This window comes from Diceros bicornis, chromosome 6, assembly GCF_020826845.1.
Source record: "Diceros bicornis minor isolate mBicDic1 chromosome 6, mDicBic1.mat.cur, whole genome shotgun sequence".
Classification (NCBI taxonomy): Eukaryota; Metazoa; Chordata; class Mammalia; order Perissodactyla; family Rhinocerotidae; genus Diceros; species Diceros bicornis.
In genome coordinates, this window is record NC_080745.1 from 10,669,922 (window position 1) to 10,888,546 (window position 218,625).

The 218,625-nt window shown below is 41.7% G+C and overlaps 4 protein-coding genes and 1 pseudogene across 8 annotated transcripts; 3 read left to right on the top strand and 2 right to left on the bottom strand.

The window, feature by feature from the left end:
* The first annotated feature begins 449 nt into the window (after nt 1-449).
* On the top strand, nt 450-153,794 carry BMPR1A (bone morphogenetic protein receptor type 1A). 5 transcript variants are annotated; one of them, XM_058542822.1, is made up of 14 exons: nt 450-608; nt 71,920-71,966; nt 85,188-85,302; nt 113,346-113,557; nt 119,640-119,802; nt 121,814-121,916; nt 128,814-128,910; nt 129,074-129,173; nt 139,837-139,981; nt 143,989-144,181; nt 145,695-145,992; nt 148,358-148,533; nt 149,493-149,623; nt 149,711-153,794. In XM_058542822.1, exons 4-14 carry the CDS (start codon nt 113,491-113,493, stop codon nt 149,834-149,836), a joined length of 1,599 nt encoding a protein of 532 aa, XP_058398805.1. In that variant the 5' UTR covers nt 450-608; nt 71,920-71,966; nt 85,188-85,302; nt 113,346-113,490; the 3' UTR covers nt 149,837-153,794. The 5 variants fall into 5 exon arrangements, with proteins under 5 accessions (XP_058398805.1, XP_058398807.1, XP_058398806.1 ...); XM_058542824.1 differs by lacking the exon at nt 71,920-71,966 and adding an exon at nt 99,682-99,736; XM_058542823.1 differs by lacking the exon at nt 71,920-71,966 and adding an exon at nt 106,098-106,169.
* Nucleotides 93,574-93,840, bottom strand: LOC131406931 (ATP synthase subunit f, mitochondrial-like; annotated as a pseudogene).
* A 6,781-nt stretch (nt 153,795-160,575) lies between the features above and the next one.
* On the bottom strand, nt 160,576-177,309 carry MMRN2 (multimerin 2). The gene is made up of 7 exons (XM_058542827.1): nt 177,065-177,309; nt 168,248-168,376; nt 168,043-168,149; nt 167,861-167,941; nt 166,949-167,113; nt 165,031-166,782; nt 160,576-162,120 (listed from the first exon to the last, which is right to left on the bottom strand). The coding sequence occupies exons 1-7, from the start codon at nt 177,226-177,228 to the stop codon at nt 161,738-161,740; spliced, it is 2,781 nt and encodes a 926-aa protein (XP_058398810.1). The 5' UTR covers nt 177,229-177,309; the 3' UTR covers nt 160,576-161,737.
* Nucleotides 177,310-178,276: 967 nt separating this feature from the next.
* On the top strand, nt 178,277-182,901 carry SNCG (synuclein gamma). The gene is made up of 5 exons (XM_058542640.1): nt 178,277-178,495; nt 179,321-179,362; nt 179,701-179,828; nt 182,309-182,380; nt 182,613-182,901. Exons 1-5 carry the CDS (start codon nt 178,375-178,377, stop codon nt 182,631-182,633), a joined length of 384 nt encoding a protein of 127 aa, XP_058398623.1. The 5' UTR covers nt 178,277-178,374; the 3' UTR covers nt 182,634-182,901.
* A 4,513-nt stretch (nt 182,902-187,414) lies between these two features.
* On the top strand, nt 187,415-190,459 carry LOC131406933 (adipogenesis regulatory factor). The gene is made up of 3 exons (XM_058542828.1): nt 187,415-187,743; nt 189,464-189,526; nt 189,742-190,459. Exons 1-3 carry the CDS (start codon nt 187,683-187,685, stop codon nt 189,846-189,848), a joined length of 231 nt encoding a protein of 76 aa, XP_058398811.1. The 5' UTR covers nt 187,415-187,682; the 3' UTR covers nt 189,849-190,459.
* The last annotated feature ends 28,166 nt before the right edge of the window (nt 190,460-218,625 follow it).

The window sequence follows — 218,625 nt, forward strand, 5'->3', positions numbered from 1 at the left end:
GAGAAGCCCCCGCCCCCCGGCAGCCCGGCGCCCCCTTGCCGGCGACTGGCCCTCCTCCCCGGCAGCGGGGCGCCGGGCCCCGCAGACCCTTCGGGCGCTTCCGCCGCGCACTCGGCTCCTTTCGCGTCCGGGGCGGGGCGGGGTGGGGCGGGCCGGCGCTCTGCTAGTGCGCGCGCGCGGCGCCGAGTCTCGCGGAGGCACGCCCCTCCTCCAGACCCCGGCCCGCGCCGCCCCCCCGTGCGAGAGGCGGCGGCGGCGGCTGCCGAGATTGGAATCCGCCTGCTGGCGCTTCGCGAGGGAGGAGGGAGGGAGGAGGAGGGCGGAGGGAGGAGGAGGAGGGCGGAGGGAGGAGGAGGAGGGCGGAGGGAGGAGGGAGGAGGGAGGAGGGCGGAGGGAGGAGGAGGAGGAGAAGGGCGGGCAGGAAGGCTTGGGCTCCGGCGCGTCCGTCCGCGCGAGACGAGGATCGCACGGCCGCGCGAGGGGCGACCGGGCCGGGGCCGCTGCACGCCGAGGGCGGAGGCCGAGCCGGGCCCCTGCGCGCCCCGGCGGCTCGCCGCGCCCACCCCGCTCCGTGTCGAGGGCTGGAGCATGAGTTCCCCGGGGTCCGGGTGAGTTGGCTCGTCAGAGAGTGCGTGTGAGCGCGCGGCGAGGCCGCCACGGCGGGGAGGCCGGCGCGGGTCGGGGCGAAGTTTCGGAGGGAGCCGGGCGTGCGCGGGAGGCCCGAGCGGGGGCGGCCGACCCGTTCTCCCGCGGGGTCCCCGCCGCCCCTCGGTGTCAGGCCGCGGCCGACTGGGCCCCGCGGAGACCCCGGCCCCGGGCCGCCCGACGTCGGGCCCTGGCTGCCCCCCGCAGCGTCCCCGCCGCCCGGCCCCTCTTTTGTTCCCATCCCGGCTTTCAGGCCGAGTTCGGGGAGGCGGTGTGGGCGAAAGCCGCCTTCAAGGACGCTTCTCGAAGCCTTAAATGGGAAAGGCGCTCACCTCCCTGGCCCAGGAGCGGCGATGTTGATATTTGTGATTTGTCTGTGTACGCTTCTGCAAAAAAAAGAGAAAGTCTTTCGTGGGGCGGTAGAGCCGGGAGGAGTTGCAAGCCCCCCCTCAAAACTGGCCCGCGGGAGGGTGCCAGGTTCTCGGAGGTTCACCTGTTGTCCTGCGCTGCCTCCGCTGCCATGTCTGTTGTGATTCTGCACTTCAGTGTCTGAAAACTTTCTGCTGGATTGAGTGTAACCCATTTTTTCTCCTTCCAGACTCCTAGTGGAAAGGTTTGGCAAGGAAAAAATGTAGCTTGCGTCAGGGGAGAAAAAATGTGCTCTGTTTTAGGGTCTGGCGTTTTGTGACTTGTGCTCTTTCATGCTCGCGGATGTTTTAATTTGGTCAAAGTGCTGCAGGTTTTCTCTTTTGAACGGTGAGCAAACTGCTCTGAGTGCCTAGTACGAACTTGGCACGTTCACCTGTGTTACGTCATGTAATCCTTATGAGAACCCTGGTTGTTGGATTCCTCGTCTTTTAGACGAGGAAGCCGAGACGCAAAGAGGTTAAATAACTTGTCTAAGTGACCTGGGATTTGAACCGAGGATTTTCCCTACTATTCAGAAGCTGTTAAAGTGAGGCATACGATGAATTTTTTTTTAAAAAAAACCTCTTTCTGCAAACACTTCTATGCTGAGGAGCACTTTTCAGTCACTCTTACTTGAAATGATCGCTATTTCGTTGCTTGAGTTGCAAACAACTCCTTGATTGTATTAACTTGTGAGAGGAGTTCAAGTCCGAATTAAAGTAGAATGTAACTTAATGCTTATCACTGTTTTCAGTGGTTGGAATAAAGTTTGTCAACCAGAATTATTTATTTAAACTTACAGCCAAAATACAGGCCGTTCTGAGCTAGATATGGGTTTACACAAGGCTGATTGAAATTTAGAATGCATTTTTAAAAGAACCAGTATTCTACTCCTGTTTTGGTTTTTTCCTCTTGACATTCTCCGTGGAGCTCATTGCAAACTTCTACTTTCTTTACTTCTCCACCCTTTAATGAAAAGACAGGGGCTTCCAGGGGGAGCTCCTTCCGGAACTTAGTGGATTCCTTCTATCATTTGCTTCTTTCCTTCCATCTCAGTGGAGGAATATTTTTTGTCCTTTTTGCTGGTTAACACCTCATTTTATTTTTCTCTTCTTGCCTACTTAATGGAGTATAAGTTATCCTCTCTTTTGTCTTAGGGTTCTTAAAGAACAAATGTGCTTAAGATTTCCTGCAGTCTACAAAAACCTTCCCTTGAGTCCGCTACTCCCTCAAGCTGTTTTGTTGCTGCTTTTCCTTTTCAAATCATATCAACATTAAAAAGAACCAGTTTTGTCTTTATAAAAAGAACACATGTTCGTTAAAAAAAAATTGTAAAATAGACCAAATTGAAGTAAAATTAAAGTTCCGGCCTTCATAATCTCTTGATATTGCCACCAGTAATCTACTTACCTGCCTTTACTTCCTGGCCATCCATTCACTTCTTAACCCCTTGTTATCTGGATTTCACCTTCATGAAGGTCACCTATGACCTAATCAACACATTTAAGCCCCCTTTCTAAGTCTACCTGAGCTTTCTGTAGCATGTAACATCGACCTCTCTTTGAAATGCCTTTCCTTTTTTTTTTTTCTTGAGGAAGATTGTTCCTGAGCTAACATCTGTGCCAAGCTTCCTCTGTTTTGTACGTGCATTGCTGCCACAGTGTGGCTGACGAGTGGTGTAGGTCCGTGCCTGGGATCCGAACCCACAACCCTGGGCCACCAAAGTGGAGCGTGTGGGACTTAACCACTACGCCGTGGGGCCGGCCCCAGAAATGCCTTTCCTTGGTTTTCGTTCATCTATCCATTTCTGTCAATGAATGCTTACTACATTTTAACACACCGTGCAAGGCAGTAGGATGTGACCACAGATACGGCCCTTGCCCTCATGGAGCTTAAAGTCTAGTGGGAGAGACATTTTGAAGAATGAATTCTGTAATTAAATATAATTGTGATTATAATTAAAGTACAGAGTATTCTGAGAGCTTAAAATGTGAACCTGACCTGGTGCTAGTGGTGCCGGGAGAATCTGAGGCCTTCTTAAAAATGTGACGTTGGAACCTGGGACAATTCTGAAGGATGAGTAAGAATTAACTAGGTAAAAGAGGACTTCTGTGACATTATACTGACTTTGTACCTCTTTGTCCCTTTTCTGCTTTCTGTTCTTCTTTCTTCCCACTTAATTTAAGTGTTCTCCAAGTTTCACTCTTCAGATCACTTTTCTGTATGTCTCTAGTCCATTGATATTATTATTCAGACCCTTCTGTCTGAGTATTCTCAAATCTCTATTCTTTATTTCTCTCCTGCACCCGAATGCTTGTTTTTTCAACTACTTTGTGTATATCTCTACCTGGTGGTTCTGGTTCAAAGTGAACTCCTCTTCCTTACGGGACATGTTTCCCTGGTGTTCCTTATTTCTGTTGATGTCATACCAAACCCAGACCTTTCTCCATTCAGTCACATTTTGCCTGTAGCTGACATCCGTTGATTCTACTTTGATGGTATTGTCACTCTTCTCTCTATCCCTGCTAACTCTGGTACAATTCTTAATACGTTAGTATCAAGGTTATAATAGACTCATAAAATGAGTTGGACAGCTTTCCTTGTTTTTCTCTTTTCAGGAGCTGTTTAGACTGGGCTTATCTTTTACTTGAGAGTTTGGCGGACCTCACCTATAAGACCGTTCAGGCTTAGATTTTTTTTCTGGAGAGAACTTCGAATGACATTTCAGTTTATTTAATAGCTCTTGGTCTGTGTAGGTTTTCTATTTCTTGTGTGAATTTTAGTGTTTAATATTTTTTCCGGGAATTTATTTATTGATTTCAAATCTAGTGTTATTTGGATTTCACATAGTTCTTTTTCTTTTTTAACTTCTTTTATTTGATATACATTTTTATATATAATACACTATTGTATATTGTATGTATATTTGATAAATTTTCCTTGTCAATCTTTTCTTTTTTTTTTTGCTAGCTGTTTCAGATTCTCATCCTACCTGGACTAATGTTATGTTCTTGCCTTTACCGTTATCCAGGTTACCTTATGCATTTCTGCCCAAATTAATCTTTCTTTTTGTTATAGCCACTTACTCCATCTCAAGCCCTTTTTATTTTTTTCTTTCTAAAACAAATTTTTTTTTTGACTAAGTTAATTTGCAGCCCAGTTCTTGTCACTTCTCTACTCAGAAGTTTCCAGTGTCTTCTATTAATTGAAGTCCTTTCTATGAGATTTGCCTCAGATTTACCTTATTCTTCTCTCCCACTATTTTTGCTTCCTGCAGATGTTCTTTTCCCCCCGCTCCTGCTGTTGCTTATACAGTTCCCTCTACCTGGACTGCAAATATGGCCAGCTGTCATATGGCCAAGTCCTACCTGGTCTTCAAGCCCCATTTCAAATTCCGTGTCTTTCTGATCTTCCCCGTTTTCTTCTTCTGGATGGAATTCCTTCTGAAGGGATTTTTTTAAGGCTCACTGAAGTTTTTTTATCTAATATTTCTTATTGCACTTACTTGTTTGTCTTTTTTTTTTTTTTTTTTTTGTGAGGAAGATCAGCCCTAAACTAACATCTGTTGCCAATCCTCCCCTTTTTTGCTGAGGAAGACTGGCCCTGGGCTAACATCCGTGACCATCTTCTACTTTATATGGGACGCCGCCACAGCATGGCTTAACAAGCGATGCGTTGGTGCGCGCCCGGGGTCCGAACCTGCGAACCCTGGCCCACCACAGTGGAGTGTGCGCACTTAACTGCTTGCTCCACCGAGCCGGCCCCACGTTTGTCTTTTTTAAAAATCAACTTTGTTGAAGTATAATTTATATGTAAGTATATGTAATTTATATACTTCAACATATTTATATGCACACATGTTAAGTGTGCAGTTCTATGAGTCATTTGGTCTTCTATAGCGGTTTTTATACAAATATTAGGTCTGAGACTAGACAGCAGCCTGGGTCTGTAATTGACTTTGTTGCATAAAATGAATAAGTGGTGAAAGGCCCCTGTCTAACGTAGCAGTGGCTGGACATCAGTTCCAGTAGTACTGATCTGACTTTTGTATCTTGGGAGCAGGGAGCCATGGAGAGAAGGGAAAGTGGCTTCCCTCTCAGGCTAAATTTTGGACTAGAGAGACTTTATTTCTTCCCTCTTCCACCTTCTATTAGGGTTTATGCTTTTAGAATGCCTTTTTAATACCTCAAAGTCCCTATCGACCAGGTCAGTCCGACTTTTAATGCTTATGAGATTAAATGTTGAGTTGCATTGAATTACGTCAGTTATAAGATGTAGCATAATTTTCTTTTCTTTTTTTTTTTTTTAATTTTTTTTTGTTATTGATGTTTTAATGGTTTCTAACATTGTGAAATTTTGGGTTGTACATTTTTGTTTGTCCATCACCCCATATATGACTCCCTTCACCCCTTGTGCCCACCCCCCACCCCCACTGCCCGGGTAACCACAGTCCAGTTTTCTCTGTCCATGTGTTGGTTTATATTCCACATATGAGTGAGATCATACAGTGTTTGTCTTTCTCTTTCTGGCTTATTTCACTTAACATAATACGCTCCAGGCCCATCCATGTTGTTGCAAATGGGACGATTTTGTCTTTTTTTATGGCTGAGTAGTATTCCATTGTATATATATACCACATTTTCTTAATCCAATCGTCAGTCGAGGGACACTTAGGTTGCTTCCACTTCTTGGCTATGGTGAATAATGCTGCAATGAACATAGGGGTGCATAAGCCTCTTTGGATTGTTGATTTCAGGTGCGTTGGATAGATTCCCAGTAGTGGGATGGCTGGATCATAGGGCATCTCTATTTTTAATTCTTTGAGGAATCTCCATACCGTTTTCCATAGAGGCTGCACCAATTTGCATTCCCACCAGCTGTGTATGAGGGTTCCTGTTTCTCCACATCCTCTCCAACACTTGTTGTTTTTTGTCTTGGTGATTATAGCCATTCTAACGGGCGTGAGGTGGTATCTTAGTGTTGTTTTGATTTGCATTTCCCTGATGATTAGTGATGTTGAGCATCTTTTCATGTGCCTATTGGCCATCTGTATATCTTCCTTGGAGAAGTGTCTGTTCATTTCCTCTGCCCATTTTTTGATCGGGTTGTTTGTTTTTTTGTTGTTCAATTGTGTGAGTTCTTTATATATTATGGAGATCAACCCTTTGTCAGATGTATGTTTTGCAAATATTCTCTCCCAGCTGGTTGGTTGTTTGTTCATCTTGATTCTGGTTTCATTTGTCTTATAAAAGCTCTTTAATCTGATAAAGTCCCACTTGTTTATTTTTTCTTTAGTTTCCCTAGTCTGGGTAGGCGTGTCATCCGAAAAGATTCCTTTAAAACCAATGTCAAATAGTGTGTTGCCTATATTTTCTTCTATGAGTTTTATAGTTTCAGGTCTCACCTTCAGGTCTTTGATCCATTTTGAGTTAATTTTTGTGAATGGCGATAGCACATGGTCCACTTTCATTCTTTTGCATGTGGCTGTCCAGTTTTCCCAACACCATTTATTGAAGAGACTTTCCTTTCTCCATTGCATGTTCTTAGCACCTTTGTCGAAAATTAGCTGTCCGTATATGTGTGGTTTTATTTCTGGGCTTTCAATTCTGTTCCATTGATCTGTGTGTCTGTTTTTGTACCAGTACCATGCTGTTTTGATTACTATAAGATGTAGCATAATTTTATAGACCACTTATAAAGAAATATGCTTCTAGTTAATTTTGAGATGCCATTGATTGTAAGATGCACCCTAATTTTAGAGATGCTAAAATATGAAAAGTATGTGCCTTAGAACTGATAAATAGGGTTTCTGTCACTAATCAAAACTCCTATTCCTTTAGTGTAGATGTTGGGAAGAAGAATTTAAACCCACTTAAGTGAGAGTGACTTATAGCTCTACTGTTACTATGAAAAGTTATTTTTTAAGAGAGGATGCTTGTTAAACCTGTTTAACTAGTAAAATGTTTCAGGCAGTATAGAGAAATATTTATTGTTGGATTGGGTCTCCCACAACTAAATATGCCAGTCTGTTTGTGAGGCACTTTGACTCCCAACTTTCATATTTTTTCCCCTTCATTTCTTTTGCTCATTTTCTGAACTCACAGGTTCTCGAAGAGCCAGTAATTTTCACAAAATGGCATGGACTGTGTAAGGTGGGGATTGTGGGAGAGATGTGTTAGCCAATTGTATGGGTTATTTTAAAGACAATATTTAGTATTTAAACATCATCAACAATCATCATATATTTAGTTTTTAAAAAAGTAAATACAAAAATAATTGTAAATGTTTGGATATTTTACTAAATCATAATGTGTATCAATTTTTATAACCAGTATTTTAAAGGCTATTCTTAGAAAATAAAAACAAAGTGATGTGCTCAGAGATCCCCAGTAGTGTTTTTTTTTTTTTAATTTTTATGTAATTTATTTTTTTCCCCCAAAGCCCCAGTAGATAGTTGTATGTCATAGCTGCACATCCTTCTAGTTGCTGTATGTGGGACGCGGCCTCAGCATGGCCAGAGAAGCGGTGCGTTGGTGCGCGCCCGGGATCCGAACCCAGGCCGCCAGTAGCGGAGCGCGCTCCCTTAACCGCTCAGCCACGGGGCCGGCCCAGCCCAGTAGTGTTTTTGAAGAGAGCCTAGTTAGAGTAGAGGCTTAAGGAGGTGAGATAATCAGTGGAATCCATCTCATGGAGGCCTCAGTGGGTCCCTAAACCAAGTTCATCCAGGCAGTTCAGTATGGAACTAATGAATAGACATTGAACAGGTAAGGAAATTATTCTTGAGTATCTTTTATTAAAAACAGGTAGATCTGAGCTACTCTTATATTGTGGACATTGTTACTCTTTTATACCTTTATGTTTCTGTTGAAGCTTGTTTTCATATGGTGTACAGTTGTTACACCACTAGTGACATCTGAAACAGAGGAGCTTCGCTATTGCTCTAGCTGTAGTAATTGCCTGTTGATTTAAGAAGGAGGATGGGGGTATGCCAAATGTCGGGGTAAAATAATCAGATATGTAGTTTAGGGAGATTAGTTACATAGTGGAGAATCAGTTTGAAGAAAGGAAGACTGAAGAGACTTGTAGGGAGGCTGTTTCATCTTGTTCCATCCATTTCTAGCTTGGAAACCTGGTAGGGTAGATGTGTGTTGTTGATTGAGATGAAAAATGTAGAGGGAGAGCTGATTTGTGGAGGAAAATATTTTAGTTTTGATCATATGGAGTTTGAGATGTCTCTGAAACAACCAAGTAGGGATTTCCACTTGGGATTTGCATGTGTGTGTCTGGAGTTTGACAGAGGTTTGGGCTAGATATAGACATGTGGGAGTGATTACTATATAGGTTGTGTATTCCAACAATGGGAGTTGGGTGGCTCTCTCAAGTGACTTCTGCTTGCAAGTGACAAACCCAACTCAAATTAGCTTAAAGAGGAAGAAGGCTCCCCCCCTCAAGTTTTTGAAAAGACTGGAAATAGGCATTGCTGGATCTGAGTGTTCAGATGATGTAATGGGGGGGGTCCTGTCTTCTCTGCCCTCCACTTTTTCGACCTCATTTTCAGGCGAGTACTTTCATCTGGCGGAGGAGGACCATTGGCAACTCCAGGCTTATATGGGCCTTACTGCTGTGGATTTAAGAGGGGAAAAGGGCACCTCTTTCCTGGGTGCATAGTTTCTGTCTCATGGAGAGATTCTTACTGGGTCTACATGGAGTCTTGGGTACTTACCATTGTTGGCCGGTGCTGGCTTACGTGCCCACTGGAGCAGTCAGGGAGCCAGTTAAACAGTGGGACTGATAGTCTTCCTGGAATCATGTGAGATAGGGAAGTGTTTGTTTCCCCAAAGAGGATGGATCTGGACAGGTGAACAACATAAATCCACTAACTTTTGGTTTTTAATCTTTTTAAGGTCATTTTTGAGTATCTGAAGAAAAATACACAAATATAACAATTTTGTGTATAATTTCATGGTTATGTTTTGGACCTCATATCAGGAACTCCTGGTATATATAGCAGAGAGCCCAGACCAGCCCTGGGAAACACCAGTTTAAGACTTAGATAAAGAAGATAGACGTTAAATAATTGCATGAATAATTATCTAATGATAGTTATATTAAGATCTACAAGAGGAAAATACAGGGAGCTTATAAGAGTGTAAGAAGGGAACCTGCTCTCTTTAAGGTGTAGGTGCTTTGGAAGGCTCTACTGAGAAAGCGGTCTACAGAACGAGATCTTAGACCAGGAAGGAGAGGGAGAATATTTCTGGAAGTATTCAGTACTTTTTAAAGCAAACGTTTTTTGCTTCTTTTTTGAAATTACAAAAGCAGTGCATCTATTGTGGATAATTTTGGAAATATGAAAAATTGTAAAGAAGCAGCAGAACACTTAAGTTTCGGCTTTGAACTTTTTATAATTTCCTTTTTTTTATTGAGGTAACATTGGTTTATAACATTATATAGATTTCAGGTGTGCATCATAGTTAGTCATAATTAGACTTCTGTGTAAATTACATTGTGTTCACCACCAAATGTCTAGTTTCCTTCCATCACTGTACAAATGCCCGTTACCTATTTTGCCCTCCCTCCACCTCCTCTCCTCTGGTAACCACCAATCTCTTCTCCATATCTGTGTGTGTGTTTGTTGGATCTCCGTTTCCTTATCTTAAAAAGTGAAACGGGGGGGGCTCTCCTGATGGCGTAGTGGTCAAGTTCGTGCGCTCTGCTTCGGTGGCCCAGGGTTTGCAGGTTTGGATCCCAGGCGCAGACATATGCATCGCTTACCAAGCCATGCTGTGGCAGCGTCCCACATATAAAGTAGAGGAAGATGGGCATGGATGTCAACCCAGGGCCAATCTTCTTCAGCAAAAAGAGGAGGATTGGCAAGAGATGTTAGTTCAGGGCTAATCTTCCTCACCAAAAAAAAAAAAAAAAGTGAAACGGACTTGGTGAATTTTAAGATCATTTTCTGCTGGAAAAAACCCACAAAATTCCATGACTTTAATGCAGAGCAGTGATTTGCTGAAATTGCAGGTCATGTAATGCTTTTGATCCTGATAGCATCACTGGATTTCTGACTTTTGGCTGAAAACTCACTCTTCCTGCCTTGGCAGTCATTGTAAGTAAAAAGGGAGTGGCTTATGACCAGTGATGTTCTTCCATGCCCTGCTTTCTTATCTCCTTTTTTGAGCATTAATTTTTTTTCTTTAGCCTTTCAGTAAATTATCTGAAATGTTGTGTGTGTAGGCTCTCAATTTTGAAGTTAACAAATCTGGAGGAGCTTTACATGGTTGTGATACTGTTTTATGTATGTGGAAGTCTGTAGGTGGTTTTCTTATAAACAATTAAAGTGTTTTTGTAATATATTTCAGGAGCATAAGATCTTGAGTGTCTTTTCTTAAAAAATTAAATTTTTTTGTGAGGAAGATTGGCCCTGAGCTAACATGTGTTACCAATCTTCCTCTTTTTGCTTGAGGAAGATTGGCCCTGGGCTAACATCTGTGCCCACCTTCCTCTATTTTGTATGTGGGATGCTGCCACAGCATGGCTTGATGAGTGGTGTGTAGGTCCACACCGGGATCCGAACCCACGAATTCCAGGCCACTGAAAGGGAGCATGCGAACTTAACCACTATGCCACTGGGCCGGCCCCTTGGGTGTCTTAAATTTGTATTTGATTAAGAATATTTTAGATTCCTGGCTAAAAGGAGCACCTGATAGGAAGTATTAAAGTAAAGGCTGTTAAATTTTGATGAAGTTCTTAAAACATATATTTTTCAAAAAATCATTTTAACATGTCGTGAAATAAAAATATTTCAATGGTAACTATCCAGAAGGATCTTAAATATATGCCAAATCAACAAAGTACAGTTGCTTGATGGCGAGTTATTTTTTATATCTCCGGTAATCTTCCATGAAATATAGATGTTGGGAAAAAACATATTGAATTTATATGTGTATCTGAGTAAAGAAAAACAAGTTAGTCTTCCTAAAATAGTCCTTTAGTCATCATCCTTACTTGTTAAATATTTTTCTCTGGTTTCTTATTTGCTTACAAAATAAAATTCAAATTACTCATACTGGCCTTCTGCTCCAGCCTTGTCTGCTTTTTCTACCTCGTTCACTTCCTACTAGTCTTTTATTAGCCTAAGTCACCTAAATATCCAATTCTCGGTTTGGGTTCAGAATCCTTAAACCTATACTGTCCACTGCAGAAGCCAATACTACATGTGGCTGTTGAACATTTGAAATGTGGCTAGTCTGAATTATGCACCAAATATTGAAGATAGTACCAAAAAAATAATGTAAAATATCTCATTGTGCTTTAAAAATATTGATTACATGTTGAAATGATACTGTTTTGAATATTTTTGGTTAAGTATATTATTAAAATTAATTTCACCTGATTCTTTTTACTTTTTTAATGTGGCGGCTAAAAAATTTTATTTATTTATTTTTCTTTTTTGTGAGGAAGATCAGCCCTGTGCTAATATCTGCCAATCCTCCTCTTTTTTTACTGAGGAAGACTGGCCCTGGGCTAACATCAGTGTCCATCTTCCTCCACTTTACATGGGACGCTCCACAGTATGGCTTGCCAAGGGGTGCGTCAGTACGTGCCTGGGATCCGAACCGGCGAACCCCGGGCCGCAGCAGCTGAGTGCGCTCACTTAACCGCTTGCGCCACTGGGCCGGCCCCTAAAACATTTTAAATTATGCATTATATTGGACAGTGCTGCCTTTGAGTTTTCTTTCCCCTATTATTTGCTTATCAAAATGCTTCAAAATCGAGCGCAAATCTTATCTGTTCTATGAAGCCTTCTTCAGTGGTCCAAGCCTGAAGGTTAGCTTTTCTGCATCATTATTTGAAAGCAGTATTTTGGTGTTTCTTGTACCATCTACTAATATGTTAGATTTCTTCACTGCAAGGCTTTTCAGCTTTTAATATGGTCAAATTCCAATATAGTTTCCCTAACCGTATATTACCATAGAACCCTCATGTCTTCTGTTTACAGAAGTTACACGTATTTGCAGTTGAAACTTTAGACAATACAGATGTGAAGTAGAAAGTGAATCTTCTGTAATCCTACCCCCCAGCACAGATTACTACTGTTAAAGTGTAGAGAGAAGTTTAATCTTTCTTCTTCATTGTCTTTCTCTTTCCTTCTCCCTCTTTCCAAAAATGAGGTGATAATGTGCATCCTTTTTTTTTTTAACTTTGTTTTCACTGAATACATAGGAGGATTCTTTTTATGTCAGTAAATGTGAGTTCCTCATTCTTTTTAGTAGCCAAGTAGTACTCTGTTTTATAAATATACCTTAATTTTACCAGTCCCCAATTGATGAATGTTAGATTGTTTCCCAGTTGGTTTTTTTGCATTACAAACAATGCTGTGGTGCTTGTACATATCCTGTGAGTCTATTTTTATTTTATAGGACGAATTCTTTTTTTTTTTTTTAATAATTTTTATTTATTTATTTATTTTATCCCCCCAAAGCCACAGTAGATAGTTGTATGTCATAGTTGCACATCCTTCTAGTTGCTGTATGCGGGCCGCGGCCTCAGCATGGCCGGAGAAGCGGTGTGTCGGTGCGCGCCCGGGATCTGAACCCGGGCCGCCAGTAGCGGAGCTTGCGCACTTAACCTGCTAAGCCAAGGGGCCGGCCCTATAGGATGAATTCTTAAAAGTGCCTTTACTGTAAGAGAAGCCATGCAGATCTGATATAGTGCCAAACTGCTCTGCAAAATCTTCGTAACAATTCACATTCCAAGCAACAGTGTTTGAGTATGTTTCCCCCAAACACATAAAAGATCAGTTTATTTTAATCTTTGCCAGTTCGCCAGCTGAAGAAACAGCACTATAGTTTTAATCTGTTGTTCTTTGATTATGAGTAGGGTTGAGCAGGGTTTTATATGTATGTTGGCTCTTTGCATTTCTCTGTCCTTTTTTCTAATCTGTTTATTTTTTTCTTACTCATTTGTAAGAACTCTTTTTTGGGGTATAGATATTAACTCTTTGGCATGTTACATTTGTTTTTTTATTTGTCATTTATTTTTTTTGTCATTTATTTTTAATTTTTGTTCATGATACGTAAAAATTCCTTTGCTGTTGTAAGAGTATTAAAAAACAAAAAAATTTGGGGCCGGCCCAGGTGGCGCAAGCAGTTAAGTGCACGCACTCTGCTGCGGCGGCCCTGGGTTCACCAGTTCGGATCCCGGGTGCGCACTGACGCACCACTTGTTAAGCCATGCTGTGGTGGCATCCCATATAAAGTGGAGGAAGGTGGGCACGGATGTTAGCCCAGGGCCAGTCTTCCTCAGCAAAAAAGGGGAGGATTGGTATCGGATGTTAGCTCAGGGCTGGTCTTCCTCACAAAAAAAAAAAAATTTAAAAATGTAAGTTGTCTTATACTCTCAACTTATTCTTATACTCTCAACTTATTTTATAAGCTCCTTGGTAGCTGACTTTTGTCCTAAAATATTTTGTTTTGTCAACAGTACTAATTCAGTACTTTGTACAAAGTAAATGTTCAGATATTTGAATGTGTTGATGGTGAAGGGGTCTAGAATATGCCACTGTGGCATAAAAATTATTTTGAGCTGAAAGCATTTGAGAATAGGTCTTTTTTCTGACCTCTTTTATCTGCCTAGAAGCAAAGCCTATCAGAACTCAATTGTCAGAAATCCCCTCCCCAGAGTTTTGAAACCAGGGAAGATTTCCTCTTATCACTAGAGAGGAGAAGAAAGGAAAAGTGGGCGCCACACCTAAACTGACATTGACAATAATAATGCTGTCTGTTAATCAAGTGGCTGGCATCTCATTGTGTTGATTAAGCCTTTGTTCTTCCTAAAGTTATTCATTGTTTCCTGTTCTTTCTTAACATCTTATCAGTTTGCATAGAGGATAGTTTGTGACTGGTTCCACTGGTCACATCATTGAGAAGAAACAATAAAAAAGGTCATTCAGTTAAGGCTAAGTAAGTAAACTCTTCATACAAAGAAGGTGCTAGTTTCTTAAAAGAATAAAGAAATATTAATCTGATTACAGTGACTTTCCCTTTATCTGGATTACAAATAACTAAAAAAGTTCATTAAAACTTGACATATTTATATGTTTAGTTGTCTACCTGTAGATTTATTGTATTCTGTACCTTCCTACTCTCTGTTTACCAGATTTGTGACCTTGCCCCACAGTAGTTAATCTTTCTAAGTTATTTCCTCATATGTGAAATGAGGGTGAGAACAGTCCTCTCACAGGGTTAACTGTGAAGACTAAATGAAGGACTTGCAGTTAAGCACCGAACACTGTTCTTTCCTCATAGTAATGCTTAGTAGATGATAGTGAAGATGAATATTTGTGTGAGAGAAGTAAGTTGAGGTCAGTTTTACCTTTTTTTTTTTTTGTGAGGAAGGTTGGCCCTGTGCTAACATCTGCCAATCCGCCTCTTTTTTTTTTTTTTTTTTTTCGCCGAGGAAGACTGGCCCTGGGCTTACATCAGTGCCCACCTTCCTCCACTTTATATGGGACGCCGCCACAACGTGGCTTGAGAAACAGTGCATCGGTGCGTGACCGGGATCCGAACCGGTGAACCCCAGGCTGCTGCAGTGGAGCGCGCGCACTTAACCGCTTGCACCACCGGGCCGGCCCCAAGGTCAGTTTTATCTTAAAAAGCAAATTTGAATGGCTGAAATAGAGTCCTTGAAATCTGCTCTCAGGGACCCTTTTTGAATACATAAGTATGTTATTTTTGTTCATATTATTAATATTAGCATTTGAATTTGCCAAGTACTTTATGCCAACAGTACCGGCAAATTGACATCGATTTGCTTGCCTTTTCTGTTCTGTATGTCAAGGATCTGGGGCTAATGAGGGTTAGTTGTCTCACCAAGGTCAAAAAAGTAAGACTAAAAAGTAAGTAGATCAGACTTTTCCTAGTTATCTCAGAGTGGGAACTAGGACCTCAGAGTTAAGTGTAAAGTGAAATCAAGGACTCCACATTCTAAAGAAAGCTCCAAGCACTTAGTGGCCTGAATCCTTTCCAAGGTTTATGAAGATGTGACAGACACCCATCAGAAGATGGAGAGGAGGGTAATTGTGCACAGTAGTCACTGCAGTGGCTAGTTTGCCAACAGGGTAGTGCTATAGTTTTGCCCCCTTCTTCCTCCCTTGGGATGGCCTTCCCTTAGAAGCTTAGTGTGGGGAGGTCTAAGAGAACCAGTCCTGAAGGTTAACTCACTTTTTAGTGAGGTGGAACATCTCATGACCTAGGTGATAGTCATTATGTGGCTGATTGGTTTGTCTGTGCCTATTTGAGCAAGTGATAAAGAAAATTGGAGAGAAATCGCAGTATGGAGAGAGGGGTTGGCAGTGGAGTGGCCTGTATTTGTTTTGAATTTATGTTAGTTCAAGTGAATAAGGCAGAAGGTAACCAGGCTGCAGCCATCTTGCCAGGGCTGGCTCTTCTGGAGGGCGAAGCAAAAGTAGTTAGAAGAGGTTGAGCTGAAGCGGATCTTTAGATAAGGAAACGTGCCGTGAGTAAGAGCCCCTCACCCTTCAGTCACCAAAGGGCTCCGGCTTGTCCCCAGAAGAAGAGCCATCATTTGGCTGTCTGTGATACAGACAGTATAGTCAGTGTTAGCTAGGGAAGTGGCGACAACCACAGAAGACTACAAAAGTGCTCAGATGTTGACTGTTTATTCTGTTCTCCACCATCCCCCTCCCCCTATAGATCAGGCCACACCCCTTCTCTGGTTGAACTTTCTTGGACCTTGGCCAAGCCTGAGTTTGGGGAGAAAGGAGATGCTTGTAAGATTAAAGATTAAAATTTTAAACAGCAGTAAATTGGACTGGACTTGTTAATAACTGAAAGCTACTGGAAAGCTCTAGGAACTGTTCCAGATGTCATTAAGGGGTAGGAAAGGGAAATCGGACCAACAATAGGTGGGGGTAGAAATTGGAGAAAAATAAAGCCTTTTCTCATGGTTGTACCAATTTCAGACCCTTTATTAAAGTTATATAAGTATCAACTTAAGTTCCTATTAAAGCCCCTCTGACACCAGAGCCCATTCTTTTCTCCATATAAAGCTTTTAAAGTATATACATGACCTTTTGATCTTCTTAATGGTTCTGTTTCAAGGGCATTCCAGTTCTGCTCAATAATAATTTTAGCATTAAGCATATTCTATTTAATTCTAGCGATGTGAAATTTATAAACTGTATGGTATGATAACCTTTTTTATTGTAACATTAAGTAAAATATTTTATTCTTTAGTTTTAATGGAGTTGTTGGAGTTGATCAAACCTTTGGAACATTAAATAAAAAGCTCTCACTAAAAAGCACTAGTTTAATATATTTTACTTAGTATACGAGATTTTGAGTTTATGAAGTTTTAAATTAATTTTCAGCTATTATTCACATAGAAAAGGTGTGTGTTTTAATTTAAGTAATATAGAGCAATAAACTGTAAGATTGAGCTGGATTAGATAATACTTAACTTGTGTGTGGCCCTATTTTAAGTATTTTATACTTATTAATCCATAGAAATATTCTGTGGTATAGGTGCTGGTATCAGTTCCCTTTTACACGTGAAGAAGATGAGGCTGCACAGGTTCAATCACTTGTCAAGGGTGGCACAGCTAGAAAGTGGCAGAGCCGGGAGTCAGACCTAGCTAGTCTGACTCGAGAGTCCATGCTCTTAACCACAGACTTATGTTTGTTCTCAAATGGAGTAGGATAAATTTTTTTTTTTTTTTGTGAGGAAGATCAGCCCTGAGCTAACATCCATGCCGATCCTCCTCTTTTTGCTGAGGAAGACTGGCCCTGGGCTAACATCTGTGCCCATCTTCCTCTACTTTATATGGGACGCAACCACAGCATGGCTTGAGAAGCGGCACATAGGTCTGTTCGTGGGATGTAACCTGTGAACCCCAGGCTGCCAAAGCGGAGCGCGCAACTTAACCACTATGCCACCGGGCTGGCCCCCGGTTTTGCTTTATTTTTGCCTACTTTTATTCCCTGTTCTCCACATAGAGTAGAGGGGTTTGCCTGTGTTTGTTGTAGTGTTACCTGAGGTACCTGGTAAGACATATCTCCACTCAAGGTCTGAATATAGATAATTTGATGGGTTAAGTTTGATTGGCTTTTAACAATTAACTCCTACTTCTCTTTTTAATATTTAAAATTTGTTAGCAACTTTTCATGGGTAACTTTTTGATTGATATTCTTTGACTTGCCTGATGTTTCCTTTGCATCATAGAGAAAAGAATATAAGATCAGAGGAATACACTGCTTTTTAAACATGTGTCCAGAACGCTTTCTGTCAATATTTTTAAAATTAGTGCTCTATGATATATCTCATTTCTGAGATACGTATAAGTTTAATTGTTGATGATGATCACACAACCTTTTTTTCACAGCTTTACCATGGCTGTTACTCTTAAAGTAGTTGAAATTGAGTAGATATTTTCATAATATAATTATGTTATTTGTATTGTTTCTTAGAATACATTTAAAATCTACCCTGTGAGAGAACAGGAAGAAAAAAAGATAAAAACTACTGCCACATCAATTGAAAATGAAAGGGATTAAAGTCATCTAGGGGGCAGTTTTTAGAGTCAAATAGGTTGAGAAATGAAACCTGATTTTTACCCATTAATGATGCTGAGACTGTCCTCTGCAATATTATTAAATTGCTTATGTTGTTCCATAAAAATTATCTAAAGATAATTGGTTATGGCATGTAGACATTTAAAAATAATCCCTTTCCTTGCAGGTTTCTCTTCAAAACAAAATAAAAACCTTCTTTGCCTCCTGATTACAAAAGTAATACTCATTGAACAAATTTAAAACACAGAAAAGCCCCGAGAAAAAAGTAAAAAATCCCTCATGTTCATACTACTCAAAGATAGCATCTGTAAGCATTTAGACATACACACGTAAGTTAAAAAAAAAAGCTTACTAAATGTTTTTACCATAACTTAAGAATTTGAGCACATTAGGTGAGTAAAGCTGAAATTTTGTTCATTCATTAAACCTGAATCTCTGTGAACCTGAAATATAAGAAACTTAGAATTTAGGGGGCAGGGAGGGGAGTTACCTAAAGAAAAACAGAAAGTTTTGGGGCTTTGGCTGTCTTTTTCTAGTTATCGGATCATCTTTTTTTTCTGTATATTCTCCCTTTTTCAGCTTTGCAACTTTTAAGCTTTAAAAAAAATTTAAGATGTTTCAAATATGATGTGTTTTTCTGTAATAATGGACTAAAATAGAATAAGATGTGAAGAGGTAGAACCTAAACTGAGGGAGGTCAAAAACCATATGGAAATAGAAAATCCAAAACCTCTAGCAGAATGAAGCTAGAGAGAATGGAATCTAAACACTGAAATGATACATCTGCTACGCAGCTGTGCATCCTTTATTCAGTTTCTGCCACAGAAACAGCAAAAGAAACTCTGAAAGGAAAACCTATCCTAAATAGACTGAGCATATATTCTTATCACTAATCATGACATGTACATTTTTAGTTATACAGTGTGTATTTAATTCATCTTTAAATGAATTGTTCCTCTTTTCTAGAAGTTATAAAAATTCTTTTCTAAAAATAATAGATCACTTTTTTTGGGTTAAATTTAGTTTCAATTTTAAGATATAGATTTATTTATAAGATATAATTAATTATGCACTGACTCGATATTTTATTAAATTACAGATCGGGGCTTTTCAGTGATACTAAAAGAGTGTGATGCTGTTGTAGATTTGTCATTTCCTTTTTGTCAGTATTCAAGGATATGTGACGCCTTAATGTTCTGCCCTTCAAAAATCACCTCTTCTGAATTTGTTTAAACAAATTTAAGAAGGGAAAGGCAAAAAAAAGCTTTTACTCTATTTTATTTAGTCCTAGGATGCTTTGTAATTACTAACATTTGTATAGCTTTTATAGCTTACAAAGCACTTTCATATCCATTATCTCCTGTGATTTTCATTGTCTTGCTAACATTTTTTTTCTCTTAACTTGAAAATTAAGACAGAGCACTGTCAATTCAGTCAGTGATTATAGAATGCTCTTTAGTTTTTCCTTACCATAAAGTTGATACATACTCAGGATTCAGAAAACATGAAAAGTAGAACAAAAAGGGAAAACATCCCCAGCATCTCATAATAACCATAGTTAACATTTAGTATAATTCTTTGTTTTTTTTGTGTGTGTGTTTTTTTTCTGTGAGGAAGATCAACCCTGAGCTAACATCCATGCCAATCCTCCTCTTTTTGCTGAGGAAGACTGGCCCTGGGCTAACATCTGTGCCCATCTTCCTCCACTTTATATGGGACGCCGCGACAGCACAGCCTGACAAGGGGTGCCTCGGTGCGCGCCCGGGATCCTAACCCTGGGATCCTAACCCTGGGCCGCCAGCAGTGGAGCGTGCGCACTTAACTGCTACACCACAGGGCCGGCCCCTAGTATAATTCTCTTTAATCTTCTTTTTCCATTAATATTTTTTGCATAATTTGCCCTGATGCTGATGGCAATATTTGTGTCCTTTAAAATTCAGTTCGTAAACATTTCTGATAAAAAAAAAATTCTTAACCATTTTTGGGGCACCGTTTCAGTAAAATTTTTTTCCATCTGAGAAGGGAAAACACTTTAACCTGGGATCATTTTACATATATGTGTGTGTACATACATATACACACACACATATATACGTACATATATATACACACACGTATGTGGTGGTTATATGTATATTGTATATATAATATATCCAGAAAGAAATATATCAAGAAATAATATCCTTTTTAATTTCCCCTCCCCAAAGCCCCAGTGCGTGGTTGTATATCTAGTTGTAAGTCCTTCTAGTTCTTCTATATGAGCCGCCGCCACAGCATGGCATCTGACAGATGGGTCGTGTGGTACCGCGACTGGGAAATGAACCTGGGCTGCTGAAGCAGAGTGCGCTGAACTTGAACCACTAGGCCATCAGGGTTGGCTCAGAAATAACGTCTTGAGAGATGAGTTTCATTGGTGAACCTAAGATATGTGCCTTAGTCACGTGCCCTAGGTATGTAGATAGAGATAATAGTGGTTAAGAGCATGGAATCTGCTTGGGTTTAAATCCCAGCTCTGCTTCTTCCTAGGTATGCAATGAACAGTTTTGGCAAATTGATTAACATCTCTTGTGTCTTTTTCCTCATCTGTAAAGTGGGAATAGTGGTTCCTACTTCATGGAGTGGTTGTAAGTTTATATTTACCAAAATATAAATATATGTTTTTTATATCTTAAAACCATAACTGACCCATAGTAAGCGCTTTCTAAGCTATCTAAAATTTTAGATCAGGGACTGTAATCACTGACTGCTTGCTGATTGAATTAGCAGACAAAAAATTAGTAAGGATATAGAAAATCAAACAATACAATGAAAAACTTAATTAATACATATGGAATTCCACATCCAATAAGGGTAAAATATGACCCATTTTGCTGGGTCATAAAGCAAGCCTCAGCAAATATGAAAGGATTGAAATCATTCACAGTATCCTCTGACCATAGTGGAATTAAGTTAGAAATCAATAACAAAAGATAATGAGGAAATCTTTAAAATTAAGCAGTACACTTCTAAATAATCCATGGATCAAATAAGAAGTTACAAAGGAATTAGAAATTATTTTGGATTCAATAATAACGGAAATACATGTCATATCAAAATTTGGGATATAGTTAATTCTATATTTAGAGGAAATGTAGCTTTAAAAATATCTACTAGAAAAGTAGAAAGGCTAAAACTCAGTAATTTAAGTGTCTACCTCAAGAAATTGAAATGATTGGGGTTTCCTGTTTCTCAGTTTTGATTGGATGGAATGTGGGGGAATTTCAGTTTTATGTTTTACACAAATTCCTTTTTTAATAAGACAGGAGGAAAGGTATGATTGATCAAAATAGGTTACTTTGTTTTCTTACTAGCCTGTTTGAACTCCGTCTCTCCCCAAAGCTTGATTCCTAGTTTACTTGGTTCTAGGAGGCTTTCTCTCAGTACCCTTTATGAAAACCTCCCAGTTTCTTGGCCCTTGCATGGAACCCCTAACTTTTCTAAGGAGAAAGAGACAAACTTTGTGAGGAAGCAGAGACAAGAACTCTGAGATGATCAGTTTTAGTCTCGGTAATTATTTCTAAGTCTTTAAGACTTGGAAAGTATAATTTAACTTGGTAAGTATGTAATGAGCACCTGCTACAGACCAGAGACTGTCCCGATGTGGTTATATCATCGTGAATAAGATAGCCCTGCTTCTGCTCTCACGGAGCTCGTGCTTTAGATGGGGAGATCAGCCCCCAGAAAACACAAACCCACCCAGTTATGTGATTACAATGTGGTATTGGTGCTGGGAAGGAAAATGTAGAGGACAGGGAGAGAGTGGATAATAGAGGACCTAAGCTTATTTAGGTTGAGAATATGGTGTGAGATATGTAAAAAACTGATTACAATAAAGTCGGGAAATAGACCCATGGAGAATCATGGAGGTATATATATATTTTTTTTGTGTGTGAGGAAGCTTAGCCCTGAGCTAACGTCTGTTGCCCATCCTCCTCTTTTTTTGCTGAGGAAGGTTGGCCCTGAGCTAATATCCGTGCCCATCTTCCTCCACTTTAGATGGGACACCACCACAGCATGGCTTGACAAGTGGTGCATCGGTGCGCACCCGGGATCCAAACCTGTGAACCCCGGGCCACTGAAGCGGAGCGTGCGCACTTAACTGCTTGCACCACCGGGCCAGCCCCATGGAGGTATATTTTTAAAAGATGAGGGAATACGTTTTGTTTTTTGTGAGGAAGATCAGCCCTGAGCTAATATCCATGCCAATCCTCCTCTTTTTGCTGAGGAAGACTGGCCCTGAGCTAGCATCCATGCCCATCTTCCTCCACTTTATATGGGACACCGCCACAGCATGGCCTGACAAGCGGTATGTGCCCCCGATCCGAACCCAGGCTGTCAGCAGTGGAGTGTGCGCCCTTAACCACCATGCCACGGGGTCGGCCCCGGGGAATAAATTTGTAAATGTGTTACCTTGATTGATTTAAATAGTCCAGAGGCCTGAGTAATTATGCTTAATCCAGTACTAACGAGCTGGATAGTCATATTCAGGACATGCTGTAGGTCTTAGTTCTCTGTTCTGTGGAATGAAAGTGGTTAGGACTAGCTTAGATAACAGCTGAATTTCTAGTGCTCAAGTGCTAATTCCGTTGAAACTTTTATTAGCACTTTAAAGAGTATTTTTCTTCTGGTTGTGAAAATAATATATATTATTTTTAGAAAAATTTGGAGACCATAGAAAAGAAAGACCCTCTCCTCCAAATTTCATTTGTAGTAGAGATGTCAGTTTTGTTATATATTCTGTCTTAGAGAATTTGACCTCCACACAGCTCTGGGAGGTGTTAACAGGGGAATATTAATTAGGATACGCTAAATTATACCTCATTCATGAAGAAAGTCCTCAAATTTGAGTCGCTTGACAGAGCAAAAAGTTTATTTCTCGCTCGATGTCCAACTTGGATCAAGTAGGCAGTTGAGATAAAGACTGTCAGAGGCTCTACCATCTTGTAGCTGTACCTCTGGAACACGTGGCTTTCCTGGCCGCTGTGTAAGGGAATAAACATTGGAGGGTCTTGTAACCAACAATTACGTAGCTTCAACAATCAGAACTAGTCATTCGGCCTTACTTAACTGCAAGGGTATAGAGGAGTGTAGTTCTTCCATGTTCTGGAAGTAGAGGAGACCTGGCTAGGGGTGAGCTTTAAAAAGTCTTTGCAACAACGACCTTGCTTTTCCTGGCTGTAGTTGCATAGAGGGACGATGGACCCTAGATCCAAGTGGGGCTGGCTGGATTATTTTGCCTAGGAATTTGCTTTTGGGTCACTGGAGACTGGAGTTAGCATTGGAGTGCTCAGGCCATTAGACTCAGAGGCTTTGCTCCCAGTCAGGGATGGTGGGATTCAAGTAGCTAAGTAATCAGAAGTTGATCTATAGAGAGAAGAATGAATCAGATGCATTGTAGAAATAAGAGATTGTGTAGCTTTGGGGAGAAAAAATAACTCTATTGGAGTTCAGTGGCTTTCCATTTCTCAGTTCTAGATCCTTGATGAAGATTGGCTATAGTTCCTACACATAGATTTCTTGAGAATATATATGCTTTCCCAACACATGGAATATTCACAAAAAGTGAGCATATTTTATGCCACAAAGAAAATTAGATTTACAGAAAGCAGAAATCAAATAGAATTATATTTATATTTTCTGATCACAGTGCAACAGAAATTAACAGCAATAGGATGCTCCCCCCTCCCCCAAAAAAACATACAGAAAAAATAAAAACGTAAATCCAAAACAAAAACACCTACCTACTTTGGGGGAGGAGAAGAGACATTGTGGCTTAAGGTGACAATCGTAACTGAAGTCACACGATTCAGAAGTTAGTTACAGTGAAAGCACTATATATCAATTTAGCCAAGGTAAAACTTTATGGGAAATTCATAGCAATTAAATATTAATTAATAAACAAGATGAAAGCTGAATGAACAAGGTATTCAATTCAAGCTGATTTAAAAAACCCCAAAATCCAAATGAAATAGAATGAAGGAATTAATAAATATAAAATTGTAAGTTAATGAAAAACAAAACTCTTGATCAGTAATATCGAAAGCTGGCAGAGTCTGGGCAAGTCTGATTAAGAAGAAAACAAGCTAGGAGCAAACATTAAAAGCAAGCTACGGACATCTCTATAAATACTGAGATGAAAGCCTTGTAAGAGAATATTATGTATAACTGTATGCCACACATTCTAGAAATAGGATGAAATAGATGATTTCCTAGGAAAATATAAATTACTGAAATTGTCTGAAGAGATGGAAAAGCTTCATAATCCAGTAGCTAATGAAGAAATAGAAAAAGTTGTAAAAGATATGCCCTTTAAAAGGGCCACATGTTTTTACAAGACTTTAAAGTAATCGATGAGGGCAGGCCCCGTGGCTTGGCGGTTAAGTGCGCGTGCCCTGCTGCTGGTGGCCTGGGTTCGGATCCCAGGTGCGCACCGACACGCTGCTTCTCTGGCCATGCTGAGGCCGCGTCCCACATACAGCAACTAGAAGGATGTGATATGTCTCCTCCCCCAAAGCTATGACATACAACTATCTACTGGGGCTTTGGGGGGAAAAATAAATAAATAAAATTAAAAAAATAAAGTAATCGATGATTCGTATGTTAACATTTCCAGAGGAAAGAAAAAAATGCAAATGAGAAGACACTCTTTGAAGCTTGCATAACTCTGCTAGTAAATAAGGTAGTACAGAAAAAGAAAACAATAGGCTATTCTCATTTATCACCCAATTGTAAAATCCAAAATAATAAAGTACTAGCAAACCGAATCCAACAATATATTAAAACTATAAGGTGACCCTAGCCCAGGGATTCAAGGATGATTTGACTGTAGGAAGTCTGTTAGTGTCATTTACACTATATTAATAAATCAAAGAAGGAAAACAGTATCATCTTCAATGAAAACAATATCATCATCATAAGTATAGCATCTGACAAAAGATGTTAGATAAATTTCAGTAACCATTTCTGATAGACTAGGTTTATGAAAAGAGATAAACTTCAGTAACCATTTCTGATAGACTAGGTTTAGGAAAAGAAGGAAACTTCCTCAACCTGATAAGGGATAAAACTACCTAAAGCGTATAGTAAATCCAACTAGTAAAATATTTTGCATGAAGAAAAGAACAATACTAAGAGCTCATTTTTAATGCTACTGTTAAACATGTAACAGGAGGCCCCTGCCAATGGAATAAGAGAGGCTAAAGAAAAAAAGGTATAAATACTTGAAAGGGAAAGTCAAAACTTGTGCTCTTTGCATATGTTCTTTGTAGAGCATATAATCTACCTAGAGAAACCAAGAGAATCAATTGACAAACTTGGAAAACTAATAAACAAGTTCAGTAAGATGGCTGTGTACGTGGTGAACGAAACAATCAGTAGGTTCCCTATACACCAGCAGTAGCCGTTCAGCTGGAGAACTATCAGTGTTTGTTTCATTTGATAAGAAGTGCCTATTAATCCCAGCCTGCTTGGCAGTGTCCTGTCCCAGACATGCTTTGAATCATGAAGAGAGAGCGCCAGGAGATGAAGCTTCCAGTTTCCTGCTGGCCTCAACACAAAAGTCAAATGTTCGAAGGGATAACATGAAGCTGAGTGCTTCATGACAGCCCCAGATAGCTAAAACTATTGTTTCCCATGATGCCTGCCTCACCCTACTATAAAAAAAATTTGTTTTTGGACATCATTCCCTGAAAAAGCATGTCACTGAGTTCCCTGGAGAGCCTGGAGGCCCAGCCCTTAGTGTCCTGCAAGAATACCAAAGAATATACAAAGGAAAATAGAAAAGAGATTCCCTGAAAAATAACTAGTTTTTTTTTTAGTACATGCTTGCAGTAAACGATTCAAACGATACAGAAAAGTGAATTTCCCTTTTCCTTCTCTCTTGTTGCTCTGCCCCATTCTCAGTTTATTTCTCGTTGGTAACAACTGTGGCTACTTTATGTATTCTTCTGAAATTTTCTCTCCATTTACAAAAATGTATTTCCATTTTTTGTGTTTTATACAAATGGTATTATGCATTCTGTGTCGCAGCTTGCCTTTTTCGCTTAGCATTTTCCCTGTCTCCCTCATTCTTTTTAACCTCACGTTGAACTTTATGCCGCATATGGCTCTGTGTAATCTCTTTGGCAGACCCTTTTCTCCCACTGCTGTCCAACCCCTGAAACGTTTCAGTGTGCCTCTTTTTCAGACCATTCTATTCATCTTCTTGCTCTCAGGCATTCTTAAGTTTTTTGGGCAGTCTGTGTTCCCCTTCTCAGACTACTGCTTTTAAGTGTGTAAAATAAAATATATTGGATTACAGACGAAGCCACTTATACTGAAATACGGCTGTTTTTTCTTTTTTTTTTTTTTGCATTTTTTTATTGAGGTAACTGGTTTATAACATTATATAAATTTCAGGTGTACATCATTATATTTCGATTTCTGTGTAGACTACATCACGTTCACCACCCAAAAACTAGTTATCGTGCATCACCATACACATGTACCTTATCATCCCTTTCTCCCTCCTCCCTCCCCTCTTTCCTTCTGGTAACCACCAGTGTAATCTCTGTGTCTATGCGTTTGTTGTTGTTTTTATCTTCTACTTATGAGTGAGATCATACATAGTTATTTGACTTTGTCTGACTTACTTCACTTAGCGTAATGCCCTCAAGGTCCATCCATGTTGTCGCAAATGGCAAGATTTCATCTTTTTTTTTTTATAGCCGAGTAGTATTCCGTTGTATATATACCACATCTCTATCTGTTCATCCGCTGATGGGCACTTAGGTTGTTTCTAAGTCTTGGCTATTGTGAATAATGCTACAGTGAACATAGGGGTGCATGTATCTTGACACATTCCTATTTTCGTGTTCTTTGGATAAATACCCAGCAGTGGAATAACTGGATTGTATGGTAGTTCTATTCTTAATTTTTTGAGGAATCTCCATATTGTTTTCCCTAGTGGCTGCACCAGTTTGCACTCACACCAGCAGTGTACGAGGGTTCCCTTCTCTCCACATCTTCCCCAACACTTATTATTTCTTGTCTTGTTAATTATAGCCATTCTGACGGGCGTAAGATGATATCTCATTGTAGTTTTGATTTGTATTTCCCTGATAATTAGTGATGTTGAACATCTTTTCATGTGCCTTTTTTTTGTATGAGGAAGATTAGCCCTGAGCTAACATCTCTTGCCAATCCTCTTTTTGCTGAGGAAGATTGGCCCTGAGCTAACATCCATGCCCATCTTCCGCTACTTTATATGTGGGACACCTGCCATAGCATGGCTTCATAAGTGGTGTGTAGGTCCGTGCCTGGGGATCCAAACCTGCGAACCCTGGGCCGGCCCCTCATGTGCCTTTTGCCATCTGTATATCTTTGGAAAAATGTCTGTTCAGATCCTTTGCCCATTTTTTAATTGGGTTATTTGTTTCTTTGTTGTTGAGATGTATGAGTTCTTTATATATTTTGTATGTTAACCCCTTATCAGATATATGGTTTGTACATATCTTCTCCCAATTTGTTAGGTTGTCTTTTTGTTTTATTAATGGTTTTTTTTTGCTGTGCAGAAGCTTTTTAGTTTGATGTAGTCCCATTTGTTCATTTTTTCTTTTGTTTCCCTTGCCTGGTGAGACATGGTGTTCAAAAAGATGCTGCTAAGACCAATATCGAGGAGCATACTGCCTGTGTTTTCTTCTAGAAGTTTTATGGTTTCAGGTCTTACATTCAAGTCTTTCATCCATTTTGAGTTAACTTTTGTGTATGGTGGAAGATAGTGATCTACTTTCATTCTTTTGCGTGTGGCTGTCCAGTTTTCCCAACACTGTTTATTGAAGAGACTATCCTTTCTACATTTTATGTTCTTAGCTCCCTTGTCGAAAATTAGCTGTCCATAGATATGTGGGTGTATTTCTGGGCTCTCAATTCTGTTTCATTGATCTGTGTGTCTGTTTTTGTGCCAGTACCATGCTGTTTTGATTACTGTAGCTTTGTAGTATATTTTGAAATCAGGGAGTGTGTTACCTCCAGTTTTGATTTTTTTCTTAGGATTCCTTTGTCTATTCAGGGTCTTTCATTGTTCCATATAAATTTTAGCATTCTTTCTTCTGTTTCTGTGAAAAATGTTGGGATTTGGATAGAGATTGCATTGAATCTGTAGATTGCTTTAGGAAGTATGAATATTTTAACTATGTTAATTCTTCCAGTCCACGAGCAAGGAATATCTTTCCATTTCTTTGTGTTGTCTTTGATTTCTTTCAATAATGTTTTATAGTTTTCAGTGTACAGGTCTTTCACCTCTTTGGTTACATTTATTCCTAGGTATTTTGTTCTTTTTGTTGTCATTATAAATGCAATTGTATTCTTAATTTCCGTTTCTGCTATTCATTGTTAGTGTATAGAAACGCAACTGATTTTCATATGTTGATTTTGTATTCTGCAACTTTACCGTATTCGTTTATTTCTAATAGGTTTTTGGTGGATTCTTTAGGGTTTTCTATATATAAAATCATGTCATTTGCAAATAGTGACAGTTTTACTTCTTCCTTTGCAATTTGGATCCCTTTTGTTTCTTTTTCTTGCCTGATTACTCTCGCTAGGACTTCCAATACTGTGCTGAATAAGAGTGGTGAAGGTGGGCATCCTTGTCTGGTTTCTTTTCTTAAAGGGATAGCTTTCAGTTTTTCACCGTTGAGTATGATATTAGCTGTGGGTTTGTCATATATGGGCTTTATTATGTTGAGGTACTTTCCTCCTGTACCCGTTTTCTTCAGAATTTTTGTCATAAATTGATGCCATATCCTGTCGAATGCTTTCTCTGCATCTATTGAGATGATCATGTGATTTTTATTCTTCATTTTGTTAATGTGGTGTATCATGTTGATTGATTTGTGGATGTTGAGCGATCCCTGCATCCCTGGAATAAATCCCACTTGATCATGGGGTAGGATCTTTTTAATGTATTGTTATATTAGATTTGCTAGTATTTTGTTGAAGATTTTTGCATCTGTGTTCACAGTGATATTGGCCTGTAATTTTTCTTTTTCATGTTGTCCTTTTCTGGTTTGGTATCAGGGTAATGTTGGCTTCATAGAATGAGTTAGGAAGCTTCACCTCCTCTTTGTTTTTTTGGAAGTGCGTGAGAAGGATATGTATTAAATCTTCTTTGAATGTTTGGTAGAATTCACTGGGGAAAGCCATCTGGTCCTAGACTTGTTTTTTTTGGGAGGTTTTTGATTACTGTTTCAATCTCCTTACTGGTGATTGGCCTATTCACATTCTGTATTTCTTATTGATTCAGTTTTGGAAGATTGTATGATTCTAAGAATTTATCCATTTCTTCCAGATTATCCAATTTGTTGGTGTGTAGCTTTTTGTAGTATTCTCTTATAATCCTTTGTATTTCTGAGGTTGAAATACAGCTATTAAAGTAATTAAAATTTTTTTAGATTTTGTAATATGTATGTTCTTTTATTAACCCATTGAGTAATCCAGTAGTAGGTTTTAACAGCTGCCCTAATGTTTCAATAACGATGAGCGTAAATAATACTCTGAGCTGTGTGCAACAATGTAATTTGATGAGAATATCCAATATCTTTTGGTTGCAAAGTTACAGGTATTGCTAATACTACTGTGGGTTTTAGCCTACTCTCATAATTAAATACTTAAATTTAAATTTCAGTTAGAGGTTAGTGAAACTAAAGATGTAATTTTTTCCCATCCAAGTTCATGAACCTCCTGGATTCTGTGAGGTCATCAACCTCTGACTAAGAAGCCCTGCTGCTGAAACTTGATTCACACTGGAGAACACTGATTCTTTTGCAGCCCATTCAAGTGGTAAATTTTTCTCTTCCAGACTACCTCTCCTTTGGGCCTAGAAATGGGTTATCCTCCTTGCCCCACTTTGCCACTTCAACACTACTCTCCCTCCCACCCTACTTAACATCAAACAAAAAAAATGATTTTGAATCTCCTTATCAGACAGTACCACCTACTACTACTGCTTCTTGCAGTTTTCCATGGAACTGTGCCTTACTGCCCCTTTATTGCATGAAGATTTTATCTTGTGTGGCTCACTATCTGCAGGACTACTTTGTGCTAATTCGTGATGATCTCAACATCCAGGTGGGTGATTGTTCCCCTACCGTCCTGGCTTCTTGGTTGCTTGACCTCCTCTAGTGTCCTCCACTCTACTTCCGCCACCCATGGTCATGCCTCAGATCTGTTAAACAATAATAATATGCTTATAATTATGGTAATTGTAACTCCTCCATAATTTCTGTTTCAAGTACCCTACTCTTTGATCATCACTTCTCGTCTTTCCAGCTTACGCCTTCTGGTACGAGCAATCCTTTTACCTCACTGGGACCTACAACCCCTTGACCCTGTTACTTTTTCACTGTTCCTCACCACTCTCCACCTTATGTCCTCACTCTTCGTATTCAGTTTAAATTCTGTGATCAGTCATAATTGTTCAGCTGCAAATATTCTCAACACCCTTGCCCTCATTTGCTTCATTGCTTAGTTGAGAAACTCCAATGCTGGATAAATCCAACTGTGCCTATTCTGCACTTTTATTTTTTTGTGTGATAAAAAACATAACAAATTTACCCTCTTACTGATTTTTAAGTGTACAGTATAGTATTGTTAATTATATGCACGTTGTTCTACAAGAGATCACTAGACCTTTTTCATGCTGCCTGACTGAAGCTCTATACCTACTGAACAACTTTATGTTTCTCCCTCTCCCTAGTCTCCAGCAACCACCGTTCTACTTTCTGTTTCTATGAGTTAGATTACTTTAGATATCACATGTAAGTGCAATCAGGCAGTATTTGTCTTTTTGTGATAGGCTTATTTCACTTAGCATAATGTCTGCAAGAATCATCCATGTTGGTAGCATATGACAGAATTTCTTTATTTTTTAAGTTGAATAATATTCCATTGAATGTATATACCATATTTTCTTTATCCATTCATCCATTGATGGACATTTAGGTTGCTTCCACTTCTTGGCTATTGTTAATAATACTGCAGTGAACATGGGGTATGCAGATATCTCTTTGAGATCCTGTTTTCAGTTCTTTTGAATATATACCCAAAAGTGGGATTGCTGGATCGTATGGTAGTTCTATTTAAAAAATTTTTTTTTTTTTTTTTGTGAGAAAGATCAGCCCTGAGCTAACATCCATGCCAATCCTCCTCTTTTTTGCTGAAGAAGACTGGCCCTGACCTAACATCCGTGGCCATCTTCCTCCACTTTATGTGGGACGCCGCCACAGCATGGCCTGACAAGCAGTGCGTCGGTGCGCGCCCGGGATCTGAACCCGGCCTGCCAGCAGCGGAGTGCGAGCACTTAACCGCTATGCCATGGGGCCGGCCCCTATTTTTCATTTTTTGAGGAGCTTCCATACTGTTTTCCATAGTGCCTGCACCATTGTACAGTCCCACCAGCAGTGCACAAGGGTTCTAATTTCTTCACATCCTTGCAACACTTCTTTTCTTTGTTTTTTTTTTTTTTTGTTTTTTTTGATAGTGGCCATTCTAACAGGTTAGGTGATATTTCGTTGTGGTTTTGATTTGAGTTTCACTGATGATTAGTGATGTTGAGCATTTTCATATGCTTGTTGGCCATTTGTATATCTTCTTTGGAGAAATGTCTATTGCCCCATTTTTTTACAGCTTTTTTTTGTTGTTATTGAGTTGTAAGAATTCTTTGTATATCCTGGATATTAACACTTTGTCCAATATATGGTTTGCAAATATTTTCTCCCATTCCTAGGTTGCCTTTTCAATCTGTCGATTGCTTCCTTTGCTGCGCAAAAGTTTTATTTGTCTGTTTTTGTTGCCTGTGCTTTTGGTGTCATGTCCAAGAAATTGTTGTCCGTTCCAGTGTCATGAAGCTTTTCCCCTATATTTCCTTCTGGGAGTTTTATAGTTTCAGGTCTTATGTTTAAGTCTTTAATCCATTTTGAATTAATTTTTGTATATGGTGTAAGATAAGGATCCGTCTTCGTTCTCTTGCATGTGGATATCCAGTTTCCTAGCACCATTTTTTTAAAGAGACTATTCTTTCCCCATTGTGTAGTTTTGGCACCCTTGTTGAAGGTCATTTGACTGGATAGGCGAGGGTTTATTTCTGGGGTCTCTATTCTGTTCCATGGGTGTATGTCTGTCTTTATGCCGGTACCATACTTTTTGATTACTGTAGCTTTGTAATATGTTTTGAAATCAGAAAGTGTGAGGCCTCCAGCTTTGTTCTTCTTTCTCAAGATTGTTTTGGCTCTTTGAGGTCTTTTGAGATTCTGTATGAATTTTAAGATTTTTTTTTTTTTTGTATTTACACAAAAAATGCCGTAGGATTTTCATAAGGATTGCATTGAATCTGTAGAAAGCTTTGGGTGGTATGGAAATTTTAACAATATTAAGTCTTCCGTGTACATAGGATGTCTTTCTGTTTATTTGTGTCGTCTTTATTTTTTTTCAGCAATATTTGGTAGTTTTCAGTGTACAAAGTCACTGAAAGTCTTTCACCTCCTTGGTTAATGTTATTCCTAAGTATTTTATTCTTTTTGATGCTATTATAAATGAGATTGTTTTCTTAATTTCCTTTTCAGATTGTTCATTGTCAGTGTACAGAAATGAAACTGATTTTTGAGCGTAGATTTTATAGTCTGTAACTTTGTTGAATTTGTTTTTTAGTTCTAACAATGTGTTTTTGTGTGTGGAATCTTTAGAGTTTTCTATGTATAATATCATGTCACCTGTGAACAGTGATAATTTTACTTCTTCCTTTCTGATTTAATGCCTTTTGTTTCTTTTTCTTGCCTAATTGCTCTTGCTAGGGCTTCCAGTACTATGTTGAATGGAAGTTGTAAGAGCAGACATCCTTTTCTTGTTCCTGATCTTAGAGGAAAAGCTTTCAGTTTTCACCATCGGGTGTGATGTTAGCTCTGCGCTTTTCATATATGACCTTTATTATATTGAAGTAATATTCTTCTACTCCTAGTTTGTTAGTGGTTTTATCATGAAAGGTTGCTGAATTCTGTCAAATGCTTTTTCTGCACCAATTGAGGTAATCATGTGATTTTTGTTCTTTGTTGTATTAATGTGGTGTATTACATTTATTGATTTTCTTATGTTGAGCCATCCTTAAGCCCCAGGCATAAATTCTACTTGCTCATGGTGTCTAATACTTAATGTGCTGTTGAATTTGGTTTGCTAGTATTTTGTTGAGGATTTTTGTGTTTATATTCATTTATATATTCATTATATATTCATTCTATATATATATATTCATTCTATATTCATAACAGTTCATCAGGGATATTGGTCTGTAATTTTCTAATAGTATCTTTGTCTCACTTTGGTATCAGAATAATGCTGGGTTCATAAATTGAGTTTGGAAATGTTCCCTCCTCGTTGGTATTTTGGAAGACTTTGAGAAGGATTGGCGTTAATTCTTTAAATGTTTGGTAAAATTTTCCATTGAAACCATCTGGTCCTGGGCTTTACTTTGTTGGGAGATTTTTGATTACTCATTCAATCTCCTTACTGGTTACAGGTCTGTTCAGGTTTTCTTTTCCTTCATGATTCAGTCTTGGTAGGTTGTATGTTTCTAGGAATTTATCTCTTTCTTCTAGGCTATCCAAATTGTTGGTATATAATTTTTCATAGTAGTCTCTTAAATCCTTTTTATTTCTGTGACATCTGTTGTAATGTTTCCTCTTTCGTTTCTGATTTTAATTATTTGGGTCTTCTCCATTTTGTTGATCTTTTCAAAAAACAAGCTCTTAATTTTGTTCCTCTTTTTCTATTGTTATTCTGTTCTCTATTTCATTTATTTCTGCTGTAATCTTTCTTTCTTATAACTTTGAGTTTAGTTTTTTCTTCTTTGTCTAGTTCTTTGAGATGTAAAGTTAGATTGTTGATTTGAAATCTCTTTTTTAATTGTAGGCACTTACTGCTATAAACTTCCCTGTTAGAACTGCTTTTGCTGCATCCCATAAGTTTTGGTATGTCATGTTTTTGTTTTCATTTGTCTCAAGATATTTTCTAATTTCCCATGCGATTTCTTCTTTGACCCATTAGTTCAAGAGTGTGTTGTTTAATTTTCACATATTCGTGAATTTTCCAATTTTCCTACTATTGATTTCTAGTTTCATTCCATTGTTGTTGGAAAAGATACTTGGTATGATTTCAATATTCTTAACTTTGTCAAGACTTGTTTTGTGGTCTAACGTCCTGGTGAACGTTCCATGGGCACTTGAGAATACGTATTCTGCTTTTGTTGAGTGGAATGTTCTGTATATGTCTGTTAGGTGTAATTGGTCTATAGTGTTGTTGAAATCCTCTGTTTTCTTACTGATCTCCTGTCTGGTTCTCTCCATTATTGAAAGTGGGATATTGAAATCTCCTACTGTTATTGTATTAACTGTCTATTTCTGCCTTTGTTTCTGTCAATGTTGGCTTCTTATTTGGGTGCTCTGATCATACACTTTTACTTTTGTTGCTGAAGGGGCTGGAGAATTAACTTTGTTGATTGGTCTTACTTCCAGTTAGTGACCACTAAAGTCAGATGAGCCCTTAATGTTGCTCAGCAATAGCTTCTAGTCCATTTACTCTCCCAGTCTGACCTAGGTGATCCTTTAAACTTCCTCCTCAAACCTCCAACAACACCTTCCGCATATTTTACCCTCAGTACGCAAGTTGGCTTTTCATCTCTCTGCGAAAATAGATGCTATAAGAAGAAAACATCCAGAAGGCTCTTGCTACCACACATACCCATCTATCTCTTTCTGTGTTCTGTGTATTCTGATTTCCCTCTATATTATGGAATGCACTGACCACGCTTCTGGCAAGGGCCACAACCCCTACTGTGTTGTGATCCCATCCCTTCTCTCTTACATGATGCAGGATGATTCTCATCAGCACACCAGCATACTCTTCTCTCATCTTAAACAACAAAATCTCTCTTGACTCCACTTCCCCTCTAACTGCTGCTCCATTTTTCTCCCTTTTTTTTCCTGAAAGAAGTGTCTATACTTTGTTTCCAGTTTTTCTCCTTCCAATAAGTTATAAGTCTGCTTGCTCTAATTAGGCTTTCCCTTCCAGCACCCTGCCTGAACTGGTCTTGCAGAGGTTACCCATGACTCTTCCTTTCTCATCCTTGAAATATTTGACCTACTAACAGTATTTTACACAGGTGATCACTTGCTCTCTTCTTCTGGAAACACTTTCTTCACTTGGCTTCCAGGACTGCATGTTCTTGTTAGTTTCCATCTCAGTCTTTTTTGTCTTGGGTGCCTCCAGGGCACAGTCCTTACACCTCTTTTTTAGCCATACTTATTCTCTTGTTGATCTTAACTGACCTCAAGGCTTTGAAACCATCTGTGTATTGATGATGCCCAATTTTTAATCTCCAATCTGAACCCCTCCTCAGAAATGTGGATTTATACTCCACTTGGATGTCTAATAGGCAACTGAAATGTAACTTTTCCTAAAAGGACCTTACCATTCTTTCCCTCAGTAACTTAATGTGTCATGCTTAGAATGACTTCCCCTTGTCTGAGAATATTAAAAAATAAAAACAAAACTATATTCTTGTACTTGAAATATTTTATCAATCTGCAGGGTTTTTTTTGGCCTAAGGAGTGAGATAGGGCTCAATTTTTTTTTAAAGTCCAAATGATTAGCCAGTTTCTCAACACTCTTTATTGAATAATCAGTTTTTATTTGGTTAACATGTCATCTTTATCATTCCATGAATGATATCAGGGTTAAAAATATTCATACTATCTAATGTTTGCATTATAGATTTCATGCTCTTTTTTTTTTTTTTTTTTGTGAGGAAGATCAGCCCTGAGCTAACATCCATGCCAATCCTCCTCTTTTTGCTGAGGAAGACTGACCCTGAGCTAACATCCATGCCAATCTTCCTCCACTTTATGTGGGATGCTGCCACAGCATGGCCTGACAAGCGGTGCATCGGTACACGCCCGGGATCCGAACCTGGGCCGCCAGCAGCGGAGCACGTGCACTTAACTGCTATGCCACGGGGCTGGCCCCCTCATACACTTTTAAAATATGTGTTATCTCAATTTAGAGCACTGCCATGTGAGATAGAATAACTGATACTGGGTTAAAAAAGTAGAATAGTTAAGCAAATTGAATAAGAGTACAGAAACAGAGTCACATTTTAAATTTAGCATATAGTAGACCAGGAACAACACACCAGTGGACAAAGGAGTCATTAATTAATGTTCGGGTACTTGGATTTTAGTTTGAAAAAAGAGTTAACTTTTATATGGTAAAAACCAATAAAATAAATTTAAAATGGAAGGCCACAGTGGGGTAGGAAATATATAACTAAACAAATGGAAGCTATTAATCCAAAATAAAATATACAGATTTGTTGGGTAGGAGTAGAAAGCAGTGAACAGTTAGTTTATATGGGCAGAAATATTTAATAGATCGTCACATACAAGAATGCTGTCTTTGCTAAATCCTAATTGAAGGCATGAGAAATGAAAAAAGCCCAAGATTACACTACACACGTATTAAACTGGCAGAGTTATGTGATAAGAGGATATAGATAGCACATCTGTTTTGCCAGTATCATAAATTAGATCAATCTCAGGGGAAAAGAATTTCACGAAACATACATTTTAGGGGAAAGGGAGGTTGTGTACCATGGGGCTAAGGGTTTGACCTTAAAATTTCTATTCAGTGATGGCATACAATATCCCTATTCTAGCTAGAGTTTCTCTCAGGGAAGCCTAGGCATGAGATGAGTAAACTAGTGGACTCAAGGTAGAATTTCTTAGCGTTTTTTGTTATTGTTATTCTTGCGTTAATAAAATAAAATTTAAAAAGGAATTCCATTCCATTAATGCATACATTGAGCCAAATATATTTCATGTAAAATGGGAAATGGAAATGAACCTTTCTGTTTGGCTGAGTGGTGTAAGGTGACAATCCTGTAGGCTTCTTCTTATCACTAACTTCATCCTAAGCCCTATCTCATTTTATTATTCACACAATGTAAATATAACAAATGGTTCACAAATGATAATGAAGGGGAGAAAGAGTATCCTCTACCCACTCTGGGTCCTTTCTGGCTGGGCTACAAATTAAATTGACATGAGACAGAATAGCAGGAGAAAACCAAACAAAGCTTTATGACATGTATACGTGGGAGAGACCCACTGGGTAACTGAATATCTTGACAAAATGGTGGAGGTTCTCTTCTTAAATAGATTTAGGTAAAGACAAAGGAGGATGTTGGGGATGGGGGAGTCAGTTATGGGAGATTACCAGAAAAGCACAGTAAGGTTATAATGCATCCTCGCCTTCTGCAGTGATGTTTCCAGAGATGAGGTCACCCCCCCCTTCTCAGTACAGAGAGGCAGATACCTTTACAAATGGAGAGTTCCCTTACAAATGTAAATGTTTTGTAAACAGAACTTTGATAAGAATGGGCTTAGCAAGGACCCTCCCAGTCTGTGGATCAGTTAGTGGGAGGAGAGGTCAAAGTGTCTTTCAGAAAATAATCAAGGTAAAGAGACATATTTTGAGGTGGCCAATTCTGATCTCCCACAGTACTTCCCCCTTGAGAGTTTAGGAGGCAATAGTATAGAGCAGTATTCAAACATTGGTCTTAGGCCTAGAGTGGAGACAAAAACTTCTGGAGGTACACAAGCACATGGATAATTTTAAGTGCATCAGTTTGACCCTAAACTTCCACACATGCTCATTCCTAAAACTGATCTTTCTGTGAATCAGTCTTTCAAGCAGTTTCTTCTTTCCCACATTCCTTTTTGCTATTGCCTTTTTCCATTTTACAAAAGAATGGCATAATTCTTCCTCTGTCCCTACTCTTACCATGATGTGTTTGCCCTGTGGAGGAAATACCTCAGGGGACAAAAGGATATCAAGACAATTCAAGACACAAAGACCATGGTGCTGGAACAACTGGATATCCAATTGCAGAAGAATGAGGTTGGACCCCTACCTCATACCATATGCAAAAATTAACGCAAGATAAATCAAAAACCTAAATGTAAGGGCTAAAGCTATGAAACTTTTAGAAGAAAACATAGGTATAAATATTAGTGGCCTTGGATTAGGCAGTGGTTTCTTGGATATGACATCAGAAGCACAAGCAATCATAGGAAAAACGTAGTTAAATTGGACCTCATCAAAATTAAAAACCCAGGGGCTGGCCACGTGGCACAGCAGTTAAGTGTGCGTGCTCCACTTTGACAGCCTGGGGTTCACAGGTTCGGAACCCCGGGCACGCACCAACACACTGCTTGTCAAGCCATGCTGTGGTGGCGTCCCATATAAAGTAGAGGAAGATGGGCATGGGTGTTAGCTCAGGGCCGGTCTTCCTCAGCAAAAAGAGGAGGATTGGCATCGGATGTTAGCTCAGGGCTGATCTTCCTCACCGAAAAAAAAAAAAATTAAAAACCCATATACATCAGAGGACACTATCAAGAGAGTGAAAAGACAATCCACAGAATGGGAGAAAATATTTGCAAATCATATATCTGATAAGTGACTTGTGTCCAGAATATGTGAAGAACAGGTATAACTAACCAACAAAATAACTGAATTTAAAAATGGGCAAAGTATTTGAATAGACATTTCTCCAAAGAGTATGTACAAGTGGCCAATAAGATAGATGAAAAGATAGGTAGATGCTCAATATCATTATTCATCAGAGAAATGCAAATCAAAACCACAGTGAGATACCACTTCTCACACACCAGGATGGCTGTAATCAAAAAGACAGATAATAGTGTTGGTGAGGATGTGGAGAAATGGGGACCTTATACACTGCTTGTGGGAATATAAAATGATGCAGCTGCTTTGGAAAATAGATTAGCAGTGCCTCAAAAAGTTAGACATAGGGTTACCCCGTGATCCAGCAGTTCTACTCCTAGGTATATACCCAAGATAATTAAAAACATATGTTAACACAAAAACTTATTCACGAAAGTTCATAGCATTATTCATAACAGCCAAGAAATGGAAACAACCCAAATGTCTATCAACTGATAAATAGGTAAAATGTGGTTTATCTATGCAATGGAATATTCTCCCGTGAAAAGAAATGAAATACTGACTCATGCTACAACATGGATTAACTTTGAAAATGTTATGCTAAGTGAAAGGAGCTGGTCACAAAGGACCACATATTGTATGATTCAGTTTGTATGAAATGTCCAGAATAGGCCCAAATTTATAGAGAAAGAAAGTAGCTTAGTGGATTGGGTGGAGGGGAGGAGTTGAGTGTGAGTGCTAACGGTTACAAGGTTCTTTTTTAGGGTAATGAAAATGTCTGGAATTAGATAGTGGTGATGCTCGTACAACTTTGTGAATATGTTGATAACCACTGAATTGTACACTTTAAAAGAGTGAATTTTATGTTATGTGAATTATGTCTCCAAAAACTAAGCAAAACCTCAGGGATCCCTGAAGTGGCAATTCAAATGTTGGTGTTAGTATTGAGAAAGTAAGTAGCTTTAATCTTTGGGGAACAAATCCTTTAATGGTTTCCAGTCCCTCCCCCCCCCAAAGCCCTAGTAGATAGTTGTATGTCATAGCTGCACATCCTTCTAGTTGCTGTATGTGGGACGCTGCCTCAGCATGGCCGGAGATGCGGTGCGTCGGTGTGCACCCGGGACCCGAACCCGGGCCGCCAGCAGCGGAGTGCGCGCACTTAACTGCTAAGCCACGGGGCCGGGCCCTCCAGTTTTTTGCTTCAAACAAAATTGAAGGATTTTTCAATTCCAATATTCAAAAATAATCAGTTTGTTAGCTGCTATGTCATTAAAAATATTTTTGATGGTAAATCACTATGGGATTTTTCAACAAATAATTCAGAAGGAATTTTTAAAATTGTGCGACTCTACTGACAAAATTCCTTCCATTACTATCCATGTATTTATATGAACAAAATTTCTGCGTGTTTTCTTTAAAAAAGCCAAAAAACAAGAACAGAAAAGTAGGAATACACCAAATTATCTCATTTTAACAATAATTATTTAAACAGATGAATGAACTAATTTAAAGAAAAAACCATCCATCTTATTAACATACATTTCTGGTAAAATTTTTATCTTTAATGTTAATTACTATCAAATCTGTAATGTCATTTATATCAGTTGTATATGGTGATAGTAATGATAATTGAATCCCACATCATTTTTTAAATGCTTAAAGGCTTATTTATGCTTAATTTTTTTTTATAATTTTATTTATTTATTTTTCCCTGCAAAGCCCCAGTAGATAGTTGTATGTCATAGCTGCACATCCTTCTAGTTGCTGTATGTGGGATGCGACCTCAGCATGGCCGGAGAAGTGGTGTGTCGGCGCGCGCCCAGGATCCGAACCCGGGCCGCCAGCAGCGGAGCACGCACGCTTAACCGCTAAGCCACGGGGCCTGCCCTGCTTAATTTTTTTTTAATTTCCATTTAAACTGCAGACATATATGACTGGATGATTAATAATAGACTTTGAAGCATAAAAATTATTATATGCAGGGCAAATGGAATGATAAGATGAGTTCAAGGAGACAAAAACGATGTGGGGGTCCGGCTCGGTGGTGTAGTGGTTAAGTTTGCGTGCTTTGCTTTGGCAGCCTGGGGTTGTCGGGTTTGGATCCCGGGCGTGGACCTACGTACCGTTTATCAAGCCATGCTATGGCAGCATCCCATATAAAGTAGAGGAAGATGGGCATGGATGTTAGCCCAAGGCCAGTCTTCCTCTGCAAAAAGAGGAGGATTGGCAACAGATGTTAGCTCAGGGCTAATCTTCCTCACCAAAAAAAAAGTGAAATTTTTATTTTGAAATGGAACATGGTGGATGTCAGATCACATGGTGTTTGGATTTGTTGAACAGATTTAAGAGTGATGTTACAGATTTATTTAAAATGTTAGTATGCCAGAAATCATGTTCTTTGCAGTTATATGACTTGTGGTGAAAGATTTTTGATGTCAACTTAAAAATGTGTGGGAGATTATGTAGGTTTTCACAATTATATTGACCGGTAGTTGAAGGCCACTGGTCGAATGACTAGACTTTGTATGTTAAGTAAGTCTGAAGTTTTAAGTGGCTCTGTCGCTTATTGGTTGTGTAACCTTAACCCCTTTAAGCAGTTTTTCCATAACCAAAAACAAAGATACCACTCCCTGGGCTGTTGTAGGGATTAAATAAGATCAGGTAAGGCAAATGTTTAGCGTAGCACCTGGCACTTTGTATCCTACCTGGCACTTTGTATCCTAGTCACTAGCATTTATTGAACGATTGCTGCATACTGGGTACTAAATACCAGGTACTTACTGGTACTGCATACCAGGCACTTTTCAAAGTTCTTTACACTTGTCTCTTTAATCTTACCCAAATCTTTGAGTTAGAAGTTATTATTCCTGTTTTGCATAAAGGGGTTAAATGAGAGGCTTATGCTCTGGAAAGCAACGTAGTTTATTGGTTAAGGGCACCAGCTTCAAAGTCCAGCTATCTGCATTTGAATCCTGCCTTTGCCACTTATTAGCTGTGTGACTTTGCTGAGTGATAGAATGTTCTGTGCTCAACTTCCCCATCTGTAAAATGGGATAATAATAGCACCTAAGTCAAGGACTAACATTTATTACTATATCCAGCACAATTCCTTGGCAAATACTCTTTGAACCGTATTCAGTGCTCCATACCCTATTCAATAACCCACTACCTTGATACTTTCTGAAAACTCTTCTGCCACCTCTACTTAATTGATCCCATTCTTTTCTGGTCATCACTGCAGTCTTTTCCCCAATTACTCTACGCCCTTTGATCATCCTCCTGACTTTCATGTATGTGCACACAGGCCGGTGTGGACAAGGCAAAAGAAAGTGAGTTGGATCTGTGTTTTGGGATTTCAGAGTTTTGTGTTTACATTTGACTTGCTAGGAAAGGAGGAAGAAGAGTTAAAAGGTATAGCATTGGGACAGAATGTTATTAGCAACAAAATCACATCCAGTTGTATACTGACAGATACCTGTATTTTTATTTCATCTATACAGTAGGATATCTGATTACTCATTTGCTCACTGACAGATTGTTTTTTAGTATTGTAAGATAATATTCAGTTAATTTAAAATACAAAGTAGTCAATCATCTTAGTCTGTGCGGGCTACTATTACAAAATACCAAAAACTGAGTGGCTTATAAACAACAAAATTTTATATCTCACAATCTGGAGGCTAAGACGTCCAAGATCAAGGCTTCTTAGTGTCTGGTGAAAGCCTACTTCCTGGTTCCTTTTCCTGGAAAAGGCGGCCATCTTTTTCTCTGTATCCTCACATGACAGAAGGAGCTAGAGGCACTCTGGAGTCTCTCTTTCTAAGGACTCCAGTCTCATTCGTCAGGGCTCCCTGGTTATGGCCTAATTACCTCTCAAAGGCTTCACCTCCAAATACCATCACATTGGGTGTTAGGATTTAACATGTGAATTTTGGAGGGACATGAACATTCGATCTATAGCAGTCAGTTGTATAGTACAGTTGGCATACTGGTTTTCTATTGCTGCTGTAATAAATTATCACAAACTCAGTGGTTTAAACAGCACAAATTTAGTATCTTACAGAAGTCCAACACAGGTCAGAAGTCCAACACAGGTCTCACCAGGCTAAAACCATGTGTTTGAAGGGCTGCGTTCCTCTCTGGAGGCTCTAGGGGAGAATCTGATTCTTTGCTGTTTCCAGCTTCTAGAGGCCGACCACCGTCGTTGGCTCGTGGCCTCCTTCCTTCTCATCTTCAAAGCCAGCATGGTCTCATTTCTCTGAATCTTTGTCATCTCTTTCTCTCTCTAACCACAGCTGGGAAAGGGTCTCTGCTTTTAAGGACTCATGTGTTTAGATTGAGCCCAGCAGGATAATCTCTCATCTCAAGTTTTGTACCTCTAATCACATCTGCAAAGTCCCTTTTGCCATGCAAAGTAACATATTCACAGATTCCAGGGGTTAGAATGAGGATGTCTTTGAGAGGACCACTATTCTGCTACCACAGTTGGTTTTTATTCAGTTATATGACATTAAACTGTTAATTTTATCTATTTATTTTGATAAATGTAAGGACTACAGTAGTGGTTAAGTGGCAAGACTTTGGAGTTGGGCCTGCTGTGTATCAGCGTTGTGACCTTAGGCAAGTTTTTACTTCTGAATGTTTCCTCTCTGGTAAAATAGGGATAATAATGCTTACTAGTATGTATTGAAATAGAAATAATAGTTTAGGCCTGTGGACTGGAGTCAAGAGACTTCCACCAACCTTTTTGTTACTGTCTCAACTAAGCAAATTTGTGATCACCTAACTCAAAAGGTTGTTGTGAGGATCAAATTACATCATGAATGTAGAAATGCTTTGAAATGTATAAAAATTATATTAAATTTTGGTGGTATTAATTTTAGAATACCTTTAAAAATGTTTGTCAATGGTGAGAATATTCAGTACACCCTTTGATACCTGGCTAGCAAGTTTTTTTTCAGGCTTTTATTTTTTTTTAATAGGTTTTCAGACTTGTGTCCTTTTTATTAGGGTAGATGAAAAGATAATATGAGAAGTAAAAGTACGTAACTTGCATGATTCTTTTAGCCACTAAGATTTAAAATTCAAATTTATCTAGATTATTTGTATTAGTTCTTATTTCCTCTTCTGAAAACTTCTTAGGAGCTAATTACTATCTTTGTTATAGAAGCAAAATAAATAGTCCACCTTATATTAGTAAAAAACTGATTAATTGTTCTTAAAACTTGAGCTGAATTTTTTAATCTTGGGTAGTAGACATTCAAGTAGCAAAAATAAAGTCTTCCTTTATAATTGGTTTGTCTGTGTACTCAATGTTTGACTTAAAAATATCAGTATATATTAAGCAAAAACCATTTTTAAAAAGTGATTTGATTTCTTTTTTTCCTTACACTGTAATAGTGCATAGCTGTTTTTCCCCTAGGCAGAACAAAGATGCCATTTTGAGATGTTAAATTGCTTTCTAAATGTTGCTGTGAAGGAGGAGAGGAGGAGAAGAGATCAGGTTACACATTCTTTGTTCCAGAGCCTACCGCTGCGCTTCTGAGTTTGGAGCCGCACTTGGAGGCTAGACTATGCATGTGCCACAGTATCTTCAACCCTGCCCCCACTTAGGGACATGTTCCCTGACAGGGCCTCCAAAAGAGAACCGTTCTAACTTAAACATTTGTAAAAGTCGCTATTTAGTTTTTCTTTTAAAGCCTTTACTTTTATATAGTTTAGCTTCCAAGTAAGCCTAAAGATGATTTCTTCATATATTCAAAGGTATAAAAAAATGATATTTTCTTTGAGAGGCCTGTAAGTTATATTTTAATATTGCAGTTAAACATAAATTTAACTCTAATATTAAGTAATTAACTCAATATTAATTTGAGTTAAATTTAGAGAGTATTTTACATTGTATTTTGAGAAAAAAATAACTTTCTTGGCATAAATGGCATGAATTGGACTGTTCGTGTGTTTCAGAAACATGGTGTTAAAAAGTCTCCAGAGCAGTTACAGTATTTCCTATGTTCTATTTCTTTGCTGCCCGTAGATAAATGAAGACTTTAAAAAGATTTTTCACGTAAAAACTGTCATAAAAATCCCAGTAGCATATTCTGAATGTTAATTTGGCTGTTTTATGTTGTAATTTTTCCCAGTTCAGTTTTAGTTAGAATGTAAACTTTTTTTTTAATCTTTAAGGAATCATTAAAAAAATTTGGTTATTAAAATTTGAATGTATTTCATAAATATGTGTTTATATGTAACTGGTCCCATTTTAAGAAGCTTAAGCATTATTTGTAAACTGATTATACCTCTGTTAAACATTATCAGTCCATTAAAAAGTATTGATTTTTTCCCCTATTTCTAGGTCATTTTAAGTATTAATAACATTCATCAATTTGCTTAATGCTCTTCTGAAGAAAGTCACTAGAATTAGTAATCAGATTATATCTTAGAAATATAGTCACATTTGTATCAATCTTTTTAGTGTTTTTGAGGGTAGATGTCGTATTTTCTAAACAGACTATTGTCCCAACACCCTTTCTCCAAAAGAGAAAAGATAACAGCTCATAAAAATTTGTAGTTGGCCATTGGGCCTTGATGTTCCTGTTTTGCCCTGTTCATACAGGTTTTATTCTCTCTAGCTCATGATTTTCTAATTTATTTACATATTTTTGCTCAGTAATGTGATGTTGGATTCAGCTTTCTGTGTTGTGGCCCTAATTCTGTAGTCTTATCTTTGCTTCTCTGTTAATCCCCTCCCTCTCCCTTCTTGTCTAAGTCCAAGCCTTCTTGGTGGGCTCAACCTAGCTAGGTCTTATGTTCTCCATGAAGCCTTAATTTCATCTGGGCTCTTGGTCATTTCTTCCTTTTCTGTGCTTCTGTAGGACTTATAATGCCAGTTTGTACTGTTGTTTTTCTTCCTAAATATTTGTTCTCTGTCTCTAATTTAATTTTAAATAGTTATACCAGCTACCATTTGTGTGCCTACGGTATGTCAAGTACTGTGCCCTTATTGTGAATGTTGAAAATAACCTGGTAAGGTAGGTGTTAGACTACACATGAGGAAAGTGAAAGCGAGCTACACTGTGTTGGAAGTTGAGTCACACGTCTTTCTCTGGCTCCTATCACACATATTGGGTATCTTAATAAATACGGGGTGATTAAATGACTCATATTTTGGTTCACTCTTTTAAAGATGGTATTTGCACGGAGCAAGAGAAACTGAGTCTATTAGGATTTGTGAGTGTTTCATTCTTCAAGTCGAATGGCATTATCAGGCGCCATCGTGAGCTTTTCTTCTAAACTTCCATGTGTCTAACATATGGACCTTATTCCAAAAAGACTGACATGTGGTTCCGTATATTGTTAAAAAAATCTATGACTGCATGAAGCATGGATGATATTTGAAAATGACTAGTGAGAATAGAGAATAGTGAGAATAGTGTATGCTGCTGTAGGGTGGTGTTATGTAAATCATTAAGTGAATATATTTATGTATTTAAAAATTAGATGTAGGTGAACCTCAGAGAAAATGGGAAAATGGAGATAAATCTCATGAGATATTTTTGACTTTTGAATCTTTTATTGTATTTGAACACTGTGTACATTTGCTATTTGTTATTTAGACATAAAATCATTGATTGCTAATGAGATTTGAGACAAATTTTTGACACATTTTCTTAAGCATATTTTTAAACTTATATCTATTTCTAATGGTGCCAATTTTTTACTAGAAGACTGATCCATTTTATTGCTTTGCTTTTGTAGCTCCCTAACCCATGTTATTTTTATCTTTGCAGGTAATCAACCCATTTATCACAATTTCCATACTTAAAAAATTAAATTTTTTTACATTATCAGTAAAAGTAGCATTTTGATCATTCTCCACATTATTTAATAGATGTTATTAGTTTTGTCTGTTTTTTATTTTTATAAATATATAGTGTGCTTTAATTATTTAAATATTCATTGAGTCCTGGACTTAAATCCTGCTAAGGTTTTTTTTGTGTGTGTTTGTGTGTGTGTGTGAGGAAGACTAACCCTGAGCTAACATCTGATGCCAATCCTCCTCTTCTTTGCTGAGGAAGATTGGCCCTGGGCTAACATTCGTGCCCATCTTCCTCCACTTTATATGGAACGCCGCCACAGCACGGCTTGAGAAGCGGTGCGTTGGTGCGCACCCCGGATCCGAACCTGCGAACCCCGGGCCGCTTGAGCGGAGCGCTCACACTGCACCGATGCGCCACTGGGCTGGCACTTTTTTTACTTTTTAAAATAGTGAAGTTTATTATTTATATGTGTGTGTCTTATAGGGAAATGAATGACTTTAAAAACATCAAAATTAAAGACAAACATAGAAACTTACTCTAGGATATATAAAATATGAATAGAATTATGTATTTATAGGATTTAATGTAAACCTTAAGGCCTTAAGACAGAAATTTTTTTTTTTTTTTTTTGAGGAAGATTAGCCCTGAGCTAACATCCGATGCCAGTCCTCCTCTTTTTGCTGAGGAAGATTGGCCCTGGGCTAACATCCATGCCCATCTTCCTCTACTTTATATGGGACGCCGCCACAGCATGGCTTGACAAGCGGTGCGTTGGTGTGCTCCCAGAATCCAAACTTGTGAACCCCAGGCCGCCAAAGAGGAGCACACGCACTTAACGGTCATGCCACCAGGCCGGCCCCAAGACAGAAATATTTTTAAAGGAGCCTCTTCCCCCTAACAGAGCGGGTTGTCTTCTTACCTCCCTGATCATATGGAGATTTTGCCCGGTAATGTCTTTTTACTTAAACATACACACTTTGTCAAAGCTATCATAGTACTCTGTTTTAAATTTCCTTTGTGACACTTATCATGATTGTAATTAAATTATAATTTGTATGCACATTTGTTTAAGATATGTTTCCATTCTTAGAAACTGTCATTTCTATGTGAGGAGAGAATCTTATATGGTTCACTGTGTTACTGGGCCTAGCGCAGTGCCTTGCCTAACACGTGCTCAGGAACTTCTTTGTGGCAGCAGCCAATGCTCTTTTTTCTAGTCCTCCTTAATTAATAAAAAAGCTTTGGTGTTTGTAAAATTTTTAGTGTTTTTAGAGGCCCTGAAAAGAAGCATATTAACCAAAAAGAAGAGGTGACTTCAATTTTACTTGTCTTGAAAATAACTATGACTATTTCAATGATTGGAAGATCAGTGAAGCTGAAGAATTTAAGGATTTGAAAGTAAGGTTTAACTATTTTTTCAAAGGATATCATCCTTCAGTACCTTTACTTTGCATTTTTGTTATTGTGATTTAAGATGGTTGTAATTATTCTTGATTTATGATACCTGTCAAAAAGCAAACCTAACCAATCGTTTCTGCTGTATTCTGAGTGCTGAAAACAAAAACTGAGGACTTTGTGAACTATTGCAAGTTGACTGTAAAATGAGATGATAAAATCTACTTCACAAAGGTAATTTAGGCTTTAATGAAATACCACAGTGTGAAAATACTTAGTAATGAGCTTAGCACATGGTAGGTGCTCTATAAATATTAATTATTATACTTCTGCAGATGTAAGAAAAACTTCCCTTCTCAAGGGTAGTTGTAAATTTAAAGATGAATTTCTTTCCCATCCCAAACTAGTATCAAAATGCAAATATGGTCTGTTACTTTAAAAAGAGTGGTGCTTAATGGCACTCGGTGATGGTGGTAGGTCATTTAACCTCACTTTGAATCTCTTAATGAGTATATCATAGAAAGACTTGTGATATCTCTGCTTGGAGGGAAGAATTACCTAAAAACAAGAAACAAGTGGGAGAGAAATAAACAGACTCACTATGATCCTAACTTAGAGGTTGTGAGCTAGTGACCTGTCTGCTGGATTTGGCCTGCAGGCATGTTGTTTTTGGTTTACACTGTATTTTTTTAATTAGTTGCCAACAATTAAAAATTGGGAGATTTCACGGAAAGAAAGTCCAGATTTCTGGCTCATCTCGAAAAACTGAAAGATAGGCAGCACAAGGTTTATAGCCCCCCTTGCAACCATCATCGGTGGACCTAAGTAGAGGATTCTCTAATCTCTGGCACACTCTGTTGTCTCCTCAATCCTAAGTAGCTTTCAGTTTCCATTAATGATGGCATATGCACTGTATTTCATATGATGGAGTTAAGGGGGGAAGTGATGGTGCTAATGTCTCTATCAGAAGAGGGAAACCTAAAATAGAGCCGTTTGTGTGTTTTAGGAAAAATAGGAGAGCGTATAATTCTTTGTGAAAATAAAGAACATTCTGCCCATATCTGTCAAAAGGCCACAGTTTAGGACTTAATTTGTAGTAAGAGCTATGATTAATGTGATATATGGGAAATACGTGTAATAAAAAACTTTAACTAGAACAGGAACTCAAACATCAACAGGGATTTCTTAAAAATGAGAATAAAATAAAATTAGTGATGCTGCTTTGAGAAAAAACCTCATGTATATGTATTAAGACAGATTTCCTGGGCATAAAGTCTCTTACATATGTTGAATTATTTAGAGTGTTTAGAGAACAAACAAATTAATGTTTTGAACACCAATAATTTGCAAATATGAGTCTATATGGAAATATTGTTGCTTACATGTTAAAAATAAATGAGCAAGAAATTTACAGGGCAGCTTATACAAAAATGCTAAATTATTTCTATTGAGGTTGATATAAGCACAGAGATAAATATCACCTAGTTAGCTCTATGAGAATTTTGACTATTCTCCCCTCTCTTTAGTCTTTGCTTCTTCACTGGTTTATTCCTATCAGCAAACAATCTCTAGTATAGGCTAAGGTAAGAAAAACAGTTGTCTTCTATCCTTTTGCTTAGTAGCCCCATGCTTCAGGGAGTTGTCTATTTATACTACCTCCTCTCTCTCACCTTCCCTTAACTCTTTAACATGCTCCAATCATTATTCTACTTGCCCACCACGATTAACATCTAAAAGACCATTCTTGTCAGTGTCGCTGATGGCCTCCACGGTACCAGATTTTCTGTCCTCATCTTCAACCTCTCAGTGGCATTTGACACAACTGACTCCTCTGCATGAAACTCTTACCTGCTGTGATATGACTCGACTACCTTCCACATCTTTCAGCTAAGTCCAGATGGTGGCTGAATCAGGGCTGAGGATGGACTTTTGCTGGTTTAAGCCCTTACACTTAAGCCCTGTGTAAATTCAATATCATAACTAAGGTTTTGTACCTTATATCCTGTATTTTGGGCTAATTTATGAAAGGACAGTAAAAGGATTTGGAAAGTAAAAATAATCAGATACAAATGCTTGAATGACTATGATGTAAAGGAAAGGGAGAAGAATCTAGGAATTTGACATGGGATATCACATTTAAATAAACAATGTTTTATCCCTGCAGAGCAAACATTTGCTTACAACATAAGTGATTTAAGCAGTCGAGATGCAGGTCGCACTCATATCAGTGGTACTGGCTTGAGGGAGAAGAGAAAATCCTTGTAGATTCTTATTCTTTCACCTAGAATAGTAACTTTAATCAATTAAATAACTCAATACCAACTTGTAGGAAGTCACCTGAATTTTAGATAATTTTTTTCATTCCAGCTAAAGATAGCAATCACAGAAATGTGAAAAAAAGGAGTTAAGTACTTTTTGTTATTCAATAACCTAACCATTACAGGAAACTCCATTTGTCAAATCAAGTGGAAAGTTGTTCTCCTTAAAGTGAAGTCAGATGGGTAGAATAAAATATTCTGATCTTACTGCCCTAGCCACAACTCCAAAAGCACAACATAATTGTAATAATGTTGTAGGCTTATTAAAATTGCTATATAAAACAAAAAATTATATTTAGTGTTATCTTTAATAACAGTTTACATCACTCTTTTTCTTTATGGTTTCTACTTTTGATGTCAGACTTAGAAATTCCTTCCCCATTGCAATAGTATTTTGAAATTCTTTTATAGTTTCACATTTTACATCTTAACCTTTTATTTATCGGGAATTAATTTTGTTGCATGAGGTAAGGATCCAACTTAGTTTTTTTTCCGAATGGTTAGCAAATTCTCTCAACACCTTTTATTGATTTGAGATGCTGCTTTTATTATATTCTTTTATATACTGGATCTGCTTTTGATCTCTTATAATCTGTCTCTTGACAGTAGTATCATACTGTTTATATTGATGTAGTTTTCAGTATATTTTAATACTTGGTAAGGGAAATTCTTCTTTTTTACTTTTCCAAAAGTTTGGGATATTCCGATGTTTATTTTTCCAAATATCTTCAGAGTCTTTTGTCTGATTCCATTCAAAAGCCTGTTAACATTTATTGATTGATTTGCAGAGAACTGATGTCTTTACAGTTTATAGTTTTCTAACTCAAAAAATGGCAGACCTTCTTTTATTAGTCGTCTTTTTTGATTTTCAGTAAAGTTTTGTAGTATATTGTATTTTTAGGTGCTATGGTGAGATTATTTTTACATTATATTTTGTAACCTGTTTTGTTAATATACAAACAACTCATTAATTGTTGTATATTTATTTTTTATTTTTTTAAATGTTTTGTTTTATTTATTTATTTATTTATTTTGTGAGGAAGACCAGCTCTGCGCTAACATCTATTGCCAATCCTCCTCCTTTTTTTTTCCCCCAAAGCCCCAGTAGATAGTTGTATGTCATAGCTGCACATCCTTCTAGTTGCTGTATGTGGGACGCGGCCTCAGCATGGCCGGAGAAGCGGTGCGTCAGTGCGCTCCTGGGGTCCGAACCCGGGCTGCCAGTAGTGGAGCGCGCGCACTTGACCGCTAAGCCACGGGGCCAGCCCATTTTGTTGTATATTTAAACCATTCAAATATTTAACTTTTTTTAGTTTTAACAATTTTTCCATTGATTTTAATGGAGGATTTAAAAATATATAGAATATAACATTTAAATAATGATAACTTTGCTAAATCAATTTTGGTATATTTATTCTCAGTTGGGATCTAGTTTGTGTTAAAAGCACTTATTAAAGGGATAGTGCATTGAGTTTGGTTAGTTTTTTTGTATCACAGTACTGGGTTGGTGTTTGATGATTTCTTCAATCTTTATTTGGTGAACAATGAATAATCCAAGTATTTGTGTTTTTTAAACATCTTTATTTGGTGAAAGAATATCTCAGATATCTGTAGTAAGTATTTATTTTAGCATAATATTCTGTAGGGTTTTTTTTTTTTTTTTTTTACTATTCTTTTGTTTGTTTACTAGTTTACTTGTTTTACTAGTTCTTTTGTTTGTTTCTTTCTGCTTAGAATAGCAGAAAATTATTTTCTCCCAGTTCTGGAGGCTACACATCTAAAATCAAGTTATCAGCCGAGCCCTGCTCCCTCTGAAGGTGCTGGGGAAGGCTCTGTTGTTTCAGGCCTCTTTCCTAACTTCTGATAGCCTCAGGCCTTCCTTGGGTTCTAGATGGCCATCTTCTCCCTGTCTTCACATGTCTGTGTCCAGATTCCATCCCCCCCCCACCTTTTTTTGTGAGGAAGATCGGCCCTGAGCTAACATCTGCCAATCCTCGTCTTTTTGCTGAGGAGGACTGGCCGTGGGCTAACACCCATGCCCGTCTTTCTCTACTTATTATGGGACGCCGCCACAGCATGGCTTGCCAACCGGTGCATCGGCTCACGCCCGGGATCTGAACTGGCGAACCCTGGGCCACCGTAGCGGAGCGCGCACACCCAACCACTTGCATCACCGGGCCCACCCCCAGATTTCTCCCCTTTCTAAGGACGCCAGTTGTATTGGATTAGGGCCCACCCTAATGGCCTCATTTTAACTTGAAGACCCCTCTGTGAAGATACTATCTCCAAATAAGTTCACATTCTGAGGTACTGGGGGTTAGGACTTCAATATATGAATTCATTTATGTTTTTATTTTTACTTTTTATTTTGAAATTACTTCATACGTAGAAAAGATGCGGGAATAGCATAGTGAACTCCCATATATTCTTTACCTAGATTCATGAGTTTTTAACATTTTTCCACATGTGCATCATTCTCACACATACACAGAGTTGATTTTTGATGAACTCTTTGAGAGAGTAAGATTGTATATATTAGGCCCTTTTACCCATACTTTTTTCAATTTCTATTTTCCAGGGACAAGGATATTCTCATATATAATCACACTTAGGTTATCAAATTCAGGAAATTTAACAGTGATACAGTACTTTAATCTGCAGTCTTTATTCCAGTTTTGTCAGTTGTCTCAACTAAGTCCTTGTTAGATTTTTTTTTCCCCTCTAGTAGCGGATTCAGTCTGGGATCATATATTGTATTTCGTTGTCATGTCTCTTTAATGTGGAACAGTTCCTTAGCTGTGTTTTGTCTGAAGAGTATAGGCCAGTTATTTTATATAGTATTCCTCATTTTGGAGTTCTCTGACATTTCTAATAAAGTTTCTCATTATTAGATTTAGGTGGTACATGTCTGGCCAGAATTCTACATAAATGATGATGTGTCCTTTCTCAGGGTGTCACATTCAGAGGTGTAGTATGTCTGTCTTACCTGTCATTGGTGTAATGTTAATCTTGATCACTCACTCAAGGTGTCGTCCAGTTTCTCCATTGTGTAGTGACTATTTTCCCCTTTACAACTAATAAGCAATCTGTGGGGAGATATTTGAAGACCATGCGAATTTCTTGTCCTCGTAAAATTCCCCACTCCTCTCTAGAGTTAACTGGTCTTTGCTATCTGTAGTTGAAGTTATAGTGATTTTCCAATTTCATCACTTGTTCTACATTTATCATTCTGCATTGTACTGTAAGAACCCTTCTTACTCTCTTATCTGTTTATTTAATCTATCTAGTTATCATCAGTATGGCCTGATACACTTCTATTTTATTCAGTGAGTTAAAATCCATTACAACCCTTAGGTTTTTTGATATTCATATTGTCCTAGATTTTGACATTGGGAGTCCCCTCATCCTGGCTCTAATGTCCTTTGGATGTGGCTCCATCTTTCTGTGTGTGTGCACTTCTTTATTTTCTGACACAATCATGTTCCAAGCTCATGTTGGACCTTCTTTGCCCCATCTGTAGGCCAAAATCAGTCATGTCTCTAAGGAAGCAAGGTTTCTCTTAGTGGGGAAACAATATATAGAGACCAAGATCTGGGCGTTAGGTGTTCTCATTGGTACTGGGTTTAATTGCTTCTAGTCTCTTTCAGTGAGTATATTTAGGAAATATATATATATATTGTGTGTGTGTGAGGAAGATTAGCCCTGAGCTAACAGGCATTGGCAATGGATGCTGAGGAAGACTGGCGCTCGGCTAACGTCCATGCCCATCTTCCTCGACTTTATATGGGACGCCGCCACAGCATGGGTTGATGAGTGGTGCATCGGTCCGCACCAGGGATCCAAACCTGTGAACCTCAGGCCACCGAAATGGAGCATGCGAACTTTAACACTATGCCACAGGGGTGGCCCCTATATATTTTTTTATATTATTTTTTTAAACAGAATTTGAGTTTATACTAATACCTCCATTTCTAATCCAACCCCACAGGATTTTTTTCTTTTCCTTATTCCATATTCTAATTTATTATTTGTTTTAAAAATTAACGTGTAATATGTGTATATTTATTCATATATACATAAAGTGAAATGCACAGATCTTATGTGTACAGTTCAATCAGTTTTGAAAAATGCATATACCTCTGTAACCCACACCCCTATCAAGAAACTAACCTATAATTTTTAGACTGTTTCTCATTGTGGATAATATTGAGTCATTAACTTTTAGATATTTAATCCTTGAATGCACTTGTTCATAAATTCATTTGCACTTCAGTTGAATAGACATAAGCAAAAGTAAGTTTATATTATATTGGTATTACACCAATGAAACAAACAAAAGCCTTTTATATTCTGTGGCTTAATCCAGATGTAATTATTTCTCACCAGTCATTTGCATTTTATTTTGTTAGAATAGGGCTGAAAAAATGTTGACATTTCTTCAAGGATTGTGTCACTACATTTTTCTTTTTTTTTAATTTTTATTTATTTATTTATTTAATTTTTTTCCCCCCCAAAGCCCCAGTAGATAGTTGTCTGTCATAGCTGCACATCCTTCTAGTTGCTGTATGTGGGACGCGGCCTCAGCATGGCCGGCAAGTGGTGCGTCGGGGATCCGAACCCCGGGCTGCCAGCAGCGGAGCGTGAGCACTTAACCGCAAAGCCACAGGGCCGGCCCTCACTACATTTTTCTAATAGCAAATTGTGATGGTAAAGAATACAAAGTGTGTATTTCCTTATGAGTGGGTAAAGTACATTGTGGTTTCTGGAGTTTTGCCAAGTGTTTCTTAGAGCCCTTCTATCAGTTGGTGGTGCTACTCACAGAAATTTATAATTTTCAACAGCATCTTTTTTTTTTAACTGGTGAACAGGAATGGACAGAGTTGACTAATTTTCAATGAGAAGGCATGAATTTGATTTAAAAAGGACATTTCTAGGGGCTGGCCCTGGGGCGCAAGCAGTTAAGTGCGCGCACTCTGCTGCGGCGGCCCGGAGTTCACCGGTTTGGATCCCCGGCACGCACCGATGCACTGCTTGGCAAGCTGTGCTATGGTGGCGTCCCATATAAAGTGGAGGAAGATGGGCATGGGTGTTAGCCCAGGGCCAGTGTTCCTCGGCAAATTGAAAAAAAAAAAAAAGAGGAGGATTGGCAGAAGTTAGCACAGGGCTAATCTCCTCACAAAAAAATAAAAATAAAAAGGACATTTCTAGAGTGGAGAATGTTTGATTCTTTGAATTAATTTTACAGCTGACTCTGTAAAGCTAGATCAGTGAGATTTTGGAGGGCAAGGAAATGACCAAAAGGAAAAAAAAATTGACAGAAAATTAATAATAATGGTAGAAGAAACAATGGTGAATAAAAAACCAACCGTTTTCCTGTAGGATTCCAAAATGAACTATTATTGAATACAAAAAAAAGTAACTTTAAAAGCTTTACAAATTGATGGAAGGTGTTAGAATGGACGAGTTTACAAAGCATGCTTAGCAGAAGAAATGAGGGCAGCTCCTAATGCACCCAGGTGCTGTGCGGGTTATGATTCTTGTGTCTGAGTGACAGCATCTGAGCAAAGAAGTGTTCTGTTTAGAACGGGAAGAAAAATGTCTAGCACAGTGAGTGATACATAAATAGAAGTGATGAATCATATAAAGCAATAGTGCTAAATTTGAGGGGAATCTTCAAAACAATCAACTGATGACTTAATTAGAAATCAGTCTGCCAGTGGAAAACCCACATTTATTACATCTGACAAGGTTTCTATGGTTGTTAGTACTCGCAAACTCACCTAACTCTTTCTGAAGTTAAGCTATATATTATAGAATGTATTTTATGAACCCTAAGACATATATATCTGCATAATCCACAGATATTGATGTACTGTTATTCTCTGTACCATTAAGAAAGAAAAAAAACGATACCTATTAAACAATGGTATGATACTGGTTAAGACGTATCCTGATTTCACAGTTGTTAAAATGTGAAAAGATACGTGTCATAGAATTGATGGGTTACATTACATTTATCAATAAAATGTAATAAAAATACGCCATTAAGATATATACGCACACACATATACTTTAAATAGATTTATTGATTGATTGATTGATTGATTGATTGTGTGAGGAAGATGAGCCCTGAGCTAACATCCATGCCAGTCCTCCTCTTTTTGCTGGGGAAGACTGGCTCTGAGCAAACATCTATTGCTGATCCTCCTCCTTTTTTTCCCTTTTTCCCCCCAAGGCCCCAGTAGATAGTTGTATGTCATAGTTGCACATCCTTCTAGTTGCTGTGTGTGGAACACCGCCTCAGCGTGGCTGGACAAGCGGTGCGTCGGTGTGCGCCCAGGATCCGAACCCGGGCCGCCAGTAGCGGAGTGTGTGCATTAAACCGCTAAGCCACGGGGCTGGCCCCCTAGATTTTATTTTTTAGAGCAGTTTTGGGTTCACAGCAAAATTGAGCAGAAGGTAGAGAGATTTCCCGTGTACCACCTGACCCTCCTTAGTCTCCTCCATTATCAACAACTCACATCAGAGATACATTTGTTACAATTCATGAACCTACCTTGACACATCATCACCCAAAGTCCATAGTTTACATTAAGGTTCACTCTTGGTATTGTACATTCTGTGTGTTTTGACAAATGTATAATGACATGTATCCACCAGTCTAGATACACAGTAGTTTCACTGTCCTAAAAATCTTTTGTGCTCTGCCTATTCATCCCTCCCTCCCACCTAACCCTAGCAACCTCTAATCTATTTACTGACTCCATAGCTTTGCCTTTTCCAGAATGCTGTGTAATTGGAATCATACATAACCCTAGCAACCTCTAATCTATTTACTGACTCCATAGCTTTGCCTTTTCCAGAATGCTGTGTAATTGGAATCATACAGTGTGTAGCTTTTTTGTTATTGGGTTCTTTCAGTTAGTAATATGCATTTAAGGTTCCTCAGTATCTTTTCATGGCTTGATAGCTCATTTCTTTCTATGGCTGAATAATAGTCCATTGTCTGGATATACCACAGCTTATTTATCCCTTTGCCTACTGAAGGACATCTTGGTTGCCTTCAGGTTTTGGCAGTTATGAATAAAGCTGCTGTAAACATCCTTGTGCAGGTTTTTGTGTGGACATAAGTTTTCAACTAATTTAGGATACCAAGGAGCACAATTTCTGGATTGTGTGCTAATAGTATGTTTATTTTTATAAGAAACTGCCAGACTCTCTTCCAATGTGGCTGTACCATTTTGCATCCCACCAGGAATGAATGAGAGTTCCCTTCCTCCACATCCTTACCAGCATTTGGTGTTGTCATTGTTTTGGATTTTGGCCATTTTAGTAAGTGTATAATGACATCTATCTGATTTTTGTTTTAATTTGCAATTCCCTAATGACATAAAATGTTGAAAGTCTTTTCATATGCTTGTCATCTGTAAATCTCTTTTGATGAGGTGTCCAAGTCTTTTGCCCATTTTTGAATTGGGTTGTTTGTTTTCTTATTGTTGATTTGTAAGAGTTCTTTGTATATTTTGGATAACAGTCCTCAGATGTATTTTTTGCAAATATTTTCTCCTAGTTCGTGGCTTGTCTTCTCATTCTGTTGACATTGTCTTTTGTGGAGCAGAAGTTCTTAATTTTAATGAAGTGCAGCTTACCAATTATTTCTTTCATGGATTGTGCCTTTGGTGCCTTATCTGAAAAGTCCTTGCCAAACCCAAAGTCATCTAGATTTTCTCCTATATTATTTTCTAAGAGTCTTATATTTTACATTTAGGTCTTTGATCCATTTTGAGTTAATTTTGGTGAAGGATGGAAGGTCTATGTTTAGATTTGTCTATTTTTCATATGTGTGTTCAATTGTTTCAACACCATTTGCTGAAAAGACTGTCTTTGCTCCATTGTATGGCCTTTGCTCCTTTGTCAGGGGTCAGTTGACTATATTTATGTGGATCTATTTCTAGGCTCACTAACCTGTTTCATTGGTCTATTTGGGTATTCTTTTGCAAATATCACCCTCTCTTGATTATTTTAGCTTTATTGTATAATAAGTCTTGCAGTTGGGTAGTGTCAGTCCTCCACCTTTGTCCTTCTCCTTCGATATTGTGTTGACTGTTCAGGGTTTTTTGCCTCTCCATATAAACCTTAGAATCAGTTTGTCAAGATCCACAAAATAACTTGCTGTGCTTTTGTCTGGAATTGCATTGACTTTGTAGACGAATTTGGGAAGAACTGACATCTTGACAATATTGAGTCTTCCTATTCATGAACATGGACTATCTTTCCATTTATTTAGTTCTTTGTTTTTTTTTCATCAGAGTTTTGTAGTTTTCCTCAGACAGATCTTATGTATGTTTTGTTAGATTTGTAACTAAGTATTTAATTTTGGGGGGTGCTAATATTAGTGATATGTTTTTAATTTCAAATTCTGCTTTGTTCATTGCTGGCATAAAGGAGAGCAATGGACTTGTGTATCCTGCAACCTGACTATAATCACTTATTAGTTCTAGGAGTTTTTTGTTGCTGATTCTTTCAGATTTTCTACATAGATGATCATGTCATCTGTGAACAAACAGTTTTATTTCTTCCCTTCCAATTTGTATACCTTTTATTTCCCTTTCTTGTCTTATTCCATTAGCTAGGACTTCCAGTACGATGTTGAAAAGGAGTGGGGAGAGGAGATATTATTGCCTCTTTCCTGATCTTAGTGGGAAAGCTTTGAGTGTCTCACCATTAAGTGTGATGTTAGCTGTAGAGTTTTTTTAGATATTCTTTATCATATTGAGGAAGTTCTCCTCTGTTGCTAGTTTGCTGAGAATTTTTTATCATGAATAAGTGTTGAATATTGTCAAATGCATTTTCTGCATTTAGTGGTATAATCATGTGATTTTTCTTCTTTAGTCTACTGATGGATGTATTGCATTGATTGATTTTTCAGATGGTAAACCAGCCTTGCATGCCTGGGATGAATCCCACTTGGTTGTGGTATATAATTCTTTTTATACATTGTTGGATTCAAGGTACTAATATTCTGTTCAGGGTTTTTGTATATATGTTCATGAGAGATATTGTCTGTAGTTTACTTGTAATATCTTTGTCTGGTTTTGGTATTAGGGTAATACTGGCCTCACAGAATGAATTAGGAAGTATTCCCTCTGCTTCTGTTTTCTGAATAAGATTGTAGAGAATTGGTATACGGTCATGCGCTACATAATGATGTTTCAGTCAATAACAGACCATGTATACGATGGTGGTCCAGTAAGATTAGTACCATACAGCCCAGGTGTGTAGTAGGCTGTACCACCTAGGTTTGTGTAAGTACATTCCATGATATTTGCACAGTGATGAAATTGCCTAATGACACTTTTCTCAGAATGTATCTCCATCATTAAGTGATGCATCACTGTGATGTCCTCTTAAATGTTTGCTAGAATTCACTAGAGAACCGTTTTGGGCCTAGTGCTTTCTGTTTTGGAAGGCTATTAATTATGATTCAATTTCTCTGATAGCTATAGGCCTTTTCAGATTGTCTGTTTCTTCATCTGTGAGCTTGGCAGATTGCATCTTTCAAGGAATTGGTCCATTTCATCTAAGTTACCTAATTTGTGAGCATAGAGTTGTTCATGCTATTTCTTGATTATCTTTTTAATGGCAGTGGGATCTGTAGTGATAATCTGCTCCTTCATTTTTGATATTACTAATTTGTGTCATTTCTCTTTTTATCAATTTTAATATCTTTTCAAAGAACCAGCTTTTGATTTCATTGATTTTTCTCTTGATTTCCTGTTTTTAGTTTCTTTGTTTTCTGCTCTAATTTTTATTATTTCTTTTCATCTGCTTACCTTGGATTTAATTTGCTTTTCTTTTTCTAGTTTCTTTAGATGGCAGTTAAGGTTATTGATTTTATTTATTTATTTATTTATTTATTTATTTATTTATTTATTTAGTGAGGAAGATCGGCCCTGAGCTAACATCTGCCAGTCCTCCTCTTTTTGCTGAGGAAGACTGGTCCTGGGCTAACATCCATGCCCATCTTCCTCTACTTTATATGGGACGCCGCCACAGCATGGCTTGACAAGCAGTGTGTCAGTGCGCGCCCGGGATCCAAACCGGTGAACTCCGGGCTGCTGCAGTGGAGCACGTGCACTTAACTGCTTGTGCCACTGGGCTGGCCCCAAGGTTATTGATTTTAGATCTTTTTTTCTAGTATATGCATTCACTGCTATAAATTTTCCTCTAATCACTGCATTCACTGCATTCCATAAATTTTGAAAAGTTGTGTTTTCATTTTCATTTAGTTCAGATTGTTTTAAAATTTTTCCTGAGATTTCTTCTTTGGCCCATTTGTTATTTAGTGGCGCATAGTTTAATCTCCAAGTATTTTGGGATTTTCCAACTATCTTTCTGTTTTTTATTCTAGTTTAATTCCATTGTGGTCTGAGAGGAGACATTATATGATTTCTGTTCTCTTAAATTTGTTAAGGTATCTTTTATGGCCTAGAATGTGGTCTATCTTGGTGAATGTTCTATGTGAGCTTGAGAATAATGTGTATTCTGCCATTGCTGGATGAAGCAGTTGATAGATATCAATTATATCCAGTTCATTGATGGTACTGTTAAGTTCAACTATGTATTTACTGATTTTATGCCTGCTGGATCTGTCCATTTCTGATAGAGAGATGTTGAGGTCTCCAACTCTAATAGTGGATTCATCTGTTTTTCCTTGCAGTTCTGTCAGCTTTTGTCTCATGTATTTTGATGCTCTGTTCTTAGGTGCATACACATTAAGGATTGTTGTGTCTTCTTGGAGAGTTTTGACTCCTTTATCATTATGTAATTCCCTTGTTTATCTCTGATAACTTTCCTTGCTCTAAAGTCTACTCTTATTTGAAATTAATATAGCTACTCCTGCTTTCTTTTGATTAGTGTTAGTGTTATCTTTCTCCATCCATTTACTTTTAATGTATATGTGTCTTAATTTTATTTATTTATTTATTTTTCCCCCAAAGCCCCAGTAGATAGTTGTATGTCGTAGTTGCACATCCTTCTAGTTGCTGTGTGTGGGATGCAGCTGGGGTCCGAACCTGGGCCGCCAGCAGTGGAGCGCGCACACTTAACCGCTAAGCCACGGGGCTGGCCCCAAGTGTCTTAATATTTAAAGTGAGATTTTTGTAAACCACATATAGCTGGATCTTGTTTTTTGAGCCACTCTGACAGTCTGTCTTTTAATTGGTGTATTTAGACTGTTAACCTTAAAGTAATTATTGATGTAGTTTGATTAATATTTATCATATATGTTACTGTTTTCCATTCGTTGCCCTTGTTCTTTGTTCTCATTTTTGTCTTCTCTTTTGTGGTATTGAGCATTTTATATGATTTCATTTTCTCTCTTTTCTTACCATATCTGTTACTTATTTTTTTCTTACGTTTTTTAGTGGTTGCCCTAGAGTTTTCAATATACATTTACAATTAATTCAAGTCCACTTTTAGATGACGCTATTCTGCTTCACATATAGTGCGGGTACCTTATAATAGTAAAATAATCTTAATTCTTCCCTCCTGTTCCTTGTATCATTGCTGTTATTCATTTCACTTATACATAGCATATATATTTTATATATACACACACACACACACACACACACACACAGGTAAGCATACATAATTGACTATGATGTTGCTATTACTATTTTGAACAATCTGTTAGATCAATTAAGAATAAGAAAAATAGAGCCAGCCCTCATGGCCTAATGGTTAAAGTTCGGCACTCACCGTTTCAGCGGCCCGATTTCGCTTCCTGGTCGCAGAACCACACCACCCATCTGTCAGTTGCCATGCTGTGGTGGTGGCTCACATTGAAGAACTAGAAGGACTTGGAACTAGGATGTACAACCATGCACTGGGGCTTTGGGGATGGAAGAAAAAGAGAAAGATTGACATTAGTTGTTCACTCAGGGCAAATCTTCCCCTGCAAAAAAAAAAAGAATAAGAAAAATAATTTTTTAATTTTATCCACACTTATTCCTTCTCCAGTACTCTTTTTTTCTTTATTTTGATCTGTGTTTCTGAACTATATCATTTTTCTTCTCTGTAAAGAACTTCTTTTAACATTATTTGCAAGGCAGGTCTACCAACAACACATTGTCTCAGTTTTTTGTATGTCTGGGAAAATCTTTATTTCTCCTCCACTTTTGAAGGATAATTTGCAGGATACAGAATTCTGGGGGTTTTCTCTTGACGCTTTAAATATTTCACTCCATTCTCTTCTTGCTTGCATGGTGTCTGGAGAAGTCATATGTGATTTGCTCCTCCATAGGTAACATGTTCTTTTTCCTCTGTCTTCTCTTTGATTTTCTGTAGTTTGAAAATGATATATACTGGTGTAGTTTTTTGGCCATTTATTCTGCTTAGTGTTCTCTGAACTTCCTGGATCTGTGGTTTGGTGTCTAACATTAATTTGGAGAAATTTTCAGTCATTAGTGTTTCAAATAGGTTTTCTGTTTCTTTTTCTTCTGGTATTTCTGTTGTGCCTATGTTACACCTTTTGTAAATGTCCCACAGTTCTTTGATGTTCTGTTCTCTTTTTATGTCTTTTTTTGTTTTGCTTTTCAGTTTTGTAGATTTTTACTGAGATACCCTCAAGCTCAGAGATCCTTTCCTCAGTCACATCTAGTCTACTAATAAGCCCATCAAAGGCACTGTTCCTGTTTGTTGCAGTGTTTTTGATTTCTAGCATTTCATTTTGCTTCTCTCTTAGGATATCCATCTCTGCTTATGTTATGTGTCTGTTCTTGCATGTTGTCTGCTTTGTCCATCAGAACTCTAGCATATTAATTGTAGTTGGTGTAAATTCTCAGACTGATAATTCCATTATCTCTGCCATATCTGCGTCTGGTTCTGATGCTTGCTCCGTCTCTTCAAACTGGTTTTTGCTTTTTAGTACGCCTTGTGACTTTTTCTTGCTAGCCATACATAATGTACTGGTAAAAGGAACTGCTGTAAATAGGCCTTTAGTAATGTGGTGTTAAGATGTGGGGGGAGAGGAAGCATTCTGTAGTCCTATGATTAGGTCTCATTTTGTTAGTGAGCCTGTGCCTTTGGACTGTGCACTTCACAAGTGCTTCTTAGTTGTTTTTTTTCCCTTTCCCCACGTGGAAGGCTAGACAGGGCTAGAATTGGGTATTTCCCTCCTTCTAGGCTTGTTAGGCTCTGAAAAAACCCCAACAGTTTAGCCTCTAGTAAAATAATTTTTCATGAAAAGGCAGGCCTTGTTAAGAAGAACAGAATGCTCTGGCCTATTTCAAAATAGCGTCTTTTCCACTCCTCCTGGTAGAATCACGAGGAGATTTTTCTCTGATATTCATTGATGACCTGGAAGAGCTCCTGGAGGTAAAACCCACAAAATGTGGAGGTCCCCCTGTGACTGGATCCCTCGTAACAGTTTTTAAAATATTGAATTGGCTCCCTTTCTGTTCTCATGGTCTGGAAGTGATTGATTTTTTTCTTTCTTTTTTTTTTTCTTTTGTACTATTAGGAACCCATGGATTTAAACATTTGATGAGATTCAATACATTGCAATTTTTACACTTACTGAAAGTCAGATTATCCCTTTGGCCATTAGGAGTCTCTTCAGGTTGATGACTCCTGAGTCCTTTTGACATGACTCAAATAGCTGTTGATTATTCTTTATTACCTGATGAAGCAAGACATTCCAAAGGATATCTTGAAAAATTTCTGCCTCAAACATGGAATATTTCCCTGAAGCCTGGTTTTTTCCTTTGGGGAATAATGTTTCAAAACCACCATCTGGACTCGAGGGATGCTTATTGCTACTGAGTTGTTCTTTCCTTCTAGGTCTTTTCAGTGGATAATCCTAGGAAATAGAAATTGGGAATCCTGGTTTTCAAGGATAAAGGGGTGATAGAATATTCCATAATTACTCATTTATTTTATCACATATTATATATCTGACAGTTTCACAATAACAAAACAGCTACATCCATCACCAGTATTATTGGAAAGAGTTGAAAACTTTTTTTTATGTGCTCTCCATTTCTCTCCATATAGTTATGCTGGATATATTATCAGGTATATAACCATTATTTATATATTATTATATATATTTATATATTATATATATTATCGTATATATTTTATATATATATATCATCAGGTCGTATAACCATTATTTACTCTCTTCCTTTTCGTCCTCATTTAGTCGACAAGTAACTATTTAATGCTCATCTCTAGTCGTAATGTCAGTATTCCTCTAACCTTGTTGGTTCTTTGCAGCTCATTCTCTAGTAAATTTCTCTAGAAAGACTCATGAGAAAAATATATCCTGAGTTCTCGCATGATGATAATGTGTATTGTTTATACTTTAAAATTAGTTTTACTCACTATAAAATTCTTGGCTCTTGTTTTCTTTCCTTGAGTATTTTAACTCTTCTTCTGGCATAAAGTGTTGCTTTTGAAAAAGTCTGTTGATAATGTTAATTTTCTTTTCCTTATCAGTTACTTGGCATTTTTGCCTAGATGCTCAAATAGTATTTTTTTTCTAAAAGTCCTGTAATTTTATATGCTACGTCTTGGTGTTGATTATTTTGTGTCAGTATTCTTTTTTTTTTTTTATAATTTTGTTTATTTATTTATTTTCCCCCCAAAGCCCCAGTAGATAGTTGTATGTCATAGCTGCATAGCCTTCTAGTTGCTGCATGTGGGACACGGCCTCAGCATGGCTGGAGAAGCGGTGCGTCGGTGCGCGCCCGGGATCCGAACCTGGGCCGCCAGCAGCGGAGCGCATGCACTTAACTGCTAAGCCACGGGGCTGGCCCTGTGTCAGTATTCTCAAATACGCATTGTATGCCGTAAACATGTACCGTAATTTCAAATCTTTTCTTATTTTCGGAAAATTATCTTTAATTAGTTTTTGGTATTTTGGTATAACTTTTAGTATTTAGTTTGTTTCTTGGGCTTTCTTCAATGATTACTATTGTATGAAAAAGAATAATTTTTATCACTTTCCCTAGAATCCTTTTATTTCTTCATTTCTTTTTTGATTTTTGGGATTAGACTTCTTTTCACTTTCCATTTCTCTTAAGGCATTGTCTGTGGTGGTTATTCATTCTTGTGTTTTTAGTCTTTATTTCCGAACTAAAATTTTTTTAAGTTCTAATTCTTTTTTGAGTCATGTTTTCACATTTCTGAGTTTCTCTAGTTCTGATGTTGCTTTTTCATGCCTTTTGTAATTTTCCTATTGCTTTTAGCTTTTTAGTAGGTTATCGTTTTTATCAGTTTTGTGTGTCTGCTCTTCTGGCATGCTGTAGTTGTCTGTAGGGATGTCATTTTGCTCTCTATTCTTTTTTTACCTATAGTAATTTGTGTGAGATTTGGATCTGGAAACTTTTCCATGGGTCATTTTGGAATTAATTTTCCTGAGGTTTTAGAAGGAAATATAGTGATTCAGGATAGCATTTTTAACTTGACAGAATTGTTTTCGATTATGTTTTAAAAGGTGGCTGATTGCCTCTGAGATCTCCTGGTTCTATTCCTGCCCCTTAACTTTATGTGAGCCTTCTCTTTCCGTTGTCTCTGTTGTACCTTTCCTGTTCAGTTTTTTTTTTTTTTTTTTGGTGAGGAAGATTAGCCCTCAGCTAACATGGGTTGCAAATCCCTTCTTTTTGCTGAGGAAGATTGGCCCTGGGCTAACGTCCATGCCCATCTTCCTCTATTTTATACGTGGGACACCTGCCACAGCATGGCTTGATGAGCACTGTGTAGGTCCGTGCCTGGGATCCAAACCTGCGAACTCCAGGCCACTTTAGCGGAGCACGCAAACTTAACCACTGTGCCCCCAGGCCAGCCCCTCCTGTTCAGTTTTGTTTTCACTCCCAGCAGTTTCTCCTTCACTGCGAGGCTTTGTCCTGGGAGCCTGGTTGGTCATTTTCCAGGTTCAGAGAGGCTTGACTACTGCATCACCTTCAACCCTTATGCTATGTAGGCCCTTTGATATCATCTACAATTGGAGTGATCAACTCTCCCAACCTCCCCGGTTTTACTTGTGTTTTCAAATTTGCCTACTGTTCTTTTCAGTGAACACTTATTTGCTGTTTGGCTTGTGGAGGTACATGCTAACAAGCAAACCGGTTTTATCCCTGTCAAGGCCCCAGAATTGTAGGCATCAGTTTTATCTAACATAGGGTGAGAGTTCAGGCCAAAAACTGGTTTAAAAATCTGTATTAGAAACATTTATGCCCTGGAACCTAGGGCTTTCCTTCTCTGTCTCACACTTGTTTACATAGCTGACTGCCTGCCTGTGGTGATGACTTCTTAGTGCTCCTTCATACCCAGTTCTCCTTTCACTCCAGGCATATGGGAACATTTAATTCCTTTGTTTCCTTGAAGTTAGGTGGTATCATGTGACTGATTCTGGCCAGTGGATTTTGAGGGAGAGTGTGTTACTTCTGAGTTGGCATAGTGAAAAGCCCGTGAAGATCCTCTGGTCTTTTTCTTTACCTAGGAAGTACCTGGCCATATGTTTCATTTGATACAGGAACAAGATGGTCAGCATGTGTTCTTGGATGACTGTGGAACAGACCCTGTCTGCCCATGTTGGACATTTTAAATGAGACAGAAGTAGACTTTTGTTGTGTTGAGCCATTGAAATTTTGGAGTTATTTGTTACCACAGCATAACTTGGACTGTGCTATCTAATATGGTAGCCATTAGCCGTGTGTAGCTATTGAGCACCTAACGTGTAGCTAGTCCTAATTGAGATGTGCTGTAAGTGTAAAGTACACACCAGGTTTGGAAGTCTGAGTATGAAAAAAAGAATGGAAAATATCTTAATTTTTATATTTATTACATGGAAATAACATTTTGGATCTGTTGGGTTAAATAAAATATATTAAAATTAATTTCGGTTCTTTCTCTTTACTTTTTTTCATAAGGGTACTAGAACATGTAAAATTAGGCATGTGATTATATCTGTGGCCTTATATTTATCTTGGACAGTGCTGAACCCTACCTATACTAATTCTGTAGTCCTGACAGAAGTTGGGTGTTTGATTGCTAGAGAAGCTAAATGAGTAAGACTTTGGATTTGGAGACAAAATGGAAGAGGAATACATTGAAAATGGGGATTAAGCAAAAGTCTACTTGCTGTATCAGGAGATATGCCCTTGCTTCCTGTCCTGTGTCCCTTTTCCCACTTGTTTGCAGAGCGCTGGCAGTCAGAGGTGTATACCCTCCATGTAGGAGACTGGAGGACTCTTTTCTAAGGAACTGCATGACTGCAGGGAAAAGAGTAACAGAGCCTGACATTCGAGGGTCTCCATATCTACACAGGCAGGTGACTGCCCAGTTACCCTATGGTGAAGCCCACTAGTTCACAAGCCCCTCCTATACCACAGCGATGTCTGGTCAGGGTTCCTGTGCTTCACTCTTATACAGACAGCACCCAGGGATCGCCAGATATTTGTTGGAAACTTCTAACAGGAAAGAAACTCCTTAAAGGAAAGATAATAATGGTAGCAATGAGTTGTTCACATGTTAAGATAATGCAGATAATGAGAATACAAGTAAAAGGAAAAAATGAGCACATAGACTTTGTGATGAGGCTCATCTCCAATATTCCCCCTCCTTTTCTCCCAGTATTTTAAGAAGTGTCCTGAAACACGAATGGTTCTTTGTTTAATAATTTAAGGGAGCAGGTGAGAAGGTCTTCTGATGCCTTGTAGCTCAGTTTTCTGAATTTTAAAATTTACAAAGTTGATGGAAGGAAAAGTGTGCTTATACAGTATTCAAAATTCTTCTCAAAATAGGGTTATTATTGAAAAATATAGATAAATGTAGAATTTATTTTTTTTCCTCTGTTGAGAAGTGATTTATATATGCTGGAATCATAGTTTGAATGGAAGAGCGTGTTTTTGTGATCTGACGTATCTGAATTTGAATCCCGTCTCTGCACCTGCTAGATATGGCTCCAAGGAGAAATTGCTTAACCCCATTAAGACGCAGACGGTGAAATAGGATATAATTCCCAAGAAGGCAGGGAGTTTTTTGGTTCTTTTTCTTGATTCCTATATCCCTAGGCCTAGAATAGTTCATGGGACACATAGCTAGCACTCAATAAATATACGCTGAATGAAAAGGAAGAGTCCCTACCTCGTATATTTGTTTTGAGGATTAAATGCAATATTATATGTAAAGCACTGGGCTTACAATATGTCTATGTGTAAAGCTATCCTCATACTAAGTACTCAACTTTATATCTGTTTATCTTACTTTTTTAGTTCACGCCATCCTCACACATAAACTGAAGAGCTTGATTGCTGCTTATTTTTTTAAAGCTGCTTTAGAAAGGTCTGTGTGTCTGTATTTAAAAATACCATCTTTCAGGCCGGCCCCATGGCTTAGTGGTTAAGTGTGCGCGCTCCGCTGCTGGCGGCCCGGGTTCGGATCCCGGGCGCGCACCGAGGCACCGCTTCTGTGGCCATGCTGAGGCCGCGTTCCACGTACAGCAACTAGAAGGATGTGCAGCTATGACATACAACTATCTACTGGGGCCTTGGGGGGAAAAAATAAATAAATAAATTATAAAAGAAAAGAAAATAGAATCTTTAAAAAATATATAAAATAAAAAATAAAAATACCATCTTTCATAACAGTTTACCTGTCTTGGGAGAACTTGTCAATTATACAAAGTTTCAGATATTTGCAACTTGGTTTTTCCAATAAAACTACCTTCTTATTGTCAAATTAGAAATTTACGTTTGAATTCTGGTGCTTCCTTTGACGATGCATGTCATCTCCTAAAAGTGATGGCCCTTTATGACATGAGCTTCACGGATTATTACTGAGGCTGTAGAGATTACTAGCAAGGTAGTAGTCTTCCGGCATACCACAGAGCCTCCTGTTGTTGAGTGTTGCAACTTGATGTGCGTGCCAGCTGTGGAGAAGAAATGATTCTCCCAGCTTCCTCCAGTGCTTTCTTTTATGGTCGTGTGGTAGTTAGGTAGATGGGTTCTGCTAGTTCTGCCAAATTAGTGAATCCAGTTGCTTTCCAGCACTTTTCCCACTACTCCATACCTGTCTCCCTGTGCCTAATCCCTACCCTTTAAGTTTTGGAAGATGACTTCACTTCCTGTTTCTTAGAGAAGTTGGAAGGTACCAGATGTAAGTTCTGTCAGTTTGTTCTCCCTGCCTCAGAGATGTCTTTACATGAGTCCCATTCTTCTTTCTTCTGTTTCACAAGAAGTTTCTCTTTGTCGAAAGCTAAATCCTTGTTTTCTGAGACTTCCCTCTCCTTGTCTGTGTTTTCATCCTTGACAGACTATTTCCAGTTAGATTACAACCCTGATCAAATTTATTTCAAATAAAAAGCAAACCAGCAAAACCTTCCCTTGATGCTGCTATTACTTTGAGGCTATATACCATTCTTTTCACCCCCGAACTTCTCCAGATGGCAGCCTGTACCTGAGTAGCTCTTGTCACTGGTGGGACATACTGCTTCCTTGCCATTGCAGTTTTTGCCTTTACCACTTCTCTTGAAGTGGTCAGCGACCCATTTAGCAAATTTAACAGCTTCTTCCATGGTTTTTATTACTTGTCCTTTCTGCAGTATTTGAAATTTTCACTATCTTTTTACTTCTTTTTTTTTTTAAAAGAACCTCACTTAAAAAAATTTACCTTGCAATACAAAATGTGGAAAATACAGAAAAGTATAAAGAAGATGATTATCCACTGTAATACTACTTCTCAGAGACACTGTGTCACTGTTAAATTTGGGGCCATATCTGTTCCATCTTTCTTTTTAATGCATTAAACAAAAGAAGGATCCTACTGTACCTGTTGTTTTGATAGCTGATTTTTTTTTTCTATTTTAATAAATTGTGAGTATATTTCCAAGTACCTGTTCTTCTACAGTTTAACATAGTAATCGCCACACAACCTGAGAGTGTTGAGACTGCCCAGGTTGAAATCCCTGCTCCAAGTACTCACTAGCTGTGTGACCCTTGAGCAAGTTACTACTCTGAGTTTGTTTCCTCGTCTGGAAAATGGAGATAGCGTTCTTATCTAACTCCTTGAGTTGCTGTAATAAATGAGATACTACATAGAAAATAATTTTTGGCACGTAATGTTAGCTATCATTACTATAGTATGTGAATTTGCTATAGTTTATTTAGATTATTTCTGTTTTAGTTGTTTTGCTGTCGTTAAGAATGTTGTAAGGGGCCAGGCTGGTGGCACAAGTGGTCAAGTGCGCGCGCTCCGCTGCGGCAGCCTGGGGTTCGCTGGTTCGGATCCTGGGCACGCACCGATGCACTACTTGTCAAGCCATGCTGTGGCAGCGTCCCGTGTAGAGTAGAGGAGGATGGGCATGGGTGTTGGCCCGGGGCCAGTCTTCCTCAGCAAAAAAAAAGGATTGGGGGGCCGGCCCGGTGGCGCAAGCGGTTAAGTGCGCGCGCTCCGCTGCGGCGGCCTGGGGTTCGCTGGTTCGGATCCCGGGCGCGCACCGACGCACTGCTTGGCAAGCCATGCTGTGGCGGCGTCCCATATAAAGTGGAGGAAGATGGGCACAGATGTTAGCCCAGGGCCGTCTTCCTCAGCAAAAAAAAAAAAAGAGGAGGATTGGCGGATGTTAGCACAGGGCTGATCTCCTCACAAAAAAAAAAAAAAAAAAAAAGGATTGGCAGATGTTGCTTAGGGCCGATCTTCCTCACAAAATAAAAGAATGTTGTACGACCATCTGTATAGCTAAGTGAACGTCATGGTTATTTATTTCTGGTGGATTTTTATTAGTAAAATATAAAAATCTCGTAGTGAAATTGCTGGGCTAGTGGGTACGTACGTGCTGCATATTGCTGAATTGCCCTCTGGAGAGGTTATTCTCATTTACACCTCACAAGGTTGTACAAGAGACCATTAACTTCATTATATTTTTAAAAAAACTTCATGCTGTTGCCTACGTTTTGTACTGCTCCCCTTGCTAAAATTGAGTAACCATATGATAAACGTGTTGTTTTCCGTCTCTCGTTAAAATGTTGGATTTGTTTGGGAGGGGATCACTGTTACATCATGGTTACCCACGAATATTTCTTGATGTACATTTCATTCATTACTCAGGTCAACTTAAGCGTAGGTACATATTTAATTTTTTTCTTATTGATTATTAATCTTTCTGTTTTAAAAATAGTCCTTTTCCTATCCTAAATAAATTCAGATCTCCATTTTTTATTCATTACCAGTGTGTGTGTAGTTAAAACTCTAATTACCATCTACCCTAATTTTATTATTTTTTGTAAGAATCTTTTAAAACAGCTTTATTGAGATATAATTCGCATACCATACAATTCACCCTTTTAAAGTGTACACTTTAGTATATTCACAGATATGAGCAACTATCACCATAGTCAATTTTAGAACATTTTCATCACCTCAAAATGAAACCTCATCCCCTTTAGCTATCACCTCCCCAACAATTTTATTTTAAAATAATATTTTATATTTATCCTGTTGTCATATCATGGCCAGTTGGTCCAGGATGTGGAAGAGAAAGTACGATTTAGGATTAAAAGTGCAGTCTCTGGAGTCTGACTGACCTGGGTTAAAATCCCAGCTCTACTACATGTTAACTGTGTGACTTTGGGCAGGTTAGTTACTCAACCACTCTGAGCCTCAGTTTTCTTATCTGTAATTTGGAATTAGTAGAGCTACCTGCCTCATAAATTATTTTAATGATTAAGCAAGATAATAAATTTACAGAACTTGGCACAGTAACTGGCACATAGTAATTCATCAGTTAACAGAGCTCAATAAATATACACAATGATATCTCTGTTGTGATACTTTTGCTCTTAAATCAACTAGCAAGTGTTTGATGCTGTTAGGCGTTGTTATTAAGTACCGAATGGTGTTTCTGTCAGTGATTCAGAATGTTTTCTGTACCTAGGATCATTTTTATACATTTTGTATTATTATCCCTCATATAAAATTCTAATTACTCTCTGAGAATACAGTTGATTTCCTATTGATAGAGGACAATAATAGTAGCTTACACTTAGAAACTTAGATTTGCCTGACACTGTTGTAAGTGCTAGACCTATATTAACTCGTTTGACCCTCACCTTTCAGATACATGCAATTATTGTCCCTGTTTTACAGATTGGGTACGGAGGAGGCTAAGCAACTTGGTCAAAATATTACAACAGGTAAGAAAGTGGTGGAGCCAGGATTCTAACCTTGGTAGTCAGTCTGGCTGCAGAGCCGTGCTCTTACTTAACCTTGTGTTCCTCTCTTTATCCTCTCCTTCCTAAAAGAATGATAGGTAAATTTCAAACATCTGGACACCTTGGCTCTTGGGGGTCCTACATCAAGGACTCTGAAGTCTTGAATGCTTAGTTGGAAGGAGAACTCAAGTTAGTATCAATGTCTGCTGTGGACATGGGCTTCAGGGTGGCTATGTGTTTATCATGTGGGTCGGACTATACACTAATTATCCTGCTCCACCACTCTAGAATCCAGCCACAGGTGGGACAATGGCCAGGCACCGTGCACCCTCCCTGGGCCCCCCTGGCCCTTGCAGTAGAATGCCGGTTTGAACTTGCGCCACTCCCTCCTTGCATACTGTTAAGCCCTGCCAGCCTTTAGAGAGCCACTTTAAATTCAACACACAGTGATCTCGCACGTGTGAAGCAATAGTCTTTTGTACTTCTCGGTTAATCATCATGTATGATGGTATGACAATATTTCTATGGTCAGCTGGTACTATTATTTAAGCTTTAATATATTTATGGCTGACTCCTCAAGCTGATTAAATGTTGCTTGCTGGCAGGGAACTGTGTCTTAAGTGTTTTAAAATTTACTGTACTGCCCTCGGAAGTATTATCAAGTGATCTTTTTTTTCTTTCTTTCTCAGTCTCACTTGCCTGTTGATAATAGAGCTATTCTCTGAAATTCAAACGTATCTAGCCTCACAAACTTAGTCCCAAAAGTACACGATGTGTTTTGCAACAAGGTGGGTAGTCCGTAGTCAGGCTGTTGGATTATGTGCATTATATTGGAATAGTTGCTTCTAATTTTCTATCTGAAACTCTTCAAAACTTATTGTTCCTTCTTGTTGAAATCTTATTTGATTGCCCTGGTTGTTGCTCATCTTGCTTACAAGCCCCTCCCTTAGGCATGTGACTTATTGATTTAAAAGACAGCGCTGTTCAGTAATTAACTACTTTCCTCTCATCACAGAGAGATGAGAACTTAAATGCAGGCTTCCCAGCTAAAACTTTCTTCACTGTGTATTTACCCACCTACGAACATGTAGCAACTCTGTCTCACACCTGGCCTTCAGAAGAAATATCTGTCGTCCATTGCCTCCTCCTATTGGAAGTGATTAGTTTCCATATTCCTGTACAAGTGATAGATTTTATTTGGGTGCTGTTAATTAAAAAATTATTTTCTGTAATTTCTAGAATATCATTTGTTTAGTCTCATCGATGCACACATTTGGATGAATGACAATGGGGTACTTAATGAAGATAGTTTTGAAGTTTTTAGTTTTGAAGTTTTTAGTTAAATAATAATTAAGCCAAATATTATACAACAGGTTAATTGGATTAAATTGTGACATAACCAGTACGTCCTTGAGGTGACAGGTGGTTATCCATTTTCATGAAATGTAATTAGTTTTTTAAGAAACTGTCCCTGTTTTAAAGGAATTCATTCCATCCTTACTACCTTGCCTTAGCAATCCTGAGAAATACAGGTATGCATCATTAGGAAATAGATCTGTTCTGAGAAAGAAATTTTAAAACGTTCTTCTATTTGATAAATAGGACATTTAAAAATACTATGTTCTAATGTATCACTATGATTATATCTATTTCAGCAGTGTCAAATAAAGTCTTTGTAAATTATACATAGTACAGCTGACTTGCCAAACAATTTAAAAAAAGGCCCATATGCCCCTGGATTGATTATGATACTCTGTTTCTGAAGCACAGCTGTAATCTTGACCTTTTAAGCAAAATGTAATTTTTCGTCCTGTTGAACAATTTATAATTTACAATTTCTAAGAAAAAAGTTTTAAAATTTGCTGATGGAGGAAAGATCTTGGGGACTTCTTTGTAGATCTGACAGTATTGGATTTTAATAAGCTCTGTCATATTTGCATTGTTTACTAAAACCTGTGTGTAAATTTATCACTTGTAACTGATAAAGTACATATTTTCCCTCAATTTTTTTACTTTAAAAACTTTCAAATTGATATAAAATTTGAACAGATAATAAACACCCATTTCAGTTAGATTCACCAGTTCACTTGCTAACATTTTGCCTTGTCTGCTTTCTCTCTTTCTGTTTATAAAAACACACACACCTTTTTTTTTTTGAGCCATTTGAAAGTAAGCTGCAAACATCTTGACACTTCACCCCTAAATATTTTAGTGAGTGTATCCTAAGAACGAGGTTGTTGTCCTTAAGAGCTACATTATCATACCTAAGAGAGTTAATATTAATACAATAATATGTAATATACTGCCCTTATTTAAATTTTCTCTGTTTTCCCTCCAGAAGTGTTCTTTATAGCTATTTTGATTTTTGATCCAGGAACCAATCAAAGAGTATATATTGCATTTAGTTGTCATATTTCTTTAGTTTCCTTTAATTTAGAGTAAGCCACTATTTCTAACCCCCATCCCTCCCTCACCCTCACTGTGGTCTTTTATGAAATCTCATCTAGTTTGTTTTTTTTTCTTTTTTAAATAGGATACCCTACAATTTACTGTTTGTATTTTTGTATTTCATGACTAGATTAAAGTTAAATTTTTTTGGAACGGGTACTGTATAGATAGTGTTGTGTATTTTCCATTGTGTTATATTAGGAGGTCAAGTAAATTTTTTTATTTTTGTTTTGTATTCTGATAGCTTAGTATTTGTTTTGATTTATTGCTGCTAAAGATTTGTGATATTGTGTCCTTAAATTTCACAATACAATTTTGTAGTGCTTTACTCTTAATTTTTAAAAACTGTTATGATAGATTCCAAAAATAGAGGAAGATCTGTAATAGATATCTGTGTACCTAATACTCAGATTTTAAAAATGCTGACATTTAACCATATATACTTCAGATTAAAATGAAATTTTTATTCTAAAATCTATTTGACATACAAGGGTATATATAATGTAGATGTATATTTTACAAAGTAATAACAATAAATGAATATATCTGTCCTAACCTCCTATCTCAAAAAATGTAAGGGTGTCTTTGAACTTCAGGCCTCAGGACAATGGCTTCTTCGTCCCCAGAAGAAACCGTCATCCTAAGTTTCATGTTATTCTGTCACTTTTTCTCATTGTTGTATTTTCCCTTTAATGTACGTTTTTTTGAACTTTATATGAATGGAATCATACCGTATAAATGTAGTCTTCTTGGACTTGATTTTTTTGTTCAACATTATGATTTTGAGATTTTGTTCGTATTGATACACTTATCTGAGGTACATTCATTTTCACTACTATGTGGTAATTCTGTTATATGAATATATTACAATTTATCCATTTTTACTGTTGTTGGACACTTGGGTTTCCTCTAGTTTTTACTATTAAGAAAATGCTGCTGTAACTATTCTCGTACATGCTTTCTGGTGGATATATGGAAAAGGTTCCCTAGGTGATATACCTAGAGCTAGAATTTTTGGGTCTTTGGGTATGTACACTGTCAACTTTACTAGGTAGAGGCAAAAAATTTTCTTGTAAACAGTTGTACATTAAGCCAAATAAGGAAGTCAAGAGGAACAGGTTTGTGAGAAGATGGAAAAACAAGATAATGAGTTCTGTTTCATGTATTTTGAGTTTTAACATCTCATTAGAAATGTTGAGTAGGCATTTGAGATGTGTTTACAGTTTTTAGCTCCACCCATCTTTGTTTTTCCAGGGTTGACTCGTTCAGATGGCTCTATAATATCACAGCATAAAAATTTTTCATCATAATAGAAGATCTGTTGAGTTTTTATGTCCTCAGTCTCAGACTGTTGTATGCAGCCTTTTTATTTTTATAGACCCTGAAACAGAGAGCTACAATAAGCTAGTTTTCTGGTTCCCAGAGATGATGTAAATGAAAAGTGGGGAGAGGGTGTTGTTATATTAGCAAATGTGCGTTCTAGGTAGCTATTAGCAAGAGGGAGAAAACTTTAAAAAAAAATAGGGATGCAAGCTACAACAAACAAATAAGCAAACAAGCAAGTAAATGAATAAATAAGTACATAGCACTCTTCTGAGACCATTTAGAACTGGAGCAAACAGCACTACACATTAATAGTCTCTGATGATTTCACTATATTGTAGCATAACTCTGTAGTTGGTGTTCATAATGTTAATGCTAAACATTCTTTATAAGTCATTTGAGAAGGTGCAACGATGCATATTTTAGAAGAATTGGTGAACCCTTAGCAATCTAGAATCAATTCCTGGTGATTCCTGATAAAAATTTTACTGTTTATATGTAGTGAAACTATTCAGAGGAACTTGCTCCATGGTCCTATTACCTATCAGCTAATAAAACAAATGATCTATTGATAATTTCTCAGAATTCTACAGGAAAAAAATAGTTGATATATATTTTTCCACTGACAGAATTGGATTTACTTGGAAAGAGAAAGATGTATAAAGTAATTTAAATATCTTATACTGTGAATATTATGTTAATAAATTATAGAGAAAAATGAAAATAGAGAAGAAGTTTTCATGCTTTATTGTCAGGAAGGATAAATTGAAAAAGAATGTACAGGTAGATAATTATTTGAGGGTTCATTCTGCTGCAGGTGGCTGCATCAAACTTGCTGCGTTTGCTCACCCTAGAACAGATGGACACTCTCCTGGGAGTTGCCACTGCTTCCCAGAGCCTGAGAGTGAGGGATACAGAGGGGCCTGAAGACCCAGAATTTGGTCTGGGAACTGCTGGTTTCTTTAGAACTCTATTGTGAGGACTCCTCATTCCCACAGGATACTAGAAACCACTGCAGAATGTTTCCTAGCTGATTTGAAAGAATTAATGTATCTTGAATAGTTTTTGAAGTTATTTTGCTATTCAAAATCTAATTTAAAGGAGAGGTAAAAACAATATTGTTAGAAAGTAAGGTTTAAAAAATTTTTAAATTTGAAATAATTATAGATTCAAAGGAAATGGAAGGATAGTAAAGAGAAGTCCCTTGCACCCTTCACCTTCCTGCTATGGTTAGGTTACCTCATACTACATGTGGTACAATATCAAACCAGAAATGGACATTGGTGCATTTTGTATGTATAGTTCTGTGCTATTTAAACGTACATGGAGATTTGTGTAACCAACATGGCATCAAGACACGGATTCCATCACCACAAAGATCTCCCTTGTCCTACCCATGCACCTGCCCCTCCCTTCCCCCGCCCCTCCCCCCCCCCCCCCCCCCCCGGCTGTGACAACCATTAATCTCTTTTCCATTTCTATGATTTTGTCATTTTGAGAGTGTTTTATAAATGGGATCATATAGTATGTGACCTTCTTTTTTTTAACTCAGCCTAATCCTTTGAGGTCCATCCAAGTTGTTGTGTGAATCAGTAGTTCATTCCTTCTTATTGCTGAGTGGGGTTCCATGGTGTGGATGTACTATAGTTTAACAGTTCACCTTTTGAAGGACGTTTTGTTTTTTCCAGTTTTGGGCTATTAAAGGTAAAGCTCATGTGACTATGCATGTTCATTTCTTTGGGACAGGTACTTAGCAGTGCTGTTGGTTATGTGTAAGTGTATATTTAGTTTTTAAAGAAACTGCCAAACCATTTTCCAAAGTGACTGTGCCAGTTTACATTCTCACCAGCAATGTATGAGAGATCAGATTTCTTCACATTCTTGCCAGCACTTGGTACTGCTACTGTTTTTTATTTTAGCTGTTCTAGTAGGTATGTAGTGATACCTCAGCACAGTCTTCATTTGCATTTTCCTTGATGGCTAGTGTGTTGACTGTATCTTTTCATGTGCTTGTTTGCCATCCCAATATCTTCTTTAATGAAATATCTCTTCATATTCTTTGCCCATTTTCTAGGTGAATTTTTTTTAATGTTGAGTTTTAAGATTTTACTGTATGTTCCAGATGTCCTTTGTCACTTATATGGTTTGCAAATATATTTTCCCAGTTTGTACTTTGTTTTTCATCTTATTAACAGGATCCTTTGCAGAGCAAACTTTAAATTTTGATGAAGTCCAGTTTATCCATTTGTTTCTTTTATGGATCATTCTTTTGGTGTCTTTCTCCATTCCCACCCTCCACCCCCAGTATTTATTTTCTGTCTCTATGGAATTAGATATTTTGGATTTTTTCATATAAATGGAATCATACAATATGTGGCCTTTTGTGTCTGGCTTTTTTCACTTAGCATAATATTTTCACGGTTCATCCATGTCATATCAGGGTTGGTTGTTTTTATGGCTTCATTTGTTTTTATGACTGAATAATATTCCATTGGATGGATAATACCACCTTTTATTTATCCATTCATCAGTTGATGGTCATTTAGGTTGTTTTCACCTTCTTACCTACACTCAGAACAGTTGGTGGGTACCCTTTCAGCTCTTCACCTTCCTTACACGTGTTGCATGGGCACACACACATTCCTGTAATATGTGTATAGTTTTTTTTTTTTTATAATGGAGGAGTGACATTTTATAATTTTTTTAAGTTAAGGGTATTTGGGATATCTTTCCATGTCAGTAGAAATAGATAAGATGTATTTCATTCGTTTTTTTGTTGTTGTTGAGGAAGATTCGCCCTGAGGTAGCATCTGTGCCAGTCTTCCTCAAGTTTGTATGTGGGTCGCCGCCGCAGCATGGCCACTGACAAGTGGTGTAGATCCATGCCTGGGAACCAAACCCGGGCCGCTAAGCGGAGTGCACCGAACTTAACCGCTGGGCAGTGAGGCCAGCCCCTTCATTCTTTTTAATGATTGTATGGTGTTCAGTGTTGCTATTTAGCTGATGCCACACTGATAAACCATTGGGTGACCTCCTGTTTTTCTTTTTTATATAACATTGACAGTAACTATCCTTATAAAGGTGTCTTGGGGCCGGCCCCATGGTGCAAGCGGTCAAGTGCACCCACTCTGCTGTGGTGGCCCGGGGTTTGGCAGTTCGGATCCTGGGCGCGCACTGATGCACTGCTTGTCGAGCCATGCTGTGGCGGCATCCTATATAAAGTAGAGGAAAATGGGCACGCATGTTAGCTCAGGGCCAATCTTCCTCAGGAAAAAAGAGGAGGATTGGCATCAGATGTTAGTTCAGGGCTGATCTTCCTCACAAAAAAATGAAAAATAAATAAAGGTGTCTTTGTGGTGCAGAGCTCATTTTACCTACTTTTGGATTTTTCTCTTCACTGTCACTCTTCAAGGGGACACAAGCATTAGTAAAATGCTATTGCTCAGACGTTATCTTAATAAAGAAGATATACCTATAAATAGATAATCATAATTCAGTATGACACATGCTACAGTGTGTTATTACCAGACTCCTGTGGAATAAGTAGCTACCTAGGGAGTGGGGAGGATTCCACAAACGAGGAGATATTTGAGATGGATCTTTGTGAGGACAAATGGAAGTTCACTTGGCAAAAGAAAGATAAGAACATTTTGGTTTTTGAATTAGAATAGCAAGTTTGAAGAAAGGAAGAAGCATTAAGCATTAAGTAGCCTGGCATATTTAGGAAATAGCAAATAGTTTAATATTGCCAGTGGGAAGCTTTTTGGCAGAGATTGTAGCAGAAGATAAAGCAGGTTAAATAGATTGAAAGCAGATTACAGTCATGTACTGCATAATGACGTTTCTGTCAATGACAGAACGCATGTACGGTGCTGGTACCACAAGATTAGTACCATACAGCCTAGGTGTGTAGTAGGCTACACCACCTAGGTTTGCGTACATACACTCTATGATGTTCGCACAACGACGAAATCGCCTAGTGATGCATTTCTTAGAACATGTGCCCGTCATTAAGCAACGGATGACTGTATAGCAATCCAAGAATGTCCTCCTAAAGAATTTGGACTTCATTTGGTACATAATTGGAAACCATTGAAAATTGTAAAGCACACTTTTATTTTTTTATTTTTAGTATGTTGTTAGAGTTGTACTGTGAATATTTTAGAACATTTCCATCACCACCCAAAATTTCCCACTTCCTTCCCTTTCTCTAGGCAACTACTGCGTTGCTCTCTATCTCGAAATTTGCCTTTTCTGAACATTTCGTAGACGTAGACTCATACAATATGTAGTATTTTGCGTCTGGCTTCTTTTACTTAGCATGTTTTTGAGGTGTGTTCATATTGTAACACATATCAGTGTTTTATTCCTTTTTATTACCTGATGGTATCCCATTGTATGATCATGCTACACTTTGTTCATCCATTCACCAATTAATGAACATATGGATTGTCTCCAGTTTTTGGCTATTATGAATAGCCAGTTTATGGCTGAGAACATTTGTATATAAGTCTTTGTAATAGACACGTGTTGTCATTTCTCTTGAGTAGATTTCCGTAGAGGGAATTTGGATCATATGGTGAGTTTATGTTTATATTTAACTTTTTAAGAAATTGCCAAAATGTTCTCCAAAGTGGCTGCATCAGTTTTCAGCAATATGGGAGAGTTCCCATTTCTCCATGTCCTTACCAACACTTGGTATTGTCTGTCTTTTTGATTATGGCCGTTCTCGTGGGTATGTAGTGGTATCTCAGTATACTTTGAATTTGTATTTTCCTAATGACTTATGATGTTTATAATCTTTTCATGCAGCACAGTTGTATTTTAGAAACACAGGTACAGTGAAAGAAGTAAAAATGGAGGTGGGCTACATGCAAGATGAGAGCCAGCACTAGATGTGTAGAGATATCAGGGAGACAGATTTTTAAGATATAGCAGAGTTAGAATGGGAATCATTTAGTAACTGCCTAATATAATAGGTGTAGCAGAGGGAGGTGGGACTAGTGATCCCAAGATTTCCAACTTTGACATTTGGGTAGATGGTACTGCCGTTAGCCAGAAAAGCGAATAGGGATGCATAAACAATTTTTCTGCTGGTAGATGATGGCTCTTTTATTAATATTGTTCTCTGATGTGCCACTGGAATAAATATTTAGTTTGGAAATGTGTATCTAGTTCAAAGGAAGGATGTGTATTGAGATATAAATTTAGGGGAGTTATCATTGTATAGATAATAGTGGCATTCATGGAAATAAATGGTGTGTGTGTTCCTAAATCACTGTATCCACTGGGTTACTTTTGGTAATTGAAAATTGCTTAAACAATGAAAGGATTTAATATAATATAATAAAAAGATCCAAGTTAATGAAATGGTTCTAGGATTAATTCATTCAAGCATAAAAACATCACCAAGGACTCAGGTTCTTTCCATTTTTTAATGCTTCAATTCTTTATCTGTTGGGTTGTGCTCTTAGGCTGCCTCCTTCCTCATGGTCCTAAGATACCTGCCATAGTTCTGCTTGACAAATTCAAACCCAGAGTGGCCTGGAAAGAAAAAAGGGTGTTTTCACCTGAGTGTCTTTTTTTCATCAGCGGTGAAAACCTTTCCCAGGAGCTCCCCAGCAAACTTGTCTCTTGTCTTATTGACCAGAATTGCATCAGATGCTTATTGGTAAACCACACATTGGCAAGGGGAATGGAAATTGCCACAGTTGGCTTAGACCAGAGCTTTCTAACCTCGATGTTAAGCATCTTTTTCTCGTATCTGTTTTGGAAGAAGCTTTTTCCCCTGCCTTTTAGTTCTCTGCTGTAGTTCAAATAGGTAAGGTTTTCTAGACAACTCAGTTTCGTGTCATTGAGTTGTTGCTATTCAGTACTTCAGATCAGGTTATATTTGTTGAATCCTACTCTGTGTCGTCAACTTTGCTAGATTCTAGGATACAGCAGTGAATAAGAAACTTACAGTTTGCTATGGAAATGCGCTTAAGTAGAAGAGTGCTATGATAGAATTGTACACTAAAGTTCGTTTGTGTTATGGGTTTAATACCACTGTTTATATCTTTGGTTTTATGAGAAAAGACATCTGAGTTTCAAAATCAAGCTTATATTCATCTTATAAATGAACTTTTGGAACATTTAGAATACAACCTGTTCATAAGTTGACCCTCCTTTTCTGTCTTATGTGGTTACATGCTGTATTATAGAAGTACATGATAAACTAACCTAAATTATACTGTTCATTTGAGTTATAGCTAAATCTGTATTAAGTTTTTCTGAAGCATAATGTTTGAATTTTCCAGTTAATGTACCAAAGATTTTAACATAATACCTTTAGTTTAAGATCCCAACTGAAATGTTTTGTAAAATATTATTTTGTAATTTGGTTTTGATTTTTTTAAATGGTTATATGAATGCAGCCTATAGTGTTTGCAGCAGTATTTGTACAGTGGGGTGTTTTTTGTGGGAGCTAAGAGAGGAGGAATGAAGATGAGGAAGAGGGGATTTGGAGTGATGGAAGGAAAAAATGTACAGTCAGTATTGCTGATGCTGTGAATACTAAGAAATCCACTACTTTTTGAGATCTGGTACAAACTCAAAAGTAACCTTAAATTTTGTCTTAGGCTGAGTATATTTATCAAAAGCATATTTATGCTATTCTTTTCTATAAAGTAAATCTTACTGATATAGGAGTTAATGGGTGATGTTCTAACACCTCAGAGTCAAAGATGACTATAATTTCCACAATTGATGTTTGTCACTGATGAGTTCTATATGGTTAGTGATCTTTAAAGGACCCTGGTGGTTTAAGATTTAACCACTTTATAATTTTGAAAACCCAGAGGGATGTGTACTCTTTGATGGCAGAAAAAGATATTTTGTAGAGGCAATGTGGGATTAAAATAAACTTTTCACATTTGTTTGCAAATACTAACTTTGAGGAAATTCTAATGTTAGCTCTGAATTACAAAATATTAGAATATATCTGGAAAGGTTTGATTTCATTTATTTTGAACCATTAAGAAGCTCTGATGTGTTTTTAAAAGAATTACCTCTTCCTTAGTGTGTTTTCTAGAACTAACAGGCTTGAAAATTTCAGGCACAAAATTTTTGGTGAAAATATTACTTGTACTTGTTTAGTGTTCAGTTTTGACTGGATCCCTCGTGGTGGTTAAACACAAGTTCATAGTGCTGAGGCCTCTAGTAAAGTATCTTGTCAGTTAAGTGATTAAAGTTATTGGAAACATTTTGCCTATGTAAATCCTATTTCTATGCACGTATGTATTTATAGATCTCTGCTTATAGGACTGTAGCACTATATTGCCAAGGTTAGGAAAAGCTTTATTTTATTCACAGGATTTCTGATTTGTAACAAGTGATCTGCAGACCTGAACTGTGAGGCACATTCTGTCCTTTGATTGTCTTTTGTTTGCCTCTTAGTAGAGAAGTCAAATCTTACTTGGTTTTCCTTAGCCCATCTTAAATTCAATCTTTAGAGAAGGTTTTCTGAAGTTTATGTTTTGTCGTGTATTTGTGCATATGAGAGAATGGAGGGAGGATAGATGTTTCAGGATCTTGGACTTTGAAGATGATATATTTGAAGATTCTTTTTGATTATGTATTTTCCTTTTTTATGAACTTTAGATTTAGCCTAAAGCTTGAAACTTTTTTTTTCACATCAAGGAAACAGTGTTGTAATAAATAGTGCTGTAATAAACAATGGTTGGTAAGTGGTTTATCTGTTAATTTTATTTATTCTTTGATCCATTGGAAATATCTCATAGAATCAGGCCATATATATATATATATTTTTTTTTTAATAATTTTATTTATTTATTTATTTTTTCCCCCAAAGCCCCAGTAGATAGTTGTATGTCATAGCTGCACATCCTTCTAGTAGCTGTATGTGGGACGCGGCCTCAGCATGGCCAGAGCAGCTGTGCGTCGGTGCGCGCCCAGGATCCGAACCTGGGCCGCCAGCAGTGGAGCACGAGCACTTAACCGCTAAGCCACGGGGCCGGCCCGGGGCCATATATTTTTAAACATAGTCACTTTGATGGACTTAACCTTTATGAGAATGAGTTAATGTGAGCTTTGTTTAATATAGTGATTGCTTTCCCTCTCTTCTTCCACACACAACCTTCCACACACATTCTGTGTTGACAAACAATGGCTTTGGAGGAAAATCTTTATGCAGTTTTTAAAATGGAAACACATTGCATTTATTTTTTCACTTAGGAAATAAGGGAAAATTTTTAAGACTATGAACGTCTAAGAAAGGAAAAACCTAAATACCAGTCTCCATTCCTGCCTTCCCCATTTCTTTGAGTGATTGAGAGTTCTATAGTCATATGAATACCCTGAAAAATGTAAGGGACCTGGTTAACTTATAGGTAACTAGTGCATTGAGAAGACTGTTCAAGACTCCTAAATGCGCACAAAGCATTGCTAATTGCTTTCAGGGTCAGTCTGTGACATTTAGCATGGTCCTATGGCAGCCTGTCTGCTGAGTGGAGACTCTTGTCTTTAAGAAAGGCTGCTATCTGATATGTTAGACCGTTTCAGGTTGCCCCACTTTACATGAATTCAGTCATTATTGCCAAGACTACTAAACTTCAGTGTGATGTAAATGATACATCTAAGTGTACTTGAAGACAAAGGCATTTTGACCTTGCAGTGGACATAGGTAATGTTCATACAGCTTAAAAATTTTCCTTTTTAAATATGAAACAATATTTTGCTATTTGAGGTTTCAGTTAAAAGATACATTCGATGAAATTATTTTTAAGATCTCTGAGTAAATAGCACACCTATCTTTAAATAAATTAAAAATTTTAATGATTTCCATCTTGTAGATTTACAAACATTGTCTCTTAAAGCAGTAGGGTACTAACGGCAGTGGTAACATAGTTTAATCCTATCCCATGGACAAATGCTTGACCCTCGCAGTTCCTAATATTCTAGGTAGAAGTTTGGCTGAAATTAAAACTGTTTACCGAGACTTTGTGATAAAAAGTGAAAATAGGAATACTAGCTGAGTGGTCAAATACATTGTTGCTTGAGTAGGAATCTGAATGTTATAGACTTGTAAATTTTAGTGCTGCTTCTGGCTATTCCCGTTTTTTCAATTCAAGATGTGATTTTTTTTTTTCAAAAGTCTAAACTAATACAGAAATTTTACATGTGAGTAATTTTTTCCTCAGAAGTACTGTTAGCTTTGAAAGGTTGAAAATACTCAAAATGGGAAACTTCTTTGGGCAGAGGTTGGGAAAATGGTAAAGTGATGTTTCTCATGTACTGTAGAACTTTTCATTGACTTTACTTTGAAAATATATAGTTTAACACATGATAAATTTTTAGTATTGCTTCTACGTGTGTTATTTTGACAAATAAAAGTGCTTTCAGTTGTAAATCAGTTCTTTTTTTTCTAAACAGATTTATGAAAATATGCATCAGTTTAATACTGTCTTGGAATTCATGAGATGGAAGCATAGGTCAAAGCTGTTTGGAGAAAATTGGAAGTACAGTTTTATCTAGCCACATCTCTGAGGTAAGGAAAAAACTTTTAAGAAAATAATGAGAATAGTATGAAAACTGTCATTTCTTAACAATTGAAAATAGTCCTTCTCAACCCAAGTGTCCCTCAACTGATGATTGGCTAAAGATGTGTTGCATATGTACAATGGAACACTACTCAGCCATAAAAAAAGACAAAATCATCCCATTTGCAGCAACATGGATGGGCCTGGAGGGTGTTATGTTAAGTGAAATAAGCCAGACAGAGAAAGACAAACACCGTATGATTTCACTCATATGTGGAAGATAAACAAATACATGGATAAAGAGAACAGTTTAGTGGTTACCAGAGGGGAGGGGGGTTGGGGGGTGGGCACAAGGGGTGAAGGGGCACATCTATATGGTGACTGACAAATAATAATGTACAACTGAAATTTCACAATGTTATAAACTATTATGACCTCAATAAAAAAAATTAAAATTGTAAAGTTTTATAGTTAAAAAAAATAGCCCTTCTATCTTCTGTGTCACTGCTGCAACTTTATTTTAGTTTCTTTAATCACCTTCCTTATGAGTTCATGAATAGTTCTAATATATTTTCCTCTCCTCATAAATGTTGAACCTCTTCAGGAGTAAACAGTATTTATTTATTACTAATATCAATTTCTTTACTCTAATTATAGAAAATAAGCATTAAGTAATGTATATATTTATTTCTTTCTCCTAAAGGTGACAAAGCAGAGTTCAGAATGGAAGATTATATTAAAAATGAATGTTTGTATTATTCTGAAACTTTCACACATTTTAGATTTTAGGATAAAATTATTATCTTAGAATAATAGATCTCTGGATATAGAATTTATTTAAAGAAGTAAGAAGTGCAGTAGTACCAGGGATGGGGATAAGAATCCATTCTAAGACAATGTGTGCAGAGAAATCAAGTTCATTATTTTAAAATTTATTTAGAGACTCAAATTATCAGGTAAAAGATTTGAATTCTTCAGGAACTACATTTTAAAACAATAGATAGGACATACACTTTTATGAAGCAATCTATACTTTTTCCTCTTGAAATAGTAGGCTTTGCTCGCTGCTTCTACTTCCTTATAGCCTTCACTCATCTTCCTTCTACCCCTGCTAAACTGCTGTATTTGCGCTTTTGAAAAATACTCAGGACTTTCTGATTGTCTTTTATTTGGTTTCATACTCTGATCACTGTAGTAGTTGCCATTTTTCCTTTCTTGACATTCTCTTGGTCTCTGTGACCTTGTGCTCTTATAATTCTACTTCTTTAATTACTCCTTCATAATTTCTTTTCTTTCTCCTCCTACTCTTAAATAACAACCTTCTCCAAGGTTTTGAGATTTTTGTTTTTTCTTTGTCTTTCCTAATCTCAAGATTTCAACAATTACCTCTAAAATGATCTTTCTCAACCTTATGTCTCAGTTGTGACACTGTCTCTAAACTTTAGACGCATATTTTCAACAGCTTGCTTCACACCCAACATTCCCACGTTTGTTACTGGACCTCTTTGTCACTTGAGCTCAAAGTCTCAGTGCTGGATCTGATTCCTCATCTTTTCCTCATCTTTTACCCTCAGTCAGAGATCAAGTCCTATCAGTTTTACCTCTATAAAGTATCAGGAATGTTTTCATCATCTCTTTTCTAATCTGCCCATCGCAATCCAAGTGTAGGTCCTTGTGTTAAATTTCACCTGAAATATTGCAAGACTCTTCCAACTTCGTGCTTCTCTTCACTCTGTTTCCCTATACATGTTGCTGCCAGCTTAAATTTTCTAAAAGATCATTCTGCATGTACTGTCAGTGACTCTTTGTTAGCCTGCCAAAGTAAGGACAAGCTCCTCTGATAGTAAAGTCTCTCAACAGTATAGCATTAAGTAAGTCACACCTTTGCCGGCATCCATTTATTTCTTTCTCCCTCTGAACACTTACTGAACACCTACTCTATGCCAGGCACTGTGTTAGGTAGGTGTTGAGAATACAAAATGTTCAGTAAAATGGATTCCTTGCTTAGCTCTCAAAGAATAATCTGTCTAGAGATGAGTATGCAAACAGTTAATTTAAGCACAATTTGAAAAGTGCTATATAAAATTGAAAAAGTGTTTTGGCATCACCTAGAAAGACTCCAGCAACATGGTTAGAGGGGAGAATTGTCAGGAATGCTTCACACAGAAAATGATATTTGAGTAGAGTCTTGAAGGATGAGTAGAAGATTGCTGAGTGGAATTTGGGAGGCAGGAGAATTTCATGCACAGAGCCCAGTGTAAGCAGGGGAAGCTTGAAGTGTATAGACTATGCAAAAGACAGAAGAAATCATTTTGTGTAATTTGAATTCAGGATATGAGAGAGGGTTTGAGGGACAAGGCAGGAAGAGAACTTGATTGTGAAAAGCTCTGAATGCCATGGTAAGGAGTTTAAACTTTATTTTGTGAGTAGTTGGCAGTCACTAAAAAATTTTAGCAGAGGTATTTTGGATCATACTTGTGTTTTGTTAAAATTAATCTAGCAGTGATATGAAGGATAGTTTGGAAGGGGGAGATACCAAAAGCAGAGAGATGATTAAGGTACTCTTGTTTCAAGCAAGAAATAATGAGGCTCTTGATTAAACTGGAGATCAACTTACCTGAAACTATGAAAATCTTTAAGCACTGGTTATTTGGCAAATGTTTAATTTTCTTCTCCTATAACCCTATGTGTATGTTACTCTTCAACCAATGATTTAAATTGTCCTGTATTTTCTCTCCCCTCTGTTCATGGTATTCCTTTCTTCTGGCATTCTTTTTCCTCTTTTTCTAGCTTTGTAAAAGGCCTATCACCTTTTTAATAGCCCATCTCAAGTGCCGGTTCATCCCTGAGATCCTTTCTGATCTATGTTCCTTTGACTCTAAGAATATGTTTCTTCTTAATTTAGGGCCCCAGAGCACTTATTTTTGTTCTACAGGATATTACTTTTTTTGGTCCCTGTTAAACTATAACAGACAGGTCACAAAGGAGGAATCAGAAAATCAAGAATGTGGTCCCCATCCTCTGTTTAAAGCCGTTATCAGTAAGTTATGTATATAAGTAATATGAGTAATGATAAGCAACATTGCCAGGTAAAAGTGATGAATGCCAAAGGAGTAAATTATTAATCTAGTCAGGGTTCTATAGCCCTGAGAAGTAAGATAGAACATGGCGGGGGAGGCAGTATTCGAGCTGGGCTTTGAAAGATGAGTAGAATTTAAATAGGTAAAGAAAGAATTAAAAGATATTTCTGGACACGCTGATTGATAGAAAAATGAACATTTCTGTAAGGGTGTGGTAGAGTCTTGGAGAAGGCAGGAAGTGTGACATAAAGAAAATTATATTTTAGGGAAATTACTCTAGTAGTGATGTATGAACATACATCATTAGAGAAATGGAGTGAAGTGTCAGGGAGCTCAGAAGGTTGTAGGAGTAGTTAGGCATGAGGTAATCAGAATTTTTTTTTTTTTTTTTGAGGGAGATTGGCCCTGCACTAACATCTGTTGCCTGTCTTCCTCTTTTTTTTTTACTTTTTTCTCCCCAAAGCCCCAGTACATAGTTATGTATCATAGTTGTAGAGTTATAGCTCTTCTGTATGGAACACTACCTCAGCATGGCTTGACGAGAGGTGAGTATGTCTGCGCCCAGAATCCGAGCCGGCTAACCCCAGGCTGCCCAAGAGGAACGTGCGAACTTAACTGCTGTGCCATCGGGCCGACCCTGGGTAATCAGAATTTAATCAGAGTGGTAATAGTGGAAATAGAAAAGAAAGGCTAAATAGAATAAGTATTGTGAAGGAAGAAGGGTTACTGATTTGTGACTAGATGTTGGAAAGAGATGACGATGCCCACATTTTTTTTTTTTTAATTTATTTTTTTATTGATGTTTTAATGGTTTTTAACATTGTGAAATTTTGGGTTGTGCATTTTTGTTTGTTCATCACCATATATATATATGACTCCCTTCACCCCTTTTGCCCACCCCCCACCCCCACTGCCCCTGGTAACCACAGTACAGTTTTCTCTGTCCATGTGTTGGTTTATATTCCACATATGAGTGAGATCATACAGTGTTTGTCTTTCTCTTTCTGGCTTATTTCACTTAACATAATACGTTCCAGGCCCATCCATGTTGTTGCAAATGGGACGATTTTGTCTTTTTTTATGGCTGAGTAGTATTCCATTGTATATATATACCACATTTTCTTAATGCAGTCGTCAGTCGAGGGACACTTAGGTTGCTTCCACTTCTTGGCTATGGTGAATAATGCTGCAATGAACATAGGGGTGCATAAGCCTCTTTAGATTGTTGATTTCAGGTTCGTTGGATAGATTCCCAGTAATGGGATGGCTGGGTCATAGGGCATCTCTATTTTTAAGTCTTTGAGGAATCTCCATACCGTTTTTCCATAGAGGCTGCACCAGTTTGCATTCCCACCAGCTGTGTATGAGGATTCCTGTTTCTCCACATCCTCTCCAACACTTGTTGTTTTTTGTCTTGGTGATTATAGCCATTCTAACGGGCGTGAGGTGGTATCTTAGTGTTGTTTTGATTTGCATTTCCCTGATGGTTAGTGATGTTGAACTTCTTTTCATGTGCCTATTGACCATCTGTATATCTTCTTTGGAGAAGTGTCTGTTCATTTCCTCTGCCCATTTTTTGGTTGGGTTGTTTGTTTTTTTGTTGTTCAGTCCACATTTTTTTATCTGGATAGTAGCGATAATGTTGGGCATCGTTAATAGCAAACATAAGTAATTCTTCAAATTCAGTTAGATCCGAGTTTTCTAAGTTTAAAGAAACATTAAAATTGATGTTCTACTGTGTTGTTGGTCTCTTCATTTGTTTACATACAACAAATATTTTTGTACATTATTTTTCAAGCCTTAGCATATTGAAAGGGATAAAAAAGCAAAGTACTGCCTAAGAAGAGCAGTTTTTGAAGAAATAAAAACTTCTAAAAAAAAAAAAAAAAACTTCTGATCATTTTCATCTCTTTTGCTATAGTTTTAAATGCTGTGTGTGATTTAGTAGAATTTAAGAATGTTTAAAGTATTTCTACAAGTATAATTCTGATACTCTTACTGAAGAATGATATCTTGTTTTAATAGAATTCCTGTTACATGAATAGGGACCTGTGAAGAAATTCGTTATGCAGAATTTGATGGTTCCACATTAACAAATAAGCGTTAGTATGATAATGTCCTTAGAGACATACTTGATAATGAAGTAGTAAGTTACCTCACAGATTAAAACTAACTAGTTTCGATGCTTTTATTAAAGTTCTTTTCAACTCTTAATTGATGAGTGATTTAGGACTTTGCAATATTTAGAAATATTCCCACAATGTATATTGAAAATAAAGTAGTCACTATTTGTTTTGTAATTATACATTGTAAAACTGGAAAACATTATATTATCGAGGAAGGAAAGCATTTACATTAAGAAAAGGCTTTGTTATTGAACTATTAAGTTATTTCCTCTAACGTAAATCTAGATAAGCTCTCAAATTAATTAATATTTGTATTATATTACATATTTTATATATATATTTTAAGATCCCTTCTATCATTCTTATCTCAGAATAGTCACAACAGTGTTTCCCAAAGTGTGGAGCGTGTACTACTGGTAGTATTCAGAATGATTTTAGGTAGTACACAGGTGAATTTTTTAAAATTTTCATAGTTATATATTTATTTTGATAACCTCCTGTTCATGACAAGTAATACTGACTTTTCCGTTTAACGTAGTGACAGTATGTTCCCCTTTATTTTCTCTCTGTTTTGGACTGTGGTTCAGAAACTTGAGTTAATCATACCTTCAGTTTATGACAGTAAAATTACTATCTTTGTTCTTTATAAGGCCCCTCAATTGATTTATCTCCTTTATTCTTGATCTCCACTCACATTTTCCTTTCCTCCTGCCATAGGAAATCACTAATCTGTTTGCTATGTCTTTAAATGAATGTATCCTTATAAAACATATAATGTTGTTGGTGTGTGTGTATGTGCTTAATTGACTTAAGTTTTGCTACAAATATTCTGCCCCTTTTTCCCTCTGTTTTCTTCAACATTAGGAAGTTCAGGTCTCTCCATGTTGCTGTGTATACACTTGTTCACTGCTTCCAACTTATGTTTAGTGTCCCATTGTGTACTTCACCACATTCTACTGTTTTAAAGAGGCAACACACTCTTGTCAAAAGCATAGGCAGTGGAGCCAACTTGCTTCAGCTTGAGTCCTGACTGCACCGCTTCTTAGTTTGGGTTCCTTTGAAAGTACAGCCTGAGAAAAGGACTTATGGCTGGGTAGTTTATTTGGGAGGTGATCCAAAGAAGCGGAAATGAGAGAATGGGAAAAGTGAGACAAAGAATGGAGTAAAGTTACATGAGTGTGTTAATGAGCTAGTTATCACTATGGGCCACTGGAGTTCAGTCCCCCTGGGGACTCGGAATGTTCCTCAGTATTGTCCCACCAAAGGACAGGGAGCTTGGGATATTTAGCCATTGACTTCTGTCTTTTTGTTAGTTGAGTGTTGCTCTTGGAGCTTTAACTCTAGCATTTGTGTGATTGTGCCTACATACTGTTGAGCAGTCTTCTTTAGGTTTGGAGAAAACCCTGAGGAGTAAAACAGAGCAGTGCTTTGGCTCACACTTGATGTCAGAGGCTGTGGGACAGTGCATAGAACTGTCCACCATAAATGTAATGAGGAAAGGTAGGCCAAGGGATGTGTTGCAGAGCGCCACAAGTGTCTGCTATAGTCCACCCCTTTTATTGCTCAGATTACCGCATGCCCTACGTCCACTCTGTCACTGACCCTTCAAAGTGGTGGCTGGTTATAATCACTAAAAGAAATCTCTAAAACAGGAGGGTTAGTGAAACAAGCTGTAATCCCTACCACTGCAGCTGATCCTAAGGCCATAATTGATATTCCCCATAAGATACTCTGTAAACCTTGGGATAGTGGTGCTGGCAATGGGGTATACTGTGGGCCGGGAAGGCAAACCCACATGTGGAGAACGTGTCAGTTATGCACCTGCATGTGTCGGTTCTATAGCATTGTGGCATTCTGTAGCAGCAGTGATCAGATCATTTTCATAAGAAGGAGTCCATGCTGTTGGGGCTGTGCAAAGCCTTCCTCTCTGTCATTATGGCTCCTCCATTCACAGCCCTGTTGGTCAAGCATTGAGGGTAGCCGAGAGCAGAAGGTGGCTGACATCCACTAACAAGTCATCCCATCTGTAGTTGGTGCTTTGTAGTGGGCATTAACATAAGACACAAAGAGTGACACTTTGTACCAACTCCCGTAGAACCATGAACATGCCTCTTCTCCAGATTTCTTGTCTCTTACTTTCTTATTTTGCTCCTTCCATCCCTCGAACTAATCAGCCCTACCATTCGCCACTTCCGAGGAGTCCATGTTTTTTCTTCTGTGGTCACTATTCCTTTCACTGTACCAACTAAGAGAATTTCCGCCTCATCATTATCTTTCAGAGCCAGCCAGGTAGGGCTGTAGAGCAGTAGCCGTCCATTTTTGACTTGTACCTGTTAACCAGGCCCCAGGTTTTTGTTTTTTGTCATTGGTCATTAGGAACCTACCATAAAGGCATTGATGTGAGCAGAAGTAAAGACATCAGTGTTGTATAAGGGTAGGTGACATGAGGTTCTGGGCCACCTCTTATAGTTTACTAGCGCTCTCTGGACTTGCCTAGATCCTATTACAAATATACCTTTTCCATCATATGGTGGATTGCTGCTGCACCTGACCTCGTGACTTAATAGATCATGATGGGTAGCTCTGGTCACCAAATGCTTGATGTTCCATGATTGAGTTCTCTACTAGGGCCAACTATCACGCCAGGAGCTACAGTTTTTATGCAGTGTTATGGAAGTCGTGTCCTTGCTTCAAAAAATCTGGAGGTCTGTGCTGCAACTCTCCTGTTGGAACTTGCCGAAGAATCTGCATGGCTAGAGATACCATAGATATCTCTAGTACCTTTGAGTCTGTTGAGTCTGAGCTCAAAGCAGCCTGCACTGGAGCTTGAGCTGCTGAGAGTGTCTTCTCCTCTAGGTCCTAATCAAAACTGGCAGCCACCCAGTTTTACTTCTGAGTCACCCACTCTCTTCTTTTCTTTATTTTTAAAATCGACCAATCATTTTTCATTGGGCATTAATTCTCACTTAGGATATGAAAGGATTCCGTGAAGATTGAGCTCCTCAAGGAGAGGTGCAGGTCAAAGAAGGTCATGGTAAAGAATACAGAGTGCATCCTTCACGCTAGGCCCTTTTCAGTGGTTCTTGCATAGCTGTTCATGTTTGAGTTCCTTGTAAGGGAAGCAAAAGTTGAAAAGCATGTCAGCTGACAGCATCGTAGAAACCCCAGGGATGCTCTCTTTCTTCATACTGACATACTTGTTGTCATAGTGGTAGTAACCTCTTCAAAATGCTCCAGCAATGCCTTTGGGGGCGAAATCTTGCATCAATATCCAGTTTGGCAGCTCCTTTATTTTGACATCTGTGAGTTCCTTCTCCTTCACTGGTACCACTGACGCCATCTAGGTGTTGTCACCCAGTCTCCTCTATTAGTTCTGCTTAAGTAAAGCCACCTGTTCTGATTTTAAGCTTAGCTTTTGCTCTGACTGCTGAGTTTTCTTTAAATGAATTGTAAGCAAGACATGAATAAGTTCTTATATAAAATTTTGGGCAGTATACACCAAAGCCTAAGTTCCTCTTCACTCCCCTCCCACTCCATTGCCCTCCTCACCACCTTTCCGTTTCCATCTCGCTGACTTCCACTTTATAGTCAGATTATTGATCTAGTTATGTATCCTACTCCCTCTTGAGTTAATGTTGGTATCTGATATCTTTATTAAAAAATCCTGCACTGCTTCTTGATTTTCAGATTCATTCTTATAAAATTATGCATAATGAGAATACTTTCATCATAAAGTTAATATGAGGATTAAATGAGTTAATATATGTAAAGTATGTAGAACTTATCAGATTTCTTATTTCATAGTATATAAAATAGCATTATAAGAAGAAGCTAATAAACTTAGAGCTAAGATCATTCAAAATATAGAATAAGCCAGAAATATTTTGGGAAGAGGGCTTTTGAGTATACTTAAGTATACTAAAGTTCCCTATTTCGTGACTTGGATCTGAATTTCTTTTCTTTGACATCTGGAAACCACCAGAGGCTGGTGATTATGGGAGCGAAGTTCTTGAGCTAGTACTTGGATAGAAATTGTTGGGTTAGTAGTAACTGGCTGTGACTGTAAGGGTTGGAGATGCATTTTTATTTTATTTTATTTTTTGTGAGGAAGGTTAGCCCTGGGCTGACATCTGTGCCCTTCTTCCTCTACTTTATATGGGACGCAGCCACAGCATGGCTTGAGAAGCGGTGTGTCAGTGTGTGCCCAGGATCCGAACCTGCCAACACCAGGCTGCTGCAGCGGAGCGTGCGCATTTAACCGCTATGCCACCAGGCCGGCCCCTGGAAATGCATGTATACTTATAAAGAGCTATTAGAGTATATTATGTGATTTTATAGTTGGTTTAATTCCCCAAATATATTTTCCTTAAGATATTAATATTTTTATTCCTTTCATTCATTTTTTTTTTGTGGGGAGATCAGCCCTGTGCTAACATCTGCCAATCCTCCTCTTTTTTTGCTGAGGAAGACTGGCCCTGGGCTAACATCCGTTCCCATCTTCCTCCACTTTATATGGGACGCCGCCACAGCATGGCTTGCCAAGCAGTGCGACGGTGCACGCCCGAGATCGGAACCGGCGAACCCCGGGCCGCCGCAGCAGAGCACGCGGCACTTAACCGCTTGCGCCACCTGGCCAGCCCCTCATTCATTTATTGAACATTTATTGCTTTACTTAGTGATGTGGTAGAAAATGGAGCTTACACGTGCTGCAAGATAAGTCAAAAAAATAACCTGACTAAATAAGCCCTAAAAGAGGAGGCATCCTGTCTGTTCACTTACTGTCGTATAATCAGTGTGGAGCATGTACCAAGTAATTAATAAATAGTTTTTGAAGGAATGTTAGTCAGGAGCTGTGAAGCAGCTATGGTGCATGTTCTGGGTACACTAGAAGTACAGATGGGACACCTCACTCAGCGTGATGCGTAGGGATCAGGGATTGCTTACAAAGACTCCTCATAGATCAAGTCTTAAAGAATGAATTATAGTTAACCTGATGAAAAACAGAAGGAAGAGCACAGAGGATGTGCAAAGGAATGGAAGTCTAAAAGGGAATGCCGGTACAGATAGAGAAGCTATAGTGATCTCAGGGGAGTTGGAGCATTGTAAGAGTGTGGAGGAGTGGGATGATGGTGTTAGAAAGCCCAGCAGAGGCCAGATCATAACAATTCTTTTATGTCTTGCTAATTCCATCCTATGCAATGAGAATATTTATAGATTTTTAAGCAGAGAGCATGACATGGTCATTTGGTTTTGGAAGTTAGATTTGATTTTAGAAGTTAGCATTTTATTAAAAGTGACCATTTGGTAGGCTGTACAGCAAATTCTGATACATTCCAAATAATCATATCAACCATATTTTCTGTCAACAAATGCACTTAAATTAAAAATGAATAACAGGGGCCGGCCCTGTGGCATGCTGGTTAAGTTTGGTGCATTCTGCTTCGGCGGCCTGGGTTCACAGGTTCGGATCCCAGGCGTGGATCTACACCGCTCGTCAGCCATGCTGTGGTGGTGACCCACATACAAAATAGAGGAAGATGGGCACAGATGTTAGCTCAGGACTAATCTTCCTCACCAAAAAAAACCCCACAAAAATTAAAAAACAAAAAAAGAACAACAAACAGTATATACAAACCCATGTTTAGAAATTTAAAAACATACTTCTGTAAATCCTACAGGTCAAAAATAAAATGATAATGCAAATCAGAAAACAGCTAGAACTAAACAATAAAGAAAATTAGGACATATTAAAACTTGTGTGACACATTGAAGCCTTATGTACTCATATTAAAAAATTAAAATAAGCTAAGCATCCTAATTTAAATTAGGAAAAGAACAACAGAATAAATTCAAGTAAAGTAAACTAGATGATAAAGATAAAAGCTAACACTTGTAGAGCGCTCACTGTATACCAAGTACTGTTCCCTGTGCTTTACACAGGTTATCTCGTTTATCTTTACAACCCTGAGAGGTAGGTACTGTGATTATTGCCACTTTACAGATGATAAAACTGAGGCGCAGAGAGAAACTTATCCAAGATTCTAGTAGTAAGTGATAGAATTGGGGTTTGAAATTAATGAAAAAAAAAATTTTTTAAGATACAGTGGAGAGGATTAACAAAGCTGAAAGTTGATTTCTTGAAAAGGCTGATAAAATAAACAAACCATATGAACAGTTGATCAAGAAAAACCCAGAAAGCACAAATAGCATTGGGATTGTAAAGGGGGATGTAACTTCAGATATAGAAGAGACTTTAAAAATTTATTTTTATTTTTATTTTTTTGGTAAGGAAGATTACTAACATCTGTGCGCGTCTTCCTCTGTTTTGTGTATGGGATACTGCCACAGCATGGCTTGATGAGGGTGTATAGGTCTGCGCCCAGGATCCGAACCTGCAAACCCCGGGCCGCCAAAGTGGAACACACAAACTTAACCACTACACCACTGGACCAGCCCCGAACAGATTTTTTTTAAAATAAAAGAATACCTTGAATAACTTTATGCTGATAAAATTTTACAGTTTAAATAAAACAGTTTCTAAAAAATATAACCTGATAAAATTGACTCTGACTCAGTAGAAAACCTGGATATTTCTGTAATTATTAGAGAAATTTAATTTGTAGTGAAAGATCTGCCCCTTCCCATACATTCACAGATAAGCCTTTGGCCCAGATGGTTTTAAAGGTGAGTTCTATCAACCTGTTCAAGTGGTAGATATGTCTAAATTTACACAGACTGTTCCAGAGAATAGCAAAATAAGGAAAGTGCCTCAGCTTATTCTATGTAGCTGGTATCACCTTGATACCAAAACCAGAAATAGATGATATGAGAAAAAATTGTGGGCCAGTCTTACTTATGAACATAGATGCAAACTCTAACAAAATATTAGCAAAACAACAGTAGTGTATTTAAACCAAATCATGTCTACAATACTGTAGTACAGTTCTGACACAACCTACCCAGAGTTAGTGTCAGACTCCACAGGTTTAAGGGCACAGTCCCCAACAAGACTGCCCTCGCTCGAGACACCCATCACATGTTAAGGGGTCCCTAGGCCACTTCTGAGTACTTCTGAGTAACTTCTGCAAACTGACTGCAATCCCCCTCAGATTTGGGAGTTCACTAAAATGATTCCTAGAACTCAAGAAAGTGGTATACTTACTATGATAGTTTTATTATAAAGGATAAGATTGAGAACAGCCAAATGAGAGACACGTAGGGTGAGGTCTGGGAGGGTTCCATATGGAGCTTCCATGCCCTCTCCCCCTAGAATCAATCAGGGCGTGTCATCCTGCCCAGCACATTGATATGTTCATCAGCCAGGCAGCTTATCTGAGTCATGGTGTACAGAGTGTTTATTGGAGTTTCATTGTGTAGGCATGATTGAATAATTGGCCGTGTAATTGAACTCAGTCTTCAGCCCTATCCCCTCCTAGAAGGTCTGGCTGGCTCTAAGCCCCAGCCCTCTAAGCACATGGTGGTCTTTCTGGTGACCATACTCTATCCTGAGTCATCCATTAGCATAATCTCAGGTATGATCCACGAGGCTCATGAAGAACAAAGACAGTCCTGTTACCCAGGAAATTCCAAGAATTTAGAGGTTCTCTCCTGGGAACCAGGGACAGAGACCAAATTATTTATTATTCAATAATGACAAAATTGAGTGTATCCTGGGAATCCCAGGATACTGTGTTAATTATTGCTGCATAATAGTTTATTCCAAAACTTAGGGACTTAAAACAACAAAAACTTAAATTAATTTACAGAAATTCAAGAGTAGTTTACTGAGTGGTTTTGGCTCAGGATATGTCATGAGATTGTAGTTAAGATGTCAGCAGGGGCTGCATTTCTCTGAAAGCTTGGCGGCAGGAGGATCCACCTCCAAGATGGCACACTCTCATGGCTGTTGGCAGGAAGCCTTAGGTCCTCACCTCGTGGGCCTCTCCACAACTCCTTGAATGTCTTCAACACCATGGCAGTTGGCTTTCCCCAGAGTGCATGATCCAAGAGAGCCAGGAGAAAGCGGTATTGCCTTTTAAGACCTAGCCTCAGAAGTCATACTCTGTCACTTTCACTTTATTCTGTTTATTAGAAGGGAGTCACTCAGTCTGGCCCACACTCAAAGTAATTAGGTTCCACCTCTTGAAAAGAGGAATATGAAAGAATTTCTGGACATTTTTAAAAAACAAATGGTTTACTCTTTAAGAAAGCTCTTACTATGGATTATTACTAATTAATTTATCCATTAACACATTGAAGGAGGAAAACACTGTGATCGTGTCACTAGATGGAGAAAAAGCACTTGATGAAATTCAACCCCCCATGATGAAAACTCTTGGCAAACTAAAAATAGAAGGGAACTTTAATGTGATAAAGAATATCATTAAATTTATAATTAACTTAGGAAGAATTGACATACATGATATTCAGGCTTTCTATACGGAATGCAGTATATCTTTCCATGTGTTAAAGTTTATTCTTTGTCCTTCAGGAGTATTTAAAAATTGTCCTTTTGTCGATGTTGTGCATTTGGAAATGCAAAATGGTACAGTCCCAATGGAGAGTACCAAAATATCTACCAAAAGTACCGTTAGACCCAGAATCCCACTTCTGGGAATCTATACTACAGATTTATTTGCCCAGACAGCAAAAACAACAAAAGCGTCATTCAAGTTTTATTGCAGCGGTTGCTTATAATACCAAAATATGGAAACAACCTAAAATGTCCATCAACAGGAGAATGGATAAATACAGCTGTAAGATATTCATAGGATGGAGCACTATATAACAAAGAAAATGAATTAAAAGGAACTATATATATCCATCATGGAAATCACAATGTTGAGTGGAAAATAAGCAAATTATAAAAATATGCATATAGAACAATACAATTTTTATATATCTATAGAAAATTAACAGTATACAAAGCAATGCTGTGTACTGTTTGGGATATATACCACATGTAGTAAAAGCATATAAGGACATGAGGGTTAAATACCATATTCAGCATAGTGGTTACCTCAGAGGGAGAAGGTGGTACTTCAGTGGTATTTGCCCTGCTTTACTCAGCATCTAGGTAATTGTTAGGTGAAGTCTTTGAAGCACTGTATTCAGTGAGTGTAGTTCATAGAATCTTAGGATGTGAGAGGTGGAAGACTTCATGGTATCATTTATTTTACAGATGAAGACACTCAGGCTCAGAGAGGGAAGTGAGTTGGCCAAGATTGGCTAGCCAGGTAAGGCAGAATTTGAACTGAATGCTAGGTCTCCTGACTCTAAGACTATGTTACTTACAATCCTTTCTTTAAAAATAAAAATATAAGTTGATATTTAACTTACCTAGTTAAATCTAGATATCTAGTATTTAAACTAGATATCTCAGAGCTGAAAGAAAGATACTAAAAGGAAAAAAAGGACGCGTGAGTGTCCAGTCCATCCCATGCCACAGAACTTGATGAAAATACTCTAACCCAGCACATTTCACCCTGAAGAGATGTGCTGACAGAGTGAAGAAAATAAAGAGTAGATGTTTCCTTCACTAGGGGGAAGACTCTTCCTGGATTTCCAAGTGCTTCACAGTAATAAGCTGGAATTTGTAATCTTGAGGGTGTTCTTTCTTAGACCTACAGGTGTGCAAGATTTAGTTTCCTGTAGTTTATGGTTCATGCTTGTCAGGGAAGAATTTTCAGTGATCTGATTTTACCACTCTCTGGTGTTATTCAGGGCCTTTGGTGACTTACAATTTACGTATAAATATTACCTTTGAACCCTGACTTGTGTCTACTTAGTGAAAGCTTGCAGTTGAGTTTAGATAGTGCTTTGAAGTTCCCTTTGTCAGACCACATTGTTTGTACCAAAGAAAGGACTGTATTTTCTTTTTGTCTGTGATTATTTCCATAATTATTTAACTTGCTATAACTATGTGGTACTGTCAGAGTATAACCCAAGCCATTGTTTGCCTTAAGCAGTATTTTAGATCTTGGGAAGTGATGTTTACTTATATAAGCCTTTCTTAAGATCTTTTAATTTACATCTCAAACTTGAGTATATGCAGTGAAAACAGTGGAAAATTTTCCTCACTGGAGCTTGACACGCCTCAGGGCTCATAGTTAGCAAAAGGAAGTGGTGTGGCTTTTGTATCATTTCAGTTGTGTTGAGATAGGGAAATGGAATGGTTTATCCACAGCACAGCCCTTTTGGGAAAGTCTCATTTGTATCTGAAAGTAAAAGGAATTGGCATAACGTTTTAATTCCTTCTGCTATATTCAGTCATTCCCTCAGCAAATATTTATTTAGTACCAGCTGTGTGCCAAGCACTGCTGTAGGTGCTAGAAATACAGAGTGAAAAAATAGACTAACACCACTGCCTTTATGGAGCATACGTTCTGGAGCAGGTGGCAGGCAATAAAATAAATAATAAATTATATATCAAGTTACAGGATGACAAGTGCTAAAAAAGAAAAAAAAAAATCACGGAAGGAGGATAAGAGTGCCAGGGATGAAGGTGGGATTACAATTTAAATAGGGTGAGCAAGAACACTGTGAATAAGAAAGGGATATTTGAGTAAGCCTTTGGAAAAGGTAAAGGTAGCAAATCATACAGACATCTTGGGGAGGAATGTTATAGACAGAGGGACCTGCAAATGCAAAAGCCCTACAGCAGAGCCATGTCTGCATGAGGCCAGTGTGGCTGGAGTGGAGGAGTTGAAGTCTTGTGGGCCACTGTAGACTTCAGCTTTCACTCTGAGTGAGTTGGGGAGCCATTGAGGGTTTTGAACAGAGAACTGATGTGTCTACTATGCTTTTTATCACTACTCTGACTGCTGTGTTGAGAATATATTGTAGGTGGACAAAGGTAGAAGCAGGGAGACCACTTAGGCTCTTTCAGTAATCGAGGCAAAAGATGTGAGGTAGTGAGAGGTAGTGAGAAGTGCGTGGGTTCTGGATATATTTTGAAGGTAGAACCAACAGGATTTGCCAACAGATAGGATATGGAATATGAGAAGGAAGGAAGGAGTGCTCAAGAATGACACCAAGATTTTAGGCCTGGAAAACTGGAAGAGTAGAAAGGCCATGAGCTGAGAGGAGAAAGACTGAAGGTCTAGCAGATTTGGGGATAAGAGGAGAAAGACCAGGAGTAATAAAGTATTAGCTGCTGGTCACATTACTAAGTAAATATTTTGAGATTTTAAGATAGCTCAAATAGCTATCTTAAAAGTAACTCTTTTTTATACCAGTCTATGGTTTTCTTGTGTATATGTTATCAAGTATCTTTTCTAAGATATTTGACTTTATTCAGAATTACTAATTTTATACTACTCTAACCCAAAATACTCAAGTGTGCCTTTCCGTTTAATCTTCCTATCAGCTAGAATGTTTTTGGTTGTAACAGAAAAACTGATTCTCTGACATAAAAAATAAAGGGAATTGATTGGCTGTTAACTGAAAAGTCCCTAAGGAATTCAGGCCTGAGCAGCTCATGGATGGCTCCAAGGATCTGGCTTCTTTTAGTCTCCTGGCTCTGCCTTCTGGCTCCCCTCCTGGTCCCAGCACTGCTGTCAGCAGCCTCTTGGGCTGCTGTTTTCTTATTCATATTCAGTCTGAAAGAGTGACTTTGTTTCTGCAGGCCCAGCCAAAGTCTTGAGACTGTATTAGACCAGCCCGCCCCTGAACTTTTCGTTGTGGCATAGAGGGTACAACATGCTGACTGGCTTAGCCTAGGACAGAGCCTCTGCTCCTGGAGCTTCAGGGAAACCTGTGCACTCTGGATTTTTAAAAAATTCTATTCTAAGTGGAGAAAAAAGTGGAGAGAAATGGTTGATTTTTAAATTGCTTTTGCATTGTGCAAGCACTATGGTTAACACAGTAAGTATATGATTCCTTTTTAAAGTGGTCAAGTGAGAAGAAAGAAAAGTAAAGTAAAAGTAAATTTGCGGGGGCCGGCCCCGTGGCTTAGTGGTTAAGTGCGCGCGCTCTGCTACTGGCGGCCCCGGTTCGGACCCTGGGCGCACACCGACGCACCGCTTGTCTGGCCATGCTGAGGTTGTGTCCCACATACAGCAACTAGCAGGATGTGCAGCTATGACGTACAACTATCTACTGGGGCTTTGGGGAGAAAAAGGGGGAAAAAAAAAAGGGGGAGGAGGATTGGCAATAGATGTTCGCTCAGGGCTGGTCTTCCTCAGCAAAAAGAGGAAGATTGGCACGGATGTTAGCTCAGGGCTGATCTTCCTCACACACGCAAAAAAAGTAAAATTGCATTCAGACATTAGTTTGATCAAGATAATTTCTCTTTTTAGATGCCTATTACTATTGCTTCTTGAACGTCTGGAACCAGAGGAGCCTTCAGATCCTAATGGAATCTGATAGTCGGGTCCTTCTAGTCAAGAAGCAGTATTTCCCAGCAAGAAGAGCACTATTGGCATTTGGTCGAGACAATTCTTTGTTTTGAGGGATTGTCCCTGCACATTGCATCGCATTTTCTGTTTTGGTCTCTGGTCACTATATGTCCTGTCACACGCCAGTCATAGTCCAACCAAAAAGTCGCCTGCATATTTTCAGATCTTCTTAGAGAAGGACACACTTGCAAAAATTTTGACTGTTTTTGAAAGGGTCTTCTTTCATATTGAGGGCATAAGTACAGATACATTTTGATTTGATTTCCTGAGTGAAATATAGGTTTGTTTTTTGTTATTGTCTTTTTTTTGGCTGAGGAATATTGGCCATGAGCTAACATCTGTGCACATCTTTCTCTACGTTATATGTGGCACACTACCACAGAATGCCTTGATAAGCAGTGCATAGGTCTGCACCTGGGATCTGAATCCTCAAACTCCGGGCTGCTGAAGTGGAGCGCGCAAATTTAACCACTACGCCACTGGGCTGGCCTCTGTATTTTGTTATTTTTGAAGTTCTGCTTTGATTTTTTTTCTACTTCTAGAAGTTAGATATAGTCTCCTTAAAGAATGGTTTTGAGTTAAAGTTTTGGCCACAGAGATTTACTCAATTAACCCAGAAGGTCTTCAGTTAAATATAGTATTGCTTAAGGAAAAGAGAAATTTTTGTTTTTTTTATGAGGGAGATCAGCCCTGAGCTACCATCCGTGCTAATCCTCCTCTTTTTGCTGAGGAAGACCAGCTCTGAGCTAACATCTATTGCCAGTCCTCCTTTTTTTCTTCCCCAAAGCCCCAGTAGATAGTTGTATGTCATAGTTGCACATCCTTCTAGTTGCTGTATGTGGGACGCGGCCTCAGCATGGCTGGAGAAGCGGTGCGTCGGTGCGCGCCCGGGATCCGAACCCGGGCCACCAGTAGCGGAGCGTGTGCACTTAACCGCTAAGCCACTGGGCCGGCCCGAGAAATTTGTTTTGATAGCCAAATTTTGGTACTCTTTCAAGCATTTTGACTTGGGTCACATAGGTTAGAATGTGTCCAACCAATCTTGAACAAATTTCTAACTTTGATAGGTTAAAATTTTGGCTAAGAGTGAAATTGAAATGTACTGAGTCTAGAAGAATTCATTCCTAAAGTCAGAATCTTAGAATACTCTCTGAATATATATTTTAACACACTGTATAAGCATTTAGGAAATGTTAGACATATTGTTGGTTCCTCTGTGGTGAAGTGAATATATATAAAAATATATGTGTGATGTGTGTGTATAGTCAATCTGTTACTCTCTGAGATCTATTTTCTGAGAGTATTTGTATCAATCAGGGCCTAGCCAGGAAAGGGAAAACCACACTGGTTATTTGAACAGAGAGAATTTAGTATAGGGAATTGACTACAGAGGTATTAGAGGATTGGAAAAGCTAGAAGAACACTGGGATTAAGCAGAAATAGTGATTGTGGGAAGCAGATACCACTGCTAAGAAGTGGAGGTTTCAGAACCTAGAAGCTTTGAGAAAGTGTGGCCCAGCCCTCTGTGGAGGGAACTCAGAGCTTGGCTGCTGCTGGTGCCTAAGTGCTCAGAGCAGGAGTCTCGAGGAGCTGGCATGGCACTCAGACCCCGAGGTGTAGGCACCACTGGGTCTGAATGGGGGCCATGGGACTGGTTCAGGGAGTGTGGAAGGAAGCTGGGAACTGGAACCTACTGCTGCTGGCGGGGCAAAGGGTGTTGTTCAGGTAACCCTGACAGGAACAGCAAACAACATCAGGAGGAAGGAAGTCCCTCTCCCCTCCACCAGCTTTCTCTAATTCCCCTGTTGGCAAAACAGGGAGCCAGCTGGTGAAAGACATGTTGTTAGCAGTATCCCAGCTTAGCATCACAAAGCAGAGTATTTAGTTTTTTTCCTCTGAAAAGCAGTAGTGTAATAAGGGGCACAGAAATTTCTATTTTTTCTCATTACCTACCAGCTCCTGACTATGCAATAATGAGTGAAATTTGGGCTTTTCAGCAGCAGACTTGCCACTTACTGGTTGTGTGAACTTGGGCGACTTTCTTAACTTTGCTGAGCTTTACTTTTTCCTTGCAAAGTTGGTGAAGATCAAATAAAATCGTATGTGGCTTAATAAAAAATAACTTCCTGTTTCCCTTTTGATGTACTTATTCGTGTAACTTACTGGATAAAACACTGCATTTGGGGTTAGAAGACCTGAGTTTTAGTTTGTCTTTCAAGTTACTGAGTATATGAAATTCAGCAAGTTGTTGAAGCTCCCTGAACGTGTCTTTTCTCTGTAAAAGAAGGAGTAATTTGACTTACTGTAAGGGTCATACAGATGGTATAATGCGTGTAAAACTCATTTGCAAATTATAAAGATGGTGATGTGCTAACATAAAGTTGCCATTAAATGCTGTATATGAGTTTCTCTTATTTAATCTGCACAGAAGACCTAGATCTGTCTTATGCTAGGCCTTGAACTCTTCACTACCACATTATACTGATTTTATCTCTATAAAAATACTGGGGAGAAACACAGACAGTATTGTTTACCATTGCCCAAATACAAGTATAGGATTGACCAAACTCTGTTCCCTCCTAGGCATTTCTGCAACCACTGATTCACTTCACCTACATTTTGGTCGTTTGTGCCTATTCCAGAGGACAGAGAGAAGCATAACATTACAATAATAATAATTGTATTGTTTAATGCAATTAAACAAAAAGCTTTGGAGAAACTAGGTTAGGGAATTTGTAGTACAAAGTTGAATGGTGTTTTGAAAATAGGTTATCTCTTGTTTGCTAAAGTACTTCATAGACCAAGAAGCATTTATTGTGTATCTAATATTGAGGCCCCTAGTGAGGGATATAAAACATATGAGTGCATCAACTATATATGTAATGCCATACTAATTTGCCTTGCCTCTCTGTTCCTGGAAGAATTTATCCTTGTGTTGGGGAGAATAGTATCTTGGCACAAAAGGAAAGTGAATAAATAAGTTTGAATAAATTTTTGAATAAATAAATGAGCATTGGGGAAAGGTGAAGTCTAGTCAGAAAGTAGTTTCAGGGGTGATGATGAAATTAGTGACCTCAAGGTGATGAAGACATGGCAGTTAGGAATGTCTTTATAAAGTGGAATATAAAGTGGAACTTCCCATCCCTACAATAGGTCAAAATTTAGCTGGCTGGTTGGTTTCTCTTTGCTCCTTTTTCAGACTTTCCAAAAGGCCTCATTGTGTCTCACCCATCACAAGTTCTCACAGCGGGGACTCCAGGGCAGGCTTCTGGTGAGATTCCTCTGCATCACCAAAGATGCACTCACAAAACTATTTATTTAAGCATGTGATTTTCTGAGGGGTTTATGTTTAGATTTGAGTGAGATTGTTTCTTACACTGATATAAAAATAACCGTGAGTGGTGTTGCTCCAGTTCTGTGTGTATATCTTAGCTTCAGGATTGATGGGGGTGGAGGTTAGCAATGGAGAAGGAGTGGGTGAGTTGCTTGTTAAGGGAAAAGACAATATTCTTATGCTAATCCAAGCTCTGGATAAGGAGCAAAGCAGCCATGCAAACAATGGCTGTGGAGCCAGAAAGTCTGCAAGTCAGTCTAGTCCTTCTCAGAAAGCTTGTCAGACCAGGCGCCTGAGCTGCCTAGGGGGAGGGACCCTGGAAGGGGGGTTCTCCTTACTGCTTTGTGGAATTGGCAGCTGGCCAGCTTGTTGAAAATTCCCAAACCTCACTACTAGAAAGTAAAAATTAAGGGTGGGGGGCTTAACGGGAAAAGGAAAGAATGACTTTAGTCTGTTTTTTCAGCTGACTTCAGCCTTTTCCTGTTTTTTTTTTATTCTGCTTGCACTATTTGTTCAGCTTTCTTGCTGTTTGCGAAGCTTCAAGATTTTTCATTTAAAAAGAAATTATTTATATTTTATTGAGTCATTTTGCCTTAGTGTAATATTTTCCTAAAGGAGAAGCTGCAGCAGTCTGTGTATATAGTAAAGGAAAGTAAATTTATTTAGGTACCTATTTGAACTAGTTAATAATAGCTTTTAAATGCCAGCATCATTTTAAAATTCTGATCATGCAGCATTTCAAATGTCTGCGTTTTCTTTTTTTTTTGGTGAGGAAGATTAGCCCTGAGCTAACATCCATTCCCAATCCTCTCTTTTTGCTGAGGAAGATTGGCCCTGGGCTAACATCCGTGCCTATCTTCCTCTACTTTATATGTGGGACGGCTGCCACAACATGGCTTGATAAGCAGTGTATAGGACGGAGCCTGGGATCAAAACCTGCAAACCCCCGGCTGCCAAAGTGGAGTGTGAAAACTTAACCACTACGCCACCGGGCTGGCCCCTGCATTTTCTTATATCTTTAACATTGTGAGATTAGATATTTTTAATTTTAATATAAAAATTCTGATGACTTATTCTAGGAATTTTTTTAATATATTTTATTTTTCAGATGTTAGAGTTATAAAATAGTTTCAGGAATGGTTGCAAAATAAAGTTACTGTTTTGCTATATCATGATTATAGAAACAGTTAATATGATGGGACTAGTAAAGGGAGAGTCATCAGTATTTATATTAATTAACAACAACAACTGACATCTATTATTTATCGAATGTTTAATACTGAGATGCAAGGTCCTAACTCATCTGGGTTAGCAATATTATCCCCATTTTTTGGCTAAGGGAACTGAGACCTAGACAGCTTGAGTAACTTCCCCCAAATTATATAGCAGATTAATACTGGAGTTGATATTTGAAACCAATAGATATCAGAATTCACTCTCTTAAATTTGCCAAGCTGTTATATGAAAAGTTCCTTTACCTAGAACACAAAACTGATGTCATCTTCATGGAATCCATACTCTGAAAGGACAGATGTAACAGTGTATAGTGTAGAGCTACAGACAGTCTTTCCCCCACAAAAAATGAGCCTTACTTGTTGAGATAATTCAAAAACAAAGAGCACACTTTTGTTTACCCCTTTGAAAGAAAAATATTAGCTGTATTATCCAGTCAGTTCTTTAGGCATTGTGACTGTTTTATACTTTTATTATTGTACTCTGCCTTGACTGTGCTTTCCAGATTTTGTCTTTTGGTTGACTGTGCAATAACTTACAGTGATTAGGCTTTTTTTATTTCAGCAAATTTTTCATAATGACTGTGTTATATCAATGAATGTTATCTATTGCTGCCCAACAAATTATCCCAAAACTTAGCAGGTTAAAACAACCAACATTTATCATCTCATACATTTTCTAAGGGTCAGGAATCCACTAGGAGCTTAGCTAGATGGTTCTAGGTTAGAGTCTCAAGAGTTGTGGTTAAGATGTCTGTGAAGCTGCAGTCACCTGAAAGCTTCCCTCGGGGTGACAGATCCATGTCCAGGGTGGCTCACTCACATGGCTTTTGGCAGGAGGCCTCGGTTCCTTACCACATGGGCCTCTGTATGGCTGCTCCAGTGTCCTTGTGACATGGCAGCTAGCTTCCCTCAGAGTGAGTGTTTTAAGACAAAACAAAGAGAAATCTGAAGTACCTTTTATGATCTAGTCTCAGAAGTCACACTCTCTTTCCATCTTATTTTATTTGTTAGAAGTGAGTCATTTAATTAGCAATAATCACGCCTCAGATAAACTTCAGCTACAGTACTGCCACTGCACAAAGCTAGAAGTGAGTCATTTAGTCCAGTCATAAGGCCACCACAATGGTCTTTTGGTAGATTTTTTTTTTAGCTGTAAAAAAGTATCACTTGTGAATAGTAGTTTACATTCCAGCTGTGGTAATTAATGTACCATGTACATTAATATTGTACATGGTAGATCCTGGACCATGCACTTATTTTATCAGTGAATGCCAAATAAATACATGTGGTGTTAATGGTTTTATTAATCCAATTTTTAAGTGAATGTTGGTGTTCTGGGGCCATCTTCTCTTTTCGTTATTAGAAGGCCATCTCATATAGAGCCATAGAAATATTTCTGTGCTGTTGACATAACAGATTTATATCTTCAGTCCCAAATGTTTCCTTTAAGATTCAGAACCAGGGGCCGGCCCGGTGGCGCAAGTGGTTGGGTGCGCGCGCTCCGCTGCGGCGGCCCGGGGCTCGCTGGTTCGGATCCCGGGCGCGCACCGACGCACTGCTTTGGCGAGCCATGCTGTGGCGGCGACCCATATAAAGTGGAGGAGGATGGGCACGGATGTTAGCCGAGGGCCGTCTTCCTCGGCAAAAAAAAAAGAGGAGGATTGGCAGATGTTAGCACAGGGCTGATCTCCTCACAAAAAAAAAAAAAAGATTCAGAACCAAATGCCCATTAGACCTTCCCTTTGGGTAATCACGAATGTCTAAAATTGAACCCTTGATCTCTTCTCTTCACTACTTTCAAAATCCACTTGCGCCCGTTTCGATAATTACTCACGCCGCAAGTGTAGGGATCTTCTTTAACGCCTCCCTCTCCCTTACCCATCTAATCCATTACCAAGCCCTGTTGAGTCTATTTGTGAAGTGTATCTTGAATCCATCCACTGCACCACCACCTCCCTAGTCTTAACCACCATTGTCCCTCTCCTAAACTACTGTGATATCTTTCTCATTGGTCTGTTTGCTTCTGCTTTTGGCCCCTGCAGCCCATTACGTAGAAACCAGATAATTGCCTTCCCATCCCACTTAGACTTAAATCCCAAATCCTTCATATGATCTTGCCTGACCTGGTCCTTGTCTTTTCTGTCTCTTCAACCTCATCTCCCAAAACACTACCCCTGATTCTCAACATTTCAGAAACAGTGTTCTTTCCTTGCTCTTCTCTGCTTCAGGATCTTTGCACAGGCTGTTCCTTATGCCTAGGACTGCCCCCTGCCACCTTCTTTACCTAGCTAACTCTTATTCTTCAGATCTCAACTTAAACGTCGCTTGTCAGCATTGCTTCCCTTGACTTCTCCATCTGGATTAAATTAGGTCGCTATCCCACCTTCCTCTAGGACCCAGCACTTTTCTTTCTTTGCATTTACCACAAGTAAGTTCAGCAGTTACTTATCATGACATATCATTTGAATTGTCTTGTTCGATGTCTGAATATCTTAATTGTCTTCTTTAATAACTGTAAACTCTGTGAAGGCTGGGTTCGTTTTGCTCTTATCCCTTTATTCTCTAATACAGAATCACACATATAATAGGCACTTAATAAATATTTAGGAAATAAATTAATATTCAGTGGCAAGAACACTGTTCACGCAGGACTTCAGGGTTGGAAGGAATCTGATGAATCATTTAATTAGTCTGGGCTGATTTCCGTCATGCCTGTCATGTCCACGACAAAGGTGTGTTCGCACTTCGTTCCTTTGATACCCTGTGAGCAAAGACCAACCTGGTTCTTTCAGTTGTATCTCTAGCGTAGTCATTTCTCTATCCTTTGTATTCATGTCATTCTTCTCTAAAGTGTTTAATAAGAGGCCTGACCAGGTGGAATAAAGTAAGATGGTTACCCTCTTTGATTATAGCAGTGTGCTTCTATCAATGCTTGATGAAATTGCCTTTATGTCTTAGCGATTGTCGTAAGTGCTGATGCATACTGAGCTTGTATCAGCTAAAACCTAACATTTTTCTATTAAAGATTAGGGGTTTCTATTCTTAGATTACAAATGAGGCTCTTGAAGCCATTTTACCTTTAGCCTTCCCTTGGCTGATACCTGTTCTCCATACAAGTTATTGCAGGTATTTTAGTCTATAAAAATTTCTTGCAGATGGGATTGTCATGGATAGCACCTGTTACTTCCTGTGCAAGGTTGGCAAGTGTGTTATAAACATGTGTGTGTTGGAGGGGGGACTTTTATTGAGCACCTACTCTGTATTAGGCTCTCCTAAATACTTACAATGTATAGTTTACGTTATATAATATACATAAAATATCCAGCAGGGCAGTATAGGGTAGCACTTAACACATGGACTCTGGAATCAGCTCTCCTTGATTAGAATTATAGCTCTGCCACTTAACCAGCTGTATGATCTTTGATAAATTCTTTAAATTCTACTTGCCTCGATTTTCTCATCTGTAAAATTAAAATAATTGTACCTATCTTATAAGGTGGTTGTGATGATTAGATAAATTAATATTAATATATTCAAAGCATTTATAAATGTGCTGGTGCCATAGTTAGAGGTGAATATGTATTAGCTGTTATCTCATTTAGGTCCCAAAATAATTGTGATTTAATAATATAATTCTAGTTTTGCAGATGAGGAAACTCATCCAGAGAGGTTAGATTACTTATTTAAGGCAGATCCAGGATTTGAACTTGTGTCCAGGGTAGCAGAGTCACAGATGTTATGTGGAAGGAATCACACGTATATATTCCTTTTCCACTGAAAGGAACTGTGAGTGTGGCAGGTGCTTAGAGAGTCTCATCGACTGCTCTGCAGGATGCCTTGGTTGTACCTCTAATGAGACAAGCCCACATATTGGCTTTAAATAAACTGATGAAGAAACAGTGACGCTGTAAGATGGAACCAGTCACAGCAATCAGTTTCCTGCCCAAGACTGAGCTCCTTGAAGCAGAAACTCGCATACTCATATTGGTATTTCTAGCACTGATTCTACACTGATGTGTAATATGTACTTATAAAACGCTGTTGGTGAGTGAGTGAGTGAATGAATAAATGAATCAAAAGTGTAGAGAGGGGCCGAGAGCTAGTAAGGGAGGCAGAAACGATGCCAGGTTTTTGGCACAGGTGACTGGAGAGATGAGCCACCTTTCTCTGTGACAGCAAATGGAGGAGGAGGAGGCAGGGCTAGGGGAGTGAGAAGGAAAGTGAATGAGTCTGATGTAGACAGATGGAGTGTAATCCTAGTGAAGATATTTAATAGGCAGACAGAAGTAAGGAGAGAGATCAGAGTTGGAAATATACTGGAAACTTCTTTTGAATTTGAAACCTGGAACAGGTATCCCTAGAATCACAATTGTTTAATTTCAGAAAGTGAGTTTTCCCAAGAAATGCAGTTAAGTCACATTACAGATTTTATTCTGTAATTATTTTACAGATTTACTTTAGATTTTACTCTCTCAGCATTATGTAGATAAGAAGCAATTTAATTTAATAGTGGAGAAGTGAGAAATTGTGGAGATTTTAGAACTAAGCCATATATAAAATGTATAATATAAATGACATGTCACTGTAAACCATATTTCCTCGATACTGTAAATGCCTTTTGAGAGCTTGTTAAAGTGAAAAATTCTTAGATAAAATAGAAAGCTCGGGTTATTTATGGTAGAAATCATGCGGGGGGGGGTGATTGTGTCATAAATAAAATCTTTTTCATTCAGGATAGTTCAGGCTGAAGTCAATAAAATCAAATTGCCTGAATGGGAGGAAAAGCAGAATTATAGTCATCTTTGTACAAACTAGCCTTTTTTTCTGTGTGTGTGAGGAAGATCGGCCCTGAGCTAACATCTCCCAATCCTCCTCTTTTTGCTGAGGAAGATTGGCCCTGGGCTAACATCCATGCCCATCTTCTTCCACTTTATATGGGATGCCGCCACAGCATGGCTTGACAAGCAGTGCGTCACTGCGCGCCCGGGATCCCAACTGGTGAGCCACAGGCCGCTGTAGCGGAGTGCATGCACTTAACCACTTGCACCACCGGGCCAGCCCCCCAAACTAGCCTTTTTCTCTGTTACCTATTTAACTATTTTATAATTGCCAAATCTTAATTGGAGAGGGTATGTTTCATGTCATCCATATTAAAAGCTCAATTTTATCCTAATGAAGTCAGATTTGCAATATTTTAGGAAAATAATTTTATTTAAGATGTATTTCTATTATTTTTGCTTTAATGATGAAGCACACCGCGTATTTAAATATGTGTGATTTTCTAAGTAGGCTTTCTCTTCTAGCTATAGAATAAATTATTTATTAGAAAGGTTCAAGGTGTTTTTATCACAGCTACTAGAATTTTGAAAGATTATTAATGAATAGCTTAGTATTTTGTATGCAGCTTTTCCTGCTTTCTTAATATATTTAGAAATTTTATTTAGAAAAAAAATTTTTTTTCGTGAGGAAGATTAGCCCTGAGCTAACATCCGATGCCAATCCTCCTCTTTTTGCTGAGGAAGATTGGTCCTGAGCTAACATCCGTGCCCATCTTCCTCTACTTTATATGGGACGCCGCCACATCGTGGCTTGACAAGCGGTGCGTTGGTGTGCGCCTGGGATTCGAACCTGCGAACCCCAGGCTGCCGAAGCGGAGCGCGCACACTTAACCACTGCGCCACCGGGCCAGCCCTAGAAAAATTCTTCATGGTAACAAAATAACTTAATTATTTTAGAACAGCCAGAAAAGACTATTAGGATTATTTAGTGTACTTGTCTTGTTTTACGTGCGGTTACTTTAAGGTTAGGAGAGGTGGCAACCTATTACTAAATTATTTTAAGCTTTTGAATTACAGTGCCTTTTTTTTTTATCTTTCAGGAGAAAGCAGTGGAAGTTGGAGTCATTGTCAAGTGATTGAGACCTTGTACAAGGAAATCTCGTTGAATGAAAATCATTTAAATCAGTGACGTAACAAGACCAATTATTAAAGGTGACAGTGTACAGAAAACATTAGAATTGAACAATGACTCAGCTGTATATTTACATCAGATTATTGGGAGCCTATCTGTTCATCATTTCTTTTGTTCAAGGTAAGTCAGTGTTCATTTCAGCAATCTTATCATCTTTTTTAGTAATTTATTTCTGTATATAAAAAAGCACTTGTTCTTGCAGCTGCTGTTTCGGCTCCTGTCCCTTTTTGAACAGTTAGGCCCAGTATGCCAGTGTGGCTTTTAAGTGAAGAAGCAAAGAACAAACACATGCCAAATAATTTTTTAACTTGACTGGGATAGAAACATTTTCAAGTATTTGTAAAGTCTCAGTCTCTCTGAACCTGTTCTCCTATCCATAACATAGGCATTATGATATGCAAAATTAGGTCTTGTGAGGATTAAATGAGATAAAGTATAAAGTAAAGTACCTGACCTAGTGCCTAAGACACAGGGTAATAGGTACTTAGTTTTAAAATTTCTGTCTCCTTTAAAATACTTAAATAAGGAATAAATGTAAATAATTTTAAAAAAATCATTTTATTGTCGTTAAAAGGCTTCAGAAAGATAAATGGCACTTGTATGTGCTGAATACTAAAATTTCTTCATAGAGTACTCAAAATTTTATTTATGACCAGTATTGTAATTTTACTATTCTGTGTTCACAGCTTGGAACTCCCAAACAGGAAGTTATTGTGATAACTCTTAGGATCAGATGGGCTGTATTTCCACATAAACTTTTTCCTGTATGGTTTGATTAGGAGATATATTTCTCTGATAAAGAGCAAAGTTTGTCACATTTTCTTTCAAAAGTATAGTTTGATAGTTGTTTCAAATGATAAGATAAAAATATTTACCCTTAGAAGAAATAAAGCCATTGTAGATAAAATGTTATTTCTTAGAGATTACTAAAAAGGATTGCAGAGTGGTATTAGTGGAAATAACTTTTGACTTTAGCTACAACTTTATCTTGAATTGTGTCTTGGGAAAGTAAATTTCTCTGTATCTTTGTTTCCTAGTTATAAAATAGAAATAATGATAGTAATTTTTTGAGCATCAAATGTTATGATATAGATTTAAGTGCTTTATATTGAGATAAAGTTATTCAAGTTGGAACAGAAGAAGGAGTGATCTGTACTAACATCTAATAGATATTTAGTCTTTGTTTTTGACTTGGTCACAAATTTTAAAAATGTAGTTTGGCTTTAAGTAACTGATTACTCAACAAACAGTGAGAAAATGAAGATTTATTTTTTACATAGATGGTAGATGTTTGCTGGTGTTCATTCAGTGGTTGAGTAGGGTCAAGATTGACATCTCTGTAATTTCCTTGGCTTTTCCAGCATGGTTACAAAGTAGCGATTATCTGCCTTGGAGGAAGGAAGAATGGGGAAAGGATCAGCACTGGCCTCAACTGGACCTTATATTGAGAAAGCAAAAGTGTCCCTAGAAACTAACCCCCTGCCAGCAGATTATATCTTGTTTTATTGGGTAAACTGAGACAGTTGCTAGGTCTACTAGAAAACTAGGAGGTAGGATTATCACAGTTGGCTTGCGTTAATCTAAATCTATTGCCGAGGGCTGAACACATTGTTCCCCCCAGACAAAATCAGAGTTCGGTTAGCTAGGAAGGTGGGGAAAATAGATATCCATTGGGCAACTACAAGTGTCTGGAATAGATTTATCTCTTCTATCAGTTAAGATGTTTTCAGCTACAAGTAAAAAAAAAAAAAAACCTCAATTCAAAATAGCTTAAAGAATAAGGAAAATGTAATCTCATACAAGAAGTCTGAAGGTAGGGGGCCTCCAGTTAGTTAATTCCTTGGGTCATCAAGTTCTTTCTCTATTTCAACTGTGCTGTCCTTCACATATCCATCTAGCCATAGGTTAACTCACTTTGCCGCCACAATGTGGCTGCTGAGGGGCCAGAGATCACAGGCGGATGTGGCAACTTCGAGTTGACAACATTCAGTGGAAGAAGAGGGATGGATGTCTCTTGTGTTTCTTTTTAATTAGTAAAGAAATCTTTCCCCAGGCATCTCCTCTGGACATCTCCCCTCTCCCCACTAACAGATTTCCTTCTAATTTTATTGGCCAGAATTTATTATATGCTCTTGTGTGAACAATGGCAAGGGGAATGGAACTAAAATTGTTGGATTAGAACTAAAATTGTTGCTCTTGTGTGAACAATGGCAAGGGGAATGGAACTAAAATTGTTGGATTAGAACTAAAATTGTTGGATTAGAACTAAAATTGTTGGATTAGACAAACAATGGTCTCTACTAAGGGTAGGGCTGTGCTTCCCTGAATCACGTGGAGGGAGAGGCAGAGACATAAACAAAGGAAACGGTGTGTGTGTGTGTGTGTGTGTGTGTGTGTGTGTGTTGCCAGCAAGGTAAAGGGGAGGAGGCCGGCCCAGTGGTGCAAGCGGTTAAGTGTGTGCGCTCTGCTTCAGCTTCCCGGGGTTCGTGGGTTCGGATCCCAGGCAAGCACCGAGGCACCGCTTGTCCCGCCATGCTGTAGCAGCATCCTGTATGAAGTAGAGGACGATGGGCACAGATGTTAGCTCAGGGCCTATCTTCCTTGGCAAAAAAAAAAAAAAAAAGAGGATCAGCATCACGTTAGCCCAGGGCTGATCTCACACACACACACACACACACACACACACACACACACACACACACACACACATATACACACAAAGGTAAAGAGGAGAACAACTAACAGTATCTGATACAGGGCACCACAGTTGTCTACTTAACATCATACATAGCCTTTCTTACATGCATGTACTAAAAGTCCTCATGTTGATATGAAATATTCAGTTCCTCCTCAAAGGGGTGTGGAATGCAGAGTTTCATCTACTTAGTGCACTCAGCTACTAATCCAGGACTTCTGGGTTGTGTGTAGCCTTCTCCCTCAGGTCTAGATGTGCCTCTTCATGAAGCAGCAATGTATGGCTAAAAGAGAAATTATTGATGCCCAACACACCCAATATTCAGTGATGAAGCAAAAATAGGATAAGTACTATATGAACTCCCATTCAGAGGAAGGAAGACTTGGAAACAGCCTTCAGTAGTCACTGCTCTATAGCACATAGATTAAGGAAAACTGCGTTACTAATTACCTTTTATGTGCAGTGATATCCCATTGGTCTCTCTAGCTCTCCTGCCTTTTGCCTTATGATTCCTATTGTAGACCTTCTGTCTTCAGAATGAGGGAGGGGGAGTTCCTTTGCTTTATACAAAGGAAGCAAACAGATTACTGGAAAAGTAGGAAAAATTATTTAGCCAGGAATAAAAATCTAGTAAAATCATTGATGCCAGACATTGCCATTAATGACAAGGGAACATGGTGTAAATGTGCCTATATATAGTCACTTGTATCTTTCAGCCATTTGTTTCTGTATTTATATATATTTGTGTGTTTTTCTGAGTTATTGCACTTGAGTATGTAAGCTATTAAATATTTTTGTGTGTGTGTTTGTTTTGAAATATAATCTATAGCCCCAGCCCACCCCAGGCCTTCTAATTTTGTGCTTTGTAAACACAAGACTTGTGGGTAGAAAGAGATTAGCATGTTCTAGGAACTGACAGAAGGCCAGTGTACCTGAGCCTGATGGAGGGGAGTTGATGCTGAAGAGGTACACAGGGTCCACAGCCTGCTGGGCCTCACTCAGTAGGCATGAAGGAGGTTGGAGGTTGGATTTTCTTCTAAGTGCATGTGAAGTCATTAATTGGTTTTAAGCAGGGGAATGACAGGATCAGATTTGTGTTTATAAGATAACTCTGGCTGCTATGTAGGAAATGGATTGGAGGGGCCAAGAACAGAAGTAGGGAGATGAGTGTGGAGATTCTTATCTTGGAAGTGGCATGATATGATGAGCCCCAGTAATAGCAGTGGAATTGGAGAAAAATGGAAAAATTGGAGGTATATTTTGGAGGTTGAGCCAAAAGACTTGGGGAGGACCAGGTTTGTGGAGAAAGATCAGGAGTTCCATTTTGGTCAAGTTAATTTTGAAATACTCAAGTCCAAGCTGGAGGGATAAATCTAGAAACCATCAACAAAGAGATTTGTTTAAACGATGGGAATGGGTGCTGTTACCTAGGGAGAGAGTGCAGAGAGGCTGTTGCCAGGTATTTTTCTTTGCATCCCTGCCTCTGCTTAGTGACATCTTAAAACTTTAAGATGTAACTCAGATTTCATTGCTTTTTGACAGCCTAGGATGAGTTTATGTTATGGGCTCCTTCCTTTGTTTACGTAACACCTTTGTATTATATCACTTTTCACATTGTGTTTATTTATATGCTTATTCCCCCAGCCCCCTTTGCCTCCTTCCAAGTTTCTCAAGGACCAGATCAGTTTCCAGCATTCAGTAACTTACTGCACATAGTTGACCTCTAATTAGTGCTTTGTTAAATAAATATTTGAGATAATATAAACCCCAGGCACAAATTATTGTAGTTAAGTTTTTTATCTCCTAAATTCAGTGTTCTAGCTAGAAGTTAGGTGTTTTAACCATCATATAACTTTGAGTTTGCCAGCTATCAGTAATCCTTGTGTGATCTTTGTTATGTAATATCTTCATTTATACGCTATTTTATTTTTAATTAAGCCTTCATTTTATAGTCATTTCATCCATATATAACCTCTTGACTTGAATTGGGTAGGAATTATCACCATCTTTTGTAGATAGAGAACTGAAGTTGAGAGAGTAACTTATCCTGGACACATTTGGGACTTGAACCCTTTGCTTCTCACTGTTATTTGTACCACACTATACTGTTCTGTATGTATCATTAGATTTTTGAAAAATCAATTGCATCTGATTTATTATTTAGCATTTGTTCTCCATAGTTAAATTGATGCTTCCTTCTGTTATTGTAATAGGATTTTAAAGCTGGATAAGAGACCTCAGATGTCCTCTAGTCCTGAGGTCTTACTGAGTAAATGAGGCCTGGAGAAGTGATGTAGCTTGTCCACAGTCATCCAGCTAGCTGAACTGTGGTAGCACAGAGTAGACCAGAATCCAGGTCGCCTCCTTTTTAGCCCAGTGGATTTCTTCTCTTCCTGCTCCCTCCTTTTTACAGTTGATGTTCTTAACATAAATGAGGTCTTGTAGTTTTGTAGCAACTTAGAGAATTAAGTGAAGTTTATTAAAATTCAAGGCATGGAATCACTAAAACTTATTTAGCAGCATGGTTTTTTCCTGTTGTCAGTGTGTGTATATGTGTTATTTTTTTTTTCCTCTTTTCAATAGTTCATCTCACCAATATGGCTAAATTTAAAGTCAAGTCCACATCATGCCTTGAACCACTTATTTAACATTTATAATGAAATACACACACAATTCTCTTAATATTTCATACCTGTTTGGCTCTACTTTCATTCCTTGGAGATCAAGCCTACAAGGAGTAGCCTAGCCAATTCCAGCTGATTCAGAGGGAGGAAGGAATTATTAAAACGTTTTTTCAGTTCTGCTCTGCCTTCAGCCTGTAGATCCAGTACCAAATATGACAGTATCTGTCATTTGAGGCTACTAGACTCTAATGCAAGAACACAGTTCTATTTCCATAAGCTAACTACTGCGCTACAGTAACCTTCAGGTTTTGGCAGCATAGTCTGAATTTGAACCAAGGACCTTGAGATAAAGGGCACCAGATAATATGATTAGTCCTCATGCTCTCACAATTCCCTTACTTAAGCAATTCAAGTCCAAAGTAAGATGGTTAGTAACCCCACTTCCACATAGAGGCACAAATAGAGGACTTATTTTTTTAAGCTAGTCACAAGTTTTGAACCAAACAGTTTAAGAAAAGAACCATAATTTGTCTATTTTTTAATGATTGGAAACAATCTCAGCCTTCCCTGAAATCACGTCCTGTTTTGTACCTTTCTTACACGTGTGACCATGTTCTGCCTTGTGCCACTCTTGTTTGTCTTTCGCGAGTGCAAAAGTTGTGACAGACATCTCCATATTTCCCACAATACCTATGACAGTTTTCTGTTCATAATGGTTATTAATAAATATTAATTGTATGAATGAAATGTATTTTTAATAAAAGAAACATGTTAGCTGCAATTACTGTGATAAGAAAAGCTTAGAAACCTCTCATTGAAAATCGAAATGAAAGAATTAGCTTTTCAGAAATGGCTTATTTACAAATTTCATATTTGAATACAGGGCAGAATCTAGACAGTATGCTCCACGGTACTGGGATGAAATCAGACTCAGACCAGAAAAAGTCAGAAAATGGAGTAACTGTAGCACCAGAGGATACCTTACCTTTTTTAAAGTGCTATTGCTCAGGACACTGCCCGGATGATGCTATTAATAACACATGCATGTAAGTATCTTATGCAGTCCTTCTTAAAATTCTGAGAATAGGGTTGCATTTAGTGCTATTTTAAGAATTGTTTTCATTGTCTAAGTTTTTGGTTTTTTTCTTTAACTTTATATGGTCTCTTTCTACGGGGCCAAAAAGTTTCTTGTTCTGTATATAGGAACATTTATTACTATTAAGTGATTGATGGTTACTTTCTTAGAGTAACATTGTAATATAACTTTTTAAAGAAGATAAAAGGAATCTGGTATTTGTCTAACATTTTAAGTTAATTTAATGATCTTTTTATCATAAAGTTATTGATACTCATTATAGAAAACTTAGAGATTACCAAAAGGACCATGAAAATTCACCCAAAACCTTATAATTCTAAATTGATTGAAATAATTTACACATGTATAAGAATGATATTGTGATGTTTAATTAATTTTGTTATTTTCTTACAAGTGAACTCCCCAATCCAAATCTGATTTATATAACCGTTTTAATTTTCCTACTTAATTTTATGTTAGCTATTCAACACATAAATTCTATTCCATATCCTTTGGGGACATTGAAGAATTGGCTTACTAGCCAAAAAACATTCCCTGAACAGCTCAATCTTATCAATCAGTTAATTATCTCCCTGTTATAAAAGTAATAATATCTTGTTTTGTACTTTTCTAATAAGTGTATGCTCTTTGAAGTGACCAGATACAAAGCAAAAAAGTATTGGACTTGCCCGGTGGCTTAGTGGTTAAGTGCACACATTCTGCTGCGGCGGCCCGGGGTTCGCAGGTTCAGATCCCGGGCGTGCACCAATGCACCGCTGGTCAGCCATGCTGTGGCGGCGTCCCATGTAAAGTAGAGGAAGATGGGCATGGATGTTAGCTCAGGGCCAGTCTTCCTCAGCAAAAAGAAGAAGATTGGCATCAGATGTTAGCTCAGGGCTAATCTTCCTCATCAAAAAAAAAAAAGTATTATACATGTAAAACTTTGAAATTATATGATGGTTCATCACGTCTTAGCTTTGTTGTTTGTCCTCTGGTGTGGCTGACTTTATTGTGACAGACTGGGTGATCTTTTGTAGGGGAGTGCTCCCCACTATGTCACCAAGTGATTTCTTGCCAAACTTCTTGTCTGTAGGGCATGCCTGATATGTGTGGGCTGTTTGTTGGTGGCTTAGCAACCCAGAGTAAAACGGAGTCATCAGTTTTAGCAGAATTTCGCCCCACACTTAACATTTTCTCTTTACAGAAAATGATTAGTTCTGCAAGATTGTTTTAAGTAGAAGCGATACACTTACTGATATGAATGAGTAGGAACACCAAAAAAGCTCTTAGAAGTTTCTTCCTATCCATTAAAGTCTAAATGAATGTATTAGGGGAAAACTCCAGCATACTAATACTAAAATGATAAAATTTCATTAACTACAAATACATTTATGTCAGTGTCTTGAAAATTTAGCTTTTTAAAAGTTCTCCTTTTTTTGCTGTCACGTTCAGTAAAAAGTGCCTTTCAGGATCTTTGTCTGTTCTTCCCAAGTATACTTTTCTTTGTCATTGAGTCTGTGTTTATGTTTCATAGAAAAACTTGTTTTTATTTATTATTGTGTACAGTATATGAAGACGGAAAATCTCATGGATAAAAAGAGGCAAAATTATTTTTAAGTATATTTTTAAAACATTAAGATTATTTACATTTATAAAATTTTACAGATTAGCTTTCTGTGATCACATGACTGTGATTAGCAAAGAGAAGTTAGAAAGTAATTCATATTTGGAGAACTTGTTTAATAGAAATCCTTTTCCGCCTGACTTCAGGTTCTTACTGGACCTTTAGGTTTTAGTTTAGATGTGACAACTTTCATTTGCCTTAAAACCCATACGGTTTTGGCAGTAAATCACATACGAATGTAATTCTAATTCAAAAAGTAAAGTACTAAAAGCCATCAGTACCTGGTCACATTCAAACTGAGATTTAATTAGTACTTTCTGATGTGAATTTATGTTTTTTGGGGATTTTTTTCTTTTAGAACTAATGGGCATTGCTTTGCTATCATAGAAGAAGATGACCAGGGAGAAACTACGTTAGCTTCAGGGTGTATGAAATATGAAGGCTCTGATTTTCAGTGCAAGGTAAGATCTAATTTAAGGCCTATAAAAGAGGAAGGGAGGGGCCACATGAAAAGCATTGACTTCTCCTAGGAGGTGTGTGCGTGGTCTGCACATCCATCGCTGTATGTTCTTGTAAGCAAATATATTGGAGGAAGTTGACCTCTTTTTTCAAGTAATATGATTGTGGTAATTGAAGTTCCAGATTATTTTACTTTTAAAAATCATCCTGTTTCTAAATTGTCATGACTCCAAAACTTATTTGTGGATCATAAAATTGACTGAAAAGACTTGAAGGTGATGGGCAATAACCTTTGTATTACTATCACTTTGAGACCGCTTAGAAACGTTAAGGCCTTGTAAGGAGATCGCCAGGGAGTTATTTTACCGGCAGCAGTAAAGGCATCAGAGGATCAGTAATGAAGAGTTTATGAACATCCTGACAGCTCTGGGTTTTAAACCTAATCTCTTCAAAATCCTGTATAGTCATTTTGCCCCAGGGGAGGCCTAATGTTTTTGAAAAACAGCTCTAGATAGAACTGTTTGTGTACAAATTTAAGCCTTGGCTATTTTAGAAAATTATTCAGATTATTAGAAATTCTCAGTATCAGTAGAAACCTTAAAGATTATATGTTTCAACCTCTCGGCTAGTGTTTGGAATCCTCCCCCACGTTTCTCCCCCAGCACACAAATATTGCATCTCACTGATTTTCTATGTGCTACATCTTTCTAGTGATGGGCTCGTTACCTCCCAACACCACCTATTTCATCTGTAGCAATGACCTGACCAGATCCTTAGAAAACTTTTCTTCTCAGTGACTCTAGGTTTCTCTTCCTTTCTGCCCCTTTGGACCATAGAGAACAAATCTAATCCCTCTTTAATATGACAGCCCTTTACTATGTGAGGAGTGTTTTTTTTTTTTTTCTTGCTTTCCTCCCCATACCCTCCACTCTTTGCCCAATGGAAATAATAGTTCACAGTGACCTCAGCTGCTCCTTATATGAACAGCTTTAGAGTTACCCACTCTCCAGTTGCTCAGTGTAATATGCAGAATTGAGTGTGGTCTGACCAGAAAAAAAAGCGGAGAGTAAGTAACTCTTGTCCCTTTTTCTAAAGGCAGCCAAATCTAATGTTAGATGTTTGATTGTCTCACATTGTTCTTTTTTTTTTTTTTTCATAATTTTATTTATTTATTTATTCCCCCAAAGCCCCAGTGGATAGTTGTATGTCATAGCTGCACTTCCTTCTAGTTGCCGTATGTGGGACGCAGCCTCAGCATGGCCGGAGAAGCGGTGCTTCGGTGCGTGCCTGGGGCGGAACCTGGGCCGCCAGCAGCGGAGCGCACGCGCTTAACCACTAAGCCACGGGGCCGGCCCACTCACATTGTTCTTGAAACACACTGAGCTTTCTGTCAGCTGAAACCATGTCTCTCGCTCATGCCCCTGCGGAGCTGCACCTCTTCATTCTTTATTGGTGCTGTTGGTTTCTTGACACAAATAAGTAGATGGGAATCGGATGAGTTTTGTTATATAGTTGTCATATACTTGTCTGTGTTAAATTTCATCATATTAGAATTAGTCCTTTGCTCTAATTTGTTAAGATTTGGGGGGATGCTGATTTGGTTGTTTTTTCCAGTTTTATGCTATTTGCATATTTATCAACCACAAATGCTATACATTTTTTAATCACTTAAAAATTGTTGGAGAAAGAGCTACAGTTAGGGCACTGAGCTCAGCAGTAGTAACCAATGTCTTGCAGGGCCCCTAAACTAGGAGTATACCAAACTGAATTCACCAATGTAAGTTAGTTGTTAAACTTGACAATCCATGTTTAAATCCACATGCTGCCTCCTACTAGCTGTGAAACTTCGGGCAAGGAGCTTTACTCTCTTAAATTGTTTTCTCATCTGTAAAGTTGTTGTAAGGATCAAGTGAGATAGCATACATGTAAGGAGTTTAACACAACTGGCACATAGTAGAGGCTTAATAAATGGTTGTTTTTATCATATTTAAGCTTTTACCATCTTTAAGCTGGGTTACGCATATCCCTGTGTACATGTAGACTGGGTGACACAAGAATCACATAGCACATGGGTAGTTTTAAAGGAATCAGTTTATAGATCATAAACTTCCATAGGTCCTATTGCTTAGTATTGATCTGGCTGAGAACACAGCACTTCTCAAGCAGTTTCTCTTTTCCTTCCTCTCTTTTACAATCACGCTTCTCACAGTTTACAGATCAAAGGCCTGGAATGTAAAACCTCAAGTTTCAAAAAGTGTTATAATTTGAAATGTAACTATCAGTGTGAGCGATGTGAGGATATCAAATATGTTTGCATGTCAAGTGCTTTTCAGTTTTTTGCTTTCAACCAAATTGCTAGATCATTGAAAACAATTTTTTATATTTATTTTTTCCTCCCCAAAGCCCCAGTATATAGTTGTATATCCTAGTTGTAAGTCCTTCTAGTTTTCTGTTTGAGGTGCTGCCACAGCATGGCTACTGACAGACGAGTGGTGTGGTTCCACACCCAGGAACTGAACCAAGGCCGCCAAAGTGGAGTGTGCTGAACTTTAACCACTAGGCAATCAGGGCTGGCTCGAAAATAATTTTTGATAATAGGATCATTATGGGAGTTTTAGCATGTGATTGGAAGGTCTTGAAAGAATTATGGGACAATGGTATAACAAACACCTTCCATTGTCATCTTTCTGTTTATGTGAACAAAGTATCTTAGTACTGACCCGGAAAAAAGGAAAAAAGAAAAATAAGAATAAAATTAATGCCAAGCCTTCTCGTTCTAGCAATAAGTAATATTTATCAATGAATTTATTAGCTAATTTCTTTTCAAGTCCCAGCCATCATATACCTTTGCAATAAAATTTTCTTTTTATGTTAGTATTTTAATAAAGATTATAATATATACATTGTTTTGATCAATTTTATACTAATAATAATTGTGATAACTCAAACCAGAATAACTTTTTAAGACTTAAAGACTTATTGTCACAGGAAATAAAATACATTAATTTATATTTTTATATATATATATATATATTTTTTTTTTTTTTTTGGTGAGGAAGATCAGCCCTGAGCTAACATCCACATTAATCCTCCTCTTTTTGCTGAGGAAGACTGGCTCTGAGCTAATATCTATTGCCAATCCTCCTCCTTTTTTTCCCCAAAGCCCCAGTAGATAGTTGTATGTCATAGTTGCACATCCTTCTAGTTGCTGTATGTGGGACGTGGCCTCAGCATGGCTGGAGAAGCGGTACGTTGGTGCACGCCGGGATCCGAACCCAGGCTGCCAGTAGCCGAGCGCGTGCACTTAACCGCTAAGCCACGGGGCCAGCCCTATATATATTATTTTTGATGTGGAGAATTGTATATCAAAGTATGTTACATTAGGGCATAATTATTGTGGGAAATGTGGAAAGGAAATAAGAGTTCAAGGAGAAAAAGGTATACTATAAAATTTTCAGTTATGGAGCTGGCCAGGTGTCATAGCAGTTAAGTTCGCGCATTCTGCTTCAATGGCCCGGAGCCCGCCAGTTTGGATCCTGGGCACGGACCTACTCACCACTCATCAAGCCGTGCTGAGGGCAGCATCCCACATAGAAGAGCTACAACTCTACAACTATGATACACAGCTATGTACTGGGGCTTTAGGGAGAAAAAATGAAAAAGAGGAACATTGGCAACAGATGTTAGTGCAGGGCTAATCTTGCTCAAAAAAAATTTTTTTTCAGTTGTTAAAGAAGCATTTGTTCATTTATTTTTTTAAAGTAATGATAATGGGGTGTCAAAGTGCTATGTTATTTAGAGTCTACTGAATAGATTTAAGAATGATGTAACAGGTTTTTGGTTTTTGTTTTTTTTTTTTTTTTTTTTTTTTTTTTTGGTTAGGAAGATTAGCCCTGAGCTAACATCTGTTGCCAATCCTCCTCTTTTTGCTGAGGAAGATTGGCTCTGGGCTAGCATCTGTGCCCATCTTCCTCTACTTTATATGTGGGACGCCTACCACAGCATGGCTCAATGAGCGGTGCATAGGTCCGTGCCCAGGATCCAAACTCACAAACCCCGGGCCGCTGCAGCAGAGCATGCAAACTTAACCACTAGGCCGCTGGGCCGGCCCCGACGTAACAGTTTTTTTTTTTTTAAATGTCATTATGTACAATAAGACAGAAATTATCAATACATTCTATTTATGATAAAAAAATTGTGGATATCAGCTTAAAAATATATGGGGGACTACATTGTTTTTCAGAGTTCTTTTAGGGGTTACACAAGCGAAAAATCTTCACCATCACTTACCTGACCTTCTGTGTATCTTGCCTAAATATCACTGCCCATTTATCCAGCACCTAACCTGAGGCAAGCAGCTCTTGCACTTGTACCCTAAGCCTTTTCCTCCCAGCGCTTTCATGTATTGCCAAGTTTGGATCAAAACTGGTTCAAGTGATAATCACCATGCTCCGCCCAGACCTTGATTCTCTGTCCCGGTCTCTGTTGGTAAATCTGTCTTACTCTTTTTCTTCCTGTAGGGTAAATTATTTCTCAGAAACCACACTGCTGTTCCTTGTAATTTGGCTTCAGTTCCTTCCTCGAGTACCACTCCCTCCTCCCCCACTACCTCCTCCACCCAAGCTCACTAAATAAGTTTATTTAAATTAGGATCTCCTATTTCATGAATGCCAAGTGAGTTTTTTCCCCACAAGCATTCTTATTGCCCACATAAATCTGGAGATACAAATGAACTTGGGCGGAGAATGGGAGTGGGGAGTGAAGGACCAGAAAAGGTTGTATTACCCAACTTTATAATATAGACACACCTGACTTTTGCCTACCCAGTTAACCTACATAAGAAGGATGTAAGGTGAGTCCTATGTTCCTTATTCTTGGTGAAGCCACATCGAGTCTTCTAGGGATTTATAAGCATTTTTGGCTTGTTCTACAATCTTGGCTGGGATCTGTGTCAAGTTCACTAGAGGGAAAAGAATTATTTTATTGAATATTTACTATTTGCATTTAATATGCTCAGTACTTGGTATGTTGTACCTCATTTTCTCCCATTTACCGTATAAGGCAGGTATTTCTTTATCCTCCATTTTCAGCAAAGGAAACTAAAGCCCAGAGAGAAGTAAGTTCATTGCTCAGGGTCACAAAGTGGCAAAGCTCGGACTTAAACTGTTTGGTTCCAAAGCCCTTGCTTTTTCCATAACACCGTGATGCCTCCACTCTGTTGTTGGCACTGTCTACTTTCTTTCCCTTTTAAAGTAAAGTAATATCACGTTTAGCTCTCTAGTTTCCAACACTCCTTGTTTCTAAAATCTTTGGTTCATACCTGTCTTTCGGCCCTCTCACAAGTGCTCTCATCTTTCTGGGACATAATTCACCAAGGCCAGAGTATAGAAACACAGTAGGGACTCTTCATACCTCTGGGATATCAATTCCCACTTACTGGTGTTTGGTCCACCTTCTTCCTTCCTGTAATCATCCTTGGCAGAGAAGACCAAAACAAAATGGGAGTTAAAGGATTGTACGGTTTCCTTGTCCTCCATTACCTGCTGTTTTCTCAGCAGTACATCCATGGCTTGGTGGTCTTTCTTCTAGCGCTGCCAAAGAAATCCTTTCTTGGTTTTTCTTTACATTTTCTCTTTCTCAAGGCTAAGCTTGTTTTGAACTTAGCCTTCCTGAAAGTATGCTTCGTACTTCTTGTATTCATCTTTAGTTATATACTCTCGTTCCATCCTTCATATAAGTTTTCTCTAGATCTAGGATTATTTCAGAGTCACCTGTGTAACTCCTAACATATCTCTCTTTTCTCTTGCTCTTTATGATCATTTAAAAGTAAAAATTGTTAAAAAGTTAAAAATTAAGTTAAAATGTAAAACTTATGCTTTTGGAGGTTTCCGTGACCCATCTTCCCTGATAGAATCTCAAGTCATGGACTCATGTTCATCTTTTTAAAGTAATACCTGGTTATACTGAGGTTTTTCCTTTCTGACCATCTGATATTAAGAATAACACAGTCAATTTCTGCTTATGTTCTTGCTGCTTTTACAATGACAGATAATTCCCTTCTGTTACTATTTTGGTCCAGAATGGCAGCTCCCCCAGGCAGTGCTGAAATGTCATCATTCAAGCTAGGAACTTGTCAAATATTGTACTGTTAATCAAATAAAACTTCACACATATATTTTCCCGTGACTACAGTCTTTTTCTGTGCTTGTTTTCTTATGTTAGGGACACATCTCATATCTCGGTGATGGTCTCTAAAAAACTCTCAGGAATATTGTTTCTGTATTTTGCCCTTATCCTTGCCACGTATTCAACTTGCTTCAACGTTGGGTTCTTCATTAGTTTCAACATACCTGCTATGCGCACAATCTACAGTATCTTCTACCTACTTGACTACCTTTCCTAACCTGTCTTTTCTTTAGACTAGGACATCCTGCATATTTTAGCCTGATCTTAAGTCTCATCCAAGTCTCAGTACTGCTATGAGATCGTACTTACCCTACTAGTTCATCATTGTAATAAAATGTATTATCCGTGTTTTTTAGGAAGAGATCTCATAACTTTAATTACTATTTTACTAAAAACAAATGAATAGTAATATATTAAGATTTGCCAGTGTTTTACTGAAAAATACTTAGAAACTTTGTCTGTAATAAAGTTAAAGTTTAGTGTACTAACACACCATCACATGCATATGTTCTCTTTAAGAAAAACCATTTTACAGTCTTCAAAACACTATTTGAGCACAAATTCTGATTTTTCAATAATCTTTTTTTACACCTAAAATTTGCAGGTGCTTTTCACTCACTGATTTAGAAATGGTATTTTATGAATATTTTAAAAATTCATTACCAGTTTAGTATATCAAACTATTTCTAATTTTGTCATTACTCTTCCTCTAGGATTCACCAAAAGCCCAGTTACGCCGGACGATAGAATGTTGTCGAACCAATTTATGTAACCAGTATTTACAACCTACGCTGCCCCCTGTTGTTATAGGTAGGTTAGCAGAGAAAAGTGTGATCCTCATTCTCAGTAAAATATTTTCTCTGATTTTAACAATAAGCAAACTTTCTAAAATTTAACAGTAGAAATTATTTTTTCCTTTTAAGATGTGGTAGAAAGGTAATATGTTTACTTCGTTGTTTACTTCCATTGTCAGGTCCTTTTTTCGATGGCAGCATTCGATGGCTGGTTGTGCTCATTTCTATGGCTGTCTGCATAATTGCTATGATCATCTTCTCCAGCTGCTTTTGTTACAAGTAAGAAGATAATTATTTTGATGCAAAATATTTTGTTGAATATTAGATATAAACTGTTGTTCTTAAAGCCAGTGGGCAGAAACCGTTGACTGCTAAATGCAGTTCAGAAACCATTAACTTATATTCTCTGGTTATAGCTCATTTAATTAACTAGATTATAATTTTCTTAAGGGAAAAGAAGACTTTACTATCTATCAGTTAATTGGACACAACTTTATACTTCTTATTTTGTTCGTGAGTGCTTATGATTTTCTTCCTTACAGAATATTGACCTTTCTTATTTCTGAATGTTTAAAACCTGTCCCAGGAAACCAACTATATTATCATTCTTTAGTTATTTGGGGTTCAGAATTGTTTGCATTTAGTCATGATTTCAGAAGACAGTTGCCTGCATAAACTTCAATAACAAAACATTATCTTACTGACATATGAAGAGACAGAGAGATCAGTGGAATAAGTTACCAAACCTGTCAGTAGACCCAAGTATATACATATATCTAGTTTATGATAAAAGTAACATTTCAGATTACTGAGGAAAAGATGGAGTATTCAGTAAATGGATTTGGGAGTAGGTAGCTATATGGGAAAAAATAAAGTTGAATCAATTCCCTACAGGAAATAAATTTTAGCCAGATTGGAGCTAGATATACGTAATGATTAAAGTACTAGAACAAACCATGGAAGAATTTTAAAAAATAATGTCAGAGTGTGAAAGACCTTTCAAAGTGTGACACAAACCTTAGAAGCAAAAGAAAAAAACCCAAAACCCAAAACCTTAAAATTAAAAAAGGAAAGATTGATAATGTCAACTACATAAAGATAAAACTGTACTGTGTGGTAGAAACCACCATAGATGGTCAGAAGACAGACTAACAGTGAAAAATATCAGCAGCTCGTATTACAAAGAGCTGATTTTTTAAATATAGAGAGCGTCTATAAATCAAAAAGAAAAAAATCTAGCAATTTAGTGGGAAAATAGGCAAAAAAAATAAACACATGATTTATCTAAAAAGAAATAAATATAGCTTTTAAAAGAAAAATAAAAAGATTGACTCAAGAATACTCATAATATGAAAAATGTAAATTAAAATCATACTGAGATAGTGTTTTTCACCTATTATACTGGCAAAGATCCAAATGTTTGATAAACAAGTCTTTTAGATGAAGAGGCAGATTGAGCATACTTATTTACTTTTGCTGCCCCCACTAAAACAGCAATAAAGAATTTTTAACTTCTTTGTCCAACTAGGACAGGGAGAACAGGAGATAAGATAACAGCAGAAAACTTTGGAATCAGTGAAGCTTTTGGGTGAGTAAAAGGTGACTTTGCAGACCTAAAAAATCTGAATCCTAGGCTAGACATTGAGAAAGCCAAAAAACAACTGGTTTATACTATAGAATTCCCCAGGAAGCTCAGGAATTGGCTTATCAATTACCGCTTATCTCCGTAAGTGAAGTTGAAGGTGGCAGTAAAACCAAGAGGATTGCTTGAAAGTCTGTTTTTAGAAAGTCAGATGCTATATTTGTTATGCAATACTACATTAAGAAATCACTCCCAGGGCCGGCCCCGTGGCTTAGTGGTTAAGTGCACGCGCTCTGCTGCTGGCGGCCCGGGTTCAGATCCTGGGCGCGCACCGACGCACTGCTTCTCCGGCCATGCTGAGGCCGCGTCCCACATACAGCAACTAGAAGGATGTGCAACTATGACATACAACTATCTACTGGGGCTTTGGGGGGAAAATAAATAAATAAATAAAATCTTTAAAAAAAAAGAAATCACTCCCAAACTTAGTGGCTTAAAACAGCAATTATTATCTCTCAGTGTTTCTGTGCATCAGGAATTCAGGAGTGACTTGACTGGGTGGCTCGGGATCATTAATGACTTCTAGTCAGATATCAGCAGAGGCTGGGCTCACCTGAAGGTTTGGCTGGGGCTGGTAGATCACCTTCTAAGAAAGCTCACTTCCAAGGCTCAGAAGTTGGCAGGAGACCTTAGTTCCTCTGATGTGAGCCTCTTTACAGAGCTGCTCGAGTGTCCTTGCAGCCTGAAACCTGGCTCTCCCACCAGAGTGAGTGATCCAAGAGACCAAGGTGGAAGCTGCAATGCTGTTTATGGTCTAGATTCAGAAGTCACACCATCACTTCTGCCATATTCTATTGGTCACACAGGTCAGCCCTAATGCATTATGGACAGGAACTAAACAAGGACATGCATGCCAGGAGGTGAGGATCTTTGTGGGCCATTTTGGTTGCCAAGTACCACAGATACTGAGATCCGTACTCCTATTCTGAATAATCACATGACTTCCCCACCATCTCCCTACCAGAAGGCTAGAAGTGTATTCTCTGGAAAGAACAAAAATAAGGTTCTCAGCTGTGAGGGTGGGGTATTATAGTGAAAACAAGGAGGTAAGGTGGATAATATTTACATATTGATTGATGGGCCCCCAACCCTCCCAGAACTCTGTCGGCCAGGCTTATTCCCTCTAGAGAAAAGTTAGGAAGATTCTTCCTGGGGAACTCCATCCAGCCCAAGAGAAAAGACCTAAACATACTGACCCCAGTGAGCCCAATGAAATGGCCCAGGCAAATGATCTTACAGTGAAGGCTGTAATCAATAAGCTCCACTCACATAGTAACAGCTGCCAATCAGGCAGTGAAGAACACTGATCCCTGAGAAACAGGAAACAAATGAGGTGAGCCTTTGGATTATCCAGCTACTGTCTGAAGAGAGTTTTTGGCTGCAGAATACAGGAGGAACCTAGGTATAGCTCGGCAGACTGAATTGAGGACATATAGCCAGGAGTCTGGGGAGTGAATAGCAGCTACACTTCATAGGACCGAGTACTGGAAAGGAGAGAACTTAACAGAGAAAGAACTCCAGATACCTGCAGAAGGTTCCCATCAGATATTCAGCTGAATCTTGATCAGTGTGCACAAGTAAGGAAACTACCGAAGGCTGGGAGAGAATGCCTGAAAAGATTGAAGGAAACAGTATTTGTTGCTCACAAGGCTGGGAAGAGTGTCTGTTCCCACCAGCTATGAGACTTGAAAACCTCATAATTCACAGGACTTTGGTTACAGTACTCAGAAGGATCTTATCTCAATATTGGGCAATAATTAACCCTAGACAAAACATGGCTCTGGTCCCACCTCAAAAGCAAGACCCAAAAGGATCATTCTATTTCCAAGTAGCTGCATCCTAGAACAAGGCTCAAGAATATTTATAGGAATACGAAAATACCCAGCACCCAGTAAGGTAAAAGTCACAATATCTGCCATCCAATCAATGATTACCACATATGTAAAAAGTAGGAAAATATGACGAATAAGGAGAAATCAAAACCACCAACTCATAACTGATATAGATTTTAGAATTAGCAGAGAAGGGCATTAAAACAGTTATTACAGCTATATTTTCATATGTTCCAAAAGTAATAGAGTCATAGAAGATATAAAAAAGACCCAAATGAAACTTCAGGATATGAAATCTGTAATATTGAGATGACATATACGCTGGATGAAATTAATGGCAGGTTAGACACTGTAGCAGAAAAGATGAGTGAACATGAGGACATAACAATAGAAACTAAACAAACTAAAACATTAAGAACTCAAAAAATGAATTGAGCACCAGTGAGCCGTGAGACTTAAGGCAGCCCGATATATATATATATAGTTGGAGTTCCCAAAGGAGAGAGGAGGAGAGAGCAGAAGAAAGTATTTTAAGAAATAATGACCAAAATTTTTCCAAAGCTAGTGAAAACTGTAAACCTGTAGGTCCAAAAAGCTCAGCAAACCCTAAGTACAAGAAACACAAAGAAAGCTATAGCAAGGCACATCGTTATCAGATTGCTCAAAACCAGTGATAAAGAGAAAAATCTTAAATGCAGCCAGAGAAAAAAGGAAGATTATGTGCAGAGGAGAAAAGATAAGGGTGGTAGCCAGCTTTTCATGGGAATCAGTGCAAGCAAGAATATAGTGGAGCAACATCTTTAAAGTACTCAAAGGAAAAAGTTATGAACCTAGAATTCTATACCCAGAGAAAATATTTTTGGAAAATGAAGGCAAAATAAAGGCTTTCAGGGGCCATCCCCGTGGCTTAGCAGTTAAGTGCACGCGCTCCGCTGCTGGCGGCCCAGGTTCGGATCCTGGACGCGCACCGTCGCACTGCTTCTCCACCCATGCTGAGGCTGCGTCCCACATACAGCGACTGGAAGGATGTGCAACTGTGACATACAACTATCTACTGGGGGTTTGGGGGGAAAATAAATAAATAAATAAAATTATAAAAAAATAAAGGCTTTCAGACATAGAAAAGCTTGAAAGAATTCATCACCAGCAGATCTGCGCCACAAGAAAATTATGCCAGGTGGAAATACGAATCTACACAAAAGAATGAAGAGCTGGAAATGGAGGTCAAGGTAACCCTGACACAAACTACAGTGTCATTTACGATTAACTGAAAAGAAAACTCATCTCAGAATCAACCTATAGATATTCTAGTGACCTTGAGCAGTTCGTGAAATACAGAGACACCACAAACTGTTCATTTAGGCTCCTTTTGTAGTTTTAAACTAAATATTACAGAGAACCTCATGACTATCCTGTTTATATTTAGCTTTTGAATTTTATGTACTAGTTTTATTTACTTGAAGACCATTATCGATCAGATTTACAGGATTAGTAATTTGGGGTATTCATTCACATTTAGCTTGACTGTAACAAGACACAAATTGCTATCTATAGCAAGCCATAAAAGGATAAGATTAATGTGTATCTTTCCACATATCAAGGTTAGTCTCTTTTATGTATCTCAATATTTTTTTTCACTTTTTTTCTGATGACTGTTTTCTTCCAGTCTAGACAAATTTGCAAATTTATTCTTCTTGAATCTGATTTACATTTATGATAACGTGGCCCTCAAAATCAATACTTTCTCCAAAACTTCCTCTCTAGCCATCATCTCCCTTCATTCTGGATTAGATATCATTTCTTTGCCATTCTGCCAGTTCCTTCTACTTTCCTCTGACATGGAATTTCTGTCCTTTTTTGTAAGTGATTTCTCTGACCCTTAAAAAACTGGTTAAATCCCATGATCCACCCCAAAACGTTTATTACTTTTACCTTACAGTTTTTATATTTTCTATCGTGTTTACTTATTCGTAATTATTTGCCTAAAGTCTGCCTTTTCTGCTAAACAGAAATCTCAATTATAGTAGAGAATACTTGTCCATTAATATTTTAATATTTATGATGACTGGCTGATAAATTACCACTTTTCTGTTGAATTATTAAGGATAAACACCGTGAGTTGGTGTGCCCCCATGCTTGGCACACAGATACTCATTAAAACTTGTTGATGTTCACCAGCCTCCCCTTGGCCCACAATGGCTGCTTGGGAAGCACTATCACAGATTAATTTATCAGATATGAACCCCCTTCTGGCTTTATAATTGGTCCATTAGCCTCACTGCCACTAGTAGACTCCTAGTCCCACAGTAGTTAAATATTAAAAATCAGTGATTTTTAAATTAAATTAATTGCAGCAAAAAATATTGCCAAATAATGTTTCATTTAATAAAAAAGATGATAAACATTTATTGTACACCTTAAAAAAGGAGTTGCTGGGGCTGGCTACGTGGCGTAGTGGTTAAGTGTGCTCCCTCTGCTGCTGGCAGCCCGGGTTCGGATCCTGGGCGCACACCGAGGCACCGCTTGTCAGGCCATGCTGTGACAGTGTCCCACATAACGTGGAGGAAGATGGGCACAGATGTTAGCCCAGGGCCAGTCTTCCTCAGCAAAAAAAGGAGGATTGGCAGATGTTAGCTCAGGGCTGATCTTCCTCACAAAAAAAAAAAAAAAAAGGAGTAGCTAATCAGCTTTAAAGTGATTAGAAATAAGAAAAAATGTCCTTTTGTTCACATTTATTTTTATTATTTTCAGCACTCTCCATTTGTTTGTTTAGTTCCAAGTTTTAGGTCCAAGTTTCATTTGGTATGTGCCTTCTGCCTGAACAACTTCCTTTAACTTAATTTCTTGCAATGTAAGTCTACTGGCCATAAGTTCTCCCAGCTTTTGTTTGTCTGAAAAATCTTTTGCCTTCATTTTTCAAAGGTATTTTCACTGGATGTAGAATTCTGGGTTGACTTTTTGTCCTTAGAGATGTTTCCCTTTATCTTTGGTTTTAAAAAATATGACTATAATATATTTAGAATATGTATGTTTCTTTTTGGTATTTACTTTCATTTGGGGTTCACTGAGCTTACTGAATCTGTGGTTTGATGTTTTTCTCTATTTTTGCGAAGTTATTGTCTACTATCTCTTCACATATTTTATCTGTTCCTTGTATCTCTCCCTTCTCCTTTTGAGACGATAGCTACACATATTTTAGATTATTTGATACTGTCTCACAGCTCTTTTATTCTTCGTTGAATTTTTCTAATTCGTTTTGCTCTATGTTTTTTAGTTCGGGTCATTTCTATTCACCTGTTTTCAAATTCACTAGTTTTATTCCCTCAGCGGGGTCCAGTCTCCTTGAACCTGTCAAAGGAATTATTCATCTCTGACATCATGTTTTACATTTCTAGCATTTCCATTTGACTCGATTTCTCTGCTGAAGTTCTTCTTCTCTTTATTCGTGTTGTCCATCTTTTCCACTAGAAGCTTTATCATTTTAATCAGAGTTATTTTAAAGTGCCTGTCTGATAGTTCCAACATATGAGTCATCTCCAAGACTGGTTCTATTAATTGCCTGACCTCTTGACAGTGAGCTGTTTTCTTTGTCTTTTAGTGTGTCTCATAACTTTTGATCGAGTGCTGTATATCATATTTAGAATAATAGACTGAGAAAAAAAAAATGTTTGTATATATACCTAAAAATGGGCGTGCCTCTAATTCTCTTAGGCTGTTAGTGTGGGGGAGTGAGTCAGTCTGGTCAGGAGTTGAATTGGGCTTGGGTTTTGTTAAATGTTTGGGTCTGTGCCTTCAGGACATCACAGGTTTCACGTTCCTTTGGTAATGGGCTGATGTTACATTGTGCTTAGAGTGGGGGTTTAGGTGCGGAAGGGTTTTTCTCTTTGTCCCTGCTAACCCTCTCAGCTTTCACTGTATGCCTGCACCAGAGCAGGCGTCTCCCTCCATGCTTTTGCTCTTCCCTGAGAGGGAGCCTGCTGCTGCATGTTACTCATGGTAGGGGCAGGTGGAAAGTGGGGGAGGGGATGTCTGTTGTCCTTAGGTAGGCTCTGTGTTGCTGTACCTTAAGGATGGGCTTTCTCGGAGTTTTGACCCTTCCTCAGCATCAATGGATCTTTGCCTGATGGGGGCAGAGGAAGTGTTTCCTACACATCAACCAGAGGCAGAGGGATTTGCTTCTGCTCTTCATATCCCGAAGTAATGGATGTTTGCCTGTGCCTTGGGGGGCGAGAGGGTTAGCAGGAAAGAAGAAAACAATCATGGTATACAGTGAGATCCACATTTGGGTAGAGTTTACATAGTCATAATCATGCAAACATTGAATATTGGTCTAAACAAATATTATGCTTTAACTATGTTGGGAGGATGTGAGGATAGAAGTATTTCTGCTTGGGGAAGGGGTAGGGGTGTTAAATGATGAGTTAAATCCACATCTTCCACAGTGTGAAGTCAATAGTTAAAGCCTAAGACTGAAAAACTGAAAATGTCAATATAAGCATGTTATTTAGAAATTTAGGTAAACGTTAAATCAGCTTAGAAAACTTGAAAATGTTTGCTTCTAAGAAGCGCAAAACGAGTGGGAGGAGGGGAGTCTCTTGGGTTATCTTGAGACGAGATGGGAACAACACAAGGGTGTGGATGACAGTGGGAGAAAATGGGCACTCGCACATAATGGTGGAGGGGTTATAACTGGTATAACCTGCAAAAGAGGTCAGTAGAGCCTTCCATCAAAATTCCAAATTCAGTTCTGACTTCTGGTCATTTGTACTACAGATATGCCAGCAAATTTTTTCATTTCAGCCTTGTATGAAATCAGACTAGAAACAATCTGAATGTTACCAGTAAGGAATGGTGGTAACAGCCATACAATGGAATACTGTTTAGCCGTCAAAGCAAAAGGAGGCTCTTTATGTGCTGCTGTGGAGTGATCCTCCAGGTATATTGCTAAGTGAAAAAGCAAGCTGCAGAACAGTATGTGTTGGTATACTACCATTTCTTGAAGGAAAAAAAAAGCAGAGATGAACAGCAGTGTGTCTGTTGGTTTAATATGCATAGATGGTCCCCAGAAGATTACCCAGGAGACTGGCAATAGTTCCAGTTCCAGCTTCCTTCTAGGAAGGTGAACTTGATGGCTTAGGGATAGCGGTGGGAGGAAGGTTTTTCATTGTACACCCTTTTATGTCTTTTGAATTTTATACCGTTTGAGTTACTTAACCCATATAAAGTTTTAAAAATAAAATTACAAGAATGCTTAAGTATGTTGAGCTATCCACATGGAAAACAAATCTAACTTGATGTATTCCCTAATTTCCATCCTTTACTGTAAGTTCCAAATGGATTAAAGGAGTAAAGGAGAGAATCAAAATTTTAAAACCTTTAAAATATGTTTATGATATTAGGGTGGGGAAGGTTGTCTTAAACAAGACACAAAAGCATGTATTAAAAAGGGGGAAAAGAGATTGATAAAGTTAATTTGACAACATTAAAATTAAAAACTGACATAAAACACCATAAATGTAGTGACATGACAATCACAGACTGAGAGAAGACTGTTGTAACATAATTATCAAAGTTTTAGTATCCAGATTATATAAAGAACCCCTATGAATCAAGAAGAAAAAAAGATAAAAACACCCCAGTTGAAAACATGCAAAAACATGAACAGGCAGTTCACAGGAGAAAACTGAACTGTGAAAAAAAAAAGTCAGTGGGCCGGCCCCGTGGCTTAGTGGTTAAGTGCGCGTGCTCCGCTGCTGGCGGCCTGGGTTCGGATCACGGGCGCGCACCGACGCACCGCTTCTCCGGCCATGCTGAGGCCGCGTCCCACATACAGCAACTAGAAGGATGTGCAACTGTGACATACAACTATCTACTGGGGCTTTGGGGGGAAAATAAATAAATAAATAAAATTATGGAAAAAAAAAGTCAATCTCCTTAATCAGGTGAAAACAAAAAACAAGTCACTATTTCATACCCATTCAGTTGGCAAAAGTCTAAAAATATGACAGTTCCGAGTTTGGATTGGAGTGTGGGGAAATGCACATTGTGATATTATACTTTTGGTGGAAGTATAAATTATTCCACTTTTGAGAGCAATTTGGTGATATCAATAAAATTGAAAGTATGTATACCTTCAAGAAATCCTTAGACATCTGCACAAAAGACAGGCACAAAAATATTTTTTGCAGTACTGTTTATATTAACAAACTTTTGGAAATAACTAAAATATGGCTATCAGAGTAAGTTGTGGCAAATCCATAACAGGAATGCTGGGTATTATTTAAATCATTTCCTTAACAGAATAGTAGTGACTTGGACCATGGATTCCAGACCCAGGCTTCAGGGTTTGGATCCCAGCGTCACCACTGGCCAGCTGTCTGACTTGGGACAGATGATGAACCTCTGGGTTATGGTTTCCTCATTTGTCAAATGGAAACAGTGGTACTTAACCTCTTAGGAGTTTGGGAAAGATGAAGTGAGTCACAAAACAGTGCCTGACACTCTCAGCATCAATAAAAATGAGCTATTGTTTTTTAGCATATATCAACATGAGTAAGTATGTAAAACATTAGGAGGTTTTTTTTTAAAAGCAAGGTGCAGAATATTAATACAACATATGCCATTTATGTAAATTTGTGTCCACAGAAACTATGTTGTTTATGAATATATACATTTATAGTAAAGGTATAAATACATAGATAGGAAGGATGTAACTAGATTCAGGGTAGTGTTAGTCTCTTAGGAGTAAAAGAGGGAAATGGAATTATCAGGGAAATGGCTGGAGCTTCAAATATTTCTAATGTTTATTTATTTAAAATAGACCTAAAATAAATATAACATAATGTTAATAATTTATTAAATAGTCTACACATGGGTGCCAGTTGAATTAATCTCTACGTTTCTGTGTGTTAAATTTCGTAATTTGAAATTTTAAAAAGAGAAACCTTCAAAAATATAATGAATTAAGAGAACTTGTTTTCTTTTCCATAAACTCTTTTTCTCTTTTTGTAAAATGGAAATATATTTATTGTTCATTTTGATACAAAAATACATACTTATAAATTCAAATGAAAATACTTATGTAAAGTAGACAGTGTGAATATTCCTACATCCCCAGAAATAACTATTGTTTACAACTTGCTCTATATCCTTTCTGATCTTTTTAGACATAAATACATGTAATTTAAAATTTTTTCATAGCTAGGATTACACTTTACATGCTGTTTTTTAATCTGTTTTTTTCATGTACCAATACACCATGAGCATCTTTCCATTTTAACATGGTGTATGGAACTTTAACCTCATAAATTACATTTCTGGACATTATTTTAACAAAGGCTATATTATCCTGTGATACGACTAATTTGGATAGAAAGGGTGATGATGTCGGCAATCTCAAAATTTTTCTTACCTTAGAGTTTTATAGTTTTAGAATTTTAATGTAGATTATTTTCTGTTTTTTTAAAAGACATTATTGCAAGAGCATCTCAAGCAGACGTCGTTATAATCGTGATTTGGAACAGGATGAAGCGTTTATTCCAGTTGGAGAATCATTAAAAGACCTTATTGACCAGTCACAGAGTTCTGGTAGTGGATCTGGACTACCTTTATTGGTAAGATAAAATGTCATATACACATGAACGGTTTATTGATAAAGAATGTGTCCTCGTATGATGGTAGACAGCAATAGTTATTACAGATTAGGGAATATTACTAGACATTTTTTTCCTTTTTATTTAGAAAGATGGTTGCAGTAATGCAAGATGAAGTTAAGTAAAAACAAGAAATATGAAACGAAAAAAAATAGATAGGTGAGTAAGATAGAGCCATAAGCAAGGTTAGGAAAGAAAATGTGGTCGTGAAGTGCTATGTAAGTCTTACAGTTAGCTGCAAGTTTTGCTTTTTATAGCCAACTTGAAGAGGAATTAAGATTCCTTGCATCTATAGGTTAAACTGATTGCTTGGGAGAAGTGTAACTACTTCAGATTCTAAAATTGAAGGGAACTTATCCCCACAGATCTCCATAGAGGTGATACTTCCCTCAATATATTACTGTATTACCAAACACAATTCATAAAAATTATTTTAAAGTGAGTTGTAAGCAGTTCTAAGAGGGTTATATATATGGAAATATTCAGATTTAGGGGTCAAGAGGACCCTTCTAATAAACACTAGATATCCAGATAGATTTTTAATTTGTTTAATTGCAGTTGTTTGTTTAATTTTTGTTTAATTACGTTTGTTTAAAATAAATACATTGACTTCTAAAAATTCATCAAATTAAATAATTCCGTAATTGAATTGGAAAGGTTAAAGTAAAACTATCTTCATATGTGGACAACATGGTTGTCTACATTGAAAATCTCAAGGATGATATCATAAAGCTACAACAACCAATAAATGAGTTTATCAGGGTTACAGAATATAAAGTCATTGAACAGAAATCCTTAAATTTATATACACTGGCAACAAACGATTAGAAATTGAAATTTAAAAAGCAGTACCATTTAAAATAGCATCAAAAACATGAAATATTTTGGAATAAGCTTAACAAAATTTATATAAGACCTGTACACTGAAAATCAGAAAACACTGCCAAAAGAAATTAACAAAGCCCTAAATAAGTGGAGATGTATTTCCTGTTTGTGAATCAGAGGACTCCATATTAAGATTTCAGTTTTCCTAAAATCAATTTATAGTTTCAATTCAATCCAAATCAAAATTAGAGCAAAGTTTTGTAAAAATTGATGAGCTGATTCTAACGTTTATGTGGAAATGCAAAGGACCTAGAAGAGCTGAAACAATTTTGAAAAAGAATAAAGAGATTTCACTGCCTGATTTCTGGACTTACTGTAAAGCTACAGTCATCAACACAGTGTGGTCCTGGCATAAGGATAAGTATGTGTTTCAGTGGAACAGAATAGAGAGTCTAGACAAGGACACACACATATATGATCAGTTGATTTGGGTGCCAGAGTAATTCAGTGGGGGAAGGACAGTCTGGCATCCATTTGCCAAAAATTGAATCTTTGACGCTTACCTCTCTCCATGTACAAAATTACCTTGAAATGGATCATAGACCTAAGTGTAAAGGTTACAGTATAAAACCTTTAAAAGAAAATGTTTTAGAAAATCACTGTGACCTGAAACTAATATAATATTGTATGTCAACTATACTTTAGTAAAAAGCACACACATGCAAAGAAAGAAAATCATTGTGACCTTGGGTTGAGCAGATTTCTTAGAACACAAAAAGCATGATTCTTTTCTTTTTCTCTTTTTCCTTCCCAAAGCCCCAGTACCTAGTTGTATATTCTAGTTGTAAGTCATTCTCGTACTTCTATGTGAGCTGCTGCCACAGCATGGCTACTGACAGACGTGTGGTGTGGTTCCGTGCCTGGGAACCGAACCCAAGCCACTGAAGCAGAGCTCGCCAAACTTTAACCGCTAGGCCATCAGGGCTAGCTCATGATTCGTTTTAAAAAATGATAAATTGGGCTTTCTCAAAAATTTGAAACTTTTCTTGTTCGGAAGACACTGTCAAGAAAATGAAAAAACAGGTCACAAACTGGCAAAGCAAATCTGATAAAGAATTTGTGTTACAGAATATATAAAGAACTTTTACAATTCAGTAATAAGACAACCCAATTTTTAAAAATGGACAAAAGATTTGAATAGACACTTCCCCAAAAGAAGATATAAGAATGGCAAATAAGCACATGAAAAGATGCTCAGTATCATTGGGGAAATGCAGATTAAACACAGTGAGATACTACTGCACATCCACTTGTATGGCTAAGACTGAGATATTAAGTACTGAAAAGGATATAAATAAATCAACTGGAAATGTCATACATTGCTGATTGAAATGCAAAATGGTATAGCCACTGTGGGAAATGGTTTGATGGTTGACTGAAAAGTTAAGCATATACTTTCTGTACAATAATGCAGTGCTTCTGCTAAGTATTTACCAAAGAGACATGCAGACATGTTCCCACAGAGACCTGAGTGTGAATGTTCATAGCAGCCTTATTCATAATAGACATAAATTTTAAACAACCCAAAGTCCATCAGTTGGTAAATGGATAAACAAATTGTGGTACCTACAGTGGAATACTAGTTATCAATAAAAAGGAACAAACTACTGATATATGCAACAACAACCCAGATGAATTTCAAGGCATTTTGTGCTAAATGAAAGAAGCCAGGCACAAAGGGCTACATATTGTATGTTTCCATTTATGTGATAGTCTAGAAAACACAAAACTGTAGGGACAGAAGATGGATGAGTGATGCCAGGGATTGAGAGGTAGGTGGGGAGGGAATTGACTATAAAGAGGCAAGAGAGAACTTTTTTGGGTGATGGAAATGTTTTATATCTTAATTGTGGTTTTATTGGTTATGTGACTGTGCACATTTGTCAAAACACTTCTCAAAAAGAGTGAACCTTATTATATACAAATTATACCTCAATAATCCTGACTTTCTAAAAGAATTATAAAAGGATTCTGGATTAAATGACTTACATAAAGTAAGTCAGTTTAGGTATGCACAAAATCTAGCCCACTTTAAGTGCATTTCAAACCTGGTCCTTAGTGTTCTTTTTAATTTAGAATGACCACTAACACTTCTGAAACTGAAAGCTTTCGGTTAATGTGCATCTTTCATTCAACAAATATTAATGAAAGCACTTTTTATACTTCAGATATTGTCCTAAATAAACACCTGTATTCTGTGAGCGGAGGGGATGGGATTCAAACAAATATGTAAATAAGTGATAAAATTATAATTGTGGTAAGTGCAGCAACTGAGAAGTATATATGTGCTATGAAGATGTTTAACGGAGAGAAACAACGCTCTTAAGTAAAGGGAACTGCATATGCAAAAAAAGACTCTGAGACAGGAATGAGCTTGAGTGAATTCTAAAAGTTGAAAGAAGGTGAGTAAGAGAGGTGAGGGGGGGTGATAGTGAATGATGAGGCTGCAGAATTAGACAGGAGCCAGATCAAGTAGGGTCTTATAGACTGAGTTTTAACTGTCATTTAGATTTTGCTACATAATAAACCACCCCAAAGCTTAGTGGCTTGAGACAACAAACATTTATTTCTCATGATTCTGTGGGTCTGCTGGGCAGTTCTTTTTCTGAACTTGCTCAGCTAGAGCTAGATTGTATGGTTTGTGCACACGGCCGACAGTTCACATGGTATTGTTATTGGTCACAGAGTTCCCCAGAACAGCAAGAAAGGGCAAGCCCCAGTGCACAAACACTTCTCAAGTCTTCACTTGCATCACATTTGCTGTTGTTCTTTTGCCCAAAGCAAGTCATATGGCCAAGCCCAGCATCTGTGGAGGAGACTACCCAAGGGTGTGTGTACTGGGAGAGGAGTTATTTTGACCATTTTGGCAAACAGTCTGCCACGTTGACTAACCTGTTAGTTTGTGATTTCAAAATATATTGTGCATTGTTTCATCTACTTTTCAGTACATGATCAATTTTAACATTGGAGTTGGTTGGTTGTGTGTACCATCCTTTTTGATGGGTGGGCTATGAGACCACTTTCTCAGTCTTAATAGGTTCTTTTCATCAAGAACTCAAAACGTTTTACTTTTTTCTATGAAGGTTCAGCGAACTATTGCCAAACAGATTCAGATGGTTCGGCAAGTTGGTAAAGGCCGATATGGAGAAGTGTGGATGGGTAAATGGCGTGGTGAAAAAGTGGCAGTCAAAGTGTTTTTTACCACTGAAGAAGCTAGCTGGTTTCGAGAAACGGAAATCTATCAAACTGTGCTAATGCGCCATGAAAATATACTTGGTGGGTACACATTTGATTTCAGTCAATTCCGTATTCTGACAAGGTTAGTGGGATGCGGGTGGAAGCCTGCCACATGGACTTGTAAAAACATATGTAGATTTATTTGTGTGCATTTGGCTAAAGGAAACCCAGTGGAATACACTGTTTAAATACAACACAGTCCTGAATGCCAGCCAACCACTTTATTTACTACCCAACTGAGGAAACAGCAGTGAGTTTCAAATTGGAAGCAATGCTAGTTTATTAGACTTACTCATATAGTAACAAAAACCAGGTCTTTCATAGGTAATTGAAGCAGTTTTCTAGGATAACTTTATATGTACCTTTTGCCTTCTGTAAGCTAAATCACCCTCCCCCCATAAGATGTAGTTTCATTTATGTCCTATGCTTAATAGGTCTCTCCCTCCCTCCCTATTTATACAATTGCAAAATAATTTAGGTATAATCTGATCAGTAGGGTTCATAAACTCGTCTAGCTTTCCTGACTTTACTTTTCAGCTGCTATTTCCCTACCCTTTAATTTAGAGAGTGCATATAGCACATTGCCAAGAGTAGAGTAGGCACTTGTATCAGTTTCCTAGGGCTGTCATAACAAATTACCACAGACGGGGTGGCATTTTGGAGTCCAGAAGTTTAATCAAGGTGTTGGCAGGGCCTTGCTCTCTGAGGGCTGTAGGAGAGGACCCTTCCTGGCCTCTTCCTCACTTGTGGTGATTGCCAGCAATCTTTGGCTTTCCTTGGCTTATAGACAACACTCCTATGTCTGTCTCTGTCATCACATGGCCTTCTCCCCTGTGTGCCTGTGTCCAAATTTCCTTCCTCCAGTTGAATTAGGGCCCACCCTAATCTTGTATGAACTCATCTTGATTATATCTACAAAGACCCTACTTCTAAATAAGGTCACATTTACGGGTACCAGGTTGACGTGAATTTGGGAGGGCCACTGCTCAACCCAGCACTCACTGACCTTTTTCTGAAAGGAGAGAGGGAAAGAAAAAGGAGAAAGGAGGCCAGTGTTGCAGACCTGCTCAGTCAGCAAACTAGACTGAAAAGGCAGTTGTGATGAGTCATTTGTGGGCAAATGGGAGTTGGGTAGTTAGGAGCAAACTGTTAGTTGAACATTTTTAACTTTATTATTTTAATGTGTCCACGTTTCAATTTAAAATTGAGAACGTTTTCCACATTCCTTGTTTATAGTTCTTCATGCGTAGAGAATCATGTAGCTTGATAACATTCCCCCGGGTTGTTATATATGTTTTCTTTTTCTTAGTCATATTATCATTTTCCCGATTATTGTTAAGATTATTTTAAATTTATTGCAGAAATGTAGAGTTATATGTGTAAATTGCAGAAATAAAAATTTTGGTAACACATTCAAGAGATTTTGTCAGGCAAGTAAAATTTTTATTACCTGTATATGATACCTGAGTTATTCTCAATATCCTGAATGAGCATTCCTTATTCTTCCCGGCTGTTCCTGATAACTGACCTTTTAAACTCATTAACTGAACAGGTTTTATAGCAGCAGACATTAAAGGTACAGGTTCCTGGACTCAGCTTTATTTGATTACTGACTACCATGAAAACGGATCTCTCTATGATTTCCTGAAGTGTGCTACACTAGACACCAGAGCCCTGCTCAAGTTGGCTTACTCGGCTGCCTGTGGTCTGTGCCATCTCCACACAGAAATTTATGGCACCCAAGGAAAGCCTGCAATTGCTCATCGAGACCTAAAGAGCAAAAACATCCTCATCAAGAAAAATGGAAGTTGCTGTATTGCTGACCTGGGCCTTGCTGTGAAATTCAACAGGTGAATGGTTCTTTGCGCACTGTTTTGAAATTATTTTAATTTCCAGAAGATATTTGCCTATTTGTATTCAGGACAGTGGAATTCTAAACACGTGTTTGTGCTTGTATAGTTATATAAATATATAGTTGGGGTTTTTGTCTTGTTTTTTTACAAAAATTGCATCCTACTCTACATAATTCATTTTTTTTTAATGAGGAATATTAGCCCTGAGCTAACATCCGAGGCCAATCTTCCTCTTTTTTTTTGCTGAGGAAGATTGGCCCTGGGCTAACATCTGTGCCCATCTTCCTCTACTTTATATGGGACACCGCCAAAGCATGGCTTGACAAGCAGTGCGTAGGTCCATGCCCGGGATCCAAACCTGCAAACCCTGGGCTGCTGAAGCGGAGCATGTGAATTTAACCACTACGCCACCAGGCCAGCCCTCTACTCTACGTAATTCTTGATTTTCTGTTTTATTGTCCTTGACATCTTTCTGTTTCAGTTTATATGGATCTGCTTCATTCTTTTTAACAAAAGTGTTGATGCAAAGCTTTCCATAATATGAATGTACTACAGTTTATCCCATCTATGACCCAAGTGATGGACATTAAAGTTGCCTCCAGTTTATCTCTATTAATAAAAAAATGCTTTAATGAACATTATATTTTATCCATATATAATATCCTTGAGCATTTGTATAGTATTTCTTCTTTTAAGATTTTATTTATTTTTTTTCCTCCCAAAGCCCCAGTAGATAGTTGTATGTCATAGCTGCACATCCTTCTAGTTGCTATATGTGGGACGTGGCCCCAGCATGGTCGGAGAAGCGGTGCGTCGGTGCGCGCCTGGGATCCGAACCCGGGCTGCCAGCAGCAGAGCACACGCACTTAACCGCTAAGCCACGGGCCCGGCCCCTGTATAGTATTTCTTGACGATGGATTCCTAGAGAAGGGGCTACTTAGACAAAGAGTATGTACATATTAAATTATGATATATTACAGATTGTCCCTTTAGAAAGCGTGCATCAATTTATACTCCCATAAACAGGGTATAAGTATGCCATTTCTCCATCACCACTGGATGTCGTCAATATTTTTAAATAATTAGAATTATAAAATTTTGGGGAAACCATTGAAACCATCTAGAATACAGCAGCCATTTAACATTTGAGAATTCATTTCAGGCCATAAAATAAAAGTACTAGTTAATAATAAAACAAATGTAAAAAAATTTTTTAATCTTCTTCCCTAATTGTTACAGTGTTCTTATCCTGTTGTTTTTTTATCAATGTAGTGTTTATTGGTTCAAATGGTCATCAAATGCTATATAAGAAAATATGAAGTACATTATATTGATCTCTGCCTCAGAGTAGTTTCTAGAACCTGCCAGAACTGGGGACCTAACCAAGAAAGCATTCATGTCTTTCAACTCCAAAATTTAGTCCAAAAATTGAAAAACCAATAAACATCACTTATTACTGATTGTCAATATGATTATGTAAACATTACTCACAACAGAACTAAGTTGGTTGGACCCATAGAGAAGACAATGTAATCCTATGTCACGAAGGCTGAGTTTATCACATGAGAATGGTAAAAGCAAATGATTCCTCTCAAATTATTTTCACGTTCACTTGTTCTGGGACATAATTATCTACCACTTTTTTTTATATGCAGTATTGTCCTCTTTTTTGTGGAGGCACCAAACTTATTTGGTGAAAAAACCTGACCTGAAGTAATGTGAGATATTTATTGTCTTTATTTATCCAGCTTAGTGTGGATATTCATATTTAGTTTTTCACTGCAGACATAGTAATGAGTTTGATTCAGAGTACTGCTCCAGAGCCAGCCCTGATGGTCTAGTGGTTAAAGTTCGGCATGCTCCGCTTCTGTGGCCCAGGTTCACGGGTTCAGGCCCCAGGCACAGACCTACACCACTTGTCAGCCATGCTGTGGCAGTGACTCACGTACAAAATAGAGGAAGATTGGCACAGATCTTGGCTCAGAGCTAATCTTCCTCAAGCAAAAAAAGAGGAAGATTGGCAACAGATGTTAGCTCAGGGCGAATCTTTCTCAGCAAAAAAAAAAAAAAAGAGTACTGCTCCAGACCCTGCTGGGTGGTGATGTTATATAATATGTAGTATATATTTAAAGGGTATATTACTTTTCTAAAAACTAAAAGATGCTAAATTTCAAAATACATCTATCTGCCCCAGTGATTTCTAATAAGGGAATGTAGAGATTTTAGATCGATAGATAGCTTTTTATTTCATGTATAATATATATAGAGAGAGAGATTGACTTTTACAAAATATGACAAAAATAGAAGATAAACTATTTTGTTCTTAGCCCTCAACCTGGACATTGTCTGTCCTTTGTTGCAGTGATACAAATGAAGTTGATGTACCCTTGAATACCAGGGTGGGTACCAAACGCTACATGGCTCCAGAAGTGCTAGATGAAAGCCTGAATAAAAACCATTTCCAGCCCTACATAATGGCTGACATCTATAGCTTTGGCCTGATCATTTGGGAAATGGCTCGTCGTTGTGTCACAGGAGGTAGGAGTTTAAGTAGCTTGTTTCTGGTTATGTTTCTATCCTCATCATTCAAAAAATAACAGCTTCTTTTATATAATTTAAATGTCATGTATATCTGGGACCCCCAAGACCACTCCCAGGTTCTGTGATTTCACTAGAGGCACTCGCAGGACACGGCGTGTGGTTGTCCTCACAGCTAACGTGTTAACAGTGAACAGATACAAATCAAAATCAGCAGAGGGGAAAGGTGCATGGGGCAGAGTTCAGGGGAAATTGGACACAAGCTTCCAGAAGTCCTCTGCCAGTGGAGTCACACAGGGAGTGCTTAATTCCTCCAGCACGTTGTGACAATGTGTGAAATACTGTCATCCAGGGAAGTTATTAGAGACTCAGTACTCAAAGATTTTATTGGAGGCTGGTCATGTGGGCACCCTCTCTGCCTGGTTTGTACCAAAATTCTAAACTCCCAGAAGGAAAGCAGATGTATCAGTGAGGGAACTGTTCACCAGGCAAGTTCCCAGACACCAGCCGAGGGCCAGCCTTGCAAGCAGGAGTTTTTGAGGACAGCATTCTCAGGCCTGCTGTGTCAACTCTAGTGAGCATATCGTGTTATCTTTCTACTGCAGAACAAAGCAAAACAAAAAATAAAAACTGTGTTGATTAGTAGCAACAATTGTGTGCTTGAATAATTAGATTAAAAATTAGGGTAAAAGAGCATTTCACCTTGCTTTTTTTTTTTAGGGATATTGGTATGTCCATACCTGTGATGGGGACCCTGATGGAGGTTGAGGAAATAATTAGACATTAAAAAAGAGAAGAATATATATTTACTATTAAAAGTGAATCATCCACTCTAATTTTTTTCTTCTTTGTGTAGGAATCAGTTTTAGTTCCATAGTTCAGTAAGAGATGCTGAATAGATTGATATATTTTGCCCAGCTACCATTTCTGTGCCCACTATGTTTTCTAACTCCCTACAGGGATAGTAGAAGAGTACCAACTGCCATATTACAACATGGTACCCAGTGATCCATCATATGAAGATATGCGTGAGGTTGTGTGTGTCAAACGTTTGCGGCCAATTGTTTCTAATCGATGGAACAGTGATGAAGTAAGTGGAACTCAGTCTCCTGGAAAAGTGATTGGTGAGTGTCACCAAAGATATTTACCTGCTCACTATATTCTCTTTACTTTTCAGTGTCTACGAGCAGTTTTGAAGCTAATGTCAGAATGCTGGGCCCACAATCCAGCCTCCAGACTTACAGCTCTGAGAATCAAGAAGACGCTTGCCAAGATGGTTGAATCCCAAGATGTAAAGATTTGACAGTTAAACAATCATGAGAAGAAATTCTACACTGCAAGAACTGTTTTCACCCAAGGAACGGGTGGAATTACAGTCGAGTTAGGATGTTAACTTGGTTCTCAGACTCTTTCCTCACTACACCTTCACAGGCTGCTAATATTAAACCTTTCAGTACTCTGTAGAATACAAGCTGGGAACTTCTCAACACTTCATTCTTTATATATGGACAGCTTTATTTTAAATGTGGTTTTTGATGCCTTTTTTTTTTATTGGGTTTTTATGAACTGCATCAAGACTTCAATCCTGATTAATAAGTCTCCAGTCAAACTCTGGGTACTGAATTACTTGTTCATAAAATGGTGCTTTCTGTGAAAGCCTTGAGAAGATAAATGAATTCAGCAGAGATGGAGAATATACACTTTTGCCTTCTACTGGGGAAATTTAATCTATTTGTATTCTACCTTTGTAAACAACCTATGGATTATGATCTGTTTGGGATACTGTTTAGTTTACGATGGTTTGTCATGCCTTGATAATGGTGTGTGTGTGTACACACGTGCACACCAGGATTCCTCTGCTGCCATTTGAATTAGAAGAAAATAATTTATGAATGCACGGGAAGATATTGGTGGCTGTTGGTTTTGTGCTTTAAAAATGCATTATCTGACCAAGATTTGCCAATCACTTAAAAGCCATTTACCTTGCAAGTGAGCTAGCTTCTCCACCAACTTTATTTTTTAACATAAAAGTTGATATAAAGGCCAAAAGAAGTTTAAAGTGTCTGTAAATTTGGACTATTTTCCTCTTACCACCATCTTTTCTCTTTTTTTTTTTTTAATTATTATTTTTGTCATGAAAAGCATCCTATCCAAAGTTGGGACTTTCAATTCCGTGAACCTTCTAAAGAAAAACACTTCTTAGTGAAGTGAATTACTAATTACTGCATTTGATAACAATGTAAGTGCCTATAACCATGTTCTGTATTCTTTATTCTCAGTAACTTTTAAAAGGGAAGTTATTTATATTTTGTGTGTAATGTGCTTTATTTGCAAAACATCTACTCCTTTAAAACCATATTTTATGTATGTACATATATTCATGCTATAGAAACCAGCTCCCAGGTACCTCACATCCCATCCTTAAGGGAGAAAATTAAAAGATCATCAGAAAAAATGTTATAAAATAGAACTACATGTAAATTTTCAGAATTAATGCATTCAAAATAGTATATCAAATCTAGGACTTTGTTAACTTCGGGAATAGACTTTCGTTAAGATACTGTCATCTCAATTTTCCTTTATGAAAAGATCCCCTAATTAGAACTTTCTTTTTCAGAGCTGATACAAATTTATCAACAACTGTTTTGGACATTTAAATCATTTGAGATTTTTTGTTTTATAATTTCTGTTCCATAACTTGTAAAGACCATGAAGAGAGGCAAAAAAGTTGAGTGTCTAGTCAGTACCTATATCTATACCATCTAGCTGTTATTCAGTAAAATACGACATACATTATGGATGCCCTGTTGTCCCAAGGAATAATTCTGATTTATTTAAACTTATTACACTTCTATAATGCCTTTTTTTATGTGTGTGTGAGGAAGACTGGCCCTGAGCTAACATCCGTTGCCAGTCTTCCTCTTTTTGCTGAGGAAGATTAGCCCTGAGCTAACATCTGTGCCAATCTTCCTCTAATTTGTATGTGGGTCACCACCACAGCATGGCTTGCTGAGTGGTGCATAGGTCCATGCCTGGGATCTGAATCTGCGAACCCTGGGCTGCCAAAGCAGAGTGTGCGAACTTAACTGCTATGCCACTGGGCCCGCCCCCTGTAATGCGTTCTAAATAGAACTCATGGGTGCATAAATTGAGACAGTTTTCTTTGAATATAACATAAAATAAATGTGATTATATCACAATATAGTTTTTAAAAACTCTAAGTTGAAGGGGAGAAATTAGAACATGTATCGATCCATTACCAAAAATTTGCCTGGCATTTAAGGATGAAACTCCTATATATTTGTCTAAACATCAAATTTCACAAATTTGAAATTTGCCTTAACGGATTTGACCAGGTTTAATAATTTTCATCTAACATAATGAAAGTTTGAACTGTTCATCAAGATAGGTAAATTTACATATTGATAGTACACAATAACTTGCTCTTTGGGAATGTTTTCCCGTCTGAGAAATACAGATATACAGATATTTTGATCTAAATCGCCGTTTGATTTAAGAACACTTAAAGCTCTGATCTACTTAATCTAAAGTTAACCTGGATTTATTTTTTATTTGATAAACTATAAATCTTGAAAGTCATTTGTCATCTTAATAAAGAAAATATGTAGGGAAAAGCAAACTCTCAGAAATGTTAAAATAGTATGTGGAAGTGAAAAATGACAGAGTATATAAGTACAAGACCACTATAATAATTTTTTAAATTAAATTGATCTATTAAAAGTGATATCTAGAATTAACCTTAGAAACTTGTTCAATAAAAATATTTTCTTGTATAACATGTTCTTTAAAAAGGAAACGATGCCATGTTTGAAGTCTTAAAGTCTAAAAAAAAGTTGCATGAAACTTATTTTCTTCTCTCCTTATTCTTACTCTTAAATTTCTAAGTTCATCCAGCAAGTGAAATACTTAAAGAATAAGAGGAAGTATTGGGTAGTACCATAGTTAATAATTTGTAAAACTCTAGAAGCCATTATTAGGTCCGGTTTACAATTTAGCATTTTAAAAATGTGTGGCTTTGTCTTCCCTTTAAATAATTAAAACATAAAAGCAAACAAAAAACCAAAGCTACCTGACTATAAATAACAAAAGTTAACCCTCAAAGAAAATTCTTCTTCTAAGTTCTCTTTATGCTGGTAAATATCTCTAGAATTAAAGGCACACAAAGATTGACTCCAATGTGTTCATTCTAAGCTTTCCGTGTGCTTTCTTATTGAACAAGTTTCTGAAGTATAAAATTTGAATCTAATTTCTCTGGAAGTGTTTTCACAAAAGATATTTCAATCAATATTTTACGTTGCCTTTCCAATGTTCAGAAGTGTTTCTAAGCTTAGAAAGTGACCTATAGTTTTTGAGAATTATGTTTTCCTAGAATGTGCCAGATTTTTAATTTATTCACTACCTTTTTTTTCCCAGATGCTTTGCTTCTGTTTAGAACAAAAATGCAATACAATTTTTAAAGAACCGTACATCTCTAAGTTGGCCCAAAATCAAATTCGATATTGAATAATTTATTCCAGGCAAGATTTCATAAATTAAATCGCTTACGTTTCTTGTTATACATGTTGTTTTGAAATATTTCTAAGTATTTAAAATAATTTCAACAGAAGAAGTACTAATTGATTTTTTTTAAAAAGATTGTTGCAGCTCTTATACTGTTTAAAGTGGTAATATTTATTATTTGCTTGGGTCAGATGTTAAAATAGTGTAGCAGTTCATCTTCTTGCCTCAGTGCTGTTAGGAGAGTCACAATAAAAACTGCAGAGAGCTGACATGTTCATAAAAACTAATCTAGGGCAGCATCATATGAAGCCACGTGTAATGATCATCCCATAAGGAAAGTATGTGAATATGGCTTTTGCAAAGGATTAAATATATTGTAATTTTAGCTCGTGCTCTGTACTATGCTTTCAATGGAATTATTTAAGCCCTTTTAGTGACTGTTGTCCTTGCCTGTTTAAAAACTAAAATGTGGTATATATTGTATAAAATGAAAATATCATTGTAGCTTAATTAGGGAAGTTGTACATAGACATTGAAAGGGTTAAAAACAAGCAGTTTTATTATGCAATTGTAAAACACCAAAAATATAGATTCATCTTTGATATGTAACACACTAAATGTATTTTGTACAGCATCTGGTTTAAAAGGTGCCTTAAGTTTACCGTTAATTGCTTATTCTATATATAGATTATGTTCAATGTATCATTTTTAAGTAAATAACCTTATTTTAGTATACTTTAGTGATGTGTTTTGTGATACTGTACTCGGACTGTATTGTGTACCAGAAGTCACATGTCTGGTGAGATTTTATAACAGATACGTTAGTGTACACACACATGTCCCTGAATTGTGCATTTCAGCTATCAGAAACCCAGTATGGAGCAGAGGGCAGGTAAGGGACCATGCACTCTTTCCCGTGTGTCAATAGAGAGGTTATTTTAAAAGGGGGGAGGTTGTTTTCCTTGAAAAAAATTTTTTTTCTAATTCTAAAAATGTGTACTCATTGCAGAAATTTTAGAAAACAGGAAAGAATAAAGAAGCAAATAAAATCATTCAAAATTTTATTGCCACGTTACCACTATTTATATTTGAATACTTTGTCTTTTTTTCTGCTGCATACTCTTTTACAATATTAAGATCATAGTATGTCATTTTATATCCATTGAAAACATAATTTAAAAAAATTGACTACAGAATATTCCACCAAGTAGCTGGAATAATTAATTTTTGTAATTCCCTGTTGAATATTTGGATTATTTCCATTGTTTTGGAAAATATAATCAATGTATTGAACATCCTGTACAAAAATCTTTGTATATTTATTTTCTTAGATTACATTCCTAAAAATGGGACTAGTAGATATGAACTTTTAAAAGATTATTTAAGATGAAAAAGAAATGTAAGGTTCTTGATAAATATTGCCATATTGCTGCCCAGAAGGGTTTCTCATTTACACTCCTACTGGCAGTATGAGAGAGTGCTCATCTCACTACCTGGGCAGGTAATTTCTTCCAAGTGTTTTCTCTTCCTGCTAGTGTAGTGCCTGGTTTCTTGTCCTATAACTGGCTTCTTTTACTTAGAGTAATGGAATCCATTTATCCGGCCTTATGTTGTTCCTGCCACAGCAAATGCTTTTTTAAAAGCTTGAACTTCAGGGAAGTAAAGGTAGCTTTCCTTCTGTTCTGCAGTAATACCATTTTCCCTCCTGCGCTAAGTTTCAACCCCCGTCAGAGCTGTTTTCAGTTGTGTGTCAATTCACTCGGTCGGTGTACCTCGTAATGCCTTTTCTTAGACACGTGAATGTGTTAAATCCTCATAAAAGATTTGGGACTAGTTGATGTCTCCCCTCTAAAAATGCATGTTTGGAGGTGGCCTGTTACAGAGTCCTTACGGGAACCCCCATTTATTGTCAGCGTAAGACATTTTCTTGAAACAATACCGTGCACTCTAATGTGGCTTGATAAAGAAGAATCAGGGATTCCTGGGCCTGTCAAATACTCGCTAGCTTTCCTTCCATCCATCTTTTGCTGACCCCAAAACTGGACAAATATATTCATTTTTCCCTCCCAGCATAATCTGTCATTCTTACGGAAGAGTGACTATTTCCAAGGTTTCTTTAATATTATTAGTATGAATAGAGACATTAAGAAAGAAGGGCACAGTTCTTGCAAAATAGTCTAGTCTTTGTACGTAATTTCTAGCAGACGCTAATTCAGTCATTAAGTCTTCGTTCACTTGGAGAAATATTTCTCTGCCTCTTGCTAGTGCGTGGACCATTTCTGGCACTTCACATTTTATTAAGTTAGATGCATATCCCTAAAAAACCTTGCTTCAGTCCTTGGAGCAGTACATCCTTGACTAAGTGGACATGGTCCACAGAAGGTAGCCAGCCAGTTGTGTAGGCAGAGGCCACCCAATGGCAGTGGCACTGTTCTTGTCCTGGGGAGTTAAGTACCATGCACTCAGGGTGAGAGCAGAAAAAGCTGGGAATCAGGAGGAGGAGACTTGGCTCAAGTGCAAAGGTACATACGAAGTATTTCAGAAGCAGAGACTAGGGCTGAAAGGTGAATGCATAATTGCCTTTGAGGGGGGAATTATTATTCTCATCTTTAGATGGCGTGTGTGTGGGCTGCCTGTTACTCCTCTGAACTTGATCCTCCTGGTCTTGGTCCAGTTCCTTCACTCTGAGTGTCCCGTGTAAGCTCAGAATGAGCTTCAAGGTGATTCTAGATGCCCCCGTGCTCCCTACATCCAACTCACTACTCATACTCGAAGTGTTATACAGGGAACCTGAAATGTTACCATGATGTAAAAGTCAGTATGAAATACTTATATTGAAATATCGTCAAGCTAGAAGAAAGAACTTGAGTTTTTTTTTTTGAGGGGGGAGCCATTTTTTAAAGCAAATTTAGAATGAGGTTGATGAAGCACATCTGTTCTCGGATGCTTTACTGAATGACTCAGATCCAAGGAAGTGTTGAAAAAAGGATGAAGAAAGAACTGAAAGGCTGAGGTAAAAAAGGCCAACATGCATTTCAATCAGACACTTAAAAAGTGATTATTATTATTTGGTTCTGTGTTCATACTTGGCTAGCAGTTTGGCTGGAGAGTCTAACTCTGAGGATGTTGCTCCATAGGCCTCCAGCGTCCCTGCTGCCAGTAAGAAGCCTAGTGTGTGTCTGATTCAGTCCTCTGTAGCTTAACTTTTTTTCATTCAAGAAACAGAATTTTCTTTTTGTTTTTGATATTTTTAAGTTTAAACTTGCTGTGTCTAAATGCATTCATTCTGTTATTCTGTACTAATTGGGTCCTTTTAATCTTTCCTTGGATCTGGGAACTTTTCTCCATTATTTTGTTACTTCTTCCTTTCCCTTCTTTTACTTTTCTCTCTCTAGAACTCTATTAGACAAATAGTAGGTCTCCCAGATGCTTCTGTATTTCTTTCTTTTTTTTTTTTTTTTGAGGAAGATTGGCCCTGTGCTAACATCTGTTGCCAATCTTCCTCTTTTTTTTTTTTTTCTCCCCAAAGCCCCAGTACACAGTTGTATAGTTGTAGCTCTTCTATGTGGGACGCTGCCTCAGCATGGCTTGATGAGCAGTGAGTAGGTCCACGCCCAGGATCCGACCCTCAAACCCCAGGCCACCAAAGCGGAACGTGGGAACTTAACTGCAACACCACCGAGCCAGCCCCATTCCGTATTTCTTGACATGTCTCTCATATGTTCCATCCCATGCTATCTTCTACTTTTCAGCCCATCTACTGAGGTTTTTTTATTTCAACAACCAAATTTTAACTTTATTTTTATTTTGAAATAATTTCAAACTTCCAGAAAAAGTTGTAGGAATAGTATAAAGAATGCCATTTACCCTTCACCCAGATTCATAAACTGTTACATGTTGCCACGGTTGCTTTGTCATTCTGTGTGTGTGTGTGTGTGTGTGTGTGTGTGCGCGTATAAGAATTACAAAGGCTCATCTTGAAATGTTTGTGTACCCACACACATACTTTTTTCTGAACTACTTGGAGTAAATTACAGAGCTCATGCCTCTCTATCTGCAAATACTTCAGGGATATTCTGTTACATAACCAATTATCTACAGTTACCAAAACCAGGAAAGTTAACATTGATAACCATAACAATTCTCAGCAATGCCATCATCTGCAAACCTTATTCAAGTTCTGCCAATTGTCCTAATAAAGTCCTTGAACACGTTTTCCTGGTCCAGAATCCGTCTAGGATCTTGCATTGCATTTAGTTGTCCTGTCGCCTTAGTGTCCTTTAATCTGAAATAGTTCCGCAGCTTTTGACCTTTGTGATACTGACGTGTTCTAGAGTAAAGGCCAGTGATTTTGTGGACATGATGTTGTGTCCTCCTCAGGGCATCCCATCAGGAGGCCATGGCCTCCGCGTGTCCTGTTATTGATGATGTCATTGTCGATGACTTGTTTAAGGCAATACCTAGTTTTTTTACTGTAAAGGTACTGTTTTCCCTTTGTAATTAGTATGTTATGGGCGATACTTGGAGACTGTTTTAGCATCCGTTGATAATTCTTATGTGACTCAGTGGTTACAAAGTGGTGATTTTCTAATTCCATTATCACATCTACATTTATGAATTGGCATTCTGCTGTAAGGAAGAAGTCTTCTGTTCTCGTTTACTTTTTATTAGTAGTATGGATTCTTATTTTATTCAGTGAGTTATAGTCTATTAGGTCATTATTTGTTTTGATGCTCAGACTGACCCAGACTTGGCTACTGGAGTTCATCAGGCTGGCTCTTGAGTCCTTTGACATGTGCCCATCGTTATTTGAGCACTTCTTACTTTTTGGCACATTAAGATGTTCCAAGCTCATCTGGTAGTTTCCTTGCCCCATATGGAGTCAGCCATTTCTCCAAGGCACTCTGGTTCCTTTTAGGGAGGGTGGTATTTAGAAACCAGGATCTGGGTGGCAAATAATCAAGATTTAAATTTCCAGGGCCGGCCCCATGGCTTAGCGGTTAAGTGCGCGCGCTCCGCTGCTGGCGGCCAGGGTTCGGATCCCGGGCGCGCACCGACGCACCGCTTCTCTGGCCATGCTGAGGCCACGTCCCACATGCAGCAACTAGAAGGATGTGCAGCTATGACATATAACTATCTACTGGGGCTTTGGGGGGAAAAAAATAAATCTTTAAAAAAAATAAAAATAAATTTCCAGTTTTCTGTATTGTTTCTAGAGATTTATATGTTCCGAAGTCTTCAGTTTGTTGAGTTTGGGATCCCCTTGTTCATGACACTAGTCTTCCACTAGTGTTTGGCAGTTTGGGGAGTTGCTCATCTTTGTGTTAGTGAACCTGCTCCCCTCGGTTCTGTTTCCTCAGCTTCCTGTTCTATCAGGAGTGATGGACAACAGCTGTTTGTGAGGGCAGACAGAGGTAATCCTTTCCTCTCCTCGCCTACTCCAGAGGATTCAGGCTTTCCCCATTCTGCTGATTTACCTCCTCCATCCCCCTGAGTTTTGTCACTGCCTACCCAGGTTGGGGGAGCCTTCTTGATGGAGGAGGATGGAGGAATGGTGGTCAGGCTAGAGCTGGGGGGAGTTACTGAGGTTTTCAAGGTAAACGTGGCTATCAGGAGCTTCAGAGTATGAGAGGAAAGGAGACTTTTAAGAAACTTTTTATAGACTGTATCCTCTTCACAGTGTTTCTGAAATACAAGTGAAGGAGGTCAGGAGTTGTTTTGATGTTATGTTGTGGTTGTGGGGACACGTCTCTGGACTGACTCCCATGGGTCTTGATTTCAGTAAGGTTACACATGTCTTCTGGGTGTGGGGGCTTCTTGCCTCCGGAGAGTCAGTCGCTGCCCTGTACATGGGGGCACAGGGTTAACCTACACTGCTCTGGCTTGAGGCAGAGGCCACTGCTGCTGGCTACTTTGCACAGGCAAGGCACACTGGGGACTGACTGCCTGCTGCTCAACTGCCCCTCCTCCATGGACCCCCCCCAAGTGTGTTAGGGGCTGTTTGAGTTAGGGGCTCCCCTGAAATCACTTCCATCTCTCCAGTGGTCTCAAATGTTTTGGGTTATGGCTTCCTATTGCTATTTCATTTTATACTGGATCCCCTTTACTTCCTATTCTTCAGGAATTACTGAAATTTCCTGATCTGCTTATGGTACCCTTTCATGTTTTTCAATGACACTTTTGAATATTTTTATATGTATTTTTTCCATCAGGTTTGGGGAGGTATGATACCACTCTGTGCTCAGTCAGTCGTCTTGTTCTGGATGCCACAAGTAAGGGGTGTTTTACCATTGGCCTAGGTAATGGGGGATCTGCTTGGAGCGCACTGAAAAAGAGTCTCCACTCAGAGATATTAGATGCTTAGTGGAGATAAGTAATCTATCAAATGAACTGTAGAATTCTTGCTAATCTGGGGTCCTAATTATAGAAGTGTTTCAACCGAAAATGTGCACTTAAACTGGATACTAACGTTTTGTGAAATTTGTTTTGTTGCATGGAAAGCACCCTATTTAAAGAACCGTTGTTTGTCTAGTTCTCATCCCAAAATCTTCTCTGGAGTGGCTCGTCCATGCTGCTGGTGGAGTTTACAGCTAGCACTTCCATTTATAACCTTGCTGTTGAAGGGCACCAGCCACGTGAGGGTTGGAGGACAGGTGCCCCTGCACTCCACTTAGTATGTGCAGTAAATTCTAGTGAAAATCTTCAGCGGTAAGACTGCATTACCCTAATGTTTCCACTTAGTCATCAGCCCAGCCTGACCAATAATAGCAAGATTGAGCAGAAAGAGCATGGTCTTTCCAGCAGCAAGGGTGACCTGGTACTGGCTTCCCAGTCTGTGGTCAGGAGTGGCCCACATACATCATGCCTTGGGTCAGGATTGGTCTTGGCAACTGAGAGCTGCACTGGGCAAGAGGCCCTGGTCAGAGTGAAGGGCAGGCAGGCGACAGTCAAACCTGTGGTCAAGATAATAAAATACCAGGATGCTTAGTGAGAGCTGTTCGACTAACCACCTCATACTACAGGTGGAAAAAGTTAGAGGTTGTGATCCACCCCAAAGTCAAACCGTCAGTGGCAGAGTGGCCTGACATACTGTCCTTTTAACACTGATGTCTGAGCACATTGAGCACACCAAGCTTAGTGGGAAATCAGTTCTAAGGGGCAATTATTTGAATTAACGACCCCTAGAAAACAATGAGAAGGACTAGGAACCTTGTTAACCCTGACAACCAATGCCTGTCCTTTTTCATGACCCAGTCCAATCTGATTTCCTTATGGAGAAGAGAATGTTCAACAAATACTGAATGCCTACTACCAAAAGAGATACATTTTCTGACAGCTAGATGACTGCTTTCCCAAGCCTGTTTGCTCTAGGATCTGTAACGTTTTGAAAACCGTGTATGTGTGGTATTACAGGAGTAATTGCAACTCAAGCTGTACTATCTGGTCCAATATTAACGTCATTGCCTACTGTGGAGGCCTCTGGGTGTTTTATGTAGAATTAACTGAAATTGTGAAGTCAAATATGGCCTGAAATAATGAGTCACATTTATCCCAAATAGTTTTTATTTTGTCTCATATTTCTACCTGCTTTACCAAATCTAGCTCTCCATAAGTAAACCAGGCAGAGATTGGAAGGGCATCACTTTATTCCAGAGTTGATAACTGAGGGAGATTTTGACAGCCTTCCTTCACTTCCTCCCTCAGCTCTCTTCCTGGTCAGAGGTACTAACAAGGAGGGTTGTCAGAAGCTATTGGAGGAGGAAAATAAGGTGAGGGCTGCACACATTTTAGTTCACATTTGGTATGTCTTGGCAAGGAGAAAAAAAGAAGTGAAATTAAAATTACAGGTAGGGGCCGGCCCCGTGGCGTAGCGGTTAAGTACGCTCGCTCCGCTGCTGGTGGCCCGGGTTCAGATCCCGGGCACAGGTGGAGGCACTGCTTGTCAGGCCATGCTGTGGTGGCGTCCCATATAAAGTGGAGGAAGATGGGCATGGATGTTAGCCCAGGGCCAATCTTCCTCGGCAAAAAAGAGGAGGATTGGCATGGTTGTTAGCTCAGGGCTGATCTTACTCACAAAAAATTAAAAAAAATAAAATTACAGGTAAATTCAAGGGAGGACTAAAATAGCAAAAAATACTAATTTTGTTTCTCTTGGTTAACTCAACCAGGCCTTTGTCTCTATTTCTGACTGATGGAGACCAAACAGGTTGGTTTTCTCCTACTGCCCTATAGTGGGTAGAGACTGGTTTCCAACATTGTCCAAAATGTCACCTTCATTTTACACGTATTCCTTCCAGGAAAAAGTGGTTTTCTAGCATAAGATTAGGGAGAAAGGTTTAAAGTATTGTACGGAAGTTTCCAACCACAGGCGGAGCAAAACACCAAAGAAGCTGTGGAAGACAGGGTGTGGCAGAGAGCTGGAGTCCGAGCCATGCTGCCTCAGAAGGCAGGCCAAGCCGACATTCACACTTCCCCGGACCAGGTCCTGCCCAGAGAGGAGCATTCCAGTCCTTCTCATCATCAAGAAATACCCAAACCCAATACATCTAGAGGCAGGCCACGTATATCACACTGTCTTTGCAGATTTCCAGGCAAGAGCTAGACCAACCGGATGGTCTCCAGAGCCCTAGGCCAAGGAGAGCTGGGCGAGTCCACGATGTCTGGTCAGAGCTGTGCCCGGTGTTCACGTCTTGAACATCAGGAAGCCCCCGAATGCAGTGCCCGGGCTGCTCCTTATTACTGATCCCTGGGTTAACTCAAACCAGACTCTCTCACCCTTCTGCAGCTCAGCCATGGCAAAGGTCGTTGCCGTGCTTCCACCCCTCTGCTCCTCAGTGGTACCGACAGGGGTCCGATGGTGACCTCCAAACACCAGCTGCCCGGCGCCTGGCCCTGGGCCAAATTCAATGCTTACTGCAAATAGGTAGACCCCACGCTCAGGGGCTCGGAAGTAGCCGTGTTCAGGGAAGTAGCTGCTGCCAACGTTGATGTAAGTAGTGTTGAACTTCACTGTCTGTAGGGCAGCCATCCCTTCTGAAAAGCTGGCATAGAAGGCCACAGGAGAACCTGGAACACAGGAGGAAGGTGCTCAGTGGCTCAGCTCCTCAATCCCTTGGATGGGAAATTAAACCCCGAGATCTGCCTTCCTCACCTTATTAACAGAAATAGGTCACCATTTCTAGATAACCTAGGTATTCCCAACAGCAGTGTGTCTCAAGGTGTGGGAGGAACCAGCCAGCTCTCCATGTTTCACTAATTGAGAGAAGGGGAAATACGAGTCTTTGGTCTCTACTCGTGTACATTTTAAAGCACTTTCTTGTTTGATCCCTTTTCCTTCCAACTTCCTTGAGAGATAAGAACCCTGATTGAGGAATTTTTGAGTCTTCAGTGCTTAACTGGTTGCCCAAGGCTGCATGGCTTGTAAATGGCAGGCTGGAACAGGGGCCCAGGTCTCTGACTCCCAGACTACTGCCATCTGCTAGGGATCTGGAGATATCCAAGGCAAATAGAAAATATTACCTATTCTCAAGGTTCAGTGCTAACACCTGTAAGAGAAGGAAGGAAGTGAAGGGTGGTTCCTGCGGGATGTTCGGCGTAGGACCTTAGGAGAGAGAAGGAAAGAGCAGGTGGGACCAGGGAAGAAAAATCTTTTTCAAGCTGGTCATCTTAATATTTCCAAAATGTTGCACAGAGCCCTGGGATTACAGATGGGAAAACAGGCCCAGAAAGGGAAAGCTTGCTCCAGATGACACAACTAATAAATTACCTAATGGGAGCTGCCCTTGGATCTCCTGATTCCTGGGTGCCCTCCCACTTGAGGAAGCACTTCAGCCAGCCTTTGGAGGGTAAGTAGGTCAGAGAGAACACAGGTGTGCGGCCCACCAGCCCACACGCAGGCATGGAGCCAGAGGAAGCGCTCTCTGTGTAGAGAGCGAATGTACAGTGACGAAGGAGCCAACCGAGCTGCCTGGCCAAGAAGCTCAGGCGGGAGGACAGGGCCAGGAGATGGGACAGGGAGGGTGCGTCCCACTGGGGTTCCGCCCATGACACTGGCCTTGGCACTGACAAGGTCATGATCCCCATGTTCTCTCTCTCTCAGGAGGAGCAATTTGCGTAGCAGTTAGTGACTTAGGACCCAGAACCAGAGCCCCAGCTCTTTGGCTCCTGGTCCAGCAATAGCCTCTTGAATGACAAAGTCTGGCTTTTCTCTAGTTCTGGAAGATTTTCTGAGAATTACTTCCGAATAGCTTTCTCATTTGTCTAAGATGGTGTCACCTCGAAGGCCGGCTGCTGGCCCTGCAGTTCCCCCAGCACCCAGGAGGTGGGGTGCTCGCCCAGCCGAAGGAAGGCCGGCCTGGAGCGCCCTCTGCCGGCGCTTGGGCCCCCCTGCACCTGGGGACGCCAGCCTGCTCGCAGCTTGGAGTTTGGCTTTAGAGGGAGACCGCACCCTGCCAGTGGGCCCAGCTGCCCCTCAGAAGCTGGAAGCGTTGTGCTTCACTGACTTGCCAGCAGGAAAACTGAGAGTGGGCTTCCCTGCAGGGCACAAATTCAAGCCCTCTGGCCTTTCTGCAAGACAAATAAGGGAGAATTTTTATTTTTAATCTTAAGAAAAAAATTATTTTGAGATAAAATATTGCAGTGGTAAAACTCAGAGACCTAAACCATCAAGCAATTGAGGTCTTGCACCACTCAAAAAACGATGGAAGAGTTAGTGTAGGCGGACACAGCCCAGCCCTGAAAACAGTGACTACTAAATGTTAAACTTTTTGCTAGGTCTTTGGTAAATGTGTGGATTAGTCTTCACAACAACCCTTCAATGTCGGTGCTCCCCTTTACAGAAGGAGAAACTGAGACAAGTAAGTGGTGCCAGAGCCTGTGCTCTGTCCACTGCCTCAGGCCTCAGGCCATAACGGAGGCTCAGCAGGAGCAGGGCGGGCTTGGGGTGGGACCTGCAGGGAGGCCTCGGACTTCCCACATGCCAGGCTACACCTGGGTACAGATGGCCCGGATGGCAGCCTTGTACTTAGCCCCGTGTCTGGGCGAGGAGGTGGCTATGGCCCTGAGGCCAGCATCCCTGGCAGGGGAGAGTCCCTGGAGGCACAGAGCCTAGTGGACCCCTTCCCAGGGCCACACTCAGGGAAAGAATGGGACTGTCAGCTGCAATCGCCTCAGCCTCAGAGCCAGCTTCCCAGCCCGGGTCCCCAGGGCCCTGCAGGGACCAGCCATCGAGTGCCTTTCCCGGGGAAAAGCCAGCACCCTAGAGACAGCTGGACTGGGTTCCGAGCTCCTCTGTGCCACTCACTAGCAGTGTGGGCAGGATACTTCCCCTGTCTGAGCCTCAGTTTCAGGTAAGATGGCAGTGATGATGCATCCTGGAGCTGTTGTCATGATTCCACACGGCAAAGCCCAAGAAGGGCAGTGCAGGGGACCTGGTGCAGAGCAGCAAGACGGGTCAACTATGTAGCAGAGAGAATGAGTTCCTTTCAGGGCCCAAGCCCCACCCCGTGTTCACCTCTGTGTCACCCCATGGCAGGTGACACCAGCCCCTATCCACACACCACCTGTACACAGGGGAAAGCTGGTTAAAGACACATGGGTGAAGTGGGGTCCCACGAGAGCTGAGATGGAGGGATTTGAGGGTGTGCCCTGGAAGCAAGAGAGGCATTCCCCCTCCCGGCTGTATGGTTAGAGGGGCAAGCGGCCAGCGGTGTATATATGAGCCTCCAACGTTTACATGGAGGGGCTTTGCCTGTTCTTGGATGGTTTGTTCTTGTGATTTCTACCTCCTTACACTCCAGGTAGCTTAAGAGACCCCTAGCCCTGAATGGAAGGTGGGCCAAGGGCAAGGCCGGCCCCAAGTAGTGCTGACTGGTGGTCATCGTGTTCTCTTTCACTCGCGGCCCCTCTGAAGCAGAAGAGCTGCTGGCACACAGCCCTGTCCTGACTCGCCCAGTCTCCCTGGGCACGGGAACTCACCTGCTTCCCACAGCACTGGCCCTTTGATATGCGCAGCCGCTTGCTTCTTGCCCCTCCTCCGGGGATCTTCCAGATCTTTCTGCTTTTTCTTCCCTTTCCTGCTCAGCATGGCCTGCAGCTTCCCCAGGTCCAGGCTGATGTTGGCCGCCACAAGCCCCTGGAAGTTCCCGAAGAGGCTGTGGAAGAGCCGCTGGTGCTGCTCCAAGCCACGCTCGGTGGCGGAGAGCGCGCCATGGAGGCCCTCGAGGGAGCCGTTGAGGGAGGCGGCCCGCGAGGCCTCGCAGCAGCGCCCCACTCGCTGGACGGCGGAGTCCAGGCGCTGCAGCTCCCGCGCCAGCCCGTCCACGTCGGTCCCGCCGGCCTCCTCTCGCCGCGCGTCCTGGCTGGGCTCCAGGCGCTGCGCCGCCTGCTCCAGGGCCGCCACCCGGGCGGCCAGCGCGTCCCAGCCGAGCGCCTGCTCCTGCAGCCCGCTGGCGGCGTCCTGCAGGCCGGCGCGGATCTGCTCGTAGCGCAGGGGCAGTGGCCCGGGCGCCTCCTCGGCCATCTCCTCCAGCACCTCCTCCCCGAAGAGCGCGGCCAGCACGGCCTCGTGCCGCAGCGCGTCCTCCAGCAGGGCTGCGAAGGAGCTGTGCAGCCGGCCGAGCTCGCGGCGCATCTCCCCTTCGGCGGCCCGCAGCGCGCTCGCCTCGCTGACCAGAGCCCGCAGCTGGCTGCGCAGCCGCGCCGCGTCCGCCCGCGCGCGCTCGGCCTCCGCCTGCTGCGCGTCCACCGCCCGCGACAGGGCGGCCACGGCGCTGCTCAGGGCCTCCAGGGAGGAGCCGTCCCGCTGGCGCCGCTCGTCCAGGCTCACCTGCGTCTCCTCCAGGGCCCGCGTGGTGTCCCTCTGGCCCTCCCGGATGACGTCCAGGTCAAAAGAGAGCTTCTGGCAGTTGCAGTCCTTGACATACTTAATGAGGTCGGCGTGGCCGCCCTGCAGGTGCTGGAGGGTGAGGTTGAGCTCCAGGAGCTGCCGCTCCATCTCCTCCTTGTTCTCCTCCATGATCAGCGACTTCTCCATCAGGATCACGCGCAGCTCGCGCAGCGCGGTGTGGTTCACCTGCAGCTCCTCCGCCTGCCGCTCCAGCTTGCTGATCTGATCGAAGCTGTCGTCGGATTCCGCATACAGCTCCTTGATCTCATTCTCGTGCTGGGCCAGGGTCGCCCGCATGTCCGCGAGGGTGCTCTGTAACTCCTCTTCCCTGCGGCCAGCGGCCACGTGCAGCGCCGAGAGGTTCCTCTGCAGCTGGCCCAGCCTGGCCTGCAGGCTCTCGGGCTCCGGCCTTGCCCCTGCCCCTGCCGCTGCCACGACCAGGCTGACATTGGCCCCCAGGGGCTCCTGGGCCTTAAGGAGCCTCTTCAACTCGGCGTCCACATGGGCCTGGACCGCAGAAAGGGAGTGGTGCAGGGAGAGGTGCTGTGAATGCAGGCGGCCCTCCACGTCCTGCCGCAGCTGGCCCACTCTCAGGGCGTTCTCCTGGACCTTGGTCTCAAATTTAGCACCAAGCTCTTGGAAGTCAGCCCTGGCCACAGTGCTCTCCTGGACCCTCTTGATGGCCTGGCGGTTGGCTTCCACATCAAGAGATAGGTTTCTTATGGCCTGGGAGAGGCTGTGCAGGCTGTGGTTGAAGGTCCTCCAAATGGGGCTGAAATGCACTTGCAGGAAGGCGTCTATGTGAGGCGGCAGCACCTGCTCCAAGGATCTGCCAGGAAACTCTGCAACAGACGCACGTTTTTACACAAGCTTTGCAGGAGCAGACACCTTCCCTAGGCAGGACTAGAAGGGGTCCTCTGAGGTTTGGGGCCCCTTCCTGCCTCCCCTCCCACTCATCCCCGTGGATGTGACCAGGCTCTTCCTCAGCCCCTAGAGTCTGCCACTCACCATGCTCCGTTTGATTGGCCTCAGTTGTTGCTGCTGTGAGGTTGCTTTCCAGAGCCTTCCACAGGCCTGGGAGGCTGTCTGCCACCTGGTGAATGTCATTCTGGAGCTCTCCTAGCACGTGTTCCTGCTCCACCACGATGTTGCTGATCTCTGCTGCTGGGGGGCCTGAGTACACATGAGAGATGAGTGTTGAGGGCTACCTCCCCAGGCCTGGGCAGATCATGAGGTACAGAGAAGGAGATTTCGGGGTTGAGAGCAGGGAGGTGTGTGCTGATGTCCTCTGAGCAGGAACTTAGAAGCCTTTAGCCGCAGAAGAGCAAATGCATGGCCAGTGAGCCCTCACCCTGCCGCCGACACCCACAGCAGACATAAGTGATAAATCATGGCACACTTTCTACCTCAGCCGCAGGAACACAGCCTCTCAGCATTCTGGGCAGCCCTTGTCAATCGGTAGGAGTTCACCACATGAGGAAACTCATTCACCATCCCAACCTTGGCCCAGCCTGAAAAGCCTCCACAAACGGTGTCTCTTGGTGGTTCTCCTGTGCTGACTCAAGAGCAGGGACAGCATGACTTCCTGGCCCTGGTTAGGGGAGGGGTGGGAAGAGTTCCTCCAGGCCATGGGAGCTTGTGCAGTTCAGAGGGCAAAGAAGGTGCCAGATGAAGCTGTCCTTCCCCGAAAGTGGAGTCAAGGAAAAGGGTGCATGTGCATAGCCAGCAGGCAGGGAACTGAGGGCCTGTGAACTGGCCTCCGTGGTGGGAGGAAGGGTGATGCAGGGCCACAGAGGGGCCCCTGCTGATTCGAGGGGCAGTTTCCTGAGACGGCACTGCCCTGTCAGAGGAGAAAGGGCCTGGGCACGTGGGTTCTTTCTGCCGCCTGCTCCTCCTGCGCCTTCCAGGAAAGCAACATACCAGGTTCAAAGCCGTCTGGCCTGTCCCAAGGCTCCTGGAGGCCATCACCTGGATCTGCAGGCTCAGAAATCGCCGTGGGATCTGCAGAGAGGAGGCAACAGATGTCGACTCCAGAGGTCAAGGGAGCTACATGACCTGTGGGGTCAGGGGTTGAAGTGGGAGGGGAACACAGGGAGCCCTACCGTGGTGCTGACAGTCGGGGCCCGAGAAGCCTGGGCAGCACCTCCAGGCCACAGAGGCCAGCACCTTCTGCTTGACCTGGTACACAGGCTTCTGGGCCATGCGGTACCTGGGGAAAGAGAGCCAGCTCAGCGACTCCAGGGTGAGCCAGCACAGGGCCTCAAAGCCAGCTCAGGGCCCAACCTACCCTGCCCCACCGCCACTCACATGACTTTGACTTTCTGGCAGTCCGGAGACCCCTGTGGACATGGCTGCTGTGAGTTGATGAGGAATTTCTCAGTTTTGCAAGCAGCTATGAAGGTGACCAGCCTGGACTTCTGGTAGGGGCACCAGTTACTGGAAAAAATGAACCAGAGGAGAGGGCTGCTGAGCCACGCCCAGGCCCCCACAACCCTTCCTAGAGGTCAACAGTGGGTGCCAGTGCAGAACACCCCTCCCCCGCCCCCCTGCCCCACCCAGTGCTGGGGATTCTGGAATCCATTAGCCTGAGAAGGGAGTGCTCTGCATTATTCATCCCTAGCTCCACAGCAAATCTCCACAGACTCTGCCTGCAAGAGCCCCTGCCCCACTGCCTTCCAGGACACCCGCCCCCAGAGGGCCAACACAGAGAGACTCAGTACCCCCCTAAAAATCACGCAGCAAAATCACCCACAGAGCCAGGAAGGGCTCTTGCTGTTTCTCCTGGTACCAGGGAGGCTGCATGGTGCTGCTGGGGCTAGAGAGTCCTGGGTTCGAATCCTTCACATTTTCTGACTGTGTGACCTTGAGTGAGACACTTAGGGAGTTTCCACTTCCCCATTTATCCCACGGAGACCCTCCCCTCTGTGGGCAGATGAGTACTGAGTGCCTGGCTCCCGGCAAGTGCTCAGTGAACACTGCTGCCCTGCCCTGTGACCACTCACATCTCTCTTCCCCAGAGAGCCGGCCACAGGGAGGGCACCTGCTCCCTGGCCGTGCCCCGTGATGGCCGTTACGGAAATGGATTTTCAGACAGCTGGGGGAGGCAGATGGGCTGAGCAATCCCTTCTCTGGCAAGGGCCACCCACACCGAGGTCCTGCAGGATGGTTTGGAGGTCGCACTCAGCATCCTGAACACCTGGGAGGCGATCCCTCCATCCGTGTCCTTCACCAGTGTGTTGTGGGTCCCGGGAGCGGGGGATGCTCGCCGCCGACAGAGCCCCAGTTCACTGATCGGTGGCAGGCCAGATGGGCGCAGTAGAAGAGGTCAGAGGGCCCTTCCTCTGGCAGTCAGTTCCCACAGCAGAACTCTCCAGAGCTGCAAGTGGCAATGACCTCCATGGCTCAGTCAGCTCTGCACGTCTTGGGTGCTCTGTGCCGGGCTCAAGGCCAGCAGCACTCAGTGTAGACACGGAGGGGCAGACCTTCCCTTCAGGGCCCCCAAGGAGAGCAGGCAATCTCAGCTTGTGCAGTAGCTTAGGGCCCAGGGAGACTTGCAGGAGGAGGTGATCATTTGGCACCAGGAGCTATGACAGAGGTGTGTGGCCCCACTGAGGTGCAGAGAGTGGGGATGGGGAAGGGGCTGCAGAGATAAGAAGACTTGAGTGCCAACTGAGGAGCTGGGCTGTGTCCTGACGGCGTGGGAAGTCATGGAGGGGTTAAGCAGGAAGTGACGTGAAAGAGCTACCCTAGTTCCTGGGTGCAGAAAGGGTGGGAGGGGCAAGAGGCAGGTGTCAGGCGTCCAGGAGTGGGGAGGCTGGCGGCTTGCCCTGGACAATGACAGTGGGTGTGGAGAGAAGTGGCCACATGTGTGAGTAGTGTATCAGGAAGCGGTGTCCAGGGACCTTGGAGATGGAGATGGAGTTGGGGCTGGGATCTTATCCTCTGGAGCTGATCTCTGTGCTGAGCCATCAGATACCGTCACATAGGGATACTGCTGGGGAGGGCAGAGGCAAGGACTGCGGCAGATTGAGTGGCCAGATCTGTTTTGAGTGCTGAGCCCCCCGGTCTGCTTTCCCTCTTGGCTCCCGGAAGCCTGGCAGCTAGTCTGTGCCCTCATGGCAGCAGCCTGAAAAAGCTTGTCAGGAAAATGACCCCACTGAAGAGGAAAGACCTAAGACGCTGACTGCAGGGGTTCCCCCGGTGAAATAGCCCAGCAGAGCATCCTATGACAAAACAGATCGGAGAGCCCTATCCATACGCCCAGCTTCCAGTCAGCTTCTCAATCTCTACTCTTAAGTGGGCAGACATCCAAGGACGCCCCCTGAGGACAATCTCCATTACAAAAGAGGGAGATCAAAACAAGCAGATGGAAGAACATCAACTTGGAGAAAACCAAGACTGTGCAGGGAGAAGAGAACTTCTCCCAAATTTGCATTAATATCCCCAGATTGATAACAGAAGTTACTGCATCCAAGAAACAAGAACAGGAAGCTATAAAAAAAAATGACAGAAGAACATTCAGAGAACAACATCAAAAAAGAACTCTTGGAAATTAAAATATAACAGTAGAAATGCAAAAGAAATTTAATAGAAATGTTAGAGGGTAAAATTAAAGAAATGTTTCTAAAAGAAGAGCAAACAGAGAAGTGGAAACTAGGAGAGAAAAAGGTCAGAAAAATAGAGGACCAGTGTTGGAAATCCAACATCCAAACAATAGGAGTTCCAAAAAGAGAACAGAGGGAGGAAGTCATGGATGAAAAAAATCAAACAAATATTCCAGAAGTGAAGGACTTGAATTTTCAAAGTCAAAGGGCCACCAGTTACCCACAAGATGATGAAAAGAAACTCATCTCAAAGTACATCATCGTGAAATTTTAGAACTCTGGGAATGAAGATGATCCCACACTTTCCAGAGAGAAAAACCAAGCCGCACACCCAAATCAGTAATTAGAATGGCCTTGAACCTCTCAATAGCAGTATCGGAAACTACAACACAGTAGGAAATGGCCTTCAAGATATTGAAGGAAAATTATTTCCAATTGAGAATCCTATACCCAGCCTAACTACCAATCCATGTAAGGAGAGCAGAATGAAGACATTTTCAACAAGCCAGGCTTCAAAACGTTTCCTCCCCAGGACCGCTCATCAGGGAGCTACTGGAGCAGTAGTTGGCAATCTTGCCATCAAATCTTCACATCAACACCATCCTGCGGCACTTTAAAAATAGGAGCCTCTGGGCCCCATCCCAGGCCAGTTAAAGGAAAGTCTCTGGGGCAGGGCCTGGGCATCAGCATTTTAAAGCTCTCTGGGTCATTCTAAGGCATAGCCCAGGACTGAGTACCACTGTGCCAGCAATGCTCCACCAACACAAGAGGGAAAACCAAGAAAGAGGAAAGCACGGCATCAGGAAACAGGAATTCCAGCCGGGAGACGATGTGAAGGGAGTCCCCAGGAAGATGGTGAAGAGAGACCCCAGGACAATGATGGGCAGTGGGTGAGAGGCCACAGTCCAGACTGGAGGACTGCTGGAAGCTCAGAGAGGCATCTCCAAGAAGACACAGGTGGTCAAACACCTGACACAAGTGAGAGTTGAGAGCAGATGTGGGCAACTGGCCAAGAGTTTGGAACCGAGTGGTGACAAAGACACAGAAAACTAAGAAAAAGGAAAAAAAGAAGAAGATAATTGTTTACTCCAGGGAAAACCAAAAGTGTGCAGGGAGAAGAAAAGAATTTATAGTTTTTTTCAAGTCTCAACTCTAAGTAGCAAATGTAGTCACATGAATGTACTCAAAATGACAGTATGGGAGAATGAAGGTGTGTGTGTGCACCTGCACATGCATGCTCGTGCACACATAGGCATGCGTGTTGGGGTTGGGGTATGGAGTAGGAATGAGAGCTGAGTCATAGACAATGCTACTTCCCAAGAAGTAGCAATAGAAGCATGTTCTTTAGAGATACAGAGGTAAATACCAAAAGCATCACCTAATGAGTTGAAAGTCATTCCCTTTGGGGACTAGAGGGGGCTGGGGCTACTGATTGTCCCAATAAGCCTTATGGAACTGGTTGACTCTAACCCAGGGAGTCAGCAAAGTTTTTCTGTAAAGGGACAGATACATAGAAAATACTTTACACAAGACCGACTACATAATTTGTGGGGTCCAGTGCAGATGAAAATATAGGGCAATGGTAAAGATTAAACCAAGTGCAGGGCCCCTCTGAGTGCCAGGCCTTGTGTGCCTGCTCAGGTCACATGCCCATGATGCTGGCCTGGATTTTAGGTTTTCCAGGACATATGGACTCTGTCGCATTTACTCAACTCTGCCATTGTAGCACAAAAGCAGACACTGACAATATGTAAATAAATGAGCAAGGCTGTGTTCCAATAAAACTTTATTTACAAAAACAGGTGGGGGCCCAGATTTGGCCCACCAGCCATAGTTTCCTGAGCTCTGCCTATGGGAGTGTATAAGTAATAAAAATGAAACTTAAAAATAAAATAATTTCCATCTGGAAGAGAAAATGCAGGTGAATAGGTAAGAACATTTTGGAAGACAACAATGGGTGAGGAGTTTCTCATCCAACTATCAAGACTGACTCTAAAGCCAAGTAACGAAAACTGTGGGACACTGGCTCAGGATTTGACAGTCTGTGGGAGCAGAGACCAGGAAGGACCCAGGAGTCCCGAAGGACTAGTACACGGTAAAAAGGAGGCACGTCAAAATCGGGATGGAAGCAAAGAATGTTTACGTAAGAGTGACACAGTGGGCTGTGAAAGTGCTGGGCCCAGAGCTCAGGGGCCCTGGGCGAGAGGACGGCCTGCACAGACTGTTCCAAGGACCAGAAAATGTGCCCACCTCCAGCCCACCGGCTCCACCGTGGGCCCCATGGAAATTCCTGCAATATGGGCTCAACTCGAGGGAAAAGTATGTCTCTAAACCAGTGGTTCTCAGTAGGGGAGAGGGGACTCCCCTGGCAGACATTTGTGGTTCTCATGCCTCAGAGAGTGGGGTGCTACTGGCACCTAGTGGGTGGACGCCAAGCATGCTGCTAACACCCTACAGAGCACAGGACAGCTCCACACCCCTACAGCAGAGTCAGCCAGTCCTGAATGTCAGCAGTGCACAGGTGGAGAACACCTGTTCTAAACAAAGCTCCACTCCTTGTATATCCTCTCATCTGCTGCAGAGGGTCCAGAAGGCCTGCGTGCCGGGTCTGGTCCAGCCTGCCAGAGAGTGACTGGGACTTTCCATCTCGACCTCCTGGAACCGGAAGTGGTGCTGCCCACCCTTCCTGCGCAGGAACTTTCTCTCTGGACCTGCCGGAACCACTGGCTCCGGCAGCCACTGTTCTCCCTGCCCACGCTCCCCTTCCCTTGGCAGCCCCATCCCCTTGGCACAGTACAGGCTGCTGGCCCAGAAGCCCTGGGAACATTCCTGACCTTTGCTTTGGTTTCCTCCAGCTCTTGGCAGCTTCATGCTGGCCCTCTGAGCCCCCAGCCCAGCTCACTGAAGCGCCCCATTGTTCTGACTGCTCCTGATCTCAGGCCTGCTCCTTCTTTGCGCCCTCCCTCGGGAAGCCGTGCTGGGTGCCCTCTTCTCCCAGTGGTCTGCTGAGGGGCAGGTGCCAACCTAGAAATGAGTGCAGGGCTCCTCCAGCCTGGCTTGGGCCTGCCCTAGGCCTCCCACATGGCCCTGACCTGATGCCCTGCCCCAGGCAGGAAAGAGTCTGCCCACCCCCTTGGAGCTTCTAGGTGGAAGCTGGGAGGCTGGGCTCTCCTCCTCTCCCCTCCCCCTCCCTGGGCTCAGGGTTACCTTGAGCAAGGCCCTTCCCCCAGTCCTGGAAATGTGGAGAAAATTCCCACTCCCAGCCCCTCCCCGGGGGCAGAGGGAGGGGCTGTGGGGAAGGCAGAGAGAGCCTCCAGCACGGAGGGGGCTGTTAGCCTGTTAGCCTCCTGAATTACGGATGCTGCTGCTGACACCCCCTGGGACTCTTAAGGGCCTCTTAACCAGCCAGGAAAACCTACCTCGCACTGCCCTTTCAGTCTTTCTGGGGAAGAAGGAAGTGTTCTCAGCATCCTTGCTTTCTGAGGCCCTGAATGCAGCTGTGAATGTGACCACTCCAGCGGAGAATTTTGCAAAGCTTTGTCTTTGAGCCAGAAAGGGGCCTGGGCAGAGCAGCCTGAGGCCCACTGGGTGTCCAGCCCAGAGCCAGGGTTCCCTGAGTGTGACTTGGGCCAGTGGGGCTCTTCCCTGTTCATGCCCAGAGCCCGGTGCCTTGGAGAGCAGGAACAGGTGCAGGAGATGCGGCCATGGCCCAGAGACCACTGGCCTGGTCTCCACCCTGCTCTCACGTGAACCTTCAGAGATATGCATGATTCCTCTGGGCCTTCCCAGCTGCAAAAATCACAAATGCTCCTTGTGGTTGGGTCAGAGAAGCTGATGCTAGTAGCTGGGGCCAGCTGAGCTGCTGGGAACAGCATCTCCCACACTCCTACCCTTCTTCAGGGAGACAGGACAGAGGACACCTAGGATTTGCAGCCCCGCAGATGTGGGCCCAAGCTCTGATCCATCACTTAGGAGCTGCGTGGCCCTGGGTGGCGTCCCCACCCCTCAGAGCCTCACAGCACGTAAAGTGGAGAGAAAAGTGGGACCCTCGCAGCACTGTCACCACAATATGGAGGTGGGGCACCTTGCCTGGGACTCAGCTCGGTCCCCACAGCAGGCTCAGTCCTGCCGGGCAAGCAAGTCTTGGGTCTGAGGAGCTCACATCCTAAACTGCTGCTCTCCCCACCCACACCCCCACCGAAGCCAGGGAGCCCGGAAAGAGCCTCCTCTCCACCGAGTCCGAATACCCCCATTGCTAGCTCATTGGGCCCTACCCCCACCGGGTCCCCGGAGACCTGAGAAGCACTCGACCACACCCCTCCTCCACCTGGGACCTGGCATTGGGCACCAAGTTGTTCTGTTCCACCTTCTCCTTGCAAAGGGTCTCATCTGGGTCTATGTCCAGGGCCTGCCGTGGCCTGGGGGCCCAGACTCAGGGGTGAGGGGCAAACGCAGGGCAGGCAGCCTGGCAGCCAGGGCGCAGGTCCGCGTCCCTCCCTGAGCTCCGAGTGCCTGTTCCCCCTCCCCCTCCCCTGTTGCAGGGGGAGGCTGGAGCAGCATTTCCGCCTCTCCCTTCCCAGGAGCACGGGAAGCAATCAGCCTGAGGAAGCCACACAGCGTTTCCTCCTTTTCTCACCAGCCCCTCCGGAGGCCTTGACCACTCGGGCCTGGCCTCTGGGGACCACAGCTTCTGGGCTGTGGGAAGGAGACCCAGCAGGCAGCTGGGACCCCCTGGAGCCCCCTGGGACCAGGGCTTGGGACACCTGCCTAGGCATTCCTGGACCAGGGTGCCTTTGTGCGCACCTCTGCACGCTCTGCACACACTGGGACCACCTGGAGAAGGGCTGAGTGACCCCCACAGGGCAGCCCAGGAGCAGTCCACGGGCCCACCCTCCCTGGAGTCAGGGAAGGCAGTTCCTCCCCAAAGGAGAGAGGATGGGAGAAACAGGCCCATCTCCTACCTCCTTCCCTGCCACTTGGGCCCCGCATCCTTCCTTTCATCAAAGGGAGGCAGCGGCCTGGAGACAGGGGCACAGAGCTAATGGCCTTGAAGAGAGAAGGCTGGTCCTCGGTCCTGCAATCAGCACTGGGCGACTGGATTCCCCCACCAAGAGTCACCGACATCCCTCAGCTCTGAGCAGAACTGGGGATGAGGCAGGAATAGGGTCTCTCCAGGTCCATCTTCTCTGGCCGCACCTCCCCACTCGGTCAGCCCCCCTCACTGAACTCCCAGGGCTTCTGGGTCAGCAGCCTGTACTGTGCTGTGGGGATGGGGCTGCCGAGGGAGGAGGAGCGTGGGCAGGGGGAGCAGTGACTGCTGGAGCCTGCGCTTACTCTTGCCCTCCTGTCTCTCCCTAGCCAAATCCGCTTTCGGGAACGTGTCCAACAGACACATTCACCTTGAAGCATGAGAGCTTACGGGAGAACCGTCCCAGGCAGACGCGTTCTCTGAGCCAATGAGATGGTGAATCTCAGACAGATGGGAGACTCTGGAGGGGTGTGAGATGGTGCTCTCACCCTCCAAATCCAGAGAGATGCCCTCAACCATGTTTGGGGGAGTAGTGGGGGGGCCTGAGGCTGTGTCTGAGTGCTCCAGGGAACAGAGCATGAGCTCTGGAGTCAGACTCAGATCCTGGTTCCAGCTTTCCTTAGCTGTGTGAGCTTGGGCCAGTTGCTTAGCCTCTCTGAGCCTCAGGCTCCTCTGTAAAAGGAGCTGTTGGGAGGATGAACTGAGATAACAGTTGGCAAGGTGTCTGGTCCAGTAACTGGCACCTGCTGCTCTAACTGTGGGGTGCCCTGAGGAGGGACCCGCAGGCTCAGCACCTTATCAGCAGGAGGATTCCTGGCCCTGGACAAATAGATCACTGGAAAACAGTGTCCTGGTCCAGTCACAAGACAATCCTGCCCATTTCCAGAGGGGCACTGAGGCAGAGCTCGCTGAAGCCACAGCCTCCTTTTTGTTCTGGAGAGAGAGCAGGGCACCCTCTCTGCTCACTGCTCTGCTCTCATGGCCAGGCTGAGGACCCTACCCCAGTCCCGGGGGCATTCAGATCAAAATCCAGTCCCCTGGAGCATCTCACCTCTATGGCTTAGGCCGGACAGCCTCACTTGGGCTCAGCCATCAGAACTGACTTACTTCGAAGAACAGGAACCATTGCCAAGCCAGCTGGAGACTTCCGGAACCACAGCCCCTCAGTGCTCCATGCTGCGTGGTTGACGGCAAGAAGTGCTCCGGCCCTGCACAACCCCGAGGCCCACTCCCTGCCATGGGTCAGGCAGGAACTTCCTGTGGTCCTTAGGCTGGGTCCTGGGGTGCCCGGTCCAGCCTGGCTGGGGGTGGTGGCTCCTTGAAGGGGAGCCTGGCACCTGGCACTTCCTGCAGCCTCACAGCTGGCCCAGCAGATAGATAATATCAGCCCATTTCACAGATGGGTAACTGAGGTCCAGAGAGCCGCTGCTCTGGCCGAGCCGGGGCTCAGATCCTGCACCACGACCTCCCCCAAGGTCAGGCCCTCCTTACCGTCTGATGGGGTCCCTGCTGGTGTCCTCAGCCTCCACCCTCCAGACCCCAGGCGGCCTGGGGCTGTGAGAATCAGAGAAACTGGTACCAGGTGCCTGGGCATAGGCCCTCGGCAGCCCCCAGCCAAGGGACCCCCCGAGGCAGAGCAGCAGTGTCAGGATCATGCCGGCAGTGGGGCAGACTCAGCCTCTTCAAGTGACTCCAGAAACTGCCAGTGCCGGTGACGTTGTCTTCAAGTTAAGTCTCAGAAGGAAAAGAAAGCACAGGGACAACAAAGAGAGGAAGTGGCCTGGGCCGGCCCACCCGGTAAGTCTCGTCCGGCCCCCTCACCCCCCGCCTGGCCCCCCAGAGGCAGCCAACAACACAGCCGGGTTCCTGTGCCCTAAGAGGACTGGGGTCATGGACACTGGGGGTGTGGGCGACACAGGGAGGGGCCCTACCAAACACGTCCCCACGGGAAGAGCACAAGTGTCGAGGTGGGGCTGCAGGAAGCGGACTGGGTGGTCTCGGGGAACCTGCTGCCCATCCATGCTGTGGCCAGGAAGTGGGGGCACTTCATGCCTACTCAGCGCCCTTCCCCACTGGGCTGTGGGAGCCAGCGGGTGAGTGGAGGCTCAGAGGGAGAAAGGAGGGTCACACGGTGTGTAGCCAGAGGCAGGGCACAGGGAGGCCCTTTGTGCGCCCCTGTCCCAGCTCCTCCACCCGGCCTTGCGGGAGCCCCCGGATGGGGGTGTCCGGGGCGCTGGTGAGTAGCTGGGCAGCCCAGTCCAGGCTGAGAGATTGGCTACTCTTGCCTGATAGGCCTGCCTGGCCCTGACCCCTGCCCTACCTGGGACGCAGCAAAGGCACCCCCTTCTCTGCCCACCCCCACCCCAGATGTACACAAACACAACACCGCAGGCCTGAGAGCACCCAGTCGGGGCCGCCCCTGTGGGTGGGCAGGGCAGCGAGTGAAAGAGGGACAGCGATGGATGAGGATGTGTCCAGCCTCCTGTGGCCCCTCCTGGGAGGGCAGGGGGCAGGAGGGGAGGGTTGAGCCAGAAGGGCCCAGGGGACCTGGACCCTGCTGCCCCACCCTGGGGAAGGTGAGGGCCCGCCTCCGCCCTCCCTCCCTCCCACCCCCACCCCCACCCCACCCCTCCCCCAGGCTGGCTGGGCTCCCACAGGCCGGCCGCTGCATCATCAATATTTCATTGGCGTCAATAAGAGGCAGCAGCGGGGACAGCAGCTGCGGCAGCACTCGCGCCAGCTCCAGCCACAGCTCAGCCACAGCTCGCTGAGGAGTCAGACTCCTGTCCCTGCCCACCACCATGGACGTCTTCAAGAAGGGCTTCTCCATCGCCAAGGAGGGCGTGGTGGGCGCCGTGGAGAAGACCAAGCAGGGGGTGACGGAAGCAGCTGAGAAGACCAGGGAGGGTGTCATGTATGTGGGTGAGTTTGGGCGTGGCAGGGCGGGGCGGCTTGGTGCCCTGAGGCCAGGGTGCCCAGTCACCTTGGGTCTGACCTTGTCCCCCAGCCCCAGGGAGGCATTTTTGGAGGGAATGAGGACCTGGGTGTTGAGTAAGGGTCTCCGGGCCCTGGAGCAGCCCTACGCTCCTGCACACACACGTGTCTGTTTGGGCCTCCTCAGGGCCCCAGGGGACTCTGAAGCAGGGCAGAAAGGGGGGTACTCAGCTCTCAGACACACCTGTCTGTGCACACACAAATGCACTCACAAACGCACCCCAGCGTCCCCCTGCCCTGGCATCACCCACGGGCCCCTTGACTCAGATAAGAAGCCACACTGAGCCTGGAACCCCTATGGGCTGAGCAGGCAGGTGCCCAGTAGCCGGGCCACAGGTCCCCACCCCACTCAAAGGGAAGGAGTGGGGCTGGGGAGATGAGACCCAGACTCAGTGTCCTGTCAGCCCCATCCCCCTCAGCTCCCTCTGAAGATGAGGCCGAGTTGATGACTCAGCGCTCACGGGCCCTGTCCTGCTGCTGCTTCCAAGACCCAGGCCATACCCAGGCAGGGTCCAGACCCTACCTCAGGCCTGGTCTCCCTCATCCCCCCATCCTGTCCTGTCCGCCTCCCATCCGTCCACTTCCTCCAGACACAGCAGGAAGCCTTTGAGGGGATTGCCGCCCCTAGACACCATCCTTGCCGGCTCCTGACCGGGCAGCTTGTCCAGATGTTCTGTCGTGTGTCTGCCTGACCACTCCCCTCCCAACTCTGGGAGGAGGGGGCCTGGGCTGACGCCTCCATTTCCTCCCCAGGAGCCAAGACCAAGGAAGGTGTTGTGCAGAGTGTCACCTCAGGTGAGGAGCCCCAGCACCAGAAGACGAAGCGCTGGGACCTCCAGGGACTTCTGTACCCTGGGGCTAAAGGCTCAAGCCCAGTTACTTACCTCGTAACTGGGGTCCCAAGCTGTCCATTGTCCACGGACCCAGACCCCTCCAGAACCTGAGGTTAGACCCCGGGCGGGCCACCCCCATCATCATCAGAGCTCCCCTACAGTCAGAAAGGGTGCAGCCTAGGTTCCTCGGTAGAGCCAGAATTTTGAGTGCCCTGGGAAAGGGCTGCTCTGCCCTGACTCGGGCAGGCCAGGCCTGGTGGGGAGGGGTTAGGACCAAGGCCAGCTAGAGTCCTCCCACAGTGGCTGAGAAGACCAAGGAGCAGGCCAATGCTTTGAGCGAGGCCGTGGTCGCCAGCGTCAACACTGTGGCCACCAAGACCGTGGAGGAGGCGGAGAACATCGCAGTCACCTCTGGAGTGGTGCGCAAGGTGAGCCCGGGCCGGCCCCGGCCCTCAGACCAGCCTCATCTCCCCCCCCCCCGCCCCCCGGCGCAGTGTGGCCGGAGGGGAGGAGGCATTGTCCGCCGCCGACTGTCGGAGACTTAGGGCCTGGTCTGTGCTTGGTGTTTCATGCCCGTTGGCGCCTGGAATTCCCACAGCAGCCCCTGGAAGGGGGCAGTTTGAGGTCCCACTTGAAAGTGAGGCTCAAAACCACGCCCTCTTGCTGGTGCTCAGCATTTAGGAGATGCCCCATTCTACTAGGGAAAGCAGAGTCTTGTGGGCCCCATGTGGTGACAGGCAGCCTCCCCGGCAGTGGACAACAGGCCAGAGTTGCCCAGTCACCGCCTCCTGGCATCCAGCCTGGTGGGCTGGCACCTCCTCCCAGGAGGAGCAGGGAAGCAGCGCCCCCTAGTGACAGAAAAGCAGTGAGGGTTCCGACCCTGCCCTCCACCTCCGCCTTTGTGAGTGTGTGTATATGTGTTGTGTGAGTGTGCACAGGAGTGTGCCTGTGTGCAGCCCGGCAGCAGAGAGCCAGGAGCAGTGGGGCCCTCCCAGGAGGGGGAGGCCGGCTGGGTGAGCTGTCCCAGCACCCACCACAGAGCAGGCCCTGCCTGAAGCATTTTACACTGATTAACTCATTTAATCAGCTCATCAGCACAAAATCTCATGAGACAGGGCGTGGAAATAAGGCCCAGACAGATGAAGTAATGTGCCCAGGGTCCCGTGGCTGGTACCAGTGAGCCTGCAGTTCCGAGGGCAGCCCGGTCCCTGAGCCCGTGCTCTGAAAGAGAGATTTCATCGTTGGTGGAAGGTCATGCTGGAAGTGGCTTCCTACTGCCGGGGTCGGGTACAGGCCACTCAGGGTGGAGTCCGAGGTGGCCAGCATGGAGAATCTCTGCTCCCGGGAGTGGGTGAGGGCAGGGGAGGGAGCCTCCTTGCCCCTGGTTCTGGGGGCAGCAGGTAGGCATCTGCTTCCAGGGCCAGTCCAGGGTCTCCATGTCCCTGGAGCAGGCAGCTGCTCCCTCTCCCAGTTCCCAGCTCTGCCCCTTCCTAGCTATATGACCCTGGGAAGCTACTCAACCTCTCTGGGCCTCCCTGTCCTCATCTGTAAAGCAGGGAGTGGGGGGATGAGAGCATCCGTCTCCCTGGGCTGTGTAATGCTGCAGGGAAACGGCCCTCATGATGCAGTTACACCTGGCTCAACGTGAGCACCCAGCAAAGGGAGGTGACCCTATCCTCATCATCATCAGTGCTCCTGGGCAAGAGATGCCAGGCCCTTCCCTTCCTCACCCCCAGCCAGAAGAGGGCCTGGGGTGGGGCCAGGCTGCCCCTGGGCCTCTTAGAGGGAGCCCAGGCACTCCTCTCTGACCTTTGAGGAGGGCTGGTGAGCCCCTGGAGCCACTCCAGGCCCTGGGGTGGGGGTGGCTGCCCCAAGGGAAACACTTCCTGGTGACACCCAGAAACCAGTCACAACTTACCCTCCAGTGAATTGTAGAAGAATGCAGCGCTGTCTGTCTAACTGCTCACACCGTTGGCCTCACGTATCCACCGTGGGGCAGCAGGACAGGCAGGTGGCCACCCGCCCTTCACCTGGTGAGCCTGCCCCAACTATGGCTGACATAGATTTTGGTACGGCTTTATGCCCCACGGGGCAGTCCGCCAAGGGGCAGGATGGCCCTGTGGTAGCACGGAGGTGGCAGGACCCTCCAGAGGTAGATGGTGAGAGCAGGGCTGATCACTAGCTGACACATGACCACCTCGAGGCAGGCCCCCATCTCAGGCAAGTGTCCAGCTGGATGTAGGGGAGTAGAAGGAGACGGGAGGTAGGACAGGGTTGTATAAACCCTGCTGGCCCTGACCAGACCAGCCTGAGCCCAGAGCCCATCCAGGAAGCACAGAGAAGGAAAAAAGGAGGCACTTGTTCTACTGGGGATAGGGATGGGCCTGGAGCAAGCCAGACTTGATCTCTACAAACCTCACTGCTTTGAGCTGGATACCCGCCTCCCTGGCCTCAGGGCCAGGGTGTGAACAGAGATGACACGCCTCTCCTCCTAGGGCTGTTTGGGGGCTCACAGGACAAGGGTGTGTGATCACGTGATTCAGGGACACTGAGGTGGTGTCAGGCCTAGGGCTTCAGGGGCCACTGCCCACCCCCCGCCCCCAGGCTCCCTCATCGAGGAGGCCCAACCAAGGGCTGCCCAGAGACTTGGCATCAGCTTGGGGAGAGGTGAAGCTGGGCTCCAGGGTACTTCGTACCCCCAGAAGGCCTTGGCATCATCAGAGAGACCCCCTGCTGTGGGTCCTTACATGGGGCTCTGTCACCCCCAACGTCAGTCTGGTCCTCACAACTCCCTCCCCTCAGGCCCTCCACATACAGCAAGTGATGAGGGCCTGTGCTCATCTTCGAGGCCAGGGTAGACGAGGCCTCACCTTCCACATGGTCCCACATCCCCTTTGCTCCCCTGCAGGAGGACCTGGAGCCAACTGCCCCCCCACAGGAGGACAAGGCAGCCAAAGTGGAAGAGGAAGTGGCTAAGGAGGTAGGAGGTGGGCTCCTGGGGTCCACCGGGGGTCTTTGGGCAGCCTCTTTCCCTCCCAGAGGCCCCAGGAGCCTCTTGACCTTCTGCAGCCCCCTGCACCCGAGTGTGAGTCCCCCTCATGAATGACCCCTCAGGGCAGAGGGCATAGATGACTCCTGCCCCCACACTACTCGGGGTGGCCACTAAGGGGTGGGGGTCCAGAGCTGTGTGTGAAGGTCACTGTCTCTCCCAGGCCAAGAGTGGGGGAAACTAGAGGGCTGTAATCGGCCGTGGAGCCAGGAGAAACGCCCCTGCCTTGGACGCATCCCTTCCAGCACGAGGAGTGCCCGGCCCTGGACTATAACCTGCGAGGCTGCCTGTGGTCCCCACACCTACACGCGGCTGCCCACGGGCCTGTCTTCCCGTGCTGCTGCCACCATATTCACCTCCCTCCCCTCTTGCACTCTGGTCTTTCTGACCCACAGATGCTGCTGTGAATTTTTTTTTTTTAATGATTCCAAATAAAACTCAAGTCCCCACCTTTGGCCACACCTCTGGCCATACCAGCCCGTGCTTCCTTTCTATGCTGCCTCGTTCATGAAGAAGCCCCTGGGCCCTCTCGGAGACAGGCGCTGGGCCAGCCTGTGGACAGATCAGGGGAAGCAGGGCCGGGGCCAGGTACCCTACAGGGACACACTGGGCATTTCTAGAACCTGCAGAGAGCAGACTCTGCCTTCAGGGACCCCCCCCCCCCCCGCTACCCCCACCAATCCCCGCACCATTGCCTTTTAACATGGAGGAAACCGCCCTGCTTTTTGGCAACCCCAGCCACCCTCCAAGACACGCCGTCCACAGGAGCGTGACACCCTTATGCCTCCAGGTTTGGAGCTTTAGCGCACCCTCAGGGATGGACCCCGCTGACACAGGAGGTGGGGATGGGCCTCCTGGGCCTTCCTGCCGTGTGTGTCCTTGGCTCCAGCGTCCTTCGGGGAACAGGGACACCTAACAACCCTCCTTGGAACAGATGATAACTTCCAAAGATGTGACGTCTAACCCGTAGCGAGGACTCCTCGTGTCCTCCTCATCCTCCTCTGCAGAGAAGGACATGACCCCAGGGCTCCGCCCGCCGGGCCCCACCCAGCCTTGAGCTCCCCACCAGGTCGGAGCTGGGCTTCCCTCGCCCTTCACCGAAGCCCTTCACCGATAAGTCCTGTCAAGTATCATTAGAAAACACAACAGCTGAGATGCAGGAGAGTAAGGCTCCACCTTGAGAGAAAAATAGCAAGAAAAGAACATTTGTGGAGCTCCTCCCAGGCCTCAGCCACTGTTCAGAGCTCTTCGCCTCATTTAATCCTCAGAGCAAACCTATTGGGAAGAGTTGGCATGATCCCAGTTTCACCGAGAATGAACTGAGAACAGAGATGTTAAATAACTTGCCCAAAGGCACAGAGCTAGGACGCACAGGGACTGGGCAGATGTCCAGGTGGCCTGGCTCCAGAACCTCCCAGTTGACTCCCATGCTCTGCTGCGGCCGCCCGGACTGCGTGGGCTCCAGGTTCCTTACGGCAGATGCCACTACCCCCAAGGTTTCAAAATAACCCAGGGGCTGGGCTGGTCGGTGTCCCACACGAAGGGCTGTTGGCAGATGCCCCAGAGTCTTGTTCAGAGGTGGCTGAGCAGAGGCCAGGGTTCCCTCCTCTTAGACACCCAGACAGTTTGGGCTGAGAGCATGTAAGTGACTCACCCAAGGCCTCCAGCCCTGGGTGTCAGAGCCAGAGTCCACACCTGACTGCAGACACTGCCCTGTCCACACCACCTTCCCATCTTGCCTCTGTGGTGGGGAGCAGGGGTCAAGGGCAGCCCAGGGGGCTGGGAACCCAGTCAAGCACTGATGAACTGGGTTGTATCCCAGCCTGCTGGCCATGGCATCCATTGCCGAGGAAGCAGAAAGGAGCACGGGGCTGCTGGTCCCCCAGCCCCCCAAACCCTACTGTGGGAGGAGTGAAGGGTCTGGAAGAGGCCCAGGGCAGTCAGGGGTGTTCCTGCTCCCGGTCCCAGACATTTGTATGTCAGCAGGCCTATGCATGCCCCAAGAGGAGTCCACCTGGATCTGGGTATGCCTGAGAGGCCTCTGGGCTGTGAGAGAGAGCAAGGAGGAGGCAGGCCCACACAGGTGACTGGGGAGAGGGGGACACCTAGACCTGGCCCCTGGTGACAGCACCTCCCCAAACTCCCAGTGCCCCCTGCCCCTACTGAAGGAGTCTGGAGGGTCCTGTTACCGAACCAGGTCCGTTTTTGTCCGCTGCCCAGAAAAGCAAAGACTGAGACGACAAAATTGCAGAGAGATGGTTTAATTACAAGGCAGCCAAGTGAGGAAAATGGGAGAACCAGTCTCAAATCTGCCTCCCTGAAAATAGGGACTCAGGGATATTTGTGGGATAGGGGGCAAGGTGGTCTGAAGTGTGGAGATAGATGATTGGAGGTGAGGAGAGGTGAGGTAATTGATGATCTGCGCAAGCGTAGTCAGACTTCATGCTTCTTCAAAGGACGCATGTTCACAAAATGGCAGCGTTGGCATGACCCGAGGGTGGAGTTTTTAGCCTCTTGATGTCAAAAGGTCGCTTATCGGACATCTGCGCTGGCCCAGTTGATGGGTTGGTGGTCTCAACCGGCCTGAAGTGGACAAGGGGCTCTAATTCCTGAAAAACAGCTCAAACACCCATTACCATGGTGACCCAGGCTCCAGGGAGATGTTATCTATAGGAACCTAGTGGGAGTCAGATAGCATGTTGCCCAAACATCACAGTTAACAATGGGCGGGAGGGCTGGCCCCATGGCTTAGCGGTTAAGTGCGTGAGCTCCGCTACTGGCGGCCTGGGTTTGGATCCCGGGCGCGCACTGATGTACTGGGGCTTTGGGGGGAAAAATAAATAAATAAATGAATAAATAAATAAAATCTTTAAAAAAAAACAATGGGTGGGAGAACAACTAAACGCTACAATCAGTGATTGCAAAAAGGATAAAAACCTTTAGCTCCTAGCTACTTAATCATCAACTGCTGTTTGCAGGTTTCAGTCCCTGCTGCTTGTCCCCCACCCTAGACACTCAGGGCCTGTTCCTGGGGTCAAATGTCAAACACCAAGTTCTGCCCAGGAACCTCTTCCCCACCCACAGGCACCTGCAGTGTGCCCTTTGCCTTTAAACTCCCTACTTCACACTCTCAGCCCCGTGGGGCTGCATCTGACTTCCCTAGAGAAGTAAGGGCCCCTTCTTATCCCTCTCCTGACCTGAGAGGCCCCGGGCGCTCTGCCCCCTCGTGAAGGGCCCTTGGCTGTGTGTTGGGCACCTTTCAGCCCATTTAATCCTCACAGTATCACTTCTGGGACATTCTGTTATTGCCCCCCCCATCAAGGATGGGGACATTGCGGCTCAGAGAAATGAAGGGACTTGCCCCAAGGAGTATTTGAACCCAAGAGGTCTGACTCCAGTGTCTGCTGCTTTAAAGCCACTCAGCTGTCTCCGTTTTCGCCTGCTCGGCCCCGGCTGTCCCTCCCATAGAGGCTGCTGTCTCTCGGTCTTGCTCCTTGCCCACTGGGCCTGGCGCCAAATAACACCGGCAGCCCAGCGAGGAGCTAAGTGAGCAGTGTAAGAGGCCTTTCTGGCTAAAGGGACTGGTGCTACTGGTAGGAATTCAGGAGAGCAGGCAGGCCCAGGGCAGGGTTCGGGCTGGGCTCCCCGCAGCGCCTTTGTGCTCCCGGCTGGAGCAGGCCGGAGGCCGCGAGGGGCGGGGCGGGGCGGGGCCGCCGCTTTGTTAGTGCGCGCTCGGAGTCGCCTCCCCCTACCTGATTTCAGCTCCTGCTCTTTCCTCTAGACCCGGGTTGACCCTATCGCCGTTTCTCCATTCCCTACGCGGGGTGTGTGTGTACCTCACTTTCTTCCCGCCTCGCCCTCCCCACCCACTATTAGAGGCAGGAGTGGACCTGCGGAGTGGACCTGGGTGGGCGAGGGGCTTCCCAGAGCTCCAGAATAGGGGAGACTCCAAAAGTGATGCAGAGCCAGGCCGGGAGAGAATCCGAGAGCAGCACTAGAGCGTCGCTAGCGGCGCGGAGACGCACAGGGCGGGTGCGGCGGAGGGCTCCAGGCTCCGAAGCCGGACTCCGCAGTGGGAGAGCGCCGGGATTGGTGGGGGCCCCACCTCGCCCGGGAGTGCCAAGAGGTTGTGTCTCCCGGGTCGTTTTGCTGTCACCGGGATGCCTGGCTCCTCCACTCACGCGCTGGTCTCTAAACTCCCTCCCAGCGGCCCCGGGTCTTCACCACGCCCCGAGCGCACCCGGTCCCGGGCTAAAGGTGACCTGAACGGCCTGCCGCTCGGCAGCTCCCTTCTTCGCTGTGTGGCCTGGGGTGCCTCCTGCCCGACTCATCGGGCTTTGATGACCGACAGCGGTCTCCTGGCCTGGGCCGGGCGCACACGGACAGCCCTCTCCGTTACTCCCCCTCCACTTCGGGCGGCATCGTCCCCAGAGGCGCGCCGGTGATCGCCCTCTACAGGGGGGATTTTACCCTCTCCTCCCCACCCCTGCGCCCGCCGGGGCCCACTGGCCGCTGGGCAGATGGCCAGTCTGCAGTGTCCAGGCCGAATGTGTGGGCACAGGCGGCTGGGAGGTTTCAGGGCCCTAGGGTTTATAGCCCAAGACACGGATTCGAGTCCCTGCCACGTGAGTTTGGGTGAAACCTAACTCGCCCTCTCTGTGCCTCAGTTTCTTCCTATAAACTGGTTAATAACACCCATTTCACGAGTTGCTGAAAGATTGTACGGAAGGCTGTAAGGCGTTGGGCAGCGCCGGGCACAAGGTAGATACTCAACAAAAGGCTACTATTATTAATTTCAGCTGCAGCCTGGAGATGCCAACCCAGCGCTCACCGGCTGGGGGATCCTCACGGTCGGGGAGAGAGGGGTCAGGCCGACGGGGTGGGGGGAGGTGTGTGCGTTCCCCTACAGCCCCCAACCCCTCTCTGGAGCCCTGATCCAACCCCTCTGCAGCCCCTAGCTCCTTTTTGGACCCTGGTTAGGGGCGCCACCTTCCCACCGCTGCCCGCCTGAGGCCAGGATGTGCTCCCGGGCCGGCGGAACCTGGAGCGGGGCCCGGTCACTCCCAGAGCCTGTCTGCTGAGAACTGCCCCGCGCCCCGCCCTCGCCCCCCTCGGGGCGGGCCGGCCCTGGGGCGCCTTAAAAACCGGAGCTGACACTTCGGTCGCCGCCGCGGTGAGCAGGATCCGACGTCGCTGCGGTTACCCTTAACGACCTCGCAGACCCCCCACAGCCATGGCCAGCAAAGGCTTGCAGGACCTGAAGCAGCAAGTGGAGGGAGCGGCCCAGGAAGCCGGTGAGGGCAGCGCGCGACCTGGGGCACCTGCGGGGCACCCGGCTGGAGGCACAGGGGCAGACGCCGGGGGTCTGCGCAGCCCGAAAGTGGGCGGGCGGCTCAGGCTCGGAAGGGCTCCCCTGAGATGCAGGGACCCGGCAGGACGCCCACCCTGACCAGTCCCGAGGATGATGCCTTGAGGGAGGTGGGGGAACAGCGGCGCCCCAGGAGCCCGGGCCGCGCTTTGGGCATTGTCGGAGCCAATCTCGGGAGGCTGCGCGGGCGGGGAGCGGCCCCATCCCGGTCCTTAGGGGAGGATGCAAGTCCGCGAGAGAGTGGGCTCTGCCATCCCAAGACCCACCTCTGACCACTGGGGTCTCCGCGCACAGGACGGGATGGGGTGGGGAAGGGCTCCAGACCCCACGGGCTTTGTTTTGAGTCCTCCTCCCCGCCCCGACTCCGGAAAATAATAGTTTCCTTACTTTTAAGTCCTCATCCAGAGGGTCTTCCCACCCTCACCCTGCAGGGCAGGCCCCAGCCTCAGTTTCTCCACCTCCAGTTCCCGCCTCCTCAGACTGAGCTGACAGTTGGGGGTGGGGCGGGCTAGGGCGTAGGGGATGTGCTGTGAGACCCCTGGGCCCACCAGTGTCAGCTCTTCCAGTGCCCAGCTCAGCCTCCCTTGGGACTGCAGCTCCCAGTCTGTCCTGCACATGTCCTACTCAACAGACAACACCCAAACCAACCCCCTTCTTCACCAGTGCCCCAGGGAAAGCCAAGAGTCCCTATCCCTGTCCCACCTCCCTCCCGCTCCACAAACATACTACCAGGAAGCCTCTGTCTACAAGACTCTTCCTTCTAGGCTTCACTTTCCCCATCTGTAAACTCCTTCTCAAAGGCTCCTTCTCTTTGGTCCTGACTGGCTATGTCAGACAAGGACCTCTGTCTTGGGGCCTCTGTGAGCAGCAGGTCCAGGGCCTGCCTGACCCCCCACTCCTGTCCCCCAGGGTGTGGGTAAGGCAGGCCCCTTCCTGTTCAGCAGCAAGGATGAGTCAGATCTCTGCAGGCCAGAGCCACCTGTCTGCCCATGCAGCAGGGGTCCCATCTGAGCCCCGGGAAACCATGTTCACCACAGGCACAGAGCTCTGGTCCAGAGAGGGTGGCCTGACCCTGGAGGCTTCACCTCCTTTCTGCACTTCGTTTCCTAAAGCCTTAAGCTGCCTGCCCACAGAGGCACTGGCATCATTGCTTGTGTGTCCTCTGGGGCAGGCACAGCAGGGAGGAGGTGGTGAGGGGACCTTGGAAAGTAGAGGCCCAGGCACGAAAGGCTGGAATTCAGGCAGCTGAGCCAGCCTTCTGGCGGAGAAGTCGTTAAAGAGGGCAGCGTTCTTCCTGGGCCATGCCCAGCAGCGGCAGCCACAGCCCAGATGCCAGCTCCAGCCTGGCCCTGCCCTGCCTTCCTTCCTCTGTGGAATTTTCTCAGCAATCCTGGAGATGGGAAGGGAAGCAGGCCAGAGGGGAGGGGCCTACAGCTATAAACAAACAAGAACACCCCAGAGGCATGGAAAGGGCTCCTGCTGGTCACCGACTGGGTGGCCTTGGTCAAAAGACTTACCTTGATGGCATCCGCCCCTTGGGCCTGTGGGACAGACTACTCTAGAGAACAGATGTGGGGGGCAATGGTGGGGTCCCTGTGGCCGACGGTGCCTCAACGGAGGCTAAAGGCCACATCTCTCTGTTCCAGTGACTGCGGCCGGAGCAGCGGCTCAGCAAGTGGTGGATCATGCCACGGAAGCAGGGCAGAAAGGTCTGTGAGGGCTGGCGGGCAGGAGGGCGGTCAGCCCCAGCACTCTTCCCACACCACCCAGCCCTTGCCCACGCACACCCTTTCCTCTGCATCCCCTCTGCTCACACTGCCCCAAGGCCTGCTTCCTGGGGAGGGAGACCCAGGCCAGGCTCACTCCTCATAGCTCTGGTTCCCCAGGGCCCTGCCCTCACCTGCCCTCTCCTTTCCATCCCCAGCCATGGACCAGGCGGCCAAGTCTACCCAGGAAACCATCGACAACACTGCTAAGCAGGCCTCTGAGACTTTCTCAGGTCTTGGGAAAAAATTCGGCCTCCTGAAATGACAGAGGGGAGACACGGGTGACTCTCCTCCAAGCCCTGAGCTCTGGTCAGCGGCTGCCCCCTGGCCTCAGCCTCATTAAAGCACGTGTTCCTACCCTGTGTCCACTTCATGCCTCCCCACAAGCTGGGCCCAGCCGTCCCTTGCCAAGAACAGAGCCCCCATATCCAGAAACCCAGCCCCCACACCAATAGTCCTGGCACTCCATATTAGGAAACCTAGACGGACTGTTCGAGAACTTGTTTCCCATCGTCCCAACCGCGTATCCAGACGTTCCCTTATCCGAAGTTCAAGCCCCATCTAGGTACATGACCCTCCCCCGCACTATTCATGAGCCAGCCCCCTTCCTCATCCCCAAAACGCTCCCCCAGCTCCAGGAATCCAGCCCCTCCTAGGAGGGGGATACTCCGTCCCCAGATCCTCCAGGGGGCGAGGGGCTCCAAGGGCCGGGGCCTCAGGAACTTCTCCCCGCGAGCTGTGCCGGGTGGCTCGGAGCCCCGGAGCATCTCCAGCTGGGCGCTGGGACCTCAGGCGGCGGGAGTTCTTGGGGACGACGCGGAGTCTCAGGGGCGAGGCTTCTGACCCTCGTCCACCCCGACCCCGCCCGCAGGCTGCTTATGCGCCGGTCCCACCCGGCCGTGAGTCACCGGGCAAGGCGGGAAAGGCGAGGACTCTCCTGGAAGACCCGCGGCAGGGCAGACTCGCAGTGCCGGGCGCGGCTGCCAGGAGGAGCCCCGCCCACGGCACGCCCCCTGGGGGGGGCCTGCGCCGCACGGGGCCGCGCACGTGGGCGGGAAGCTCGGGGACGGGCAGCGTGCGTGCGCGCGAGACCCCGCCCTCGAGCACTCTCTGGTCTGGGAGGAAGGGCGGCCTTTTCCTTTGGGAAGTACGCAGATGGACTAGGGTTCCAGCAAACCGAATTCCCGCCACCCCTCAGCATGTGCCTGCGCACGCGACACCAGCCCTGGGGACGCCCTGCAGATGGGTGACTCACAGTTGCCACCGGATAAGGCCCAGCCCTGGCGCCGGGCGCTGGCTCCTGCGGCCCCCTTCATCCGAACTCTCTGCCACACCCCAGCTAGTGAGGCCCCGTTCCCCTTCCCACCTCCACTCCTAATGATAGTGCTCTCTTTTGGACGAGCACGTACGAAGTCAGGCCGTTTGTTTCACAAATATTGGTTACGCGGAGCTTCCCAGCGACGGGGAGATTGAGAGGAAAAAGCATCGTCTTTCCCACGCTGACAAGGCTGGCCTCCTGGGAGGCCTTCCACGGCCTGCCGGCAGAGGGCGCTGACCGCCTCCCCCGTCCCCCGTCCCCGTCCCCTTCCGTCCGTCCCACCCCCCCACCCCGCTCCAGCTCAGGTCTCGCTGAGGGTGACGATCTGCACAGGTGACCTTTCCCTTCTGCAGTCTGAGATCCTTCCCAAGCGGACAACAGGTCTCCTCACCCCCAGCATTTCTTCTCCCACCCTTACCCCAGTGCCATGCTCAGTTCCATGCTTGGTTCCTTGTTGCTGACTGTCCCCCAAAGAAGGCCTCCCCTAGTCTGCACAATGGGTCACGGCTGCTCCCTCTGGCCCAAACAGAAGGCCCTTAGACACCTAGGGCACTCTGGTGGCACTTCCAGCATCTCCAGGAGCTCCCTGCCTCCAGGAGCGGATGCCAGGGTGGGCAGAGATCCCCTGGGGCCGTACCGGGAGGTAGAGCTGGACTGGCGGAGCCCTCCCATCTTTTCTGGTGTGCATCCTTCCCCTGCGTGTCCCAGGGAGAAATCCTAACTGGGCCAACAATCCGTCTTCATCCTGTTCTCCTGAGTGATTGCCAGGTCTGGCTAAGGAGAGGAGAGGTCAGGCCTGAGGGCCAGGGGGCTAAGAAGGAGTCCCTCTTCCAGTGGACATTTTTGTGGCTGGAAATGATGCTTAGAACTGTGGCAGCCACTTGTAACCACAGAAGGAACAAGCCTAAGGAAAAGCCACTTTGCTGATCAGGGCAGAGCAGAAATGTAGAAAGAACCTGGGTCCTGGGTTCCTTCACTCAGTCTGTAAATTAACCAGTTCTACAGCTGCCGCATGGCTAGGGGAGAGCCGCTGTTTCCTCATTGTTGGAGCTTCTGTGCCTTAGGTTTTCTGTTGCAAACAAAAGCTTAAATCCTCTCGATGTTACCTGGATGCCAAGGTTCTGCACTTGTCAGCCTCACCTACCTCCCCAGCTTCTTCTCACAACACCTTTCCCAGGGGAGCCCATGGGAGCCTAGAGGGGCCCAGGCCTGTCTCCATGAGGTTCATGAAGCTAGTTGAGCCCAGCGGGGCTGAGGAGAAGGCAGCTATGGCCACTACACCTTTTGGGTTCTCGGTTAAGTCTCCAAAGATCAATTCTTCCATCAGCAGTTCCCCAAATCCCCATTCCCCTACTGCCAAACACAATCACTAACATTGCATTTGGTTCCCCTTGTGGGCCTGCATTTGCGGTGGAGGGCTTCTCCTTAAATGGATCTCTCTGGATGGTGTCCCTTCCTCCCATCTGCCCCTTGTCACTGCTCCTTTTTAGTCAGTAGGATGAGCGTCCTTTGAACTGGTGTCTGTGCTCTTATATATGTTGAAACATTTACCACTTGGCTTCTCAGCTCTGATTCCCATCGAATTACAGATGAGACAAACGGCAGCGTTTTCTACTTTCCATCTCCTCTTTTTTTGTTAGTTGTCTCATTTCTACTTTGTGAAAACATGTAGCATTGACATTCCATTCCTCTCCCCAAGCCACACCTTTGTTTTGTCTTAGATCTGCAACTGAAGGTGTTAAAAGCTCTCTGCCATTCCTTTTGCTGAAGTATTTTCTGCTACCTCTAGGTTGGTTGGAGTTAGTCCTCTAGAAGTTTCCTCAAGAATGAAATATTTACAGATGAACTGAGAAGACATCTGGGATCTGAGTTAATAATTGTTGTAGCTAGCCCCCTTGGGTTATTGCAATGCATCCATGAGGGTTCATTGTGTTCTATTTTTGTGTATGGCATTTTCTATTTTAAAAAGTCAAAACAGAAATAAAAAGGAAGGACTCGTGTGAACAGTATTCTGAGTTCTTAAATGTGTGGTATTGTTGGTCTATAACATTAATACTTTATCCTTGGCTGGATTTGAAATTTTCAGTTCATGCATTTTCCCTTGAGTGTCTTCTAGGTGTGGCTTCACCGCCTTCTGGCACAGAAGGTTGAGCAGTCCCTGGAAATCTGATTTCTAATTCTCTGGAATTTCTAATAAGTGACTTGATCTTTCTGGTTGGCTGTCTTTCTTTATCTGTAAAGTACAATACTTTTTCTAGGGTTTGTCTCAGTGATGATTGTTCTGGTTCAGTTTTCCCTAGAATGCAATTTGCTCTTTTAATATTGATTCTAGATTTCTTTTATTTCAGGAACATTTCTTAATTGTATTTTTAAATATTCGCTCTATTCCACTGTTTGCTTGCTTTCTTGGAATCCCGATGATGGGCCTGAAGTTCTTTTCTACCTGGTTTCCACATCTGCCATTGTCTCCCAAACACTATGTATCTCTTTAATATGATTCCTTTTTTTTTCTTTGCTTTTCTTCATTTCTGTTCCATAGGCACCTACTGGGGATCCTTATAGTTTCATCTTCATTTCTACAATGGTTTGTTTTATCTTTTTTCTTCTATTTCATTCCTGAGATATGTAAGTTCCTTTTCTGCCTGCTCCTGTCCTCTGCCATCTCTCCCCAGAATTCTGTACCTCTGTTTTGCAGTGTTCCAGCTTTGTTTAAGGTCTTATTATTATTTAAAGTCTTATTATTGCTTAAAGTCTTATTTCCTTTTTAAAATTCGTGTTGGAATTTAATTCATGTCAGGTAATAATATTTATGTGCCTTCTTTGAGGTAACCTTTTCTGGTGGGATTTCTTCACCATTTCAGTATTCTTTTTTCATATTTGAAAAATAATACATTTTTACTGTTCAGTAGAAAAAAGTGAAGTACAAAACTGCGTATCTATGGTATGCTTTACTTTCTGTAAAGAAAGAAGGAGGATGTAAGGCAATACACACGTCTCTGCATATTTGTGGAAAGAAAACACGGGAGGATAAACCAGAAGCTAAAGAGATTGGTTACCGACAGGGGCCAGGTGGGAAGATGGTGGAAAGAAGTGAGAGTGAGCACAGGGTAGCAGAGATGAGGAGAGAAGGACACTTCTCTGAGTAGATATCTTTTTGTGTAGCTCTGTGGTTTGAAGAACCACAGTGATGTTTTGAGTACTCCAAAATAAACTATTAAAAGCAACTAGAATGTGGGAGGGGGGAACACAAAATGGAAAACGAACACTAACAAATGATCCTAACTCTATTACAAATGAAGACAATGACCACGCTGACAGGTGGGAAAGGAAAGAAAAAACCTAAGTAGCTTTGGAAAATAGTATATTGATTGGATTCTGTAAGGCTAAAGGCAAAAAGAACTGTACATAAATTCTGTAATCAGAAATTTGCGGGCCGGCCCCGTGGCTTAGCGGTAAAGTGCGCGCGCTCCGCTACTGGCAGCCCGGGTTCGGATCCCGGGCGCGCACCAACGCACCGCTTCTCTGGCCATGCTGAGGCTGCTTCCCACAGACAGCAACTAGAAGGATGTGCAACTATGACATACAACTATCTACTGGGGCTTTGGGGGGAAAAAAAAGGAGGAGGATTGGCAATAGATGTTAGCTCAGAGCCGGTCTTCCTCAGCAAAAAGAGGAGGATTAGCATGGATGTTAACTCAGGGCTGATCTTCCTCACAAAAAAATAAATAAATAAAATTTAAAAACTGTTAAAAAAAAAAACACAAAAAATGAAATTTGCTGTGGTCAGTAAATGTGTTTCTCACAGGATTGTGGGTTAGCAGTTCTGAAACAATGTATATACTAGAATTTATGAATGTACTAGAATTAGATGCATAAGTATATATATTTTAGATAAGAAGAACTGAGTTTGTCACTGTTGGAGAAAGAAATTACAAATAAGGAATGGGGAACACTAAAATGAACCCTGTGGTGTTGGACTGGAATCTGAGGTATCAATATATACTCATGGTTTTTAATTACATATACTGATAGATATAGAAATATATATGTGTTTGTATGAGTAGGTTAGTAAACACATACATATACTTCCTGGGTCTGTCTGCTGAGAATCCTGGAAGCAATGACAACCCAGTAGCAATGAGCATCCTTGTCACCCAGATCTTGATCTCTAAGTAACATCCCCTCATAAAAGGAACCAGGGCTCCCAGGAGAAGTAGTTGATTGTAGTGCTGGGGCAGGAAAATACAAGATCAGCCTGGAACACCTAATAGTGCCAGAAAGTAAGGAAAGGCTAAAATAAATAGATAAATAAATGGTAAAGACGGGGGCTTATTGAAAGAACACAGAAGCCAACCTGAAGGAACTTCTAATGGCCAAAGCTGGATTAATTTGAGCAACAAAATAAATAATGATAGTATTGGATTATAACCCATAGAATAAGATAAATATTCTATTTGTGAATCCATACTGAGATGAGTAAATAATGGATTGAATAAATGTAGAGAATGGGCAACTCTTACAGTTGAACTCCAATTAGTTAATTAATGTAGAAGGAAGATTGGAAATAGTGAATCACCATTAGGCAAACACCATGGAAATAATTATTGCAAATATAATTCACTGATGGATGCTAAAATTAGTGTGCAAAAGTTTGAGAAGTCAAATGATTTTTGACAAGGGTGCCAAGACCATTCAATGGGAAAAAGTCTTTTCAACAAATAGTGTTGGGGAAACTGGATATTAACATTCAAAAGAATGAAGTTGAACCCTTACCTTACACCGTATACCAAAGTTAACTCAAAATGGATCAAAGACATAAACATAAGACCTAAAACTATAAAACTTTTAGGAGAAGACATAGAAGGAAAGCTTGATGACATTGAATTTGGAAATAATTTCTTGGATATCACACCAAAGAAGGCACAAGCAATAAAAGAAAAACTAGATAAATTGGATTACCTCAAAATTAAAAACTGTGCATCAAAGGACACAACAAAGAGAGCGAAAAGGCATCTTATGGAATGGGAGAAAATATTTGCAAGTCATATATCTGAGAAGGGGTTAATATCCAGAGTATATAAATAACTCCTACAACTCAACAATAAAAAAAATCCAAATAAAAAATGGATAAAGGACTAGAATAGACATTTCTCCAAAGATGGTATACAAGTGGCTGATACACATATAAAAAGGTGCTCAACATCACTAGTCACCAGACAAATGCAAATCAAAACCACGATGAGATATCACCTCACACCCATTAGAATGACTGCTATCAAAAAAACAGCAAATAACAAGTGTTGTCGAGCATGTGGAGAAATTGGAACCCTTGTGGACTGTTGATGGGAATGTAAAATGATGTGGCTGTTATAGAAAACAGTACGGCAGTTCCTCGAAGAGTTAAAAATAGAATTACCATATGATCCAGCAATACCACTTCTGGGTATATACCCCCCAAAATTGAAAGCAGGGTCTTGAAAAAAATGTTTGTAATCCATGTTCATAGCAGTGTTATTGACAATAGCCAAAAATTAGAAGCAACCCAAATGTCCATAGATGGATGAATGGATAAACAAAATGTAGTATTGTATACATATGCAATGGAATATTGGATAAACAAAATGTGGTATATACATACAATGGAATACTGTTCAGTTTTAAAAAGGAAGGAAATTTTGACACATATTACAATGTGGATGAACCTTAAGAACACCACGTTAGGTGAAATAAGCCAGTCACAAAAAGACAAATGCCATATGATTTTACTTATATGAGGTCCCTAGAGTAGTCCAACTCATAGAAACAGAAGGTAGAATGGTGGTTGCCAGGGGCTAGGGGGAGGGGGAAATGGGAAGTAGCTGTTTAATAGGTATAGAAGTTCAGTTTTGCAGGATGAAAAGTTCTGGAGATTGGTTGCACAGCAATGTGAATATGCTTAACACTACTGAAGTGTACAGTTAAAAATGATTAAGATGGCAAATTTTATGTATATGTATTTTACCACAGTTAAAAAAATTATTTTTCAAGTTTGATGAGAAACAGAATTTGCATAGTCTCAAAGTATCTCTCCCAAGATGTTTATTACCTACAAAGGAAAGATAGTAACTTTTCAGTGGAGAAACCCAGCAGAAACCGCCTTAACCAAATGATCAAGTTTAACATCACTAGTGATAGGCCACATCAACATCAGGAACCCTGCGATATGATGCACTGGGAAGGATACAACATCATTTCTTTGGTACTCTTGCCAAAAATGCATAACCTCAGTCCAATCACGAGAAAACATTAGATAAACCCAAACGAGAAACATTTGACAAAATAACTGATCAGTACTGATTAAAAGTGTCAAGGTCACGAAAGACGAGGAAAGACTGAGGAATTGTTACAGCAGTCCTACAAAACGGAGGAAACTAAGGAGAAATAACAACTAAATGCAGTGCGTGGGGGCCAGCCCAGTGGCGTAGTGGTTAAGTTTGCGTGCTCCACTTGCGGGGCTCGCAGGTTCGGATCCTGGGCGCAGACCTCTACACCACTCATCAAGCCATTCTGTGGTGGTGTCCCACATACAAAATAGAGGAAGATTGGCACAGGCGTTAGCTCAGGGACAATATTCCTCAAGCAAAAAAAAAAAAAAACGAAGATTGGCACCACAAAAAAAAAATGCAGTGTGTGATCCTGGATAGAATTCTGGAACAGAAAAAGGACATTAGTGGAAAAACTGGTGAAATTCCAATGAGATCTTTAGATTAGCTAATATATTCATTTCTAATTTAGTTAAATAATTTAAATTTACTTAAACTTGCTGTTTAATTAACTAATTTTTATTTAGTTAAATAATTTTAAGTTTAGTTTGGCTAAATATGCTAATGATAATTCCCTGGTTCTGTGGTGTCATAAGATGTGAACATCGGGGGAGGCTGGATGAGGAAGATGTGGAAACTATACTATTTTTCCAACTCAATCAACATTGAATTGGAAGAGAGAAACCTACCCTATCAATCATAAAATGCTCGTATTCATGATGTATTGGAGGATCTTGGGAATCCGAAGTTCAAATCTGAAGTGGACTTTCCTAGACATCAGTGGGAGAGTCCTTTGGAGAGGGGGTGGGGCCAGGGGAGTTACTCAGGCTCCTTTGCTCAGGAGCCCTTCTTTCAAAAAAGTGTTGGACTCACCCTTGAAGCCGTGATCCCTCTGCTTCTCAGAACCCAACTGGCTTCAGGAAGATTCTACAGGTGGCCTTCATTTCCCAGTTGCAGCCTCCAGAGGTTCAGTCTTTGCCTTCCCAAAGGCTCCCTTCTCTCTTGGAAGGTGGTACTCTCTGAGATCTAGCACCTCTGGACTTCCTTGGGCACGTTCCTCTTCCTTTGTCACCTCCTCAGGTCTTAGTTCTGTCCCAAGGAGCTCTTGCTCAGAGGGTCCTCTCCTCCTGGGAGTGAGTGTTGTTGGCAAAATCTGAGACCCCCCACCTCTGGCCACTCCCCACCCTCCACCCCCTGCTCTTCTGCACTTCGTGGCCTTCCCACATTGGTTCTGCTGGTCTCATCTGCTTCTGGATTTGCAGTTTCCCAGTCTCCCAGTTTTTCTGAAGATAAGTTTGATATGTGTGTTGGTGATGGGCTTTTTTTCTTCCTCTTCTGTGCTCCTTGTTGCTCCATATAGTTTCAAGAAGAAAAAAATGGGACTATTTAGAATTAAGCTGCTGCCATGTTCCTTCCTGGTATAGTCTGGCAGGCTGAGCTGGTATTCTCTTGATGGGGTTCAGGGCAGGCTGCCCTAAGATGCACCACTCTGGTATGCAGATTATTTTGAGCTGAAAACGATAAAGGCTCAGAAGACTCAGGAAGAACATTTGACCTTCCCCCAAACTACCTAAAAGAATTTAACATAGAAGGCCTATTCCAGGAAGGAGCTAATACCATCAGATAGCCATAGCATAATGTAAAATAGGTGTGATAGAAAGGCACCAGCATGCCTATTTTTGGCCCAGCAAAACTTGTTTAACAAACATTTGCATTTCCATCTCCATGTAAATTGTCTTCCTCCCCTCTGAAATCCCAACCCACTGCCCCCAACATCCTCCTCTGCCTTTAGCTGAAGGTGGTATTTAAGGTGGCAGCTTTGGCCACATAGCCGAGTTGCTCAGTATTCTTGGGTTTCTCCCGTGTAGACACGTTATTAAACTTGCGTGATTTTTCTCCTGTTATTCTGTCTCATGTTAATTTAATTTGTAGCCCAGGCAGAAGGACCTAGAGTGGGTAGAGGAATTGTCTTCCTCCCCTGCACTCTGTTTACAGAGAATCTGCAACTACCCTCCACCTGATCCTCCCTGCCCTCTCCCTGAGGACCTGCCCTGGTGAACTGTGTCACCCGGGCTCCCTCACCCTCGGGCAGTTGGGTTCAGCCAATGGGGGATATCACTAGGAGAAGATTGGAGACAGAGAAGAGAGGTATTTATTCCCCCTGCTCCCTCCTTGCTGGGCAGATTTGGCAGTGGCTGTGTTTCTCTTCTGATGGCTGCAGCTCCTGTCCAATGACCCTCTCCTATAGCTGCATCTCTCCTCAGGGTCTGTATGGTCCCTCTCATACAGATTATTGCTGGTCCCTGGGGGCCTTGCCATCCTCATTGGTTCCCTTAAGTCTGCCCCCACCTTTGTGAACAGTCCCTTTCCTCAGGTACCGATTTGATGTGCCCTCTGATGTGCCACCAGGACTCTCACTGACACCCATGGGTGTGTGAGTGTTGACGTGCTGGGGAATTCTTCTTCCAGTGATTGACAAACCAAATCTTCAGGAGTCTGGACGTGACCCCCCTGTGGCTGGGAGGGGTCGGTGTGTGCAGGCTACATGGGCTCAGTATACACTGTGTAGGGGAGGAAGATAATTCCTCTACCCTCTAGGTCTGTCTATCTGGTCTACAAATTAAATTGACATGAGACAGAATAACAGGAGAAAAATCAAACAAGTTTAATAACATGGGAGAAACCCAGGAAAACTGGGTAACTCTCAGAATAGTCGAGGCCATCTGGGTAACTCTCAGAATAGTTGAGGCTGTCATCTTAAATACTATCTTCAGTTAAAGACAAAGGAGGATCTTGGGGGTGGGGGGAGTCAGTTATGGGAGATTACCAGAAAAGCACAGGCAACAAGAATAAGGTTATTCTGCAGATTTAAATCCTTGCCTTCTGCATTGATAAGAGTTTTTAGAGATGAGGTCATTCCCCGATTCCTCCTAGTACAGAGAGGGAGACATGTTTACAAATGGAGATTTCCCTTAGAAGTGTAAATGCTCTTACAAGGGGTAACTTCTACTTTTCAGAGCTTCTTCCCTGTCTGCAGTTTCTTAAAAGTAACCAGCCCAAAATAATCCTCATGCCAAAGAAACACATTTTGGGGTGGCCAATTCTGATCCTCCACAGCTGTGAGCTCAAATCTGTGAAGCAGAAGTAGGAGAAGGCATAGGCAGGATGGACAATCCTAAAACTCGACATTCATGACATCTGCAGTTCAAATCACATGAGAAATCATCATGCTTCAGACATAAGACAGCCCTAAGTATTTAAATACTTAAACTTTATTTTTTTTTTTTAAATTGGTAATTGCTATGCTGGCAAATTGCTATTTGAAAAGTTACCTCTCTGTGACCTGATGATGCAGCCAGCTGGTCCCTTGACAAACTGGGTTAGTGGGCAAGTTCCTCTTGGAGAGTTAGTCAGCTCCTGTCAAGGCTCAATTGCCCCTGCCCCAAGCTCTGGCTTGGCCTGACTCAGGGCAGCTGACATGGGTGCCTGTGTTCAGGGCTGCTCCATTGGGGTGCAGCATGGGCCAGGCCTCTTGCAAGATGGGGTGATACCCACCTGAGTCATCCTCAACCTCATCCAGGCAGGTAACGTGGTTCCCTGTAGGAGTCATCCAAGCCCAGCCCCTCAGACCAGAATCCAGCCCTGGTTAGGAGGGTCTTGGGCTTTCCCAGTTTCTTTGGCTGGAAGGAGTCTCATATCAGGGAGCCACGGGCTGGGCTGAGAGGACAGGGGGCTGGTCAGAGCTGGAGCTGGGAGGCCAAGAGGGACTGGACCTGGCCAAAGCACCAAATCTGGGGCCCAAGTCTGGTCCCGGGCAGCCTGGCCTCTCCAGTCCTCTTGCCTTCTCCCTACTGGTCATTTGGGATCTGTATCTGGACCCAGCCTTGCCAGGAGATCTGGGGTCCTGGTGTGTTGTCACTGGAGTCACAGTGCTCACACCAGGGCAGTGCGTTAAAGAGGAGCAGGGTCTCATGGGCAAGAGGATGTGGTGAGGGTAACAGCAGTCTCACAGCGAGTGGACAGTGCACCCAGGGGCTGTAGTGGGTCGGGCTCCGGGCTGGCACTGAAGCCACAGTCCTGTTGAGTGGCCAAGCCCTGAGAAGGGCCTGTGGAAGGGCTGGTGAGCTCCTGAGGAGAGGCGGACTATGAAGAATGCCCCAGGGTGGGGACTGGTGGGATGGGGTTTGTGGGGTCTGGAAGCCTTCTCAGAACTGGTGGGTGACGCTGTCATCCTGTCAGGGGAACAGGCACAGAGAGGACCCCCATGGGGATGGGGGACACAAAACCTCAGAGGAAACAGCCAAAGGGCTTTGATGGATCCAGGGACCCTGTGGGTCTCTCAGCCCAGTTCCTACCAGCCACATCCCGGAAGTACCCCACTCTCAGTAGCGTTGCCCTGATGCCCTGAGCAGAACACTCTGGAGTTTGGCTGTAGAAGGGCAGGACAGAGTCATCTGGACCTGCTTCAGCTCCAGGGCCCCACTTTCCCCTGCTGAACCCACAGGGTGATTCATATGCATTTGTAAAACTTCCAACAGTAGTGTTATTGTATTCTTTTTCTTAAAGAAGCCCTCTCCAATGTTTAAGACCTGATCCACTCCTGCCAAGGGCCCATGTGGGGCTATGGCCCCGTGACCTAGATTTCCCAGAGGCAACACCCACTGCCCACCCCAGGGGGGTGCCTCTCAACACCATTCAGGAATTCAGGTGGGCCTCAGCTCTTAGGGCCCAGGCCATGAGGGCCTGTGGTCAGGTAAACACTAATTAGGCCCTGCCACACCCTCTTGGGCAGCTCTGAGGGATGAGGGAGACTGCGTGGGGGGAGGCCCGGACCTGGAACGGGGACTCAGGAGGACTCTCCCTCCATGATGCCTGGCAGTGGGAGTCACGTCCCCAGCTCGCGGGCTCCAAGGCAGCCTCATGCCCCTGCCACTCTTTGGCCTACCCACTGGTTGATCAGGGTTCCCTGCCAAGTGGCCCCTCCCTAGCATGTCAGTGACAAGGGGGAGGGAACAGAAGTTTACCAAGAGCTGGCATGCATGATGCCACCAACGATCAGTGATATGACCGGGGGGCATGAGGGTTCCCATTTTATAGATGAGGAGACTGAGGCTCAGGACGGGCTAGTGACTAAGGGAAGCAGCATGTGGCACGTGGCTTGAGGCGTCTCTCTCCATTCTGAGTAACCAGGGAGGCAGCCTGGCCCCCTAAGCGTGTAGTGCGTCAGTAGAGCGGCTTTATGGGAATTCTTGCTAGGGCCAGAAGCACCACCTCAAGTGGTGGTGGGGTCCTCCACCTACTCCTCCAGGATCTCCTGGGGGGCACTGCTACCTCACGGGGCCTCCCAGAGAGGCCAGGCTCCAAGGGGCAGGGAGGGCTGGGTTCCCTCACGCGCTACCTGCCCCTGCGCTGGGCCACTCAGGTGCTCCTGTGGGTGAGAACCAGCTGACTGCCAGCTGGGGGTGACGAGGCGTCTGGTCAGTGCTGTGTCCTCCTCCGCCTTGGGCAACACACTGCCCTGAGTGCCCCACCTGTCCAATGGAGGCTGCAAAGCCGCTCTGCAGAACCAAGGTCCTTGGGAATGGGGAGGGCAGCACCCCCACTTCACTTGTGTTCCTGGCCTGAGGGGCTGCCCAGGACCCCAGGCCCATAGAACTCCCAGACCCCTGACTAGGCCACCCTGGAGACCTTGGACAGCAGGCTGGAAGTCCTAGGCCTTGTCTGAGTACACACCAGTGCCCGGGCTGTGGGGAGCTCCAAGCCCAGAGGGCTGGCATGGCTGCTGTCCCAGGTGCCCCTCATCCCACAGGGCACTCAGGCCGCCTGCCTCAGGGGAGGGGCATGTCCCGGAACCCACTTATCTGTCTCGCTTCAGTCTGGCTCCCTGGCCCCCCCCTCACAGGGTCCCAGGATACGGGGTGTGGGGGCCTCATGCTGCCAGAGAGGCAGTGCCTCAGCCAACTACTGGGGCGGCCCCACCCAGCCTCTTCCTCCTGCCACGGGCTGTGCTGACTCACCGTCTGACCTCCTACTGGGCAGAGGTGAGGGCTGGCGCCCTAGAGCCCAACCAGGCATCAGAGGCATCTATAAAAGCACGCTGGTCCTGGCCCCAGCATCCTGCTTGGCCACTAATTGCCGCCACATAATGCTGGGAGGCCTGGGAAAGCTTGCCGCCGAGGGCCTGGCCCACCGCACCGAGAAGGCCACTGAGGAGGCTGGTAAGAACCCTGCTGCTCCTTTCCACCTATGCTGTTCCCCTCGGGCTGGGGGATGGGGACAGACTCAAGCGGGCCTGTCGAAGCTGATCCCAGCCGGCTGGGGACAGGCTTTGGCCCCATGGGGAATCCTGGCCGACCAGCCCCACCAGGACATGATGGAGGCCAAGGAGGGCAGCTTGGGGTGGAGCCATGAAGGGTCCACTGCACCAAGCAACTCTCCCTCCATCGGACCTGCTCTGCCACCTGTTCTTGGGCTCTGTGGCTGAGGGCAGGAGGGAGGCAGCCCAGGGGAGGCCCCTGGGGGCAAGAGGGGAGCCAGGGTGCTGAGTGAGCAGTTGGTGGCTTGAATCCTTCCCCCAGGAAACCCTGGGAGCCCTTCCATATCAAAACAGGCTACTCGGAATATCCTATACAGAAAAAGGAAGATGGATTTTTGTTTTTACTGTAACTTTAAAGCTTCAAAGATTTCTTCATTAAGAAACCACTAAGTCTGATTCTGTTCAAAGTCAGTCCCTGGGGTTTATATAAAGGATATTTTCAATGTCTTCCAAGTCCCCAGAAACCCTCTTTTGCATGCAGAGGTCTGCAGCTGTATGCAGGGAGGTTAGTCCAGGTCCCACCTGTGGACGTTTTGTGACAAACAGCTTGTGCCTGAGTTTGCTGTTCTCTTTCTAAACGGCTGCACACGTGTCTGGACTTCATCTGTTAGCTCTGCAGCTGGTGTTGGCCGCCCTCTTGCATCTTGCACTAGCCCTGTATTATTCTCTAGTTCTGTATTATTCTCATTCTACAGACGAGGGAACAAGCAGTGGAGGGTGGAGTTAGGATCAGAACCAGTTTTTCCGACTCCAAAATCTTCCAGTTGTAGCAGGCCAGCACTCAAGCTTTAAACAACTCCTAGGTGGGCAGAGTCCCCTCCTATTGGGGGATTGCTTTGGGGGACTTGGACTTGCTGGAGGAAGCTTCAGGTTTCGGCCTCCTGCTGCAGCCTCCATCTGGCCCGAGGCAGGACAGCAATGTGCCTGAGGTGTGGTGACCTGGGAAGCAGGACCGGCCTTGGCTCCAGGGCCCCAGCTGGCATTCCAGGCCGCGTTAGACCAAGGGGCATGGAGGGCCTTGTGCCCTTCTCTGGCTCACTCAGCTTGTTTCCTGGTAGCCAGGCCCACTCAAGTCTCTGAAGGAAGCCAACTGAGGGTCCTTCTCTTGACGGCTAGGGTGGCATCCCGGAGCCCCAAGCAGGACATCCAGAGCTGTCTGGGCCCCCCCGCCGTGAGGAGAAACTGGCTTGCACTGTGCTCTCACTCTGGGCTTGTCTCATCATTTCAGTTCATGTTGTGGAGGGCGTGGTGAAGGAGGTGGTGGAGCACGCCAAGGAGGCCGGAGAGAAAGGTATGGCCAACGTCAAGCCAGGGAAGGAGGGAAGCTAGGTGCTGGGAGGAGCTCGTTCTTTGCCTAACCAGGCCCGACTGTGACCCGATGCTGCACCTTTTCAGTTGGTATACAATTTTCTATGCTAATCTGAGGCCACAGCCCACACTTTGCTAAAGCAAGATCCATGTAGATAGTCCTCTCTGTGGAATGTTAAGAAAACTATGTCACAAAAGACTATGTGGCAGCACTCTGGGGCAAAACATTTAAGACACAAAATTATATATTTATATAGATACATATTTACGTAAACGTTTATATGTGTGTGCATGCTGTGAGCATAACTATGTAAAAAGCATGTGTATCCCTCATTCCTTACAACAAAATAGATTCCAGATGGATCAAGGACTTAAATATAAATACATGAAATTATTAAATTGTTAGAAGAGAACCTAGGCTATTTTGGCATAATCTTGGAGAGGGGAGGATCTTTTTAACCAACAGCCATAATGGAAATATTTGGTAAATTTGACAGTATAAAACTTCAAAATTTTTCATAGAAAAAAAAAAACTATAAACCAAGCCAAAAGAAAAACCACAAACTGAAGAAAAATATTTGTAATAGAAATGATAAACCAATATAAAAATGACCAAAAGATATAACAGGCAGTTCACAGAGAAATGACGTACAAGCAGGCAACACAGCCCTGACGTGAGCAGATACTCCATCTTGTAAGTGCAGAAATGCAGCTTGTTGGGGGAAATAAAACCAAATTTGAGTGCATTCCTCCAGGAGCTCCACTGCCCTCTGCTCCATCGGGGCTCCTCCAAGGCAGGATCCAAAAGGACTGCCACATCCCACAGGCCACTCCAGATGACACTAGGCCAGCAAGTGGCTTGAAATGGTTCCTTGCTCACCCAGACGTTATTCCTCTTTCTTCCTGACAGCCGTTGCTGAAGCCTTAAAGAAGGCCCATGAGACGGGGGACAAAGTGGTGAAGGAAGTCACCGAGACAGTGACCAACACAGTCACAAATGCTGTCACCCATGCAGCAGAAGGCCTGGGCAAACTGGGACAGTGAGCATGCCCACCACAGGTGGACTCTTCCTAAGTCTCAATAAAAAGCTGTGAAATGTGTATACCAAGCCCTGGATTTATTCCTATTTGGTTAGAAACACTGAATATGTCCTGAGTGTCCCCCCCGGCAGGGGTAGGGGGTGGGCACGTTGGCACCCGCTGGGGGTCAGTAAGTCCCCAAAATTAATCAGATGTGCTGCTCTCACATTAAGATTTCTCATGTCAGGGGCTGGCCCCGTGGCTTAGCGGTTAAGTGGGTGCGCTCCGCTACTGGCGGCCCGGGTTCCGACCCGGGCGCTCACCGACCCATCCATGCACCGCTTGTCCGGCCATGCTGAGGCCGCGTCCCACATACAGCAACTAGAAGGATGTGCAACTATGACATACAACTATCTACTGGGGCTTTGGGGAAAAAAAACGAGGAGGATTGGCAACAGATGTTAGCTCAGAGCTGGTCTTCCTCAGCGAAAAGAGGAGGATTAGCACAGATGTTAACTCAGGGCTGATCTTCCTCACAAAAAAAAAAAAAGATTTCTCATGTCAGCAAGGAGCTCTTGAAGAATTGTTAGTGTCTGTGCTACACTTCTTAAGAGGTTATTTTCTCAGAAACTACATGTAGCTTTCAGATACCTCGGTGCCTCAAGGACACCCCCAAAGAGGACCATAATTCAGCTTCCATGTTCTTTGCGTTTTCTTTGAAATATTCTCAGGGAAGGATTCAGGGAAGATAACAGATCAACCTGACTGAGAGGTTAGCTGGGCAGACTCAAACAGTTTGAGTTGCTTCACGTTCTGAGAGGGGCTTCAGAGAAGCATCTCTGCTGGACAGTCACAGAATCTTTCAAGGAAGAACTGAGTCCACTGCTAATTGGCTGTTGGCTGTGAGATCTCCACTAGGAGACTTGCATCATGCCTAACTGGTGGGAATGGTCGAGAATGCCTGGCCTTCCCTCCTTCCTGCCACAGTGAGTCAGCACCATAAAGATTAAACAAGTTTAAGCAGCACTGAGCTTAACATTTTGGATTTTAAAAAAAGGAAATGATTTGTAAAGATGTGGCATTACTGGGGCTGGCCCGATGGCATAGTAGTTAAGTTCGTGTGCTCTGCTTCAGTGGCCCAGGGTTCGCAGATTCGTATCCCGCATGCACGCTGACACACCGCTTATCAAGCCATGCTGTGGTAGCGTCCCATATAAAGTAGAGGAAGATGGGCATGGATGTTAGCTCAGGGCCAATATTCCTCAGCAAAAAGAGGAGGATTGGCAATGGATGTCAGCTCAGGGCTAATCTTGATCACCAAAAAAAAAAAAAAAAAAAGATGTGGCATTGCTTATCTATCTTGTTGGAAGTCACTTGTTCTTGGCAGAAATTAGAAGGAAAGGTGTTTCGAGGAATGAGTTAGTTGCACACCATATTTCTAGCTTCCTTTTAGAATTGGCTTCACAAGTTTCTGAACAGCCCAGGAATATCCTATATCCTGGCTTGGAACTTTTGCCACTGTCCAGCTAAATATGGACCTTGTATCTTGGTTTGGTTCCTGACGACTTTTGAATTCCTCCAATCCAAACCCAAGCTCAAAAGGATGAGAGCACTGTGGGTGGAAGTGTGAACTGGAACACCCTGTTTGGACAGTAGTTCCTCTTACCAGACTTTACTCTTCAGGTGTGCACAGGTACATACAGATGCCCAAAGGGCAAACACACAGATTCAGCGTGGCATGTTTGTAATAGCAAGAGGTTGGAAACAACCTAAAATGGTAATCAGAAATGACTTGGATGGCAAGTTTTGCTCTGCTTGTTAGGTTTGATACACTATATAGAGCTGACACCTATTATTTCTAGTGTATTCTAATGCCTTAGCTTGAAAAATGGGACCTGTGCCTAGACAGCCAGCAATAGGGACTGGTTAACAATGATCACATATATATGAAATGGAGTACTCCATGGCTGTGTGGGGGATCAGAATTGGCCACTTCAAAATATGTCTCTTTGCCTTGATTATTTTCAAGAACAAAAGACTCTGAAAGAAACTTTGACCTCCCCCCCACTAACTGCCTAAAAGAAATTTAAAATAGAAGTCCTGTCCCCAGGACAGCCCATCACCATAGATAAATCTGGGTATCAATAGACTGGGAGGGTCGTTGCTAAGCCCATTCTTATCAAAGTTCTGTTTATCAAACATTTGCTTTTCCATTTCAATGTAAATTGCCTTCCTCTCCTTTGAAGTCCCAAACCACTACCCCCAACACCCTCCTTTGTCTTTAGCTGAAGATAGTATTTAAGATGAGATCCTCTGCCATTTTGATGAGTTACCCCGTTTTCCTGGGTCTCTCCCATGTATACATGTTATAAAGCTTTGTTTGATTTTCTCCTTTTATTCTGTCTCATGTCAATTTAATTCATAGCCCAGTCAGAAGGACCCAGAGGGTGGAATATTTGTCTTCCTCCCCTACAGCTGTTAAGATGAAGAAAATGTACATATACTGTATGAGAAAACGTCCAAATAAGTTAATAAATTGTAAAATATGTATGTAGAATAAGTTCATTTTTACAGAGGAAACACATAATTGTATAAGAATAGAAAAAAACTGGTAGTGTATTTGTTTTTTGTTTTTTTTATAATTTAATTAATTAATTTATTTTTCCCCCAAAGCCCCAGTAGATAGTTGTATGTCATAGCTGCACATCCTTCTAGTTGCTGTATGTGGGACGCGGCCTCAGCATGGCTGGAGAAGCGGTGCGTCAGTGCGCGCCCGGGATCTGAACCCGGGCCGCCAGCAGCAGAGCATGCGCACTTAACCACTAAGCCATGGGGCTGGCCCTGGTAGCGTATTTGTAACAAACATATTAACAGTGCTCATCTCTGTGTGTCTGTGGGAATATGAGGAATCTTCTTCATTTTCTACATTACATATTTACATGATGCTTGAATTTAAGGGAAAACCAATACAGAAATACTTTAAAATGTGATCATGGAGGGCACTCACTAATTTATTCAAGATTGTTTCCCAGTAAAGAGCTATTCAAAGTTTGCTGGTTTGCAAACTTTGTTACCAGTTGGTGACAAGACAAGTAAAGAAACTGAGAGCGTTTAGAAACTCTTACAGCTATCTGACATTGCCTGGACTTCCAGGAGTGTGATTAGTGGACAATCTTGTTGAACAGGGTACAGACCAGCTCAGATTGTTGAACTTGCATGGCAAGTTGTATGTGAACTAGTCACAGGAAGTAGGACCACATACTATGATGAATTAGATTAAGAAACAAACAAAAAAGTAAAAAACTGGTCCTTCACCACAGAGAGTTGGAGACGCACTGTCCACATTCCCTTAACTTCACCTTGCAGTGTGCTGTTCTAGAATAAGTACTTCTATCTCTCATTTCCTTTTTACTGTTGTGTGATGAGAGGTGTTACATAAACCTCAGATAAACTCTAAATGTGTCATAAAAAGCAATAAAGTACAGCCACTGTTGAAAACACTATGGAGAGTTCTCAAAAAATTAAAAATAGAAATACCATTTGATCCAGCTATCCCACTACGGGGTATTTATTCAAAGAACATGAAATCAACAATTCAAAACATTTATGGAGGGCCGGCCCCGTGGCTTAGCGGTTAAGTGCACGCACTCCTCTGCTGGCAGCCTGGGTTCGGATCCCAGGTGCACACCGACGCACCGCTTCTCCGGCCATGCTGAGGCCGCGTCCCACATACAGCAACTAGAAGGATGTGCAACTATGACATACAACTATCTACTGGGGCTTTGGGGGAGGAAAAAAAAAGAAGGAGGATTGGCAATAGGTGTTAGCTCAGAGCCAGTCTTCCTCAGCAAAAAGAGGAGGATTAGCATGGATGTTAGCTCAGAGCTGATCTTCCTCACCAAAGAAAAAAAAAAAGATTTATGCATCCCTATGTTCACTGCAGCATTATTCACAACAGCCAAGATATGGAAGCAACCCAAGTGTCCATCAGTGGATGAATGGATAAAGAAGATGTGGCATATATATACAATGGAATACTACTCAGCCATTAAAAAAAGACAAAGTTGTGTCATTTGTGATAAGGTAGATGGACTTTGATGATATTATGCTAAGCGAAACAAGTCAGACAGAGAATGACAAGGACCATGTGATTTCACTCATATGTGGAAGATAAACAAGCACATAGATAAGGAGAACTGCTTAGTGGTTACCAGGGGAGGAGGGAGTGGGGGAGAGTGAAAGGGGTAAAGGGGCACGTATGTATGGTGATGGATAAAAACTAGACTATTGGTGGTGAACATGATGGAGTCTGTACAGAAACTGAAATACAATAATGTACACCTGAAATTACACAATGTTATAAGCCAATACGTCCTCAATAAAATTTTAAACAGCAATAGAGAGTGATGTCAGAGAAAATGGAGGAGCAAGGACCTCCAAAAATTCTCTCCTCCATAAAAGTAATGAGAAAACTGGCAAAAATATAGTCAGCATCAACTTTTTTCACAACTCTGGAAATTAACCAAAGGCTTACAGCAATCCAGGGAGCATTTATGTAAAACAAATTAGGGGCTGGCCCGGTGGTGTAGTGGTTGAGTTCATTCACTCTGCTTTGGCAGCCTGGGGTTTGCAGGTTTGGACCCCAGGAGCGGACCTTCACCACGCATCAAGCCATGCTGTGGTGGAGACCCACATACCAAAAATAGAGGAATAGAGGCAGAGATGCCAACTCAGGGCCACTTCCTCACCAAAAAAAAAAAAAAAAAAATTTAAACCGATTAAAAACAAAAAACCAAAATCTTAAGTGCAGCAGGCTTTGTGATGTTTTTAACTTGCCCTATTCTATTCTCATCTCCCCTTCCCCCACTCTCGCACCTTCTCCAGCTCCACTGTCGCTTTGAAAACCAACAGCCTGGCAGTTACTGGAAAGAGCAGAACAGGGTTGGAGCTCCTTCGAAGCCTCGTTCTCAGAGAGCTGTCATTATTTGACTTGACTGGTGGTTTCTAAGAAGACCCCACTGCAAGGTTGCCTTTATTTGTCCTGACTAGGAGGTCACCTAGTGCAAAAAGCCTTTTCCCTGGGGGTATTGTCAAAAAACATTTAGACGCAATTTTTTAAGTTGGTGGCTGTATGAGGTGGTGAATAACAGTTTGGGCAACCAATAGGCTAACAAAAAAGCTTAAAAGAAAAAACTGGAGAATGAAATGTCCATAAGGGCTTTGAAAATTCCAACATACTCCTGGGAATCTAGAAGGCCATGCACATGTGTAGAGATGTGCACACGCTCGGTAAAGACCTGAGAAGGCTGGCAGCTCTCACCTCTGACTAACCTTGAGGCTCTGTGCAAGCAGGAAGTGAAAACCAAGGCAGAGATGTAAACTGCCCAACTGAGTGTTGAAAGTGAGGCCCAACACGCACACAGAGGCAAAGATGGGAGGTTTGTTGGTTCTGGGTACTTAAAGAAATCTCTGTTTATCACTAGGGGACCACTAAGCTAACTGAGTAGGAACTTCAGTGGCCACACACAACAAAGAAAACAGACTATAGAATTAGTTCAGAAAAGTCATAAACAAACACTTAACAACAACAAATCTGGGGAGGGGGGTATGGAATCTGATTTTCAGAATTGCTACATTATATTATTTAACATGTCCAGTTTACAGCAAAAAAAAAAAAATGCAAGATATGCAAGGAAAGAAATTATGGCCCATTTAAAGGGTGGAAAAATGGAAACTGTGCCTGAGGAAGCCCAGAAACTGGACTAGAGGAAGACTCGATATCAACTATTTTACTAAACTATTTACTAAACTACAACTATTTCCTTACTAAAGGAAATCACATCTAAAGAATTAAAGAAAAGCCTGAGATAAATACTAAATAGAGAATATGAATAAAGAGATAAAAATTATAAAAAAGAACAAAATAGAAATTCTAGAGTTGAAAGTACAACTGAAATAAAAAATTCATTAGCAGGGGTCAACAGCAGATTTGAGTCGGCACAGGAAAGAATCGGTGAACTGGAGGACAAGTCAAATGAGATTATCCTGCCTGAGGAACAGAAGCAAAATGAAGAAAAATGAAAAGAAACTTAAAGACCTGTGGGTCACTGCCAAGAGTAGTATCACATGCATAATGGGAGTACCAGAGGGAGAGGAGAGAAACGGGCAGAAAGATTATTTGAAGAAATAGTGGCTGAAACAACAAATTTGATGAAAAACATTAATCTATCCCTCCAAGAAGCTCAGTGATCTCCACGCAGGATAAACTCAGATAGGTGCACATCTAGGCACATCGTAATCAAACTGTTGAAAGCCAAAGACAGAGAGAAAATCTTGAAACAGAAAGAGAAAAACAGGTCATCACATAGAAGGAGGCTCAATGAAATTAACAGGTGACGTCTCAGCAGAAACCACAGAGGCCAGAAGACAGTGCGGTAACCTATTCAAAGTGCTGAAAGAAAAAGGCTGTCAACCAAGAATTCTATGTCCAGCAATCGCAGGCTCCTCACGTCACACTGCACAGTCTGCTAAACCTACGGGACCACCACTCCAGGCTGCTGACCCTGCTGCCGCTAGGGGAGACCTGCAGGACAGAGGCCTTGGCCTGTTCCACCGGCCTCACGACCTGCAGCAGGGTTGTAAAGTTGCTGCAGCTCCCTGAGGGCATTGCTCTGTGCTAGCACTCGCTAATGCAGGCTTCCCAGGGAGGCTGGGCTTAGAGCAGGACCCACCTCCACTCAGCTCATGGGTAAAGTTGCCCTGCGTATGTGTCCTCAGAAACTTTGGCCAATTTGCAATTAGATTCCCTGGATGGTTCCTGAGATTCAACTTTAAGTTAGTGGGTTTTTATTTTTCCCTTCATTTATTTTTAATTGAGGTGAAATTTACATAACACACACTTAACTGTTTTAAGGTGTAAAATTTAGTGGTATTTAGTGAATTCACAATGTTGTGCAACCATCACCTCTAGTTTCAAACCTTTGTCATCACCTCAGAAAAACACCCTATACCCACTAAGTAACCACTCCTCATCCACATCCCCCACCCCCCCATCCACTGGTAACCACTAATCTGCCTTTCGTGTCTATGGATTTACCTATTCTGGATATATCATATAAAATGAATCATACAATATGTGACCTTTTGTGTTTGGCTTCTTTCACTTAGCATAATGTTTCCAAGGTTCATCCAGTTGTAGCATGTATCAGTACTTCTTTCCTTTTCATGGATGAATAATATTCCATTGTATGTACATACCATAATTTGTTTATCCATTCATCCATTGATGGGCATTGGGGTTGTTTTCATCTTTTCATTATTATGAATAACACTGCTATTCAAATTTCAATGTGGATATATGTTTACATATCTGTTGTGTATATACCTAAGATTGTAATTCCTGGGTCATATGTTTAGTTTTTTGAGGAACTGCCAAACCGTTGTCCACAGTGGCTGTACCATTTTACATTCCCACCAGCAATGTACAAGGGTTCCTATTTCTCCACATCCTCATCAACACATATGTTCTGATTTTTTAAAATTAAAGTCATCCTAATGGATATGAAGTGGTATCTTACTGTGGTCCTGATTTGCATTTCCTTAATAACCAACGATCTTGAACATCTTTTCTTGTGCTTGTGGGCCATTGGGTTTTTTTTTTTGGTGAGGAAGATTGGCCCTGAGCTGACATCTGTGCTAATCTTCCTCTATTTTTTTTTTTACTGAGGAAGATTAGCCCTGAGCTAACATCTGTTGCCAATCCTCCTCTTTTTGCTGATGAAGACTGGCCCTGGGCTAACATCCGAACTGGCGAACCCTGGAGTGGAGTGCAAGAAATTAACCACTATGCCACCAGACTGGCCCCTTGTTAGCCATTTGTATATCTTCTTTTTATTCTTCTTTGGAGAAATATCTATTCAAGTCCTTTGCCATTTTTTTTTTTTTTTGGTGAGGAAGATTAGCCCTGAGCTAACATCTGTTGCTAATCCTCCTCTTTTTGCTGAGGAAGATTGGCCATGGGCTAACATCTGTACCCATCTTCCTCTACTTTATATGAGATGCCACCACAGCATGGCTTAATAAGTGGCGTGTAGGTCCATGCCTGGGATCTGAATCCGAGAACCCTGGGCTGCCAAAATGGAGTGTGTGGACTTAACCACTATGCTGCTGGGCCGGCCCCCTTTGCCATTTTTTAATTGGGTGTTTGTCTCCTTATTATCGAGTTTTAAGATTCTTTAGGTGCCAGCCTAGGGGTTCCCCCAGTTCAGATCCCGGGCTCTGACTTACTCATTGATTATCAACCATGCTGAGGCGGCATCCCATATAGAAAAACTATAACGCTATAACTATTATACACAACTATGTACTGGGGCTTTAGGGAGAAAAAAGAAAAAGAGGAAGATTGGCAACAGATGTTAACACAGGGCCAATCTCCCTCGGAAAAAAAAAAAAAGAGTTCTTTAAATATTCTGTAGGTTAAACTCTTATCATATTCATGATTTGTGACTATTTTCTCCTATTCTGTAGGTTGTCTTTTCACATTCTTGGTAATGTCCTTTGATGCACAAAAGCTTTTAATTTTTATGAATTCTAATTTATCTATTTTTTCTTTTGTTACTTGTGCTTTTAACTTCAAATCTAAGAAACCATTACCAAATCCAAGGCCATGAAGATTTACCTCTATGTTTTCTTCTAATAGTTTTGTAGTTTTATCTCTGATATTTAGGTCTTTGACCCGTTTTGAGTTACTTTTTGTATATGGAGTGAGGAAGAGGTCAAACTTCATTCCTTTACCTGTGGTTACCCAGCTGTCCCAGAGCCTTTTGTTGAAGAGACTCTTCTTTCCTCATTGAGTGGTGTTATGGGTTGAATTGCATCCCCCAAAAAGATCTGTTATAGTCCTAACCCAGTACCTCAAAATGTGACCTTATTTGGAAATAGGGTCATTGCAGGTGTAACTAGTTAAGATGAGGTCATACTGGAGGAGGGTGGCCCCTTAATCCAATAGGTCTGGTGTCCCTACAAGAAGACACAGCCACAGAGGGATAGTGGCCATGTGAGGACAGAGGCAGAGACTGGAGTGATGCAGCTGCAAGCCCAAGAATCCAAGGACCGATGGTCACCACCAGACACTAGGCAAAGGCACGGAGGGACTCTCCCTCACAGGTCTCAGAGGGAGCAGGGCCCTGCCGATGTCTCAATCTGTAGTTCCCAGAACTGTGAGACAATCAAGTTCTGTTGTTTGAAGCCATCCAATTTGTGGTACTTTGTTAAGACAGCCCTAGGAAACTAATGCAAATGGTGTTGGCATCAATGTTAGAATCAATTGACCATAGATGTTTCTGAACTCTCAATTCTAGTCCATTTGTCTATATGTTTGCACGCCAGTACCACAGTTTTTTTTAAGTGTAATTGACATACAATATTATATTAGTTTCAGGTGTATGCCAGTACCACAGTTTTAATTGTAGCTTTGTATTAAGTTTTAAAATTGGAAGTGTGAGTCCTCCAAGTGTATTTTTCTTTTTCAATATTGTTTCGGTTATTTGGGGCCACTTGCAGTTTCATATTAATTTTAGGATCAGATTTTCTATTTTTGCAAAAAAGGCCATTGGAATTTTGAATCTGTAGATTGCTTTGAGGAATATTGCCATCTTAACAATATTAAATTTTCTAGTCTATGAATATGGGATGTCTTTCCATTTATTGAGGTATTATTTAATTTCTTTTAAACAATATTTTGTAGTTTTCAGTGCACAAAGCTTTCATCTCCTTGGTTAAATTTATTCCTAGATATTTTATTCTTTTGGATGCTATTGTAAATGGAATTTTTTTTTTATTTCCTTTACAGATTGCTCATTGGTGGTGTATAGAAAAACAACTGAATTTTGTGTGTTGATATTGTATCCTGCAACTTTGCTTAATTCATTTATTAACTCTAGTAGGTGTTTTTTTTTTTTTTTTTTTTTTTTTTGGTGTGTGTGCTTCTGTCTGTCTGTATTCTATGGGATTTTCCATGTGTAGAATCAGGTCATCTGCAAATAGAGTTTCACTTCTTCCTTTCCAATTCAGATGCCTTTTTTTTTCTTTTTCTTGCCTAATTGCTGTCTAGGACTTCCAGTACAATGTTGAATAGCAGAGGTGAAAGCAAGAATCCTTGCCTTGTTCCTCTTAAAGAGAAGCTTTGTTTTTCACCAAAGAGTATGTTAGCTGTGGGTTTTTCATAAATGCCCCTTATAACGTTTAAGAAGTTCCTTCTATTCCTAGCTGTGTTTTTTATTATGCAAAGATCTTGAATTTTGTCAAATGCTTTTTCCACATCTATTGATTTTTTTTCTCCCCCTTTTGTTCTATTAATGGCATGCATTACATTTTCATATGTTGAACCACTCTTGCATTCCTGGGATAAATCCTACCTGGTCATGACGTATACTTAGAACGAGCTGTTGGATTCAGCTTGTCAGTATTTTATTGATTATTTTTGTGTCTATATTCATAAGGGATGTTGGTGTGTAGTCTTTTTTTCTTGTTATGTATTTGTCGGGTTTTGGAATCAGGGTAATACTGGCCTCACAGGTGTTAGGAAGTATTCCCTTTTCTATTTTTTGGAAGAATTTGAATAGGATTGGTGTTAGTTTTTCTTTAAATATTTGTTAGAATTCATCAGACCTGTGTGACCTTGGATTAGGCAATGGTTTCTTAAATGACACCTATACATAGCAACCAAAGAAAAAATAAATTGGACTCTAGCAAAATTAAAAACTTTTGTTGTCAGAGCCAGCCCTGATGGCCTAGTAGTTAAAGTTTGGCACATGCTGCTTCAGCAGCCCAGGTTCGGTTCCCAGGCACAGAACCACACCACCTGTCTATCAGTAGCCATGCTGTGGCAGTGGCTCACATAGAACTAGAAGGACTTACAACTAGAATATACAATGATGTACTTAGGCTTTGGGGAGATAAACAAAAGAGGGAGGAAGATTGGCAACAGATGTTAGCTCAGAATCTTTCCCAGCAAAAAAAAGAAAAAAAATTTTGTGTGAAAGAACAGCATCAAGAAAGTGAAAAGATGGGCTGGCCCCGTGGTGTTAAGTGCGCGCGCTCCGCTGCTGGCGGCCCAGGTTTGTATTGCGGGCGTGCACCGATGCACTGCTTGTCAGGTCATGCTGTGGTGGCATCCCATATAAAGTGGAGGAAGATGAGCACAGATGTTAGCCCAGGGCCAGTCTTCCTCAGCAAAAAGAGGAGGATTGGCATGGACGTTAGCTCAGGACTGATCTTCCTCACGAAAAAGAAAAAAGTGAAAAGACAAACCAAAATAAGAAAATATTCACAAATCATATATCTGATAAGGGTCACATATCTAGAGTATATAAAGAACACTTACAACTCAATAATAAAAAGATAAATAATCCAATTAAAAAATAGGCAAAGGATTTGAATAGAATGCAAATGAAACACTTTAAATTGTTGGAAGTGGTTGCCTCTGGGGAGTATAAAATGGTGAGGTGGGTGTTTGGATGGGAGGGGACAAGCTATTGTTCACAATAGGCCTTGTAGACCTATTTGGCTCTCTGCACCAGTAATTCTCTATAGGGGGTAATTTTGCCCTGTAGGGGACATTTGGCAATCTGAATACACCTCTTTTCTTTTTTTTTAATGTTTTGAAACTGTTTCACCTGTATTTCTTTCTTTCGAGGAAGATTGGCCCTGTGCTAACATCTGTTGCCAATCTTCCTTTTTCTTTTTTCTCCCCAAAGCCCCAGTACATAGTTGTGTACCATAGTTGTAGAGTTGTAGCTCTTCTATGTGGGATGCCACTTCAGCATGGTTTGATGAGCAGTGAGTAGGTCCAGGCCCAGGATCCAAACTGGCAGACTCCAGGCCGCCAAAGCAGAATGCACAAACTTAACTGCTATGCCACCTGGCCAGCCCCTGAAAACACTTTTGATGGTCACAACTGAGAGGTACTACTGGCATCTGATGGGTAAAGGCCAGGGATGCTGCTCAACATCCTACAATGCACAAGACAGTCCCCAAATAAAGAATTACCTGGCCCAAAATGTCACTAGGGCTGAGGTTGAGAAACTCTGTCTAAACTACGTGTAAGCTTTGATAAAAAACAATGAAGCCGATAGGCCAGCCCGGTGGCTTAGCGGTTAAGTGCTCGTGCTCCGCTGCTGGCAGCCCGGGTTCGGATCCCGGGCACGCACCGATGCACCGCTTCTCCAGCCATGCTGAGGCCACGTCCCACACACAGCAACTAGAAGGATGTGCAGCTATGACATACAACTATCTACCGGGGCTTTGGGGGAAAAAATAAATAAATAAAATCTTTAAAAAAAACAAAAACAATGAAGCCGATAATATCTGTGAAAAAAATTAAAAATCATAACACCCACAGTACAAAGCAAAAAAAAAATTCTTTTGCAGAGGTTTCTACACAAGGTTCACAGATGTAGTTTTCTTCATGTGCCATGCTTGGACTGCCTGACTGAGTAGCAGGCTAAGAGGTCTGCCAGGGATGTTGAGGGAAAAGGAAATTTACCTAAAGCTTGTGAGTTAAGGTGCCAGGTTTAAAAAAAAAAATTAAGCTTTTACTTCTCATTTTCCTAACCTTCATCTATCAGGGTAATTAGAACACATTCTGGTGTAAGGGTTCATAAGGCAATAGTCAAGTATTCTTCAAGTGCTACATAAGCCATCTATGGCTATTTCACAAGCAATTAACTTGAGAGTATTACACATAAATTTTAAAGTAAATAAATTAGAGAATTTCAGTG

What these genes read in the sequence shown, in the direction of transcription:
- SNCG (XM_058542640.1), top strand. Translation starts at nt 178,375, where the DNA reads ATGGACGTCTTCAAGAAGGGCTTCTCCATCGCCAAGGAGGGCGTGGTG. An exon ending in GGAGGGTGTCATGTATGTGG is followed by an intron (nt 178,496 to 179,320) that starts GTGAGTTTGGGC and finishes TTTCCTCCCCAG; the next exon opens with GAGCCAAGACCAAGGAAGGT. An exon ending in TGTGCAGAGTGTCACCTCAG is followed by an intron (nt 179,363 to 179,700) that starts GTGAGGAGCCCC and finishes GTCCTCCCACAG; the next exon opens with TGGCTGAGAAGACCAAGGAG.
- LOC131406933 (XM_058542828.1), top strand. Translation starts at nt 187,683, where the DNA reads ATGGCCAGCAAAGGCTTGCAGGACCTGAAGCAGCAAGTGGAGGGAGCG. An exon ending in GGGAGCGGCCCAGGAAGCCG is followed by an intron (nt 187,744 to 189,463) that starts GTGAGGGCAGCG and finishes TCTCTGTTCCAG; the next exon opens with TGACTGCGGCCGGAGCAGCG. An exon ending in CACGGAAGCAGGGCAGAAAG is followed by an intron (nt 189,527 to 189,741) that starts GTCTGTGAGGGC and finishes TTCCATCCCCAG; the next exon opens with CCATGGACCAGGCGGCCAAG.
- MMRN2 (XM_058542827.1), bottom strand. Translation starts at nt 177,228, where the DNA reads ATGATCCTGACACTGCTGCTCTGCCTCGGGGGGTCCCTTGGCTGGGGG. An exon ending in AGCAGGGACCCCATCAGACG is followed by an intron (nt 168,377 to 177,064) that starts GTAAGGAGGGCC and finishes CATTTTTTCCAG; the next exon opens with TAACTGGTGCCCCTACCAGA. An exon ending in GCCAGACGGCTTTGAACCTG is followed by an intron (nt 167,114 to 167,860) that starts GTATGTTGCTTT and finishes ATGTGTACTCAG; the next exon opens with GCCCCCCAGCAGCAGAGATC.
- BMPR1A (XM_058542822.1), top strand. Translation starts at nt 113,491, where the DNA reads ATGACTCAGCTGTATATTTACATCAGATTATTGGGAGCCTATCTGTTC. An exon ending in GCTATTAATAACACATGCAT is followed by an intron (nt 119,803 to 121,813) that starts GTAAGTATCTTA and finishes TTTTTCTTTTAG; the next exon opens with AACTAATGGGCATTGCTTTG. An exon ending in TCCAGCTGCTTTTGTTACAA is followed by an intron (nt 129,174 to 139,836) that starts GTAAGAAGATAA and finishes TTTTTTTAAAAG; the next exon opens with ACATTATTGCAAGAGCATCT.